At 35.6% G+C, this 288,358-nt stretch overlaps 1 non-coding gene across 1 annotated transcript; it reads right to left on the minus strand.

Moving 5' to 3' along the window:
- Positions 1–159,247: 159,247 nt before the first annotated feature.
- Positions 159,248–159,320, minus strand: TRNAT-AGU (transfer RNA threonine (anticodon AGU)). Its single transcript has one exon. It is a non-coding gene; the product is annotated as a tRNA-Thr (tRNA).
- Between the last annotated feature and the right edge of the window lie 129,038 nt (positions 159,321–288,358).

A 288,358-nucleotide genomic window follows, 5' to 3' on the forward strand; every position in this document is an offset into this window, starting at 1 on the left:
GAAACATGTTTACATTGCTAAGTATCTTAGAATTGTATTATCATATCTCACTGCATAAAAACTATAGATTTGGTTAAAATATTTAACTTTATTTCCAAGGATACCTTTTTTGTGCATTGCCTGTATGATTAAAATTAATATAAACTACTTATTATTTTAACTCTAAAACAAGAAAACCAACAAATAAAACATTGAGAAGTTTGAAAAGTTGAGTGGATGCTCAATGACTGCGATTTCTTTTCTCTCCTTGCACTTGTGAGAGTACTCAGCTTACAGCTTTTGTATCTTGACATCTTTGTAGCTTGACAACTAACTGAAGAAGTAGTCAGTCCTGTTACATGGTATATTTTCTCCCCAGGGAGCTAGCTAATTTTTCCATGTTTATTAGTGTACTTTAATTTTAAAATCCTGTTCTTAGTAAGGTAATTTTTAAATACAAATTTAATGAACATTTTTTTCCCAAATAACTTGACAACAGCGTGGTGACAGATCATGCAGTCAAAGATCTGGCTCCAAGTCTGTGTGGAACCTGGTGTCTGCTCCATTCTTGGTCCTCTTACAGGTATGCACACCCCCACTTCAAGGAGATATGTGAAAATGGGCAACTGAGCTTTAGCTCAGAAACTCTTGTAGGCTGTTTTTCTTATTCCATATTTGTGTCTTGCAAGAAAGAAAAAATGATAAGCTGGACTGCATTAAAATTAAAAACTTCTGCTATATGAAAGACAGAAGGGATTTAAAAGACAAGCCAAAAACTAGGAGAAAGTATTTGCAAAAGACACATCTGATAAAGGACTGTTAACTAAAGTATACAAAGAACTCTTAAAACTCAACAATGAGAAAACAACCTGATAAATAATTGGGCCAAAGACCTTAACAGACAGTTTGCCAAAAAAGATGTACAGATGGCAAATGAGCATATAAAAAGATGTTCCACATCATCTGTTATCATGGAAATGCAAATCACAACAACAAGGTACTACACACACCTATTAGAAAAGCCAAAATGCAGAACACGAATGACACCAAATGACTAGTGAGATTGTGAAGCAACAGAAACTCTCATTTGTTGCTGGTGGGAATGTAGACTGCTACAACCACTTGGGAAGACAGTTTGGTGATTTCCTGCAGAACTAAATACACTCTTACCTGTATTTACTCAAATGAGTTGAAAACATGTGCACACTAAAACCAACACACAGATGTTTACAATAGCTTTATTCATAATTGCTAAAACTTGGAAGCAACCATGGTCCCTTTCCATAGGTGATTAGTTAAATAAACTGTGGTACATCAAAAAAATGGAGTATTAGCTAGCACTAAAAAGAAATGAGCTAACAAGCCATAAAAAGAAATAGAGGAAACTTACAAACATACTACTTAATGAAAGAAACTAATGTAAAAAGACTATATACTGTGTAATTCCAGCTATACAATATTCCAGAAAAGACAAAAATATGGAGACCATAAAAAGATCAGTGGTAGCCAGGGGTTAAGGTTAGGGGGAAGGAAGGTACATAGGTGAAGCACAGAGGATTTTAGGACAGCAGAACTATACTGTATGATACTACAATGGTGGATACCTGTCATAATGCATTTGCCAAAATCCACTGAATATACAACACCAAGAATAAATCCTAAACTGTGGACTTTGGGTAATAACGATACATCAGTTGAAGTTCATCAGTTGTAACTATTTATTACTCTGGTGAGGCATGCTGGAATGGGAGAGACTTTGCATATACAGAGGCAAGGAGTATATAGAAATTCTCTGTATCTTCCTCTGTTTTACTGTGAACCTAAAACGGCTCTAAAAAGAGTCTGTTGGATTTCTTTTGGAAATTGACAAACTGATTCTAAAGTAAATATATAAATGAAAAGAAACTAGAATAACCAAAACTACTGAGATGGAGAACTAACATGACCTGATTTCAAATTTGTTTTAAACTACCTTAGCCAAGACAGTGTTATTGGCATAAAGTAGACAAATTGAATAATGGGACAGAATAGAGAGCACGTAAATAGCCCTAATCACATATGGATGACTAATTTTCAACAAAGGTGCAAAAGCAATCAACTGATAAAAAGTCTTTTCAACACATGAGCAGAATAATTGGATATTCCTATGTTTAAAAATGAACTTCAATTCAAACCTTGCACCATATAAAATAATTAACTGAGAATAGATCACAGATCTAAAAGCAATACTGAAAATTCCGTAACTTGTGGGGGAAAAAAATTGGAGAAAATATTTGTCATTTTGGCTTAGGAAAAGAATATGTAAAATATAACATCAAAAGCATGAAATGTAGAAGAGTAAACTGATAAAAGAGTAAACTAATCAATAATTTAAACCTCCTGTTTTCAATAGACACAAGACATTGGATAGACAAATTACATACTGTAAGAAAGTTTAGTAAATTATTTTCAGTTCCCAAGCACATGGCATCACCGTCATCATCATCATTACCATCATCTAAAATCTATTATTTATTTTATTACCATATGCCTGGTACTGTGCTAAATGTTTGACACGTGTTATTTCATTAAATCCTTTGACCTATCCAGTAAGGAAGATATAATTTTCCTTATTTCACACATGAGTAAAGAGATTTGAAGATTAGGTAAATTGCTTTTGGTCAGAGAGCTAAAACATCTGAATATGAATGTGTATCTAGTCTTCTCGTCCCCTACCACTTGACAGAATGAAGCCCTGCAGTTATTGACTGATGTAATAATTCTTGAATAAATGAATTGAACACAATGAGAAGTGAAGGTTGGCACTGGCCACTCAACAAGTCAGCAAAAACAGCTTAGTCAGTGACTGAACTGCACACTGACTATTCCAGAGTGTATTGTTTTACACATGTGTCAGTCTTAAGAATCTATCTCATTTCTTGTTTGCCCCTTCCGCTCTCACTCCGACTGCCAATACAATCTCTCTTCTTCCTTTCCCCACTTTTCCTTCTACAAAATGGTGCAGACTTGCCATTTAGGAAGGATTTTAATGCCATAAACATCACTTACTTATCAGTACATCAGTATATTACACTGCTTACCAAGTTCTCAATAGATTTTAAATATACATATGCAAAAATACTGAAAAATAGAAGTTACTAACTTTTATGGGTTTTGTCCTTCCACCCCTATTTGAAAATAAATATTCCTTCAAATGTGTACCTTTTTCCAAAAAAAAAAATAGAGGAATTTGTTAGAGTGGATCCATTTAGACTAAATTCTTCCCAGAGAGTTTATGAAGCTGCCATTAAGATAAATAGAATTACAATTTCTTAGTGACTACTATTATGGATGAAATTACTTAGAAAATACAACTATGCCCAGATGGGTTGTATTAATACTTCTCACTCTCCTCAACAGTTCCCGCCTCTTTGAATGTGTTAACATAATTTGAGTTTCACTTTACTAATAGAATCAAATCTGAAGACATAAGAAATAATGGCTTCTAATTGAGCCACAAGACCTTCCTGAATTAGCCCATCTTGTAAATATCATCCACTTCGGTTTCGCATTTAGGCTCTCAGCAGTGTTAAATCACATCTGTGGCAATGTAAATTGTATTACTTTTCTGTATTCTGTAAAATATTGGCTGACTTTCCCAAGTGAAACTTTCTTCTCTTTTTATTTAGCAGAATCCAAGTAATTAAAATGCATTTTCACCTCATTTTTATTTAATCTTTTTCAGGATGTTTTTATCTGACTGAAAAATAATGCTTTCAGTTTTCTTACAGATCAAAATATCCTAGTAGGATCGTTCGTATTTGTGGAAGAGGTTTTACATCGCCAGCCTTATATGTTCTCTCTGGACCCTAGACTAATTCACAAAGTAAAAGAGTGAATTATGTGTCCTCTTTTTGGAATGCATGGGGGAAACGGGGCTTGAATACCCATCTGATCTTCAGATACTCCTCTTCTTAAACTTAGGCATGCTAGACATCTGTGCCAGGAAAATAGTAACAGTGTTATTACTAAAAGCACTTCCGATAGGAGAAATATTGTACTTCCTGAAGGGACTGCATACTACTCAAACATCAAGTGGCTAATTTGTTTGTTACATACAAGAATCAACCTAATTAAAAAATAAAAAATAAATAAAATACAGCCTTAGTAGATATAAAGTCAAAACATACGAACAATTTGACATGAAGAATACATTTATATATAAACATAAGGAATCTTACTCAACCTCACCAGTAATCCAATTAAAACTAGATCAATCAGGTTAATTCCCCATCTGCTAAATTAACTGGCTTTGTTCAGAATTCTTAATACTGGTAAGAAAGTGGTGACACTATTTTGTTACTGTTGGTGCATATAGCCCTTCATTTACTTAAGAAATTTATTATTTACTATGTGCTCAACCTTGATACATCAGTGAACAAGAAGAATAAGGTTCCTGCTGTCATAGAAAGTGTGGTTTATTGGGGGAAAATGTTAAACAAATAATTAAATAAAAGTTAAAATTCCCTTCTATCTTAAAGTGTACCTTTTTAAAGTCTGTAATTTGGTAATATATTTCTGCAATTGGATTGTGTCTTACAATCACATATTGAATATGTATACAACTCTTAAGTCAAGTTTCCTCCCCTTTGCAGATATTAATCTTAACTAATTAATTAATTGAGGAATTACCATGGTTTTTCCAAAAATAATTAAAATAATAATCAAAATTATGTGGAGAAACACATACTCACAAACTTAGCATTCATCACTTATAGGGCTTCTCATGTCACAGATTTCTGAGCCCCTCCCATGGTGTCTGTGCTTACGTTTTTGTGGGTTGGGATGGGTTATGTCTCATCTTAGTAAGTCCCAGATCAGGCACTCTACTTTGACAATCAATAGAATAAGTAAAAGAGAAGAAACAATTCCAGACTTCATGAAATTTATAATCCAGTTAGGGTTGTATTACTTTTCTAATATTGCTGTAACAAATTACAGCAAATTTAGTGGTTTAAAACAACACAGATTTATTAGCTTAAGGTTCTTCTGGTCAGAAGTTGAAAATGGATTGACAGGGCTGTGTTCCTTCTGGAGACTTGAGGTGAGAATTTCTTATTTTTTCCAGTTTCTAGAGACTTCCTGCATTCTTTGTCTCATGACCCCCATCTTCAAGACACAGCATTTTCAAATCTCTCTCTCTTTCTCTGTCTCTCCTCCGCATTTGTCAAGACTTCTCCTGCTTTGATTCCAACCCTCCTGTCTTTTTGTAATAACCACCCTATGATTACATCAGACGTACTCCAGGGTAATCCTCCCATCTTTTTTATCTTTTGCTCTGTAAGATAACATATTCAGAGATTCTTGGGATTAAATGTGAATATGACACATTTCTGAACCGTAGAAAAGCATACTTGTAGGTATGGTGGTAAGTTGAAAGCATTGAACCAAAAGATGCATCTTGCTGTGTAGTTCTGGCTTTCAGTGAACCAACCAACAAACCAACTGCACAACCTTGACTGAGTTAATAGATCTCTTTGAACATTTATTTCATTATAAATGGAGTGATTGATCTAGTTATTTCTAAAATAACTAACAATTCTTAATGTTACTCTACAACTAGATCGCTCTGATGTTTTTATGACAGTCAAAGGTAGAAATAGGTTCTGATTTAAAAAATGCAAATAGTCCAAATTTTAGGATTTCTGTCTTTATATTTCAGTACATGTATCTATTCTTTTATAATATCATTTCTTTTTGTACAATTATGCTATGTTTGCCTGAAAAAATGGTACTTTTCTCGTAGCAGAAGCCCATGGGAGGAAATGCATTTTAGATGGCATCTAACATATAATCAAGCATACAGAGATTGCAAGGATCATAAAGAAAATATTAAATTAAATTGATAAGTTGCATTCTTTATACAGATCTTCAGAGTGTTGTGCCAGTAAAGAGAGACATGATTTTTCCAGTCTTCAAGCAGAGACACACACCATGAAGAGGGCTTCTTGGAGCGGTGCAGAGAACTGAATGGAAAGGTAAATTGGTAAGGGGTTGAATAAGGAAACTGTGAGATTTTGTAAATTTTTTCTTAGTGGATTTCTAATCAGAATTCAAATGGGAAGAGGATTCCATCAAAGAATTTAATTTAGTCTTGGTAATGCCATTCACGGAGACATGGTGACACTTTTCATGTAGTGCAGTTTGTTTTACTAAATTCGTAAGGGAATGAAATGTTCCAACAACATCCAAAACTGTGAGTTTAAACATGTGACTTTGTTAATGCAAAATACAAGGTTTTAGTCTTTCTACTCAAATCTGTGTAAATGTAATATTTGCTGTAGCAACACATTGGTGTTTTCAGTATATTTTAACATTTATTAAATACCACTAGAGGGCAGGGTTATTTCTCAGTTTTGCTTAAATTGATCCCTTTAATTATGAGATTAACAAAATAGCACCATACTTACATTTTTAAAAAAACTTTTATTGAAAGACAATTTCTATATAATGGCACTCGCAAATTAATTTCATTCTACACGTGTAAGTGGCTTTTATTTTAAATCTCAAATTCCATCCTACTCCAAAAATTATTTTACACATTAAAAAAAAAAGACTTTAATAGTTCAAAGACAGGTACTGCTTTAAGTTTGAACAATCTTTGGTTTATTCAGTATAGGTGAGGATGCTTTTTTTTCAGTCAAGAGGAACATCAAGGGAAATAATAGTTAAATGATAATATATTGTCAAAACATCATTGCAGATTCAATAAGTATTAAACATTTCTCTTCTTATTGGCCATTTTTAGACATTGAGAATGGACATAGTAAATAAAACATGTTATTTTAGATATTATTTTCTTCTGAAAACTGGCCTTTATTCCCTTTCCAGAAATGAATGAGAGTACCTCCTATGTTCTTATATACTCACCTCCGTCTCAGAATGTAAAACATTATGCTAGAATTGCTCTCACAAGACTTGTGAGCTCTTTGTGTTCAGATCCAAGATTTTGTTCATGCTCAGCAAGCATAATAGGATTTGCCAGAGAACAGATAGATACTCAATAGAAATTTGTGTCTATATTATAATAATGGTAGGAAAAAAATCAATGAAAAATTAATTATTTACTATGGTAATATCTGTACTGTGTGTTATTTTATTTTATTCAATTTCACATCAATAGAGTATTGATTTTAAAATGATGTATGGAGAAAAGTGAACCAACGGCAGCTTGGTTCTCAGTAAGTTCAGTTCAGCAAGCATTTCTTGGGGACCTAATATATTTCTTGTATTATGTCCGGTGCTGGGCATAAAAAGATGAAAAAAAAAAATAGTGCTTTAAGAACCAGTGCAAATAAAAGCTCATAAAACAGATAACTTTAATCTTCATAACTGAGATAAAGCATTTTGGTCAATTTATAACTGATTCTTAGGCCCGCTAAGGAAAAAGTGTCATGTTCTAATTTTGGATTATGCGACTACACAAGAAATTGGAGAGCAAATGTTTTGACAAACTACTCTGTAACATAACAAGTTCAAGTGACTTCATAAAATAATATCTTGTAATAAAAAGCATGATACAGTCTATGGGTGGATAACAAGAGTGCCCTCAGGCAGTGATCCTCTTTCAGAAGTGCTGCTTAGTTGACCTGCTGGCGTTAAGCTTTAAACGTTGTGTGAAAATAGCCACAGAGTCCATCAGATTAAGAATCTCTTCTTGATGGTACTGGAAAAAGATTCAAGAGATTTGTAGGATATCTGTATTATGTGTATTTATTCATTCAAGTGTTTGGTTATGCTGCGTATTTATATACGTGTAATATATATTCAGAAATACATATACACACACACACAGACACATTCCTACACACGCAGATAACAGCAACTGCAAACACTGTTTAGTTTTAATGTTACGAGATTATGCGATTAAAATACTCAAACCCTTCATTATAAACATCTCATGAAACTGTAAGGCAGACATGACTAAGATACATGTCATCATCATCAGGGTCTACTTCAGATGTTCCCCTTCTTTATTAACTTGTTTTCTGTCATTTGCTGAAATTTATATCTGTGATGTTCGGTTTACACATTCTTCTCTAGTATTTGAATATATTTTTGTATCAGAGCTATGTCTGCTTTTATTAATTATAAGTTTATATGTTAAGGTACAGAATCTTCAGATACTATTTTTTTCTTTCAGTTATTTCTGTCTAAGTTTGGTCTTGCACTGATCCAGAAAAATTCAAGAAAATTGATATGAACATGTATTTGAAGTGGTAGTCCATAAATATTGCTATAAACAGAAAACAAAGTGAAAATTACTTGGGTGAAGTAGATTGGGGGAGAAACAGAAGACTGGCTTAAGGTCGGAGAACCTTCTTATTAAAGGAACAGGTCAAGTATACTGGGAATAACAACAGAAAACGAGCTGTAATTGTAAACTGGCACAATAAAGAAAGAGATTTTAAGATGTCAGTGTTAATCAGCTGCCTGATTAAAGGAAGAAGGAAAACAGTTTTCTCTCTGTTGCCAGGACATTTCATGGAGTTAGAGGTACTTTCTGAGGGTGACTTAAGTCTCTCACTCTCAGTTTTAAGGACTGTAGTTTATCCTGACTTCCCATCTTACCATGTCCTTTACAAGTAGCAGGAGTTAAAACTGTCCCTTGATGTCCTCAGACATTTGTGAGCTATATATGTAATAAAATGAAATTAATTGTATTATGAACATATAACTATATATATAATTATTTATGTGTATGTATGTCTGTGCAGAAAACTTGGTGGGACACCACTCGATTTCTTTTTTTTTCCTGCATTTTCCTGTTGCACGTGGGAGCTATCTACTTTCCTAGATTAAGCAGCTCTTATTATTTGTGAACACCTCAGTGATTGCTCTTGTCCTTGAGCGCATTTGCTAGCACATGAGGATAAATATTTAGAGCAATACATAGGGATTTAGCCTTGTGATTCCCATTATTGTGAAGAAATGTAAATATTTACAGTATGTTTATCCCATGATGTTTGTCCTAGGACTCAGTATAATGAAATGAAACAACTATTTTAAAAAAAGTTATCTGCAGCCTTGAATAAATTTATGACTTAACATGATGTGGAAGACATTTTGGCTTCCTACTATCTTAGAATGCACTAAAACATAATCAGTCTAAATACAGCCTACACTCTCAGAAGATAGACAAAATTGAAGCAATGTGTAATCTGTAAATGGTTTAAAGAAATATGATATTTAAAAAAGCAATATGGAAAAAAAGAGAACTGTTAATTATATTTCCCACCTTGTTCCATAAATATAAAGAGCCAGCATGATAAATTTTGCAGACTTTTTAAAAAGCACAGTATGTTACACCTCTGCCGGTATAGAAATATAAGTAAATTAACCTTAAATGGTATGTTCTGAAGATGTATCATGTCAGCAGGAGATAGGAGTAAATTATTGTAGTATGGCCGGTTTTTAGGATAAGGAAATCATGCCATTTTTTGCTTTCTCTCTTTTTTAACACACAGTCATAATTTGAAGGGTTTAAAAGCTCTGGTTTTTAAATCTAGGAACACAGCAGCTCTTCAGAGACTAGCTCAGACCTTGACATTATTCTCCTTGCTGTGAACTTGGCTGCTCTTGAAAATACCTCTGCTTCTGCAATTTAGCTGTGTTTATAATCCATCCCCTTGGATTAAAAATACTCCCAAAGTAGCAAAGCTGCTTGAAAGAGTGTGTTCTGCAGGTGGATTCCTACCTTGCCTGGTCTGCTTCAAGGAGCAAGATGGGAGTCCTTTCCTACCAGTTGCATCCTCTGCTCACTAGTGGGGCCACCTATGCATCTGCTCATCATGTGACCATCACTGCTATTGCCTTCATCACACTGTATTTTCCTTATTAATATAGCTGCTTTCCTCACTAGACAGCAGACTCCTCAAGATAGGGAATGTGTCTTAAATCTATGTGTTCCCAATACCTAACACTATTTTTGATACAAAATTCTGCTCATTAATCTTTGATTATTTATATCATTTCCACTAAGGTTTATCTGTATTCAAAACCCTATCCTGAATTGTGTTAGAAGATATGGCTTAGTTAAGAACCTGCATTTTTATGAAAATTAACATTCCATTGAATAAATCTAACTCCCTCTTATTTGACACAGGGGACTGTCTAAATAAAATTCCAAATCATTCTATACTGTTGTAATTCAGGTTTTTCATAGTCAATTATCACATAAAACAGATTTGCACAATTGACTCTCACAGGATTTCAGATTTCAAAATATATTTAACCAAGCATTCTTTAGTTTGTCAGTGAAGTGATCTGTGGCGTAAAATGTGTGTGTGTGTGTGTGTGTGTGTGTGTGTGTGTGTGTGTGTGTGTGTGTGTGTGTTTATATTTGGCCTGGACAGAGTTATAATGTCTATAAATTAATGAATGAACAGCATTATTCCTTTCAAGTAACAGAGTTAGGACAAAAGATTGGAAATGTTCATTTACAAAAAGACTGTTTACTAAAGAGAAAAAAGTTAAGATATCTTACGTATATGCATGTACACATACTATTTTAGTCTTGGAGAAATGCATTAGTGGGCAGTAGTAGGGAATTGAAGTTGTCAAAGCCAGGAAAGAGACTGTGTGTGCAGGTTTGCATAAAACACAAACACACTTAGTGACCAGACGTTGTTTTTAAACACCATTCTTTACTAAATGTGACTAGGACTCCTTGGAGAAATTATTGATTCTAAAAGTAGGGCAGAGAAGTGCAAGATGAACCTGAACATCTTACTGTGTGAGAAGATAGAAAATTTCCTTAATTTTGAGAAATAAAACATAACGTATCAATGGATGATAGATATCACAAGGGCACAGCACCCAGTTTAAAGGAGATTATTACACAGACCAAATCTGGGACAATTTGGGCATGAAGATAAAATGATAATGTATTATCTCATAGCATAAAGTAAGAATCATGTGTCTATATTTATGTAAAAACTAAATGAATAAATGTTTGATGATAAAAAGGACATGTATATAGTATCAGAGTATCTTCCAACAAAACACTTACTAATTACAAAAGAAAGTGTTGAAACCTGACAGACACCACATTAATTGAGTATCAAAGTGAATACTTCCAGTAATGGAACAAGTTAAATTTGTGTGCTAGCTGATAGAAATGAAGGAGAAAAACACCTCACTCCTGTGGTATTCTTGCTAAAGATGCATAACCTGAATACAATCAAAAGGAAATCTCAGACAAACCTAAGTCTAAGAGAATTCTGTAAAATAACAGGCCTGTAATCCTCAAAAACATTAATATCATGAAATATACAAACAAAGAGTGAGGAACTGTTTCATATCGAAGGAGGTTAATAAATGAATATAACCCTTTCTGAACTGAATCCTTTATTAGAAAGGATTTTCTAAGAGGATGTTTGGCAAAACTTGAATTGGGTTTCAGGATCAGATGATTGTAATGTACTGTGCTAATTATCTGTTCCTGCATTTGAAATTACTCTTAACTTCGTGGCGTACAACAATAATGATTTTCCATGCTCACAGATTCTGTGCGTTAGGAACTTGGAAAGGGTTCGTGGAGATGATTTCCTTCTGCTCCATGATACCAGGAGTTTCAGCTGAAAAGACTTGCTGGCTGGTAGCAGGAATCATCTGAAGCCTTATTTATTCACGTGTCTGGCGGTTGATTCTGATCGTTGGCCCAGAACCCAGACTTTACTGTGGACTGTCCATGTCAACACTTAAACTTCCTCACAGCGTGGTGCCTCAGTCCCAATAGTGGTTGTGCCAGGAGAATCAGACAGATCTGTCACCACTTCTGAATTAGCTTCAGAAGTCACAGGGCCCATGCAGATTCAAGGACAGGGGCTAAAGACTCCTCCACTTCCTCCTCCCCCAGGCTGAAACCTTAACATTCCCTGAGGAGTGTGAAACTCACTTTATAAGAGCATGTGACATGGAAGAGATACTGAGTTTCAACCATCTTTAGAAAATAACCTTATACATAATGATAATTAACGGATTTTGATAGTTGTGTTGTGGTTTTATAGGATGGTCGCCTTATACGTAGAAAATTATAGGTAAATAATCTGGAGCAGTGGGGCATTATGTCAGCAAATTACCCATAAATGGTTCCGGAAAAGTATATAATTGAAGTGTTCTATTCTTTGGAAGTTTCTGTAAGTTCTTTCTGTAAGTTTTTAATAGTTTCAAAACAAAAAGTAAAGCAGACATCTAAAAATATAAATGGAGATTTTTCCAGGAGGATCCGATTGAGACTACTTTGTAAAATGGAAATGGAGAGAGCCAGCTAAGTCATACCTGTGGGAGGGGAGAGGGGAAGAAAGGGGGGGTGTGGATTCCTATTCATAGGGAAATATTAAGCTGTAATGGCAAGGATATGAATACAAGGCTTTGGTTAAATATGAACATTTGAATCAGATGTTCAGTGGTAGTCAGCCACAGACATACTCTGCTCCCTCCCTCCCCGTCTACCATGCTACATGGAAATGCATGGGAGAGTCTTTAGTCCTTACAATGAGTAGGGAAGCACAGTTAGAATTTAGTGAGTAGGAACTATAGCAGCAAACATCCTTCTCTGGGAAATGAACTGTGTATCGGAAATGCTATAGTGCTGCCTTCAGAAGATACTGGCTGGGTGAATAAGTGAATTAAGCAGGAGAGTTACATAAATATATTTTAAACAATTAGAATGATTTTTCATAGGACAATAGAAATATAATAGAACTTTTTAATGATGTACAATCAGGCATTAATAATGGAAGCATAATTATAATTGATAATTTGATTATTCAGTCTTCTCAGAAGTTTGAGTGGTATCTCAGGTAGCACTTTTATTGCCACGATAATATTGGACAGTAAATCATAGTTGTTAAAGGCACAGGTTTTACAAGCAGATTTTTGTCTCTATTATTTATTAGTTTTGTGATCTTGAGCAAATTATTTGTTTCTATTTTCCTATAAAATGGAGTTAATACCTTACAGTATTGTTGTAAGATGATGGATCTACAGTACTTAGCACAGTAAGTTCTTATATACCTAAGGCATGAAAGATATTATTGTAAGTGATGGAGGTACCATAGTGATGGTGGTAACAGCGTTGGCAAGAAGAGTAAATAGAAGACTTCCCACATCTCATCTACGAAAGAGAACTTAACCTGTTATTTTACAGAAATGCCATAGCAGTCCCAAATGGGGGAATTTGATTTTCAGTTCTTCCTCCTTCATTCAAGTAGAAAATAGCCTATCCTATCAGCAAAGGTTAAAACTGTTAAAACAATTATTCTTTACCTATTTTGCATGAAAAAAAACCTGATCTTTTAAAGATAGTATAAATATAGAAAAGATTGAAGGAAAGAGTTTTCAGGTTAGAAAGACAGAATTGGAGGACTCATACATCAAAACTGTTCTTGGCTATAATGCTTAAGTGTTCTCTTAAGGCCTTAAGTGAATGAGAAATTGCAATTGCTATCAGAATCTACTTTTTAGTCTCCAGAATATCACTGTTCCATGGAAATACAATGATAACCACATATGTAATATTAAATTTAATAGTAACCACATCTTAGAAAAAAGAAAAAACATTGATTTTAACAACATATTTTAATTCAACAAGATAAAAATATTATTTCAACATGTAATAAATAGTAAAAATTATTGAGATTATTTTTTCAATTGAGTCTTCATAATCTGAAGGGTATGTTATACTTAGAGCACATCTCAGTTGGACTAGACACATTTCAAAAGTACTCAATAGCCTCACTGGACTAGTGACTACTGTATTGGACAGAATAGCTCTGTGGAATATATGTATGCCTTGTGCCCAACATATGATCTTACTATCAAGTATGGACTCAGGTTTTGTCAGTAAAACCTTCTGTTGTACTAAAGTCACAGGTTGAATAATTCTATTCATATACAATTATGTATCTAATCTGAAATGTTTGAAGCCCAGCTACTTAATCCAGTAAATGCTCAGATGCCCAGGGAGTCACAGCCATATTTCTTAAACAAGTACCTTCTCTGAGACTTATTCACTGTGTGCATGGCAAGCATTTATTCCAAAAATTAATAAAAATTTTATACCCCAGCACAGATAATATGAAACAATCACTTCTCATAAAGGGAAGATCAGAATGGAAGAGATTTTGTTGAAGCGTCAGTTACTCCCTGACTGAGAGGACATTGACTCTCTGAGTGAGAGGAGATCTGAGATTTCTGAGATAATGGCAGAGGAAGCTTTAAACCCAGTAACGGATAAATGGCTTCTTGAAAGGTTTGATGCTTGTTGCTTATTGGATGACTGTGCCTCCTGGGTTTATGTGAATGTTACTAGGATACAGGATAAACATCAATTTATAATATATTAAAACATTTAACTAAGAAATCATCTCATTAGTAGTGAACGGAGGGCAGGAAGATCAACCACATATGTAAATACTAAGGTTTGGGTCCGAACAAAGGTGAGGGTTGGGTTGGAATGTATTTAATATGCACAGAGTTAAGTTCTCCATATGCATTTGCTTATTTAACCTTTACAGTGACTCTAATGGACAGTGTATCCATTAACCACCAGTATTTCCAGTGGGAAATAAGGAAGTTAAGGCAATTACCCAGGTCACATAGCTAGTAGGAAGTATATAGCTAGGATTCAAACTCAAATTAATCTGACCCTAGAGGTAATGAGCTTAATATCAAGACTACCTGTCAAAAAATGTGAAATTGTTTCTTCCATGAATCCACCTGTTTATTCAGTTATTTCTGATGTACACATTCTTTGAGATACATAATATTAAAGAAATTTTTTGTTCTAGTAGTTTAGTTTGACTACTTGTAAATTAAACTTAAACATTTTTTAAAGCTCAGAAGTCTTGGAATTATATACCTCCACTAAATTAGACAAAATATCCTTTTAACGGTGCCTGGTGGCCCTCATCTTCACTGGCCTCAGTAATCTCCCACGTCTTTTTTGGCGTAACCACTCTGAATTCTGTATGCTCTTCCTCTCTCTGTGACTAACACTTTATTTTTTTTCCCCAACTTTGAAATCAAATAAAATTTAGTGCTTCAGTTTCCCCCTGTGACTTCTAGCTGATTTCTTCTGTTCTGAACCAGTGGAGAATAACGACAGGCAGCAGAATTTCCCTGTCTCCCCAACTAGCCGCACTTACTCTGCTGGCTGCATCAGAGATTGCCCAGCTAGCATTTCACTATGCCCCTAGAAATTTAACAGCAAACAGAGCAATATCCAGTGTACTCCACCCATCCATTTATGCACACATACCTACTCACTCATCCAGGACTCATGGGGATAATGAAGTGTTTCTCTGCCGTCTCAGTGATAGACCCCCATTTATTTCAGAACAATGAAACTGACAATGCTGCCGAAAGATCATTCTGTTTTGAAGACTTTCCTGACTGGTGTCAATCTTGTTACTGGTTTTTTGTTTTTTTTTTTCCCTCTCTCCTTTTTTTAACTTATGACCATTCCCATGTTTTAAAATCTGTGGTCTCTCTAAATGCTATATTTGAAAAAAAAATAAAAGCGAGTGTTTACTAACTATATGACTCAAAAGGCAAGGCAATAGGAATCCACGGTTTTACTTAACAGCAGGTGCCCTGTAACATTCCTAATCAGCCTGTTTCTAGTTAGGTGTAACTGGGACCAAATAGCAGCCTTTTTTCCTTAATTGTTAAAGGACAGAAGACCTACTTTTCTTAAGGCATTTAGACCAAGCTGACACAAAAATTAACACATGAAAGAGATAATTTTATTTAGGTGTAAAAATAAGTGCTGAGTTTGAGCTCTGTAGCTGATGGAACAAGTTAAACTAATCAGTAGTCTATCTGAATGTTCTATTTTCATGAGAAATAAATCAGTATTCCACTGGATGAGTTATGTTAAGTATGGAATTCTGTGCTGGTCTTTAGAATGGCCCCTACATCCTTGTTATCCACTTAACAGTAGGAATAAAAACAATGAAACATGACTTCCAAACTGCTTCAGTTTCCATCTTGCATTGTTTCCATCTATAAAGTAGGCTCTGCTAGTCTTGGCATGTGGTGGTGACAGAGTTACCTAGAATTATCACCTTGGATGCCTGTATCCAAGCACCTAGAAGGAGAAGGAGAAAGAGTGCATGACAAACAGTTGCTGCCATGAAACATTTTAGTGAAAATAAGCAGTAAAAATCAGTTGGTTGGTTGCTTATAAATACAGTGGAGAACTTGTAGAAATAAAGTGATGAGCTCAGGGCTATAAATCCTCAACTCAGGTTCAAGGGATCAGAAAATCTCAGTGACTGCCCCATAAGAAAGCCTTACTTCTTACAGCTACATGGTTGAGATTTTTGAAAACTAAAGCAAAATCTGCTCCTGCAGTTATCTGACTTACAATGCAAATTCAATTCCCCTGCTCATATTATATTAGATGTAGGGCATTAATTGGGAAGGGTTTGGTTTCTGAAAATTGGAATGGGAACATATAGGCAGATTTCCATGTAGCTGAGGACCTTAATTCCTTAAATTCTACTGAGTCTCACTTCTTAGTAAGAGTAGCCCTCCCTTCTATCTCAGAAGTTAGTCTTCATTTGCCTAGAGATCTTGTAATGCATGCGTTTAAGGGACTGTTGATTCCTCTTCAGGAAGATCATAGCTTCTAGATATACAACTAGATTTAAGTCCCAGTTGGTCCTGGTCCCAGAGAATGAGTTACAAAGTATGAACAAGCAGTACTATAGGTCACACCAATATAATTGCATTATTTTCCCAGTTTATGACAAAACTTTTTGGCAAAAGAAATACACATATATATAGGGAAGAATATGTGAAAATGGTTCTTTTTTTTTTCCTTTTTTAAAAAATTTTTTTATTGATTTATAATCATTTTACAATGTTGTGTCAAATTCCAGTGTAGAGCACAATTTTTCAGTCATACATGAACATATATATATTCATTAAGACATTTTTTTCTCTGTGAGCTACCATAAGATCTTGTATATATTTCCCTGTGCTATACAGTATAATCTTGTTTATCTGTTCTACAATTTTGAAATCTCATGTATCCCTTCGCACCCTCCACCCCCTTGGCAACCACAAGTTTGTATTCTATGTCTGTGAGTCTATTTCTGTTTTGTATTTATGCTTTGTTTTTGTTTTTGTTTTTTGCTTTTTAGATTTCACATATGAGCAATCTCATATGGTATTTTTCTTTCTCTTTCTGTTTTACTTCACTTAGAATGACATTCTCCACGTGCATCCATGTTGCTGCAAATGGCGTTATGTTGTCAGTTTTTATGGCTGAGTAGTATTCCATTGTATAAATATACCACATCTTCTTTATCCAGTCATCCGTTGATGGACATTTAGGCTGTTTCCATGTCTTGGCTATTGTAAATAGTGCTGCTATGAACATTGGGGTGCAGGTGTCATCCTGAAGTAGGGTTCCTTCTGGATATATGCCCTGGAGCAGGATTCCTGGGTCATATGGTAAAAAATGCTCCATATCACTAATTATCAGAGAAATGCAAATCAAAACTACAATGAGGTATCACCTCACACCAGTCAGAGTGGCCATCATTCAAAAATCCACAAATGACAAATGCTGGAGAGGCTGTGGAGAAAGGGGAACCCTCCTACGCTGCTGGTGGGAATGCAGTTTGGTGCAGCCACTGTGAAAAACAGTATGGAGATTCCTCAAAAGACTAGGACATGGTTCTTAAGGGTGTTGGGTTCAGTTGGAAAGAATATAATATTTGGTTGGGCTGAGTTTATTGATGTGAGATTCTCAATTGAATCTGTTAGCTCAAGTCAAAAGGAGTGGCTCTGACAGTTTCATGTTGACTGATGTGTGAACCCAAATGTGCCCTACAATGGAGAAAATCAAATTTCCAGAACTTCTGGAGAATACTGTAGAGGAAGTTATCCAAAGGTTTTAAGGAGATTGGAATGCTAATTAGGATTTAGCTGCTAGGCCCTTAGTATATACCTCCAGGAGGGTCCAGAAGGTACTTGTCAATGAGGGGAGTTTTGAAGAGCTGTGTTATATAGATCTTTATTCTTGAAGAGCTTTTGTGGTTATTCTCTGAAATTTCTCTGAAATAAAAATGAGCAATGCCACTGTCAGGGCCCATGTATGCTATAGGGATGATGAGATCCCAAAATGCCTATAGCCAGGTGGAGGCTCTAAATTATCAAGACATATAGGTGCTGTTGATTTAATGGCGAAACAGAGTCAAAGCAGTAATCTAAAATAGTTTTATTGCACCATGTTTCTACAGATGGACATTCTATTAAAGATTTCACTGATCTGTGTGAGTTGAAAAGCTTTAGATCTAGTGAATAGAAATCTGACTTGAATTACTACCATAAGGCATTTTGGCTACTCAACCAGTTCCCTGATTAAGCCATTTCATGGGCCCAGAGTTCTTTGAATGAAATAGAGATTCAGTACCTTAGAGGAAAGACCATGCTACACAGCCAACATTTTATCTTCCTCCTAGCCTTCTCCTATGTTACCTGAAGCCGTTTCTCAGAGTCTTTACATGGAGGATAGAGATTACCATGATTTAGGGTGATTACAGAAGAAGTTTTGAACTGACACTAATACCTGAAGGTCTAAAATTTCACCATGGTCCACCAATCATAGTTGGGATTTATGAAAGTCAATTATCAAGAGAATTTTAGCTGAAGTCCATCTCAAATAGGTCTATAGCCCTGGTATGTTGCTTTCTACTTCTCAGCATACACTATGGCCTCTTGGGGAGTTCCATGTTATCAGTTAACTAAGGAAAAAAGTTACATTTTTATCTACAGATGATACTGGACAATATGTACTACACAAAAATAGTTGTCTGCAGCTTTGTAGCCCTACTGCAGGGTGGCCTTAAAAGACAGTGATGATGGCAAATTTCCCAGTGGACAGAATTTCAAGCAGTGTGCTTGGTTTTTCATTTTTCCTAGAAGAAGAGATGGCCAGAGTTAGAGATCTACAAATATTCTTGAACAGAGGCTAGTGGTTTGGTTGAATGGTTTGAAATTGTAAAGAAGATAATTGAAAATTGGTGATACGGATGACGGGGGAAATCTTTATGGAGATAGACCTCTATGAGTCATCAGAGTATGAGGCCACTCGTGAAGGCTCACCAAGTAGCAGTCTCTTAGCAGAACAGAGTTTTCATAATTAGGTGAACAAGAAGACTCATTCTGCACATGCTAGTCAGCCTCTCACTCCAGCCAACCCAGGTTTTTTTTTTTCTCTTTTTTCAGTGAATCCATGAATAAAGCGGTCATGGCATCAGGGATAGAGCTTAATTAAGGATTCAACACTGCCGTCTTCCACTTGCTAAAGCTAATCTGACTATAAATATTGCTAAGTGGTCAACTTGCTAAAAGAAGCCAACAGAATCCCACTGTGGCTCCATTCCTGAAAGAATTAGCCAAGCACAATGTGTCACGTCAGTTACACTGGACTATTTCTACCATGGAAGGAGCGACACTTCTATTCTTCTCTCTAGAACAGATACTTACTTGGGGTCTGGATTTGCTTTCTTTGCCTATGATGCTTTTGCCAAAATTCATGGACATACAGGATGGCTAACTGACTGTTACCAGGCAGCACTTTACAGCAAGTGAAGATCATGTTCATAGAATTTGCTTCTCCTACCGTTTTACCCATCATCTTGAAGCAGTTTGCCTGACAGACAGTGAGCTGGCCTGTTGAAGTCTAGGTTATGGTGTTACACTATGGTTATGTTGCCCTGGATGGAACATATGCTGTAAATCAGTGGTTAATTTATGGTGACTTTTTTTTTTCAACCATAGCCAAGATTTATAAGTCCAAAGAGTGTGTCCTTTCTTACCGTCATCTCCTGTGAGAATGTTTTCTTCCTGTCCCTACCATTTTGGACGCTGCTGGTCTTGAGGTCTTAGTGCCCAGGGGAAAATGATTCCACCAGGGGATAAGCCAATAGTTTCATTAAACTTAGAGTTGAAACTCTAATAGCTGCTTTGTGTCTTAACGCTAGTGAATCATCATCAGGCAAAGGTTAGGGCTGAGGTCATGTATCCTAACTGTCAAAGGGTGTTGAGTTACTGGTATACAATATGACTGAGGAAGGACATGTCTGGAATTCAGGATATCCCTAGGCTGCCTCTTAGAATCCACATGTTTTCTGATTAAAGTCAATACAAAACTACCACAGTCTAATCTTACAGAACTTCTGATGACCCAGAGTCTTCAAGAATAAAGGTTTGAGGCAATCAATCCACCATGCAAGAAATCATGACTAGCCAAGGGAATATGGAATGGCTTGTGGAAGAACTTTGGCCATGACCAGTTGCAGAAGCATGCACTGCCACAGTTACGAGTATTTCTTTCTAGTCGTGATGTACTATCCGAGCATGAATGAATCAGTTATTTCTTCTCTTCTGCCATTCCCCTGCCATCTAACATAAAATGTACTGATAGTAGTTTATCATGTAATCTCACTGTTAAGTTATAAGATGCCTAAGGGTACAACTCATCTAGAAGATCTCTCTTTTGGAAAGAAACTGCCTCTTTGGGGACCATGCTTAGTGTATTTTCAGTTGCACGAGGAGCACTTTCAGCATGTTAGGCAAAGCCACAGTCAGTTCTTCTCTTTATTTGGAAGTTAAAAGAATGCATGTTTACCAGGAAGTGGACTTGAGAGAATGAGTGCTGTACCAGTTTAGCTAAGCTAGTACCGCATTTCCCCAGACTGTCTTCACTGTGTGGTTCTGTGTTAGCATTGTCGTAAGAAGCATTCAGATGCTTTTAGGAAGGCAGAAAGAAGCAGCAGCTGTGTCCTGTTACACTCTGAAGACGTGTGTAGGGTGCCACAGTAGCTATGGCACGTTGTCACTGATACGATAGATCATCTCTTTGGTGTAAGGCAGATCCTGCCAGATCTCCTTCTTCAACTTCTCTGAGTCCGAGGCCAAGTGCATGTGTAGCTCTGTGTTGAAGGGGAGCAGAATATGTATGTATGTATGTATGTATCTTTTATTTATGTATTTATGTATATATGTGTTTATTTATTTGTCTCCCTCCCTTCCAGTTTTATTGAGACATAATTGATACACAGCACTGTGTAACTTTAAGGCGCACAGCACGATGATTTGACATACGTATATTGTGAAGTGATTATCAGAATAAGTTTAGTGAACATCCGTCATCTCATCTGGATACAAAGTTAAAGAAATGGAAAAAAAGCTTTTTTTTTGTGATGAGAACTCTTAGACTTACTCTCTTAACTTTCATATATAACATACATCGGTGTTAATTATATTTATTGTGTTGTACATTACATCCTTAGGGCTTATTTATCTTATAACTAGAAATCTTTACCTTTTAACTGCCTTCTTCCAATTCCCTTTCTCCTCACCCTTTGCCTCTGATAACCACAAATCTGATCTCTTTTTCTATTTGTTTGTTTGTTTTTGAAGTGTAATTGACCTACAACGCTGTGTTAGTTTCTTTTATACAGCATAGTGATTTGATGTTTCTCTATGTTTCAAAAGGATCACCATGATAAGTCTAGTTATGATGGGTCACCATACAAAGATATTAATAGTTATTGACTATATTCCCCACACTCTACATTTCATATGTATGACTCATTTATTTTACACTTGGAAGTTTGTATCTCTTAATCTCCCTTACCTGTTTCTTTCCTTTCTCCATCCTCCTCCCCTCTGGCAACCACCTGTTTGTTCTTTGTATCTATAACTATTTTATTTTTTTGTCATGTTCATTTGTTTTGTTTTTTAGATCCCACATATAATTGAAATCGTACAGCATTAGTCTTCGTCTGATTCATTTCACTTAGCGTAATACCTCTAGGTTCCGCCATGTCGTTGCAAATGGCAAGATTTCGTTCTTTTTCATAACTGAGTGGTATTCCATTGTACATGTACACCACATCTTCTTCATCCAGTCGTCTTTTGCTGGGCACCGTATTGTGGCTGTTGTAAATAATGCTGCAGTGAACATAGGGGTACTTGTATCTTTTCAAATTAGTGTTTTTGTTTTCTTTGGATAAATACCTAGGAGTAGAATTGCTAGATCATCTGGTAGTTCTGTTTCTAATTTTTTGAAGAATATTCATACTGTGTTCCATAGTGGCTGGACCAGTTCACATTCCCACCAACAGTACATGTTGGTTCCGTTTTCTCTACATCTTCACCAACACTTGTTTTGTGTTGTTTTTTTTTTTTTTTTTGAAATAATCATTCTGACAGGTGTGCCATGATAGCTCACTGTGGTTTTAATTTGCATTTCCCATACGATTAGTGATGTTAAACGTCTTTTCTTGTGCCTGTTGGCTATCTGTGTGTCTTTTTTAATAAAATGCTTATTCAGATCCTCTGCTTGTTTTTTTAATCAGGCTGTTTGTTTTTTTGATGTTGAGGCAGCATCTTTCTTAACAGGTCACCCATAGCATCAAAGTTGGAGGAAGTGCAAGGCAGGTGTGAGAGTTCTGTTTTATCCTTTTGGGTTCTGTTTTGCCCTTATTATTTTCCATATCCAGCTTGTATTTTTTTTTTATTACTTCCTCGCTAAGCTATAGTGACTCAGGTTGAACATTATGCATAGAGACATTAGCCCACAGATACCAATCCACCAACTCCCACAGTTACTTAAGATCTAACTCTTGTAATAAATCACTTACTCTGTATCATTCATCTTGGTTCTGTTTTTATTCATTCCCTGACTGATACACACATTAGGTAAATGCAGTGGATCCTGTGGCCCTTTGCTTTGGGAATTTATGTTGTGTAAAGTGCTCATTCAACATGCTGAAAGCTTCAGAGTACTCAGGGTAACCACAGAGCTACTTAAAAAAGCACTGTGGCCTCTTAAGAAATAACAAGAGAAAGAGCAAAACCAGGATTGGTTTGTCATAATCTATTTAGAAACCATTAATGAAACAAGAAAAGTCAGAGATAAAGGTAAAAGGTTAGACAGTGGAACTCACTAAATTTTCACCATGTCTGTCCTCTGAATGACAGTAAAGTTTCATCCTCATTCTCTATTTCTCCTTCAGCCACCTACTCTGCACCACTGTCATTCTTGAGAACAGAGAAAAACAAAGTTTAAATGATAATCCCCAAATAAACTGCCCTCTGAGACCCACACTTCCAAGCACCTGTGTCACGCTTCAAAGCAGCACTCATGTAACAGAGCCTGTGAATAGCTGGCAGGCCTTGTTTAGATCAACTTACTTAAAAAAAAAAAAAAAGAATCTCTCACAGTGTATACAAAGCACTGCACCTACGCTGTTGATACAGATCTCACTGATTTTGTTCCAACAGTGCCTCTGTGTGTTGAGAGACCCTGAAATTACCTTCCCTGTCCTAGCTGATGTTGACGTGTGAGGTGCCATTTCAGGAGTAAGCGTGACACTATGTGGCTTCCTCCCTGGGCTTTTTGTTTAATCCTCTCTTTCCTTTTCTCATCTCCCTACTTTTCTTCTTCCTTTGTTGGGTCTTTTACTGTAGGCTTCTAATCATGCTAAAGAGGATTTCATTCTTTTCTTTCTTTTTCGTTTCAAGTGACTGGAAATTTTGTTCCCTGATGCACAAAATCTGTATCATCATTTGAACTCAGTTTCTTCATGTGTGAGAAAATTGAAGCAAACAGAAGACAAAAGTAATTTGACAAAAGATTCATTAAAAAAAAAAATCTCTACATGCGTTTGTTTCTTCCAGAAATCTTCTATTTAAAGATCAGGAATCAGAATAGATCACGAAGTTTAAAGTAAGATACTTTTTGTTTTACATCATTTTAAAACTGACATTTTCTTCTCTTTGCAAACTTTTTTTAAATGTAACCTTTGTAATATATTCTAAATGTTTTGTCACTAAGTTTTAACATAATTTTATCTTTCTTTCTTCTTATTCTCAATCACAGTAATACTCTTTTTGCTGATATCTGGTCACCATCCACAGTGGACAACAACAGTCCTACTGCCAGCCCCCCCACCCCATCCAGCATTGACACCAGGAGATGCTCCTGCTGCTTCATCACACCAAACAGCATTCAAAGAGATGTAACCTATTTAAATTCTGACTCGACTCTACATCCTTGAGAATGGCAGATGCTTTGCGGTATTTTGTGTTCTAAGAAGCATCACTGCAGAAGTTGATCTATAGGAAAGACTGATACACGGCACAAGGTATAACGACGTTTATGGTTAAGAATCTAATATGCTGCCAGCAGAGTTTCTTCCATTCACACTTCCATTTCCTTATTATCTTGATGCCTGGATATACAGCGCAGGTGAAATGAGGGTAAGACCACAAATGAAATGCTTTTATAAGAAAAGGAAGAAACTTATTGATGAGCTGTTTCAATTACTTCTTTTGAATTCACACTGGAATTCTTTTTTTTTTTTTTTACAGTTTTTTTTTTATTGAATTATAGTTAGTTTACAATGTTGTGTCAATTTCCAGTGTAGAGCACAATTTTTCAGTTATACATGAACATACATATATTCATTGTCACATTCTTTTTCGCTGTGAGCTACCACAAGATCTTGTATATATTTCCCTGTGCTGTACAGTATAATCTTATTTATCTGTTATACATATGCCTGTCAGTATCTACAAATTTTGAACTCCCAGTCTGTCCCTTCCCACCCCACATCCCCCTGGCAACCACAAGTTTGTATTCTACGTCTGTGAGTCTGCTTCTGTTTTCTATTTGTTCTTTTTTGATATCATATGGTTTTTTTCCTTTCTCTTTTTGGCTTACTTCACTTAGAATGACATTCTCCAGGTGCATCCATGTTGCTGCAAATGGTGTTAAACTTTTTATGGCTGAATGGTACTCCATTGTATAAATATACCACATCTTCTTTATCCAGTCATCTGTTGATGGACATTTAGGCTGTTTCCATGTCTTAGCTATTGTAAATAGTGCTGCTGTGAACGTTGGGGTGCAGGTGTCTTTTTGAAGTAGGGTTCCTTCTGGATATATGCTCAGGAGCGGGATTCCTGGGTCATATGGTTAAGTCTATTCCATACCTCAGAAGTGCTGTACGCAATAGCAAGTGCCCCATAGCCTATGCACATGCTGTTTCCTTTGTCAGGAATGTACTTTCCCTTAAATTGTCTACCCTTTACTTCCTTTCTCAGACTTAGACTTCAAATTATAGCTAAAATGCATTTCCTCATAGAAACCTTACTTGACACACCATATTAAATAAAGCCTACCATTAAACGCTCTTACATCTCCTTACACATTTTCTTGAAAAAATAAACATTTATTGTTATTTGTCATTATTTGTGTGGTTTTTAAATAACTTACTCAGCATTTTCTAAGCTCCCTGGGGTCAGAAATGATGTATTTGGCTCAACATTACCTTCCTAGCATCAAGCATCATGCCTGGCAAATAGCTGGTTGATGCAGAGTAGGTACTAAAGGTGGTCTGTCTGACATCCGTTTCCTACCTTTCCTTACTATCAGAGACCCCCTTGGTGCAGGTGTGCACTGCATCCACATGTGACTCAAGGAATTACATCCCTCACTTCAGCTCCTAGGGTAATTCTTAGTTGATCTAAGTCAATCATTATCATCCAGCTTCCCTGGCAGGTGACTGGCTTGGGGTTGACATGTGACGCATTCTTTCCACTGACACTTGAGAATCTGTTTGAGGACTTCAAAGAAAAAAAAAACCTTGCTCTTAAAATCTGATACATGAAAAGAAATAGTACCTCTTTCGATTCCTTCTTGAGTTCATGAGGAGAGTTAGCAGAGATGGCGGGGAAGAAAGGAGGAGTGAATCCCGGTACTGGTTAGCATTGTTAAAGCCACCAGGTTAGTCTGGGTTGAAGATGTATCACGTTCAAAAGTTTATTTGACATTAAAAAATCTTGAAATCCATCAAGGAGAATTTTGTTGTTCTTTGTAGCTAAAGATTTCCTAGCCTATTTGTATATACTCAACAAATATTTCTTGAGTGAATGAATAGTGTGTATACTTAGTGCCTAGTAAACAACACACATAGTACATGGACCTGTTTCCAAGCCTGGGTGGTGGCACTTCTTCAGCCTGGAATACCTTTCTTTTCTCACTTCACCAACTTCCAGTGTTTCAAGACCCAGAACAGCTCCGTATGTCTGGGCTGTCCTTCCTCTCACGTTGTTAGGTCAGCAGCCCCTCTTGATACTCTAACACCAACCGTAGCCTACTGTGTTACATTCTTACTATACGTTTAGTTGTGCTTCTTCCCATATTCCGCCAAAATTCTCCATGAAGGAAGGGGCCAAAATGACTAAGACTGAGCCTGGCATTGAATAGATGCTGAATATTTAAGAGTTCTCCAGAGGGAAGAACTCTCTTTTTTTAACTTGAAAGTTGCTAATTGAGTAGATCTTAAATGTTCTGACCACACACACACACAAAGAAGATAACTATGTGAGTTGATGAATGTGGTGTTTAACCATATTGTGGTATTCTATAATTAGAGCATAAAATTTTATTGATTTGTATTATTTTAAAAGACAGTTTATACTCATGGAAGTGTTATTCAAATCATACCCCTATATTCCTTGGATGCATGCCTTCCAACCTTTTACAACATTTGAAAATCCTAGGATAAGAACAAAAATCCTTTGTTTTATATTAACACTGTCACGAACTGATCATAGAATCAGTTTTATGTGAGCCTTTTAACTTCTCTGATGAAATTCTCGTAATTTGTCAATTTAGAAGAATTAGATTATTACTGAAATGCTTCATATAATATCTGCAGAATAGAGAATCCTCAAGTTGATAAGGTAATGAGAACAAAGATAGTGAAAAATCAATAAAGCATTGCAGTTTTTTCTGAATTGCATATTTTATAGAAAAATCATAATTGATAAGTAACTTAAAATTTCATATTCAACTTAAATGAATGTTTTACCACCCATTCCCATTAAACTTTTTTTTTAAATTGAAATATAGTTGGTTTACAATGTTGTGGTAATTTCTAGTGATCTGAAACAATGAAATTCATAGAATCAGAGTGTCGAATTGTGATTGTTAGGGGCAGGTGAGAGAAGGTTTTCTATAATGGCCGCACCAAACTGCATTCCCACCAACGGTGTGGGACAGTTCCCTTTTCTCCACAGCCTCTCCAGCATTTAGCGCTCGTGTACTTTTGAATGATGGCCATTCTGACTGGTGTGAGGTGATACCTCATTGTAGTCTTGATTTGCATTTCCCTGGTAATTAGCAATATTGAACATTTTTTCATGTGCCTATGAGCCATTTGTAAGTCTTCACTGGAGGAAAGTTTGTTCAGGTCTCCTGCCCATTTTTGGATTGGGTTGTTTGGGGGTTTTTTGTTGTTGTTATTATTGAGTTCCATGAGCTGTTTATATATTCTGGAAGTTAAGTTCTTGTCATTCTCACTATTTGCAAATGTTTTCTCCCATTCCATAGGTTGTCTTTTCATTTTGTTTATAGTTTCCTTTGCTGTGCAAAAGCTTATATGCTTAATTAGGTCCCATTTGTTTATTTTTGCTTTTATTTCTATTGCCTTAATAGACTGCCCTAGGAGAACATTGCTGAGATTTATGTCAGAGAATGTTTTGCCTATGTTTTCTTCTCTGTTAAGCTACCTGTGTATTTGTTTGCATTTGAAAAGATCAACATCTTTTTCATGCCTAAGGTTTTGTTGTGCCTCATATTAATAGCAGGGTCAAGTTTGATACTTCGCTTTTTATCATACAGTAACAGGACTACAGGAAATTTAATGACCTCTTCTTATGCACAGCTTTTAGTTTGAATCAGTTGTTTGCCTTCTTAAAATGCTCACAATTCATTCTAATTATTGGGAACGTGAGCCCCTTTGTCAGTTATTCCCTACCATGCCCAATGGAAAACCAGGGAGATCTGAGAAATTCAGTCATTCACACTGCATTTTCACCTGGACAAAGTGGATCAAAAAGTATCTCCGAATTTACATATCGCTTCAGTAGTAAAGTTTAGCTTAAATGTTTTTCACCTACTCCATTGTTGTTTCTATCTGTCATGCACAGACATGTGTGATAAGCAATTACAGCAGATCCTTTATGAAATTGCATTATGTTGTGCTATGTTCTGTGTTAATGTAACCCAGCGCGTTTATCTTTACAACATCGGATCAATTAAAAGAATGTGGAATAGTTGGAAGATAATAAGAACAAGTAATTCAACAATTTGACATTTAACTGTTAGGATTGATTCTCAAGGTTATACTGAATACAAAGTGTTTTGTCCTTTTTGTCTTTGAAATTAGACATCTGAGAGAACAGTGGTGAATGCAGCACATAGTTCATGCTGTGAGCAACTTCCATTGTGAATCAAGAATTCATTCAAAACACATCTGTTTTAACAATAGAAATGGCAACATCTAACTCCATCACGGGTGAAGACAAATGGATTGTATTTTTTAGAGAGATACATATTTTTAGATTTCAGATAATTCCATCAGGTTGCAAAATGTAGCGGGAAAATGAGCCTTGCAGTTCTTCAAATAAAGAAAATTGCCACCAAAATCAGAATATCATACTAGACAAGCTATGTACACAGGAACTGAAGCTCAACTCTGTGATTATTAGTATGTTCAGTATTTAATAAACAGACACATTTGGTGAACTGTGCTCAGTTCTTGCTGCTCACTTATTCAGCAGCCCCAAAGAATCTGCTGATTTCCATGGCTTCTCTTCGTTGAAGTTTCTAGCCCGTGGGCAGACCTCTTGGACATGATCCAAGAAAACCTAAAGCCACCTCTCTCACTCATGTGGCCCATACCTGGGCTCTGGGCTCTGGGCTCTGGGAAATTTTTTTTTTTTTTTTTTTTTTTGTCCAAACTGGGAAATACAGCTGAGCCCAATTTTGTTATCTTTTATTTACTCCCAAATTTGGAAGAGTTAGCCATCCCACCTCTCCACTTTTAGATTATCTGCAGGTGTCAAACAGTATCCACAGTATTACCCTAACTTCAGGAAACACACATCAAGCTCTCCACATAGTTCTGTGGAAGCCAGTCTCACTAATCTTGAGATAAAAGTCAGTCATTCATTATCCTTTACACTTGGGAATTATTTGACTCGCAGTTCACCAATAGCTATCTCCAAAATATATCTTTCAAACTTCTCTTAATCACCAATGACATGATTCTTTAAGAACCTGGTTGTAAGGAAGAGATTAAGAATTGTGTAACCAGGTTTTTCTCTTTGAAATATTCATCTTAGTCTGACACTCCAGTGTAGAGTTTCATAATATTACGTATATGGTGTCTTGGTTCCTCAGTTAAAACTGCTAAATTGACATCTTGTATGTGGAAAGTGACAAAATTTGTGAAGTAATTAGGCACTTACCCTCCAAGGAAAAAGAATGATAAATCAAGTTATAATAAAAATGTGTTTTAATTTCATACCTATTGATTTAAACTCATCATTGTGAGCTAGGTAGATCATCTCAAAGACCACTCTTTGATTACTGCATTACCTTTTCCACTCAGATCTATACCAATTAAAAATCTGATGATTGTGTTGATTTTGCCTTTATTTAAGTAATTGGTAGAACTGTTGAAGGATAGAGATCCAATAACAAAGTTCAAATCTTGCCATGAGAGAATTTCCTACTGGTTGTAATAGAGTCATTTATAATTGAATTATTAAGCATTCTAAGTTATTAATATCACAGATGCTGAAGAGAAATATCATATGAAAACTCCAAAGGAATAAATTAGGTGAGGTTACCTATGTAGAACACAGGATCTGAGGCATGGTAAACATGCAGAAAATGTTAGCTAGTCCTACTATTACGAGAACAACATATTTGCACAGATTCTTTGGTTTACAATTACTAGAGTGAAGGTTAAATTTCTCATGTGTTCTTTATTTACCTAACCATCTACCCTCTGAACTCTCCATTCCACCAAATACCCAAACAGCATCTACTCTATACTCTAAGAATTCTTTAATTTTGAAATAATTGTAACGTGAACTTCTCAGGACACATTATCCTTAATATAGAATGAAGGGCTAGGATAATTGTAGGCCTGGCTTTCCAGATTGCACAGAGTTGCTGCTACTTTCTGACCAGTACTTCTTCTAAAATCCTATCAACCCTCACACATGTACTAATATCTGAAAATCGGTTCCTCTACCATCCCTTCTGCTGCCCTCGAATGTTGAGAATTTAGGGCTTTAACTTGCGTGGCAGCAAAGCGACTGTTCTTCCAGAGACAGGGATGGAGCAGATTGATTGCCTTCCCTAGACCATTTCCCTGACCCCAGGGCACCTTCTCAGGTTTCTTCCTTCCCTTCACCCTCCGTGGAAACTCTCCCTATGGAGCTCAGGACTGCAACGCAGGCCACTCACGTGGCTTTACCATAGGCCTCTGAGGGTTCCCTTGTATCTGTCCCTGACTTAACACTCAACCAGAAAGCGATTTAGTTCTGTCTCCCAATTCATCTTCTCGCAGCACCGAACACCGGAGTCTTCTTTTCTTTCGTACCCCTTACAAGACGTGCTCTGCTATTTTTCTCTTTTGTTTTTCCACCCTCTCGTAGAAGGTAGTTTGCTTTGACTCATTCTTCTTTTCTAAGAAGTCTAAAATATTTCTTTTACTATTTCTTCCAGTTGACTCACTCTTTCTTTTATTTGCTTTTAATAAAGCTTTAAGTTGGGGATTTAGCTCTCATGCATAGTTTATTTTAATAAAATTCACACTAGTTTCTCCCACTCGAATGTGGTAAGACTTTGTCTTGCTTACCACTTGTATTAGTCTGCTTAGGCTACTGTAATAAAATACCATCGAATGTGGCTTAAACAAGAGAAACTCATTTTCTTGTAGTTCTGGAGGCTGGAAAATGCAAGCTCAGGATGCCAGCTGATTCATTTCCTGGGGAGAGCTCTCGTCCTGGCTTGTAGATAGCCAGCTTCTCCCTGTGTCCTCACAAGACAAAGAGAGAGAGTCACCTCTCTGGTGACTCGTATAAGGACATTAGTCCTATTGGATCAAGGTACCACCCTTATGCTTTCTTTTGACATCAGTTACTTCCTTAGACCAATATAGTCAATCGGGAGTTAAGTTTTCAACATACACATTTTGGGAAGACACAGTGCAATTCTTGGTACCATGTTAGCCTGGGACTTAAAGTGTAGATACATAGTAGTCTCTTTATGAACATTTATTGAATGAAAATATATATGAGTGAATAGACTGTTTCTCTGCTTGTGTCTACAATATTATGCATCAGTTTTCTATCAAAAGATTATATTAATCGTCCTAAAGAGATATTCTGTATATATTTCTATTATGAAACATGAATTTTATTCTTCACTTCATACCAAACTCCAGATAGCTCATGTTCAACTAAATTGTAACATTTATTGAGTTTTTATGTTATAAGAAGTATGTGGCGTCCAGATCAAGTGGGAGAGTCTATGAAAGGTGAGAATAGTATACGTCATGATGGAAAAGAAACAATGACAAAAGGAAAATAAAAAATAAAAATATACTCTGGTCATGTCTAGGAGGTTACCATAAATAACTTTCAGCAAGAGAAGGATTCAGTGAAAGTGTCATAAAGAGATTTGATTTTTTTGTTTTGTTTTGTTTTGACAGAAGTTGCTGTAAAAGAAGGAAATTTAGATAGAGCTAAAAACCAGAGCCAGGACATAGAGATAGGAATGTCAAATGGTCCGGTTTCAGAGTGGGAGAAATCTGGGTATGCTCCAAATCCTTTTCAGTATTTCCTCAAACACACTGTACATATTCTTGCATGTACATTATAGATGACATTCTTCATTGAGTGGCTATAATCTTAGTCCTCTCTAAATTTTATTTCCTAACCCTTATGCCTCACACAAAAGGGACACTCAGTAAGTTCTTTCTGGTAATGATATACTATACAGTTTAAAAAAACATAGTAATGAAATGTCCTGAATTCTGAAATCAAATATTAAACGTAGAGTTTGTCTGGGGTAGAGGAATACATGATCAGAGACAGTAGGCTGGGGTCACCACTGGGCTACTGCTCTCAGAATCGTGGAGGCAACCAGGTGAATATTCCTCTGGCAGTCAGCCCCCAGCATTCCCAGACGTGACATCCCATAGACTGGCAATGAGCAGGGCCAGGCAATGTTTGAGTTATAACTGGTTAAGTATCACTGAAATGTTAGGGAAAAGATGAAGAGTGGTTGGAGCTGATGCTGCAGAGGGAGGCAGGACCAGATCATGGAAGGCTTTAGATGCTGCTCTAAGGAGCTAGGCTTGGATTGAAAGAAGGGGACTTGCTAGTTGAGATTTATGTTCGATAGGTCACTCCAGTGTGGTTGAGAAAGATGGACTGAAGGGGCAAGAGACAAGGTAGCAGGACCAGTTAGAAGGCCACGGCAAGGGCATGGGTCAGACGCAATGAGGGTCTCAGTTGGAACACGGAGAGGGAGAGGGAGAGGGACTGGCAAGTGAATCGTTATAATGCTGCTATGTCTTAGTAATGCTGGAAGTGTGAATCCCCATGCTGACCTGGAGTCTCAGAATCATTTGTAGGTTTTTAGAGAAGTAGAAACAATTCAGAATTTGGATGACTAAAATGTAGCAAAATAATTTCATCTGAAAATTACAATGGCACCTCAAGAAAAGGGGAGGAATAAACTGGAACTTAGTACTAAAAGGAAAAAAAAAAAAGCAACTTAATAAAAAGGGGAGGGAAAGGCTTGAATAGACCCTTCATGAAGCAAATATAGAAATGGCCGTTAACACTTTAAAAAAAAGTACTCAACATCATTTATCACCTGGAGAAAGCAAATTAAACGCATGATGACATACCACTATACACTGGACAAAATAGCTAAAATTTAAAAGACTGAAAATAAATGTCACTAAACACTAGCTTAGCAACAAGACTTCTCACACTGGTGTTGGGTGTACAAAGTAGCAAGGCCTCTCATGGCTTTAGTTGTAATTATAATCACCTTGGCTTAAGCAAAGTTTATTATTTTCAAATGACTCACCAGGGACCTGATTATAAATTGTGTGCATGCTCGTCATTCTTTATTCAGGAATGTGTTCCTCAAAGAAAGAAAAAAATGCTTATCATGCCTTCAATTAAATTCAATTGGCTTGCTGTTCATTAAACCTCCTCTGACAATGTAACTGTTTTTCCTTTGCAGTTGTGCTGCGGGGAGGTAAGAAATCTGAGAAAAAGATAGAAGGAAGAAAAATAAAATTAAAAGAAATTAACACTGCCCAAATGTACATAGTTGACACTATAGTAGAAGTTAGGTACGTCCATCAGAGAGAAGAAAAAATCCCCATGTCAGGAAATTGCCTATTGCCGACGACATGTTTGTTTCCAGCCTTCAGAATGTGCTCCACTTGCTGGATCTCTAAGGATCCTTTAATTCCTCAAGACATTGTCAACAGCTTACCAGACCTCCAATATTACTTCTGGTTTTGTATGCAAGTCAGATAAAAAGTAATTGACTTTGCAAAAGGAAATTTGGATAAGGATCAATTTTATTTACTAAAAATTTCTATAAGAAATATAAAATTCATTGCCGATTGCAAATCTTCAGGTCAACCTGTGGGTAAAATGTTATGTTGTTCTAATATATGCCAGTTGTTACTACCACACTAGTTCTTAGGTTGAAGTAAAAATGCCGCCAAACCACTAAGACCTTTCAGTCTCAAAACAGATGGGTATAAAGTTGTAGGGCTACGAGTGTGTGCGTGTGTGTGTGTGTGTGTGTTTGTGTATTTAAATAGTAAAAGTAATAGGAACTGGAACAGATGTGGGGATAGATATATAGGTGATATAGATGTGGATACATATATAAATATAGGTATAGATGTAGGAGAATGTGCAGATGTGAAAATAGAAGTGAGTGTAGGTATAGGTTTAAGTGTCAAGACTTAGCTATGCTAAGACTTAGCTTAGGTATTGTTATACACAAAAGGAATAAGAATCACAAAGAGTAAGGCAGTAGTTTTGTAGAATTCTGAAGTAAGCATTAAATATACCACCGGTCAGCCTAGATACCCAATGATAGAAAGCTTAATAAATCTCATCATTCTATTTTTATTTTTTTATTGATGTATAGTTGATTTACACAATTATATTACTTTCAGGTGTACAATATAGTGATTCAATATTTTTATGTATTACACTCCATTTAAGATTATAAAATAATGGCTATGTTTCATTGTGGTGTACAATATATCCTTGTGGCTTATAACGAAGAATTGTTCATTATGTAAGAGAGATTTCTTTTTTTTTTTTAAGCAAATTTCTAGAGGAGTTTTGTCATGTGACGCTTCAAATCAGGAACAGAATTGCATAATGATTAATGTCTTAAACAGCAGTTTTCCAGCGTTGGCCCTTAAAGGCCTGGCCCAGTTAGTGAGCCTCTTGATAGTTAAGTCGACAACCAGATGTCTGCAGGACAGAGAAGGTACTGTGATGTTAAATATAGCCCTGAAGGGCCAAGGGTAAGGCAGAGAGCTGATAAGCAGGGCTCTCTTGGTCTGGTCAGCTGAAATTCCAAGGACTCAGTAATCATCTATAAATCATGTATTTTAAAAGCTTAAGCATAAATTCTTTTATAAATTTCTATATGCTGTGAATTCATAGAGTGTGAAATTACAAATATAAAGCTGAAATTCAGAAATGCAAAGAAAAGAATGCTGTCATATTTTTCACAACTTTACTAATCTGCTTCTCAAGTTGTGAACCATTTCATCTGGGTCCTTCAGCACCTGGAGATCCTCCCCTGTCAGTTCTCCATGTAGCTCCTGATGCCAGGGACCTCACTGAAGGCTGCCTCTGATCTTGTCTTGATCTCTAGCTGTCTACTTTGAAGCCATTGGCCACAGAACTGCTTTGTGCCATCATCCCCCAACCTCCCTGATCCCAGGCACATATACATACACACCCAGTCAGAGATAACACTCAAAGATTAGTTACCATTTGACATCAAAAACTACATTTTGGGTTCCCCATGGAAAAGATGGAGAACTCTGAACCCCTATTATTCAACCGTAAACTAAAGGAAACTTAAAAGTAGAAACTCAGATTCCCCTCTCTCTGCCTCCTCATCACACTGCCATTTTTACTCCCTTGGGCGCTTTCATTTACACATTGCCATCGTGTTTCCCTGAAAAGTACTGTTCATTCACTTCCACAGAGATCCCTGTGGGACGTGGGACACCGAACCCTCCACTTTGGGTTTCCATCACCCAGCGTTACATTCCTTTCCCATTGGAAAGTTGTCTCTGGAAAAGTGCCTGTGTTATAGAACACTTGCCTGTCTTCTGTTTCCTTCAGTTTTTCAGCTAGTAGCTCTTCCTTTCACCCTTGCCACTGGGCAAGGAACTGTCCCGTGTCATAGGTTTGCTCAAGTGGCATTTGCCTTTTCTTCTTTCCTGGGGCCATAACATCAGTATGTTACAAACCTGCTTCAAAAGGAAGAGGAATAAAAAGTATAGTTACTTAGTCAATACATTCAAAGTATGATCTTAATACTTAATTCATTTTTCAACTTACGCCCCATCTGTAGTGCTGCCTCTGCCATGAAAATTTGGATACTTTAAAATTTTAGATGACACCGTAAAGCAATTAAAAATTTTTCTGGCTTTGGAGGGAAAACACACAAGTACATTTTCTAGACAACCGAATCATAGCCATGGAGTCCAATGATTTTAAATTATTTAACAATTTTAATATTTGTGAAATAAACATTATATCATCTTTTCCTCATAAACAGATCATTAAACGTAATATTTATGGAAATAGAAATATTTCCAGAAGATTGTCATTAAAGTAAGCATTTGCATAATGATACAGTATGGTGATCTCCCCAGAAATATTTGAAAGGGTGTGCAAGGCTTTTGCTCCTACAGTTAATGGCTGTGTATTCTTACACAGAATGCTTGGTGTGTTTGTTTTTAAGCCTCTTCTTGCAGTCTCCTTTTACTATTGTCAATGCCCCATCTGTTAAGTACCTTCTACTTGATAGAAAGCAGCAAAGTCATGATTCAGAAGCTTGGCTACTTGACTCAAAAATCTCATGTTGTTCTAACTGTAACATACTGCTTGTGAAAACTGTAAGTCTAAGGACCATAAAGACTCTAAAATTATCTTACTCTAGAATCAAGATACAACAACTTCAGCTCTAGGGCATCATAAAATGGGTTCCAGTCCTTCTTGAATGCACTTTAGTTGGATCATATTCCAGATAGAGCAGACTTCCAGATCAGTAAGATGACAGTCTTATGTATACTATTTATGAAGATGAAGAAAAGTTCATTAAATATTGAGAATTCTTAGGGGAAAAAGTGCTACCTCAGTTGTTATAATAGAGACCTTTCTGGAAAGTCATGAAGTCAGTTGTGCAACTCCTCTTCTTGATGGAGTCTCATTCAATTAAGTAGATTTTTCTGTAGATGAGAGAGTAAGAAATTGATAGGAAAGTGTCAGAAAGGTCTTGTAAACACTAACATGCTATAGTAGGATTTCATGTAGATCCATTATGCTTGTCACTAGCGGGCACTAACTCATTATGCTTGTCACTAACTTCTATTATTTTGGAGGAAAAAATTCAAGACTCCCTTCCTGACTAAGGTTAAGTGCCCCTTCCCTGTGCCCATTCCATTCCATTAGAGCACCTTTACAAATATTTATCACAATATTTAGCAAATCAAATCTTATTTAACTGTTTTTTCTCTTCTTATCTATGTGCTGTTGAAGACAAAATGATTTCTTTCATGTTTATCTAGTTTCTAGTAAACTGTGCAGATCCAGACTATTATTTACTGAATTATTTCAATTCAGTTTATTTAATGAATATTTAAACCTTCAAAGGATCTTGTGTGATTTTCTGTTTAAAGAGAATTTTGAACTAATAGCATGTTAAATATTTTCTTAATGTTAAATATGCATGTGTATATATATTCCCATTATTGCCAATGAATCTGAGGTAGACCAATAGCATAAATCAATAGCCTGGTGAATGCAGGTTCAATTCTTATTTCATACATTTGTGCTTACCTTCCCACACTAAGTTCACATGGCTGAAATAAGTTCTCTCTCATGTTCTAAGCAGAAATAATAAGGAGTAAATCCATGTATTTTTCAGTTTATTCTTTAAACATTTGCTGCAATACTTAGTAAGTGAAATTATGTTTAGATTTTTTTAATCTTACATGTCACAGCATAGGTCCAAAAAGGAATAGTCAAATTAACATCCTAAGCCCAATAACCAACGTACAGTCCTGCCCCGAAAATCCTTGTTTGGCTTTAGTTAACACTTTTAAATTATCCCCTTTCCTCTAACGGTGGAGGTGTCTGATTGTTATTCAAGCCTTCCAGTCACACTTCCAGTCTGAAATCTCTGTGCTTCCTTTCACAAATTGATGAACTAGGCAGATTTTTTAAATGTTTTCCCCCTACACGTGTCCTGAGCTACAGTCCAGATCCAAGCTAGAAAATAGAAGATGGCAGTGAGGTTTGGAAATATATTGCACCAGGTTCAAATCCTAGGCTAGGAAATTATTAGCCATGAACTTCTGTGTTTTAGTTTTCTCATCTGTAAAATGGGGGAGATGTTATTTACCTCACATAGCTCTATTGATATTAAGGAGAAAATATCATAAGTTTGAAACATCGACATAATATCTGGCTGTCATGGCTATCATAATATCTGGTGAGTGCTCAGAAAGTGCTGGTAAGTGGCACTGATGGTAGTATCAACACTCCTAGCCCTATTCCTGCACTCCCGGTCTTCCCCGTTTGGGATTATAAACTCTGCATCTTTAACATAACAGATTCTTCTCATTCTTTAGGATCTGTCTAACAGCCATCTCATTAAAAACGTAAAAAAAAGTTAAAACACTAAACTGAGTACATCTCTCACTCCTTTGAGTCCCTACAGAATGAGATTGTGTTGCTTTTATAGACTTCACTATATCTGCCTGATATTATAGTAATTCATATACGTGCTTTACAACATTTATCATTTATTTTTGTTTACTCTGAAGCATAGAGAACAGAGATGTATACATTTTAAGTCCTTGCAAGTGTTCCTTTATTGTTTATGAGCAAATGCTTTCTCTCGGCAATAAGTGTAATGAAGGGAGTTTGAACTGAATTCTCCTCAGCTCCTTCTCCACTTTGGATCTTTGATACAAGAAAATCAAAAGGGAAAACTTCCTACAAACGAAAGAAAGATATTTAGGTAATTTTTATATATAGTTTATATACCATTAGAACTCACCCTTTTGAAGTGTACAGTTCTTTGGTTTTATTATATTCACACAATTGTGTAACCATCATCACTATCTAATTTTAGAACATTTATTTGTGTCAAAAAAGAAATCTCATAACCATTAGTAGTCATTCTCCATTCCCTCCTCTCCCCAGCCCCTGGTAACCATGAAATCTATTTTCTGTCTCTATATATTTGCCTATTCTGCACATTTAATATAAATGGAATAATACAATATATAGACTTTTGTTCCATGCTTATTTCACTTGGTATAAGGTTTTCAAGGTTTATTCATGTTGTAGCGTGTATCACTTCTTTACTTGTTACAGCTGCATAATATGCCATTTTCTTGATACATCACATTTTGTTTATCCATTCACCAGTTGACATTTGAGTTCTTTCCACTTTTAGCTATTAAGAATAATGCTACTAAGAGCATTTATATACAAATTTTGTATGGCAAAAATCTGTTGAACACTTTTAGGAACTACCAAACAATTTTTCTAGAATGTCTGTGCCATTTTACAGTTCCATCAGTGGTGCGTAAGAGTTTAAATTTCTGAAAAACCTTTAACAGTATTTGTTATTTCTCTTTTTGTTTTTAGTTATCCTAGTGAGTGTAGAGTGGTATGTCATTTTGGTTTTGCTTTACATTTCCCTAATGACTAATGATGTTGATCAAATTTACAGATGCTTATTGGTCATTTGCATATTATCATTCAGGAAATGTCCATTCAAATAGTTTGTTCATTTTAAAATCAGACTATTTTTCCTTTTTTGCATTTATGTATTTTGAATACAAGTCTCTTATCAGAGAGATGATTTGCAAATATTTTCTCCCATTCTGTGGGTTATCTTTTTACTTTCTTGATGATGTCCCTTTCAAGCATAAAAGTCTTTTTTTTTAAATTATGCTTTTAATTGAAGTCCAATTCGCTTGTCTTTTCTTCTGTCAATTTTGCTTTTAGTGTCATATCTAGGAAATCACTGCCTAACCCAAAGTCACAAGATTTACTCTTATGTTTTGTTCAGTTTCATAGTTTTTGCTTTTAGATTTATGTCTGATCCAATGTGGGTTAATTTTTGTATATGGTGTATGAGGTAGATGTCCAAATTTAATTCTTTTGCAGTATATATTGAAGCCCACCATCATTTGATGAAAAAGAACTATTCTTTCTCAATTGAATTTTCCTGGCACCCTTGCCAAAAATCAATTCATCATAAAAGTGAGGGTTTATGTCTGGATTCTCAATTCTATTCGGGTCTCTTTGTCTATTCTTATGCCAGTACTATGTTGTCTTGATTACTGTTGCTTTCTAATAAATTTTAAAAATAAGAAGTGTGAGTCCTTAAGATTTGTTCTTCATTTTTGAAGACTTTTTGTTATTCCTGGTCCCACACTTTCCTATATGAGCTTTAAGGTCAAATTTGAATTTCTGGAAAAAAAATGAAACTGACTTAGACATTGATAGGTATTGTGTTGAATATGAGACTTTGTTATTATATATATATATATGTTTATAAATTTTATATATTTCTTAAGGATTATCCTTTTATCCTTATGAAATGGCCTTCCTTGTATCTAGTAACAATGTTTGTCTGGAAGTCTTTTTTTTTTTTTTTAATACGTATAGCCAGTCCAACTCTGTTTTGCATACTATTTGTGTGGTACTGGAATATATTTTCCCATTCTTTTACTTTCTACCTATTTGTATATTTGAATCTAAAGAATGCCTTTTGTAGACCTCATAGAGTTTGATCATTTTTTAATGAATTCTGCCAAACTCCATTTTAATCGAAGTGTTATTTAAGTTGAATATAAGTACTGATAGTGTAGGATTAAAGTCTGTCATTTTTTTTTTCCTATATGTCATATCTATCTTATTCCTTTCCTCTGGTACTGCTTTCTTTTACATTAAATACTTTCTGGTGTTCTGTTTTTAAATTCCTTCTTATTTCTCTTACTATCTATTTGAATTAATTTTTTTTTATTGGTTGCACTGGAGATTGCATTAACATTTGTGTGGACTGAAGGTTTGTATTCTCCCGAACCCAACAATGTCATATGTTGAATCCTCCTCCCCAACGTGATGGTATTTGGAGATTGGGATCTTTGGGAGGTAGTTAGATTTAGAGGAAGTCATGAGAGCTAATATATAGGTCACATAACAGTTCTCTAGTGATGCAACTTTTTGAGGAGCTTCAAACCCATTCTGCATCCTCCAGTTGCTGCTGGACTGCTGACTTTCAAAGCTGACTTGGTTGCATGATTGATGGTTTTCAAGTCTACCCTGAGCTGGGGAGAAAAGAATGGGGAAAAGGACACGTTAAAGTGCCACAGAATTTGCTATTCTTCCCAAGATTGTTATTTTCCTTGAGAAAGTACTCCTCAGGTTATAGCAATCCTTTGGTGAGTTACCAGACTTCAAAAAATGTTAATGTTGACCACTTTTGACAGTGCTCTCATTCCTTTTATGGAAGAGTGGATTTTTGTATGTCCTCACTATGCCATTTGAAAAAGTAAAATGGATTTTAACAGAAAAGCAGAAAAATATATCTGAAGGGTAAAATAGCCATTATAATTTTCAGAATAGAAAAATAAATTTATATGAGTAGATGGTAAATATGAATAGAAAAATAAGCCATAAGGTGGGTTTTTAAAGATTAATTAGTGGTTTTGAAGTGACAGAAAAAAATAATTTTAAAACCATGTTGGACAGGAAGGTATTGACAATTGAAGCATTCTAGTAATGTTGCATACTATTTTTCTTTTTTAACTATTTTTCTCAAAACTCTTAAAATACACATCTCCATGTATATATTTTAACTCTGTGACACAGTGTCTATATTGGGCCAAATATGTAAATGAAAGTAGAGTTATTTTTGTCATAGAAAAAGAACACTTGCCTGTCAGCTTTAAAACGACTGATCATGGAAGGCGAATTAGTACACCACAGAGGGCCATGGTGGTTTTGAGATAGTTATATTGAGTAATCAAGTGTATCATTTTTCAAGACTGTTAGTTAACTGACCTATGAGACTAATCTATTTTAAAAATTTTCTATTGAAATTTTTACCTAATGAATTTCTGAATGACTCAGAAGAGATGAATGAATACTTTTCTACAAGGACTGTTTGAAATTGTACTTGTAAAGAAAAGCTTTTTAGTAATGAAGTACTGTCTTTAGCCATCATATACACTAGTCATCTTGCGTGACCCTGATCGCTTGCCCTGCCACTATTCAATTAACCTGTCATCCAGAGTTCCAACAAAGGACACAGAGCATTACACATCATAAGTGGCTCTCCAGTGAGCTCACTCAGCTGTGGTAAATACATTATGTGTGCCTCGTACAGAGAGGGAACTCATAAAGATACAATTCTACTATCCCTTTGTGTTTGGTTAAATTTCTCTCAATAATCCAATTCACCACGCTCTCTCAACTCCCAACAGTCTCTCTCAGTCAAAATAAGTGGCCATACCAAAAGAATATTAGACTTTGGTATGCTGTGTTCCAGTCACATTTATTCTCACATTCCAGGGAAGCCTTTAAGTGGCTATTAACAAGCTATACCGATTATTTATCCACCCTCTTTGTAGAGAATGTTTGTCCTCAATTTTCTTTTCTTTTCTTTTTCCTTTTTTTGGGACTACTAGCAAGGATCTTACACATAACTTTCTAATTATAAAGCAAGTCAGTTTCCCTACTCTGCATGGATATGTTTGTTTGTCTTTCAATCCTCAGATAATGTCCTCAGCATTTTGTTTCTTTTTAATTTGAAATTTCTTCTTCTGCTTTACATAAGTGAAAGGAATGGGTACCAAGGTTAAGTGTGATTGGCATGTGAAAGCAGATTCTTTAACTTGCTGATTTAGGGGTATTCAAGATCATCCTCTCATTGGGGATTCTGCTTGGGTAATACATTTAAAAAGCTGTCTTTTTTTTTTTTAAGTTTGAAGAGCTACTTTCTGCTTCATTGTTTTGCTTATGTAAATATAATTAATTCATTAACTCTTGCTAGAAAGCAATGTGACTGATATTAAGTGATTTTTCTACATGAGATTTCAGAGGTTTGTTTTTTTTTTTTTTTTTTTTTTTTTACTTTCCAATTAAGAGCCAATTTACTGCTAATCATGGAGCCATCTGTGTGACACTCAGTGTCCTTCAATCTGAAAAATGAGGAGTTTGTATCTCATACTAGGAATAATGCAGCCCATCCTTCCCATGGGGAGAAAGCTTTGGACTCTCACAAATCTGGAATCTGAATCCTGGAATGACATTTACTATCTCTATGACCTTTACTGCATTGTTTTGCCTTTCTGAGCCTCAATTTCCTCATCTGAAATACAGGGTTGATGGCATTATTTATCTCATGGGTTCCTTGTGAGGATGAGTTAATGTTTGTAAAATTCCTAGAGCCTGGGAAAGTGTATAGTACGTAGTAGGTACATGGTAAAAAAATATTAATATGTATATTTCCACTTCTTAAGGCTCTTCTCTCTCTTGCTCTCCATCTCTTGCCCTTTCTCGGTCTTACTGTCTATTTCACTCACTCACACACTCACACACACATATGCAACGTAAAACAAATAAATAGAATATATTATATATATTGGAGCAAATAAATTTATCTTCTTTACCTGAAAATGAAGTTTCACTTATTCTATTATTAGCATTTATAGACGTGCTAATAACATTGTCAAATGAATGTATAAAACAAAATTCAGTGACTAGTTGCTTTCAGATGCTTTTTGAGAAGGCATTGAATGCTCAGTGATTTTGATTTTATTCCTTTATCCATTGCACTATTTTTTTTTCCCACTGTCAATTGGAAGTTCACTAGGAAGTATTAATCTATGGACTAAAATACCCCTAAATTATTTAACTCTTAAGTAAACCATGAGGAAAACCCACTGGACTAGGAAGGACAGGTAGTGAAATAAAAATGTTATCTCTTTTGTTGTTATGATTATTGTTTTAATATTATATATTTTCTGCTGACTATGCAACTTTATATTAGTTTTTATACTGTTATTCAAGAATTCATCTCTCTTTGACAATAGCTCAGAAAAAAATTTATACAAATCACTATTTTTGTACCTTTATTAGGCCGGCATCACAAAGGACACAGAGCTAAAACACAGTAGATTCTCAAGAAGTATTCATTGAAATACTTACAAATTAATGAGTTACTGAATTAATTAATGGAATAATACACCTGTGACATCAAGTTCCCAATAAAATGTCCAAAGCAGCTGTGCACCTAGAACAGAAATCTCATATACTCTTTATTCTCATTCTTTGATTTCCAAAGATCATTTAAGACTCTCTCTATTCTTAGTAAGACCTCTGTTAGTCATAAGTTGCTTCATATATTGAAGATACACTTCAGTTTAATTAAAAGTTTAAAAATAATACAGGATAGCACAGGATGATTTTGTTAATCTAGCAGAAAAATTATTAGAATTTTATTTTTTTAACCAACAAACTCATAGTTCAGTGCTTCTGAAACTTTAATATTCAAATAAATTACACGAAGATTCTTTAATGTGTAGATTCTGATTTAATAGGCCTTGGATGGGGCCTCAAATTCTTTATTTCTAACCAGCTTCCGGATAATACTAGTTCTTCTGATCTGGATCACACTTTGAGTAGCAAGCAGCAACTCATTCTCAGAAATTTTAGTTTAACTGGGGAGGAGGGTCAAGCAAGCCCAAGATTAAGCAGGGAGGAGGTAAAGTCTTGTTTAGATTAAGGTGTGCTGAGCAGGGTGCAGTAAAGAATATCATTGGAGTCAGGAGGACTAATGCTATAAGTGAAGTGGACTAAGGCAGGAACAACTGCAGCTTTAGAAAATTACAAACTGGGGATTGGACTCAGAAATGCCAGGAAGCGAAGAAATGTATTGTGACGGGCAGATAGGATATGAGTAGTTGAATATAGTTCCCTGGAGAACCAACCAAATGAAACAGTATTATTGTTTAATCTGGAGACCTCCAAGGCTAGATAGATTAATCTCCAAAATCAATGTGTGTGTGTTAAAATTTCAGTTTTAAAGAACCATGTTGAATTATGAACAGTTTTATCTCGCTAATATCAGAATCAGTCTTCAGATAATCCTAAATTCTTCATTGGCTGTGTTTATTTATTCATCCATTGAATATTTAATAAAAACCACCACTCAATCCTAAATGTTTTTGTATAATCTTGTAAACAAAGAATATTGCCTGCTGTTCAAATTCTGTAAGGGTCAAGTCATTAGCCACTGCAGTCGCTGACCTACAATTACACCCTAAAGGAATTCAGAATGAAGCATTCTGTATTTTGGTTATAAGGGTCCCTGGATGGTTAAAATGCATATCTAAGGAAGAATTTCGAGGACTCTAGATTCTCACATCTTCCCATGCATAGATAAGCACTAAAAATCTGAGATATCTGATCCTCCTAACTAGCAGCAACTTTTACCAAGATGTATGCTTCACTATATGTATTTCCCAACCAAAAAATTCACATGTATACTGGCTCCTGTCCCTTCACTGTAGTCCCTCAGAGTGATCTGAGAAGTCTCCCACACTATACCCCTCAGTAAGACACTGAATAAATTCAAAACATTGTGCATTTTTCCAGTCAACAATATGATACTTTTAGCTAGACTGTAAGCATCCATTAGTCAAGAATTAGAATTTTTGCTTATTTCTTTGATTCATTTACGTATAGTTTAGTACCTGGCACACAATTTAAAAATTCATTTGTTATAAAACATTCTACAATTCAAATCAATAGTGATTCAAGTATAACTCTCTCATCCTTTATTCAAAATTGATGATTTTGTATTTTTGATCTTTACGTGTGCTTCAGAACATACTATAGTATCGGGACAACTGTCCTTTTTCCCGCTCTTGGACTTATGCCGTAGGACATCCTAGAATTAAAAAAAAAATAATAATCATCTGCAATCATCAGAACCACTTTACCTATTGAAGGCCTTGGGAGTAATACATCTGGTTGTGAGGATGATGTATCTTGATAACTTTGGAATAAAGTTATTGTTACTATTATCATTTACCACTGAGAAAATTGTCTTAAAATACAAAACCATAACCATTCTCTTTAGATTGCTTTTCATCAGTGTATTGAAAATGTTTTTCTAATAACATCAAATACAACAATAACTTGGTCTGAATATAAAAATCTTTGGTTCAAAATTATTGGTTAATATGTATTTCTTTGCAAAATTTTACATTTGTATTTATCTTCACTTGTCAAGTTTGGCAATTCAAAAATCTATAAAAAGACTAAGGTAAAACAACTGTGACAAATGATAGATGCAAGAATTGGCTGAGACTGAAAACACACAATCTGTGTGCTAATCCCAGGGGAAGAACAGACACAGGTTTAAACAATTAATTTGTCATAGAAAATTTTTGGTGAAAGTACATGTCACCAAAGCATGCCGTTTGGGGAGTTCTCAGCACAATTTACCAACCATTCTCAGTAAGAGATTTTACTCCTTTTAAAAGGGGAAGATAAAAATAACACTTCCCAGGATAATTAGTGAAAATATATATATATATATATATATATATATATATATATATATATATATGTATATGTATATTTTAAACTAAATAAATAAACAGTATCTAGCTTGTGTACAAGAAGAAAGTAATACAATGATACCATAAAATTAGCATTAAGGTTTTAAATTCTTTCCTTTTTTTCTTTTCATTTGCTGATTCTTACTGAATATAGTAGGTGTGTTTATTACAGATGGAGTAAAATTAAGATACACTAAAAATAATATAAAATAGATATATCATGCCAGAATAATTATCTCCTAAGCCAAGTAAATATGTACTCCAAGGTAAAACTGAATCTCTGAATCAGAAAATTTATTTTCTTCTTCTAGGGAAAATATTCTTTCCAAATATTTTTAGGTTAATAGTCTTTAACACATAACTTTAAAAGATGGGTTTTAATTTTTATCCAACTAACCTTAAAATATTTAATGTGTACTAGGTACTCAAAACTTGGAAAAACTAAGTCGATATGTACATTTTAAAATCAGTAAATTGCAAGCAACTTTAGTTATCACTTGTATTTTCTGTGCCTGTTTCTTCCAACATTTTATTTTGTTATTTCTTTTCCCTTGGAGAATAAGAGAAAGTCAGGTGATGAATTGAGAATTAATGCTCATGGAATAAGTAGAGGCAGTAAAGGACCAAAAGATGCGGTTTCAAGAAAGTGAAGGTGTCAGCAATAAAGTCATAAGCCCTGGACTAGGATGTGGAGATCACTGCAAATACTGGTAGTAGAGTGGTAGGGACTGAAGTTCAACTGCACAGGTTGGGGAGAAAATGTGTGGTTTGCAAGCAGAAAAAGCAAATCTAAAAAAATTATATGTAGAATATCAGAAATATAATAGGTGCGCAAGAACAGTTTGCCAGAATTTGATAGCAAAGGGAATGGTATAAAGTGAGAGCTTGAGGAGGAAAAGAAGTTGCTTATTAGACTGTTTTAGGAGAGGAGAGACCAAGTTTTCCAGTGAGCTGCCAACAGAGAGGGAGAGACAAAAGATAGAAGGGAGAGAGTAATTAATAGTTTAAAACACCATTGAGAACAATTTGAACAAAGAGAAAGATAGATAAAGTTGGAGATAAAAGCTGGAGAGAATATGAAGTATTTGCACTGTATCATGTGTTCATTTATTTGTGTCACCTACTGTGGGAGATTGATTGCTCCAAATCTCCAACCCACCCTTTGCTCACAGGCTTTCAATATGATTTTACAGCTCTTTTCATCAAGAAGTAGAGTCTACTTTCCCATCCTTTGAATACTGTTCTTATGATTTATTTAGTTGATAGAATGAGGCTGTTGTCAAAATACATCTGTTCTAAGACCTGTTCTCAAAAGGCCTTGCACATTTCCTCTTTCTGTCTCTGTCCTTTGCCTTCATTACACCATGAGGACGTGCCCAGGATAGGCTTCTCTTGGGTGTCTGCTTATACTGTTATATCAGTGGAGGCTAGTCTGCTGGAGGATGAAAGATGACATGATATAGAGACAAGTTGTCCTACCTAAGGTCATTTCAGAGCAGCTATTCCCTAGATCACTTGCCAGGTAACTACAAACACATAGGAGATACTAGCTGAGATGAGCTAACTCTGTCCCATATTAGTAGTCACCCTGCTGATCTCTGCAGTAATGAACTAAAATTAATGTTTATGGTAGTGTGCCCCAAGGGGCTTTAAGGTTGGTTGTTATGCAGCATTGCTGTTGCTGTAGATAACTGATACATCTACTCAAGACCAATATACTGTTGAAACAGAAACAGTATATTGTTTACAATTATTGCTTCAGGATCTGCAATATGCCCTGAGATCTTAAATGGATCTTATAAATTATTTGTTTTATGAATGGATAGATGACGGGTGGATGAATGAATTGAAAAAAATGTAGAAATTTTCTTGTAGGTATTAAGTAAAGATAAAGTCTGATTTTACAGTGTCTTATATGTTGGGATTAGGAGTTAAGATATGACATATATGATCAAAGGGGAATATTTTTATGTTTTGGTTTTTTGATACAAGTATAATTTGACAAAAACATTGATGCTATTTTAAGATACTTATAGCAGCTTAAAAAGAGGTTTTCATGTTTTATTCAGCTTTGATTTCACAGTAAATTTGTGTGTCAGGTAACTATTTGAATGAATATTTTATAGATGTGAAGAAAAATAAGGAGATTAATCACCTAGCCAAGTATTCTAATATACAGTCTAATCTTCCCACTTTATCACAAACACTGTTTTAGTAGAAGTAACTTGGTAAAATGAGAGACACAGGAGGATTTTAATGTGAGACATTGATTAATATTTTTAAAAATATTATGCTAAATCAACATTCTCCCATAGGAATAGTGTACAAGAAAAGAGTGATTACATAGTAGATAATAACAAGTAAATTGTCTTGTTTACTAACATAAATGCATTTGATGCAAATGCCATTCTATTCCTGGCCTTGCATACTATAAATGACTAAGAACAAAGAAAACCCATGCAGTCAAATCAAATACTTTCAACATGAGGAATAGTTAATTAGTGAATGTTTGCTATTTAAAAAAAATACTAGAAATATTTTGGACTTTTTCTAAAATTTCGTAATGTTATTAAAATTGTACTGATTTGATATGTTTTGATGTTTCTTTGTTTTCTTTCTTAAAAATCAATACAGCAAGCAAAAAAGAAAAAGTAAATATATGTAAGTGGTATAATAAAAATAAGACTTGAAGGCGTGAACATGATTATGCCTACATAATGGTAAAATCTTTTAAAAACTGATTCACAGCAGTGGTTTAGTGTAGCTCGTTACATATATTTGATTCATGTAAAGACCTACAAAGAAACCGACAAGTCACTTTTGCTCATTGTGTCATCTTTATCTTCTATGCCTCTTATATTCCAAAGGAATCATGAAAGCTTACTCTTACCTTACCTACATTTTCATGAACTCAAACCACAAAACCCTCCAAAGACTCCTGGCAGAGAACAATCAGAAGACTCTCAGATGAGAGAGCAATGGTTGGTAAATGTTCAGGATGCATACCTCCAACTTAAACCTCTAAAGTTTTCTTCGGGGACCACATCACTCACATCCCAAGGGGTCTCATCTCTCAGCACCTGCCTATGGTGCAGTAGCTCAGGTGGTTCATGGAACTTTATGTATATGTATATAATCCATAATACGTATGGCACTTTACTACATTTGGGGTGAGAATATGGATAGGACACAAAAAGGAAAGGTTATAAATTAAAATGTATTTTATTTTAGTTGGACCTACTGTGTAGCACAGGGAACTGTATCCAATATCTTGTAATAACCTATCATGGAAAAGAATCTGAAAAGAATATATATATGTATATATATAAATGAATCACTTTGCTGTCCACCTGAAACTAGCACAACATTGTAAATCAACTATACTTCAATAAAAATATAAAAGTAAATTCTAGAAGGCTAGTATATATATTTATTATTACTATTATTTACATTGAATATCCTCAACCCTGAGATTACTGATCCAGCTTCATACGGTAATTACCCATAATAGGTGCTATTACATTTGCCCCACATTAAAGGCTAGGTTACAAAAAAATAAATCATACCTTTTGTCTAATTTTTAAAGAGCACATTTAAACATAAAATGATTGTTTTGCTATTTTTCTAAAATTAATATTCCTAAATAAGCATTTAAAGCAGTCCGACTCCCTGGGTGGAAATAATGGATGAGACAGTGCCCCAAGTTAGGCAAACAGTGAGGTTGAGGGCACAGTCCCCCAGACTATCAAGTCTGCCCAGGACCCTCATTGTAAGGAGTTAGGGCCCAAATATAAAATTAGAGGAAAAGATTTGCCCAAGATCACCCTCACTTCTGGTACCACCCACAAGTTGGAGAGTTTCCCAGAACCACCCTCAGGTTTGATAATCCACTAGTTAGACAGAACTAACTGAAAGCTATTAGGCTATGCTGATTATAGGAAAGGGACACAGAAAATCGGCAAAGGAAGAGATGCATAAGGCAGGGTCTGAAAAGGTACCAAATGTGAACCTTCCATTGTCCTCAGGATGCTTTAGTCCCTCAGAATTGATGTGTGACCATATGTGTGGAGTAGTGCCAAACTGAAAAGCTCATCAGAGCTTTGAGTCCAGAGGTTTTATTAAGGTTTTATTAGTTAGGTGTAATTGATTGATTAGTTGCATGTGGTTTCTTGCTCTTTTTATATGCCTGTATGCACCCTAAGAACATTGGGTATGGCTGGCCTCAACCTGAGTCATCTTGTTAGCACAAAATATCACATATGGTCATGGGGGCCCACATGAATAACAAGACACTTCTATCATTATGAAAATTATAAGGGTTTAGAGATTATCTTCCAGGAGCCAAGGACAAAGGTCAGGCCTCTCTTTGGATGAGGCCAAATTTCTCAGTACACAGGCAGTGAGATGAGAGTGCTTAAGGAAACGTCCATCTAAAAACATTTTTAAAAATAGAAGTGTTGCACAGCCTAACACCAGCACAAGCCTGCCGGTGATACTAGTTATTCTTCATTACATATACACACAAAGCAGTCACATTGCTAAGTTCTAAATATTATGACCTTGTATTAGAGTAATGCTTAACAATAAAATAATCATAACAATTATACATAGAGCAATAAGAAAGCTACTTAAGTTTATAAAAGTGACCCCTAATAAAATAGAGACATATCCCCTTCATATTATAAAAAGGAAAGAGGTGCAAATCATACAGAAAAAAATCGAAGTAAATGCATATATACTTGAAAACACTTACCTAGGAGGATGCTTAAATAAAGGTTTGTGAAAATTTTTTTTTCTGCATGCTGGACTTTTACTAGATTTTTGCTTTTTCATAATCTTTTCCCGTATTACAAAAATTTCTACACAAGCATGAATATCTTTGTAATCAAATTAAATTTATAGATTGTATGTATAGATGATATATCCTTAAAGGCCTCCTGCACATGTGACTTGGGGATTTATTTGCAAGAAACTGTAGCCATCATCCTTTTCTTTCCAAGAATTTTTTTGTTTCTGCACCGTATGGAAGGTTCAAATCTTCTCAGTTAAACTATTTAGGAACATTAGCCTCCATGGTTCGTCAAGGATGTCTTGTTTTCTTCCTTATTTACTATGTTGTCCCATAGTCATTTACAAATAGCTCAGAATGCCCAGTAATTGATTCATTCAAAGAACGAAACAGCAAGTAAGATATGCTCCCAATCCTCAAGAAGTCCAAAGGCTAGCTAGGCAGTTCGTTTTAGAGGATACTTCACAGAAGGTAGTGCTAAGCGAGTTCATGGCTCAGGTCCTCAGCTCTTGAGCCCTGAGTCTGAATGCACAGAGCCTGATTCCTAAGTGCAGTAGGTAACTTGAACCTTACTGCTTATGGGAGATCACTTGTAGATTTGACCTTGGCTTGATTAGGGTTCTGATGCCTGGGTGACTTCACTTCTGCAAACATCTGCATTAGAGGATTGGGGAAAGTGAGAGGAGGAGGAGTAATGTTTAATAGACTTGAAATAAATTTAGTTCGTGTTTGTGTGAAAACATCTTTATTACAACTTTATTTTTGAAGTTTACCTTTGCTGTGTATTTTAAGTCAGCCGTAGTATCTTCCCCACAAAAAGTTGCTCGGTTGTCCTCAGGCTTCCATTGTCTGTTGTAAAGTCAGCAGTCAGTCTTACACTTCCACCTTTCAGATAGTGTATCTTTTTATTGTTGTTGTTACTTTAAGATTTTATTGTCATCTTTGATATTTGGCAGTTTCACTGTGATATGCCATGATATGTTGTTGTTCAGATACGCCTCCTGGGATTCACTGACCTTACCTTGAATCTGTGGGTTGATAGGTTTCTTCCATTTCAAAAAATACTTAGCCTTATCTTTTTTCATATCGTTTATGCTCATTAGGTTTCCCTGCTTCATCTGGGCCCGTGATTATCGGTTAGCTTTTTAAATTTTGCCCCATATTTTTCTTATATTCTTTTCATATTTTCTTTCCATGTTTTAATTTCTGTATTTTCTATCAAAATATATTTCAGTTTACCAGTTCTATATTTTGCTATGTCTAATCTGTATTAAACTTACCCAAACTGTTCTTAAATTCATATTTTTTCAGTTTTAGATAAACTGCTTAATTTTGTGAATTTTAATTCTTTGTTACTTTCATCCATTTTTTTTTTTTCTGTATATTTTCCTATTTGTGAACATACCAACCTTTCAGAGTCCTTTTGTCCTGACTTAAATAGCTGGCTCACCTGTGGGTGTGCTTTCACTCTATCTTTTCTTTTATTTATTGTCCATATGGTCTCGTATTCTTACATGCTTGGAAAGTTTTATTAAATGACAGACTTTTTATTAAAAAACTATTTTGGCTTCAGGTAATATTCTCTTACCCAAGTGATAGATCTTTTCTGTCTCTAAGTCCTTCACATACACTCTGCTAGATTTATCTTTCTGAAATGTTATCTTTGTTAGATTGTTTCCCCATTTACAAAAATTGATTGCTTTCTCATGCCTGTAAAATTAAATTCAAATGCCCCAGGCTTTGAATCAATTAAGACATTTTCAGAATGAAAATTTAAAAATCTGATTTTTCTGTCTTAAAATATGAGGTATGTGTTATTTCACACACTCAAACATCATGTTATATTTTTGTCCCAGGGGTAGCTGATTTGAGGAACTCACCAGTATTATCAAAGATACGGATTTCCTCCATCTACCCAGAGTCATTCAAAATCTGTTGACTTTTCTCATGGCTTAGCCCTCACTGTCAAGCATGTGTCCATAATCCAGGAGCAGGTACTAACATGCCTAGTGGGAAAGGGTTGATTATTTCTTCTTACGATCTATCTTTTATGAGGAAGGAAATGTTTCCCAGCAGGCCCACAAAGGCAAAGTGCCCATGGAAGTCAAGAGGGGAGCCTGAATGAGATTACCATAATTAACTTAGATTCATGAGAACATAATCATAAATCACATGGGAGTGGGATAGATGCAACTCCTTAAAATGCACATTCTGCTAATATGGAAAAAAGTGGGTAATGGCTTCAGCAGAAGAACACAACATTGTTTTTCAAAGCCAGTTACATAAAATCATCCTCAGTGTAGTCCCAAGAAAGCATCAGCGATCACCTTATCAACATCTCCTCCTCCTCCCTCTTGTTTTCCTCCTTCTCCTCCTCCTCCTTTAGAGAGTAGGTTGCACCTGCTAGAGGAATTGGGGAGGGAGGGCAGGTCAGTGTATCTAAGGAGGTTTCGGTCTTTCTGAGAGAGGATGTGGAAGAGGGGACAGTATGTACATTTAGAAAGCATTTAATGCCATCTGTAATACAAATGATCTTATAATATGAGTTATGGAAAATAGAGCCTGACACTATGTCTATTCTGGTGAGCATATAGAATAGAAATTGTGTCTATTTAAAGGGAGTTAATAGGAAAATAGCTTTTGATATATTAAATTTTGCTATATAGATAAGTGGTTAAAATTCAAACATTTCTAATATTAAGGCATATTTGCAGTATGAATACATAGAACTGTAGATATTTCCTAGGAGAATTATTCTTATACTTTACTTCAAAATTGACCATATTACTGATTCTTCATTCATACAAAACTGTTTCACTTAAAAATTATAATATATAATGTCTTTAATGTGAATACATTGTATACAAATGGAAGTCCCAGATGCATATATATTAAACAATGTATAGATAATATACATTTAAGGAAAAAGTCACAAATAAGAAAAAAAAATACTGTAGAGAATATTTAACACGGATTGAACCTGAAAAACTTCTTTATAATCTGGGCACTCCTGATCACAAATTGGTTTTGGAGATTGTCACATAGAGTCTTCAGTTTCCTCTCCTGTAAAATGAGAAGTGTTTTAAGGTTTCATTCCATTTCTGATAGTCTAAAATCAATAAAAAAGGAAACCAGATATACAGATGAAGAATTAAGACTCAAAGTGTTCCCCCATTAAAAAATATTTTTGGCTGTTTTCCTTCTTCTAGTTTCATGATAAAATATTCAAATGTATTTAACTTAGTGTCAAATACTTTCTGTAGTCAGTCAGTTGCTTAATAAGGTTGCCTTTAACCTCTCTAAAGCTAATTTAGCTTTTTTTTTTTTCTTTTCAAAATATGTCCTATCTGATAACTTTTATCTCTCATTTTAATGCACATGCAGTCAGGAAGCCAAAGATCAGTGCCTTATTCCTGGCCATTTTTCAGCCCTTATCACCAGTGAGTATCTTTCTGTCTCTTCCTTATTGTGCAGTTACACAGTCTTTAGTGGTTTCAGTTCTCTCTCTCCTTCTCAGAGCGGTACTGACTGTGACATATCAGTGTGACAAGTTACACATTTCTAATGGCGCCATCCTCTTTTGGTGTTGACCAATAGCATGAGAAAGTCAACTCATTTAAGATCGATTCAATGAATCAAATACATTTCAAATTAGGATTTTATTTCAGCAATAAACAATGACAAGTCACCAAAACACATACAGTTTTATCAATATAAGATTTTTTAAAAAGAGTTTGGTTTTTTATTAGAAGAAATGATGGTGTATGATTTAAGGATCTCCTTTTCACTCACTGGGGATAAACTCGCCTGGCACAATTCTTGAATAATTCATGAGAGAAGAATAAAAGATTTATCAATAAAAACAGGGTCAGGTTCCCAGTGCAGAGCTTTAAAATGTAAGTATATGCTAGTACAGCATCAGAGGAGAGTTACATATTTGAGTGCATCCAGTGCGGGTTTTTGTTAATAACTTAATATAGAAAAATCCCATGCCACCACAAAGCCTAGAATATTTCAGAAACACTGATTTTTAAATATTACCCTTGGGGAAGATCCTCTCATGCCTCTGAAATTATTTTCCACTCTACCAGTTTTTAAGCATCACTCAAGTATCCTTAACATAATAAGAGGAGGGTTTTCGCCCAACACGGGCACCTGTGTAGCCTCATGCAGCATGGCATTTCAAAGGGGGCTGTCATTTAAACTTCTTGTCATCCCCATATGATGTTGTGTTTGATTCATGTGTATGTATGGCTATAATATATTTATGCTAAATAGTCTCATATTTGATGAAGTTATAGGTGAACACTAAGGCAAGACCTCGTGGGTGTGATTACACGGCAAGCATACACTTATCAGGAGTGGAGGAAAAACTGTCATCTCATGTCTCTGCCAACAGCAATCAGAATGACCCTGACAGGTTGCTGCCAGGCAGGCGGGAGCATTCCAGAGACAGCACAACCGCCAAAAGAGAGACGAATGCTTTTAGAATTGGTGATAAATTAAATCAGCTATCTCAAACTTCTCCTTAGTGTATTGATTATAATTAAACTAATTAATTTGAATTATAATAATGATACACGTGAATGTTGGGCTCACAGATGAGTGGGAAAGGGCACTGTGGATTCTTGGGGTGATGTTTAACAATAATAAGGATGAACTGAATTCGGAAACCTCACTTGTTAAGCATGTAGAGAAATGATTACAGATCTTTTTTTCTTTTTTTACACAAGTATTCTGACCATAACAATTTCTTACTTAAAGTCCTTTTTTTCCCTCCCCTATAAAACTCCTCTCCTAGGAAATCTCCCTTCTAGGAAGATATGATACAATGTTAATTAGTTGGTCACTTTTAACCACATTACCGTAAGTGTGCCATAAAGTGTCACAATACAGATTATTTTAAAATTACTATTAATTTTATTAATAATGGTCAACACACATGGATTTATAAGGCATATACCCAATGATAACACTTTCAAAAATTTATATTGGTTCTTTAAAAATCACCTGCTTTTTACCACCATAATTTTCCTCACATTTGACAGTCTGTTGTTTGTGAATGGTAATAATGAAAGGCAGCCCCTATGCCTGAAACTTCCAGAAGCCTCTAAAACAGTGTGCTATTTACTAGTCTTAGCCATAGTATTAGTGTCCTAACAACAGTGCAGGATTCTCTTGGATATTGTTCAGTTTACTAAATGTGAATCTATATTATTAGGAACAGGATATAAACATCAATTTTTTTATCTATGACTCAGATTTCAATGGATACCCAAATAGCCATATAATGTCAGTATATTTGACTAATTCTTTTAAAAATGGATATTTTCCTCCTTGGGATTTTTTTTTCATTAACTTACTACTTTTTTGGAATGCCACGTACAGAAGTATTAAATTTAAAAGAAATTCCATAATCCACCTTACAGATCACTATTGCTAAAGAAATAGTGGATTTGAGAGACAGTGAGTCCAGTCTTTATTGTAAATAGTATCTCATGGACTATACCTGCAGATGTTGAGAGCTGTACTCTTAGAATTTTAATATATTGCTAGTACACTGAATAGCGATTTTAAAAATTGCTTAACTTGTCATCAGAAGTGATTACTTAATTGAGTAGGGTCTGGTAACAGATATGAAAAATTCATAACTTAACTGAGCAATTAACTTTTTTTCTATTATACCCCAGTATATATATCAGCATTGAATTAAACTATGAAGTTGCATAGGCACCTATAAATTGCTGAGTTATTACTCTCTATTTTCTTAAAATAAATATGATAATAATAGCTAATTCTCACTGGACAAATATTATATGCTAAGGACTGTGCATGGGCTTCATTTATATATATTCCTTTTATGTCTTCTAATAACCATGTTTATAACATAGATATCATCCCTGATACACTTGGAGTGGTGTATCTTGCCCAGAATAACAGAGTAGCAGTAGCCAAGGCAGCACGTGGATTCAGGACAGAACAGACTTTGAAAACAGAGTACTTGTTTATAAACATAAAAACAAGTATTGTGATAGATTAAGGTTTATAGGGTGATATAGCCTGTTATACCATTAATTCCCAAATGTAATCAAGAACAAAGCTACAGTCCTTGAATTATGAAAGCTAGGATTCACAGATGGTTTGGGGTGAAATAGTCTTTATTAAATACATCAGCAATTGACCTAAGGGCTTCCTTATAATTAAACACCTGCTCACCTTACTACTGTTACAAGACCCTGTGAGCACAGAAAACTGCAACAACACTAGACTTCCTTGAAGTACTTTAAAAAATAAATTCTTGAAAGTGTTTAAGTAAACAAATTTGTAAAGGGCCTCATTCAATTCAGCATGCATATATTAAGTAATTTTAATGTATAATGCAAGAACTGGCCTATTGCAATAAAAAGATAAATAAAATCTGCCTCACATTTGCCTTAATGCAGGGGGAGAGACAGATAAGGAAATGTAAGACAATTTGATAAATGTTGAGATAGGTATGGCTGAGGTACCACGGAAGCAGAAAATATGGCCCAAAGTTAGATCTGCCTGTTTTAGTCAGGTTTAAACAGAGAAGGGTAACCACTAGGAGATGATAAAAAACCACAAGATGGTCTGGTAGGAAAAATGTATATGAAGTGTGGGAAGCAAGGAAAAATTGGAACCTGCAAGAGTAAGTTGAAATCTACTACAGTGGACAGAGATGTCAGTATGTCAGTATCAATAACCTCCAAACTCAGAACACCAGTGATAGAGGTGATCTGTATGAAAGGTTGATGCCCTCTCTGCCTGTGTTGAGCATGTACCTGACCAAGGTGTCAGTGAGCCTGAAGAAGGAGGACTAGCGAGGCTGGAAAACCTGCAGTCCTGACTGCTGACCTGCAGCAATGAAGCGAGACAGCAGATAAGCAACCATGTGTGTGATGTTTGTGGTAGGACCCTGGGCCTTTCAACAACTTTCTTCTGTGTGAAAAGGATGCCCAGTTTTTCTTTTCTGCTTTCATTTGCTCATTCAAAAAAAAAAAAAAAAAAAATCTCTTGTGTCTCACCAAAATTGGAAACATAAAAGAAAGGTGATTCCAATTTAGCTAAATTGATTGGATAAAAATCCACCCTACTGCCTGAATATTCAAGAGATGTTAGATATCAGAGATGGGAAACCTTGAATGACCGAAGAAGTCATTCACAAGTTGAAAAGAGCTTACTCGTTTTTGAACAATGTTTACTATTGTAGTAGAAATTTGTCAGATGCTCATATAGCTATTTAAAATACTCCTAATTTTTCTGATTTCTAACAATTTTATTTTGTGCAGTACAGTTTCATAGAATGTGAGATACTGTGAAGCTTCCTATCCTATAAATGTTTAGCTTGCAAATATCAAATGGGATATATGCTTTAATTTTCATGTGTATTTTTAACAGATGAATGAATACTTAAGATGGGGGTGATAAGATGTCAGACATATAATAGTGGGCATTCAATATTTTTTGATTAAAACACAAATACCATTCAAATGAATACTTACCTTTATGATGCAATTGAAAATAAACTTTTTAAAAACACACTTTTTTAAAGCTGTGTCAAAATGAATTTTACACTGAAAAATATAATAAAGAATCATTGCTTTTGTGGATATGTATTCTTTTTACATATGCAAATCAGAAAATTGCACATTCACAAACACTATTCTAGTTATAAAAATACAAATAAAAGTAAATGATTCACTACTAAAATGAGGTAAAAAGAAGTATAAATAATATGCTAAGAAATGAGAAAAAATGAAATCATATAAAATGCTCAATTAAAACCACAAAAGACAGAAAAAGAGTGGAAGACAAAAATAGGAACAAAGAATAAGGATAAAAGTAGAAAACAGGAGACAATATAGATATTAATCTAACTACATCAATAATCACTTTTTAAACAAATATTTAATATTTTTTAATTTTATTTTTAACTGAAATATAGTTAACAATATTAGTTTCAGGAATACAGCAAAGCAGTTCAGTTATACATATAAGTAAATATACATATTTTCTTTTCAGATTATTTTCCCATATATTTTATTATAGGAAATTGAATATAGATTCCTATGCTATATAGTACGTCCTTGTTGCTTATCTATTTTATATATAGTAGTGTGTATCTGTTAATCCCAAACTCCTATTTCTCTCTCCCCTGCCCTTTCCCCTTTGATAACCATGTCCATGAGTCTGTTTTTGGTTATAAATAGAATATGTATCATTTTTTTTAGATTCCACATATAACAGATGTCACATGATATTTGTCTTTCTCTGTTTGACTGACTTCACTTAAAATAATAATCTTTAGGTCCATCCTTGTTGCTGCAAATTGCATCATGTCGTTCTTTTTTATGGCCGAGTAATATTCCATTCTGTATATATACCACATCTTCTTTATCCGTTCATCTGTTGATGGACATTTAGGTTGTTTCCATTCTTGGCTATTATAAATAGTGCTACCATGAACACTGGGTAACTGTCTTTTCAAATTATAGTTTGAAAAATGCTCAATATCACTAATTGTCAGAGAAATGCAAATCAAAACTACAATGAGGTATCACCTCACACCAGTAAGGATGGCCATAATTCAGAAGGCCACAAACTATAGAGGGTGCGAGAAAAGGGAACCCTCCTACAGTGTTGGTGAAATGTAGTTTGGTGCAGCCGTTATGGAAAACAGTTTGGAGATTCTTCAAAAAACTAAAAATACTTACCATATGATCCAGCAATCCTACTCCTGGACATATACCCAGAGAGAATTTTAATTTGAAAAGATATATGCATTCCAATGTTCATAGCACTATTCACAATAGCCAAGACCTGGAAACAACCTAAATATCCATTGACAGATGACTAAATAAAGAAGCTGTGATATATTATACAGTGGAATACTACTCAGCTATAAAAAAGAATAAAATAATACCATTTGTAGCAACATGGATGGACCTGGAGATTGTCATTCTAAGTGAAGTAAGCCAGAAAGAGAAAAAAAAAATACCATATGGTATCACTCATATGTGGAATCTGAAAAAAAAGGACACAAATGAACTTATTTACAAAACAGAAACTGACTCACAGACATAGAAAACAAACTGATGATTACCAAGGGGAAGGGGATGGTGAAGGGATAAATTGGGAATTTGAGATTTGCAGATACTAACCACTGTATATAAAATAGATCAATAACAAGTTTAAACTGAATACACAGGGAACTATTTTCAATATCTTGTAGTAACCTATAATGAAAAAGAATATGAAAATGAATATATGTATGTATATATATGACTGAATTATTATGCTGTACACCAGAAATTGACACAACATTGTAAACTGACCATACTTCAGTAAAAAATAAGTCAAAAACGAAAAAGAATCAGCATTTTCCAAAAGTGTTTTGCAGAACTCTAGTGCCTTTGACATGTTAAGTATTCCTTCTTAGGACTTCGGTTGTCCAAAAAAGAAATGTGGGCAGCTATGTACTTGATTCCCTCTTGGATACTCAAAATTAATCTTAAATATTCTGAATTGTCTTGTGTTCAACTGAGTTTGCCCTGTTGAAGCCAGTGTTTCCCAAGTTTATTTGAGCAAAAACACATATTTATGAAAGTGTAGGTAATGCTTCAAGTCACAGATTATGGAGTCAGACTACCTGGCTTTGAATCCTAGATTGACTTCTCACCAGCACTGTGAACCCAGAGCAGATTGTTTAGCCTGTCTTAGATAAGTTTCTTCATTTATAAAATGAAATAATAGGAAATACTGACCTGGAGTTTTGTAAGCATTCAATAAGAATAGCGCTTCCTTTAAATTAAACTCTCGCAAAGCGTTAGTCATTACAAACAGGAAAACAGCCTTCTGTAGAAGACAGGTCGGGAAATGTCATCAAAGGATATTCAATGTATTTATTTCAACATTGAATTACATGAATTTAGTCCTGAGCCTTGGATACCATTTTCTCTTTTGAATGAAGAAAGTAAACCTTGGAAAGACCGAATGACTTGTCCAAGGTCATACAACTCATTCGTGGCACAATTAGGTTAAGGAATCAGGTCTCCTAATTGCTAATGGAATAGCTTTTTCTTTGCACTTGGCTGCCTTTCATATACTCAGATATTCACATATTGATTCTCTTTCAATCTAAGGGAAAAGACACTATGCGAAGAGAAAGGTGTTAGGAAATCAATTTCCTATTACATTAGTCATTAATGCCATCAAATATAATGCTTTTTCATCACCAGTAACTCCTTATCATTGAAACACTCAAGGTTACAGTCCACTATGACACGAATATTATTTTGTACCCAAAATACGAGGCCAACAAGTTTACATTCTGCCAATTTGTACTTCTCATAGCATAGTATTTCTTAATTCTTCTTTTAAATTTTGTTAGCGTACTATTATTTTTAATGGTCGGTTTTAATTTTAAACTTATTTCACAAGAGCTCAAGCATCTCCTATTTTCAATATCTACATTTTGTAATTTATTCAACTATTTGTCTGAATAATATGCTATATGATTCAGGAAGTCATTGCATTATTTCAGGTTAATATTAACCCATCCATAGCAATGATTTTCATGTAACATTTAAATTGGTCCATTATATGACTGATTCTTTAAAAATGCAAATTTTATTAATTCAGTATTGAGTATGACACATAGCTCAGAATGTTTGCAGAAGTCAGTATCTATTAAAATACCTCAAGGACATCTACATCATTAGAAAATGATGAATATGCCAATAGCAACGCAGGCAGATGACTTGAATGTGAAATTTATTCTTTAGAAACCCAATAAGCATACTTATATTATCCACTTTTTTAAATCAGAAAAGCAAATTAAAACAAAATCATGTTCAATGGGATAATTAATGCATGCAAAGAAGTAGCCACTTACATGAACTGCTTAAAAAATTCACTTGCATGAACTTGGCACAAATTTTCTGAAGGCCAGTTGTGCATTCTCCCAAAGGCTTTACAGAGGGTGAAAGGAAAGATGTAGCTCTAACAGTGCCTGTAACCAAGTTGTTTATAAAAATCCAAATTTAGAAGTTACTAAAATTTCCAACATTGAGAATGTTGATTAAATACATGATAATGCAAAGAACATACCAAAATATTACAAAAATGCAGGAGGACAAAAGATATTACAGAAATTTGCTGAATGATTCCACTCTAGGTATATAAAAATTTCTGTAATAGGTTACAAAGAGTATGATGTTAGTAATGCCAGTTTCTGGGTAGTGGGATTTTTAGTGCATTTTATTTTATTCTTTTTTTGCCCTTGAGTGTGTATTACTTTGACAATAAAAGTATGTCTGTTTAAAGTTATAACACTGCAATAATGTGTTATAATAATATGGAGAAATCAGAGGCATAAAAGTCATCACTGTTAATCTTTACTCCAAGTTATGATTAAAAGTTCAATTTTGAAAATATGATTCTACTATAAAACTATAGGAGAAAGACATAAGGATGTGAACAAAATTTGCTCCTGACAATTTTTAGAATATGTAACCATGAAATTAGGATTCAGAATAATTCTTATTTAAAGTAATATACCCATTACCAGTGTCACTATTCTCTTACACAATTAATAAATACTACGGTTATGCTTTTGTCTGTTTTCAAGGGATTGCTTTCAACAAACTAGTTGCTATTAGGAAATGTAATACTCTCTGGTTAAATTAGCACTTGACATTTTAAAATTCTTAAAAAAGACTACTTGGAATAAATTAAGTATAATCTTTGCTATTTCTTATTTCATTTTTTTGCATTTTATGTACAACATCGTCATTCATCATGTGTGTTCTGTAAAAGATACCTTCCCACTCATGTTCCTTCAAACATCAATCTGTATCTCCACAATAAATGTTCTGTCCACTGTAAGTCTGCATACACAAGTGAAATGAGGTTGTACTGGGTTTTGTTTGTCTACTAACTAAATTTTTCATGATGATTTTACTTAATGCAAGCCTTTGTATGAAGAGAAAATCGTCATCACTTTAGTTCTCATTCAGTAAGCAGGCTACTTTCGCAAGTGGTGCATTGTTCCATATTCCATAAGCTAAGCACCTTAACAACTCAGAAAAGATAATAGCATGGTCAGTAATCCATCGCCAGGCTCATCTCCCAGGTGAGCACCTAGGGAAACTAGACATGGCTGGTAAAATATTTTATTTTGTTTGTAAAGGGACTGATTACTTCGCCGTAATTTAGAATATGATAAAGTTTAGTCTAGGTGTTGTACTAGTGCTTTTCCACCTAAAATGTAGTGGATCTCGGCTACAAGTTGAGAAATGCCCTTTATACTCCAGCGCTTTCTTCATTTCCAAAAGGACTTATTCTAACTAATATTTCTTGTAAAATAACTTATTACCAAATAATACGAAAGGGGAATACTCTTTGCATATAAGCTATTCTGAATATTTTTCTAAAAATGAGATCTCTGTAACTATTTGGAAATGGAGGAAAAGGGCAGAGATAATCTTATTAGTGTTAGCAGGAATTTAACATAATGGATGCCAGATTGTTCTACCTACATGTAATCCATCTTCCTGGGAGTTGCTGCCCTTTGGAAAGGGCACTGAGAGTTGCCTAACTACACAGAGAAAAAAATGTCCTCCGTAGATACCCACGTGTTACAAATAATTGGGATTGACAGCGTATTTTGTATTCCTGTCATCATCCAGTCTACGCATCTTAATTTGTTAAGAGTCCTTTATTTACCCTTCAAATTTCCTATTTTTATTCATATTAGGGCACTATACTTGATCTTCATTCTTCACTGTATACACAGACATACATACACACAGTGTATCCATTAAAATACCATTTAGCTGTTTGAATCTGTTAAACTTTCTAAATGACTTTGTAAGAACTAGGTAATCTCCTAGTTAGTGTCTCTTATGCTTGAACACAGTTCAGAATAGAAAGCTTTCTAAATGCAAACATGATAACAGATTAAAGATGGAATAGGTACGTTATACAAAATCTTTAACCTTTGATTATTTTCAGTAGTGTATTTAGTTCCATTACATGACAGTCTTTCATAAAATACTGTTTTCCTTCAAAATAATATGTTTAGGTTTTATTATTTAAATTCATTTTCAATGACACAAGCAGCAACACATTTCTATTAACAATACTTACGAATATTTTTATCTCAAAATAAATTACTGACATATTTCAGACAGAAGTAAGAAAGGGAGCAGGCCTGGAACTGTAACCTTACCACCTCCACTTCTTAACCTTTGTATTCTCAATGGGGCCTCCATTCTGCAGAATGTGTGCTTGTGAAGTGTCCCCATTTGTTTTAGCTGTCTACAGTGCCCCTGTTAAAGTGTTGATCTAACCTCTTTTTTGTGCATTGATGAGCATTCCTCTTTATCAGATTTACTAGAAGTTTTCCAGTTTTCACACTATAGTGCTTTCATTTTAATTCTCAGCTTCTACTTCTAGCCTCAGTATGGTTTTTACCAGCAGCGAAAGGATAGTGAGTATGATCCAACTTTTTGTCAAATTGATTGACAGGTAATAACTGCCTTTTAGGCAAGATTTGAGGCCACATTTATAAATCTTTTGACTGTCACCCCCCAAAATCCTCTAAGAGAAGTGATGCTTCTTCCCACATGCACTGCAGAGCAACTTGCACAAGCCTTTACTAGACTGTAGCACACTGCTCTCCAGTTTGCATGACAGTCTAGTTCATTGGATAATCTCTGAGCCAGAGTCATAATGTCCACCTCTCAGTTCCCTGGTCCTAGCCCAGTGCCTAGCAGAGAAGCCACTCAGCAAGTGTTTTAGAATAATTAATTAATTTTGAAAAATTTGAAAAAAAATTTATGAAAGGTAAATGACTATATGCCGTATTTTCTGGACCTTTGACTTATGTTCAAAGTTTGGACAGTTTAATGAAGGAATTTAATCAGGAAAAATAAATCTTTGGTTTTTTTTCCTACTGCATACCATTGAATTGATCAATAAGAACTATGTTAATTTGACTTGAAGGTGAAATAAACTGAAAGGATCCTCTACATTTGTGATACTTTTGCTGAGAAGTATTCTTTTTTATTGTTAAAGATATTAGAAACCCCTAGCACAACCTTCTGAGAAGAGTGAGCAAAATGACCCAAACTGGCAAAATGAATGTTATTTCACCAATTATTACATTTTACATATTTAGAAACTAACAAGGTTCCAGACAGTATGACAGTTCAGAAAATACATCAGCCACCCTCCTAGATACATTGCCCCATTTCTCTCTCTCTCTCTCTTTTTTTTTAATAATCTGCTCAAAGGACAGTAAAAACAAATGAATAGAGGATTTCGTCTCTGATCTGCTCGTGTCTTACTAAATGGAAAAAATAAAGTGAGATGAAGCGTGATACTAATCTACTGTATTGTCTCTATATGGAATTCTGACTCTACTTGCAAATGTTTTTCAAAAACATGAGATTTTCCGTAAAAAAAGAGAAGCATCTCTAATTATGAAATAGCAGTATTTAATCTTTTATAGTCTAACAGAGGTACTGGTGAAGCAAAGCCACTGGCCTCCTCCTCCAACCCCCACCCCCATGCATGAAACAAAATGGAGATAGCAGTTATTTGAACACAGTTTCATTTACATGGTGTTACTTTGGATTTATATGCAAATAGGTTTATACAAAGTATTTTGGAATTTTACCTGTAATTAAGAATCTAGTATCTCTATGCCCCAAAGCTTTAGAATTGTGCCTCTTTGTCTATTTGTTAATTTTTTTAATGAAATATAGTTGGTTTACAATGTATTAATTTCTGGTGTGCAGCATAGTGATTCAGTTATACATAAATATGATATGCATTCTTTTTCATATTCTTTTTCATTGTAGGTTACTACAAGATATTGAATATAGTTCCCTGTGGTATACAGTATAAACTTGTTGTTTATCCATTTTATATATAGTAGTTAGTGTCTGCACATCCTGAACTCCCAATTTATCCCTTCACTACCCCCTCTTTCTCCACTGGTAACCGTAAATTTGTTTTCTATGTCATTGAGTCTGTTTCTGTTTTGTAAAGTTCATTTGTGTCCTTTTTTTAGATTCCACATATAAGTGATATCATATGGTATTTTTCTTTCTCTTTCTGGCTTACTTCACTTAGAATGACAATCTATAGATCCATCCATGTTACTTCAATTTGCATTATTTTATTTTTTATGGCTGAGTAGTACTTCATTATATATACATACCACATCTTCTTTATCCAGTCATCTGTCAATGGACATTTAGGTTGCTTCTGTGTCTTGGCCATTGTAAATAGCACTGCTATGAACACTGGGGTGCATGTGTCTTTTTGAATTAGAATTTCCTCCCAGTATACGCCCAGGAGTGGGATTACTGGATCAAATGATAAGTTTATTTTTAGTCTTTTGAGGACTCTCCAAACTGTTTTCCCTAATGGCTGCACCAAACCACATTCCCACCAACAGTGTAGGAGGATTCCCTTTTCTCCACACTCTCTCCAGCATTTATCATTTGTGGCCTTTTTAATTGATGGTCATTCTGACTGAGAATTCTCTGACTAAGGTGCTAACTCATTGTAGTTTTGATTTGCATTTCTCTAATAATTAGCAATGTTGAACATTTTTCATGTGCCTATTGGCCATTTGTATGTCTTCATTGGAGAAATGTTTGTTTAGGTCTTCTGCCCATTTTATGATTGAGTTGTTTGTTTTTTTATTATCAAGTTGCATGAGCTGTTTGTATATAGAATTGTGGCTCTTTAAATCAGAAGCAAGCAATAGCCTAGTTTACTTCCAATCATTATCATGAAAACTACAATGAAGAAAGAAGGAGAGCCATTTATTGGCCTCTAGGATGATTCACTGTAAAATTCTTAGATTTTGGTGAATTTTTTTAAGTTCATTCATATGTGCTTACATTCACAAGCAATTTTAAACTTGCTGAGTTAAATTCCATGCTACATTCTATTTTTTCTAATAACGTCATAACAAGAAAAGATATTATAGATATAACCACCAAAAACCTTTAATTTTATACAGTGATGTATAAGACTGTGTGTATGTGTGTGTGTTTCTTTATCAGGAGAGTAATTAGATTTTTATTTTATAAGGAAATGTATTTCTAAGCAGTTCAAAGTAATTTTAACATTCTAATATTCTATTTGGTACTTGTGATTATGGACTTGAGGGCTAGTAAATGTAGTTCCTTTTATACATCATTCACATAGGATTAAAATGGAGCAACTTTGAAGTAAATTTCCAATGGTGAACATGATTTTCGCACACACGTGTGATCTGTGGCTTAAATGAATAAAATATCAATAAATTCAACAGAGTAAAAATGATTTGGCTTTAAAACAAAGAACAAATTTCATAAGTGTTTTTTGTTTTGTTTTGTTTAGATCTCCAGAGCTCACAAAAAGGCAACGCAAAGGTTGTGACCTGGCATACTTCCTTTTTTTTTAACTGGGAAAAAAATTTTTTTTAAATGGCATTTTTTCCCCTCAGTCCTTCCCTTGATACTATGAATGCAACCTTTCAAAATGGCCTAGGGTGACAGTAAGCTTGTTATCAGTGCTCTCAGAAGGCATATTCTGGAAGTTATTTTTTTTGCCTTTTTTTGGAGTCTCTTGTTTTCAGCAGATTCTATGTGGCAAATATACCTACTCCTTTCATAAAGTTTTCAAAAATCGAATAACTTTTGCAATTTCCTAAAACAAAACAAATTTATATCTTTATGTGAGATGATGAATTTACTCTGATATCTATTTTTTAATTAATACTCAAATTAAAAGGTCTATTAATAAAAGCAAACATGTTACTTGACTCTTTTTTTTCCTGTTCACTTTATATTGTTTTCTTCTCTTGGTTTTTATATACTACAATGTAAACTTTTGGGGACGCTTTACTGATTTAATGATTTAATTTTGTTATTGTGCTTGACTTACTGAAAATAATGAGGTAAGTTTTCATGAAAGTTATACATTTAACAAATTTCAAATCTCAACTTCTGGCTCTTTTTGATCCCATTTCCTTTCCTTTTCAATTTTCTTTTATTATCATTGACAGTTTACCATAATCATTTCTTTTTTGAAGTATTCCCAATAACTTCCAATGTACAATTACAGTGGAGTGATGATAATTTGCCTCCTGTCAAATCAGGAAATACCAGCATCTTCAGTGATTACTGCAACTCGTTTTTAGCGATTCCGTTTGTCACCAAACTCTTGCTTTCCCAACATTCTTTTTTTCTGTTATTAAAGTAGGATTTACCGATCCTGAATGTAACTTTCCAAAAGCCTTGATAAACTTACCCTTTGAACATCCTACTTCTATTGAACCCCACAAGTAACTCAAAGCATGGATATCACAGTTGTATCTCCTCAAAAAATAAACACTTCTTGCTGTCTGGCTTTATTATCCTCATTTCTATACTTATCTCTCTCTTTGCATTATTATTTTTAATAGCGTCAATGTAAGTTGTTCACATTATGTTAAGTGTATACATGATTGTATTTTACCTGCACAATAAATCTCTGGGCAGACTGTTATTTGAGTTTACAGATACAGAAACTCTGAAATATTGTTTATTTTTCTGGTAATTGAACAAGACAGAACACAAACTAAAACAAAAACAAAATCCCATGATCTTCCTCAAGTGCCACACCTGTCACCTGAGTAAGAGAATGTGTGTCTACACTGGGTAGAATATATATATTCTACTCACCTTGGAAGGTACTCATAAAAGTGGTAATTATAGATGAGGACCTCATAAATACTGAAAATTATAGCTGACACTGACTTCATTATGTGATTAGTAAACTGATTAATTGATAGAGAAATAATGGAAAGCTCTCAAAGAATGCATCATGTATTATTTTATAAACGATTCTTGGCGTTGCCCCTGAATATGCATTTCATTAATCCCAGCACTGAAAGGCCCCCTGTGTATCTGAGAGCCTGGCTAATACTTTTGACTTTCTGTTTCTCTTCCTTTACCTCCTTATGTCATTTCTCTCTTAATTTATCTCCTCAACCTAAGATAATAATTTATAGAAATGTATAATGGAAAGTAAACCCAAATAGCACTATTAATGATACTCATTATAGGTAATGTATGAAATTTTAATATTATTGACATTAGTTGAATAATTAACTTTCTGTTAACCTCAGGAAAAAATGTACATGTTTGCCTCAAGATAGAGATATTTTTATTCATTGCAGCCATTGTACCAACATAATATTCTCTTATTTTTTCAGTATTTTCTACATTCAATGAAGAGAACAGATTCTTTTTTCTATTCTCTGAATAATTACATAGAATGAGTTCTAATTTGAATCAACAGTAGAGTGAACTCTAATTTGAATCAACAGTCTTAGGAATTCAGAAAGCATTAAAAAGTTATTATCAGTAATACTTATTTTCTCAATTTAGTTTTAGTTTACACAATTACTTTCAATTTCATTTGTGCAGTCCTAGAGATTAATAAGAAAATGGTCCAGTTTTCTGTTTAGGGAGCTATATTATGATTATTAGCCTTTGCTTTTTACACAGTTATCTCAACTTCACTCTCCCTTATTGTCATGGTACCACGCAGTGTGAAGTGGGTAAAAAATCCCTTTCAGGTCTTCTCCGAAATAAACAATTCCCTGAGATTCACTCCTTCAACTTGTCCACATTCATATCTTTTATAACAGAAATTAATTTAATAAGGTTGACTAAGTGATCACTAGTGTTGATGACAGAAGCCACCCAATTAGTGTCGTGTTTTTGTTTTTGTTTTTTTGAAATACAGTCAATTTACAATGTTGTGTTAATTTCTGGTGTACAGCATAATAGTTCAGTCATACATATACATACATATATTCATTTTCATGTTCTTTTTTATAGATTATTACAAGATACTGAGTATAGTTCCTTGTGATATACAGCATAAACTTGTTGATTTATTTTATACATAGTAGTTAGTAACAGTGTCAATCCTTATAAGCAAGAATTTTGGAAATAAGATGAGCATATATTATAATGTGATATTATATGTGATATATTATCTGATATGTTTAAATATAGACAATATATATAGTTCTTACAGATCAATAATATACATGATACTTTAAATATACAATCACATGAACAGACATTTTTTAAAAAAGTAATATCAGTGGTAAATATATTTTTTAATTCAGTCATCTAAAAATCAATAAAACAGTTATAATAAATTTCTTTTTTTTTTTTGGCTACACACTTGCACAATCATCTTCACACACACACTCTTAGAAAAGGTGTTGAGAAACACAAGTTAAAAGTTATATGACAGTGCATATACAAAGTTTTAGAAATATTCATACTCTTAGATCTAATAACTCTTCTAAGAATTCATCTAGTCGAAATAATCTTAACATAAATTCCCTCAAATAATTGTAAACAAGAATATTCAGCATGCATTATTTATGATTGCATAAATGATAAATAAGCTTAACATCCAAAATAGCAAATACATTAAGCAAAACATTATCTATCCATATATAGAGTTTTAGAAATCATACTTTCAAAACTATTTAAGAAATAGGATATACACTGTATATCACAGGGAAATATACACAAAATGTTATGATAACTCACAGAGAAATGCGACAGTGAGTGTGTATAGTCCATGAATGACTGAAAAATTGTGCTGAACACTGGAATTTGACACAACATTGTAAAATGATTATAAATCAATAAAAGTTAAAAAAAAAGAAATAGGATATAGTATATAGTGATAATATAATTATAAATTTAAAAATAAGAAATAAAGCTCTATGTAATATAAAATACAAATTTTATTTTAAAAATACATTTATACATGAGACACAATTTTAGGGTTTGATGGTGCTGGGTAATAGCCATAACTTACTCTATTCACTAAATTATATTTCTCTATTTTTTTCAACTTCCATCAGTAAAAGTGTATTACATTTATAATTAGAAACATATTTACCCCAAAATTTAAAACATATACACCTCTTATATTGAATATATAAAATAGTGACATGTAAAGAATAAATGAGTTCAATACAATAGCAAGAATTTTTGGTAAGCTGCATTTAAATCCATTTTTAAAAGTTAACCTCAGTATAAATGAATGTATGTAAAGTAAAAAGAAAAAACAGACAAAGAACAAGAACAGACAATCCATCAAAGAACTATAAATAATAAACATGAGAATATTGTTTATAATTTTAAGCAATTAAAACTATATAAATGTAACCATTATACAATTTTCAATTCCAAATTTGACAAATATTAAATAAAATGCTTGTGCATACTACACAATATTGAAGAGGTAAAAAGAGATGTGTTAATACACTACAGGTAGAAGACTAAAATTGTACAACATTTCTGAAGAAAGTAATCTGGAAATTTGCTTTTCTCTTACCCCCAGGAAGTAAGATCCTCCTTTCCCTCAAGTGTGATTTTATTTTTTTCAGTACAGATTTAAAAGAGTCTTTCCCCCAAAGTGTGTTCTCCCTCCAGTCTAAAGCCAGATTGCCTTTTTTCTATGTCTCTTCTGTATCAGAGGTCCCACTAATGCAAGAGATGCCCACATCTATCTAAAAAGAACCATAAGCTTACTCTATGATACCTGCAAGACAGCTTGTAGAAATATTAAAGCATAAGTCTAACATTTTAACAACAGCTAAAAAAACAAAAACAAACAAAAATACTGGAGGCAGAGACAGTTTGGGAATATGTGGACAAAGAGAGTCAGGGTGCCTGTAGGAAGAAATGGCTTATGGGAAATATACAATATTTTAATGGAGTTTCATTTGTTTTCTGGAATTATGAACAGTGATTTTTTTTCTCTCATGATATTTGCATTTTCTGAATTATTTTTAATTAGAAAATATTCCAAAAGCTTCAATTATCTACTCTTACGTTTCTGCTCTAAAGTTCATATATTTAAAAATAGACTTACCAAGACTTCGGCATGAATAAATTTAAAAATATATTGACCAATAAAAATGGTTAATACATTAATAACTAATTTTAAAAAGCAAAAATAATATTACCATTTGTATCTGTCAGGTTGGAATATTAAGAATCTTTCCATTACCCAATGCATGTGGGAAAAGCACATTTATGCTATGGCTGTGAGGATTAATGGATGAAACAGTTTTGGAGGGTAGCATGGTGGAAGTAGTGAACACCTGAACATATATATTCTTTTGCCTAGAAATGTATGCTTTTTCTAATCAAAAGCAAATGTGTAAATATAAATATATATGAATAATCTGTATGTTTTTTTCCTAATAGCAAAATATATATGTTGCATAATAACAATGCATTGTTTGGAGGGTTGTAAAAATAAAGTGGGCTGTAAGTAAAGATGTAGAAAATCTTCTAAGTTATTTTGTTAATTAAAAACATCTGATTTCAGAATTACATGTAAAATATTTTACATTTTTGTATAATAGCCAGATTGAGCAGGAAGATATCAATTATTTCATTATTTAAAAATGCAATTATACGTACTTTGTGTCTGCAAAGAAAATTTAGGAAAGAATACACTATAAATCTTTGACAGTGGTCATATCTGGGTTGTGTTGATAAGGTTCATGAATTTTTACTTTCTGCTCTATGCCATGATGTATACTACCTTTATAATAGTATTATTACAGTTAATAATGATAAGAAAACAATGTGCCTTTTGCTGCCAGTAAATTCACTGCCATTAAAATTGGAGCTGATTTGATTTTCCTTAATTAATATGCTGAATGTGATATTATTGTTTCAGACTGAAAAATTACAAATGCCATCTTTTTTTTTACCAAGGGAATAAACATTTTCACTCTCAGAATAATAACCTGTTTTGTTCAGTCATACTTTATTGCTGTTAGGTCGGATTTTACTGTATCCTCCTGTGATGTCTGGATTGTTACATGGAATAATAAACATTTTATTGCATTTACTTATTTTAGCAATTGAAAACTCACTAATAATTTACATTTTTACTCTATTTTTTTTTCAAAATCATGATTTTTATCCATCAGAAGTAATCCTTAATGAGATTTTTTTTTAAAACCTAAAATCTAAAAACTAACATACCCATCCTGGAGGCAATCAGGATGTTCAGAAGAGATATATATTTCAGCTGTCAAAAACAATGAGAGGTGGCAGGATTGAGAGAGAGTTAATTCTATAGAAAATGTCCTAAAAAAATGAAAGAAAAACAAAAAGTCATGATATCAGTTTCAGTAATAACCAAAGACCAGATATGTAAATCCTTAAATTTCAGTTGAGGGTCATGAAGTAATTATTATAGCTGTAATAAAATTTGTTGTATCAGTTAAAACAGTTAACTCATATGATAGAGGATATACTAAGTACTCGGTAAATTTAAAATTGAAACCACTCCTGTTATTTTCCACCACTATTCATTTCAAAATAGAAAATGTGTATCTTAAAATGGTGACTCATTGTATGTAAATGTATTTTCAATGACTTCGAATTCCAAAGAATCATTTTAAGCATTCTTAAAAGTAAGCAAACAGATAAAAATATATTCCTATACACTAGAACATACTACACACACACACACATACCAAATTGGTTAAATTCTCCAATTCTTTACTTAACTCTCAAAATAAAAGACCAGTGATTGTTTCCCCAAATTGGTATTTTCTTGTTCAATATCTTTGATTTTTATCAGCAAGCCTTTGCCAAGCTCATTTTACACATGAGACTTTACATTGTAAATGAAAGATACAACAGGATAAACAGATTCCGTTGTTAAATTCAAACTTTCCAATTCATCTAATCTTTTTCTTATTATCATCATTTTTATCGTTCTTTTCACTATGCCCTCTAATTGTGAAATGCAATTTGCTCTCTACAAATTGAAACCCACCTAGCCAGGTTTACAAATTAGCTCTCTTTTTACGTTAGACATGATCATTTGAATGTTCTCGTTAGGAAATCTTAACTATTAAGAATTAATGGTAAAACTAGTAACTACTGTTTATTATTTTTGAGGCAATTATTAAGACAACAGAGGCACATCTTACTGACATGAGGCTCTCATCTAACAAGGGCCCTAATGGTCTTGATTGCATCACAGACTGAAAAAGCCTGAGATTGTGTGTGTGTATGTGTATGTCCATGGAGTCATTAACATTCATTGGCAGGATCAGTGGGGAAACCCCTTCCACAAAAAGGTTAGTCATTGGTTAAACAATCACAAATCACCCCTTATTAGATTTTTTTTTCTCTACTGAAAGCTACAGTGAATCTACAGTGATTGCTAAGCTTCACCCAAAAAGAAAACTGTTTTACGTTATTCATCTATATCAGGTATTGATTTCAGAATAATATTCACTTCAACATTATGTTGCTTAGATGACTTTTAAATTATTGATCAGATCATAAGGTATGGTATTTTTTAAGCTGTTAAAAGACAAGAGAAAACGAGTTAGTAGATTATTTTGTTGTCCAATTAACAGGGCAAGGGAGGCTCTGAGATGAGAAATAGTTGCAACCTAAGAGTTACTTTTTATTCCTTAATTCCATTTTACTAACTGAAAATATTGATTAGAAAATAATAAAGTTAGATCTCAGTGCCTCATCTATCTTCTTGTGTTAAGAGGGCAGCACTAGCAGAGACGTTCTTATTAAAATAGGTGTCATTTTTATTCCTGATGCACTTCTTTCTACTCTGCAAGTTTCCTGAGGGGCGTGAAAATAAACATACTTAGATTTCACAAGAACTGTATTACTTCAAGGAGACGTGCTGCAATTTGATTTCTCCTACGATATTTTTTCTCCAGAATAAATCAGATTTTTTATTAGTGTGTCATTTATTCAAATATTGTGTTTTTTAACCAGTAATTGTTCAGGACACAAATACCATAATTAGGATAAAGAACATGTAAATGAAACAACCACCAATGTTGGCTAAAAGTAACAATTCCACTGTACTGGAATCTATATCCCACATGTGGCAGAAATACAAGTAGAAATTTGATTAAATAGCAATGTAGGACATGTACCACAATAGTAGTGAGGTGCAGCTTTGTGAATTAAAAAGTATACAAAATGTGTGTCCTTAATATCTAAGGGTATCAATACAGAAGTGTGGATATTGTTTTACTGGTAATTAATAATTTTATTGATTTACACTCCAGTGAAATTTGCATAAAATGATCCATTTTAGTTTTTTTGTTCAAAAATAGTTTGTGATCTATTAAAAATACATGAAGAGAATGTGTATCCTCTGTTTTTCAGGTATAGCATCAATCTGTCTGTATATCAATGTATTCACACACAGACGTAAAATCAGTTTTTTAAAATTTTCTATTTAGGTCATATTATCTCACTAAAATTGTAAGTCTGTATCTAACAAATCATTTTATTTGATATTTTTTGTATAAATGTTCTACCACTTTATTCATTTTAAACTGCTTTATCAGTCTCTGAGACAGATGTGTGAGAATCTCCCACTGTGATTATGATTTTGCCAATTTCTCCATTTAATACTGGCATTATTTTAAAATATTTCTGGTAGTAATTTTAATAAAATTTTAGTATATTGTTCTTTTTGCTATTATAAACATTTCTCTTTTTCATATGTTTATGCAAATATAATATTTAAAAAGGAGGGTTAACTTATATTAACTTACATTTTATTGTGATAAACAGACAGCAAAAATTAAAGCTGATTATTTTATGATAATTGGGTAGTGACATCTAAGGAAAAATAAAGCTATGTAAAGAGATACTGTGTGATGGCAAGCCTCTTTGAGGCGATGACTTTGGAATAGAATCCTGAACGTACTTGATAGATCAGATCACGTCTGTTACTGGGCAGACAGCATTTCAGGAAGTAACTGCAAAGTTCTGGGGAAGGTAGGCTGAAAGGAGAGTTCCAGTAATGGAAAGGCTACCTGGCTAGAGTGAGCAATGGGAAGTGTGGAATAAAACGGTGTTAAAGAGGCAAGTCTTGCAGAGAATTAAATTTGAGTTTTAATCCATTTGGTACTGAAAAGCTACTGAAGTCTGCTAAATCTGCTGAAGCAAATTTCTATTAGTATTCACTAGGTGTGTTTCCTTCCATTTCTTACTTTGATATATTCTAGGTAATTTTGTTTTATGTGTATCTTTTAAAGCACGCCTTGCTGCTTGTCTGTTTGTTTTACTTGAGTTATACTTGACATACAACATTGGATAAGATTAAGGTGTACAACATATTGATTTGATATGTTCATATTGCAGTATGATTGCCAGAGTAGCATTAGCTAATGCCTGTATTTCTTCATATAATTGTTATTTCTTCTTGTCTTGGGAACAATTAAAATCTAGTCTTTAAGCAAGTGTAATGTTGATAATACAGTTTTGTTGTCAATAATTACTGTACTGTATATTATATCTCCAGTACTTATTTATATACTGGTTGCAAGTATCTACCGTTAAACAACATCTCTCCCATTCTCCCATGCCCCAACCCTTGGTAACCACCATTTTACTCTCTGCTTTTACAATTTCAGGTTTTTGGTTTTTTTTTTTAGATATCACATTTAAGAAATATTATACAGCATTTGTCTTCCTCTCTCTGACTTATCTCACTCAGCAAAATATCCTCAGGCTCCATCTGTGTTGTTGTAAATGCAGAATTTCCTTTTTTTCTTGTGGCTGAATAGTATTCCATTGTATAACTATACCATACTCCTATGTTTATTACAGCATTATTCATAATAACCAAGATATGGAAACAACCTAAGTATTCATCAATAAATATTGTTTTTTAACATTTTTTGATTTATAATCATTTTACAATGTTGTGTCACATTCCAGTGTTCAGCACAATTTTTCAGGCATACATGGACATATACACACTCATTGTCACATTTTTTTCTCTGTGAGCTACCATAACGTTTTGTGTATATTTCCCTGTGCTATACAGTATAATCTTGTTTATCTATTCTACAATTTTGAAATCCCAGTCTATCCCTTCCCACCCTCTGCCCCCCTGGCAACCACAAGTCTGTATTCTCTGTCTATGAGTCTATTTCTGTCCTGTATTTACGCTTTGTTTTTGTTTGTTTGTTTGTTTGTTTTTTAGATTTCCACATATGAGCGATCTCATATGGTATTTTTCTTTCTCTTTCTGGCTTACTTCGCTTAGAATGACATTCTCCAGGAGCATCCATGTTGCTGCAAATGGCGTTATGTTGTTGGTTTTTATGGCTGAGTTGTATTCCATTGTATAAATATACCACATCGTCTTTATCCAGTCACCTGTTGATGGACATTTAGGCTGTTTCCATGTTTTGGCTATTGTAAATAGTGCTGCTATGAACATTGGGGGGCAGGTGTCATCCTGAAGTAGGGTTCCTTCTGGATACAAGCCCAGGAGTGGGATTCCTGGGTCATATGGTAAGTCTAGTCCTAGTCTTTTGAGGAATCTCCACACTGTTTTCCATAGTGGCTGCACCAAACTGCATTCCCACCAGCAGTGTAGGAGGGTTCCCCTTTCTCCACAGCCTCTCCAGCATTTGTCATTTGTGGATTTTTGAATGATGACCATTCTGACTGGTGTGAGGTAATACCTCATTGTAGTTTTGATTTGCATTTCTCTGATAATTAGTGATATTGAGCATTTTTTCATGTGCCTTTTGATCAATTGTATGTCTTCCTTGGAGAATTGCTTGTTTAGGTCTTCTGCCCATAAATATTGTTTTTATCTAGCCTTTTATCTTTCTTTTAATAAGACAGAATAACATGGTCATCAAAAAGTGTTCTCTGGATTCAGTTTCGTGACCTTGGACCAATTTACTTAAATTATCTAGGTTATGGCTTCCTTTTTTGTGAAATGAGAATAATTACAGTACTTATGGGTTTGCTTGCAGAAGTAAAATATTTAATATATGTGAAGCCTTTAGAACAGTGGCTAGTTTGTGTAAAGTGCTTGGTAAGTGTTAGCTGTTACTATTAACTGAATTTATTCCATTCACATTTATTGTAATTAGTGATTTTTGTACTCACACACTTGCATACATATATACATGTATATATACATAAATAGTTATTTTTGACATTATATTCTGAGTCATTTTTTTCTTTGCTTATTTTTCTTCCAGTTTTAGGTTGTATTAACAGATTTATTTTAACTGCTTTGTTTCTCTATACAGTTCAGAAGCCATAAATGTATTTTTGTTCTGTTAGTGGTTATCCAATTAAGAATTTCTTAAAACTCTGCTTTTAGAGATAAGAAAGTAATGCCCCCTTTTTTCACTAGAAGAATGTTGAAAATAAACAAGTGAAATATCAATGTCACAGCACTCTAACTTCTGACACTACTAATATCTAGTAGTACTTAGTATATTCAGTGATTGTCTCATTAAACAAATTAAAGCAATATAGATTTTTGCCTTTATAAATATGTGAGGAGTAATCTATTGCTTCTGATGTAGTAACTTTTTGTGGCATGGACTATTCAAAACTTTTCAGGAAAAAGGTTTGGGGAGAAATCATAACAGTCTTTCAGTAACTGGCTTGGCAGATTGTAGTGCATATCTTAGTTGTTTGAATGATGTTTTGAGAATAAGTCAACTCCTTTTGCTTCTTCTGTGAAAAACAAATTAAAATTGTGGACCATTTCTATCCAAACCATGGTCCAAAAGAGGCATTCTTATAATATCCACTGAGGGAAGAGACTTGGGCCGAAAGAGTGTTCTACTTTGGAGACCAAAAGTGAAACTGATTATTTCTTTTGTTCTGCATAGGATTACCCAATTAGACTTCTTTTAAAACCTGCCTTAGTTAATTAGTCTATGGGGTAAAGGAGTTTGAACTAACTGTTTCCCCCAGTGCTTGGATCTTCTAAGTAACTCTATTCCAATGGAATACAGTAACAAATCACCATTATTAATTTTAGTCAGAAATCTCCATGTATTAAGGAGGATTGTTTGTAAGTCAAAGAAACCCACTGAAATTAGCTTAAGCAAAAGGTAATCAAGCTTATTATGTGAAAGCAGAGAGAGTACATGAAACCAAAGGAGGGACAGTCTTTCCATCTCTCACTTCAGCTCCTCTCTCAGCATCTCCTTTATTCTTTAACTCCGTGCACTTGCTTTTTTGCTTCTAAATGTACATAATGATAGTCCACCCTTTTAATATCTTCTCTCTTTAAAAGTCAAGCACATACTTTAAATTTCTTAGTCACAGTTCTAAATTCCCAGAGAAATGACTATAGGTCAGAAAATTTCCTCAGATCAGATAACTGTCTAAAACATTATCATTTGATGTGTATTGAAAGTGAGTCTTTGGGGAAGAATTGAGATTGGAGGACATTTGACAAAGAGGTACTTATCTCAGAAACCAAAAATGTGGTGAATAGATCACTAGCGTGGAAGAATAATCCTTATTTCTATATGTGCACAGTCTCTGGCTGTCCTAGTTATGGACTTACTTTTGAAATCTGCTATTTATTAGGCCCTAAATATTAGTTATTATTAAGATATGTTTATATGTTTCAGCTGCATTCCTATGACTAACCTAGAGAAGATAAATATTTTTACATGGGGAAAACAATTAAATATGGAGACCTATGTATACTTCTTAAAAAGCCATTGTCTCTAAATATATATCAATTTATCTTCAATTGCATATAAACTCTTTGTATGTTCAATCTTTATAAAATAATATACTACCCTATTTTTTGTGCTAACTTTTTCCTTAGAACATTTATAGAGGTTATGGGAAAGAATCAAGACAATTAGATTGTAAGTGAAAATATTTTGATCTATCATGGCTCTTCTCTTAACTAGAGAGAGACTCAAAAATAAATTGCTAATGGCCTTTTAAGAAAATAAAAGTTAATTCTTCTCTTCCCATTAGTTCTTTCTTGCTTACTAACCTAAAATATCTTAGTTGCCCTTTCTAGCTCATATGGCTTTTTGAAAACACAACAGCTACAATTCAGCAGCTGGGCTTCGCCTAAAATCTGTGCTGGTGGGCGAATCATAGATAAGAGTGGCAGACTATTAAACATTAAAACATTAAAGTTTTCCAGGAAATCTGTTTGAAAATATTTGAATAAAAATGAATTCAACTTTCATTTTAACGTTTGTCATTTCTACAACTGAAAATTTAGAAGGTGAGGAAGAGAGAGTACCCAAGAAGTTGTAAATTGTCATACGTGTTTAAAGCAGTTAAAAGTGAAATCAGGGTAGAATGCAGAAGAATAGATTCTGTATTCTTTTCTTGGCTTAAAGTCTATCATTAAGGCCAATATGTTGAATTATGCATTATTGGCATTTCCTAGTCTAGAGCTAGGAAATAAAGTATCTGTATATAATATACGTTACAGTCAGTTAATTCCACATTTTGATCACTACACAATATAAAAATCAAGAAAAAGATCAGAGATCGTCTAATAATCCCCATGTATGAAAGATGAGAAAACTGAGACCCCCAAGAAGAAAGATGATTTTTCTAAGGCCACATTAGTAGTAGTGGCAAAATGTGGTCCAGCACACAAGCCTCCTGGTTTCCAGTATGCTTTCACTGTTTCACACGCCCTCACCAGGTAATCTTCCTGTCACTGTCCTAGGGGTGAATTGCAAGCTTCTCATTTTACTCATCTCACAGTATAAGATCCACTGTTTCGACCACGATCGAGTGAGATAGCAGCATTATTAATATTTACTAAACTCTAGTCATAGCGCTCTGCGTATTGCTGGTTTGGAGCAATTTGGTTGAAAACAAGTTGCTTAGCACGAAAATCTGGTTGAAATAACATTTGGCACATCCCAAGGAATAGCTTACTCTTAGATATTTAGTTTCATTTAAAATTCCCCCTCAATATTGAACATCTAACTTCTAAATTTTTATCCATTGCAATCAAGGTACGGTAGAAATAATTTGCTGCACACTTAGATTTGTTTAAATTAGATGAAAATGTGGAAACATCCATAAATACTTGCAATGCCACATCGTATTTATTATCAAATTATGATTTAGGCCTAAGCTTGCTGTAAATTAAAATCCTTTCGACAAAATTGCATGTAGCTCTATCATTCAAATCATTTCACTAGCTAGTGTGAATGTTGTACTGTATTATTATGTGAGCATCAAAACACTTTTTCTACTCATGAAGTAAATTTATATCTATAAATAATTTTAATCCCTCATTAATAAATTGGGCATGCATTCAGTGAGTTTGTTTTTGAGAAAAGAAAATATTTCCATCACAATAATTATTTCCAGCAGTTTCTATGGTTGAGATTGAAAAGTGGGGCACTCAATACCTTTTAAAATAAATGGCAGAAGGCATATTTTGTAACTAAAAGCAGACAAATATTTTCTCCCAAATGAAAAAGGAGTGTGTTCTAAAGAAGAAGTTCCATTTTTCAGAAACCACAGTGGCATTCTCATTTTTTCACCTGAAATCTCTCTCCAATTGTTTTCATTGAAATTCCATAGTTCTTGGAAAGCAAAGAAATGACTTTAAATTATCACTTATTTTACTTTTTATATGAACCCTTTCCATTTTATTGGAAAATGAGTTTAACCTTCAGACATTTCAGTAATTTATCTATATTTTTATAACCAGCTGCTTCTAGACATGCTTAAGATTTATCCCAAGTGCTGTGGTCAGTCAGCAAGGCGGTACGTATTTACGGAGTGTCAGGTGCATGGATAAATCTAGTTTAGTCACAGGTTTCAAACAGAACTTAGATTTTAGATACTATGTTTTAAAATATTTATTATGACTTTATATCCCCTTGCCCTTAGTTTCTTTAGGAAAATAACAGTGTTATTGGAAATGCATATAGCTATATATTTAGTGAGATTGGTGATAATTATGATGTGAGTAAAAACATCTTTCTTGAAACGCCATTATCTTGGCTGTTTAATATTAACAGCATTCCTGGTGGATTTTACAATTAAGTTGTTATTTGATGAACATCCATAAGAGACTCAGATGAATAGGAATTACCACTAATTATAAACTAGCTGCTCATGAATGCATATTAACAGTTTTCGATCTTTTTTCAAATTACTATTAACTTTCCAATAAAAAACTATAGAAGTTTTAATTCAGTAAAATTGTGTGTATAAATATGTAAAAACATCTCCTTTTAAGCTTTATTTGTTGGAAAGCCAGGTTTTTGTTTTGAAAAAAAGAAACCTCATTAAGGCCATGGCCCTATTCATACAGTAAGGGCAGAAGGAGGACTCGGAAACCACACTCACGGACTCCTCCAGCCTCGTTAGTGAGTAAGAGATATATTTGTCATAAACCCAGTTGGGCTACATCAGCAACACTACATTAAGCAGCATATACAATTTGCACGTTTATGGACTGATGTACTTAACATTTATGAAGACTCATTTTTCTATTGCCTGAAAAGAAACAATACTAATAGTGTGTACAATTAAGAGCGCCCAAGAATAATGGAAAAACTGGTGACCTGTAACCACATTTAGTACTATGTGCTGCCTTGAAAGCATAATGAATTCCTCCCTGTTGTCTTCATAGAATGTCAATGCAGATAAATAATCTATAAAACTGCTAGAATAAGACAGGAGATGATGAAGGGATGGTGACCAAGGTAGTCACTAAAGATGCAGCCTTACTTGCCTGTACATCCCCCATCCCCCAACTTACTGAAGAATCCTCTTGAAAAGACAATTCAATTCTAACAGCATTTATTAATAATCTTCTCGGATAGGTGCTACACAAATAAGTAGGAGTCCTTTATCTCCAGGAATAATAAAGCACACTGAGAAAAAGAAACAATAACTCTATAGAAAATACAAAGTGAAGAAGCAGAATGAGTGGTGGAAATGATACTTAAAGAATTCAAAGAAAATGCAATCAGAGGAAGAAGGAAAAATTGGGAAATTGTTAGAATAGAGTAGGAGCTTGGATTGATGGTAATGGATGGACATAAAAGTGATGTCAGAGAGAGAGAGAGCATGTGCAGATGGAAAAAGACTAAATGTGATGATGAAGTTCAGGTTGTCCTGTTCTTAGTTTAGATGTGTGGCCACTTTTCAGGGGGAAAAAAATGCCCAATTATACATCATCACCCAACCAGGAAAGACTCCAACCACAATAGAAAGTGTAGGAACTCTGGGGTTGGGGTGTATACCTGGGCCAACCTTCATGCCATGGGGAATAATACAAACACAGGTGTTTTCTATTATAACTTAAGGAGAAGAATTCTCCAGGGTCTACAAACATTTCTCACATAACTTTGTAGCTCAAATACCTCTTTATCCCCTGCAGAGAATACAATTCTAAAATAATATCAGAATTATAAAGATTATTATAGGCCACACACTTCAGCGCCCAATTATTAGGACAAGTACAAGGGCCACAACTGGGCATTGTTTTGAATAGGGATTATTTGATGTCACACCCGTACTTTCTCCCGTGTGATGACAATTTCCTGTCTTAACTGCTCTACTACCTCCCTTGTTTCAACTTCAACTGCTCTCTGCTCTCATCATCTTTCTATGCTTTTCCTCTTGTTATAAGTACCCTCCCTCCTGTTTTCACGTTCTTTCTTATCTAACCATGGATTGAGGGTGTAACTTGTCAGTTACTCTCTGGTGAGATTTCTCAAAGTCTTCCATCCTCTGTCCTTTTGTGTCTGCAATCCAGGATCAATCTAAACATTTCACTTCACTATACCTACACAGTTGACAAGTATGACTGCAAAAAACCACAAAACTGTACATGTTGTTTGTTGCAACTACAAATATATGTGGTATTAAATTTCAAATAGATCCTCAGTATCCTTATTTTAATTTGTCTTGGCTCAGCTCCATTTCCTGTTACCTAAGTTTGCTATACAAAAACTTAACTTGCTTCTAAGTATCTCACTGTCCCTTTAGATCAATTATTTTCAAGAACTGACATTATCTCCTACAGCATATAGAGCAGTGAAATCATCATGTAGGAGAATCTTCAACTTAATGACTTGGACCCCATGATTATCCATTAAGTACCTATTTTTACTTCTTTCCACCCATCTCAGACATGTTATTGCTCTGAGTGATTTTTCCTGAATTTGTTTCTTCTTAGCCGTTTGTTGATTTTGACCCACCAATTATTTTCTATATTTTCGGCGTATTTTTCTCTAGGAGCATCTTTGTTTCAGCACATGTATGTATTCATTTCTTTTCAATTTCTTTTAGCTACTGTATTCTCCATACAAAAAAAATTTAAAGTATTTCCTGAAATGCACATGTCAACTTTTGAGGAATCATAGTTTCCGTATGATTTAGCATTCAAAGTGGACCATGGCTGAGACTGAAAGAAGGATGGTATTAACAAGTAGATCTAGAACTATGCAGGGCAGAGTGAGCTGTATGACCATCAAAATAATGCACTATCTAATTCTACCTTTGTACTACAAATAATTGGACTATAAGTGGATGTTTGGTCTTCCTTAGGGGGCAAAGGTAGTTGGTAGGATACCTTGGGTTGAATCATTGCAACTAATATTAAAATCCACAATGTTGCCACTTTTTTGAAGGATACATGCCATTAAATTGAAGGATACATGCAGGGTGACTCACATATCAACTGGCCCCTAAAAATTCAGTGTTTGGTAAGAATGCTGTTCAATTCATAATAAATAAAAGCTCCATTCATTTTTGAAGAGTTTTAAAATATTTTGTTTTATGAAATTTGAGGAAATAATCTGGAATATCCTGTTTATATACTGGAGCTTAAAACAATGATTAGAACTGAAGAGTTAACAGCATATTGTGCTCCTTTCTCTTTCTGAATGGGTAGAAAGCAAGGAGAATATAATGCAATTCATTCATTAATTTACATTCCATTTCTGCTTGTTCTCAAGTTTATCTTTGAATTATTTTAAAAGTGTCTAAGAAATATTATTTTACCCTTTAGTTTGGGCTCCTGGACCCAATATAAACATGTGTGTGTGGAATTTCCACACATATAACAAGCAGCACTATGACACCATTCAACTCAATTGTGACACTGTGTACCAGGAAGTAACATGAGATTGCACAGGTTAAGCGCACAGTCCTGCAAGATGGCCCACCTCCCCAGCGGCTTCACATGGCAGTTGCAAGCCCAAGCTGTTACCTGTGCTTCTGACTAACCAGCTGTAAATCTGAGGTCCCCACAACCATCTCCTCAGGTTCTATTAATTGGCTAGAATGGCTCACAGAACTCAGAGAAACATTTCACTCACTAGATCACAGGTTTATTATATGAGGATGTAACTCAGGAACATCCAGATGGAAGAGATGGATAGATCATGGCATGGGGAAGAGTGTGGAGCTTCCATGCTCTGAGTTCACCTCTCATACTAAATCTCCACTTGTTCACCAGCACAGAAGCTCTCAGATTCCTGATCCTTTTGGGTTTTTATGGAGGCTTTGTGGCACAATGATTGCTTAAATCATTGGCCATTGGCAATTGACCCAACCTCAACACCCCCACCACCCTGCCCCGTCCCTGCGCCCGCAGGTCAGAAGGGCAGGACTGAAATTTCCAAACCTCTAATCACGCAGTTGACTCGACTGGGAAGAACAACCAGCCTCCAGACTTAGGTGCTTTCCAGAAATCATCTCATTAACATAACAAAAGACACATTTTGTTCTCATCACTTAGGAAATTCCAAGGGTTCTAGGAGCTCTGTACCACACACCAGGAAGAAGGCCCAATATATACTTATTATTATAAGTCACAAGATCACATCCTTTATGCACATTTTATTTTGTTCTATTTATATAGGAAACCTAGTTTCTCAGAAAAACAAACTGCGTCTTGTAGATTTTTTTAAAGAACTATGTACCTCACAACACTTATTCACAAAATGATTACATTCAAAAAGTGGCAGAAAAAGATTACCTATTTAAAAATTTTAGTTTATTTTTATGTGTCCAATTAATTAGGGTGGTATTTAATGCAAGAATTTTTTTGACATCACACATTACTTTAAAACAAAAATACATTTTTTCACATTAACATATGTATGTCTTATAGTTAGTACTGTCAATGGAAATAATCAATAAACTAATCTATAATAGGAATAGAAAAGAGGTTTTGGGGGAGTCAAACTGAAGACTATAGCCTGGAAACACAGATTCCAGAAGTACTTGAATTGTATTCCCGTAGACTGCACACATACACACACACACAAAAGCAGAGCAGGTGGGGAAGCTTGTAAAGGCAAAACCCATGAAATTACATAAATTGTCAAGAATTAGGTTTGGAGCTGGCAAGAAGTAAGGGTACTTGTTAAATCAAGGATTGGCTGGAGTCTGAAATGCTTGCATAGTTATAAGTATCTGCTGAGACCAGATTTTTTAAAGAATGAATGGCTGGTGGTGTCCTTGAGTCTATTACAGTTTAGAAAATTCAAGTTCTCAGTAATACAGGAACAGGTGCGCATCTTAAACTGCATCCACAATGGCCATCCAGCTCCATTTTGAATGCCTGAACTACAGTTCCCCCATTATGATTTTTAAATGCATTATTTTATTTAATGGTTAAAGCAGGTGTACAATGCATGTTTAATAGGCTACATACAGGCTGTTTGGGTGAGCTTAAAGTTTAAGTTAAATCATGTATAAGCCAGAGTGACTTACCCATACCTCAATATGTGAAAATTTCTTCCATCTATACCAAGACAGATCCAAATATTACAACTTTTCAGGTCAGTTTTGATTAAAGCATTTAAATTAATATATGTATATATACTTATATAAGTATACATGTGTTCATATTAAAATAATAACAAGATGAGAACATAATATATGTATATGTATTAACATAAGAATATATATATATATATATATATATAGGGTTACATACATTTCTACGTAAATATATATAATTTAAATTTCTCCTAAAACTAAGGGTTAAAATTGATTTCAAGTAAACACAAGTCTAAAGTAAAAAATCAGAAGAATACTAGATTTTAGAGTATTTTCCCCCTTAGCACAGCCAGGAATTTAGTGCTATCATTAAACATTGAGTACTGTATTATCATTAAATTAATAAGTGCTGCTGATGATGGTGTTGATTATATGTTGATGATGTAGGCTGTTCTGGGCACAAAGGGTAACATCTGGCTGTATGACTGGGCTTTGAAAGTTAATTGTTTTGTATGGGGAGTCAGTTAGATCTGCCATAAATGGATTTTCAGTGCACATTACACTAGATAATTCAAATCTAAAAACAGAGCATTATATCTGGAAGGTACAGTAGCATACCACAGGGGGTGGTCTGTGAAAGCAGCTTTTGCTAGAGAGATAGACCATGTTATAATATGAGGGTTCAAACAGATGGGTGGAGCATTAGAACAGGGAGGTACAGTTGCTAACGAAGGCAGCTTACAGAAGTCTTTGCCTGAATCCTAACAGCAGTACTTGCTCCGCTTTGCTGTTGGGCTTCACACTCCTGTTGCAATAGTGAAGAGATGTAATTGTGTGCCATAATATATTACAGCTTGTGTTCCTCAGAAAGTATATAAATAAGTATGATGAGTTGGACTGTGCACCCCCTCCAAGTACATGCTGAAATCCTAACCCCTCAGTACCTCAAAATGTGACCCTGTTTGGAAACAGGGTCCTGATAGAAGTAATCAAGCTAAAATGAGGGCATTACGCTAGGCCATTCTGCAGTATAACAAAAAGGGGTCATTTGAACATGTGAAGCTGGAGACAGAGATTGGAATTATGCAGCCTCAAACCACAGAATGTCTGGGGCTATTAAAAGCTGGAAGAGGCTAGAAAATGAAAATATCTTTTCTCTACAGGTTTCAGAGGAAGCATGTCCCTACCAATATCTTAATTTAAGATTTCCAGCCTACAGAACTATAAGATAATACATTTTCGTTGCTCTAAGACATCCAGTTATGTTACAGCAGCCCTTAATACAATAGATATTGATGAGAAAATAGTTTTATGGTCAAAAACAGAGTAACATACTTTCAAACACAGCTAAACAGAACTGAAGGATATCTCAGTGACTTCACTGTATCAACCCTTATTTTAACATTTCTAGAGTGAAACCATTGCCTAAAATATTTCTAAAACTATTTGTTAATGGTGCAAAACGTTTCCCACATTGATCATATCACATAACTACTGCTCTGTGGAATATAATTTGTGGAATGCAGACATAGAGTGTCTAAATTTAAAATACTTAGAAACTCAAAGAACATCCTTGCCTTGCTCTAGGCAAGGTTGAACCAAAGAACCTTTTAATTCTGCTTCGTTCCTTAGTTTTAATATATGTTTTCATTAGAAGTTCTGTGAGTGCCAGTTGTGCACTTGAGGGTAAATCTTAGCTTTTGAAGGTGGAGTTTACAAAACCAGATACTCAGATTGGCAGGAACATCTGTAAGAACGTAAGAGTAACTTAGTTTCAAAATTCCACTTGCCAGGTATACATAAAGCAATACCAAATGCAGCAATTCAAATATTTGGTTGGGTCATATTTCTACTAAACATGTTCTCCTTGAATTTTGCATGGAAATAGCAAAAAAAAAGCCAAAATTGTGTATTTTTAAACACCAATAATTAGAAAAAAATCCTCTAAGACAGTTATGTAACTATGGCTACATAATATGCTGAAATGTAATGGATGTTGTTAGACATTCAAATTTAAGCAGACACCCTGTGTTATTTTGTCCTTTTCATTATTTGCTGTGTCAGAGAATGTTACTTCTTTATCAAACCCATCTCCTCTTCTAACTGGACATATAGCTCATGTGGCCATCAGATAGAATGCTAGCTCACGAATATGAATGGAAGTGTTGTAAACCGAGTTAAGGTTTAGCCCTTTAAAATGTACGCAGAATGTACCCAGAATGAGCACAATTCCCAGGATAACCTTGGAAACTGCAGGTGAAAATGGTTGATTCACACTGTGGAAGGAGTCAGAATCCTTGAATCATCATTTAGAGAAGAACTGCTGACCTAGAACACATGTTCCAAACTATTATTTAAGCCTAGTTTAGCTACTGACAGCTCAGGTATGTGTCTATTACAGCAGCTGGTATTAACTAAATTAGAACCCCTGTCATTTTTGTGTGTGACAGAGATCTATTGAAAATTTTGATGTTTGTTTCTAAATTCACATTTTTTTCAATTCATCCAGTGAAATTTATTGAGCACTTACAATATGCCAGATAAATCCTTGCAGAGAAAGGAATTTTTTTTTAAATGAAAAACAGACAAAGTATTCACTGGAGGTTAGCAAAGCTGTTGTGGAGAGAGAACAGGTAAATATATAGATAAACTATATAGTAAATCAGTACTATATAAAACTTAGTATAATAATAAAACAGGGCACCATGGTAGCGACAGGATTGGGAAAGAATATTACTCTTTTAAATAGACTGGTCATGGAATTCTTATTAAAAACATGGGAGAGGGAGGAAACTGGATATCAGGCGAAAAAGTTTTTGTAAAACATTAAATGCCAGGGGGAAAATTCCTAAGGAGAGGACGTAACTGATATTTTCAGGATAAGCAAAGCTAGACATAGACATAAAACAGGGTGACAGTGAGGGTAATTAAGAAGTGAGAGGAAAGCAGTGAGGACGTGACATCCAGGACCCTATAGGCCATTGCAAGTGGACAGTGGCTTCTACTCTAAGGGAAATGGGAAACCATTAGAGTGTTTTAAGAAAGAATCTTCCTGTGTATCTAATATTTTACATTATTACTCTGGCACCTTTGTAGAGATGAGGCCAAAAGGGAAGAGTGTGAGAAAGGAGGCAAGTTGTATGAGTCTGATGAAATATTCAAGCGGGAGATGATAGTGACTTCAGTCATGGTCTTGACAGTAATTTAATAGTCAAAACACATGAGCTTGAGGTGTGACCAGTGGGTTAAGTGCAAAATAAGGAGATTACTATGTAATAGCATACCTGGCATATTTGACACCCAGAGTGGACAATTTCATTTTAAGACTTTAATTTTTTAGAGAAGTTTTGACTTACAACAAAAATGAGAGAGACTTTTCATATCCCCCCATACATGCATAGCCTCCTCATAATGGTACACTTGTTACATCCATGAACCTACACTGACACATCACCCACAGTCCATAGTTTACTTGAGAGTTGATTTTTTACATTCTGTAGGTTTGGAAAAATGTATAATCATATATCGTTCATCATTGTGGTATCATACAGAGTATTTTCACTGACCTAAAAATCTGTGCTGTGCCCAGTCATCTCTTCCCAATTCCCCCATCCCTGGCAACCACTAACCTTTTCATTGACTCCATAGTTTTGCCTTTTCCAAAATGTTATGTAGTTGGAATCAACATATGTAACTGTCTCAGATTGGTTTCTTTCACTTAATAGTATTTATTTAAGGTTCCCCCATGTCTGTTTGTGGCTTGATAACTGATTTAATTTTTAGCACTGAATAACATCCCATTGTCTGGATATGCACAATGTATTTATCCATTCATCTACTGAAGGATATCTTGGTTGCTTCCAAAGTTTGGAGATTATGGATAAAGCTACTATAAACATCTGTGTGCAGGTTTTTCTGTAGACACAAGTTTGCACATCTTTTGGGTAAATACCAAGGAGTATGATTGCTGAATCATATGGTAAGGGTATGTTTAGTTTTGTAACAAACTGCCAAACTGTCTTCCCAGGTAACATTTTGCATTCCCAGCAGCAATGAATGAAAGTTCCTTTGCCCTACATCCATCCCAGTATTTTATGTTGTCAATATTCTGGGTTCTGGCCATTCCAATAGGTGTGGAATGGTACTTCTTTATTGTTTTAATTTGCATTTCCATGGTGACATGTGATGTGGACCATCTCTTCACATGCTTAATTGCCACCTGTACATCTTTTTTGATGAGGTGTTTGTTAAAGGTCTTTGGCCCATTTTTAAATGGAGTTGTTTGTTCTATTATTGTGAGTTTTGAGTTCTTTGTATATTTTCAGTAACAATCTTTGATCAGTGGTGTCTTTTGCAAATATTTTCTCTCAGTCTGTGGCTCATCTTCAACTTCTCTTGACATGGTCTTTGACAGAAGTTTTTAATTTTAATGAAGCCCAGCTTATTAATTATTTCTTTCAAGGATTGTGCCTTTGGTGTTATATCTAAAAAGCTATCACCATATGCATGGTCATGTAGATTTTTCTCATATGTTGTCCTCTAAAGTTTCATAGTTTTGCATTTTACATTTATGTCTATAATCCGTTTTGAGTTAATTTTTGTGAAGATTGTTAGGTCTGTTTCTAGAGTCATGTTTTTGCAGGTGGATGTACCACTGTTCCAGCATTATTTGTTGAAGAGATAGTCTTTGCTCCATTACATTGTCTTTGGTCCTTTGCCAAAGATCAATTGACTATATTTATGGGAGTCTGTTTCTGGGTTCTTTACACTGTTCCACTGATCTATTTGTCTGTTTTCTCAGCAATACCACAGTGTCTTAATTATTGTAGCTTCACAGAAATTCTTTGAGACAGGTAGTATCAGTCCACCAACTTTGTTCTTTCCTCAGTGTCATGTTGGCTGTTCTGGGTCTTTTGTCTCTCCATATAAACTTTAGAATAGGTTTGCCCATTTGGAATTTTGATTAGGATTGCATTAAATCAGTAGTCAAGTTAGGAAGAGCTGACAGCTTGACAATACTGGATCTTCCTATTCATGAACATGGAAAGCTCTTTATGTAGTTATTTTTTTGCTTTGTTTTAACAGGGGGAGGTAATTAGCTTTATTTATGTATTTTTTAAACAGAGGTACTGGGGATTGAATCCAGGACCTCATGCATGCTAGGCACATACTCTACCACTGAGCTGTACCCTCCCCCTTATTTATTTAGTTCTCACTTGATTTTGTACATCAGAATTTTGTAGTTTTCCTCATATAGATCTTGCACATATTTTGTTAGATTTATATCTAAGTAGTTCACTTTGGAGGATACTAACATAAATAATATTGTGTTTTTAATTTCAAATCCACTTGTTCATTGTTGGTATATAGGGAAGCAATTGCCTTTGTATACTAACCTTTTATTCTGTAACCTTGGCATAATCACTTATTAGTTCCAGGAGTCCTAGGGGAACCCCTACAATATTTTGAAATCTATCTCCAAGAGTTTGATCAGGTTCCCATAGTAAATACCAAAGGAAAATCTCCTTAGGCTTCCAGTAGGGGGAAGAAAAGGAACCATTCTGAAATAAGCCAGAGCACATGGTTCTTAACAAGGTCTGCCCTCACGAGGAACTAGTTAATCAGAGCCTAACCTACTGGGATATTAGTAAAGCCTAACTGACCTGGGCTAGAAAATATCTAAAACCAAGAATCTAAGTTTCTACTTTAGGAAATTAGAAAAAGAGGAACAAATTAAACCCAAAGTAAGCAGAAGAAAAGAAATAATTAGAGCAAAAATTAATGAAATTTGAAACAAGAGATCAGTAGAGAGAATCAACAAGAGCTGATTCTCTGGAAAAGGTTAATAAAATCAATAAGACTTTAAACAGGCTAACTAAGAAAAATAGAGAACACAAATTACTAATATGAGAAGTGAAAGTGTAATGATGAAAACATCATTATAGATCCCATGGAAATTAAAAGGACAATCAATACTGTGAACAACTCCATGCCCGCAAATTTGATAACCTAAATGAAACAAACCAGTTCCTTGAAAGACACATGCTACTCACTCACTCAACTCACTCAAGAAGAAATAGATAATCTGAATAGGACTTTATCTATTTTTTAAAAAATAATTAATAATTAATAACCTTCCAAAAGAGAAAGCGCCAGTCCCAAATAAGTTCATTGCTGATTCTAACCAAATATTTGAAGAAGACGTTATATCAGTTCTTTACAATTTCAGGGGAGAAAAGCAGAAGGAATACTTTCTAACTCATTCTGTAAAGCTGCTAGCATTACAGTAAAACCAAAACCAGACAAAGATACTACAAGAAAACTACGGACTAATATTCCTCATGAACATAAATGTAAAAATCCTCAACAAAATATTAATAAATTGAATCTAAAAAAGTATGGAAAGAATTATGCACCATGACCAAGTGGGACTTATCTCAAGTGTATAAGGTTGGCTCAACATTTAAAAAATCCATTACATCAGGAGACTAAAAGGGAAAAAATTCTCATGATACTATATAAGTATATAAAAACCTCTTGACAAAATCTAATACCCACTTATGATAAAAACCTGGGAAACTAGGAATGGAGAACTTTTTTAACTTGGTAAAGACCACCTACAAGAAACCTATGGTCAACATCAGATGTAATAATGAGAAACCTGAAGCTTTCCTACTAAGATCAGGTACAAGGCAAAGACATCCCGTCTCACCACTTTTTTTCAACATCGTACTGAAAGTCCTTGCTAATGCAATAAGGCAAGAAAATCACATAAATGGTATATGCAAATCAGGAAGGAAGACATAAAACTGTCTTTGTATGAAGATGACATGACATGTCCTCCAGGGAGAGGACAACCACATACAAGCCAAGAAGAGAGGCCCTGAACAGATCTTTCCCTCACAGCCCTCTGAAGGAACCAACCCTGCTGACATCTTGATTTTGGACTTCTAGAGTTACTAAATTTCTGTTGTGTAAGTAGTCAGTTTCAGTAAGAAGTAAAACATAAAAATAACTTTATACTGCAATTAATGAAATGGATAAGTAATTTTTAACAACATTCTTTGAAAAAAGGGAAGACACCTTGGTCTGTCACAATAATTTGAAATAATATTACAGTTTTCTAAATTCATTCTCTATTTTTAAAGCAAACAAATAACAATTAAAAGATGACTAAAGTCCAGTTAATTCCAATTTTAAAGAGAGTCAAATTCAATAGACTGTTTCCCGTATGAGTCACATATAGTAAGCCAAAGCATTACACATTGAAGTTCCCTAACTATTTCATTGTTTTAAATTCTATACACAAATTAAAAATCCCAGTGTCATACAGAAAAACAGAATTGAAGTAACCGATGACCTGTTTCTTCACCTTTTCTGTCACTGGTACATCACTCTTATTTGAATCCATTGTTTAAATGCAGGATCCACCAGGGTTAGAGGTACAGACCTGGAAAGAGCTCAAACAATTCTGACTCTTCACAAGCTTACTCTGAGAAGGAAGGCTTGTAACTTAGTCTGTTCACACAAAGGAACAAAGGAAGAGAAGGTGCTAACTTGAAGATTAAATGTAAATTATTAAAATTCTACAGTAACTGTATTATAGCAATTCTTAAACATCAGCATAACAGAATACCTTCTCGTCAGGAAAGAGTACTGCTGGTGAATCATAACAGTAAAAACAGAACATTTTAGAAAGTTGTGTTATTATTTTTAACTTCTCTACAGCCTGTGCATAACCTTTCTCACTGCACCTGGGCAAACACATCCTTCTTGGAAACCCAAATTGTGGTGTTTTCAAAAGTCAAATGAAGAGATTATTTTAACAAGGAGTTAACAACCAAGTAAGTAAAATTTTGCCAGTGATTAGTTACAATGAACACTGAGCTGAGCACTGAGAATTAGCCTCTGTAATTACCAGAATGGAGGTCACTGGTGACTTGACTAGAGCAGTTTAGTGGTGTGGGGAAAATACTGACCAAAGAAGGTTGAAGAGAGTGTAAAAAAAAGGTATTTGTGAGCATAGACAACTTCTGAAGACTTCTTGCTCTAAAGAGGAAAAGAGAAATTAATTAACAGCAGGAGACAATTTAGAGTGGGAAAAAATACTTACAGAGATGGAAGGGATAGCATATTTCTATGCTCAAGGGAAGTCATTCAGCAGGGAGAGGTAGAAAGAGAGGAAGATAGAGAGGAGATAGAGATAGAGGAGATAGAGAAATAGAGTGAGAAAAAGAGTAAAATTATTGATCAAATAGATCAAATCATGGATTTATAGGCCAGTTGGATAGGACTGAGTTAGCAGATTTTGATTTAACTCATGGGCTTTTTTTCCAAAAAGATAGTTGGATAAAAGATACAAGGGATTTCAGGTCGTGATGAAAAGATGGAACTGAGGACATGAGGCAGTGAATAAACAGTGAAAAAGTGGTAAAATCCATAATAAATAAGTGGTATATAACATTACCCTTATTTAAATATTTTATATAATTGAAGATTTAAATAGTGGAGGTAAATCTCTCTAAAATTTAGAGGGCACATTATTTATATGGAAATAAAAATATGTAGGTTTTCTTTAGTGAAATTTTAGTGTAGGAAACAACCATTAAAATTATGAAATGAGACCCACTTTAAGGAGAAAAAGTTATAAAAATTATTCTCTTCTTTAGGAAACATTAAATACCCAACCCCCATTCATGCATTTATTTAAATAATTAACAAGAGCCTACTGCATTTCAGCAGGTAGGCTATGCCTTGGATACAAAAAGACCATTAAGGTAACTCTAGAATTTAAAGCAGGATTCCGGGAGAAGTTGAACGGGCAGAGATGGATGAGAATGTTGCAGGCAGAGGAGCAGCGTGGGTGAACTCATGCAGGTGTGAAAAGCACAGGATGGATGCAGAGACAGCGTCAGTGTGAGTGGAGGAAAGGACACTACCTGGTGAACAACAGGACAAGCAGCCAGCTGGAGAGCGATAAGCCTCCATCGCTAATTGCACAAATAATAGAAAGCCAGTTTGCATTTTGAGGTTATTGACGATATTTATACATTTCTTACCTCTTGTAAAATGGCCAATGAACACCTGGAAGATAGGAAAACTTCCTTCTGAAGTAAGAGTAATCATCTCCATTTAATAAACAAAAAGAAAAAACAAAACTAACAAATACTGTATCTTACATATTTTTTTTGTGAAATAACGACAGAAAGGAATAGATTACCACTTTCCCTAAATGAGGAGGCCACCTACTTAATTCTTACAGATTGTAAGGCTTGTGAATTTGTTGCCAGGTCATCCTAAAATAATCTCCAGATTCCTGGATTCCACTGATAAAAGGTCAGGGTCTGTCAGCATGTTCTCCATCGAGCTGAGGGAGGCAGAACTGAAACATCCCTAATATGCTGGAAATAAAGGCAGTGTCCTGATTTTACCTGCTGGCAGCCGCAGTCCTTCGATAGATTGGTGTTTGTCTTCTCTTGGGAAATCACCAGAATGCAACTGCCTTCATTAATGCTCCTTTCCTGCTCCTCTCTCCTACTGCCATGGCCTAGTGACAGGCCTCCTGAAAGATGGTAATGTAACACGACTGTTACAGAATTAAAGTCCAGGCTGCTTCGGTGAAGCAAGGTATTCAGTTAGATGTCCTGCCTGCTACAGTAAAATAACTTGGAAACAAAACACTGACGGGATAGGAAACAATCTCAAAATTGACAGGCCAAGAAGCCAACGTGTTAAACTTTGCTAACATAATATTCTTTCATAAAAAATAGAATATGGAAATATAATATAACCCAAGAGATGATGAATCTAATAATTTTTCTTAATAAAGGATCAGAATGTTTATTTTTTATTTTAAAAAATGATATTATTTTTCAAAGTATGATAATTATTTATTAAATGTACTAGGTATAATGGAACAGAAAAATAGCACAAAAACAACCCTGGCTTTTAAGAACTTGCTCTTATTAAGAAGTTGTAAGTTCAGTGAATGATAATCTGACATGCTTGGATTTCTCCTGAAGACTAATTTTTGTTAGACTTAGGCTTCTACCATAAATAATGCCCAATAGCTATTCAAAGAGGGGAAAAAAAAAAGAGGAAAAATCAAGGCACTTTAAAACAAATTCTATTTTACTTTGTTTTGTTTTGTTTTAAATTTTTATGGAAGTCCTGAAAGACAGTTTGTGATCATTTGTCCACATCACGTATCAGAAACCAGAATCCTGAGGATAACTATTAAAAGGCCCCTCAGTCTGAAAATATTTCGTAAGTAAAGGAGGACTGTGTGAAAGTCAAGACAATGAGTTGGGTCAGCTGATACCTTCGAATGCTTTTCAGATCTCATACATTTATTCTGTGGACTCAGCGCTTGCAGAGACATGTTAAATTTTCTGTGTATATACTTTTTTTTTTTAAGGCCTTTTGTCAGTACTTGGAGAATTAACTAAGGCTTCTCTCAAAAAAAAAAAAAATTGGAAGTGTGACTCTAAGAACATCCTGTAAAAGTTTAACTTTAAAAATAATACATTAACATACAAGCAAAGTAACCTTAAGGAACTAACTCCCCGGTTTATAAGAATTGACTATCCTTGTTGAATTTATGTAACTAATGAAAAAAAGGCTGGAGGGTAAGGGTGAGTTGATCAAGCTTGGATCCATAGAAGAAGTAAAGTAAACGAAGTTAATGTCAAAAGTTCCCAACCAAGCCCTGGTGGGGAAGAGCGCTAACACTGACAGAGAGGACGAAGACTTAGAGGCTCAGTGCTAACGGTATGGTTCTCTGTGTTGTGAATACATATAAAGAGATGTGGGCATTGTGAGTTTTTCTCAACTTGATTAGACCACACCAAAGTGAAATTATTCATAAGGTTAATTGCCTTACTTAATTTACCTTGTCCTGATAATATTCTCCTCTCTCCCAAATTTTCTGTTTATTAGTTGGATTTCCACATTGACTAAAATCAGTATTTTCACCCATGTGACAAATTAATTTAAGACTAAACATAAATGCATACAATTTAAGGTTTAATACATCAGTCTTCTGGGGACACTTAATGTAAGTCTGTTTCAGAAAGACAGTAATTATCGAGTTTCCTAAGCTGAAAGGCAGGCCATGGGCTAAGTTAAGTAATCTAAGGTAACAGATATCCAAGATGTGGTAAAACATAGGCTGAGTTAATGATCCGCATTGTAAGACCTCTTGGTAACAGTACGCCAGATACTCCAGCAACCACTCTGCTGGGTGCAGATCCGGTTATTTAATTTTCATTTAAATGGTTGGCCTTCAGAGCTCATTCAGAATAATAAAATACTGTGATTGTATGGATAGATGACAAAAGTAAATTGTCAATTCAGTTATGGAAATTTTGCTTAAATATTAGGAATAAAAGAAAATGATATAAACATTTTACAAAAAGTAAAAGATTTTCAGTTAAGTTGCCAAACAATTGCTCACATAATAAAAGATCTTTCTAGTGATATCAATGATCAGTTGATTGAAAATTTTTAAGTTTTCTTATTTTAGACTTAGATTAATTGTGCAATATGAGACATTGATCAATTAATATTTGTGGCATTTTTTTCAAATTCAAATTTACATCTGTCAAAGAAAAATTACCGCAAGACAGATTTATTGGAATTTTAAAAGAAACTAATATTTACCAAACTTCATTGCATTGTATGCCCCATATTGAAAATATTTGTACTAAATTTTCTGAAGTGAAAAATGTGAAAATTGTCAGGAATATAGCTGTTGAAAAGTTTTTGTATATACATGCAAGTACTATGAAAAATCACCAGTTTATGGAACCACTGACAAAAATGCTAGACAGTCTGTTTACTGATATCCTGTCTGTTGACAATGTTCATGGGTTAAGTTGTGAAGAGTCTTACAAAGATTTAGTATGCCATTTATTCAAATTTAAGATTTTTCATAAAATAAAATAAATCCTTGCCAATTATTCCATAATGGCAAACAAAAAAATGGCAGTGTGATTTGTGTTTTTTCACTGCTATCACACAGCAAATAACAAGAAAATTTGAAGCACCAATGGAAAAGGAAGGTTATGGTAATCTAGCTAGACAACTTGAATATGTAATAGAAGAGACACCGTTGAAATGGAAACTGTACATAATACATTCAATAATCACAATTTTGTGTAATTTTTTCTAGCATGAATAAATATGCAAAATACTTTTCTTATAATCCACAGAGTCATATACTTTACCTGTAACAGCAAGAAGAAAAATTCTAAGAGAGGTTCTTTCAGTATTGATAAAGTTAGAATAGCTTTCAGTTTAGGCAGTACCATTTTCAGTTTGATGAAAATAACATTAAACTAACAAAAGTAATAGAGAAGTTGTGCAACTTGGTCATATGTAGTTTTTAAATGGATATGCTTTTACTTTAAAGCCAAATCAATTCTACTAAAAAAGAACCAATTTTGTATATAGAATGCAGATATTAAAGAAAACTCTATTTTTTTGGTACTTGATTTGTTTTTAAGAAAACACTGAAGTAAAACATTTGGAAAAACTTGGGTGTATGAACCTACTTTTTTAAACTATTAATTTGATGAAACTTGCATACATATCATGTATTTCCAACAAAAATTCAGTCTTAATTGAGGTATGTTGTAATTATAAACTACACACTGAATTGTAAAAAAATTGAAAAGAAAAATATGTAGAGAATATCTCAATAATATTTTCCCTTCATTTTTATTGATCTGTAATTGACATACAGTACTGTATAAGTTTAAGGTGGGCAGCATTATAATTTGCCTTACATACATCACAAACTGATGACCACAATAAGTATAGTGAACATTCATCATCTCATATAGATACAAAATAATAAAAAGAAAAAATATTTTCCCTCCTGATGAGAACTCTTAGTATTTACTCTCTTAACAACTTTCCATATCTAACATGCCAGGAGTATGAATTATATTTATAAGGTTGTACATTACATCTCTAGTGTTGACTTACAACTGAGAGTTTTTAATCTGTTGACTACCATTCCCCCGTCCCCACCCTCCCAAAATAAAAATTTGTGTATTATTAAAGTGGTAGTATTTTAGATATTGTGTATTAAATAAAAATATATGAATGAAATTAATTTTACCTGTTTTTTATTTTTTAAATGTGGCTATTAGAAAAATGTAAATTATATATGTGATTTACATTACAGTTCTATTGTGAAGCACTCATAGTGCTTTCACTGTTAGAACCAGTTGTGTATATTTTATTAAGATATATTTTTATTAAGATATAAGCATTTTAACTCATGAAGGGAAGGAATCAGCAGAAATGGAGCTCATGAAGAAACAGAAGTAAAAGAAGAAAATTTATGGGACAATGTGCCTGACAAATTTAGGTATTTTGATATACAGCCATTCAACTCAGAAGAGAAAAATGGAGAGGAAGGTATAAATAGGCAGTTAAAAACTAGACAATATTTGAATTTATGACTCTTGCAATTAATTTTAAAAGAGTAAGAGAGTTGAGAGTCTAAGATCAAGAATAAAGAAACTCCAACACCTAAAGATTTGGTAAAAGAAGATAAATCCTCAAAGGAGAGTGGGAAGAATCAACTAGTACAGTGGGAAAATAATCAGGATACAGTGGTGTCAAAGAAGTCAATGGATCGTTGTAATGGGGATTACATACAGCTGAAATAATAATTATTGCATTGGAATAGATATTAGAAGACCAAAAGAAAACCTGAGACTGAAGCTCAGACACACAAAACAAAGGAAAATACAGAAGAAAAGTACAGACACGGAAGGGATACCTTGAAAAATCCTAACATACGTATAATTAGAATCCTACAAGGAAGGAACGAATAGTGGCTCAATGGCAATATATGAGTCAATAATGATTGACAGCTTTGTAAAACCCTGGGAAGACATTAAACCTATGAACCTGGACCAATACAAAAGAAACCAAACAGGCATATCATTGTAAAATTGCCAAAGTCAAAGTCAAGATGAAAAGTGTAAAACTTGCCAGAGAAAAATAATAGACTACTCAAAAGGATCAGAATTACAGTGATATCTGGCTTCTAATAAGAAACAAATAAGGCAAAAGACAATGGAATTATATCTTTTGCTGAAACAAGTTGAAAATTTTCAATCTCGAACTCAGTAAAAAGTTCTGCAGAATCAGAGATCAAATAAGATTATTTGAAGATTTAAAGCTGAATGTTCTTTAGGAACAATAATACTTTCAAAAGGAAGAAAGGATATTCAGAAAACAAAAAAGAGTAAGTATAGAACTAAATCTAAACTAGTTCTAAGCAGAAATAAACATGTGAAAATCAAATGCATATAGAGAATTAAAATGTAAGTCTTAAAACAGGTAAATTGAGAGCTACATAAATGGAGTTAAACTGTTCTTAGTTCTTCCTATTACTGAAGAGAGGAAAGTATTAATTTACGTTACATTTCATAAGTAAGGCTGTAGATTGTTATTATTAAAATAACTGCAAAGAGAATATTAAAAGAATGTATTATTAACAATTTAAATAGGAGAATGAGAAGAAGTAGTTAAGTATAATCAATCCAGAATAATGAGGGAAGTGAGAGAAAAAAGAATAGAATGAAGACAAAAAGCAAACACTTAGAAGGTAGATTGAAACCAAAATATCTGTGATTAAATTGAATATAAATAGAGGAAGTGCAAATATATCTACCTCAATTTTTTAAAAAAAATCAATTATATGACATTTAGAAACACTTAAAATGTAATACAGAAAGATCAGAAGAAAAAACAAAATGTGAAAAAGATAGCACCACTACATAGCTGATCAAAATAAAGCTACTGTAGTTATATTAAGAGAAGCAGATTGTAAAGCAAAAACTATTCTAACTATTCTAATAAAGAACACTTCATAGTGATAAAAGATCAAGTCATCAGATTTAACATTTACAAATTTGTATGCAACCAGTAACAGTCTCAAAATAGATTAAACAAAACAGATCAGAAATAAAAGGGAAAACAGACAAATCTACATTCATACTGTGAGATTTGGCACACTTAATGAATAATGACACAAAATAATTACACAAAAATCACTAAAGATTTAGAAGTTTAGAGAAGCTTGATTAACAAAAAAGGTCTAATTGAGAAATATAGGAAACTGCTTCCCAGAAGTCAGAATGCACATTCTTTACAAGTATCCTTGGAACATTTAAAAAAAAATGCATATCTTTATTAATCAAGCCTCAGAAAATTTCAAAGGATTATGATTATACAAAGTATGCTCTCTAACCATGGTGGAAATAAGTTCGAAGCAGTAACAAAAAGATAATTATAAAATTCCCTATGTAATTTGCAATTAAGAAATACATAGATTAAAGAAGAAATCACAGTGGGTGTCAGGCAATATTTTGAACTGCATAACAATGGAAATAATACATAAAATGTGTTTTGTTCATAAAACACAAATTTATAGGAAAATATGTAAACTTACATGCAAATATTAGAACAGAAGAGATTTTTAAAATAATAAATATCCATTTCACTCAATTGGAAAAATGACATCAGGAAATTAAATCTACTGGATCCGCATTGTGTTCATTCAGAAGTCAGAGATTTTTATGTACCTAACCTGGGCAGTACCTACTTAATGCAAGCCAGTGTTTCCAAAGATCCAAAAGATATCAATGTTTGAGATTTAGAGACAAGAAATCAGAATTACTTAGAATTCTCAAGAACTCACTTAAGTCCTTGAGGTGGAGCTGATAGATAATCTGTTTACTATAGAAAATATCTTACAATTTTTTTCTAAATACTGTCCCTTGATATATCGCAAATTTTCCCTGATACGTAAACAGCAGTAGGCATTGGCTCAAAGGATTATCAGAGTTTTGTCATTGGTATATTATCAATATGTTCAAGATGCCTATGAAATGCTTTAGTCAATAATACTTTCCATTGTGGTGATTTAAAACGTATCTGTTAATAAGCTGATGGATTTCCTTTATCCTTCTTTAAAATATTCCCAACATTCTACATACTTTTTATTAATTATTAGGTACATCTGGAAATTGTTTAACAAAGAATTACTAATTCTTCTAAGGTTCTTACAAAGAACTGTGACCCATAGTGAATAATTCAAATGCTGGAAAATACCAGTGAATATTATTGGGTATTCAAAAAGCAATTAAGATCTCCTAGCAAGGTTTATAGCACAGCACAGAATCACACGCCAAAAATTGTGAACTTAATGACTTATTTTGCTTTCAAAACTTTTCTATTTCTTGGAATACCATTCACGGGACTTAGATAAAGTATACATGCCTATTAATCTTACCTATTAATCTTACCTATTAATATTAATTTTATTTACAAGACTGACTCATAATCACCAGAAAACACAATCACAAACACACACAGATTGCATAGCAGCAGCTACAAGAAAGACTGACTGATTAGACCCTGAAAGCTTCTTTGGATAAGCTCCTGCTCCTGTTCTCAAAAATGACAACCTTGACCTTTGACTCTGCATATCAGCATTTCCTGCTTTTGCTTTCAGCCCAAAAATTTTTTTTGGAATTTTCCCAATTCTGTGACTCATTTTTCTCATGATTTGGAATTTGGAAAGGCATATACATTAGTGAGAAATGCTCGTCTCTCAACTGACATGATTTTAGGTAGCGTTAGGCAGAAAGCTTTATAGTCTAGTGACTATAGCATTGGTCTCTGAGCCTGATTTAAGAAATTGTGGAGTTTGATGGGTTCACAGTCTTGACGTAATGTCAATCAGGTGTCAGACATTGAGGGAAGTCAACCTTAAGAAAAAGTAGAAGAAACAGGGGTTTCACCCAAGACACAAATCAGAGCTGGTCTCATTTACCCATTGCCATCCTTCCTAAATGACAGACCCTGTGTCTTACTACTACAGCCCAAAGGATCAGGGATCACAAATTTCAAGGGACTAATGCAAAGAATGATGCCATGCCCTCAGATCTACTAAATCCGCACTTTGCTCCTATCCATATCTCTATGGCCTAATACATGTTCTTGCCTATTTTTGTGGGCCATTTTTCCATTTCTTGACATAGCTTTGGACACATGAACTTCATAAATTATCTTGGATCTATGAGCTTTATAAATTATCTCTTGGACATTGACCCCAGAAGCCAGTTAATAAGAGTATTTTTCAATTGAGTTTACCTGTGACCATTTTATAGCGTAAACTAAATGGCATTCTATTTGCTTGTCTTTTGATATACTTGATATCTGTCCAAGATCACTAACAGGGAAGCAAAACTGACACCTGTCTCCATTATAAGTAGATATGCAGATAACATCCCACCAAGGACGGGAAAAAAGAAATACAGGCACTGCGAATTAAAAAGAACAGACAAAAAAGAAAAAAAAGAACCTTATTCACCTTGTCTAGTTCTCATCCTCAAAAAAAAAGAACCTTATTCACCTTGTCTAATTCTCATCCTCAAATTAAACAAAACTTTTGTTTTTTTCCTGTAAATTATAGATTTCCTAAAAAGAAAATTTCATCCTTGACTTTAGAATGGCGATATCTGAGAATATATAACATTTGCAGATAAAATAATTCTATTAGAAACATAGTTTTTGTTTTCAGAACAGCAGTTAACAACATTGCAAAACCTTTTGGAGTTTTTGGTTTTGTCTACAAATGCCTTTTGCATTTTCTTTTTGGTTATTCAATACTTGGCAATTTTTCCACATAAACTATTCTTTTCAAAACACTTGTATTTCTGACTTTTTTTTTGTACTAGAAAAGGTGACAAAACATCCAAAATACAAAAAAAATAGAAACAGGAAATTTCTTCCTTCCATAAATAATAGGCTTTATACGGATACCCATTATCATTCCAGATACAGTGAAGTCTGTGGAGTTGGACTGGCTGGGTTTAAGTCCTAACTCTGCTACTTTCTAGTCCTATGTCCTGCAGCATCTTACTTGAATCAGCTCATTGTCTTCATCCGTATCATGAAATTAATAATAGCACCTTGTTTGTGAGATTTTTGAAAGTGATAAAGAAACTAATATATGTAAAACGCTTAGCTTAGAGCCTGGTATATTAGGCAGCCAATAAATCTTAGCTAGCATAATGATTAATCACAAATTCAAATTTTCATGGGAGATAAAATTACTTCTGTCATACATACTTTTTAAAGTTTCCTCTCTCTGGAATATTATGAGAAAACTGAAATATACCAGCGAGAAAATTCATGTAGAAAATAAATTAAGGATTAAAAAATAATATTTCTTGAAGAAAAATTTACTACCTGGAAGACCAATAGCTACTTAAATGACATAGTCATTGGATTAACAGCTTAGCAATCAATTTATCCCATAATACAACTCTACCAGAACCAGTTTTTAAATGAATATATGTGACATAAAAATGATCATGAAATGTCTTTCTAAAATTACACCACAAATGTTATATCACAGTTAAATATGAATACATTTTTAAATAGAATATATTTTAGACAGGAAAATGGTCTAACTTTCTGATAAGTCTTATTGTACAAGATACAGATAGAAAAATAAATTGAATATTTTAATATAACCAACAAAAGATACTAATTTAATTCCAATTTTACTGAAGATAATTAAATGTCAGAAAAAAGAAATATTTTAAAGTGCAAAGCTATGCACTCAGAACTTTAAAAATGAAATAAAGCTCTCCCTCAAAAAAAAAAAGTAGTAAGTAAATCATATGATAGAAAATAAATAAATAAAATGCATTGTGGTAGAATTAAAAAAGATAACCCCCAAACGGATAGTTGATTTTTGCTTTGTAACACTTTCTATTTTTAAGTATTGAAATCATAATATATAAAATTATTAAACATTTTAAAGTAGGGAGCCAAAAATGAGAATTCTATTCTTTACAATATTGCTGTCAAGGATTTAGATTTCGTAAAATGAAATATTGTCATTCTAACTCAAGTTTGTGTTTTCTAATTCTCAGTAAAGAAAATTATGCTAATGTTGAAATTTATCAGGCATTTTGAGTTATTTTGAGTTGGAATCATATGAACGCCAGTGGTTGGTCATTATTGTTTCAGCCATGTGTCTGGAATCTATCATGCATTCCTCATAAAAAAAAAAAGTTGTGGATTATGAAAATATTAGTAATATGATGCACTGCCTTGTTCAGAGACGGAATTCCTCTGCAGCTTGGTTGATAGCAGGAAACTATAACTTCTGTTTAAATTCTTGTCAAATCATTTCACTACCATTACAGCTGAAGTTTTGCCAGGACACATCCTTCCTTTATTTTCCTTTTTTAATTTTCCCTTTTCTTTAAGTGATGTGAAGGGGATTGGGGATTGTTTAGAAGCTACCAACTAACCATATGAGGAAGAAAAGAATTAGAAACAATTTTTCCCGAAAGATAATGTCTGGGCTATCTACATGAATATTACCTAAATTGTTTTTAATAATTCAGACCCTGGGGCTTCACTCCATAATATAGATTTCCCCCACCATCTGAAAATAGAGCGTTCCTATGACACCTATGATAAGCAGAAATGTGGTAAAGTGAAGAAGCAGTTACCTTAAGGCATATCAAGATAAAGCACAGATGCTCAGAGACAGTTCAAAGCCATGGTGGCTTAATGATGAGAGTCTGAGTGTAGGTCCCAGGGAAGGACTTGGCGGTGCCACTCTTACTGCCTGGGGTTCGTGCTAGCTGCAAAATAGTTATTGGATGCTATTTTCACTTTTCAACTTTTTTCATAAAAGGGAAAAATTCTTTTCAGATTTCTTTGAATTAGCAAAAAGTACTAAAATAGGTCTTTTGTAAAAGTGAAGTGGCGCAAGCAAACTTTCAAAAGCGGGAAATACCTTGTAATTGAATCAAAATGGGAAGGAGAGGTGAGTATCCCCAGGAATATTCATTTTTAAGAGATAATTTCACAGGCCTATAGAAGCATGATCAAGCAAAAAGAGTGGTTGTCCATTATCCATATCCCTCAGGCCATGCAGGTGCCACTACAGGGGACACTCCCAGCTGCTAGATGTCTTGAGAAAGCACCTGAGCTACAAGCACCCTGGGAGTGCCTGGGGACCTGAACTTCATAATCTCCTTCAGTCTCACGTGCTGTGATAGAACTTTCCTCTCTAGACACAGTTATAGTACGAGATTTCCTTTAGTCATTCATGGATGTGCTCAAACATGTTAACTGAGCAGCTACTATCGAAAGAAACTGGTGGAGATTCTAAGGAAGAATAAAATACAAATGGGTTCTAAAAACTTGCAGCCCAGTAGGGAAGAAAAGAAAAACCACAGGTAACAATGTAAGTTAAAATGGGATAGAGTCCAAAAAAAAAAAAAAAAAAAAGGCAAAACCAACATACAATAAGACAGAAAAGAAAAAAAATCAAATTCATTGCTATTAAGAGATATTACGAACATATTTTATGATGAACATGATATTAAATTTACACCTTGAGTTAGGCAAGATTATGAGGGGGCAATAATAGAAGTTTTAAGAACAGGAAAAGAATTAAATCTCCCTCAGTGTGAACTCATAAAGTATCCAATCTTCAGGTCATTTCTTTTCTTTCATTGAATTATACCCTTAACTACATTTTTTTGGACATCCCTTATATTTTTCCACTGTAATGTTAGTATCCCCAAAATGCCTGGGGTGAGTTGTTGGTTTAGCTATTGCAGGAATTTTCTCGCTTAAGTAAAACTATCACATATCAGACTCAGAATAAGAAAAATCTTTATAGATCTTAGGTTTAAAACTTTAAAGTATTAACAAATTCTTTATCTAAGGATGAAAAATCTTTTAAAGAGCTGTGGGTAAAGCACAACTGAGACTCAGTATGCTTCAGGGAGCAGAACTCTGTCAGTGACTGATCATTATTGTTTCACCCGTGTATCTGTTTAAGTCCATCACACTGTTCTTTATAAATAGCAACTGTAACTTCGGTTTTATATGTGAGTCCTAAATACATGTATTTTTTTAAAGTTCTATATCAACTCGCAAGTATTTGTAAAACATCTGTATGCTCCTAAAACTATATTACTAAAAACATCAATTAACTTGTGTTGTTGAATCCATTTGGATAAACAATTTACATTCTCCAATCTATTTACGTGAACTATAGTCTAAGAATAACATGCAAATCTGGATAGAACTGAAGCACAATAATTAATTATATTGATGTTAGTGTGGAGAGATGATTTGAATATTAGAAAAAAGGAAGAAATAAGTAAAAACAATACAGAGTCCCAGATACACAAAGAGAACAAATTTGTAACCTGGAAATTGCATTCAATATGTAACAAAGAAGTAAATTGGTCAAGCTTTTAGTTTATAATAAGAGTTTATTATCTCACGTGAAATAGTTCCAGAGGGAGCCAGTCCAGGACTGGTTTGGTGGTTCTGAAAACACCTGAAGTGTTTGAAGTGTTGTTTTTGTTTTTGTTGTTTTACCATTTGGTCCCCGTTGTAGGAAGGACACGTGGGTGCCATTTCCAGATGAGAAAGTCCCTTTTAAAGAATCTTCCAGAAATTTCAGTTCCATCTCATTGTCCAACCTTTATGAAAGGATGACTTGGGGAATTTTTCTTCATTTGTTTGTTTTTTGTTAAGCTTATCACATTTCTCCATCCAAATAAAATCAAGAAATGAGGTAGGAAGAATGTATACTAGATTCACAAGAAGTAAACACTTTTACAAGAAGGTAAAAGGGTTTAAAAATCTATTTAATCTACAAGATAGTTATTCTACTCTGTTGTTTAACTACTGGAAAGGATGGCAGAGACTGGTCTTTCTGATAAAGAAGAAAAAGCATAACTACTCAGAAGTTCATCAGGGCCAAGTCAGGACCAGTTCTAGCTGTGATATGTCTAAAATTGTGTTTTCTGGTTATGATTTAAATTCAATTTAAAGTAACTTTGCTCTTGATTTTACCAACATATTTTATTTTTGTTACTTTACTTGTTCCCAGTGTAAGTGGATTGTATGCAAAAAGTAATACTTCACTTAAAATGTCCACAGTATGTATCTGTCTTATTTCTACCCAGGAATTGACTATATAAGGTTATATATTTCACTAAAAGTAACAAGAAATAAGATTACACTGAAGAAAGGAAAACCCATAGGACTGCTTTGAGTCAAAATATTTCATGATGAAAAGAAGATTTCTAGCTTCCATACGCAGGTTAGAATAAATAATTACAATGAATTAATGCAAAAGTTAACTAATACAGAGACCAGTATAAAGCAGGGTAGTAAAGAAGGCAGTTAATTTTTCTACAGTCACAGTACAATAGCATTTTTCTGTGGCCATGATCACAGACTCTGTCCACATAGAAACATCATATACTACCCAATCTACAAATGACTAGCCTCAAATCACATATAAACTCATAAGGTATTAGAATGGCCCGTTTCCTAACAATACTTGCTTCTATAAATGTCCTGTGAGATAGCACATTTAGGCAATGACTATGTAGGTCGGATTTTTTCCTAACACAGACAGATCATTCATTCCATGTAGTATAACTGAAAATGAATTGAACCCTGAGATGGTAGTACCAGCATAAAGTTAGCCCCAGAATTCTCTGTTGTGGTTTTAAAAAGAACATGGGCTATATAATATAATAAATATAGTTTAATATTACATCTTAACTACTTAGTAGAAATATTGTGTCTGCCAGTCAGCCATGTTTTTAGGGAACTAGTTGTCCTCCATATTAGCTCATAAGATTTGAGTGGTACTTAGCATGACTTCCAGTTTAGAGACTGGGCAGGAGACTCAAATCAGAATGTGCCACTACACAGGTCACAGAGTTAGATCAGGGGATGGGCATGTGACCGAAGTGAGCCAATCCACGTTCTTCTGGGGGGACTGCTATGGCTTCTAAAGAGAGAGAGTTTTTTCCTTCTAACATAGTCATGATAAAAAATAATGTTACTAATTATACATAAGAGTCTTTAAAGTTTCTAGCTTGACAAATAATAGACACATCATAAAAGTTTGAAAATTTTATCTTATATTTTTAAAAGAGCATAGATTTTTATAATAAAAGATCAAAGTAAAATAGAGTAGTAGAAAGAATACTGGATCTGGAATTAGAAATCCTGCTTTACCCAATTGCTATATATGGGAATTCACACAAATTACTTAACATCTGTGGATCTGTTTTATCATCTGAGGAATAAGATTGAAACTTTTTTTTTAAACCTCTCTGTTTAATGTGTGTGATCAGAACTGGCTGCGTAATTTGTGGTGCCCTGTACGAAATGAAAATGTGGAGTCCATTGTCCAAAAATAATTAGAAATGTAAACAGTGATTCATTAAACCAATGTAATCCCCTTCTGGGTGTGGAGCCCTGTGCAGCTAAATGAGTCATATACCTGTGAAGCAGGCGCTGTGTGTGATGGATTAAATAAGGTCATGGTTCTTACCGTTTCTTTCCATAAAGTGTTGTGTCAGTTCTTCCCTGCCTTGACACTGGGCTGGCCCTGTGACTGGCACTGACCTATAGAATGTGGGAGCGTGATGCTGGGGCATTGTACTTTCACTGTTCTTGAAGCCATGGGAGAAGTCTGACAACTTTGAGGCCACCATACTTTGAGGAAATCAAAGCTAGCCATATAGATACAGAGAGAGACAGACAGACAGACACAGAGAGACAGACAGTGAAAGACTGGCCATGTGATGGCAAAAATGTGAATGAGGTCTTCTTGGATCTTCCAGCCCAGGCAAGTCACCAGTTGAATGCAGCCAATTGGATGATCCCAGCCAAGCATCACCTAAATTCCTAACTCACAAAATAAAAGGAAGTAAAATAATTGTTGTTTTAAGCCATTAAGTCATGGAGAAGTTTGTTACAGGGCAATAAATAATAAAATAGATAGTATTTGATTATTATTACAAATATAATTTATCATTAATGTTAACAGAGTAAGGTAGTATTACTTTGTTCTTTCTGGGTTGAAACCAATTTGGATTTGTTAGAATTACTTGTGGTGTACACTGACCCTCAAAAATTGAAAGAGTTTTGCATGATAACATTATTTTGTATAGTTGTAGCTACTTAGTACAGTTACATGACGTGGTAGGCAAATAATGGCTCTCAAAAACGCTACATCCTAATTCCTAGAATCTGTAAGTATGCTATGTGGTATGATGTGTCCTAGGGATGTCATAAAGCAAATTACCGAAAAGTTGGTACTTAAAACAACAGAAATGTACTGTCTCACAGTTCTGAAGGCCAGAGTTTAAAAATCAAGGTGTTGGTAGGGCCATACTCCTTCTGAAGGTTTTAGAGGACATCCTTCCTTGCCTCTTTCCATTGCTGGTGGCTCCATGTGCTCCTTGGCTTGGGCCTACATAGCTCCCGTCTCTGCCTCTGTCTCCACGTGGGCTTGTCCTCTGTGTCTTCTCCCTTTTCCTTCACTGTAAGGATACTTGTCATGGATTTAGGGCCTATTCTAGTTCAGAATGATCTCCTCTCAAGATCCTTAACTACATCAGCAAAGACCCTTTTTCCAAATAAAGTTACATCCATGGGTTTCAACTGGACATAGTCTGGGGGCCGCCCCTCACCCCCCTACATATGGCACAAAAAGAATTAAGGTTGCAGATAGAGTTAGATTATTAATTACCTGACCTTAAAATTAGAATATCCTAGATTATCTGGGTGGCCCCATGTAATCACAAGGGTCCTTAAAAATAGAGGGCAAAGAGGCAAAAGAGTAAGTCAGAGAGGAGCAACGTGTAAACTGGACCTGACAGTTCTGGCTCTGAAGGTGGAGGAAGGAGTTTACAAGGCAAGAAATGCAGACAACCTGTAGACACCAGAAAATACCATGGAGCTTTTTCCCTAAGTCCTCCAAAGAGAAGGTAGCCCTTCTCACACCTTAGTTTAGATGCGTCAGACTTTCCGTCTACAGAACTGCAAGATAATAATTGTGTTTGTGTTAAGTTACTAAGTTTGTAGTGATTTATTATAGCAGCACTAGTAAACTAATTCACACAATTACCTGATTTTTTTCAGAAGTTAAGAAGGTAAAAATAACTATGCAATAATATATCATTCTCACAGTCTTTCCTTTAAAAGGATTTTTACTGTACACACATCAATTTATTTATATCACCAATACTTCCATAAGTATTTACCAAACTTATACTACTTCACTACTGTGATAATGGTGTGTAACAAACAACCTCTAAATCTCAGTGGCTTGTGAAAACAGTCATTTAACTCCTCTCTAGTATTTGTAGATTGGCTGGGGTGTCTCTGCTTCAGGTTGTGCATTGAATTCACAGCTCAAGTCATGTTTTTTTGTTTGTTTTGTTTTGTTTTGTTTTGAGGGCAGAATGCAATAGATTTGAATAGAAACACATGACACCTCTTAAGTTTTCGGACCTATTTCATTGATCGAGGCAAGCCACGTGGCTAAACCTAACATCAATAAGATAGGGAAGTATTGTCTATGCACAGAAACCATGGCAATGGGAAAAGGGATGTAGCAATTTCTGTGAAAGCTATAGGTATATAAAAATCTGTCAAAAATTTATAATATATACTATAAATATAAAGCATAGTGAATAAAAGTGCAGACATTCATTATGCACTGTATACACTGAATAGAACTGGGTGTCAATACTAACATAGAACAGTCAGCACACAGTTCTAAACTGCACAGTTGAAGATTACAAAATATCTCATAACACCAAATTCAATGTATATTTTTCTGGTTCATTTATTCTGAGGCATTTTTTTTTTTACCATTGACTATTCGCTTCTTGTAACATTTTTCTCTTATCACTTCAGTAACAATGGATGGTCTCTTACCATTTTGTTTTCTTTTTCTCATTCACTAAATCTTTGTCCTCTAACTATGCAATAATTTAGTATTTTTAAAATTCTGTTGCTACTAAGGTCTTTCTTAAAGTGAATACAAAGTAACAAACTCCTTGTCTTTCCCACCTTAGCTCTTTTGTTACTTCCTTCAAGAAGTCTTTCTAACGTCCCCTCCCAAATTTAATTATTTGTCCCTCCTGTAAACTGTCATTGTGCCACGTAATGAGCCTATCTTGACACTTTTAGCCTGTGTTGTTACTGCTTATTTGCATCACTAGATCAGAAGCTACTGGAGAGTAAAGACTTCTGGAAGTACCCATAGTAAATGCTCAATAAATTTTTGTTAAACAAAGTAGCAAATTTATGCAAGAGCATAATTATAAAATAATTTTGTGAAGTAAGAAAAATTGTTGTAGACCCTTGTTTATAAGCAATAAGTCAGTTCTGGTTCAAAATATTTACCGGATATGAACATGAATCATATGTAAGTTGACCATATGAAACAAGGAAGAAGAGCATATTAAAGATTAGAATTGATACAACTTTTTCCAAATGTTTATGGAGTTCCTCCTTTGTGCAAGGCATCTAGGTGCTTGGGACATTTAGCAAGATGGTTCTTAATGTCCCCTTCTATCCAAACAATATCGTAGAATCTTTTTCAAAAGATGTAAGTCATAGCATGGCTCTATTTTAAGCAAGTGTTTAAAAAGGCACGTGCATCATTAGATTAACCTTTACTATATTTGTTTCTATTATTTAGAGACATTTAAAGAATATAGTTTAAAATTAGCCTGAAATTCCTTCAAAAAACAACATGTGCTATTTTAGCACATGGTTGTTGTTGATCTGTTAAGAATATGTAGAGACTTTTAAATCTTGTTTCTCACTATTGGAACTCAGATGGCAAATAACTAAGAACTTCAAGGCTGTTAAGAGGCTCTTAGCATTGCCAGTTTGCCATTTGGCACAGCCATTAATGTCAGTTGCCAAACTACTACCATACTCTGTTAAGCATAGTATGTTTCTCCTACCAATCTGTGTTTGTAATACTTCCATGTTGTAACTAGATCAGAAGAGTTATTCAGTATTACTACCCATAGGGCCCAAATGGTGGCAAAATTGTGACAGTTGTTAGGTCATTGTCTGTGATCCACAATGGATAAATCACAGTTCTCTAAATCTGAAGAATCTGATAAAGAGAAAACAGGAGAATGTACTTATCAGAATAGAAATATCAAGATACATATCATGTCTGTATATAACTATGCAGTTATATCCATAAGGAATATAGACCTTGAAAAAAACAGAAGTTTGTTAACTCTATTGAGAAAGTGATTGTGAAGAAATTAAGTAATTATAGAGCAAAAAGCTAAGCTGAGGAAACACTGCTGCTCGAAATCCCCAGAAAATTCACCGTTTAAGTAGAGACAGTGAGCAATAAAACATCTACCTGAGAAGATACGATGATTAATTCCAAGAGCAAGGATCCTGACAAGCAAGTAGTTTACAAGGAAGAAAAATTGCATTGTATCCAAGAAACCAAAGACTTAAGTTTGAAACTACAGTTTGGTTTCTATTTCTGATATCCAAAGCATTACTCTCAGGATCATACAATGATATTCAGAAGTGAAAATATGGATTTAGCTCATGAAGAGGTAACAATAATCTTCAAAGAAATAAAGCAATTGAGTTAATACAAGTTCAATTGGTAGCTATTTTTTCTTCCAGATGTAAATGTATATAAATATATACAATATCTAAATAATAATATGAATATGAATAAATATATAAATTTTTTTAGTTCCTACATACTTACCCTCTTGGAGCATGTAATCTGATTAAGAAAACAGAATATACACAAAGAAGGTTAGGTCATAACATAAGACAACCTTTAATGAGGTAACAGGTTAAAACATTGTGAATATAGACACTGTTTCTTATGGAATCTCTGAATACCTTGCAGTACACGTTGGGGGATTATTATGGTCATCTATATCATTGATGTCATTGTGTCAGTAAAGAAATGCACTGTTTTAAGCACTTCAGAGATATTTACTCATTTTATTTTTATAAAAACCTATGAGATAGATGCTATAATTATCCACATTTTACTGATTAGGAAACAGAGGCACAGATTACTTGAGTAACCCAGCAAGTTACATAGCCAATAAATCATAAAATCAATATTAAAACCAGGCAAAACTGTTTGGGAAATTGAAGCTCTTAACCATTGTATCACACAGCTTCAATGAATGTGTTGAGTTGAATTCAATTCAATTCAATGTACAAATTAAGTATAAAAAAAAGAAAAGGAGATGAGATTAGCCTCACTTTTGATTAGAATAATGCAAGAGTTAGCACTCCAGTGCAATGTCAACTTTGAAGCAACAGAAAAAAAAAGAAAGGATGTCTTGTTATCACTGGAACTCATTCATTTTAGAAGTCATAAATTCCAATACCTCACTTTAACCCCATTCTAATCCTTATAACATTGTAATTCCTTTATTACACTTTTTTCTGTCATTCAAACTTATTGATTACCCTAACTCTCCCTATTTCTCAGTCTTTCAATCCGTGACACGTGTACAGAAAATGAGTAAATATATGAATGAATGAGCAGCATAATAAATAGTAGAGCAGACATGATCTCTGTTCAAAACTCTGAACTAATCCATTATTTCACTCAAAGTAAAAGCTGAAGTCCTTAAAATTTTTTTCAAGGCTCAACGTGAGAGTCTGCTTTGTGTCTCAGATGTCATCTTAATATCTCTGACCTCCTTAGTACAATATTGCCTGGCGCCAACCACACTGACTTCCTCCTTTTTTTCACAAACACTATATGCAAACTCCTGCCTCAAGTTTTGCTCAACCTTCTCCTCTGCCTGAAACATTATCTTCTTCCATCAAGCCTCTCCTTGTGTCTCAGCCTCTCAATGAGGCTGGCTCCCACCATACAGTTAATATGCTGTAATCCATCCCACTCATTTGCCCAGAATACCCAATCAACCTTACTTTACTATGCTTTGCGTTTTTCTTCTTTCTAGCATGTATTAACTTCCAACATAGTGTATTAAATACTTACTTTATTGTGCTTATTGTCTGTGTTATAATGTAAGCTCCACACAGTTGGGAATCTTCTATCCACTAATATACCCACTCAATAGATATGTATTTTGAATGAATACAAGAGATATATGCTGGAAATGGATTTCTTTGCAGGGCAACACAGCGATCTTCAAGGGCAGTGGTGGCACTAAAGGTTGGTTTGGAGGACATTACTTCTGAGTTCTATTAAATTCTTTAACCCAACCTAAAATATATAAAGATGGTTTGCTATACAAATGCAGCTTTGAAGTCAGTAATCTTACCTTTCCAAACACATGTCCAACCCTAAGTGTCTTCTATTTTGAAATTTAGGAGAAGTCATTACTGCCAGGTTATAATGGAATATGGTTGCAATTTTTGGATTCCCAATCCAAATTTCACAGTCATTCAGTCTCTCATCCAATGGTACAGCCATTTACCCATCAATCAATATTGTTTGCACATGTTGTAGGAGTCAGGTATGTTCCTATGCATTGGGTAAATCAAGATGGAAGGATATGATTCTTTGCTGAATCAGTTTAGGCACTGCATAAATGTTTGATGAATGCTGAATGAATGGGTATAAGGGGAAAACAAAATGCTTAAGTCGAAGTGAATAGAAAAATCACGCTTAGACTCATTTCTTCATGTGCAAAATGAGAGTACAGGATAAATAATTTTAATATCTTCCTTTTGTAAGTTTATGACTTGACCCAATGGAGAAGAGCAAACTACTAAATAGTATTAAGCATGGAGATGTCAGAAAGTAATATTTGTTGAAGATTATTTTTGACAAGGATTTGCAAAATGAATCAGAAAGAGAGAGGTATAACCAAAGACAAGACAAGCAGAGAAAAACAGAAACAGATACATATATATAGAAATTGAAAGCTGGAAGAAGTGGAGTTTAAAAAGTCATTAAGATCCAGCTTGTGATATTGAATCATAAAGAGAAAAATACAGATGTAAGAGTGTTTTAAAAGAGAGATCAACAACATGGTGTCTGAGTATTAGTAAGGGAGAATTCTAAGACATATCTGCAAACATCTTTATTGTCTGCAGTTCTGCTACGGAACAGAATTTAAACAATTTTATATCATTGTTTATGGCTGTGTTTACTTGCCCTGACTGCCATATTAGATTACATTTTTAAGTTCAGGAATAAGATCTTAAAACAAAAATGAAGCAAAAGATGTACAGACCACAGAGCATGTGGTGGAGAAAGTAAAGTGGAGGAAAGAGTCTTAATTTATACATACAGGTTTATATTGTGTCTTACAGTGTCATTATATTTTAAACTTTCTGTTAAGTCCAACTTTGGGGTAAGAGTGTAAAGTGTTACATGTGTATGTCTGAAAGCAGCACTGGAACATACTCATTGAGTAACTGTTTATTTTCTGAATCTGTCCCAAATTGTTCTCTTGTTATTTGGCATGGATTTAGAGAGAAAAAAAAGAGGTAGGGATGATCAAGGGAATAGGACCTTGATAAATGAAAATGTTTCCAATGCATAAACTGTGACTTCACCAGAAACGTTATGAACCAGGTGAATTGAATATAAGATAATTTGAAATATAACCATTCTGTAAGCTGGGAAAGGACTCAAGTGACTTGCAGACTTTTCCTAAAGAAAATAACACTGTTACATGACTGCTAATTTTCAGTCCCCAACAAACAAAGTAAAGATAGTTTCTAAACCCTCTGTCTTTCAATTTTGGATGATGACCTAGTTAATTAATTATAAGCAGGATGATTTTCTAACATATATGGTGAGCCTCAAAATTCCAGCACAGAACAGTTTAGTTTACATGGACAATGATCAAAGGATTAAAATATTCTGAATGGAATGTATAGATACAAAAAAAGAAAGAAAAAAGATGAGTTTGTAGTGCATATGTTGAGTTGTCATAATGTCCTTTGATTGTGCCTTCCTGTATGTCAGAGCTTAGTAAACTACATTCCTCAGATGCCCTAGCAGTTGTGTACTCTATGTAAACTAGATTCCTCCAAATTGGTGCACTCACAAGAGATTTGGAAGGCAGAAGTGAGGAATATAAGACTTTGACATTTGTTGATGATGTACACAAACACTGAAATATTTACTTTTCTTCAACTGTGACCCAGTCATTAGCTTTGTGAAAGATTGAGAAAGACATGGCAGAAGTGGGATAACTTCCACCTGAAGACAGTAGAAAGCTCTCTGAGTCAACATTTCCACAAGAAGCTCCCTGCAGCCCCACTTCCTGAAGTGGTAGAAGTATTAGTTCTCCTTCTTGGCCTTGTGGACCTGTGGAGTAATTTCTGGAAAATCAGCCTAGAATGCCTTTTGCTGTCCTCCAATTGATTTTTTAAGAAACTAATTTCTGTGTTTAAACCTCTTAATTAAGATGGATACAATGGCTTCAGTTTCTTGCAACTGAATTTCACCAGATCTATCAATGAATTGATGGTCTACTGTGTTCCAACATTTTCTATCTTGTTTTTCAGTTTTCTAGATTTGCCTTACTTCTGCAACTTTGGTAGGCTTTTCTAGAGTAGAGTAGAGACAAAAGAACTGGAAAATCGATGTCTAGTCAAGAATTGGCTTCATGGAAGCGGTGATATCTTTGAATTGCCATGTGCTCACATAAATCAAATAATACTTTACAGAAATACAGATGATATTTAAACATACTAGTCATCATTTCATTTATTTAGGCACCTTCATTAGGAGTCATCCATTAACTGACTGGGTGAAGTTCTTTATTTAAAACTAAAACAAACAAAACTTATTTCACAATCTATCAGCTGATGGATTTTGAGACTTGTTCAGATGAGAAAGAGCAGGTGCACTTCTGGAAAATTTCCTGTCTGAAAAATTAATAGCTTAAACCGCAGTACCAGGCTAAAAAACAATATAGCTTGCAAAAAACAAAACGAAACAAAATAAAATAAAACACGTATCTTTAGGAAGAGCTAGAACTGCCTAATTATTCAATGTATAGTTCAGTAAATCAACATTGACTATGATGACAGGAAAAATCTCAAAAATAGTGAATTAACAATACAATTCTATATTTACAACTAGAACTGTGTTTTGATACATTTGACATTTTAAGGAACACTCCATCAGAATAAAGACCAAAAATAATATTATAGTATTCACATTCTCATTAAAGGCACTCCTTGAAAACCATTTAACTATTTTCATAGGACCCTGTCTTGCCATTACAGCTGCTCCATAGACATATAAACTGGCACCGATTAATCAAACTCTATTTCATCTTTAACTCTTCCAACATACCTTGTATGAAAGTAACTTGACCCATTAGTTACTTGACCCATTTTCCAACAATAAAACGAATTGTCTTTTCTATACATTTTCTTAAGCGTAAGGAATAAAAAAATTCATTAAAGATTGAAGTACAAATTAGATGTACCTAAAATTTTAAAAGTGAAATCAAGCAGAATGAAGACCAAAGAGAGATGACATTACTTTTCTCAATGTGGTCATTGTTGGAAAGAAAGAGATAATTTAGTCTTGAAAATACGTCAGAGGATATCCAAGGATGCGCTATATAGGCTACAACCATTCTCTAAGGAGAGTCAGTTATGATGCAGTGAAGTTCAAAACTCAGAAATGGATTCTGATGCTGAACTTCTATGTTTTCTATAGCTATGAATAACCTACTTAGAGTGGTAAGTAAATAAAATTGTGCCATACGGAAAAAGCAGCATAGCATACATCATTAGGGAAACTGTACATAGGTGTGCTCTCTCTCTGAATGTATCATAAAGGTATGGTGAGTTCGTTATACCACATCAGTGAGCATGTGTTGGACATGAAGTGAGAAACTGAACAACTGCAAGCAACAAGCAAGCTTCTTACAAGATTTCCTAAAGCAGATTAAGGATTTCTGAAGCCCATGTGTATGTGTGTGTGTGTGTCTATATGTCTGTGTATGTATTTTCTCAAGAATTCCATTATTCATTTAGTTTCAGTGTCTAAAGTTTATAAGAGAATGTATGAAATTATAAGCCAATATGGTGGTAATGTATTAATTCAAACGATTTAAGAACTCTTTTTCATGCATTCTCAAATGTGTCTGTGAATACAGACATACATTTTACATAATCCATTCTAGCACCTTCATTAATTTGGCAATTGCCCTGAAACAGAGACCAAGTCTTTTTCACCTTCATTATCTCCCCTCGAATTGAGTTCATAGTTAGATGCACTAACAAATTATTGATTACTTGATTAAAAATTACTCATTCAAGGTATATAAAAGAAAAGCAGTTTTTAGTAAGTTTAATCTATACTTTTTTTGTCTTTCATTCTCAAGTGGTTTCTAAGATAATGGAAGTAACCATTCCTTCTGATTGCAATTTAGAAGTCATTCTTCAGGAAAGAGAAAAAAAAGAACAAACACTGATGTTCAGTCACTACCCTCTACCCACTACTGTTCCCAGTCCCCAGGCCCAACAATGTCAGATCCCCTTGTCTACCCCTACCAAGGAGGAGTTATAGACAACAGCCATTCTCTAAGGAGAGTCAGTTACGCTGCAGTGAAGTTCCAAGCTTAGGAATGGATTCCACTAGTGAGCTTCTACATTTTCTGTAGCTAGAAATAACCTATTTAAAGTTTTAAGTAAATAAGATTGTGTCACAGAAAGAAGCATAGCATACATACATCATTAGGGAAACTGTACATAGATATGCTTTCTCTCTGGATTGATATTCAACCAACCCAGCTTACCATTTACATTTCACTCTGTGGTTATTTCATTAATGTCTCTTTTACCAGAATATTATCACCCAAAGTAGAATTTCTTTTGGTTCCCAATGAAATAGATTTTGGCAAATAGTATAATTTCCCATAAACATTGCAGACATATGAGGGAGTGGAGAGAAAAACCTAGAAGGGGGAAAAGGCTTTCAAACTATATTATTTGTTTAATAATGAGGAGTTCATTGATTGACTCCATCACCTAGAGCCCATTCCTCCTCTCCCCATCTCACCACCACCCCTACTGTCACCAAGGAATGCATTTATAAGATGGGTGGCCAAGAATGGGGGTGTAGTTTTGGGAAGGGCTTCACTGTTTATCCGTGTGTCAAAAGGTCAGGCCCATAATATAAAGTAAATGGTGCTGAAGACATGGTTGTGGTCCAGGGGATGCATAATATTGATCCTATCCAGAGGTCTCCAGACAGCTGGTTTAGTTCTTAGTCTGCATTGTTCTATGGTAGCATTGCCCAAATTGTGCCATAGAGAGTACCAGTTCCTCAAGCTTTTAACAAGTACTCCTTGCACAAGGTGTTTGTGGTTATGCTTGTTTGGGCAACTCTCATAATTCTTTGCATGAAGGCCTCTCAAAGCCTTCAAAATACTAATAATATCATTATGATTCTCCAGGAAGGGAAATCAGTTGCAGCATTTGCCAAACCTACTTGAGCACTGAAATTTTTTTTATTTTATTTTCTGTTATTTTTGAAGCAGCTGATCATATCCCTAGGAACTAATATTTCACTGAAGCTAGACTATTGGCTGGAGCCCCAAGGTTTATATTAACACAGTCAAAAATTACAGCCTTCAAGTTATGCTAATAAAGGAGAAGGCAGGAAACTGAGGCAGTAGTCATAGTTTCTGAATACATATTCTACTTACTGTTTTCATCATTTTATTACAAGGGACACAAGGATTGATATGCTGCACACTTTATGGACCTCTTCCGCCCCCTCAGGGGCAATGTTTGGCACGAAGGATAGACAAAATGGATCCGAGCAACCTGGCAAAAAATGTGAGAGTAGCAGTTCTCATTCCTTCTACAGAAAGAACTAAATTAGAAGTAAATCTGAATTTGAATCCTCAGAATATACCAAAGTTTAGAAGAGGAAGTTTAAAAATCAGTCTACTAAAGTTAAAGCTTCAGTATATATTGAGCTCCTGAACCATATGTTTTATGTGGTTCTTTGACTGTGGGTTCTCCTTTGCCCTGCTTTACTTTGTCCCTGCAAGGAAGGCAGCATATTCTGATCAGCAGCTCCAGAGACTGTCATTAACCACTGGGTTTGATTTTGTCTTTCGGCCTCTAGGCAGATAAGAAGCCCAATGTTGTAAGCTTTTATTTTGTTAGTTTTTAGCACTTCACTGATTTATTTTCTCTAAAATAACTGTGCATATTTAAATTTAAAAATCTTAATGAGGCCTGGGGGTTTCACTTCTGTAATCTCAGATTTATTTGTATAGGCTAGTTAGAGATAAACTGGCTGTTTCTTTAAGTTTTAATAACTGAAATGAAAATAGGGCGAGTATATCAGGTAACAGACAGGAAGAAAACATTTCTATTGATGTACATGTGCTTACAATCTGTATAAAAAGGCCAGAATCATATCTGTTGTCTGTCTTATATACCTAGCGGTCATCTCTATATATGAAAATAAATGGCAGTTTATGAATGATTTTGCTATTATACCTTAATTGAAGTGAAATTATATCACTCAAATATTAAGCAAGCATTTCATTATCATTAGAAATGCATTTTTAATATTTTGATTAAAGATCCAATGGCAACTCTTTTTAACTGAAAAAAAGAATATGGTAGTTCAGGCATTATTTTAAATCATAATAATGACTTTAAATATAATTTAATATCCAAATAGAAACAGTAAAGTTAGTCCCAGTGATGTCATTATTTTCTTTCCATAACTGCTAAAATAATTTGTTCACACTTATTTTGAATAACCCCTCAAAGGCGTGAATCTCTGAAACTGGCGTAAGCACTCCTAACGAGTTCCGTTTTCTCAGCTGTGTGAACGCACATTCAGGGCAGGCTTCTTTCTGGAAAGGGCGGTGACTCCCATAACTCTTTAAACCTTGTTTTTGTTTTGTTTTGTTTCGTTTTTCCTCCCCCAAGAATAATCTGATTTTGCTTTAATTTGAGAAGAAAACTTCATGGATATTTTTGGAAGATGGGGTAAGTATTTTCCAATCTTATAGAATACATTTATGCTCCAAGATTTACCAACCTTGACACATTCACTAAAAATAAGGTTATGATTTTAAGACACTGTGATTGCTGGAAAAAAATAATTTCACCACCATATGTTTCACCTTGAATATGCTGAGCCCACTCTATAAGGCAGAAATGATCCTGCCTTTCAGTCTTCATCTCGTTTGTCCTCTTTTTATTGTTGGAAGGTTGCAGGGTAATCACTTTAAAATGTAATCTAAAACATAAACTTGAGCAACTTTTACTCTAATACTACTTGGTATGTGGTTTCAATAAGTAATTTTTTTTTTTTAATTTTATTTGCTTTATAACCCACTTACTGCTCTAGAAGAAACATCTGAAACAGTTTCCTAAAGTTTACATTCAATTCTAAATTACTGATAATCCCCCCAAATGAATCAAATACACCAGAAAAAAATTTTAAATTATCCTTTTAGCTTAGCTATCAGTGAACTAGGAAAAAGAAATGCAGATTACCCTACCCACTTTGTAGTAAGAATAATCATAGCATAATCTTTTCAGAAAGAAATGATAAAATGACACAAATGACATAAGTAGGCAAATTAAATTAAGAATTTACAATAAAGGTGAACACATGTATCCTCAATAGCTGCTTTGCACACTGAAAGCAGTTTGCATTCAACATTGAAAGAAGTTTGAATTCAGCACAAAAAAAATTTGAGATAGTACTAGTTTCAGCAACCAGAAGCTCTAGAAGGATCTATTTATAAGAATTCCTCAGCATAAACCCTAAAAAAATAACCTCTATGATAGAATCCCAATGTTGTTCCAACTTCCAGTTTATCAGATTTTAAACTTAGCTACTAAAAATATACTATATTGACAAAATACTAGTTTTGAGAAAAAAAAGCAAATGATAACAAAAAAGAATGAGACGTAGATAGTTGAACAGCAAAGATGGAGACATATCAATAAATAAAGTTGACTGTGCCTGTTTGACTGTAAACAAATAGAATGTTAGCGCAGGCTAACAGATCTCTAACTGTGGGTTTACTGCAGCTATCCCTACAGCCTTTATCCCAGGTTTTTAAACAGTCATATTTAGATAAAAAGGGATCTTTTTTGTTAGCATATAAATACCTAAGAGCTGTGATGTAACTTTCAATCTAAAACTATATAGAAAAGATAAATATTGCAAGCAATTCTATTCATGTGTTTGCCCAGATTAGGTTTATCAGGCTTTATTCTCCTGCACACACTCTAAAAAAAATGTTTCTTCAATTATTATAAAAAAAAAAAGAAAACAGAGAAGAGGGTATAGCTCAGTGGTAAAGTGCATGCCTCGCATGCATGAAATCCTGGGTACAATCCCTAGTACCTCCACTGAAAAAAACAACTAAATAAACCTAATTACACCCCCCCCCCCAAAAAAAAAACAAAAAAAATTTATAAAAAAACAACAACAGAGTTCAGTGTCATTTTAACACGGGTATTTAAAATGAAAGCCTGGCAAAGCTTTAAATAGAAGGGGAACACACCAATTAACTAGTCAGCGTTACCTTCCTTCAGAACTCTGAATAGTTTTAATTATTCAGTAATTCAGATTCATAGAGCAACTCAAACTAAGCAATTAGGTAAAGAAAAAAAGCAATTGTCTTCTTATACAGCCTGGATCTCAATGGAAAAGGAAAAGAACAAAGAAACATGCCTTTATTTTCTTAGTAATCACCAACCAACATGCAAAAATAATGAATTTTTAAAAAGGAAATTTCACTTGAAAAATTTATGTTTTGCCTAAGACTTTTTGAATGGTGCAGGATTCAGTGAGTCCTTTAGTAACCCAAAGGTTACTTTCTTATTACACCCTTTAACATTATATCCTTTAATACAATGGGGAGAATACTATATTGCTCTTACTGCATCCTTTAATATAATGATTCCATTTTGGATGACTTGGGTAAGTCAGTTATACCATTTGTGTTAGGCATGCAGAGAATATAAACCAACTCAAATTTCCAATAAAATAGTATTTGTAGAATTTGTTTGATTTGATAAATTCCTTTTATATCTTCCCCAATATTAGAAGAGAAGTGCCCAGTGAGGTGTTGCTTAGAGCATGTTGCTGCCGCTTACCCAGCAATGGCTGCAACATGGGGCTTTTTTAAAGTTCTTGAATAAAGGCCGAAGCAGCATCACGCCGGTCTCATGCAGACAAAAGAGGGCAGGGGTGGGCCCGTGTGATAGTTGGGAAAGCTCTTGCTCCTGCTCAGAAGTGGCACCTGTGTCTTCTACTCACATTTCCTTCGCCAAATCAAGGCCGTCGCAAAGCTTGGTGAAAATAGTCAGAGGAAGACAACCCTTTACCTCGAGGGGACAGCAAGTAATTCGACAAAACTATATGATCTTGGTCACAAGTCATCCAATCCCTTAATCCCAAACGGATGTTGTTCTTCCTATCTCAGCTAAAATACACTGACTGTTCCCCAAAGTTCAATCCAATCATGACAGAGACTGAAAGTCCAAGATCTCATGGTAATAGATAGTCTGGTCCATTGCAATTTCAAAAACTTACCTGGGCAAATGTTTCAGGGAACCAAAGGTGGGAAATATTCCTTTACCAGTATTAAAGAATTCTGTCTTGGGATAGCTGATAATTCCTGGGGATAGCTCCTCAAGTTTATTGCTCTGCGCGGTCCTTCATTTATTTTTAGAATGGTCCTTACTTTTCCATTATCATTATTTGCTGAATATGAAAGAAGTATTAGAGAATATGCCAACCGTGAGCACTAAGCAATTTCCTAGACTGCTTCCTGCTCAGAGGAAGTTAGGAACCCAGAATATATTTTAAGTCCCAAGCAATCACACTCTTTTTGATCCAGGTGGATAGCGTTTCTGAAATACAACTCTTTCAAAATCTTGTTTTAATCTCTTTGCTTCCAGGCAGCAGTATGTGCAAAACCACGTCCATAATTATCTTCCAGTCACGCTTCTCTCTCTAGACATCTTCCTTACACATGAGTTTATCAGACACACTTAGGAGAGCTCTTCCTTTGTTGTTCTTTTTCCCTTGAGCCATTTTGTTGACCTTCAGGGGTCTACTAGGCCGTACCTTAAAACATTTGGAGATGTTATCACAGGCAAAGAACTGCCTCAGAGCTTTTTTAACTGCTTTTTTGCATTTAAAGCAATTCTCAGCTTTATCCTTTACTAGTTACTTATGAGAAATAGTTGCCTCTTTCACCCGGTAAATCCCGGAACTTCTGGATTCTCTCTATTCCACAGTTGTAAACCAGCTAACTCTTTTCCTGGGTCGTCTCTTTCTTCATTGTATCTTATCAAGTGCAATCAGTGGTCCCCAGCACACATTAACACCGTTCTGTTTCGCAGAAATGTACCTGAAGCCATGAATTTATTCAGTATACTGCCTTTCTTTCAAGTAGTTTCAGGAATTGTTTTATCAAATGCTTCCCAAATGCATGACATAAGTCACCATTCTTCCAGCGTCTGATAATGATTTCCTTGTTCCTTACTGCTGTGCTCGAAGGTCAATCTCGCAAGTTTTAGTATTTTTATTAGAATAGCAACCAACTTCTGTAAGCAATTTTTGCATCAGCTTTCAATAGGTTATGCTATGGAAGCAAACACCCTGCAAAAGTGAATGAGTTACAACAACTGAGGGTTATTTCTTGCTTTCATTCCATGCTGGCTGTAGGTCAGCTGTGACTTTGCTCCAGATGTCTCCTTTCTGGGATCTAGGCCAGAGATGCTGATCCTACCTGAGACATAAGATTCACATACAGAGGGGGAAAAAAGCAATGGCAGAATTACCTGATAAATCTTAAATTTTATGCTCCCGAGAGGCATATGGCACCTTCATTCTCATATCATGAGCTGAAGCAAGTCTCATGTCCCAGCCTGATGTTAATGATGTTAGAGCAATATAATATTCTTCCAGAGTGTGGTACAATCTATCACAGATTAGAAATAAGATGTTCATATTTCATCCTTGGAGAGCAGAATGCAGAACTGGTTGAAGGCCAGCGTATAATAGTAACCTCAGAATATTAACCTCTCCTACGGACCAGTACAATCATCGGAGATCAATCAATGATTATTTAACATCTCTGTTGCTACATTGTCTTTCTTCTTTATTCTATCTACTTGCTTATAATAAGATTTTTTTAAACTATTCTATTAAAGTCCAGCATAAAGTGCTAACACAGAGCTGTCATTTCCATTGAGGCCCAGTACTATTATCTGAAACCAGTTCTAGAACTGATTATTTAATTTCAAATCAGGAAAGAAAGAGCTATGTACCAAATATTTCAGCTCAGAAACGTACCTACTACTTTGATTTTAGAATAAGGATACCTTTCCACCCACCCATACCCACTTGGTTACCTCTGGTCTCACTTCCAACTATTAGAGGGACCAGCAAATTTACCCTGTAGGCCACATCCAGCCCACCGGCTGTTTTTATGCATAAGCTTTATTGGGACACAGCCTTGCCCATTGATTTATATATTGTCCATCTTTGCTTTCACGCTACAATGATGGGGTTGAGTCACTATAATAGGTAGTGTGGCCCATTGCAGAACTTTTTTTTTTTTTAACTATCTAACCCTTGAAGGAAAAAATGTGCCAACCTGTGCTCCATAGCATTAAATGTGAATTTAATAGTAAAATTTAATATACAATGATGTGATACTGAAAGACTAAGGTATGTTATGTCCTGAAAATTACATAGTACATTGAGGAGAGATCAATACAGTGCATCAGGATAGGTTCAACTTATTACATAATCTGTCTAATTGCTTGTGCTGAAATTCAGCAATAAAATGTATAAAACCTGAACAAAATGCTTGATTTGATATTTCTATTTACATAAGACCATAGGCAAAGTCAAATAGTACTTTTTAAAAAATCTAATAGCAGAAAATCTTAATAAGTACTATAAGAAAAAAATGCAGTAAAACAAATATATTCAAAATTAGCTATCCTGAAAGAAACAAGGTATTACTGAAACAAGGTATTACTGAAACAAGGTATTAATAGTTGCCAGTTTCCTTCACCAAAAATCGTCTATCCCTTTCTCTCCAATTATTAATTATTAATATTGTTCATTATTAATAAGAGATATTCTAACCATCTGAGTTTGGGTTCACTTCACATTTAAATTATTCCAGATAGCACATTTGTAGTTATTGAAACTATTTCAATAAAATGGTTTATTCTAAAGAAATAAAGCAAAGTGATATTTTTTGGAAGGAGGGGCGTATAGAATTTCTTACCACTCGTATTATATAATACAGACAGATACCTCTTACAAAGGACTGGCTGCTAAACACTGTTTACTACAAAATTTATTTATAACAAAAGCTCTTTATGGCAAAACCATTAAGATGTGTTCTACTGAACAATTCTCATAGCACATTAGGCAAGGGCCTTTCTTCCCAGCACCCCACATTGTAGAGAACACTTCAATTCTATTGTTCCCATTAAAGCCCAGTCAGATATTTCAGGAATATAAAGGGATGATCTTACATCACAAATTCCAATTAATAACATAATTAATACATTATAGAATCAATGCTATAGAATAGTATATGACTGAGAAACATAGTGTCAACCCGTGCTCAGTACTGTGGGGAGGTAATGTGAGGTAGAAGGGCAGAGTCACTGATACTGATACTATATTTCTGTGGTTATAGCTCTACTTACACACTTTAATGAAAGCACAGAGAAGACGGGAAATGACATTGGTTGGGTTACACACGTAAAGAGCTTGGCAGATGCCGCTTCGTCTGTTAAAAATGATTAAAGACAGTTTAGGTGATACACACAAACTTCATCTAACTCTTCATGAAGCAGACAGTGTCCTCTTAGAGAACTGCAAAATGGGGAAGAAGGCAAGAAGCTTTTATAAGAGAAAGAACAAGAGAGAGACAAATAGAAAATATTCGATTGGCTGGAACCACACAGGCAACCTTGTTTAGGGTGAGAAGGCCCAGAGTTGGCTTGACTTCTAGGGACTGGTATCCTAGATATATGGTAGTCCCTCCTTCTCTGAAGTTTCCCTTTTAGTTATCTGTGGTCAACCGTAGTCCAAAAGTATTAAATGGAAAATGCCAGGAATAAACAATTGATAAGTTTTTTTTATGGCATGTTCTGAATAGTGTGCTGGAATCTCAGGCCATCCTGCTCCGAACCTCCCTGGGTATGAAGCATTGCCTTGTCCACAGTATTGATGCTGTATATGCCACCTGCCCGTTAGTCACCTAGTAGCTAACTTGGTTATCAGATTAATTGTCTCAGTCTCGCAGTGCTTGTATTCAAGTCACCCTTATTTTACTTAATAATGGTCCCAAAGTGCAAGAGTGGTGAGGTTGGCAATTCAGTTATTCTCTTACTGTGCCTAATGTGTAAATTAAGCTTTATCATAGCCATGTATGTATAGTATATATAGGGTTTGGTACTATCTGCAGTTTCAAGCATCCACTGGGGGTCCTGGAACATATCCCCCGTGGGTAACGGGGGATTACTGTACTGCATTTCCGGTCAAGTGCAGCATTTATAGGGACTCTAAAGCATCTAAGTTTTGGTTTGCTGATGTGACACTTTGGGCGGAAGGGGCTCCATCTTGGGCTTAGGAAGTTATTTCAACATGTCCTAACAACAAGTAAAAGGCTGAACAGACTGAAAAATCAACGACTTTTTAGGACCCATGAGAGGGCAAGACACAGGGCAAATAACTGTCCCCACGATGGGAGAGAGAAACACATGAATACAGGAAGTCGTGGCTTCCCAGAGCAGAAACCATGACAGGACCAGAGCTGGGGGAGAGAGCCCTGAGCTGTAATTGATGAATTGTTAGTGAAGGAAACCAGATGTCACCCCAAAGAATGCCTCTGACAGAAAAATTATTTTGAGCTGAAGGCAATTAAGAAACAGCAAACACAAAGAGTTCTCTCTGTTCTCCCTGAAGAAAGAATATAAACTCTCTTCTTCCTGGAGACAGCCTTACCAACCCAGAGGAATCTACCCTTCACATTCTAGAACTGCTAGTTCCTTATTGCATTTGTCCCCTCCCATATATTTATTTCCCCACGGTTTGCCACCCTTTGGAAACCTAAAACTACTTTCCTTTGTCCTCCTATTTCTTTACAAATTTATCATTCTTTGTTGAAGATGCTAGATAAGCTGGAATTCTGAGCCGTCATTTTGAGTTACTTTTCGTTTGTTTCCCCCCAGTGATGTGGGCTGCATGCAGTAATAAGCTGCTTATTTTTTTCTTATTAATCTTTTAGTTGAAGAGTCCTAGCTGAAAACCTAAGAGTCAAGGTAGTCTCGTCTGCCCTACGCTGGAAGGTCAGTGCTGTCAAAAACCAAACTCTGCACACTGAGTAAAACAAAGCAGAAAGAGGAGTTAATTGCAAAGGTTCCAATCTGCAAGCCAGGAAACTCAAAGCTAAGGGAGCAATAAATTCAGATTTGCTCACAGACTAAGGGGTTGCTTATATCTGGGGTAAATATGGAAGTAACTTGCTTTTTCAGCTGACTGGTTGCCTAGTGGTCCTTTTTCCTTATTTGGATCAAGGTAGCTGACTCATGGGAACAAGGACTCAGCTGTGGCGTGAGCAGGCTTGGGGTTTGAGGATTGGCTGGCATCCTCTGCTGATTTCTGAGAAGAGGTGTAAATTCCTACTGCTTACGTTAGGGAAGGTTAGGCTTTGTTTTCTTTAATGCGCCTGCCTTGGCCAGTTCTGTTCTGTCCCCAGCGTAAGTGACTCCATTTTAATTTGGGTTCTACAGTGTGAATATCTCTGAGAGTTAAAAACTCCAGGGGAACCTGGTCTTGGGATGTTGGGGGTGGGGTGCACAATTTTGTGAGATTTACCTCCAAGAGCTGGACCCCACAGATTCTCATAATAAGTATCCAAGAAAAATTCCCTCTGGATTCTGGCAGGGGGGCGTGGCATGGGGGGGAGGGACCATTTTGAAATAGTCCAGGTCACTCAGTTCTTATAATGAGGCCTGCCCTCAGGGGAAATCAGTCAACCAGAGCATAACCTGCTAGGGTATTAGCAGAGCCTAACTAACCTGGGAGAAGGCCAATACCCAACCCCAGCTCACTGTAGCCATCCTGTCCCACCTAAAGAGGGAGAAACAAATTGAGAAACGCTTGTGAACTTCACAGTCCAGAGGCACAGCCTCACACGGAGAAGACTGGAAGCCTGAAGAGATGTACACCGAATTTTAACTATGGTTTCCTCTGGGGAGAAACGTGTAAAGAATGGAGATGGGCTTCTTAAAAGCTGGTATATTTTCCTGCGTGTTTATGAAGTTTTCAAAAGTCATATGGTAACTACAGTGCAGAGTACGGTGCAGGCTTATTTGTAGAACTGAAAACCAGGGGAAGCAGTTTTCTAGCAATGTGAAGGAAGGCTGCAGTCCAGTTATTATGCTCCTGAATGATGCCCTGAAAACTGTTGAGAGACAAACTCCTGGATAAAAGAGATTCAATGGGAGCTGACATTCTGAGGAAACTTTTGCTCCTTAGCTATTCTGAAAAAGCTGTTCTTTGTGAAGGAAGTACTTGACCATCATTTAAAGGCATACACTTCCAAATATCTTAAAAGCTACATGAGAGGCTGTGAAAATAATAAAATTTGGTTTGTAGTAACTATTGTGACATTGGGAGGTAATTCCGTATTAGTAGACCACAAGGATCAGGCCTTTCTGAAACTCCATTTTTTCACATGTGAGTGTGTTACTGCATTAGACGTGTGGACCCCCACTTGGACCCCAACTTGGGCCCCTCTGGCTCTGTTCAGGGAGTTCTTTTCCCACTCAGATTCGCACAACAAGCGCTGAAAACGATGATGGGACTGAAACAGCACAAGCTCTCTTAAGTGACCAGAGACTGGAGAAGTCCAAACTTAGTTGGTAAATCAACTTCTCCCGGGGGCGGGGTGGGAGGGGGAGATCAAGGTAAGATTTTTAAAGGTAGCATTAATGAAGGGGCGGTATATGTATTGGTTTCCTGGGAAAAGGTGGGGTTCTCCTTGGAACTGGGGTGTCTCCTCTTTTCTTCCCCGTGTGGTTCCAGGTTTCCTGTCTTGGTCGCTGTCAGTGTCACGTAGCGTGCGGATGTATCACAATGAGTGTGTAGCAAGGCTCAGGTTCACTAGGGGTCACGATGGTGACTTAAGCAAGTTACAGCTGGATTCTGTTTTTCTCTTTTGTTTCCTCCTTTTGATGTTTGGTTCTGCAACTGAAGCAAACACACCGTTAGTTTCCACTCAAGGGAGGGACCAGGGTATGGTTCTGGTACAACCACCTCAGTGACAAGTAGAGAGAAAGATTTGGGGAAACCAGGCTAGACTCTGAATTGAATATCAGTCAAGAACTTGACCTTCCATGAGGGAACATGTTTTAGTTTGTTGGTGATTAGAAAAAGACCAGGTTGTGTTATCTGTAAGTAGCCTAAATCAGGTGTTAGAGAGAAACCTGGCATCTTTGCTATGGTCAGAGTAGGTTTTAGTTTTCAAATAAGACACTTAACTGATGATTTTACTTACTGTAAAATATTCAAAATTACACACTCTTGGCTATTGAATAATATGATTACCAGGAATTGTCTAAAAGCATCTCAATTGGATTGAGCTATAAAATGATCAGAAATGTACTTTATCAGTGTTTTATAATTTATAAGTTTTTATAATTTAGACCTGATAACTATTAGCTATAGGTTGATTTTATAGTGAATGAGATTTCTGAATGCAAAGAATGTATTATTGATAATTTACCTACTAAATACATAACAACTCCATTTTATATTATTCCTTTTTTTTTCTTTTCAAAAATTGCATTAAGCTCATCTCAAACTATTTTACTGATCTCTGGAAACAATTTTGATGGCTTCAAAAATACCTGGAAATATGGTCAATAGATCCAAACTTAGTACATATTTAGTACAAATTTAGGGAGAACTGACTATGTGTCAGATATTGTATTAAGAAAGGCAGAATAGGCAAAGGTAATTGTTATACAAAGAACTCTTATACAAAGTTACAGTACCTATGTCTTTTGGATTCCTTATACCCAAATCCAGTGTTGGTGGGGGATTCCCCTAGAACACCATGCAATTCTTGGACACCAGCAGAATTTGGGAGAATTTAACTCAATTCTGACCCTATTTACCAGGAGATAGCCTGAGATTCCACAGGTTAAGGGTTCAGTCCCAAAAGATGCCAGTCACAAGCCCAAGTTGTTATCTGTATTTCTTACTGGCTGGCTATAAGCAGAGGTTCCCAAGACTCACTCCTTGGGTTGGTTTAATATGCTAAAGCAGCTTACAGAACTCACAGAAACATTTCACTTACTAGATTACCAGTTTATTTTTATAATAGGATAAAATTCAGGATCAGCCAGATGGAAGAGATGCACAGGGCAAAGTGTGTGGGAAGTGGTGTGTGGTGTCCATGGTCTGTGAACACCACTCTCCCTACCCCACCACCCAAACTCCACATATTCATCAACCAGGAAGCTCCACAACACTGTCCTTTTGGGTTTTTATAGAGCCTTAATTACCTAGGTATGATTGGTTAAATCATTGACCATTGACAGTTCATTCACCCTCTAGCCCCTCCCCTCACCCTGAGTTGGAGAGGTGGGACTTAAAGTTCCAAGACTCCAATCACAGGGTTGATTCCCCTGACAACCATCCCCCCATCCTTAGGTGACCTGGGGGAATTCCAAGAGTCATCTCATTAACATAAAATATGATTTTTCCCCTCTCTTACCATTTAGGAGATACCAAGGGTTTTAGAAACTTTGTGCTAGAACCAGGAAGAAGATCAAATATTTCTTATTACAAATCACTATGTCACATTAAGGGTATACATTATTTATATTGTCAGATAGAACATTGAAAAATAGACTTTAAAGATAAATATGAAACTATATAAAAATAAAAACAATTCTGCTTTATGTGCTTTACTTCAGCATGGATAACATCATTGAACATTCCCTTTTGTTCAGTATTTTTAAAACATTTTCTTTACAAAATCTCATGAAAGTAGAAATAAGCAGCATTTGAATTTGAAATTTGGACCCCAAAATGTAAGAAATCGAACAAATGATAAATGTTACCCTCTAAAGCAGCATCTGTTCAATAAGAATGTAATAAGGCCAAAGTACTTTTCTCCCTTTTATTGCTATCATAGTACCTGAACTTTTCCTACATAAATTGTATTATGGCTAAATAAATGACAAGCTGGTTCAATTCACATTTTCTCCTCTTGACTGTAAGCTGTTTGAGGTCTGGGCTATGTTCCCCAAGCATTTTATTTAGCAGATTCTTAAAAAGTAGTTGTGAGATAAGTAAGTAAGTTAATGGCTCTGGGAGGATATATAACAATGAAAATAAGAAATGTATTACTTTGAGATAGGTAAGAATATTAATAATAATAAGACAGTATCAAAAAAGAAAAAAAAAAGGACAAAATAGGGAATGGGAGATGTTTGTTTCTGAATGTAATTACCTAAAATACTATGCTCAGAAGACCATAGTCTTAGTTTGGTCGGTGGCCCTGTTCATTCAACAGGTGTTTATTGAACACCTACTATGTGCCAGATGTTCAAAGGTGAATGAGCAAGCATCATGGATTTTATGTTTACAGAAGTTATAGGTATCCCTGTTTTCTTCTGCTTTTTTATTATAAAAGTCACAAGGCAAGGACACGTGAAAAATAGGCACAGTGAAGGCTCTAGGAAGGATGGGCCAGCTGAGCTGCATCTTTGTATACAAAGTACACTTACCTCTGCAGAAGGTGCTGAGGCTTTTGTGTCGTTATTATTCATAGAGCACCCTCAGAGGATTGCAACCAGACAAGGCAGCCAAGGATAATACAGATCTAAATATAAAGCACTTCTGTTATAAAAATTTCCTTTCAGGAGGTGCTAAATATGAAAATGGGTATGCTTAAATTCTAGACTCCTATTATATAATGTGCCGTACTGCCCTTAATTTCTCTTCCTAGTCTTTCCTAAAACCACTTCAGTCGGCCATCTGGAAGGGCCTTGACTTCGGCATTTGTTGCAAAGCTGTGACTTTGAAGACTCCAAACGGGTTTCTGCTTTCTGGTAGGGAAAGGAGAGGAGGCTCCGAGGGTCCTAGCTGCTATGTTTTAAAGAGGAAAGAAAGTCAGATGTGAAGGAGGGAGACGGACTAGAAAATGGCTGGTTTTTTTGATGAAAATGAAATGTTTAGGTAATAACTGACACAATCAAAGCTGTTTTTTGAAGAAATTTATTTCCTATTCAAAGAAATTTTAAGCTTTCTGTACTTCATTTCGAAGATTGAAAAAGTTCTTTATTCTAGAAAAATTATTTATATTTCTAGTTTGCATGCAATTAATTTCAGGAGCGAGTCATGCACTTTACTTACTTTTCTCTAATACCACTTAGGGAAAAATATTTAAGTTGCTTCCAGACATTCCTCAGATTACTAATTTGGCAAAAGGATTTATGTGAATATTTGCATTTATTTTCATTAACAAAAACACAGAAAAAAAATTGAAATGAAAAATCCTGCTTGCTCTATAAATACAGTGATAATTATTTTCTCATGGAAAAACATTGTATTTTTTTACTTTTTAATTTTTTTAGTTTTTTGCTGGCACTAAGGAGTTAAGCTGTAAGAACAATTAACAGTTCAGGATAAAGGTGCTACAACTTGAAGGTGGAAACGTGTAAACTTTGCTGTCTCCTGATTTCCTATTATTACCAAGTTTCTTTCTCTCTCACTTTTTTATCACCTCTAGCATTTCACTTCAGGGCATGCAGAAAGATAAAAGAGGTAGATGTTAACATACATTTGCACTACACTTTTGATAATCAAAATAGTTATATACACCCTGTCTATTTATGTTGCCCAGCAGAGGACATATGAATAAAAGCAAGTAGGATGAAAACTTAAATAATACCCCATTTAAAGTATAAAGAGAGTCCTATAAAAAGCATCCTGTTATAATATTTCAGTGACCATAGTCATGAATATACTCAGGCACTAATAAAGAATTTCTGGTACGTAAAACTGGAATAGAAATCAATCAAGGAGATCTAGGTGCTGTGCCATAAGAGATTCCCACGATAATGTAATAAATACCTGTACACTGAAGGTATATCATTCCATATTTTTAAGTGATATAGAATTATTTTAATTTTAATTTCTTCCATTAGGTGGGGTGAACTTCAGTTCTCTGCCTAATAGCATGCAGTTCAGTTTATAATCTATGGTAGCCGCAACTTGAATCCTTCCTACAGGGCGAGGCCAGGCGATGCTTGCTATCACAAATGATAGGACACTGTAGAATACTGAACCTTAAGGAGGAAGAGGAGACAGTTAAAGAAATTGAAAGATTTGAAGTTGCAGAGCAAAGCTAGGTTGCCTGCTCTTTTTCTTAATAATGTTGGAAACATTTTTTTTTTTTTTTGGTCATCAGGATGGATATAATTGGATTAAGGAAACTTGTGCATTTAATAAACACTATTGAGCCTTAGCATAAAGGCACACACAGTGAGTGACTGAAGTCATAGAAAAGCCACCCATCCAGAATGGTGGTTGGCATGACCAGCAAGTGAATGTTACGGGGGATTTCTGTGGAGCTGGTGGGTGGGGTGATTCCAAAAGCAGTTAGCCAGGCACAGCGAGAGAGAAGCGGTTTGCAATGATAGTGAGAAAGGTTGCAAAAACCTGGGAATGCCGTAAGGAAACTCTTATAGATGAGAAGTATTGCCCAGTATTAATGAGAATACAGGTGAGGTTAGATGGCATTAACTTGTAGTAAGGTCAGTAGGCACGGTTTCCTGTTTGTTTCCAATCTTGTTTAGTAGCAAAGATAGGAGTTATAAATTGTGAATTACCAAGTTATGAATTCCCTTAGAATTTCATCTTGTCAGTGGAGGAATTGTCTTGAAGACCCAGATGAAATTCCATCTTCTAGAAGCCTTCCTAGATTTTCAGCCCCTCTGCTCTCAGAAACAGTCTTGCTTTCCTGATGCCATATGTCCAACCAGTGATGGCTCATTCGGGGTTCTCCAGATGGTGAGAAAGTGCCCAGAAAACCACCACCATGTCTGCAGTACCCCATAAGGCAGTGACCAGGATCTTAAAAAGAATACGAATGATTGTGAGAACATTGTTTAATGGTTGGCCCCAGGGACCCGGCTGTGGACTGAAAAAGGTATTCATTGGAAATGTAGTTAACAAAGAAATTTAGCATTATAGCAAAGTGTTTGACATACTAAGGGCACTGAGGATAATGTCAGGGAGTGTATTGAGAAACATATTATAAATCAGACTCACACATCCATTGAGGCAGTGGGAGAATATCCTTTTTAAGTTGGTTGATAGAGGTAGAAAGTGAGCAGTGTTACAAGGCAGCTCTGTGTTGAAAAGAGGAAGAGTGATATAACCGTGATTTGGAAGTAAGTCATGCAAACGAAACAGCATGTCTGTCTTTTCTTTAAAAGCCATTGAGAAGTGGGAAGTACAAAAGCATCAGCCTAAGGGATTTGCAAGACGTTGGATGTGAGCAGTGTGATAGGACTGAGAAAGACGGGAATGCCGTTTGAGAGGAGAGGGCGGTCTAGGGTTTGTGCTCAGCAGGGCTGGCTTCATGGATTTGGGACCAGTGCAGTCAGTACAGGGCCTCCTGCTCAGAAGGGTCCCAAACTTGGCAATTAATACTCTTTGGCCACTATTTTAAAATTCTTCGCAGTTTAATTTTTGAATTTGTGTTTTGTGAGTGAAGTCCAATGGAACAATAGAATGTGTGCCAACAGCTTGGAACCTCTCAACTTAAATGCACTTTCACTTCCTACCACCTCCCTGCCTTTCCAGGAAAGTTTCAATGCCTCCCACTCCGTTAACCCCTAGCATCAGGGCCCCTCCTGGCCTCTTCCTCTCCACTAACCCCCTCCCCCCACCGCAGTGACAGCTGCCACCTCCTGACCCCTTGTGTCCCAGGCGCTACCTGACCTTCCCTTCCCTGTACCCATCCAGCCATTGCTGCTGCCTTCCACCTTGGCTGGGGACTGGGCATGGGTTTGAGGAGGGCCAGGTCTGGGTGCACAGGCCCAAGGGCATCTCAGAGCTGGATCAGGCTGTGCCCATCCCTACCTGGGGCTTACAACAGCACAGAGTGTTTGGTGGGTAACTTGGTGAGACCAAGTCTCTAGCCCACCCCAGATCTAGGTACCCAGGGGGTCTTGGTGCAGAGGTTGTAATTCCTTGACAATTGCTGGTCTATTGTGGGTTAGAGCAGCCAGCCCATGGGAAAGGGAGATTGACTTCTCTGCCCCTATCAGGGTATAGCATATCAGTGGCTGGTGACTGTGAGCTAAACATACAGAGTCACGTGGTGAGGCTCTCTGGCAACTGAGGGTCTGCATTCTGCAACACTAAATTGCAGATAAAAAACACCTTGACAGATCGAGAAAGAGTTGGCAGCAAATAAAGAAACAGGTGTTACATTTTAGTACCCATAAGGGCACTTTTTTTCCTACATTTTGAACAAAAGGGCTCTGCATTTTCATTTTGTACTGAACCCAAGAATTTATGTAGTCAGCTTTGGTGCTCAGGGTAATTTGAATATTAGAAGAAGCTACAGAGCAATACTTACGGGAGGATATACTGGTATTGAGAGGACATAGTTTATTTTGGGAAGTGATTCCAAGAAATGCAAAATGAGGAGTTGGGAAGACAAAGAAGCTGTAACATATCCTCCCATCCTTTAGAAAATAAAGGCTTGATGTTGAATAGGGTGGAGCTTTGGAACACTGTGGCTGGTCTTCTTGGGGAAGTTTGGCAGACAGAGTAGAAAGTGCTTCAGTGTTGCTCTGACTTCCATCTAAAGGGGCCAGGAACCTGGAGGTATTTGAGCCCCAACTCCTGTTTGTCATGGATGACTTCCCGTAGCGTCAACCCTTCAGCATTTCCACGCTAGTCTGTATATAAACTGAGAAAACGTCTTCAAACCTTGAGTCCCAGAGGTTAACAGGAGACACTAAGGGACTTTCCGGATGCGAACGCTAAGAGGATCTGGCTCGGGCACCAAAAGGACTTACTGTACAGAATGTTTCTTTAAACCGATTCATTCCAAGTGAGTTGACTCTAAGGATGATGCCTCGGAACTGGACCACACTGAATTAGGAGTACACAACATGGGTTCTTCCTCCCGGTGTTTATTTAGATGTGAAGCTAATAATAACCGACTCCAGAGGCCTCAGAACGACTTGCCATTTAAAGTAGCAAGGATTCACAAAAGCACAGACGTGTGTGGTGTGTTCTATATAAAGCAACTGATTTCTTAGTTTCTTCAACATACTTCTCTGTGTGAACAAGTCTCTCTCAGCTCAGAATGTTCTAAATACAGTTTTATTTGTGCATTCAACTAAGTGCACTAGTTTTGCACAAAGTTTTCATTTCTAGTTTAACCAAAATCCAAACACCTAGAAACATAAACTATCGTGTCCTGCTTTCCATAAATATATTTATTATTCTTTTTAATTATCAATAATTCTTGGTATTTGGAAAACATAAAGGTATCTCACCTGATGTTTATTAGATATTAAAATTTAGTCTTTAGGAAGTACTAAAGCAAGGGTCTGCTAGGGGAATACCATACCTGGAAGCCTCGGGGGTGGTGACCTCACCTGTGGGGGAGAGCAGGGGTTCCGGATACTACCTTGGCTGAATCTTATGTCTGCCACTTATTAACTGTGTAATCTTGGGAATTTACTTAGCCTCTCTGTGCCTCAGTTTCTTTATCTGTCCTCAAAATCCTTTTTCAGATTTAAGTAATATTTATAAAGTATGTAAGAAATGCCTGGTATATGAAATAAGTGAGCCCACTGAAGTTGACTTACTATGTGATCTTGGAGTAAGCCCTCAGAAATGTTTTCAGTTATTACCAGTTACTTGAACCTGGGTGCAAAAACTAACTTCAAAATAGTCAAAGAGGCCAGAAATGTATAAAATCTCACCATGAAAATGGCAAAGGGAGCTTCACAGAAAAACTGCCAGGATAATCCCTCTAGCCTGCTGGTAACATTAAGAGCAGATCCTGTCAGTTAGAAGGATTTATCCTGTAAGATTCAACACTCATTTCATCCCTTATCTATACTGCAGGCAAAATGTCCCAATATTAATTAAACATATAATCTCTGACTTACACAAACTTGTACAGAGAAAAAAAGTCCCCAAGTCACTTTTATATGGACAGTGAAACTTTGATACCAAAAGTATACAGAGATACAAGAAGAAAGGAAAACAACTGGCCAATATCACCTGTAAATATGGATGCAGAAATTATAAGCAAAATGTTATAAAACCAAATGCAGAAATGAGTGTATACAAACATATATGTATGTAAGTGTGTCTATAAATGGAGAGAAACACATATATATGTCTTTATGTGTGTTTATAATTATAATCAAGCTACATCACACATTTACCAATTACAACAAAGAAAATAGTCTGACCATCCTGGTAAGTGGAATAGACGTCAACAAAATTCAACAACAGCTTTGTTTTATAAAATCCTGCTAGCAAACTAATAATAGCAATAGATGGGAATCTCTTTGGGTAGAACTGATCAACGATATCTCAGGAAATTCATTCTCAAAAAAGATATGAGAAACATTTCCTTTAAAAATAAAAACTAAGACAGGATGACTGGCTACACCATTTCTATTCAACATTATCCTGCAGGTTCTAAATGGCACCCTAAGGGGGGAAAAAAAGAAGATATGCAAAATTTGGAAAAAAGAAAGAAACTGTCATGAATTGCATATTGAATGATTGCCCATATAGACAGTCCCTTAGAACCACAAATTACTAGAACCTGTACAAGGGATTAGCAAGTTTTCTTGATACAAAATCAATAATCAGTAATAAAATTTGTTCTCCAAATCAGCATCGAAGCATTAGAAATTGTAACTATAAATAGATATCATATAAATTAGCAGCAACATTTTAAAAATTTCTTACAATACATTTAACATACATGCATATGTAAAAGCAAAAGACTAGCATGTCTTTAGGAATTCTCAAGAATGAGATACATTCTTATTCTCCCAAATATCAGGATTTACCCTGAATCTATGATAATTAACACAGTGTGGTCTTGACAAATGGGCCAGTGAAAGAGAAGCAATAACCACAAATCAGATCCATGCATATGGAAAATTCAAGTATGTGACAGAGACAGCATTACAATTCAGAGAGGAAAGTGTACTGTCAATATTCAGTCAGTAGTGCTCGGACAATTATTTGAATGGGAAAAAAATAAAAATAAGTTCCTATGTTTCCATATACACTTAGTTGCACTACAGTTGAATTAAAGACCCAAAGGTGCAAACTAAAATTTAAAAATCTTTAAGAATATATAAAATAATGTATTCATGACTGCTTTATTAATAAAGGATTTTTAAACTATACACTAAAATAATATATTATTTAAAGGAAAAGAATGTTATATGTGAATGCATTAAAATTTAATATTTTTGCAATTAAAAAATCAAAAAGAATATGAAAATGAATATATGTATATTCATGTATGACTGAAAATTTGTGCTGTACACCAGAAACTGACACAACATTGTAAACTGACTATAACTCGATAAATTTTTTTTTTAAAAAGTGAAAAAGCTATGCCAAAAACTGAAAGAAAATAGATGGAACTGATATGAGAAACACACAATATGTAGAATATATTTTTAAACTGCTATAAGACAAAAAGAAAAAGATAATACATCCAATAGCAAAATATGCTAAGGCCACTTAAAGAGGAGAAACATTAATAATTTGTATGTAGTATAGTTGATACTTTTTCATACCTATTAGAACATTAAAACATTAACAAATTTTAACATAAAGATTTATTAGTGTATGGAAATGCAGGTACTCATATGCTTTTGGGTTAGCATAAAAGTCCTCAATATCTTTGAAAAGCAATTTTTGAATTTGAGACATGAATTCTATGGATCAGCAATTTGTTACCAGCTGCACATCTCAGAGAAACCCTTGTATTTGTGTGTAAGAACATACATACAAAAATGTTTATTGTTTCATAGATTACAATTGCAGAATCTTAGAAACAATCTAAATTCTGCATATGTAAAATGGATAAAGGGGAGTGGAATAATCTAAAGTGGATAAAGTGAATGACCTGTAGTAATAAGTATCACTAATACATATCAAAACAATATATTGAGCCCCCAAATAGAATAACATGTTCAGTATGTCACCTATACTCACCTTTAAAAATGAAAAATAATCATGTAGAACTTATGCACATGCAGGTATTCAGTAAATTAATAAAAATATGCACAGGAATGAATGCCAAATCAGAACAGGAGAGACAGGAACTTGCAAGGGGTAAACATAGTGCCTAGCTCTATGATCTTTAATTTTTAAAAAGAAAGTAAATATCACAAAATGCTAAGACTGATGAAGCCAGAAGATGATTTTATGGTCAAGTTTTTACATTTTCTTTATATATTTTTTGGATGCTGAAAATATTTTATAATAAAGGATTACTAATAGCCAGAGAGAGACAGAGGCCAGGGATGAAGGGGAAAAGATTGAGTGCAAAGGAGTAAGAAGGAACATTCTAGGTCGATGGAAATATTCTATGTTTTGATGGTGGTGGTGGTCACATGATGCCATATATTGTTAAATTTAATAAAATTATACACGTAACACTGATGACTTTTATTATATGTAAATTATACCTCCATACAGCAAATTTTAAAAAATCTTTCCAGGCTTCCTCACCCTAAAACAATGTCAGGGTTGAGATGCCTTACGGTGTAAGTGTCCCCAAAGATGTCTCTCTCTGCATTTCTTACCCAGTTTCTCACCCAAATTTTCCTTCTCTTTATTTTTCTTTCTCCCGTACCCCACCCTTTTGGTTTTTTCTATTTCGGCTGGTCACTCTCAGCGGCTGCCTGTCCTGCTTACTATCTGTCTGTCTTTCGGTGTCTCTATTGCCAGCATCACATCCATTTCCCTGATAACAGGGAATTCTGCTTAAACCAAATCATAGCGAAATTAAATAATTTCACAGGACCTCCACCCCCTTTTCTTCCCGGTGCTCACACACATACTCTGCTGCAGCCCCCAAGATGGAAAAGGGGCAAGGGAGAAGGAGAAACAGCTGGTAGCTAGCTTCTTTAAGAGAAAGAGATGCGGTGGGAAAGGAGCGGAAAATACGCTGTGCTGTGAAATCAGATCAACTACAAAACCTAACTTGACTGTGACATTTCACTGCGGCTGTATGGTGAGCAAAATACAGAGAAGTCATGTTCTTATTGTAATCACAGCATAGGCAAAAGCAGAATCAGAAGCTCTTCACTGAAACATCCCATCATTGACTAGTAGCAAGTTGCTGCTGCCTGAATTCTAAGTGAAGAATTTTATGCATTCATACCTTGCCACAATGTCATTCCAGCTTCTTGGTTTTATTAGCCCTACCTCAAGCCTTTACACTGAGATCATCTTGTCATTCAGTCTTTGCACGACTGCTTCATCTCTCAAGCCACGGTTTGAAGTCAATATAACAAACAGCCCCTGGCACATTCTGGGTACCCTGATAGAAGCAGAGGGCTCAAGGGGATCGAGACACATTTGTTGTCCTCAAGGATCTCATGGTCTAGAGGAGAGATACACTTTATCTTCTCATCTTGACTTTGAGATATTTAGACTAGCATCACAGTGTTTGCAATCTCTGTATTGACCTCAATAATCTCTCTTAAGAAATGCTCCCGAGTAAATTCAGCTTGACATTCTCAGGAGACACTCCAGTTATAAAGAATAAAATGTTTAAGGAAAATGGCCATGACATGAACTAATTTTATTTCTTTTAGATTTCTGATGTAGCATGCTATAGGCAGAGATTAGTAAATTTGATGGGGAATTAAGAACAGGAGTTAGATACGACCAGCACAAAAAACAAAATTATCTCTAGATCACCTTTTTCTTCCAAAGCATATCATCACCACTTATTTTCTTATTACTTCCTCCACTTTATGTAATTCCTTTTATAGTACCCTAAACATGTTAGCTAGAAAATACAGATGAAGAATGTATGAACAATCTTCTGGATTTTGGCATGACTTTTCCTCTCTATAGCTGAAAATAAATGTACAAATATTTTCATATCCCTTAAAACTATTAATAAGTTGGTCATTGATTACCTTTTAGAGAATATTTTTGCATATGAACTATAATTTTGTAGATGGCTTTTAATAAAAAGTAGAATGCTAAAAATAAAAAAGCACTTAAGTTTATCTTTTTATTTAAGCACTTATGCTGACCAGAAAAAGAAAGAGAAAAAATAAATTACTATGAATGTCGTAGCAGTATTACATTTTTAATTTTTCCAACTTCAAAACCATTATTTTAGCTACTTATATTCACTTTTGTTAACTTAAAATTCCTTTAAAATCATTCTCATGCATATAAGCATACCATAATTTTTCTTAATTAGCAGCAATTATAACTGAAAAGGCACAGGAATTTGTGGAAAGGAAAAGAATGGTTAATTCTAGGTAATTTTCATTTTTAGCCCTAGCAAAGCCTAACATTAATTGGAGAGTTTGGTCAATGCAATATAAACTCAGTCTCAAGAGAAACCCACAAACATTGTTCTGTCTGGATAAAGGGCTAGCCACTGAGTGTTGCGTAACTTTATCTGTTACAGTTTTTTATTAAAATCACAAATTTTCAGGATCCCTTAACTTATTTAGGTTTAGTTTTATATTAGTCGACCTTGATTGCTAAATAAGGGATTATCAGAGCCAAACTGCTATGAGTTTCTAAAGAAAAAAAGGCTTTGTGATATGACTTAAAAAACAATAGCATTATTGGAACTTGGTCTTCCCATTTTATAGAAGCTAATTGAAATGACCCATTATATCTCACTGTAATAGAAACATTCATTTGTTCCCAAGATTGGGCATGAAGAGACTGTGGTATGCATTAGAATATGTGCATTTAAAAATGATGCTTGGAATATAGACAAGAGTTTGTAAAGATAACAAAAACTAAAGCAAATGCTTCTATAAAATTATTTTACTCATATTAGACAATTCCTGTCTCTTAGCTGTATTTGATTTAGTAGTTAAGCTTTATAGTTCAAAATTCTAAATAAGTCTATCGTTGGCTTTTATGGCACATAAATATAGAGCATGGTATTGGAAATTACATAACAGTTGTTTGTTCAGCTTGGTGCATGGCCACCATTCTTAGTATTAATAAAATAAAACATTTATTACAGACCAGTTCCTAAGAGACCCGAGACTTATATTGTGGAGCCCCAAAGTCTGATTAAATGCAAGAAAGCACATAGCGTTAAGGTGGACTCTCAGATGGCTACAAATCCAGCTCATCTTCTTTAACAGCTTAGCTCTTCACTCCTGTAATATGTCCCCTATTTGATCACAGCATTGAAACAGAAGCGTATCTGAAAACTCAACTACAAATCAATTCAATTTACTCTATGTCTTTAGCTACTACACTGTGGGATAAAGCTCCTATTTATATAAAACACATACACGTAAGTCAGCAGTGTGCTTTTACTTTGACTTCAAATCAAATTATATGGATATTTAACTGAATAATAATTCTATTCTAGTAAAATTTAAATTCAAGATACGTTTGATGAAAATAAATTGCTCTTATTGACATCTATTATTTGCAATTCTGAGTCACATTAATGTAATTCATCATCTGAAATTTTACCCCTGTACATCTTTAATATGCATAAAACTGTTCAGCCGAAAAATGTATTTTTATAACTATATATTTGATACACACTTTTAAAGAAAGAGGCAATACTCTTACCTTTGAGTCTAGCATGATTAGTTGAGAGGAATATGATGCTCATTTATTTTAGTTTAATATTCAAACATATTGTCATACCAGTTCATTCTCAGGAGAAAATGCTCTGGATATGGGCCTGCAGTTGTCAATGCTGAGATGCTTCAAGAAGAGAAAGAGCCAGGATTAGTAGATTTTTGGCAAGATGCATCAGCCAGAGAGCTAGGAATACCTGCTCAAGCCGCCTGACAGTACTGGGGAAGTATTGTACTTGCACAAGGGTGTTTTTCCATTGAATGTACACCACCAGTCTCTTCCTTTGAGGTATGGAATTTAAGTTCTAGAAAGTGGGAACAAATACCTGATGGCAGAGTGGACTAGTGAAGAAAGTACATTGCAGAGAGGGCAATGGTTTGCTCCGCCAAATGCTAGGATGCAACCAAGGTATAATTATATAAAAAATTACTTTGTCCAAAGGATGTGGCACTGAAAAATACCTCAGGCTCCAAATTACCTGGTCTCTTAATAAATATACATGATAGTAACTTTGTCATTTTTGTATTTTAATTTAAGTGTGAAATAAGTGGAAAGAGCACATACTCAAATTATCTATGTTTGGTCTACTCATTCTACCTCTCTGAGGTTCATTTTCTTCAAGGCTGAGGTATAAATAATACCTACCTTGTAGAAGCAGTGCAAGGATCAGTAACAATGTCTATAAAATTTCCTGCAGTGTACTCACTTGGAGAGGTTATATAAACAGTAAAGAGTTTGTTTCTGCAAAAATCCTTATACAGCAATTAAAATTCAGGTGAGTTTGAACACCTTACCATTGTTCATTACCTTGACATAATAATGCTTATTCTATGATTGCATTTCCCCTAGTGTGACAGCAGCAACGTGGAAATATCAGTTCTGGCATAATCTCTCCAATACTGAATGCTAAAATTCTTTTCACTCATTCATTTAATGAGTATTTCCATTGCCTACTATGTGCCAGGTTCTATGCTAAGCAAAAGAGTTACAAAGATGAGTAATTACATTCTTGTCACTGTAGAGTTTACTGTCTACTCAATGGAGCCAGGAATATAACTAGACCACAAAGTGTGTGAGGTTTGATCATAAAGAATCGGTAGCCACACCCAATAGTAAAACAAAATACTGCAAGCACACCCTGGGATCAGACAAATCTGATTAAAAATCTCTCTACCCTTATTTTGTTTGTGTGTCTATGGAGAGAGCAGGAGAAGAGGAAAGGGATGAAACACTGAGGAGCAAATACATTGGGAAGGGGAATCAAAATATCATTGCCCCTGTCATTCTCCATGTACATGAAATACTGGCCAAGTAAAGTGTAGAGATACATAGAAAACATTGAACAATATGGGAAAATATTATCACTGCATAAAATGTGGAAGCACAAATAATTAAGAAAAATATATCACTAATATTAAACTACTTGACAAAATAAAATAGAAGCAATAATCGAATGACTAATAATGAAAGCATATAATATCTGTAACTGATTCACTAAATTGGAAGTTGAGTTTACCGCATCTGACTCTTCATGTCTATGATGGTCTCACCATGTTTTTACATATATTTAAAAGCCTAAAAGCTAATTTTTGGGGGTTGCTATATTTATGAAAGTGGAAATTTTAAGCCCTGTATTCTTTTTGGTTTCATTTTGCTTTTAACAGTTTTATTATAGTATGGTTGACATATAATAAACTCATAATTTTAAAATATACAAATTTGATATGACTGAATATGTATGTACATCCTTGAAACTGTTTTCACAATCAAGAGAGGGAATATATCCATTACCCCTAAAATTTTCCTCATGTTCCTTAGTAATTCCTCTCTCAAGTCCCTCCTCCCCTCCCCAGGCAACCACTTACCTGTTTTCTCTTACTATAGCTTAGTTTGTATTTTCTAGACTGAAATAAATACAGTTGTAAAAAGGTACTCTTTGTGTCTTCTTTAACTCAGCATAAGTATTCTGAGATTTATTCATTTTTTAATAGTGTTTTATTTTATTGCTTGGTAATATTCCATTAATGGATATGCCATATTTATTTATATATTCATCTGTTGATGGGCATTTGGATTGTTTTGAGTATTGGCTACTGTAAATAAATATGCTCTGAATAAGCACTCTTATATAAGTCTCTGCATGGACATATGCTTTCATTCCTTTTGATTAAATGGCTAGCAGGAGAATAGCTGAGTCATTTGGTGATTTTATGATTAACTCTTTGAGAAACTGCCAAACTGTCATCCAGAATTGCATTTTGCATTCCCAGTAGCAGTGTCTGAGAGCTCCAGTTTCTCCACATACTTGCCAACACTTGGCTTGGTAAATTTCTGAATTTCTCTCTATTATTATTGGTGTGTAATGATACCTCATTATGTTTTATTTTGTACTTCTCAATAGTTATAAAGGACTCTCAGATCTCTTCATGTAATTATTTGTCATCTCTGTGTCTTCTTAGATGAAATGTCGGTTCAGATTTCCTGTCCATCTCTTTACTGGGTTGTTTGTTTTCATATTAGAAGTGTTTTAAGAGTTCCTTGTATGATCTGGATATAAATTCCGTATCAGATATGTGATTTTAAATTGTTTTCTTCCAGTCTGTGGCTTATTTTTTTATTCTCTATAGGTCAAAGAAGAAATCAATAGGAAATTGGGAAATATTTTGTACTGAATGATAATAACAATATAAACTATTACTCAGAGAGAAATTTACAGCGCTAATTGTCTTAGAAAGGAAGCAAGGTCACAAATCAATGGCCTCAGCTTCCACCTTTAAAAAAATAAAATAAATTCATTCTAAAGTAAGCAACACAAAGCTACTTGTGTTGCATCGTGTATCAACACAAATGATAAATGTCAGGTGGAACAAAACTCAAATGAACAGAAAAGAGAAAAAAAATAATGAAAATACATAGAAACAGAAGCTGTTTATCAGAGTAATGAAACTGATAAAAATTTAGCCTGATAAAAAAAAAAGACAAAAATTATCCGAATTAGGAATAACAATTTGTGTCATCATAATAGGGCCTACAGATATTTAAAAGGATAGTAAGGGAATACTATGAACAATTGTAGGACAACATATTCATTAACTCAGTTAAAGTGGACAAATTGTCTGACAGACACTGACTACAAAACTTACTCAGGAAGAAATAGATCGACTGTGTAGCTCAGTGTCCATTAAATAACTGAGTTGAAAATCTTCCTGTAGAAAAAATTTAAGGCTCTTGTGGTTTACCAATTAAGTTTACCGAAGAGTTAAAAGAAAATAAATTAATTTAAAACAAATATTCCAGGTAATTCAAGAGCCAGTATAGTCCCTACTCATTTCGTGGGACCATCATCACTCTGATATCAAACTATATAAAGTACTACAAGTAAAACAGAACTACAAATAATAACCATCATAAACAATAGATGCAAAACTTCTAAGGGAAACTCTTAACTAATTCAATCTAACAATATAGAAATAAGATAAAACATTATGACCAGGTGGGACTGATCCAAGATCCACTCCTATTTAAACTAAAAAAAGAAATTTAAAAAACTCCTGGCAAGCTAAGAATAAAAGAGAACTTCTTCTATCTGATAACGGACACCTATGTTAAACTAATATCCTGCTTAATGTTGCAAGAATGAAATAACTTTTCCTCTAAAATTAGGAATGAGATAAGTATATCTGTTCTCAGCATCCCTATTCAACATTGTACTGAACTTTCTAACCAGTGAAATAAGGCATAAAATAAGTGACGTGCAAATTTAAAAAGAAACTAAAATTTTATTTGTATAAGGCTTATTACCTATATTCAAGGAAAGCTACTAGAAAGTGAGTTTAGCAAAGCTGCAAGATAGAACATCTTTATTGTAGCAATGAGCAGCCAGAAATTTAATTTAAAAGTAATATTTTCAATAGAATACCAATATGATTACTTTGGGATAAATCTAACAAAACACATGAAAGTCTTACACATTTAAAACTATAAAACATTGCAGACATAATTTAAAGAAGACCCAAGGAAATAGTGAGATTTTACTGTGTTCCTGGTTCAGAGCAATCAGGATTATGATATAAATTTTCCCAAATTTATCAATAGATTCAACACAATCCTAGTAAAAATCACAGCAGAATTTTTTGTACGAATCTACACTTTTGTTTTAAAATTCATATGGAAGTGCTAAGGATCCTGAATAGCTGAAATAACTTTGAAAAAAACGGAGGGTTAGAATAAAACAACAAGAATAAAGAAGATGTGGTTTTGGCTTAAATGTAGTCAAATAGATCAAATAACAGAATAGAGATTCTAGAAATAGATCCATATTAAAGGCGTACCTCAGAGATATTGTGGGTTTGGTTTCAGACCACTCCAATAAAGCGAAGATTGCATTAAAGGGAGTCATACAAAGTTTTTTGGTTTCCCAGTGCATATAAAAGTTATGTTTCCACTGTACTGTAGTCTGTTAAGTATGCAACAGTATTATTTTTAAAAAGCAATATGTATAACTTAATTTTAAAATACTTTATCACTAAAAAAATGTTAACCATCATTCAAGCCTTTAGTGAGTCATAATCTTTGCTGGTGGAAGGTCTTGCCTCAATATTTATGACTGCTGACTGATCAGGGTGGAAATTGCTGAAGTTTGTGGTGATTGTAGCAATTTCTTAAAATAGAACAACAATGAAATCTGCCACATGGATTGACTCTTCCTTTCATGAATGATTACTTGGTAGTATGGAGTGCTGTTTGATAGCATTGTACCCATGACAAAACTTATTTCAAAACTGGAGGCGATCCTCTCAACCCTGCTGCTGCTTTATCAACTATGTTTGTGTAATATTTTAAATCCTTTGGTGTCATTTCAACAATCTTCATAGCATCTTCACCAGGAGTAGTTTCCTTCTGAAGAAACCACTTTCTTTGCTCCTCCATAAAAAGCAACTCCTCATCCATTCAAGTTTTATTACGAGATTGCAGCAATTCAGTCATATCTTCAAGCTCCACTTCTAAGACCGGTTCTCTTGCTAATATGCATTGTATCTGCAGGGATTTCCTACACTGAAATCATGGAGGGATTGACCCAAAGTCATCCTTGAGGGTTGGAATCAACTTCTTCCAAACTCATGTTTAGGTTAATATTTTGACTCTTCCCGTGAATCACGAACATTTTCATTAGCATCTAGAATGATGAGTCCTTTCCAGAAGGTCTTCAATTTACTTTGCCCAGTCCATCAGAGGAATCACTCTCCAAGGCAGCTATAGCCTTACAAAATGTAATTCTCAAATTATAAGACTTTAAACTCAAAATTACTCCTTGATCCATGGGCTGCAGAGTGGATGTTGTAATAGTAGGCATTATAAAATTAAGCTCATTGTGTGTATATCTCCATCAGAGTTCTTGGGTGACCAAGTGCATTGTCAATGAGCAGTAATATTTTGAAAGGAATCTTTTTTTTTTTTTTTTTTTGAACAGTAGGTCTCAACGATGGGCTTAAAATATCCAGTAAACCACATTGTAAACAGATGTGTTATCATCCAGGCTTTGTGGTTCCACTTATAGAGCACAGGCAGAGTCAATTTAGCAGCATTCTTAACAGCCCTAGGATTTTCAGAATGGTAACTGAACATTGGTTTCAACTTAGTCATCAGCTGCCTTAGGCCCTCACAAGAGAGTCAGCCTATCTTTTGAAGCTTTGAAAGCAGGCGCTGACTTCTCCTCTCTAGCTATGAAAGTCCAAATGGCGTCTTCTTGTTTTGTTTACATTGAAAATCTGTTGTTTAGTGTCACTACCTTCTTTTATTATCTTAGCTAGATCTTCTGAATAACTTGTTGCAGATTCTACATCAGCAATTGCTGCCTCACCTTGTACTTTTATGCTATGGAAATGGCTTCTTTCCTTAAATCTCACGAACCAACCTCTGCTAATTACAGACTTTTCTTCTGCAGCTTCCTCACATCTCTCAGCCTTCATAGAGTTGAAAAAAGTTAGGGCCTTGCTCTGGATTAGTCTTTGGCTTATGGGAATGTTGTAGCTGGTTTGATGTTCTATTCTGACCACTAAGACTTTCCCCATATCAGCAAAAAGGCTGCTTCATTCTTATTATTTGTGTGTTCATTGGAGTAGCATTGTTAGTTTCCTTCAAGAACATTTCCTTTACATTCACAATTTGATTAAGCCTTTGGCAGAAGAGGGCTAGCTTTCAGCCTGTCCTGGCTTTCAACATGCCTTCCTCATTAAGCTTAATAATTTCTAGCTTTTGATTTAACGTGAGAGACATGCTACTCTTCCTTTCCCTTGAACACTTAGAGGCCATGGTAGGGTTATTAATTGGCCTAATTTTAATATTGTTGTGTCTCAGGGAATAGGAAGGCCAGAGGAGAGGGTGAGAGACAGGGGAAGAGTTGGTCAGTGAAGCAGTTATAACACACACAGTATTTGTTGATTTACTTTGCTATCTTATATGGTAGTAGTTTGTGCCACTCCAAAATGATTAAAAGAGTAACATTGAAGATCACTGATCATATATCACCATAACAAATATAATAATGATGAAAAAGTCTGAAATATTGCAAGAATTACCAAAATGTGACATAGAAACATGAAGTGCGAAAATGCTGTTGGAAAAATGGTGCCAATAGACTTGCTCAATATAGCACTGCCACAAATCTTCAGTTTGTTAAAAAAAAAAAGAAGAAGAAGAAGAAGAAGAAAAAGAAGTATCTGCCAAGTACAATAAAACAAGGTATGTCTGCATATATGAACAACTTATTTCTGAAAATGCTGTAAAGGCAATTCAGTAGGAAAAGGTAACTGGAGTGGGAGCAACTGGAAATCTGTCCAAAAAAAAGACTTCAATTTGTACTTTACAGTTAATCCTAAATGGATCATAGATGTAAATGTCAAACCTAATACTACAAAAGTTCTAAAATAAAATAGAAGAGTACTTTTTTTTCACCTTGGCTTATATTAAGACACAACACCAAGAGATTATTTCACTGTAGAAAAATATTGATGAAATGGACTCAGTAAAAATGCAAAACTATGCTTTTAGGAAATAAATAAAAAGGCAAACCAGAGACTGAGAGAAAATACTTACTAGGCATATTTTTTGTATCCAGAATGTATAAACAAACTACCAAAACTCAGTAAGAAAACAATTTTAAATTTTAAAATGGACAGAGAATTTGAAAAAAACACTTCAACAAAGAAGATTTAAGGTTGCAAAAAGCACCTGAACAGATGCACAGCATCATTAATTGTTACGAAAATGCAAATGAAAATCTCAATGATATACAACCTCACACACCTACAGGGATGGATAAAATGAAAAACATTGATTGTACCAAATGTTGGCAGTGCTCTGGAGCAACCGAAACTCTCAGACCCTGGTGGCGAGAATGTAAAATGATACAGCTTTGGAAAAGAGTTCGACAGTTTCTTAAAAGTTAAACCTCCACATGCTATAAGATTTGGCTGTTCCACTCTTGGCCATACACCTTGGAGGAAAGAAAGCATATGTTCATACCAACAATTGTATGCAAATATTTATGGTAGCATTACTTGTAATAGCGAAAATGTGTAAAACAATACAAACCAATGGGTAAATGGATAAACACGTTGTGGGACAGTGCATCCTCATTATTTTCGAGACCATGTTTGCAAATTTGGCATTTGTGCATGCTGCTCCTGGCTGAAATTTATAACTCCACATCAATATTTGTGGCACTTTCATGGGCTCTGGAGGACACGTGCAAGCAAGGAGCATGAAAAGTCTGACTTGCTCAACATGCCTGTTTTCCCAGCTGAGGACAAATGAGGCCCTATTTCAGCTCTCATACTGTAAATGAATCTTTTGCTGTATATTTAGTGCCATGTTTTGTTTGTTTGTTGTTGTTGTTTTTGCATTTCTGTGCTTATTGCTGGTGATATCACTGTGCTTCAAATAGGCATGTCAGACAAGCTACTTTTTAGGCATGAGTTATAGTGCTATTAGCTATAAATTCAATGTTAATGAATCAAAATATATGTTAAAAGATGCCCTTAAACAGAATACACATAAACATGATTATGTGTTGATTGGTTGATGAAAATGTGACCAGAGGCTGGTAGAAACCTAACCCTGCATTTTTGCCTAGGGACAGTGACTCAGTATTTGCTAATTAAGTCTGTGCTGGGACTTTGTGGAACATAACTACCATGAATGATGAGAATTCACTGTATATCCATACAATCGAATACTACTTGCAATAAACCAGAATGAACTAACAATATAAACCACAAGATAAATCTCATCATAATTACACTGAGTGAAACAGGTCGAGGGTGGAAAAAAGGGTACATATTGTGTGATTCTAGTTATACAAAACTCTAGAAAATGCAAACTCATCTATAATGACAAAGTTAAGTGGTTGCCTGGAGAAGGAGGAGAGGGAGGGACAAGAGAGAAGAATTACAGGGAGGGTGTTGAACATGTTACTGTCTTGATTTTGGTGACGGTCTCATGGATGTATACATACATAAAACCATCAGAATGTACACTTTAAACACATGACATTTTGTGTATATCAGTTACAGCATACTTCAATAAAGCTGTTTAAAAATAATTGATTTTAGACAGTGGTATAGTATAGATAAGAATCTGAATTATATTACTATATAAAGCTTGTAAGATACAAAGTTGGAGATGTTTGTGTAATATTTGAATTTAATAGTTGAAAAATACAATCTCCAGCTTGTGCTGAAGTGAAGTTCCTTAGTGCTTAATTTTTATCAGTTTTTAAAATTTTGCTGCCCTTTTTTTTGGATCCTGTCATATTATCTCTGCTTCTTTGTTTCTTAAATGTCCCCAGTGAAGCATAGCATGTTCTTAAGTTTAAAATAATACTCTTTATAATAATTATCATGGTGTTCACATCAATTTGTTAAATTTTCATGAAAAACATTGTAATGTAAGCCAGCATCTGTTAACTGCATATGGAGTTAAAATTCCATTGTTAGACAAATTTAACAAAATCTTCTTATAGGCTTTTTCCTTTATATCTGTGATTCTAATAAATACTTATAATGACTTTAGTTTCCTTAAAAACAGCACAATGATTATACTTCACTTCAAAAGTATATTTTATTTCTCATACTTTATTGGCTTGATAGCTAAATATCACCTGATGTTTCAGTGTTTACCAAAAATTATTAGACTTTTTATCAGTGACATAAACTATTTTTCATTATAATTATTTAATAGGAATATGTTTAGAAATTAGCATGTCATTTTATTATTATTATAGCCTTATCTTTATTATTACATGGTTTAAGTTTATTTGATTATATATTTTTATATGGAGGCAAATAGAGTCAAATTAGAGAATAGGATTATAATATATTCAGTTTACAAAAACGAAATTATAACTACCTCTTAAATGATTTTTATGTTGTTATAAATAGAACTTGTTTTTTTTTTCTTGGTGAATAAATAAATGTGAAAAATGAAAGGAGTGCTCAAAATATGCAATGCTAGCTTCTGGAACAATAGATCAAATTTGCCATTAACATCAATGTGGTTGACACTATCAACAATTAAGTTGAAATTATTTTATTACTGAATGTGTCAGAAACTGATGATTCAGACTTGCTTTTTGCACTCATATGAATTTTAATTTCATTTACTGAAGAAGTCTTTCTAATTTGAATGCTTATTACCCTTCTTTCTGATACTCTACTTTTTTGTGCTTTTGGTTCCCTAAATACAGTTCTATAATTTTATATAGTTATATAGATTCTCTTGGAAAGGGTTGTGAAATTTGTCTAAGAATAACAGAAACATAAGACTTTGTTGAGGAATTTGTGAATAACGAAAAGATTAATTCAAAATTGTATACATCAAAATACGATAATTCAATTTGATAATACATTCATGCTAGCAAAGCAGATATGCAATTTCTTGATTTAATCATCACATGGAAATTAGTGAGCGTATTGACTAACTTGAGTATAAGAATAATGGTTTTTCTGATATTTCTACTGGGTTATTTAACTCTTAGCTTAAGACATCAACCTCATTTTCATCTAAACTTAAATTTTTAATATACCAAAGTACAATATTACTTTGATATACACTAAAGATCAAGCATGGCAATACTTTTTCAATTTGACAATACGGGAAAAATTTTTTCAAATATTATCAAAGTGTTTTTTGGTAAAAATTGGTAATATTCTTGCGATGATATTGTTTATTGGCTAACCAGAGATAGACCAACTACTCTTTCTCACCCCTTCCAATTTCTAGACTGCAAAGTTTACATACTCATTTTTCCTACCTGTGTTGCAACGAGGTATGTTCCTGTGACACAGAGGTATGGCCCTGTGACACAGATCTCATCAATGAAATGCAAGCAGAATGTACTGAACATTTTTAAGAAGGACTTTGCATTTCCTAAAATAGAAAGAAATACAGCTGGTGCCATTCATGTCTGCCCTCTTGTTTTAAACCCACACATGAAGCCTAGAGTTGTTGCAATATTCATGCCACCATGACAGAAAGGAAAAGAGAAACAGAGGTTCTGAGACCAATATTCTTGAACTCTGGGTTTTTTTTTTTTTTCAGATTTTAAAAAGTTGAGATATAATTGACATATGACATTATTTTAGTTTCAGACGTACAGCATAATCATTTGACATTTTTATATATTGTGAAATGATCACTACAGTAAGTCTAGTTAACATCTGTCGCCATGCATAGATACAAATTTTAGCTCTTAAACTAATGTCACAAGCTACCTACTTCCTTATTTTGTTTCATATGTAAGAAATATTGACTCCTGTTTGCTTAAGGCAGTGTTAAGTTAGGATTGATTCTTATTGATAACAATATTGCTGTGGACAGCTAAATGTATTAACTTGTGCAGTACTTTTTAAATTCATTTTGTTTGTTTATTTCAGATTGGCTATTTCAATGAACATATTTTCTTTTGTTTGCATTATTGTTATGCTTAGATGTAGGCTATTCATGAAAAGTAGAAAAAGCTGTGATTTCCTAATAAAATTTATAACATGAAAGCAGCAATCAGGTTAATTCAGGTCAGGAGAACGTATTACCAGGTTAATTCAACATGCGATCAGAAATTTCTAAACTAATTAGATAAACTTGCATTTTTCTTAGCTAACATAGATTTAGCTGCATCTCATGCATACAGAGAGAACACTTGGACATGCTAAAAGAAGGATCCTTAAAACAGAGCGATGAGTTTTCATAGATGTGCAATTAAAATTACGTATATGTTAATACATATTCTGTTCCCTACTTACTTTTCTTTTTACTTCATAATGATAATAATAAGCCTAAATCTGCCTGTTAAAACTTCATTTCACAGAAAGTTTATGAAACTAAGTTTCTTAAAGAAATGAAAAAAAAATACACATCATAATAATCATAATAATGATAGCTGAAATTTATTGAGTGCTTATTATGTTCTGGATATCGGAGCATGTGATTTATACCTAAGTCAATTACAAATTTATGAATTCAGTACTAATATTATTCCAGTTTTACAGAGGAGAAAACTGAGGCACAAAGAGATTCAAGTAACTTGCTCAAGGTCGCAGTAGTAAATCCTAGAATTCAGTTTTAACTGAGGCAATCCAGCTGCAGAGCCTGTTTGCTTATCTTCTCATTTCAAAGCATCTCATTTCGTCTTTATTTAGAGACCGGATATTTGTGGGTAGAGGAATTACTCCAATTCATAGTCCTCACTCAGTCTTGAAGGAGGGGTTTTCTGGGATATTTTGAAAACAGAAAGATAGTTTGTTGTTAAAAAGAACTTTAATTTTCAGGTGAACTAGTGGAATCAGTAAATGACCTTCTCTGTTATTGTACAGAAAAGTCTGGGGTAGTTGCAAACAATAAACAGATTGGTTTGTTGGAGTTTATCTCTCAAACTAAAATGTGTGGTCAGTTTCTTTGTGACTTCCTAAGGACACAGTTAACTGGAAACTAATCCTTTTCTCCCTCTTTTCTTCCTCCCTCCTTCCTTCCTTTCTCCCTTCTTCCTTCTTACTCTCTTTCTTCCTTCCTTCCGCTAAACAAGATTCTCAAAATTTGAAAATAAATTTTATAAATATTATACAATTTTATTATTTTTTAGAGAAGAGGAAAAGAGAATCAACTTGTCCTAAAAATGTCAGATCTGCTAATATTTTACATATATTGAAAGGAACAAGTACTCTTTGTATTCTGATCCCATAGGAAAATTGAAGGGAAAAAAAAAGCCTTATTACTTACATTTTATTTGAAATGCTCAACTTGGATTGCTTCCTGGAAGAAGAAAAATTAATGAAATCTTTTGGAGTGAGAAAAATAGGTAGTCTCAAAAGTCAAATAGTAAAATTGAGAACCCATAAATAATCTCACTATTGGGTATTAATAATAAATATTTAGCTTTTGAATATAGGCTAGATTTAAGAAAAGAGGGTGTAATAAAATTGTTGGTGGCCTAATATCTTGCAAGTATTTTGTCACTTACAGGACTGCATTCTTTAAGAATATCTAACACAAAAAAATCTCTCAAGTGAATTTATTGACTAAAACCAGTTCCACAGAACCAATTAGTATCTTACATAGGCTGCCCTGCAAGGCTTATGAGGCCATCCATCACCTGTCCATTTAACTATTTAGCATTTGTTCAAGCAATTTGTCACCATGTCAGAATGCTAGCATTTCAGAATGGGAGTTTTTGGTTGAAAGAAATCTAACTCAGATACTCCAGATATTTCTCCTTTAATAAGACTTACAGAAGATTTATGTTTCTATTATATTTAACCTTAAACATCTTGTCTAGAGGGTGAGGTTAATTCTTTGTACTGCAAATATTTCAAATTTAAATCAGTTGTTTTATGTGAATTTTAAAATATCATGCAAAATGTAATTATTTTATATTTTAACAATAATTCAAAGTGCTAACATTGTCAAGTACCTTACTTCACGGGTTCAGTGATTACATTTTATTACTTTTCCAATTCAGTCATTTGCTTTTTTATTCATTTCTCATACCTTTGTTAATTTCACACCACTGAATGAGTTATTTACCACTGAGTGAAAGAGAAAATATCTGCATTCTCATAACATCATGCATCTGAGGTAAATTTGGAATTCTAGAAATATTTAATGGTGGAAGGATTACTGCAACATTTCAATTAAATTACATATAATTTAGAATCAAGTCTGTACCCATTTCAAGCACAGGGTATTAATTATAAAGCAGCTTGGCTGTTGATTACAGATCATAGTCAACTGCTTAATGTTTCTCTCATAAAATGCCAAACGAATACTACAATAGTATAATTTGAAACATGCTGGCCATTTAATGTAGAGCAAAATGACCAGAATCACAGAGTAGAGGGCTATAGCAAAAATATAATTTATAAAATGGGTCTATGTAATGGAATAATTGTAGAAAAATTAAAGTTCTACATATTGTTTCAAAAAAAGCCATTTTACTACCTTAGGCATGCCAATCAAATGAAAATTATTCAGGTGTCTAACCTTTAGATTTGATTCAAAAATAGGATACCTCTTATACTGGTGAAAATAGATATGCAGATGGCCTCGTTCCCAACTACCCTGTGAGTTCACCTGATTAAGATTTCCAATGTGAAAGAGGCAGGCCTGATGCTGGGGACTTAAATGCCATCTCCTCATCTGAATGCTGTTAAGCAGTTCCCATGGCATTTCTCACAGACTTTCAATGTGTGCTTGTCACTAAACTCAATCCCAGAGATGAAATAGAAAATGTAAAGTCCTGAAGGAGGAGAGTTGAGTAAAAAGCTTTCCTGAAGTCCTCAGAGTGCTGTGCTTCTGTCTGTCACCAAGGCTTCAATCAGCAGTGTCATCCCTCTCACCCTGTACAGCTGAGAGCTTGGCATGGATGGGTGTGAGGTTGGAGTAGGGAATGCACAGTAAAAATGGATATCTGTAGGTGTGCACACATGTATCCATATGAGTGTTCACAACTAATATCCACGTTTAAGACATTGCAAATTCCATCATCCATATCTATTCCTGGAAGTGTATATTGTTACCTAGAAAATATATTTAACTAGTAAAGCAGCCTTTATTTTTTAATTTGTTTTAATGGTGGTACTGGGGATTGAACCCAGGACCTCATGCATACTAGGCATGCACTCTACCACTGAGCTATACCCACCTCCAGTAAAGTGGCCTTTAAAGGGCAGGGAAAAAGATAAAAAAAATTTCAAAAATAATTGGTTCAATATTATATTGTATCATATTATGTTATTATATTATAAATTATATTACATATACTATATTATTTATATTATATTATATATTATATTCACACACATACACATATATAACATATACGTAACACATAACATATACATTTATTACCTTTCCACAGTGTTCCTGCAAATTCTTACTTTCAAAATAAGGCTAGGAAAGAAATAATATTACAGAGATATTTTTCCAATGGTATCTAAAATAATAATAACATCAAGATATTTTCTTAAGGATTTGTCAAATACAAAATAAGATACCTGGAAAAATTATGTAGCTCAGGATTTATTATAGAAGACTATCAGAGGTTATAACTTATCAGAGGCTATAAAGTAAACTTCCAGAGTTGGGCAGAAATATAACTCTCAGGTAAAAAACAATGCTTAAGAAATTCTTGAGAAATTACCTCCCTGTGAGTAAAAGGGATAGAGAGAAGAGATGGAAACAAAAGAGTGAGAAATGACTGAGCTAATAATGAACTGAAATAAAATAAATTGAAATGTTTTGGGCACAACTATGGAAACTCCAGGATGGGGAGGACATATTGTGCTGATGACTAAAAAACGTAAGGACTTCTTTTTTTTCAGATTTTGTTTTTGCTATTGTTTTTGTCCCAGAAAAAATTAATTCCCGGTGTGTAATACAGGATAATACAGTACAGGATACTCTGGTTCGATCATGAGTTCCCCAAGTGAGAAGAAGTATTAGGATTTAACAGAGGGAGATGATCATATACAAATGTTTTTACTTCTTAATCTGCTTTTGCAAAGGGATTGGAAAATGTATTGTTTCCTTACACGTTTCCAAGTTCACAAACATAGCAGCTACACAGAGGTTACCTCTGGTGGAGAGGGCTCCTTTTGTTCATTAAATAAAATAATAATAATTGCTATTAACTACACTCCAGACACGCTTCTTTATAAATCAAAGCTCATTCAATCCTTTCACCATCTCTAAGAGCAAAGGGGTTTATAAATTAGGACACCAAAGTATCACAGTGGTGGATACTTTCAGCCCATAAAGGGTTCTAATTGCCATTCTCTTAAGCATTAAACTCCTCTTAATTGCCTACACTATTTATAAACGTAAAAAAAAAGAATCTACCGTTTATTGAGTTCATTTATTTTTACATGGTAGTAACTTTACATATATATATGATCTCATTTAAACTTCTAAAAATCCTATAAGGTGATGATTATTGTCCTAATAACTTACCAGAGGTTATAGCACTAGTAAGTGACAAAGAAAATATTCAAACCCAAGCATGTCTGGCCTCAAAGTGCATATTTGATTGCCCTTTCAACCAGTGAACAGGATACTATTGCCTGTACAAGCCTCTGTTTCAGTTTTAATTTCAACCTCACTTTCTCTAGTACCTTAAAGCTGTGTGTAGGACCATAAATTAAGATGATGGATACCCAAATTTTCCTTATGGTGATAGGAGTTCTTCAGCTATACAGGCACACATCTTTCTCAAATGCAAATATGATTTATACTATGCATCTTAAAGTATTCTTTTGGAAATTATGTTAAAACTTGGAAAAGAGTAGGTATAGCGTAAATGTAGATTTTCTTTCTTCTCATGAAAAACAACTTGAAGTGGCCATCTTAAATCTTCTTTAAAAATTTTTAAGGAAGAAGAAAGAATTTTTTTTCACGAACTGTATGCCATGCAAGACTTAATAATGACTATATAGGCATAAATATAAAGTTATTACTCTAGATATGTCAGTGGTATTATTTTAAGGAAACCTGAATGAGCGCACTCCTTGAGGGCTTGAGTTCTTGCCGATTGAGCATGATTTGTTGGGGAACAATAATAGTGTCTGGCACAGAGTATGTACTTGAACTGAATATGTGCTGGAAAGGAGGGCTCAGCATGGGTGTGGATGAAACACATAGGAACATTAGAACAACATCTTTTACTAAGTATACCAATCAAAAGAATTCTGGAAACTCCACTTATCCATGGGACATTTTTTAACGTTTGCTGCATGGGGCAGAGTGAGAGTGGTGCAGAGATGTGAGAAGGAAAACATTCAAATCTAGTGTTCTAATCTCTTAAGTAGTTATCATTACACTGTAGTCTAGAACTCTGGTGTTTGTTCACACTACCATACTGTAGTAGACCATCACCACTAATTCCATGGTAGGAGCTATAGAGAATAATTTGCACGGAAGACTCTCAAAATTCTATTTGGAAAGGAATCAGGAAAGCAAGTACTGGATATGATCTAAACAGATACAGAGAAAATTGTGTGTGTGTGTGTGTGTGTGTGACATATATATGTGAGCTTTAAATATCAGTGTTTTCCCCTCCCCCTATAATCCAACATTTGACTTAAGCCAGAGCTAACATTGTCAAATGAGCAAACATTCATGGATAAATGCCTCACATCTGGCAAAGTGAAGTTAGCTGACATTTAGTTTGTACAAAGGAGCAGGGATTAAATCAGACAGAATCTCATAGGATCTAATATTGGTATATTTTTCTGTTTTTCCATTATTTTTAAAGAAAAGTAGGACAATTCATTATCAACTAGGAGGTTAAAAGGGGAAACCATATATTATTTATCTACTTAACTTAGTTTTCTTATTATGTCAATGGAAACATACTTTAAAAAATGGAAAGCACAGACATAAATCGTAGATAATTTGGAAAATTTAGGAACATGTAAACAAGAAGGAAAAATTGCTCATAACTCCCTAATTCAGGGAGGAACACTCTTAAAATTTTGATCTTTTTCTCCAGAGTATTTTCTTTTATATGTGTGGGTAGAGAGGTGATAGATGTTTTGAAAGAAAGAAAAATAGACCTAGATAGGGATAGACTGATTGATGGATACGTGCATATAAACATTATTTTTTACAAAACTAAAATCAAACTATATAAACTCTTTGTGACATGCATTTGATTGCAAATATATTCTGAATATTTTCCAATATTATTTCATAGTTTTTAAACATTTTAAATTATTGCATAGTATTCCATTATAATTTTCTTATAATAATAAGATGCCATAAAAGAATATTAAAAAACTTACAAGCAAACTTTTGAAAGATTTCTTTGAGTATATCTTGAAGCATGAAATTTTACTCTAGAAGTGCGTGTTGTGTTAGAGAAATGTGTCAGTTATCTAGACAGGATATGTTGGAGAGCTAAACCAGTGTTATGAATGCAAAGATGGCGAAAACTGAAAGGTTAAGAAGAAGAGTGATGTAGATGGTGATGTTTCATTGCGATTGGGAAGATGGTCACAAAGTGAGGGTGGGGAGTCAGCATGTAATGATCACTTCAGTTAGAGCAAAATTAAAATCAGAGAAAAAAAGAGACAATATTGATAAAAAGATGGTGAAATCAAGAAGAATGTAATATATTGGATAAAGAAGTTGAAGATAGAAGGAAGTCAAATGAGAAGACGAGAGTAAAGGGCCTAGAAAATGATGATTCATATGATGTCAAGGACATATAAGAATAAGTTAAAAAACAATACTAGGAGAGATCAGAGGTTATATATAGCCAAGGAGTGAATTTTGGGTGCACATAATAGAATGTACATGGTATACAAGGAAGTTATAAAGCATGATAATACAATGAACCCTAATAATTCCAAAATCCAACCAAAGAATTAGAACATCACCAGAATTATTGAATAAACTCATGTTTTTGTTTCTTATCCCATCCTCATACCCGCTGAATATTTTCTGAATTTTTTACTTTATTATTTTCTTGCTTTTAAAAATACGTATTCATACCAAGTGTTTCTTCTTTTTCTACTTGGCATCCATTTTAATCCTTCAACCACACAGCTTTATGCTTTTGACTAGTGTAAGGTAATATCCACTATAGTTGGAGACACTTTATCTCTGCAAAAAGTAGTCTTTTCAATTCCAGGTCCAAGCAGTATGCATTCTTCTTTGTCAGTTATGTGTGTGGCTTCTAGTGATTTTCTGGGGATCTATGAAAGTAAAGTTAAGCCTCACTAGAAATCCTCATTCTAAATGGGGAGGGAAGAGGAATATTTAACTAAACATACGCACAAACAGATAGATAAAATTTTTGTTTGATGTATATACATGACAGAAATGTGCACTGATAATGCAGCCTACATTTTGCAAATAATCAAAAGGCTGTCTTTGATATATCACTTCTTTTCTTTTGCACCTACACCATTTTCCATTGCCCACAGCTAACTTCTCAGCAGGTTAGGATTCTCTACTTGATGGAGTGATTTAAATCATTTTCAAAAGAGTCTGAGTCCTTTTGATTTTATATTTATTGGATTACCGTATTTTTCTGTTGGCATCTACCATTTATCATAGAAATACCAAGGAGGGCCCAGTAAAGCATTTAGTTTTCCCTGCCTCCACTGAGTACCAGAAGACTTATTTCCACCTGGTATTTGGAATCAGTCACCCTGTTCTGTCTGTGGGTTCAAAGGCAAAAGAAGCCTGTTGGCAGTCTCAACTAAAAATTATCAGACCAATGCTATATCCTATTTTGAAAGTTTTTCTCCATTAAGACCTAAGAATCCAAGACAAAAAGAGGCCAAGGTTGTGGGAATAGAAAACAAAAGTTTTGCAAGCTAATAGTTAGTTACATGATACAGTAAAAGAGATCACTTGCACTCCACTCGTCAGGACTCAGACCTGTGTATTCTGCTCCAGAAGAAATAACACTGTAATTGTCATTGTTTCAGAGCGTGTGCCGTATTGTATAGGACAGTACCCCAGCTTCCCTGGATATTTTTCTTTCAGTAGGTGCCATAACTAAATCTTCAATAAACGATTCCACAATTATATCAGGCTAGCTGATGGTAAATTGATAGGATGAGTGAAGTCCATGATCCGTGATCATTGGGGTGTTTTTGGTTTTTGCTCTTATTTCTTTGTTTTTAGAAATGTATTCTTTGGCTTGAGCAATGTAATTTATGGTATCAGGACAGTAAATGGCTTTCTAAAATCATGAATAGGGATACTGCAAAAGCATTACAGGAAGAGAAACCAAACCCATATCCCCGCTCCCCTCCATGATTTTTCGCCAGGAGCGTGACTAATGTCTTTATGAAAGGACTTGGGGGCTCAGCAACGGCCTTTGATTTTAGCAGCTTTGGTGCTTTGGTATGAGTGGTGAGAACATCTTGAGGGCTGGGGAGCTCTGTAACTGAGCCTACGCATAGCTTGCATTTTTCACCATGACCACTTTGCAGACAGATAAAGAATGAAGGTGATTGACATCCAGAAAATGGCTCATTTTGTCTACCTGGTTAAGGAAAAACTCATTTTCAGTATACTTTTTGGTGAGTACTAGTAGGGGAAAATTATACTCATAGAAAATGCTCATTCAGAGAAGTCAATCCACATGACTTTTTAAAAATACTTTCTTATCACCAAACCTTGTTTATCTAAAGCTCCTGATCAGTCAGCAAATTGACACTGCCCGTGAATCCATGAAGATCTGTTCCTCTGGGTATCACTTCTTCCAAGCAAAGCAATCAGATATACTAGGTAAACTGCCTGAAGTATTGCTCACTGTGATGAATTCTGTTTACCACTGTCTTTCATTCAGGACCACCCCTGAATAGAGTTGTAATATAATTTTAGACTGCTGCTTTCTGGTGCCAGCATATCCATCTGTAAATCAGATCTGAGATATTTTTCTTCCTCCATTGATTGATCATAAAGAATTTCCCAAGAAGGCACAGAAATTAGTATGGGGTAGGTATTACTGAAGCTTGAATTACTTACCAATAAAATTTATTTATGCATTCAGAACCTATTCAAGTACTATCTCATATATATTACTTCCACTTAATAAGGGATTGCTTCTTTGTGCACCCCATATGGCATGGCAAGTCACATAGTGCTTAGTTTACACAGTCCGCATAAGTTGCATCATCACTTGTGATTCAGTAGCTAAATATTCAGATTCTGTGAAGATCCAATAAAAGAGCTCTTATTTAAAAAGAAAATTATCTTTCAAGTTCCCATCGCAAAACTGAGAGTCCCACTCTTTTCCAACTAATTCCTAACATCTACGTGAAAGAATTAGTGAGGTTGTTGGAGCTCATATCATTGGCAACATCTTCTGTTGTCAACACAGCCACTGAAATAACTTGTTGAGAAAATTGGTTCTGTCTTGCATCTTCTCATTGCCTTTGTGAATAAGCTGACTTGTAAGTCCTCGCAAGAGACACAGTTCAGGTTAGGATGAGCAATGGCATATTAGAACCCACTCCAACATTTACATTTTCTTCAGTATTTTAATTCTTCTCTTCATATTATGTCAGGAATGTTCTGGCATGTCAACCTAATTGAATATAAACCACTGTTAGGTCCAGGTATCAATCAGCCAACCAAGATCACTCCCAGCATCTTGAGGCTAGTGCATTAAATCCAAAAATATCAAATAAATGCTCTCGTATGAGTAAATTTGATCTGGTCCAATGTTATAATTTACCCTCCTGAGACTAAAGCCCTAAGAAGAATTCATTTCCACATATATTCTCAGGTACCTGACAATAAAAACTAACAATGTCAAAGCAAATCTTTAGGAGAACAAACACTTTCTCAGAAACCAGCTGTCTCTGGTCAGATGATTACAGAGTCTTTCAGGCTAGTCTCCAAAGACAGTGATAAAGGAGGATTATTTTTGCTGATGAGGAAGATTGAAAGGAAATTGGGGGGGGGGGGCAGATTCTCAGCTTCATCCAGTTCTTTCTAAATGTCTATGTTCCAAGTATTGGGGCCCTGCTCCACCTCAAGTAATATCCTAATCATAACATTTTACAACTTATGTAGTAATTTTGCAACATGTTTTGGGCCTTGGCAGCAGCCACTGCAGCTCTGGGGGATGGAGAGATAATGGGAAGGGTTAGTACTATCATGTGTTACAGGGTCTTAGTTGGGACTGCCATGCAGAACTGAGACCAAAGAAAGGGACTGAGGTATGGAATAGAGATAACCTCTATTTAGTTACCACAGGAAGAACATAGAGAATAAATATTTTGGTTTAGAGAAATCTTCTTCATACTCTCAAATCATCCACCAGTCCTTCTAGGTGGTTAAACATCGCAAGAAGCCAGAAGACATATAACATATAATGTGTTACAGAAAAACTGGGAAACTGTGGACAATTACCTTAAAAGTTCAGTTGTCCAGCATAATACCACAACAAATTTAGCCAATCTCCTATGATGGACATTTGGGCTATTCCCAAGATATATTTTAATGAAAAATAAGCAATATAGCTATTTTTGGGGGGCACATGTGAAAAGCTTTCCCCAGTGCATACACTTGAGTTGGATTGCCATAGTTTCATATAATGTGAAGTGCTTGAACCATTTTACCCTTTTCCTAACATTCTGAGAACTTTTGTAACTTTACATCCTTGCCAAAATTTGGCAAATTTGAAGGATGTAAAATCATAACATATTGTGATCTAAGCACGGATACTTTTTTTTTCAAAGTTAGAGCAGCGAGTGTTCATATGACAGAAGAAAAATACTGGTAAAAACCCCTCTAGATGAGGAAGCTGAAAGATTTGAGAGGCTAGGATATATGCTGAGTCATCATTATAGAGTATTAAGCCACCCAGACAATAGCAAGACTTGAGATGAAGAAGACGGTAGAAACAGGTGCCAATGTCTGAAATAGGAGGTAATTGTTTCTGACGTCATCATAATATTAGTTTGGGGGCATTATAGGCAGGTTCAAGAGCAGTGGACTAGAGGAGGCACTTGAGAAATAAGAAAGATTCTTAAAGATGATCTTTAAATGACAGTGGGATATTCTCTCTATTAGAAGACAAGCAGCCTTCACTAGAATGAACACCAGCAGATGATGTGTTTTCAGGGGAGATCAGGGTTCAATAGAGGCATATATTGAGAAAATAAATGGTAACAAGTTAGAGAGAATAGAGGACATTTGTATTGTGTTTTGAAATAATATTTTTAATACTTTGTTTTAATTATGTTTATAGATGATTTGAAGCCATCCCCAAACAAATGTCTTATACTCTAACTTGCCTTTTTAAAGCTTTAAATCAATCATCCTTAAGGCTTACATTTTATATATATATGTGTGTACACATTTAAGTTGGATACAAGCATGATAGGACCTAACGCTCTTTCATTCCTTGTATTCGCTTGGGAAGTAGTCAAAGAATGAAATTCTTGGGTTACGAATACTTTCCTCAAAACGATGTGGATGAATTATTGTTTTAGGTTCTTTCTTCATTTAATATTACAGGTGGGAATATTAAAAGAAGCCCTAGTTTTCTTCCTTTGTGATAAACTGATATGCTACAGGGTTTTTTCCCCTTTTTATATTTAACTTTCTGCTTAGATTTTTGTAGAATTATTTCAGCTTTTTTGAAATTTAAAGTCACCATAATTTATGTAGACACTGGTATACTTCCATCTTCCCTGGAACCCTGTTGAACCCTTTCAATCTGCAGACATGTGACATGCTTTGACTTTTGTCTGTTGTATATTTTACTCTAGCTTTCTGTGTTCTGAGCTCTCTCTAGGGAGCAGCAGTTACCTCCAGGTTTAATTCTGTCCTTGGTGGTCCATGCATACCCTCTCTGCTTGTTATTTTCATCCTTTTGCCCCATTCGCTCTAGTCTGGGGCATATCTTTTCTAAACATCACTGTCTACAGTATCTGCTCTGTTATTTCCTTTTCCTAAAGTATGAGATTTTTCTCCCTGATGCTACATTTAATTGAATCTGAATATTTCCTATCTCATCCATCCCTGTTTTATTTCAGTCTGACTCTCAGCGACAACTTTTGTCATATGTCTTTTGTCTTATCATTCCACGTTTCATCTCTTGTTACAGAAAATCCAAGTTATATTGAATTACATTGAAAACGCACATCTATTCTAACATTTATTCTTTTCTTCTCGCAGCAATATTTTTTTTCAAAGCTTCCTTTTTTTCTTATTCTTGAATTGTATTACCATAATTGTTTTCTTTTTTTTCTTTTTTTTTTTGCCATTGTGGAGTATTTTCATAAGCTAAAAATGAAATCTTTCTCCTTCTCTTTTTAATAATATTAATACTAGAAAGATCTATCCAGGGATATCATTTGCACCAAATGGAAAAGTTCACCTACTTCTCATCTTCTGGTATATTGATGTTAGAATTTGTATCACAGGTATAGTGATACAGAGCTCTGTTTCAAACGTTTAACCATTGTAAGTTCAGGAATATTTGACGCTTACCATTCTGAAAACCAACAGTGGAGTAATGTACACTGATTTTTACCTGGCTATAATTGAGGAAATTTTCCAGGCTTATAGCTCTAAAAATAAGACTAAATTTGAGTTAAACAAAACATGAGCTATGATATAAATTTTAATATTCTACCTTCTTTTTAAATGTACAATTTTCAGCATTTTTATGATTGTAAAATTATATATATATATACACACACATACACACACTCCCACTTCTGATGACAGAATCAAGAAATCAAAACTATGAAACCAGTCACTGATAAAGAGGACATTTGAGATTACAGTGAAGATGCATTTGGAAGATATTGAATACTAGAACAATTCTTTATCTTCTTCAGCGTGAACATCAGGGCAGGGAATCATCAGAGGCCGGAAAACTGGTGCATAAAGAGTTATGTCTTGTATCATGTAACAAAAAACATCAAGATGGAGAATTTCCAGAGCTGTGCAGATGCTTGACCATGCATCAAGCATGCAGCTGCTCTGTGGTCTTCACTGCGCTGGTCGTGTCTCCCCTTTTGGACATGAGGTTGCTGCCACAGTTCTGAGCAGCACACGTAAGAGCAGTTGTGGCTTACCATGAGGAAGGGGCCCTTTGGTGAATATCTCTTTATTATATAGGAAATCATTTCCCAAAAGTTGCCCAGCAAGATCCCACCGGTCAGGATTTGGTCCCATTACATGCCTTAACAACCAGGAAGACAAAGAAGGGGCGTGTTCAGTGTGTTTAACCTCTGAGATAAAAGCCAGTCTCTACTGGAAGGAAGAGTGACGCACATCCAGTTTGTCGGCTTATATCACACAGAACCAGACGTGGACATACCTCTCCCCGGGACCCAGAGGAAAGGTTCAAACATATCACCTCACTCTGAACCTCCAGCACTACCACCAATGAAGTCAAAGTTCTTTTTTAGAAAGTTCCTAAACAGAAAGTATGTTTGGATCTGATTGATTCCAAAGAGTTTATAAAGGTGGCATGTAGGTTTTTCCTTCTGATGTGGCAAGCAGGCTAATACTATCCTTGAGTCATGTTTTGGACATTATTTAAATTAATGTATCAAAAAATCAAGGAATTTTGAACCCACCCCAAAAAATTATTTTAGAGACTTTTTAAAGATAAGTTTCTATGTCCAGACTTATTCAAGGAGAAAGCAGAAATCTCTTAATTTCATGTGCCTTTGCTGCTGTTAAACTAAATAGAATTTCTACTTCTTGCTTATGTCATTAAGTCATCTGTCAGAGCCAAAGACTGCTTTTTCTCATCTTACTACATAAACCTCACCTAGGTCCACGCAAAACAAAAATGTTAAGCTGGAGCAGTGGTTGATACAAAATTGTATTATCAGTTTAAAGGTCAAGCTACCCGAGGTCAGTGGGGTGAAAGCCTAGAGTAACTTAACAGAGCAACCTCATATCTGTGTATTTCCTTCCCTGTGAATGGTGAACCTCAGCAAAGGTGCTCAATATTATGTCCACCCTTCTGTTTGGGCAGACCCTGCACTAGGAAGCCTTGTGGCACATCCTTCCTGTTACTGCCTCCAGCCATGCCTGTTACCAGCACTACCCCTGGATGCCTTTCTGTTTATTTTAGCCACTGACCAAATAAGGATATTTAGTCATCACCATTGTTTTCAAACGCTTCATTGTATTAGAAGAAAAAATGAAGCGAAATCATGGGCTCCCTTGGTTTCATATCTCAATTCAAGGCTTCCCTTTCTTTTATATCCTAGCACAAATCAGAAATCTTTAATGGTCTTCTGCTTAGGTGTTCTCTAGTAATTTCCCTGGAATGGTACTGTTTCTTAGGAAAAGAAGCAGGTGTAAGGTATCCTTGGTGACTTCCTCAAGCCGATTCAGTATGCGCTATATCTAGTACTAATTCCTTATTATTCCTTATATGTGGTAATGCTCCTTAATTTTCAGCAGAGTTGCAGAATTTTTTTTCTTTCGAAATTGAATATTCTATTAGTAATTTCAGTAAGAGCTGGGGGGATACTTGGACAAAACTGTTCCTTTCTTCATCATAACTTCACGTCTTTACTTCATACTGCTAGAATTTGGGGGAAACAATTGGAAAACCATCTTCACCCCTAAGAGATAAAAAGGAGATATTTTCATTCAATAAATGTTTCTCTGAATCTCATGAAACCAACATAAACCAACTGAGTCTTCCATCTGTGGGTCTGTTGTTATTGTTGCTCAATTGTAGATACATAAAATTTTACTGATGGTAAGTCAATCTCAGACTATTCCTTAGGATAAGAATGATTTCTCAACAGACAATACAAAGTCCGCATTCTAGAATCAAGAGCTTCATGGCAGGTTTTGTGCCTTTTCTTCTTCTAAGTGAGGGCTTACGACCAAAAAAAAGGCAATGAATAAAGTTCAGTTAAAATATCCACCAGTCTTTTCCTCTTCATCTCAAGAACACACATGCTCTTCTTTTCTCCAGTCTATTTCCAGAGAACAACATATAAACCCTTCCTCTTACCACATGGCATATAGAAGTCCTGAGCAGAGCAGAACACATAATTCTCAGATAGATGAGAGAAGCTGAAAAGTAAAATAAATTGATGAAGGCTTATGTTAATAAATACATACATAAAGTAAAATAGATAGCTCAAAGAACTCTTTAATAAGAAGAATTGTGTCTGTGAAATCTGATTTTATTTTCACAGCATATCTTTGGAAACAAATCTACTGGGAAATCTTTTAAAAAAGACTTGAAATGAAAGTAATCATGAGAAATTCTGAATATAAAACCTAACAGTATTCTCCAAATTATAATAAAAGTCCTCAGGCTCTAGCACATGAAAACTTATGAAAATGAAAGCAACCATTCTGGAAATATTTTTGCAAGTATTCAATGAACCTTAAATTATACATATTTTACAAGTCAGGAGGTCTATGGCCCAGTATTTACGTGTCCTAGCAAAATTTAATCCCAGTAAATAGACACGTATGGAGATGCTCATGACTCTGTATGTAAGTGTGTATGTGTTTGTCTGTGTATACTGTAATAGCAAAGAGAAGAAAACAATCTAAATGTTCAGCAATAGGTTAATGAATACATAAAATGTGGTACAGAGAAACAATGGTATATCTTACAGCAGTTAAAATAAATTACATCTACAGATATCAATGTGGATCTGAAGATGGGTCAGAGGCCAATATTAAGAGAAAGAAATAAAACACAATTATAGTGCTGTTAATGTAATTTTATAGAAATGAAATCATGAAGAACATTATTTTTAATAAATAGATTTATAAATGTTTTAAGATATATGTTAGACACCTGTAAGTTACAGGTGAAAATGAAAGTAGATACAATGAGTTAAAGAATGATAGGTAAACAAGAAAATGAAGAAATATGTAGGGATTCTATTTGAAAAAAAGCAATATTCTAATTCTGAAAGTTATGATCTATTTAATTTTGTCAACCTAAAGTCAAATGTAAAAACAAGAGTTGAATAAAGATAATCAGCTCAACACTGAAAATATTAATGTAGATTGAGTTATTTTTATCATTTCTGATTGAAGAATAAGCTCAAAACTAGTATTAGAACCTGAGTATAAAATGCAGAATTTGTTTTAAATTACAGTTAAATTATGGAGTAAATTATTTGTAGATTTACACACACACACACACACACACACACACACACACACACGCACCCACTTTATAGGTGTATTTTTTTAAAATCCACAGAAAGGCACTTTGACCAATGACTACCATGTCCTTACATACAATGAATGTATTCCATTCTTGATTCTACATGGCATCTTAAAGCATCTGCCACTCTGAAAATTCTCTTCTTATTGATATGCTTTCTTATTTCAGTTTACATGTTTGCTCATTGTCTTGATTTTATTACTTCCCTAATTGTTCCCTATCATCCTGGATACCCTTCTCTTTCTCATTCCCTCATTCTCCTTTCACTCCATAGCATTTATCTTGGGGCCTCCAGTCAAAATCTCATGTACACTAAGATATCTCAGCAGACGCTCAAACATCATTTTCATATCTGCACACTGGATCTTTACTTTGTGAAACCTGGACCTCCTCCAGCACTCCCTAGCTCACTCAGCAGCTCTATCACCCAAACGTTTCCTTCCTCACCTCCCTCCCATGAATCCCACATGTCAAGTTCACTGGTCACAGATAATTCATGTCATGATTTTTTTTCAGATTTACCCAATTTTTTCATGTCTATCGTCACTCACAATCACATCTTACCTGGAACGCTTCGATAGCTTTCTGACAGGCTTTGCTACTTCCACTCTGATCACTATAGATTTGTTCTCTTCACAGTAGCCAGAATGACTGTTCCAGTACTAAAAATTGCTTCTTCCCATTCATCTGCTTAAAACCCTTTGGTAGCTCCCTATTAGTCATAGCACAAGAGCACAGTACAAAGAACAGCTTTCCAACGGTACAAGCCCTGCACCATCTCTGCTTTTTGCCTTCCTCTTCGATTTCTTCTGACGTCCTGTGCAAGCCAGCTGTTCCAGACTTGGGCCAGCCCGTCTTAGCCATGCAAAAACATGGATCCATTGCTCTTAAAGTTCCTCGTTTGGTAAAAGAAGCTAGGTCTTTTAAAATTAGCTCACGCCTAGCCTGTTCAGTGGAGCCAAATCTCGCGTGATTTGTCCGTTTTGTCATGAAACAAAATCCCCTGTAAATGGGAGAAGAATCCCGTTGTCCCTCTTGTTAATGAAAGCGTATTTTACTGTCTGTATCTCTTCCCTTCTCCTGCAAGCAGTAGCCCTGCCTTGCTCAGGACATCTCTCAATGTAAACTTCAGATTTCTAAATGTTGACACATAGCTCAAATGTTTTTAAAATACTCTAAAAAATAGACAGTATATGTGGCAGGATTTGAGCCACAGACCATGAGATGGCAGCCTCTATCTTGCAGAGGCTGCTGGTTCCATCAGATTACATTTGTTGTTACATGTTCCCTAAGGGTTTTTCAGTCTCCAGATTTCTCAAATTTGCACATGTATGATTATAAATATTAATGTCACATTGGAAGAATTTATGAACTTGATTTTCTACTTTTATTTTTCAGTAATTTCCATCATGACTAAGTTAACAGCTGATCAAAAATTAAGAACTAATGCACAGATAAGAAGACACAGATGGTGGATAAATGAAATAATTTATGTACAATTTCAACTTTAACAATTTAAAAACAGGTGTTTCCTGAGAAGAATAAAGCACAACATAGACCCTAGGTGGGAGGCAGAAAACCTGGAATGCAATAATGATAAAATTAACTTTACCTTAAAGCTTCCCCCATATTAAATGCGAGTTATTAGCGTGAGAGAAATAGCTCAGAGGGAATATTGCAGAATAAAGCAGGGCAAGTACTCTCACCTGTACAAATTTGATTAAATTCTCATTTAAGTTCTATATAATTCGTTATGGCAATTGAAATTGTTTCAGAAAGAATTTCAAAAAGCAACACTGAAATGTGCAGGCCTAAAGAGACCAGTAATTGTCAAAAACAAGTGAATGGTATCTCTATTCTTCACTTCAAAAGAAATGTGATAAAATACAGCTTCATATAAAGTAAAAATATCTCCAACTAGAAATGTGACATACATGCATAATCACAACAAAAATTTTATTTGGAGACTTAGACTCTTCAGAATTATACTGTGTTAATAAGTAAACTTTTAAACACAGAATCTGAATTCCATACAGACTAGGTATCTTGCCTAATAGGAGCTAATGCATTCTTTTCAGGGCAAATTCCTCAAGTTAAGAGGCAAGTTACTTCCCTTCCATCCTAGAGTAAGTGTTCACTTTTTTCTAGTAAGAGGTTTTTTCTTGGATCACATCACCTAGTGTCTCCTCTCGGATCTTCCTGAAAATTATCTGTTTGGTTCCTAATTATTGAATCTCTTATAGACTGGATTTTTTTCTCCCTTCAATCCATAAGACCTCTTCATTTAATTAAAAAAAAAATCTTAATCCACATTTTATCTCACCTAACTTTTAACCCTCACCTGCCTACTCAATTTTAGAATCAACTTATCTTCCATTTTCCCTTTAGAATCAGATTCCTAAAAAGAAGGCTTAATGTTTTAATACAATTATAATGAAAGATAATCATGTATTTTGTAACAATATACAAGTTTTATTGGTATAAGAACCAGTTAAATGGTGAAGTTTTATATTCAAAACTAAAAGTTGAAACCATCATCTCCTTCCTACTCCTTCACATTTTCACATTTCTTCATCTAAGATTATTTTGCTGATTAAGAGCTAACCTGTGAAGTGCTGTGCTGAGCATTTTATATGGATTACTTAACTTTAATGACACCATACTTGTTTGGAAATATTAAACTGTGTTAGGTTAGAATCAAACTTTCAGCCAAAACTAGCGACAATACAGGTTGCCAACTATGAATTCAGCATCCAAAGTTCACATCCTGCCGAACAAGCAGACCAGAAAAGCAGCAATTAAAAGAAAGGATTGCCAGGTTTGTTTTTTGTTGTTGTTGTTTGTTTGTTTTTTGTATTTTGTTTTTTTTTCCCCAAATCCTTCTTCTACCTCATTACATTCAGAATAAATACAAAAATTTTAGTACTATAGCTATCAGAAGCTATATATATATATATATACATTTTTTTTTGGTGGTGCCTAGCTCCTTCAGGGTTCTGAGATAAACACACATAAGACACACACACATACACACACACAGAAAATCCCAGATGTGAAAAAAGACCATGAGGAGGCAGAGCCATTTTCTCATTTTTTACCCGACAAACTTTATTGTTGATTAAACCCCAGTTTAAACATCATCCTGTCTGGCAAACTTGACCTGACTCCCGTAAGTATTCTGTCTCTTTCCGTGTTCCGGTAGCATATTCTCTTATAATACTTTCAATCTGGATTTTCTTATTACCCTGTCTTGGCAAAGAATGTTAACTCACTGACGTTGTTATTCATCTGCATTATCTTCCAGGCTTAGTATCGTGTCTAACACACAATAGATGCCCCAATGCAGAAGAGGAGAGAAGAGGGGAAGAAACAGGGATGGAGGAGGAGGAGGAGGAGAGGGCAGGCAACCAAGTTGTGAAAAAGAGCTGTACACTTATACAGGAAGTAGTTGAGAGTATGTACATGAAATAAATAAGAAAGACTGGGAAAGACGTGGAACAGAAAGAAAAGCTAAACTTTGTCTTTGAGCTCATTGAAGACGAGTGTGACTTCTTGGAATTTCAAAAGGCTAATAATAGGATGCATATTTCTGAAGCTCTGTGATATGTAATGAAATAGTAAATAAATAATAATTAGGACCTATTAATATGCACAGTAATAGCTTGTAGTGGTAACTAATGAAAGAGCCTGCAAATTATATACCAGAGTTTAAAGCAAAATAGCAGGAAATCAACGGCTTGTATCATGAATATATTTTAAATATTTAATTTGCTAGTTAATTATGCTTCCTTTTCCAACATTAATTAAGATGTGTGGTTTCTTAATTTTGTGTACACTGATCATGTGTTACCATGAGAGAGTAATCTTTATTATTATCTTTATTACAATCACATCTAATATCCTTTACTTGAATATGCTCACTATAAAAGTGAAGCCTTATCTTTCATCTTTTGCAAATCTTTCTCACCTGCTTCAACTAATTAATGTATCTCTGAATGAAACTTTATCAGATATGTCACTATGTAGATATTCTTCAATCTTATGATCTCAAACTCTTATAAAGTCATCTGCCATTGATTTGTGTCTGTTCTTTTCAATGTTATATTCATGATCAGTGCAGCTGCAAAATTAATTTTCTCCTCCCTAAGCTCCTGTTACTTCTGTTACTTAAAGAACAGTTTCCTGCTCACAAGAGGATTGGGCTGAAACTGTTATTTTTTGCATTTTTGAGTTTCTGTTGAATGGCTCCCTTATATCTAGTTAGCAATCTGTGTCTGCACTTTTAGAGGAGAGCTGCAACCTTTCAGTGAATCCGTCTGGGCCTTGTTCCATTTTTAAATCTAGGGCATTTTCTGTTTGACTGCCTGTTGATGAAATGTTCTACAATTTGAAGTTCAAGCGTATAAGTTACTTAATTACTTTAAGATCCAAGATAAAGCATATATTTCCAGCATGGATTGTGTGTTCATCCCTACACACTGACCCGAGCCCATCTTGCGTTTCTGTAGATAGAGATTTTCTATAGTAATGAGAGATAGGGAGGGCCTAGGCATACAAAAGGTGCACAAAATACAGAATTAATGAAATGATGCTGGTATCACGGTAACTTCTACAGTTTCAATATAATTTATAGTAAATTCTGGAATACTTTTATTGTTTCTTTTGCTGCAGTAACAACCACAAACCCAGATGCTTACCCGATACAACTTTGTTATCTTACAGTTCTGTAGGTGAGAAGTCCAACACTGGTCTGACTTGGCAGAAGTCAAAAAGCTTTCAGGTTGCACGGCTGTATTCTCTTCTGGAGGCTGTAGGGAATCATCTGTTTTCTTTCCTTTTCCAGCTTCTGCAGATCGTGCACATTCTTTGGCTCATGCCCCCTTCCTTTTCTTCAAATCCAGCAACAGTGGGTGGAGTTTTAATCATGCTGCCTTCTCTCTGGTTCTCTGTGGGTGGGAAAGGTTCTCTGTTTTTAAGAATCCAAGTTATTAGATTGGGTCAACTCGGATAATCCCAGCTAGTCCTCCCATATCATTGTCTTTAACCTTAATCAAACCTGCCAAGTCCCATTTGCCATGTAAAGCAGTATATTCCCAGGTGCCATGGATTAGGGAGCGGCCACCTGGGGCCCAGTGGGGCCATATCTCATTAGAGAGTAGAACACTGTTCTGCCTACTGTACTTTTAAATACACATACTATAAACATCTCTTATGCATCTACTGCATACACTGGCAATGTGAGCTGGAGTAATTCAGAAGCTCAGAAATACCTTTTAAAAAGTATTATGAGAGCATATGTTAAATGAAAAAAAAAAAAGAAAGATGCAAGCATAAATAATAAATGATGAAATTCTTACTTCATCTCAAAACTCCCATGCCACTCCTTCTGCTATAATAATCACTATATCCATGCTTTATACATTGACATATATGTTCATACACCTGTAAGTAGGGTCATGCTTTTATTTGGCAATTGCCTTCTTTATTTAATAAATATAGTATTGTTTTTACATGTCACTGCATATACATTCATCTCATTCCACAGTCTAGCTATATGCAGTATATTAGATAACTAAGGAATTAAAGGGATTCAAATCATTCACATTTTTAACTTTAAAAATGGTATTTCAGTGAACATTTTTGGAGTTAAAACTTTGTGTACATCATGTACATTAGTTAAGATTCTGGTTTCACGTGACAAAAATGCAGTTCAAACAGCTCAGCAGCAAAATAATTGGTCGGCTAATGTAATGGGGAAGCCATAAGGTTCATGCAGTTCAAGAACTGTTAGATTTACAGGTTAAACAATGTCATTGGGCATCTGTCCATCCGTCTCTCTGCTTTTCTCTATTTGGGGTTAGTCTGAGACTCCTTCAGTGTGATAGGAAAACTATACCCAGCTCTCCAAGCCAACATCCAAGAAAAAGAGTAACTTTCCTCAACTGTTTTGGAAAGACCCTGTAATGAGTGTTGGTCCAGTCTGAGTCATGTCTGTCCAAGGGACATACAAGGGGAAAGATGGGAAGCGATCACTGTGGGTAAGCATGTGGAATATTCTCTTCTTCAGAACTGAGTCACTGGAGATTGAAAGCAAGCTAGAGGGCCGCACCCCACTGAAGCAACGCAGATGGAAGAGGCTGCTGGGGTGTAAAGCAAGAGTCGGTTCCCTGGGAAGGGAACCGCGAGCTGGACACCTGTGGAGTCCCTGAGTTAAGTGCCTTAAATTTGATAGCTGTTATGGGATCAATTCTTTCCCCCCAAATTCTTATGTTGACGTCTCAACCCCTGGTACCTCAGAATGTGACTGTATTTGGAGATAGGGCCCTTGAAGGGATAATTAAGGTAAAATGAGGTCCTGCGGGTGGGGGGCTTTAATCTAATGTGAGTGGTTCGTTATAGGAAGAAGAGATTGGGACACAGGCAACACCAGACTGAGGGACAACACTGTTAGGACACAGTGACAAGTTGACTATCTGCATGCCAAGGAGGGAGGCCTGAGAAGAAACTAAACCTGCTAACATTTTGATCACTGAATCCTAGTCCCCAGAAATATGAGAAAATTAATTTCTTCTGTTTAGCCACCAGTCTGTGGTGCTTTGTTAGGGTGGTTCATGCAAATGAACAGAGTAGTTACTGACAAAATTACATAGAGAGAAATTAGAACATTTAATACTCCTGCCAGATGTATCAGTGACTAAAGTATTCTCATTATTGACTGTTATCAATGTTTTCTATTTTTTGACTAGTCAAAAATGGGATTTCATTATACATGTAGTTGTTATTTCCTAATGGTTAGAAAAATTAAGTATTTTGCCTCAGTTTTGGTCATTTTTGTATTTAATTTTCTATGAATTCACTGTTTATATCCTTTCTCCGTACTTGTACGATTATGTATCGTTTAACATCTTTGGTTTGATTTTGTGTCACAAATACATTCTTCTAGTTTGCTGCATGTCTTTTAAATGTATTTGCTAGCATCTGTGCCTGAGTGTTAGTTTGAGTCATCTAAGAAGCAGACAAAACAAAGTGCAATTAAATGTGCAAGACATCTATTGGGAAACACCATAAGGAAAAATGGGGAACGAGCCCAAGGAGGCTGGAAGAGCCAGTTGGATCATGATGTAGGTCTAACCACTGCGGAAGAAAAGGAACAGGAAAGAATCAACAAATAGCAAAAGTCTTAGACCGTGGTGCAGTTTTAAGAGAAAGTTGTCAAAGCACCCACGAGCCAAAGTCACTGTCAGAGGGGCCACGTCTTTCGGGAACGGGTCTGACATAGCACCTCTGCCACAAGCTGCCACTTGCTGGGAGCAGCTCGTGAAGGCACGGTATTTCAGAAACCCAGACGCTGGAGCCCTTCACCAGGTAACTGTGTTCCCTGCAGCCCGTGGTCTGACAGGTGGACTTCCACGGCTGCTACAGCCTGTGTTCTCTAAGACGCATTCTTCGTGCTTCCCTGCTCTGTTCACTAACGCAGAGAACGTCATTTCCCAGACTAGCCCGCAAACTTTCTTGGAGTTTCTGCCAATAGCAGGTTCTCACAGAAGACCGGGAAGTGGGAAGGAGAGAGAGACCATAGTGTTTCTCCCTCCTCTGCTCTGTTCTGGAGGGCGTCTCCAGCACTGGCGCCTCCTCCTCCAGGGCTCCACCTTCTTTAGTCCCAGATCTCGTCAGCTCTTGCTTTCACTGTGGTTCTAGCTCCCTTTAGAGACATCAGCTCCTGGAATCTCATAATGTGACCTCTTCTGTTTGTCTTTTGAGTTCTGCTGTTTTAATGTCTGAGTTGTCCTACCATCTCTTCTTTGGGTCCTCAGGCCTTCTGTCACCTATAAACTAATTCTGTGTATTAAGATACATTTGTCTGAAAGCCTAGAATGGTACTTATTTTTCTCACTTTAAGCGATACAGAATCTTTCCTAGGTAGAAAACTTTTAAAGAAATTTATCTATGGTTTAATATGTGTCAGACAATCATTATTACCAACCATTGACAGGTCTTGTTAAAGACATTAAAGATTAAATATAAAACAAAACAGGGAAAGGTCATGTTGTGGAGTTACTGTCCAGTGAATGAAGACAGATAATGAGTAATACATGTACACATTCGTAAACTACATAGTAGCTTAGAAATCAACGAGAGTAATGGAAAAATAGAGTAAGACAATGGTATTTTTAAGTGTGGTGGTACTTGAATGTAGTGGATTTTCAGGATAGGCTCCAATGAGAGGTGACATTTGTGCAAAGACTTGAAGGGGGTGAAGAAGTAGTCCATGTGGCCCCAAATGTTAAGCTGTAGTTCTGATAAACAACTAGCAGAGAGTGCTCATTTAAAAGTTAACTCTAAGTTCTTGGGAGTAAGATTGAATGACTGAGTTGGTGTCTGGCAAAGATCTCTGCCTAACCATCTATGCCTTGTGGGATTGACTAACACACTGTGAGCCTTATTGTCAGAGAGCTCAAGGTGGAGGGGATACACAGTACTCAGATCATAGGGAGACTGAGAAGGATTGACTAGTGGGAAGAAAAGAAAACCAAGGAAATGTGCTGACCTAAAAGTTAAGCAAAAAAAGAAAAAGGAAAATTTCAAGAGAAAGACATAATCAGTTGAGTAAAAATGTTGCTTAGGATTGACAATTAGATCTAGTAATATAGTGACATAAATAGTAAATGTAATATTGGTATAATCACTATTTCTATTACACCAATAAACGCTTGACTGCCTGAAAATACATACAGCTTCCTTCTTGCATTCAAACGTCGTCATTTTCTTCTGTTTCTAGAACTTTTCTTTTCTTCCCTAGTATAAACTAATACCACTTTTGCTGAGAACTACTCACTGTTCATCTACCATCATCATTTAAAATGAGTATTTAAACTTTAGTGTGCATCACACACACAGAGCCTACAGCATAAACTTACTTAGATAGGATGTAGGTTATAAAGGGTATCTGTTTTACAATCATCTTTTCAGATTTTTTTTCTTGGCTTAGTAAATTTTTAGAAATTTGATAAACTGTCCCCCAACCTCCAGATATTTGTTGTGCCTTGTATACAAAATATAAGAGAAGGGAGAACAGCTAAGTTGTAATACCTACTTTCATTTCAAGAACTGGAAAGAATACAGTTGATAGAACAGCAACACATAGTGACCATTGGTTGGGACATTTACCTTCTACAAGGAGATGCAAGGAGATCAGTGAGTGATAGAGCCAGCTGATTCTCAGGGACCTCCCTGTGTTGACACAGTTGTTTGTTTGGGGGATGATTTTGTTGGTCTTGCAAATCTGTTTGCTCTGGGTTCTGACAGCTGATAAAAATGTCCCTTACCTAATCTTTCGAAAGTGAGTGAAGAGCAGCAATACCCCAAAAGGTTTGTGGCAGATAGCTTCCAGCTTGGATTGACATCCTTTGTCCCCATGAACTGGCTTAATAATAGCCTGCATAACCAAGATTCTCTAGTCTCTTGGTTTGCATCAAGCAAAGTCCATGCTCAATCATATTTGTGTTTTTTTCCCAATTTTGTTGAGAGATGATTGGCATATTATATTAGTCAAAGGTGTAAAACAGAATGATTTGATATTTGTGTATGTTGTAAGATAATTACTGCTATAAGTTTAGTTAACATTAATCACTTCACATAATTTTTTTTTCTTATGATGAAAACTTTGAAGACCCACTCTCTTAGCAACTTTCAATATTTGGGGGTTTCTTTTAGTAGGATAAAAACTATATAGTACTTGGAAACTTCTTTTAGTGATTTTAAAACCTGTAGTTTAGAAATCTATATGGAAAGCAATTAGCTATACCAGAGTTGACATTTCAAAATAGCCTTGTACAAGGCAGAGGGGTGGAATGTGCTTCAATAATAGAATGTGGATTACTCTCTGCATTCTACATGGAGAGTTCAACATAGTTACAGAAAGTATTTGGAGCCTATTGTTTCATAGTCCCAACACTTTTCATAACCAGCCCCATGCATATTTCTAGAATTTCACTCATTTTCAGTCAGAAATCACCCTGTGTCACAAGCACAAGGAGAAGGGGAGGATTTAGCCACTTCAGTTCAGCAAAGTGCATGGTTAATTTCTTGATGATGTCCGATACAGCATAACAATTACGAGTATAGCCGTTGTTGCATGAATCAAATCAGAACTGGAATCAAATCCATCTCTAACACCTTGGGCAAATTTCCTAACACTCTAGACTTCAGTTTATTCAGGTATATAAAAGGAATGTTAAAAGAATCTACCGTCTTTGAATTTTTGTGAAAATTAAATAAGACAATGCATACAAATTACTTAGCTCCCAGGAATCATGCACATAAACTATCTGTATTATTATAATTATTATCAATCTAATTAATTTGGATCTCAGTAATTTCAGAGCATCAGTCTGTTTTTCTGTTTTTCTACTTCCAGCCAGAGGAGCTTTAGAGTTTAATTGGACTCTTTCTACTATGTAGAAATCTAATCCAAACAGTTTGATTATATTTGGCTTCTAAGTCCCCTAAAATGTTATTTTATGAATGCGCATCATCTGGATGCCGAAGACAGTGGAAAATCCCTTGGGTAACGTGTATATGGAGTCAGTTTCAGGTGCCAGGATAGAGGAATCCTCATTCTCTCTACTCTTCATCCAGGCAGGGTTCTGGGGTGTGTTACTTGCAATCTCAGGCTTTGGATCAAATATTAAGTTAGTGATGACATTTTTGGAAAGGAAATTCAATCTAGCTTCAATGAAGAAGATGAACTTATTATGATGTACAGAGCCTAACCCTGGGAAGCAGTTTTGTTAGAATACGCTTAGTTCAAGATACAAAAATTAAATAAGAAACAGGAAAAATGGAAGTTAGTTCTAATCCCTTCCACTACCCCTTTGGATTCATATGCTTTCTAGCTTCTGCCTCCCTGAGTCTGGTTCATTTTCTACTCCCTTTCCATCTAATATTATTTACTACTTCATATGCTTGCCCTACTTAGGATAAAGGCTAAGCTGCTATTTTAAAAAAGAGGCCCAAGTAAAGAAGCTTAGAAAGTTTTTTTTCTTCTCCTCTCACATATCAAAGTCCCAAGGTGAGCAGCTCAGGTCAGCAGCCATTCAAAGACCTAGATTCTTTCAAAACTCTGATTTCTATATATCCTCTGACATTGTCTTCTGAAGTTCAGGCTGGATTGTGGGTATTTTTATGTTCCAATACTTAGGGATGCATGGAGCCAGGGAACAATATAATGTCTTAAGACCAAGACAAATATTCCAATGGTGATAATTTAATATATGGACACATCTGGTATAAGGGAGGTTGGAAAACATGGTCTCTACTTAGACAGCCATGTGAGGACCAGTATTTCCATCCCAGTTCTTGAGACTCTTAAAGCTAGTTTCAGCATCCAAATGTATTTGTCCTAATTTCAAGAAACAGGGAAAACTGACTAATGTCTTTGAATCCCATTTCTAAGTCTTCAGGAGAGAAGATCTGAATGGAGCACTCTGGTTCCAAAAAGTTATGAACAGATATAAATAGCATAAAACAAACATGGTAATAGATAGTCACGTCTAGTCAGAGAGGCATTCAGTGGAAGGAGTTATAGGTTGAACAGATAATCCAATGGTCACTTACTGCCTATGCATTCGAATTTTAATTTTAGGAAGCTAACAAAATGCTGACATCAAAACAGGATAATACATTCACAAACAGAAAACTACAGACCAAATGAAAATAATTGATGAAAATATGTTTATCTGTAATACTACCAGTCTGAATTCCAAAAGACACTTAAACAGTAAAACACCATGTTCAAGAATAGTTCACTTTACAAACTTAAAGGTATTTTATAGAAGGACTCTTCTGCTATAATCTGTTCTATCGATATGGCAAGGTAGAGAAACTAGTGTTATTATTTTAGTTGATGAAAAGGCATATGAATTAATTCAACAGATTTTTTAATTTAAAAAGTAGTACTAGAAATAGATGGACTTACCATTAAAAACATGCTATATCTCAAAACGTTTCAGTCATTAATTAGATCTAGTGCTAGACTGTCATTTTGTAACTCATAAAATCCATAGAATGCTAACCCCGCACGATGCATGAGTTGGCCATGGGATCACAGACCTTGATTCAGTCTGTCAGGACACGAATGTCAGAGTCTTTGGGCTCCTCCTAAATTGTGTGTGTTTGTGTGTTTGTGTGTGTGTCTGTGAGACAGACAGACAGACAGACATAGAGAAGAAAAGGAAGAGAGGGAGAGAGAAGGAGACAAAGGATACGTTTCTGGATGCACATGGAAACTTATAGAATTTTATTTAGCAAGAAAAATGGAAATTTTCTTGTACAGAGCTACTAAGTATCTCTGATGTTTCTACTAATTTACTGTTCAAAAAATAAAAATAAGAAAATCTAAATATTTTGTAAAGTTTTGCATACTTCAGATGTTTTTTTTGAATACAAAATGCAGAAGGAACTATTTGAATGATTCTCAAATGAAAATTATCTTCCTTTTTGATCTTTCATAATATCAACTAATTCCTTAATTGAATGGGAAGTTCTAGTACCTAGAAATACTGTCTAGATGTATGACTGTTTGCAGTGAGACAGACGTCCAAACATAAAAGTATAGCATTCAGCTATTCACACATTTTATTTGTTCTTATGTAAAAAGAAGTTATTGATTCTTATGTCTACTAATAAATCAGTTTTATAGTTATGCAGTCAAGGTTCAGTGAGAGTTTCTAATTCAGACTTGCAGATACATTAGACATAAAATACGTTTCAATCTAAACAAGTGGCACTAGTCTCCGAACTTTCATTGGTATCTCCTCTCTTTCAATAACAAAGTTTCCCCTTCTGTACAACATAGCCTATGTTTCTGAACCCCATAGTACTGCATTAAGAGAATAAATCTGAATCAAATTTATCTGCTTTACTACAAAAAATTTTTTTTAATTTCCTATACATATCTTTCAGTCTTTACTTTGTTAAGCATTAATTTAGTACCGGTATTCTAATCATTTATTTGTGTATTTCTAAAATGCTTAGCTAAGGGGAGCCCTGCCAAGGAACATCATGATCAGTTGCTCCTAGGCCTTGTAAATAACCGCTTATGCAAGCCCAGAGACAGATCATCTTTATACAGTCCCGATGCTACTGTGTGTATGGAAAGCTTAGTCATCATTATGTAACCACTGAACAATGTAGCTGGATGATGCTGATGGCATAATGAGTTGTATTTAAGATCCAGGTATTAAATCCAGTATCCTGGTTTGAAAAAGACAAGTTTTGCAAATAAGCAATGGAGTTTCAGGATGCCATAGTTGGAGTACAAGAGGATGTTTGCTAAACCCCTAACCTCTGCTTCCCACAGCCTGGCAAGATCTTTCTCTAGGAGGCAGAATTTCATCACCACCAACGCCAACACATTTCCATTTAGGAAACTGGAAAAACAGAAGACTCCCTACACACTGATCACCCCTCCACCCTCAGCTTGATGTCCTGATAATTAGAAAAGGATCCATTTAACATATTTTAGTTAACTAATTTCTTTTGAAATTTATGTGAGGTTTTTGCCAAACATCAAACCCAGTCCATAGCAGCACAACTTGAGTAGCATACTCTGAGGCGAATAGTAGAAACTCAATTAAGGGTTATTAATCAAGTTAAGGGATAAATAATTACCACATCCTTGAAAAGATCTTTGTGACCTCACTACTGGATCCAATAGCTTTATAACCATCTGTCTCTCTGTCTCCAAAATCTCCTACCATAATTCAATACACTATTTCCAGGTTCTTCTTTCTTAAATGCCACCACCTAATTTAGAACCCTCATGACTTTTGAGGAAAAAGAAATATTGGTTAAATTTTAGATTCGTTAATGTTCAGAATATGTTATCAGAGGTTTTCTGAACTAGGTGTAAGAATTACTCAGTAAAAGTTAAAGTAAGGGGTGGTTGCTGGTTATGTGACTGCTGTAAGCATTATAAGTCAGTGATTCATCTTGATTATATCTAAGGTAATGAGAAAGCAGCCTAAGGACAGAACTGTTCAGAGTCAAAAAAATATTATAAATCATAAAATTTTTATGTCTCTTCCTCTCTTACTGATTACAAAGGAGTGAATGTTAGTTAATTTCTACGGAAAGACAAATTCATTGAGTTTGGGAAAACAGCTTTAGATCTTTTGGTCTGGGAACCAAGTGTTTCACATTAAGTTTGTCAATGTTTCACTATTGAATTGACAACTGAATACAAGAAGCTGGAGCTCAGGGAAGAGAAAATCTATGTATTTATATTTTGGTGTGATTAACAAATAACCAGAACTCAATACCCATAGGACTAAGGTGGTTTCCCTAGAAAGACAGTGCAAATAGGGAGGAGAAAAGGACTGAGGACAGGATCTGGGGGATGCTTCATTTAGAGATTAGGAAAAAGATGTATGGATGACAATGTCAGCGATGACAACAAAAGGCTGAGAAGGAAGAGAGGATAATTAAGAGAGAGTGTCATCGTAGAATCCAAGTGAAAGAAATGTATCAAGAAGGAGGAATTGATCAAAAGTGTCAAATTCTTCACAGAGAGATTATTGCTTGCAGATCACTGAATTTAAGATGCTACAAGATACTGGTGATCTTAACCTCAGTAGTTTCAATGAATTGTTGGGATAAGAAGTTAATTAAAGTGAAATTGAGATATGAAGAAATAGACTTAATGAGCTCAGACAAATCTTTCAAAAACTTATGTAATAAATACATAGAAAAAAATGAAATAGGGAAGGGAAACACTGAAGAGGAATATGAGGGTAATATGTTTTTGTTGTTATTTGCAGTTCTGATTAGTTGTTTTAAAATGGCAACTCTTCAGCTTGTAAGGATGTTGATAAGAACAATTCAGTAGAAAGGGATATTGATGATGCAGGGAAAGGGGACGTTTCAGGAAGAATTCCTTTAGTGACAAAGGTTTATGGTATCCAGTGCATACTTGACAGAGGATGTTGTCTGAGATGGGGACAGCAACATTCACTGAAGGAGGCAAATATTCATATGCAGGCAGGTTTCTAAGAAGATGAGAGAGTTTCTTTTTACTCTACTTCTCAAAATGAAGTAAAAAGCAAGAATGGTCAGCTGAAAGTAAGGAGAAGGCAAGTTGTAAAGTTGTACGGAAAAAAGACACTGAATTACTATTTAGGGTAAGTATTCTTGGGATATATAGTAGTGTTGTTGGATAACGTCAGTACCCATTTGAAATGTGTGGTCCTAAACTTAAAGTGTGATCAGTCAACATGTTGTCCACTCAACATGTTCAACTGCTCCTACAAAGACATGTAATGATTGAATACTTGGGATTTAACAGAGTATGATGATAGAGGGATATAGAATTTAATGGCTCTTATAAGATACTTGTTACAATGATGGGTCATGGGATCTAAGCCGAGTCAGGGAAAAACAGAACATGAGGTATTAGGGAAAAGGATGAAGACTTAAACGTTGTAGGTTAGAGATGGAATTCTCGGTAAGGATGAAGAAATACTGGAATGGAATGTTGAGCTGGAAGGATAACAGAAGGTGGTGAGATAATCAGAGGGTATAAATCAAGATTTTAAATGAGGTGCCATTATTAGTCATAGCAAAGTCAGAGTTAATGGCTGAAGAATGGTGGATGAAGATGTTCCAGAAACCAAGGAGATGAAGGGTCCAAGAGCTTTATCTATTAGTTGCCTCATCCTCCTGGGTTTTGACATTAGGCGGTATTTACAGCAGTGCAGGAATGAAAATATGGGCTGACAGATGACTTAAACGGTTGGCTTCTAGTAGTTTCATAAAAAAAAGAGAGATAAGGACATGACAGACTTAGAACATATTGAAACTCTACTGAATTGATGGGGTACAATTAGTGTAATGTTAATGGACTAGAGGAGAAAAATAGTAGATGTTGAAATGACATTTGATAAAATTCAAAATATATAATATATATAATATGCTTCTGTATATTATATAATAATTATATATTTTCACTTGTACATAATATTTATGTATACTATCACTATTATATTATTATTATTTAACTTTGTCTTGAACATACTGAGGCAATAAAAAAAGAAATAGAAATTAGTTATAAGCATTGGAAAGTAGAAGGCAAAACTGTATACATTCATATTTTATCATTTACTAATACTAATTTGGAGGAAAAATTAAGTGAATTCCATGGTCTCTTCTAGGGTTAGCGTTCTCCAATGTCTCAATATTTCTTCTCTAGAATCTCCAAGAGGGACAGTGTAAGGGTCCCCCCAAAACTGCGTGCTTTTTGCTTCTCCCTCTTTGCATCACAAAGGTACTTTCCATTGACTAGAAGAATCAGATAAAAACACTGATGATTATGAGGATAGTTTTATGAACTTACATTAACCCTCTTCACAAATCATTTCTTTTGCTTTCTTACATTTGATACAGTATTCCCAGCACACATCAGTATTTTTTTCTAAATGGTAGGAGGGCACTCATTTGATAGGAATAGTTTAAACAAAATTGTAGTAGAAGCTTAAGCTTGTCTTTCAAGTTTTCTTCTCTAACAATTAAATATGCATTTATTTAAGGAATGTGGTGTGAAAGAGTGGTGGATAGGAAATGAGGATAATGAGGGAATTAAGTGATTGAAGTGATTTTGATGTTTTGAGTTTCACTCCACCTAGAAAATATACTTTCTCAGTTGTTTTTTATTCTTATTTTTGTCATAATTCTTCACTCTCTCTTTTTTCTCCATTTCCAACTATTTTTTTCTGACATTGAAAAAAAAATTTTCAGTCAAAATAACAGAACCACTGATATACTCAACAAATTCTGATAAATATAACCACCTCACACTAAGAAGTTTCCAGATATTCTTGAATCTGTGGAAAACCTGAAAGGACTAATACAGCACAATTTCATTTCTTGATCTACGCCTCAAGGACAGAATGGATATTACTCAGCGAGCCCAAGCAGACACGAATGGATGCCCTCACAAACAAAATCCCTCAGGCTGGCTGCATCATCTCCAGCTTTATTTTGTAAATTCTCCTTTTACTGTTCTAGCACATCAAATGATATATCACCTTTCTGGAATGTCAGAGAGGATCGTGATTACAGCCAGGAACATGGTAATCAGTAGAATTGATAGTTTGTGTCTATATCCCCATTTTTTTCCTCTCTCCTTTGGCTTTTCCCTCCCTTTTCCTTTATATTTCAAGTTTGCCCATCACTGAATTTATTGAGGCCTGGACTTCTGTCCTTCTTCCATTTTACTCAGAAGCAAACACTGTGTGGATAGGAAAATCAGGAAAGCCAAACATATCCATATTTTTTTTAAATTTATAATATGAGGAGTTACCTTGTGTACCATACTTTTTTAAAAAAAGACTATATTATTAAGTTTTGTTATGAAGCACCATATGTGATACATAAATGAGACAGTTTATCCTTATTTTCGTGGAGTTTGCAGTCTATTAACAGTAACAAGACTTTACTCAAAGAAAAATTAAAGGAAACATGATCAGTATTTTAAAAAAATAAAAAGCACTATAGATTTTATAGGAGAGATATAGCTCAACTATGTGGAGACAGAATAAAAATAAGGAGAAAAAAGATACGGCAAATAACATTTGGGTAAAAGTTTGAGGAAATGAATTCAAAGTATATCAAGTGGTAATAAGACACAAAAGTGGGAAATAAATACACCTGGAATGCAGCTAGCAGCCCAGTGTCACTGAAGAGTGTGGGAGTGGTCACTAGGGCTGGGAAGGCACCAGGTATAAAAAGTCTGAAGTTTTAGGAGGGAAACTGGTATGGAATTTATTCGTTGTCATTGGATGCCAGATGGGCTACATGATTTGCAGGGCTCAGTGCAAAACAAAAATGCACAGCCCCTTGTTAAAATAGTATTAAAAATTTCAAGACAGCTACAGCAAATCATAAAACCAAGTGTGGGATCCTTCCAAGCATGGGGCCCTATGGGACTGCACCAGTCACACGCCCATGAACTGCCCCTGTTGGGTTAGTCACTGTTTCTGAGTGTTGCGGTCAATGACAGGAAGTTTTGCTAAGGAAAATAGATCTAGAGGAAGCATCTGAGATAACTGGAGGGTAAGAGAATAGGAAAGGGGGAGCAATCAAAAGACATTAGCGTCATAGAGGAGAGTTTATCAAAGCCTAATTGTTGGGAATAAAGTAATAAAAGTTATTGTTGTATGTTATGAAGTTAAAAAAAAAAAAACTATTCATAGTAGTTGACAAGTAACAACTAGCTAAAAAGACAAAGAATAGAATTGAACCAAAGATGAGTCTGCATTTTCATCCTGGATGACTAGGAGAGAAGGCAAAAATAACAAAGAAAAATCAGAAAAAAAGGATCTGATTTTAGGAGAACATTGGAATGATGCTGATCTTAACTGAGCGATGCCGAAGTACAACTGGATAGAAAAATATATGAGGCAGCTAGGGGAATGAGATCAGATGTTAGGAGAAAACCTCACTAGCGAAAGGGGTGAGGAGTTTAAAGCTATATAACTTAAGAAGACAATGGTTGTCCTCTTTTAGGATAAATTGTTCAAATAATTACTCCTTACAATCAATGGAGTAAATTATTCCCACATGATGTACTGATTTTCTCATCCTAGACTTGCATACATTGTCATCTATGTGAAGGTCAGAACTGAAGGTGGGAAGACGAATGGGATAACTAATGAAAAGATACTTGAGTAAGAAAATAATTTAGCCTCTATCCTTGAGGATACCAACTCTTAAGAGTCAGGAGGAGAAGAAGCAAACAATGAAGACTAGTTTAAAAGAACAAACAGAAAAGTACAGAGGCACAGGTGATAGGTGGAAAGACTTTCAAAATACAGATAGATGGAGACAAAGCACATCTAAAGCTGTAGAGAGGTCAGGCGAGCACCGTCTCACTAGAAGCTCATGAACTGGGTGAGGGGGTTGCTGGTACTGTGTGTGAGAGCCAGCAGCTCCAGGGACAGTGTGCAAACACCAGATGGTTGGGAAGGATATCACAGGAATGTGTGACGTGTCAGGAAGTTCGACCTATATTGTGCAGCATGGAGGTGACTCCTATGGGGGGACAGAGCAAAATGGGCAACAGAGAATGACAAGAAAGTTAAAGATTCTATGAACAATGTTACAAATACAGTCCAGCTTGAAAGGGGAGGCAAGGGAAGGTGGACTGGGATAAAATGGAAGAAAAGAGGTGAGTTGAAGAATCAAAGGTTTAAAGATATCAGTGATACCAAGGACCAGTTGTTGTAAAAGAGGAAAAAGGAAGAGAGAGAGGGGAGAGAGAACCGAAGACACTGTGGTAAAATGAGATTTCTGGATTTCATGACCGTAAGGACAAGACAGAATGAAGTGTTTTTGATAACCTGTTGTACTCTGACTCTTTTTGCTCTGAATCTATTTAAATGAATTATATTTAGCCAAGTATTTTCTGCAATCTGAGAGCTAATGATGCAGCCCTTCACTGCCACTGTCTCATTTAAATTTTAATCCCATAAAAAACAGGAAGCCTTGGGTTACTGGGAAGCCAGAAGAACTAAAACAAATCTCTACCTTTTGACTGTTATGCTTGCATTATAATAAATCAGAGTTCAGAATTTACTGTGTATTCAGACTAGTACAGACAAGGAGCCAGAATTATCTTGGCCCTTTCTCCAAGCTTCTATAATATATACACATCCTTAATTCTGACCAAGACAGTTAGATATTTTGTATTCTTCCACCTGCACTATTGGGGAAATGGTTTTTGGTAACTGTACTTCAGTATGACCAAGGTCACATAAGGCTGCTGAAAATATAAAGTGTACCTGCTGATACTCTAAAGGCATTTAAGAAATATCTCTCTAACTTTGTTGTTTTAGATGTCAAGGATAGCATATGTGAAAAATTGTGAAAGAGACTAAGTTTTCCCTTGGTTATTTCTATAATTCTTGTCTTCCTTCCCCTGCTTTGCCCATTACTCTTAACAGTACTCTCACTGAATGTGATTAACACTTCTTAAAGACTACAATAAGTAATATTACTTCCCTGCATCTACCTCTAGGCATTGAATTCTGCTAGGAAGGTCTCTGCCCTAATGACGTTGGCATCAGTGATTCATAATATGGTACCTGAGATATAATAGACCCTCAACATACACGTCTTAAGCTAATGTTAATTGTGTACACATGACCTTAATTTTGTGAAATGAGATACACTCTGCAGTTTCTCCTACATCTAGAACAATATTCCCCACCATAGGGACCCAAATACAATCTGTAAAGTTGTTCCAGGCACAGATGGTGACCCTCATAGTTTCAAAAATATGAGAAACCTTTTGGTAAAAGTCTATGACATCCTGAAGCACTATGAAATCAGGCAAAGTAGGATAATGAGAATGAATGAAGAAGTAAAGTTAGGGACCTCCTCTCCATCTAGGGTTCATCTCAGTAATATTTTTCCTCTTGTGAGAACATTTTAAACATTGAATCACAAAGTATATAACTTTTTGAGAATTTCTTTCTCACTAAGCATAATGCCCTTGAGCTGTGTCCAGGTTTTTGCATGCATCAGTAGTTTAGTACTTTTATAGCTGCATAGTACTCCACTGCATGATACTCCATTGAACCAGAGTTGTTTTAACCATTTACCTATTCAAGGACATTTGAGTTGTTTCCAGTTTTAGGTTACTATTAAGTTGCTATGAACAGCAGTGTATAGGTTTTTGTGTGAACATAAGTTTTTATTTCTCTAGGATAAAATGTCATTGGGTAAGATTGCTGAATTATTTTGAAAATGCATATTTAATTTTAAAAGAAACTACTAAATTATTTTCCAGAGTGTCCTTACCATTTTGCATTCTTACTAGCAATGTATGAGAGATCCAGTTTCTCCCCAGCCTCACCAGCATTGGGTATTATCACTGTTGAGTTTTGTTTTCATTTTTGCCATTTTTATATACTAATAAGTCATTGTGGCTTTAATTTGCATTTTCCTAGTAACTAATGATGTTGACCGTCTCTTTATGAACTTGCCATCCATATCCCTTCCATGGTGAAATTTCTGTTTATGTCTTTTGCCCACTTTACAGTTAGATTTACTTTTTCACTACTGTGTTTTGAGAGTTTTTTCTGTGGTCTATATATGAGAACTTTGTTGGATGCAAGTATTTCATCCTAGTATATAGCTTGTGTTTTCACCCCCTTGATAGCGTCTTTTACAGAACGCTTTTTAATTTTGATGAAACTCAATCTATCTTTAAAAAAAAAAAAATCACAATTTTGGTGTCATGTCTCAGAACTCTTCACCTAGCCCCAGTCCCAAAGATTTTTGTGTTATGTTTTACCCATCCCAATAAATGTTTTCCTTACATGCCACAACACTACTGCAACAAATAAATGGTGTACTCAGATTTAGTTATAAATAGAAATGTATGAAAAATTTCTTGAAAGATGAAATCATTTAACATGAAAACAACATTGTCCCATTGTCATTCTGTTTCAGAATGAAGGAGTTGGGAGAAAGATTATCAAAAACATATGCAAACAGAAAGAACATCCCTAAGTGAAACATAAACAAAAATTTGAGTAAAATGTTTTATACCTGCTTTTATATAACAGTTTAATTAACAAAATTAGTTCATTGTTCCCACCCATTTCCAAGACACATATGCACATTGATAATACCATAATAATCCATTCATTAAATTGGCCCATTAAAAGTGTCACATTTTTAAAAGTGAGGGTAGACAATAGTATCATAAGAAAAAAAGTAGGTGAAGCAAAATTACTGCCATTAAGCACAAAAGTTAATTCTGGACTTCCTGGAGTGGCAAGCATAAATGAAAGCATAATTAGTTACAAACTTCTCATCATTTGTTAGTAAAGGATATACTAACTGGCTAGGAGAAATTGTTCATTTTCTGTAAAAAAAATATATCAAAAGGACTAATTACAGAGATTTTTCCATCACTGCCATCAAATGAGAAAGGAGCTTTGTTCCAAATGTGGCTTTACCAATAAGCAGAAAAGAAGTATGTCTATATTGACTTTTTGTAAAATGTATCCTCAAAGAGCTAAAGACTATTTTTTTGTTATATGAATTTCTGGTGTTACAATTTCACATGCCAAATGAAATGGGGCCCAAAGGAAGGAACATTCTTTTGCTAATTCCTCTTAAATATTCCAACTACCTCAATCTGAGCTAAGGGATTTCTGGGAAAAGCTGGAGATCAGATTATTAAAGATCAAGGTTGCAAGAAAGGGACAGAAGAAGCTGACATTTACTGAGCACCTGCTGCCGTGATGTGATGATTTGTGCTCACAAGAAAATGGTGGCGAGAAAGAAAAACTGCTCTAGTTAATTCTTCAATGTTCCTCAAGAGATTCAAGAAAGTTTGGAATTTCTTTTAGTGTACTGTTTCCTGTGTGGGTGTGTTTCTCTGAGTGTAACACCATGTTCAGGTTAGGTTTATACTCTGATTATTTTTTAGAGCCATTTAAAAAATTGTTGACCAGTAGTGGAGTTGGACCTGCTATTTTCGTAAGCCAGAATTTTGTTTTTGATAATTACTACCCAGACTTTACACAGATAAACAGGATGTCTGGGAGAGACATGAGAAATGAGAGTAGGGTTGAGGAGAGAAGCTTCAGGATTAGAATATGGAGAATGTGAGATAGATGCAACAGAAATATAGGAGAAAGGAGAGCAGTTCCTACAGATGCAAAAGCAGACTGAGAGGAACAGAGTTCCAACACCAGGGAAGATAGAGTAGGCACACTCTACTGTGTCTATCTGAGTGAAGATAGAAAGTTGACAGAATGACAGGATGTAAGAAGCAGTGACTTGAGGACTCAGAAAGTAAATAATAATATAAGCATATTATGTTAGAAGACAAGCATTTGAAGTACCATCATTTTTTTTTCTCCCTCCAGTATCCCTAGACCTGATCTCAACGAAGCTTGAAAACTGGAAGTGGGCACAGGGACAGACAGAACTCCAGGAGAAAGCCTTAATTCTAGCTTGAGGAACAGAAAAGAGAAGACCAAATACTCATAGAAAATTCAAAAATCTCTCTTTTATATCTTTGTATTTTTCCTCCTATTTTGTCACTCCCAGTGCCCAATCCATCCTGCAGTGGTGGCAGCAGTGGCTACAATAGGACCCCTGGGAGAATCTTCCTTTCTGTGCATAAATGTGACAACTTAGATGAAACAAACTGAGTATTAGAGTAACTGCACTCATGTTTTAAAGCCTCCGGAAAAGTCTCTAGGCCCAGATGGTTTCACTGGAAAATCCCATTACACGTTTAAGAAAGAAAGAACACCAATTCTATATAATCTCTTCTAGAAAACAGAAAAGGAGGAAATAATGCTTCCTAACCCATTTGTTTAGGCCAGTAGTCCACACTTACAGAGACAGGGTGGGGGGAGGGGGGAGAGAGACCAGACCAATATTCCTCATGAACAAAGATACACAAACTCTCAGCAAAATATTAGCCAATAGAGTAGAGGAGTGGACTTCCTTCTGGGAATAAAAGGCTGGTTCAATATTTGAAAACCAATCCAAGTAGCCAACATATAATATAGACAAATCCTTCATGACATGATTAGGCAAATAGTTCTTAAATATGACACCAAAATTGTAATACATAAAAGAACAAAATTGATAAATTATTTTCCCTGGGGGAAAAATGAGCTGTTTAAATAAACCTCTCCTTCACTATGTTGGAGAAATGTCTTATATAGGAGCATGTACAAAATATATGTACAATAAATAAATAATGAGCATTAAATTTTTATTGAAGTATAGTTGCTATACGATATTATATGTCACAGGTGTACAATATAGCAATTTACAAATTTTAAAGGTTATATTCCATTTATAGTTATTATAAATACTGGCTATATTCCATGTTGTCCAATATATTCTGGTAGCTTATTTTATACCTAATAGTTTGCACCTCTTAGTCTGTTACCCTCTAGTGCTCCTTTCCCCTTCCTTCTCCCCACTGGTAACCACTACTTTGTTCTCTATATTTGTGTCTGCTTCTTTTCTGTTATATCTACTAGTTTGTTGTATTTTTTAGATTCCACATATAAGTGATATCAAACAGTATTTGTCTTTCTCTGTCTGACTTATTTCACGTGATATAATGCCCTCCAAGTCAGTCCATGTTGCTACAAATGGCAAAATTTCATTCTTTGTTATAGCCAAGTAGTATTCTATCATGTATATATACCACATCTTCTTTATCCATTCATCTGTAGATCGATACTTAGGTTGCTTCCGTATCTTGGCAATTGTAAATAACGCTACTGTGAACATTGGGGTGTATGTATGTTTTCAAATTAGTCTTTATGTTTTTTTCAGATATATACCCAGGAGTGTAATTGTTGGGTCATACGGTAGTTCTGGTTTTAGTTTTTTGAGAAATTTCCATACGGTTTTCCACAGTGGCTACAACAATTTACACTTCCACCAACAGAGTAGAAGAATTCACTTTTCTCCAGATCCTCACCAACATTTGTTATTTGTGTTCTTTTAGATGATAGCCATGCTGACAGGTGTGAGATGATGTGTCATTTTGGTTTTCATTTGCATTTCCCTGAAGATTAGCAGTGCTGAGCATCCTTTCATGTGCCTGTTGACCATCTGCATTTCCTCTTTCGAAAAATGTCTATTCAGTTCTTCTGCCCATTATTTAATTGGGTTGTTTGATTTTTTTGATATTCAGTTTGTGAGCTGTTTATATATGTTAGATATTAACCCCTTATCCATCATATCATTTGCAAATATTTTCTCCCATTCAATAGGTTATCTTTTTGTTTTGTTGATGGTTTCCTTTGCTATGCAAAAGCTTTTAAGTTTAAGTAGGTTCCATTTGTTTATTTTTGCTTTTATTTTCTTTACTTTAGGAGACAGATCCAAAAAATTATTGCTGTGATTTATGTCAAAGATTGTTCTGCCTATGTTTTCTTCTAGGGGTTTTATAGAATCTGGTCTTACATTTAGGTCTTTAATCCATTTTAAGTTTATTTTTGTATATGGTGTTAGAGAATGTTCTAATTTCATTTCTTTACATGTAGCATACGTGAAATAGTACAAATGAATAGATAGTATGAAATATGTTTATTTTCTAAATTAAATGTGCCAAAAATCATATATACATATATAAAAATAGAGATAGAAATAGTTAAAGAGAGAATTTATGATATATATGATGTATGATTCATATTTATAGATGATTCATAGTCATTATTCTGAATCATCTTTGGAAGAGAGAAATAATCTTGTGAAAAAGCAAAGCATTTTTTCTATTGTAAGAAATATATTCAAAGATTTAAGAAAATTTAAATATGTATCTGTGTATGTTCAGTAATTTACTAATATTTTGGAGTATACAGAATAGTTAAGAGAGTCTAAAGACATACTCTACTCTTTTGGTATTTTCTCAGGAATTCATAGTTTCATTATCTTGTCAGTTCTTTTAAAGTTCATAGGTTAATATCAGCCTGGCATCAACCCTGCTTTTAAGTTAACAAATTAATTTAATTGTAGTTATAACTTATTCCTTGCAATTTGATATCTTTGTGTAGAACAGAAATTTAAAATGAGAACTGCAAGAGGTCATATCTGAAAGTCTTCCTTCACTAGTGGAATAAAAATTAGTATATTTCAAAGGTTGCAAAAGGATCAAAGAAAGCTAATTTTACTTAATTTCCAGAATTAAAAAGATATAATTGGTCCTACTTTGGGAATTGGAGCATTGGTAATTATTTAATACAACTGGTGGTAAATCTATAGTAAGAGAAGTGGATAGTTACCCTAGCCATGCATGCCTTTTAAAATGTAATCACATTATCTTGTGCCTGAAATCTGGTGTTTCAGAGTATTTTATTCTGTAAGCCAGAGGCTTCAAAGAGTCCTTGGTTATAATGAATCATTTACTTGAAAGTCACTGTCTATGAATTTTTCCTCAGTTTATTCTGGAATCCCCATTTGTCCTCTGTCACAGGAATTTTCTCTGTCAAATGGCCATCAGTATCATTGCAACCATTAAACTTTTTCTTGGTGTTTCCTGCAATTAGTAACCATAGAATATAACATGCTGTTCAAAATCACTCTTTTTGGATAAGAAAAAAATTTGTTATTAAAAAATGAACTCAGGACAGAACCATCATAATCTCTCTTTTACCTCAATTTATTTCATCGGTGAGAAACACATGCAGATACAAAAATAAGTGAAATATTTCAAAGAGGAAATTAGAAGGAGGGATTTCTGTTTAGTCATATATTGGACTCGAGATCCCTAAACTCACTGCTTATAAAACATGCAAAAGTTTGAAAACATTATTTTCAAGTAATGGAAGAGAGTAGGGTCATCACTGGAAACTAGCAATGAAGCAAGAACACCCGTCCCGGAAAGTACTGAGTGGGAGAGTCAATCCCCTGCTGGCCTTCAGCTGTGGTGCTTTGAGTTTCCATGGAAAGAAACTGCAGAGAGGGGAAGAGATACGTGTATGGGCTGAGCCTGGGCTTAAGCTAGCTGGTGAGACGGAAGAGAAATGGCTCCACACAAATCTGGAACCAGGAAAAGCTCCATTCTGAGGAAAGTTATGAACTAAGAGAAACAGATTTTCTGGTGGGCTCTGGATAGTGGATTAAAAAAAAAAAAACAAACTCCTCCCTCCTCCTCCCTAGAATTTCAAAGGTGTTAGACACCCTCACCCTCCTGTGTTTAGAGCCAGAATGTTTACATCCCTAAATCATCTAGTTAAGATGGTACTTCTGAGAGTACCAGGAAAAATTAGACACAAGTCTTCTGGGAAAAATACATCCCAATACACATGTGGAATGTAGATGATGTCTCCTAGACAGAGGGTGTAGAGATCTTCCATCTGGTATCAGTGTCTTTGAACTTTTCTTCCAACAGTTCTTGCACATGTGAGCACACCATAGTAAAATCATAAACACAAAACTGTAAGAGGGAATTCAATACTAAAATGTACACAGTATCTAAATCCTTGGCTATTTGCAGTGAATTTATTTTCCATGCCTTTTATAAATTACATCATAAGGTACTGATGAACAGTGTTAATTTTATGGCAGTTCCACTATAGTTAATACTGGTTTTACAGTTACAGAGAATGAGTCACTTAAAGGGAGGTGGTGGATAAATGCAGCAATATTCAAATGAAACTAACTTATTTCCAAAATTAAAGAATAGTAATAAAAACATTGCCAGAAAGTCTAGCCTGGATTGTTACATAGATTGTTTGGAAATGCTGGAAGAGAAAGGAGCCACAGATAGCAAACCCAGTAGCAAAAAAAAAAAAAAAAAAAAAAAAGAAGGGGAAGGAGAAGAAGAAGAAGAAGAAATCATTTCAAATTATGTTTTCCAAAAGCACTTGTAGAATTTTCAAAGACATATATCCCATGGAATTAGTAATATATAGTCCTAAATATATAGACTTAAAATATTTTCCCAGTGTTTAATGTCCTTTTTGACTTGGTAGAGATTTAGTTGTACATTTTGACATGTTTTTGTACTGCTATAGTGTTGGTGGAAGATTGTAACTAAAGAAAGTTCAACATACAACTCTTTAATAAGGACTGAAGTCTCTCGCTGTGTGTCAAAAAATTCTCTCTTCAGTTTACTTAATCATCATTCAACATCTTTTTTTTTTTTTTTTTTTAGCATTAATCTGCAATATTCACTGTCCTAGGGACTGAGCCTATAGGAATGAAACAAAGTACAAAGTCACCAGCCTGTTACATCTGTGTGTTGGGGAGACAGACATAAAGGTGTAAACACATAACTATATAATGTATGAGATGCAGTAAGTGCTTTGAAGGGAAGGAAGACATGGTAAAGAGAACAGAGAATTACAGGATGTCATTTTATATAAGATGGTATGGTAAGACTTTTCTGATGAAGTTGACATTTGTTCAGAGACCTGAAGAAAGTGAAAGAAAGCTAAGCGCTTTGCAAAAGAAAGTTATATAAGAGGAAACAGTACACATGAAAGAACCTAGGGCAGAAACAGGTTCAGCATAGTTGGTAATTACCAAGTAGGTCACGACTGGAGCAGAAAGAGCAGAGGAGAGAGCAGCAGGAGATGGCATTAGAGCACTCGCAAGGAGTGACATCGTGGACAATCTTGTAGACCATTATAGATACCCTTATTCTGAACGAGATGAATGGAGAGTTCTGAGAGGAACATTTATATGATCTGACTTACCTTTTAACATTATAACCATCGCTGCCTTGAGGAGAATAAGCAGTGGCGAGGATGGGGCCAGAGTGGAATCAGGGAGACTTTCTTCAGGTTGGTTGGTGGTGAGGTAATACGGCTGTGTTCCAGGAATCCTGTGCTCAGCCTGAAGTTGCCATCCTCCACCTGGATGGGAACCTTAGTTCCTACAGAGGAAGTCAAAGGTATTGTTCTGTATATCCCCCGAGGAGGACCCAGGATCCTGCTTTAATCTCTGACTATTTCTTACTTTAAACATAGTATGCTTGGGGGATCTTGGAATGATACAGTGAAGATGAAACAATCGGTGATACAAAAGTGAAGGTGTTGCCGGTTGATGTAACCAGTGTCCAGGTTCTTGTCCCACCTCAGAAAGAATTCAGAGACAAGACACAGAGGTTAAGGAAGTAAAGTGAGGCTTTATTAAGGGATGGACAGTACACTCTCAAGGGGAGAGCGGGCAGGCTCAGGTGAGCAGCTGCCCTGAGTTTCTTTGGCAAGTTGGTTACACAGAGTGTAAAAATAAGTGGGCGGAATATTCAATTGGGAGGGAGGGGTTTGGAGTCATATTCCCTGATTTTCATCCCAACTCTACCTTCCCGAAAGGAAGAGGGATTTTTGTCCTTATTCTGGATCGGAAGTGTCATGGTGTTGGTGCATGATGGGTACTTCCAATCTGCAAGGCTAATTTTATTGAAATGCGGGTATAATGAGCAAAAGGTTACATTCAGACACTGGAGATTCCTGCCTTTTCCCACCTTTCTTTGTCGACCTCCAGACTGCTCATCACCCCTAAAGGTGTGACCGCTGATCAGCCCAGAGGTTCCTGCTTTTCTCTCTGCCCAGGGACCCATGGTGCTTACATGGTGTATGATTTCCTGCGTTTGGCCTGTGTCCCTCCTTTCTGCCCAACTCCTGCCATTTGGCCTGCGTCCCCCTTTCTCTGCACATATCTAGCTATCTGCTTGCTCTAACAAAAGGATACAATTGTAGGAGTGCTCTCCTTGAGTAGATGCAGAGTGCACTGTAGGGGAGGAAATTTTTTTCTTTCTTTCTAGTTTTTTGGCTGGGCTAATAATTAAATTAACATAAAATAGGTTAATGGGAGAAAAACCAACTTACTCAGTACTTACAAGTATTCGTTTAGACCAGGGACCTAGAGACCCGAAAGATCTTCTAGAGGGTCAGGTACAGGGAGCTGAGGATAAAAGGGTTATATAAGAAGGACAATTTACATTCGACGCGGACTTCAAATTTTTGTTCTAAGTCCAATTTTTGTTCTTTTATTAAAGGAGTCCTTAAGACTAGTTGTTATATTCTTTTGTATTTACTATTTAATTGGTCTTTCCGTAGGTACTGGTAAGACAATTATTTAAGGTGAGAGCTCTCTCTCTTTTTTTTTCTTTTGTCTTTTAAATATAGCCAGTTCAAAGGATCTGGCCATTGACAGCAGGATCTTATATTAATCTCAATTGTGACTCAAACCTGTGGCTTAACCAAGGACCCAAGAGGCATCTTGCAAGAAAGTACAAAAGACGAAGCCCTCACAAGATCCAAAAAGCTCACTCCCAGAGTTAGTTTAAGAAAGCACAGGAACTGTGTGGGGTCTGTTTTTAAACAGCTGTTCCAAAACACACGGAATCACATGTTCCCCTCCCACCCACCATTTGACCTTTTGAACAGAATACGGTGACTTACCAAGCTAAAATTTTACCCCCCTCCCTTAATTCCCTAAGTTCAGAAGCTCAGACCCACAGCCAATTTGGTGGTACCATATGCATATGCATCCTCTGGGTGGTGGAGACAAGAGAGAGCATATTCTCCCCGCTCCTGAAGTAGACAAAATGAAACAGTGACCATTTCTGGGATGAACAGGATCAATACAAGAGTACTCAAAGCACATTTTCACCAGGGTTTCTATACTAAGGAACCAATTTGACAAATATTTTCCCCTGCTAATCCAAATTTTAAAAAAAGAAAAGGATTCTCACCACTCTCGCTTCCATTAGACCACGCAGGCAGAGATCCAGGATACTAACGTGGTGGGACGTCTTCCCTTCTGCTGGCTTTTTGTCAGATGTCCCAGAATTTCGCAGGTGCAGCAGCCTCGGAGCAAGTAGCTTCCACCCAGTGAAGTATCCTGCCTACCATGCCAAGTGCAGGGGAAGAAAATGTTTCCTTCTCCCCTTTGTAGGTTGTTTGGCTGGCCTAAGAGTTAAAGTGATACAAGACAGAATAACAGAAGAAAAGCAAACAAAATTTCAATGATATGTGTACACAAGAGAGACCCAGGAAAATGAGTGACTCCCCACAATGGTGGAAATCATCCCCGTCAGCACTGTCTCCAGCTGGAGGCCAGAAATGCTGGGGTGGGAATGAGGTCTGGGGGGTGACCAGAAAAAGCACAGTAAACATGTGTAAGGCTGTTACGCAAATTGAAGTCCTTGCTTTATGCACTGATAAGAGTTTCTAGAAATTTGGTCATCCATCCCCCTCTTTCTGGTACAGAGAGAGAAACACCCTTACAAAGGGAGATTTCCCTTATGTAAATGTCTCTTACAAAGGGTAACATTTACTCAATTTTCAGAGCTTCTCCTGTGTCTGCAGTTTTTAAAAAATAACCAGATTAAAATATTCTTTAGGTCAATGAGGCATATGTTGGTGTGGCAAATTCTGCTCCCCTAAACATCAAATGTAAGTGAAACCGAGCATGACCCAGTGGGGCCTCTTGGGCACAAAAGCCTTTCTCTGTCCCCTGTTTCTTATTTGTAGGAAAAAGGCTTCAGCCTCCTAGACCTTCCCTGAGTTCCCAACAGTCACTAATTAGGGAAGGGAGGGAATGCAGAAACAAAAGTGGAGCAGTCAAGAGACAGCAGTGCAGCGGTAAAGCAGGGTCCTGGTTCCTCCTCACGGGATATACAGAACAATGTGTCTTTGAGTTCTTCCGCAGGGACTAAAGCCCCCACCCAGGTAGATGCTAATTCACCCTAAGCACGAGATCCCTGTTATCTCACCGCCAGCCAATCAGAAGAAAGTCACACACCCTGGGGCCTTCACCCCAAATTTTGCCTGTAAAAACTCTCCCCCTGAAAGTCATTGGGGAGATCGGGGTTTCTGAGCACAAGCCCCCTCTGTTCTCCTTCCATGACTGTTGCATTAACTTTGCTCCAAACTCTGATGATAAGGTTTACTTGGCCTCACTGTGCATCAGGCACAAGAACCTGCATTCGGCAACAGAAGGACTGGCTCTTTTTCTGGGATCATGGAGGGCAAATTATATGAGCATAGATATGGATTTGAGCTACATAGCACACACCTGGCATCACTGCTCCTCCACACATTCATCCATTGTACCTGGCAGCTATCTGCTGAGCAGTTTTAAATTTGGCATCCTCCTATAGGCCAATGAAGAGACCATCACTTAACAAATGTCGAGGGGAATTAAAAAATTCACTGCAGATTCTAAATTTCCTGGAAAGTAATTAAGAATCAAAAATCTATAGTTAATACAAAAACATTTAAAACTCATTGTAAATTGGAAGTATTTAATTTTTTCATATTTTGAATTGATAAATTTGTTCTGAGAAGCACCTAGATTTTCCTACTCTTCTTTTTCCTTGTCACATTTAGGAGAAAACATTCTAATATCTGATGTGAAGGGGAGTTGACCCTGTCAGACCAAAATATGCCTCTTTGGCATAATGATTATTTTAGACTGATTATTTTTAAGAAACAGTAGACACAGGAGAAGCTCTGGAAATCAAATAGAAGCTACCCTTTTGTTAAAGACATTTATTTATGTTTATGAAGAAAACCTGCATTTGTAAGGGTGATTAAATCTCTGGAAACTCTTACCAATGCGTAAAGCAGAGACCACCTTAACCACCCATAACTGACTCCCCATCCCCAACATCCCTTGTTTTTAGCTGCAGATGGCATTTAAGATGTTTTCACAATTCCAAGGAGTGACTCAGTCTTCCTGAGTGTCTCTCATATACACAGGAGGTGTACACGTTATTAAATTAGTCTTTCTCCTGTTAAGTAATTGGCCCTTTTATTATGAGTGGGGGGCTCAGTCAAAAACCTGAAAGAGTGGAGGGAAAATTGTTTTTCTTTTCCCACAAATGAAATTCAAATTGTTTTTGGATAGAAAATACACATTCTAATACTTGTATTACCCCATAGGCTTGCAAAATGTGTTCTAATTTTGGTAAGAGTGCAAATGCGAAACAGAAACCAAGAAGAATACAGAGAGAGAGAGAGACAAGCAGGAAAATTAAAAGCCACACACTGAGGACACGTTTTTCTCCTTATTGTCCACCCCCACCCCACCCCACCCTTTTTTTGGTCCCTGTGTTTTTGTTTTGTTTTGTTTTGTTTCCAGCCCTTCCTCTTGTGATTTTTATGTTGATGCTTCTAAGACAGCCCCAGGGTCAGTCCCAGCCCATCATGTGCATTTTAATGACTGGGGCTCCAAACACCTGGCATTTATTTTTAGTTGTAATTGGCAGATTATATAACCTACCAACAATGTAATTGGTAACATTACACAGCTCAGGATGTTTTTGCTGCTAATGTTAAAATGTAACTAAAATATAAATATAGTAACAAGTGTGGTAGGTAGCAATGAGGTCTATTGTTTTTCTGTTAAAAAAGAAATCAAATTGGAAAAGCAAGATAAACACAATTTAATCATTTAGACTAAAATTGTCTCTTCCCACTGGACATTGATTAGTTATCGTATTAGTCCAATGATTATGATGTTTTGTTTTTTAATTTTAATCACACAGTAATGTCTGTCTTGAATTAATTGTTGACATGATCAGACAAAAAGCTTTCCACCATTTAAAAAAAATTACACTCTTTATATTGAAGGCCTTTTTATACCTTGACTCTGCAACATAACTCTGTTGCATTAAGGGCAGGATAGAGACGTGTGCCATTTTTTCTCACATAAAAATACTCACATTCAGAAGTTGTTGCTTTCTATCCTCCACTTATATGATAAGCTGAGGTTTATCTTTTGGTAAAAGAAATTTTACCTTCTATTTAACAAAGGGTTTTTTATACCATTTTTGAAGCATTAACTCTATACTCTGGAACAGCTGCCTGCAGATACCAAAGATAAGGAAGTAAGTAAAATCAGTAGCAAGAGAATTGTGCTTTATAGATTGAGTTCAACGTCAGGTTGGCACTATCACCTCTTTGGGTCATCACCTCTTTCATGGTGATGGGCATATCTCATCTGACATTTTCCAGCCTGTCTTTCGATTGGCTAAATTCCTCTGTTAGCCCTCCCAAAGGCACAACCTTGGACCCCGTGCTTTGTCCAACAGCTGCGCTTCTCAGAAGTAGCTAAGCATTTTCATGAGGAAAGGACAGAGAGGTTACGAAAAAATGTCAATCATCTCTAGTTGTATTGTATTCCCTACTGCCCTGAGGATAAAGAGAATGCCATTTAAGTGACTTCAGCATAAATGCTATTATTATCCATTTATGTCTAAATGGAATTGTCTTGTCGTTCCTAGTCTAATTAATATAATTTGAGGAATCACAGGTATATTTCTAATAATTCAAAATACATATTAAATTAGTAGATTAATATAATTAAATACATGTATGACAATGAAATAAACCTTTTAGAAATTGATTACATAGAGTTCTTAAAATACTTTTACACACATACTTATACTTTAATTATGATAAATGATAATAGTTTACTTTAGGAATAGGACTTTGTATTTCCCATAAGGGAAGGTTAATGACTAAAGTTCTTTAGGAACAGTCTTTTCCCAGTGACATAAAAGAATCTTTCAAATGCTAACATATATTAGAAATTAATCTATGAAGGGGTTTATAGCCCCATACATAAATTGTCTGGAAATTTATGCCTAGAATTAAAAAATATATATATACACAAAATTAGTAAGGAATAGCTACATATTTCTCTGAATTGTTTCACATAGTTTTTTTCTTGATAATATAAAGTAAGCCTTGAAGAAAAATGTATGTCTACTTTTATTAATAGGTTTTTATGTTTCCAAAGTATTAAAATATTTAAAGTAAGGAATAATAGAAAGTTATTTGACATATAAAATTATAAAAATCCATTAAAATGGAATTATGTCACACCCAAACAAAATACTTTTGTGAGTATCTGTATTTACCTATGTTTTCCTGCCTGAAAAAATTCAGTATCCACATAAACTATTTGCAATCATAAAAAGCATTAAGAAAATTAAGATAATTAAGTCAACAAAGAGCACTGTAGCACAGATAATTTATCTCTGATTTAAAAAGCTTCTAAAAAGTTCACAGGAGTTTGCATTTCTTTTCACAAGCATTTCAAAAAAAAAATCTGGTGGAAAAATGTTTACTATAAACACACCAGTCACTCTGATAAAATAAATGATTTTTCCTTTAGCGGGAAGAGAGGAGAAAAGCCTGTTCACTTTGGTAAGGAGCTGATCTAAAATGCATCAGCTGTCACCTGTGCAGCCCCGTTTGACAGTTCAATAGCTCCTCATCGTCTGAGAATGGCATCCCTGAGTTCTGAGTAAACTGTGCCTGTATGCCAACTGTCACCGAAAGCCTGACACATCGTTAGCACTGACCTCCGTGATGACAATCACAACATGAAACCAAACAGCACAGCTAATTTTCATTAGAGTTCAAAATTAATCTCCAGATCTTTCCATCCAGCACTGTGCGAAAGCAAGTCCCAGAAAGCATTTTGATGAACTGTGTGATAAACCGACAAAATCCTAACACTTAGGAATCCACATAAAAGTCTGCATTCTAACAGTTCAGTATGATGATTTTCATAACTCAGGCAAAATACAGCCTTTGCGACCAACAGTTGGAATTAAATTCATTTGTGGTAACTGACAGCGAGGATTACAATTTGCCCAATTTCAGCAGCGCTGCTGCTTTAATTCCCTTCTAGCTCAGATGCTTCAGAAAAACACCAACTGCCACAAGAGGCGCACAGGTGTGGCCGGGCTGGCCAAGCTCTTTGATGTTTCTTTGCCCAGCTGCTCCCTGGCCTTACTTGGGCATGAAGTGCACAAGGAGGTGCACAGCACATGACCTACACTGTGAGAAAGCCAGCAAGCGGAGGGACCAGCAAGTGTCACATCGAAAAAACGGTGCAGTGATGCAAATGAACCAACTTTCTGGCATTTTCTCTTCAAATTTCAAGAATTTACAAGGCTGGGTCATTCGGGGGAAATGTTAGGTAGTTAGGTAAGTCAGGGCACCAGGCAGATGGGTAGAGAGGGAGGATGGTCCGGAAGATGCTGTTACGCCCGCCTCCAGCATTAAGGGACTTGACTTTAAATGAGTGCCAGCAAGAAACTGGTTAGAACCTGACAGTCACAACTGTGTGGTAGCAAAGAAAACTTAACCAGACATGACAATGCTCATCGTAATATAATTAACACTGCAGTTTAGGCCCTCCATGGGTTTTTCTGTGTATACACCGTGGGTAAAGACATGCACAAAGGAGACAAACGTGACTAGGCATTCCAGGCAAGAGCCGTCAATCATGAAAAGCCCACCTCCAAGTGCGGATACAAGAGAAAGGGCAAAACGGAGGCCACCGCTCCTCCTCCCTTGGATCAGCCCGCCTCCCATTCTTGGAGGTGCACTTTTTTTTTTTTAAATAAATCTTTGAAAATCTTTCACTACACAGCACACCATCTCCCGGCTGTAAACTTACCTTTCAAGTGTGACAAGAACTGGGGTCTTTACCTTTTGGGGTAACAGAAAGATCCCACCCCCTAGCCCCAGGACTGTCATAACCACATATTACCCATTTTCTTACCCTATGAGAATCAAGTAAATGAACTGTGGTCCTGACAAAGTCTATTTGCTAAAGCCATCAACACGTTCAACATCAGCTTGTCATGTCATATATTTGGCACATGTGAGTCTCTGAATATTTGTTCAACTCAGTCTGGGGGAAAATACATTGAAAGATGAAATGATTGATTTCAAGTATTTAAACCACCTCTTTCTCTATTTTAATACACGAGTTGATTGCTTGCAGAACTAGCCAAATTTTCCTGGCAAAATGTATTGGGCACCTTTGGAGTATCATTCCATCTTTGAGGTAGCCCTAGTCCTGTTGCTCAGATTACAGCTTCAGTGCATCAGACAGTGGCCAGGCTAGGAGCTCTGGGCAGGCCACACAGGTGATCTCCAGGGCATGCTGGAAACCAGCCTCACGCACTGAGGCATAGCTGCAGGATACTGAGGGCTGAGAGCAGTCAGCTCACTTGGGAATTTAGCAGTCAGATATGGATTGGCTCACTTTGTGAAAAGGCTCTGGACAGCTGGCGAAGGAAAGTGGCAGAGCTACAAACGGTGACAGGCTCTGGAGACAGTGGCTGCATTTGCAACAGTGATGTGCATACAGTGACTCATTATTTTTCCGCTTTTAGCTCTCCTCACATAAATAGCAACGGCACCAGCGATAATAACTAAGCTGAGATGTGAAACATCAATGATATATTTTTAATTTTCTCAACATTGGGACATTTGTCAGAACATAATGGAAGCCACTTGGCATAGTAGAAAAAGAGCACAGAGCTTTGAAGTCAGATGGACCACGGTTTAAATCCTGTTTTGTCTGTTTCTGGTGTAGTGGCCTTGAAATGGCTACTTAAACTCTTTATTCTCAGTTCCTCCTCTGTACGAGGGTGATGATAGCGCCCCAATTACTTGACTGAAGTATGGATGAGAAATGGTGTATATGAACAGAGAAACAGCTACTGAGTGCTAATTATAGATTTGGCTTGGGAAATCAAGATTTCCTGAGAGTATTATATTCTGCAAGATGCATACACCAAAACTCAGACAGACTGCTAACAGGCTGATAAGACTGTCTTGACTTTTTTTTTTAAAGGATGTGCTGGGGATTGAACCCAGGACCTTGTGCATGCTAAGTACACCCTCTACCACTGTTTTGACTTTAATTTTATGGTTTGAATGCTTGGGTTTCCCCAAAGCACAGTTATGTAAGACAAAGATAATTCGAACTCATTAGTGTTCTCATAAAGCTGAGGATGATTGCTTAATGGCAGATGCTGACCACAAGGAGGAGCTCAAGATTCCTTCATTCCTTATTCCTTCCCTTAGGATGGGCTAAATCAAAGGACAAGGTAGGGCCCAGGTGTTGAGAGTGTGTCTGTCTCTACCTTAGGACTCTCACCCCCTCCCACTGCAGCCACTCTTAAAACTCATCACACTAGAGCTCCAATCTCGAGTAATTAGGTGATTGGGTAAAATGAAGGCCTGTTCCAATAGAAAGCCCATCTCTGGGAAGGCCTAAGATGTGTGGATTCATCTAGTTCTACCCTAAACGTTGAGGGAAAATTACACTTTTTAATTTTTTTCTTTTGCTCTTCTTTAGTCTCATCTTTTGTTCTCGCTGGAGTGGTAATTTCTCAAGGACGGTGATCTGGAAATAGGTTTAGGGAGAAAGAAACTAAGTAGATTTCTCAGCATATTTAGGTGCTAGAGTTTGCCTGTTTGATTTCATTGAGAGAGGTGTCTGCTGCCTCACAGTGACCCGGCTAATAGACCAGGAGATTGCAGTAAGAGCTGAATGCAGAATTTAGGCTAACATGGGGAAGCCTGTGTTACTGTAAGCTAGCTTGTAACTTGGTGCTACAGGAGATGGATTGTTGCATATTTGAGCTTTCAGGATTTTAGGTTCCAGGCAAAAAATCATTTTTCTATACATCATCTTCTTCCTGTAGGCAGTAGAAGTGTTTCCGAGTCCAGGCTCATAGTGCTTGCCACATGACAGGCCAATTAAGAGAGAGAGTGGAGAGATAGGTGTTGGGGCAAGGAATAGTGACGTTATTCCGAAAGGCAGCAGATCAAGAAAAGGTGGTCTAGTGTCCTAAAGAATCATCTTACCTGAGTTAGAATTCAGACTTCTTGTATACTAAAAGGGGAGGAGATGTGGCTGATCGTTGCAAACTTCTTGATGCAGGAATCCTTTGTCCTTGCAGCTGTCCATACAGGTCTGGCCACAGTGTTCCAATAAACCTGCAACAGGACAAATACTGTGCTCTATTGTTTTGTCTCTGTGTGGGTGGAAAAGTGTTACACCTTTAAAGGTCAGAGTCGAGAATGGGCTGTGCAGTATATTTCAGGCTGTAGGCAATATCCTTTTACAAAGGTGCAAAATGAGCATGACTAAGCACAGGAAACAGAGCACAGAGGTTGGAGCCAAAGGAGTGGATCCAATATGGAGTCAGGTTTGTTCTTCTCTGTTACAGGAGTGTGTGCTCAGAACCTGGGTTCAAATCTTGGATCTTCCATTTGCTACTTGGATGAGATCTGGGTAAGTGATTTATTCACTCAGTGCTTCTCTCCTGATCTGTAATACTGAGATTATAAAAATGCAGGTTGTTAGTTCACTTATTCATCAAATATTGGTTGAGCCCCTGCTACTTGACAGACATTATTCTAGGTTTTTGAATATAATGCTAAACAACGAACACCCAGTCTCCACAAACTATGTTCTAGTAAAGGACACTGATAATAAACAACAGATATTTATCAAAGTGCTATCGAGATAAAACAGTAAAAGGTGAAGGTTTGTCAAGGAAGTCAACTCTGAAGTAGCAAGCCATGAAAATACAGGAAAATTTGTTTCAGGCAGAGGGAAAATAAAGCACAAAGGCCTTGAGATGGTGTGTGTTGGACACATGTGAGGGTGTACAGAAATTGCAGTGTTGTTGAAATTACCTGAGCAAGGAGGGAAGGGATAAGAGATGTGATCAAGAAAAGTCAGGAGACAAATGATATGGTGTCCTTTGGGGCCATTAGAAGAAACTTAAGCTTTTATTCTGTGTGTGGTGAGAAGGTGTGTCCCCTTGAGCAGAAAATGACATGACTTCCATCTTGACTACATGTGGACAGTGGAGCATCAGAAAGTCAAGAGCAAATGCAGATACTGAGTGGAAGATAGAAGAGCGGTCCATCCAATGATTATGGCTTAGACTGGGGCAGAAATGTCAATGTAAGGGGAACAAAAAGATTAGAAAGACATCTGGGTGGTAGAATTTACAGAATTGTCTCATGGATGGATTACACATAGGGTATGAAGGAAGTTCATGTGAAAGTGAAATTTTTGCCTTGGAACCAATGGCAATGCTGGGAGAGAGGGAAAAGTCATACACACAGTTCTGTTTTGAGATGCTTGCTTAACCTCAAGGTGGAGACTTTAAGAATATTCTAATAATTGTTAGTCTTGAAACTACATTTTGCATGTTGTAAGAACTCAAATTATCACTTCTATTATTTCTACTGCAATTTCTGCCTTATCATCTGACATAATAATGACAGAGGAGGTGAATATGTGCACAGAAGAGCAAGGAGGAAAGGGGGACTATGGGGCTCCAGCAGTGGGAGCTGAAATTATTCTGGACAAAATTCCCTTCGAAGTAGCAGCGTCTGGCATTTGTAAGATTAGCATTTATAAAAAGTGCTGGATGTATGGAAACTGAGGATTCAGAAGTTCCCCTGTCAATTCTTTATAGGTTTCACTGGAGATAAAATTAGGTTAAATAAAAGGTATCTTTATTTTCAAGTAACCACTCAAGGCCAAAAAAATGCACCTTGCTAAGATTTTCTGCTTTATAGACCATCAACTGTTTTTTCTCCCTGTATAATCAAAACTATTTCTATCTTTAGACCTAGTAGAATATATTTTCTAACTCAGCTAGAATCCTTCTAATATTGTCTGTGGTGCTTACAGATGTGAATAACTTTGTGTCAAAGACTACTGCAGAGAGTTTCAATTAGCCTTTTAAATTATCTTTAGTGAGAGAGGCTAGAGTGCTTTCAACGTAAGTGAAGACATAGGTACTGAAGTCTATTTTGAATTTATATTAGGAGGCACTTCCAACACAGAGAAAGACCTGGAAAACAAAATTGTAGATACTTATGTCCCTAACCACCCAGCTTTATCAAATACTAGCATTTTTCAGAATTGCTTCAGAATTGTTTCAGGAATAAAGCATCGTAGATGCAGTTGAAGCCCCTTCTGGTCCCCTCCCAGATCTCATTCTTCTGGCCTATTGCAGAGAGAAGAATTGCCATGATTTGGTGTTTATTTTTCCCATGCAGCTTTTTAACTTGTATCACGTAGCCATGTACTCAAACACAATCTCTAGTATATTTTTGCAAGTGTACAGCTTTGTCTAAAGAGTAACAGTCCACAGTTTAATCATTTTCACTTAACTTTGTATTTGTGGATGTTATCCATGTTGATACATGCCCTTTTGGGCCATTTCTTTTCATTTTTGGAAATATGCTATAATGTATTCATGTAGTTCAGTAATTCATTTTCCATTTTTATAGACTTTAAGTCCTTCCAATTTTTCAACATTAAAAATGAGGTTACAAAGAACTTTTTCCTGCATGGTCCTTTTGTGCACAAATTCAATATTTCCTCTCAGGCAGAGAATATTCCCCGTGTGACGCAAATGGATTTCCAGGTACACCAATATGGCTGTACCCTGGGGCCTCTGAGCAGCCAGCAGCAAAGGGGAAGGAGCCTGGACCTGTTGCCTGCCTGGAACAGCCCAATTTATTTACTGTAATGGGTTTGCAAATATTATTACTTTCTTGACAGGGAAATATTTGAGAAACCCCAGTTAGTTTAGGTAGCTCAAAGCAGACTTTCTGGTAGCGGGCTGTGCAGAGACGCGTCCGCACAGCAACCACGACTGTTATCCTCTGAAAGGCCTGTTTACAAGGTTAGCCCTTACGTGGCATCTGGCAACATGGATGTCAGGACGTTTCCACCATTCCCAGAACTGCTATAAGTGGCTCTCTGTGCCTCAAATGTTTGTACCAACAATGTGATTCACATCATATACCTGCTTTCCTTCTGGGACTCTAAAATCTGGGTGCATGCCCGGCAAAGGGTAGCTGCGTGACTAAGCCCCACCCACCCTGTGAAAACCCTGAGCGCTGGGTCACTAACAAGCTTTCTTGAGAAACAACATTTCCCGTGTTTTATCATAACATGTTGCTGGAGAAACTCAGCACATCCTTTGTAACCCCGGTAATGTAACTGGGACAGGACTCTGAAGCCATAGCCTTGACTATGATTCTGTGCCGTGCCTCATGAGTCCTAGGGAACCATCAAATTGGGGATGTCATCTTGGGCAGTACTGGCACATTTTTCTTACTGTGCAAGCATTATTAGGAGCAGTTCTGGTTTTTGACTTGTAAACCAGGTCCATTCTGTTCTTACAACCCACCAAGCTCTAATTCTTTACCTGGATCCCAGAGCCTTTCATTCAGATCCTCTGAAATGAGGACGCTTCCTCCTGGTGGGTGACACTGTGAGTGAGGAAGCAGCCTGGTCTGAGTGGGAAACTCTGAATTCGGAGGCCATCACTCTGACATGCATTGTTTTTCTGAGCATCCTCAATAATTCACTTGTCTGTTCACTTGTTTCATCTCAGATCATATTTTTCCACTTCAGAAATTTCCTTGTAGTTGGACTTCAAGCTATGGTCGACTTCTGTAACACCCCTCCTCGCCGCTACTGTTGGTTACTATGTAGTAATTTACTTGTAATTCTTCTATTCTCAGCCAGCACCTCAAAATAACTGTCTTTAAATAGGTACATAAAATTAATATTTTGTCCTATTAGTTTAAGAATGTCAACAACTTTAACCAATTTTTTTTTCTTCACATTGTTCATAGCAACTACTAAAGGTAGAGATGGATAGATGGATGGATGGATGGATGGATGGATGGATGGATAGATAGGTAGGTAGGTAGGTAGGTAGGGCATATGCTACAGAATATCTCAAGCCAGTATTCATATCTAGGAAGAGCACATAAATAGATCACTGACTAGAGTTACATATCCTCATCTGTTAAAAAAATTAATTACTGATTATTTAATTAAGAGGCTTTACTTTGAATAAGGATATTAATAAATCCATCTGGTAGGATTTTCACGGTGGTTTTTTTCTTTCCAGGAAAATGTTTTCCCAATACATGTTTCCCAATAATAACCTTGATATATTAAAAAAAATCTCTAATCAAAGCAGTTTCTCTTAATTTAAAAAAAAACTTTTCAGGAATAAATCAGTAAATAGGAGAATATTTTTTCAAGTTATTCATTAGAGTTCTGGGTAAAAAAATTTAGTCAGCCTTCAAAGTTTGCTCTCTACAGAACACCCTGAACTACTTTATTCAAGGTAAAGCACCGGCATTTCTGAGGGTAAATTTGGCACTTTTGGTAGTTTCTTTAGTTGTTTCACAGTACATGCATGCATTTAGCAAGTGGCATTCCAGGTAAGTCTTATTTCCCCAAGTAGGTTGTAAATTCCTGGAAGATAAGAAGACACCATATAAGGAACTAGGATGAAGTGTCATAATGATGCCTGGCATAGTGATAGGTGCACAGTAGCTACACACACACACACGCCACACATACATACACCATTGCTAAATACACAAATAAGAGAATTACTGTTAAAGAGTAGGAAATATATGTTTGTTTGCTTGTGACAGTATACAGGTGAGTTACCAAAGGGAAGATACCTTACAATGACTCTCTTAATTCTAAATTTTTGGATAAAATTCCTCTCAAATACCCCATCTTGGATCACTAGAGCCTAGGATCGTGAGCACCCTGCTATGGCTTCCAGATGTGTAAAAACAATGATGCCTCACTCTTAGAAGTGAATTTTCCAAGTGTTCTGATCCAATTTCACTTTCAGGCCTTGCTGGCTGTGGTCCATCCCTCTTCTGTTTACTGCTGGGCATCTACTTAGATGCCCTGCAGTAATTGTTAATACAACTGCTATTGAAAGAATGGTGTTGCCCCGGGATAGAGCGCATGTTGCCTGCATTAGAAATCACTTAAAAGTCAAGTGTTTGGATGTCAAAACCAGTACAAACCTTTGGGACCTGACACTTAGATATCAATTCATTGCCATTATGGAAAAAAAAAAAAGCTTCAAGCAGAGTCACAGGGAATACTGGACAGTCCCCCTCCCCCCCCACACACAAAAGTACATAGAAAAGCTTAATTAAATAGGTAGGACTTTTTATTCTGTACTCTATTGGATAAAGGAGAAAAGGGAATGAAAATGATGTGTATTTCTGAAAATATGATGAGATCTAGAATAAAAACAGATTTGTGTTAGTAATGTCAAGGGCAAATTCAGCTCTTATAAATTTGGCTACAACAATCAATTTACCGAGTGTCAATGAACCCTATAATATCACACAGGAAAGAACACCTAGTTTGTGATTTCAAAATTTTTTGAACATGAAAATCTCTAAAAAAAAAAAAAAAACCCAAAATTGTACTTTCAGTTTCCATTGATTTAGAAAACAAAGATTTGAAAAGCTATGTCTGTAATGACATTAAATTTATATACACATTTCCAAGATATTTTCTCTATTCACTGTGCACTCAACACCTGGGACACATATGGATTCTCCAGCCACTTTAAATCACACACTTACCCTCCTCTTTCTCATGCCTGCAAGTTTCTTGATCAATAAATTGGGACTTGTGATGTAGACCAAGAAAAATCTGAAGTCTAGGAAATAAGTGTTTCACAAATAGAGATGTTCTTATTGGCAAAGCCAGGACTCAACATCAGTTCTGATTTTCAAGACTTTGCTCCCTGAAGACTGGTGCCAGGCGTCCTGCTACGGATCGTGGTGTTGTATGGACAGAAAGGCATCAGTATTTCAAAACAAAGAGAATGCTCTTACTGAAATTAGGGTCAGCTTCACGTTTCACTTGCAGATCTGGGTAATGAGGTTCTTCCTAGAACCTAGGAACCTAGCAATGGGCACACAAAGAGGAGGAGTAGAGCCGAGGAAAACACCTCTGCTTCTCTCCTGTCAATTACCCTTTGTTCAGCCTATCTCCTCGGGCTCATTTGCTTCCACTCAGTATTACTCCTGAGAACAGCAGCCCCGAAGGAAGGATCTTCTTTCTAAAGGTCTTTCTGCAATGCTGTTAAACTATTGTGTCTTCGCAGCCAGCAGTAAGTTTTTGAAGTGTGGTCTGCAATTTTGTACCGAGAGTTGTTATTTCTGATCTCAGCAAAAAAAGCAGGTGATACACTAGATACACTATTCTATTCAGGTTTCTGACTAAGGGCAGAGGGAGAGAGAGAAAGACTGATTTATGGACAAAGATTGTAAGTAACAATTGGTGTGGCTCAGCTAAATGAGAGCTATAAACCATAGCTCTCCACTACTATTTAACGGCTGAGCAGCCTAACAGCAGAGTGTAATTTTAGTCAAGTTGAAATAAGTATGAGGGGCAAATTTTATGAAAACAGAACATCATAATCCAACTAGAGAGAAAAAAATGTACTCTTCCTATAAATAGTAGAGTAACAAGCAAATAATACGGTGAGAAGGGAGAAAGTGAAATGGAGAAATATTTCTTTTGTGGGAGGGCTGTTGTTTGCGGGAAGGGATTTTTGGGGAGAGTAGGGTGGGCAACATAAGAGATTCATTGGGTTAATAATAGCTCAGAAAGGTTAATTTATGGAGAGCATGTAGCTAACCTTCCTCCTTCATTCTTTAAACATTAGACTAGGAGACATCCCAGGCTCTCCTCTGCCTCATGGAGGAATATTTTATTCTAAATCCAACAACAAAGTTATTTAATTTCCAAACCTTTTTGTGAGTATTTTTTGTGGGGTATGCGCCATGAAAGTATGGAAACCCTCTGATTGTGAAAGAAGAAATTCTACATAATATGACTATTAATAGAGTTTTGAATATACTGATTCTCTAAAGCCTTCGATTTCATTGTAATAAAACAGAGAATTTCATTTAAAGTTAAGTACACTTTGGCAAAAAGGTAAGCTATTCATTAGTACTGGATTTACAGCACTAAAACGCAACAGAAAATAAGAAGACAAAGAAGGAAAAGAAAGAATATATAAACCTTTCTTTTATTAGCCCCAAGGATCTTTACCAGCTAGTATAAAACTATATACCAGTTGCTCACTACAGTCCTTCCCTCTGACTCCCCTTCACCCGAGAACTAATTTGCTTATGAGGTCAGGCAACAATTTGCGGAAATGTCACTTACTAGACTAAGAGTCTTTCTGCGATGCTGTTACACTGTCCTGTCCTTTGCAGCCAGGGGTAAGTTTTTGAAGTGAGGTCTGCAATTTTGTACTGAGAGTTGCTATTGTGAACTCTGTGACAAAAACCATCAGACTAGAAAGCAAGTGACACACTATTTTATTCAGTTTTCTGACTAAAGGCAGAGAGATTGATTTATAGGCACAGACTGAAACAAAGCACAATGGGTGTGGCTTAGCTAAACAAGAACTCTGAATGATAGCTCTCCACTAATATTTAACAGCTGAACAGCCCAGGGCAGAGTATAATTTTAGTCAGGTTGAAATAGAGATGAGGGGAAAAAAAGGATTGGAAAAAAATCAGCATAATCTAACTAGGAGGAAATGTCACTATGAATTAGTTTGCAAGGAAGAAAAAGGGACTGCTTTACTTACACATATTTTTAAAAAGATAACAGTTTAAGGAAGATACTCTCACACTTTGCAATGGAACTTCAATGTCAAATAATAGTACCTAGAAAGATGCTAATGGAGAATGGTGTGACCCAGTATTTAAGTGACTTCTGGGATGACAAGGTGCTTCCGGGACTGCTGGGTATTAATGGCTTTGGGCTTATTAAACTTTAACATAAATAGAATTTTAATGTATTTAGTTTGGAAAATACGGGAGGCTTGTTATCTTACCTGTCGGTAGAGGCAGTCATTCACAATTGGCAAAATTAGGAACCAAAATTGGAGTTTTTGAAAAATGCTGGAGGTGAAAAACCTATAGCACAATGTCATTGATATAAAATAACTGGTCCCTGTGCACTGGTGTATAATGTTTACTGCCTGAGCTACCCCGCTCCATTTCCACATCTCTTAACAGTTGTTTTTCATGACCCTTAGTTCCCACCAATACCAGTTTTTCCTTGGGCTTGTAAGACTCTGAATCTCTTGCATAAAAATTACCTAAAGTTTCTCGCAATTACTGTTTTTCTGATATTTTCCTTTTGTTAAAATCCAATCTTTAGTATTTGCTTTGCTGAGGAAAAAGATGGTAAATTTCTTCAATCTTTATATGAATGATATATTTATATTTTGCCCATACATTTTATTTACTATAAAAATCAAAGTTGAGATTTATCGAGCAATCAAGAGTTTAATTTATTGTCCTTTATGATGTATTGTTACTAAAGAGAATTCTAATTTTTTTTTTGCCTAAGAATGATTTCTTTGTAGATAATCTGCTTTCTCTCTGACAGCTTTTAATATTTTTCCTTTATTCTTGCTGTTTTACAGTCTCAGTGTATCTCCAGCCTCTTTCTATGTGAGCGCAATTTTGATCTAATGGTTCCGAATCTCAGCAGCTCTATCTTCAGTAATGTTTCTCTCTCTTTGACCGTCTTCTGTTGGAACTTCATATAAGATACGTGATCCAGGCTCGCATCGAGCCTCCAGGTCCCATCACAATTTGCTTTTGGTTCTTTTAGACTGCTTAAATTTGTAGTATTTTCAAATTCATGGTGTCTTTCCTCAAATGAATTCTGTCTTAGAGTTTATAGAGCTTTGTTTTTGTTGAAATCTAACTTTTGATTTTTACACAGAACATGTATTTTTTTTAATTAACAAAGGTCTAAGTTTTCATTAGACTTAATTCAGCCTTAGCGTTATACGTTCTATAGGTATGAATAAATGTAGAATGGCATGAATCCTTCATTATAGGATCATGCAGAGTATTTTCACTGCTCTAACACTCCTCTATGCCCCACCTATTTATCCCTCCTTCCTCCTTAAACTCTGTCAACCCTGATCTTTTTATACTCTCCATAGTCTTGTCTTTTCCAGAATGTCATATAGTTGGAATCATACAGGATACGGCTTTTTCAGATTGGTTTCTTTCACTTAGTATCACGCATTTTAAAGTTTCCTCCATGACTTTTCATGGCACAACAGCTCAGTTCTTTGTATCAGTGAATGATATTTCGTTGTGTGGATGCCCCACTGTTGAATTGTTCATTTATTCATCTTTTAAAGGACTTGTTGGCTGCTTTCAAGTTTTAGAAATCATGAATAAAACTATAAATACCTCCGTGAAGGATTTTGTGTTTTCTACTCATTTACATAAATACCAAGGAACTTAACTGCTAGATTTTATGGAAGAATATGTTCCATTATATAAGAAACAGCTAACTGTTTTCCAAAAGTGGCTGTACTGTATTACATTCTCACTAGCAATGAATGAGAGTTCCTGTTGCTCCACATACTTGCCAGCATTTGGTGCCGTCAGTGTTTTGCATTTTAATCATTTAAATAGATGTGTATCGATATTTCCTTGTTGTTTTAATTTGCATTTGCCTGATGACGTATGATGATGAGCGTCTTTCCATATGCTTAGTTGCCATATGTATATCTTCTTCAGTGAGGTGTCTGTTGATTTTTGATGAAGTGGCTGTGGCCCATGCTTCAGTTAGATTGTTTATTTTCTTATTGTAGGGTTTTAAGTGTTCTTTTTATATTTTGGATAATAAGCCTTTGTCAGATATGTGTTTTGTGAAGATTTTCTCCCAGTCTGTGGCTTATCTTTTATCTTCTTTATAGTGTCTTTTGCAGAGCAGAATTTTTAATTTTAATGAAGTTCAACTTAATGATACTCTTTTTGCTGGGTCAAAAAAGTCATCATCAAACCTAGTTATTTTCTAGGAGTTGCATAGCTTTGCATTTTACGGTTAGATCTATGATCCATTTTGAGTTTTTTTTTGAAAGGTGTAAATTCTGTGTCTAGATTCACTTTTTTGCAGGTAGATGTCCACTTGTTCCAGCACCATTTGTTCAAAAGACTATCCATTCTCCATTGAATAGCCTTTGCTCTATTGTCAAAGATGAGTTGACTGTATTTGTATGTCTATTTCTGTGCTCTGTATTCTGTTCCATCGATCTACTTGTCTATTCTTTTGCCAACAGCACACTGTTTGGATTAGTGTAGCTTAATGATATGTCTATAAGTTGGGTAGTGTCAAGTCTTCTGACATCAGTATCATGTTGGTTTTTCTGGGTTAGGTCTTTTGCCTTCACATATAAACTTTAGAACAAGTCTGTCTATATCCTTGGAATAACTTGCTGGCATTTGGATTAAGATTGCTGAGTTTATAGATCAAGTTGGGAAGAACTAAGATCTTCACAATTTTGAGTCTTCTTATCTATGGACATGGAATAACTCTCCACTTATTTAGATCTTCTTTGGTTTCTTTTATTAGAGTTTTATAATTTTTCTCATATAGATCTTGTATATATTCTGTTAGACAAGCCTAAGTGTTTTCTTTTGACGTTAATATAAACAGTATTTTAATTTTGAATTCCAATTATTTACTGCTGGAATATAAGAAAGCAATTGACATTTGTGTATTAACCTTGAAAACTGAAACCTTGTGATAACAGAAGAAGAGGCAGGTGATATTCAGAGGGTAGGAGGGACTCAACACTTCACTGCTGGCTTTGGAGATGATGGAAGGGAAGCAAGAACCAAGGAATGTGGGCAGCCTCTAGGAACTAGGAATGGCCCTTAGCTGACAGCCAGCAAGGATAAAGGACTTCAGTCTTACCATCACAAGGAAATGAGTTCTGCCAACAATGTAAGTGAGCAAGGAAGTGATTTTTCCCCTAAAGCCTTCACAAAGGAATGCAGTCCTGCCAATACCTTGATTTTCGCTTGATGAGGCCTTATGACAGACTCACCTGCAGAAATGTGAGATAAAATTGTGTCGTTTAGGTCACTGAGTTTGTGATGACATGTTATGGCAGCATTAGAAAACTAATGTCATCCGTGAGTCAGTGCTTTCATAGTTACAAACAAGGGAAGATACTCTCAACTGACTTTATGTAAATCTAGCTTCATAGAAGGATGTACACCAAATCACAGATTTGATAGGGAGGCTTTCAAGCCAATTTTAAGGCAGACATCCAAGATCAAAGCCCAGAATCAGACCAAAGCTCTAGCTCAGTAATAAATCTGCTGCTGGTGTGAATCACAAATAAATCGGTATTGTCTCTGCCTACTGACACGGCCTTTGCGCCAGGAACTTTGTTTTACAGCCACTGGTGAAGTGCTGCCACTGGCACTGTCATTGCAACCGCCAAATATCTGAAACTTCTGTCATCACACATAGTGGCAAAAAGGGAGGCTCCATACAGGACGGTGGTAGAACCCACTTACTTCTTACATCTCTTGGCAAACCTTACGTCATATACTTGTATTCTGGTTGCTCGATCTGCCTAGAATTTGGGTTTCTACTCTTATCCTGGGAAAGTAAGGTATAGCAAATCACCAAATCTATGTATGATTTCAAATATACCTTATATAACATTGATAGAAGTAGAATGTACTAAACTAGTGGATTTAGGATACTATGTCTCAGAAAGATATGTGAAAATATGAATGTGAATGAGTTATGTGAATGTGCAGATTAAAAAACAGGTTACAATAGGATGGGAGCCCAGTTTAGTCGGGTAGACAATGATCTCTGGTGCTTTGGTTATAGAATTCTATCTCCTACTAACGATGTTATAATAAAAACAAATTAGTTAGTGATCATGGGCCATTCAAGGTAAAATCTCACAAATTTTATTTTGAGGCAGACATTAAGGAGCATGTCAGAGGCATTTCAAATAGAGGATAAAGAGAGAAATCATGCAGAAGATAACATGGATGGAGTACAGTCAATTCCAATTATTTGCTACAGTTAGTGCTGTAAATTTGTCACATATACTGAACCACAGCTTCAAGGGGAAATCCAGGGTTAGATTCCTGCAAGCCTCTGATCACAACATTTCATCAACGGATTAAAACATACTTGTATTATGTATGTGGGTTTTTTTGAAGATGCCTTATTTAACATGTAGTGTTGATTCGTTAACACTGACTCATGGACACCAGAACTATCACTTGTATCTGAAAGATGCTTCCCTAACACGTTTTCTTCACAAGGCACTTTACAGCCTTCTTGTACTTAGGAACTCTAGGCAGCACTTCAGCACTGTGCTTCGGGATCATTTTAAACAGCAAAAGCACCAACAAGAAGCACAAGAATGCAAAAGGTGCGGCACTGAAATGACTGAGAAGGCCACTTGTGTATAGTGTGAGACCCGGAGCAGAAGGCAGTGTTGCCTCGCTTGACCTTTGCTAGGAATGTAGAAAGTCAGGTAGCTCAAATATTTGCCATTCTGCTTGTCTAGAAATGACTGTGAAAGCACCATAAGTATTGATTTTGGGGTTAAAAATAAATTTGGGGAGTAATCAAATTTGCTAATATGCAACCTATGGATGGAACATACTGAGCCCACGTGCCTGGCATTTCTCCCACTGGCATTGTCTCTACTGTGTAGCTGAGCCTGGTTCCCATAGTTCCCATAATCTCTGTTGTTCTACCTTTCCTCCTTGTTAACACCAGGTCTGAAAGAAGCCCTCGATGTAGCCTGGCAGGGAGCTCAACATTATATATATATAACAAAAAAGTGGAAATAACCTAAGTTTCCAACAAGAGGGGCTTGGGGCAATAATTTATATAATATTCTTAATATTGATATCATTGAATATTATACAGGCATTTATTAAGTTTTATTGATGTGGAAATACTTTTATGTATTTCAAATGATAATCCAATCCAGCATAAAAATAGTGACCCATTTTAATAGCTTAATAAATCATAATTTTCATGAAATATATTTTTCTGTTAATAGGACTAGAAGATTTTCACCAACATTTCTGTCATTGTCATTTCTAAGTGGTAAATTGTTGAGGCATTTTGCTTTTAATTTTGATTATCTTGATTTTCTGTTCTTATACAATGACTACATTTTATTTATGCCTTTAAAAATACATATAAATCAGAAAAATTCTAAGGGACTAAGATTACTTCAGTGAATTATCAGCCATTACTCAGCACAGTCCATATCCACCAGTATTTGCTTTCTTCTTATTCCCAATTTTGGTTTATTCTCTTGTCACTTTTGGTGCTCATTCCTAGTCCTAATCAATTTGAATTGCTGTCAGTCAAAAATATTAAGGAGCTGAACAGAATTCACACTGGAGTTTGTACGGTCATTGATTAAAAACTAAAATCTGAAGGCTTTTATTATAGATCAACTACAAAACCAAGAACGTTATGCTAATGATCCTATTTGAGCTTTTAAATAATCCTGTGAAATGGGTAAATATTATTCTCATTTTTTATAGATGCAACATGCTGAAATATGGTTTACTTAATTTGTCCAAGACTACGCAGCTAGTGACGGGTAGAAGTAAGATTCGTAGTCAGGGAGTCTAGCTTCACAGCCAATGCACAGACCACTACGCTATTGGATTGCCTCCAATGAGACTTTCTATTCTCTGCTTTACTGTCATAGTTGGAAACACCCTATAAATCTAAGGAACATATTTTTGAAACAGACATTTTTTCCATCCTTGGAAGAACTATTTGCAGAGGGGGATTAAGGTTCGGGGCGAGTGGGTGAGCTGGACAGGAAGGGAAGGAAGGGAGTGGAATTCCCTTGGAAATCTTGAAACAATCCAGCCGTTCTCGTTCAAGTCTGCTTTCCACCACCCAAGTCAGAGAAGAGCATCAGTGGGCACTTTAGATTTTTTGCTCATAAACTCATTTGATTAATGATGTTAGCTGAGGAGCATCAATTACCAAAAGCACATTTTGCTGCAGGAAATCCCAAGACCCAGTCACAAAGGGATATTTATGGGAGAACACAAGAGATTTATGCTGTTTATGTAAAGCACTGTATGTCCTGGATGATAGTTTGTTTATCTTGTAATTCAGAGCAGGGATTCCAAAAATATACCTGCTGGGGAAAGGCATCCTAAGAGAAAGAGGCCCACAACGTGATAAATGCCAGCCTGCTTCAAGAACAAACTACTATCAGATAAACTGATCTCTTTAAAAATTTATGAAAGCAGAATATCTACTCACAACCACCTATCATTGGCAGAAGAAAAAAGGAAGATCTACAGTAGTGTGCGTGCCCACTAACTTTATCTTCTAGGTTTCACATTGGAGCATGTAATTTGCAAATTGCATGTTTAATCTTCCAGTGAATTCTAAGTGAATCAAGAGCGAGGAAGAGTGCCGTCCACTAGCTCTCCTTCAGTGAGGCTTTATTCTGTGATGCTGAGAACACATTCAATTGTGTGTGGAAAAAACTCAGTAGCTACCAAAACCAAAACCAAACCAAACAAAAAGTGTAGCCCATGATATATGAGTAGTACAAATTATTGTTGCTGTCATTTATTTAATGCCTACCACGTGTCAGGCACAATAGGATTCATTCTCAAACATCTCTACTAGGTAGCTGGTTTTATTGTACATTGACATTTTAGTAAACAGGATCTGGGTGACTGAGTGAGGTGCTTAATAAAACTCCATTAAATTTAAAATATATATGTATATAATTTATTATATACTACAATGCAAGGCTCCCCAACCACTACACCAGGCTTTGAGCAAACATGGCTGAAATTCAGCCACACCAAAAGCCCTGCAACAAATCTCCTGTATCCAAACCTAAGTATTTGGAAATTTAGTTTGCCTTATACTTCATCTGCCATTTGCTAAAAGGAGCAGAAATTAATAATGATGTAGAGGAGGAGGCAACATTAGAAATGTTAGTGACTAGGACAAGGCTCAAGAGAAAATTTTAAAAAGAAGGTACAACTTTTAAACCAGCAGAAGTAATCCAAGCCAGCGAGAAGCAGGAAAGAAGAAATAAAGGTGGAAAAAATAAAATGCCTTAAATGTAAGACATAAATAAGATGGAAGAAATTATTCCTAATACAACCAGAGATTTAAAATATATTTAAGTAGCATAAATTTAAAAATTAGAGACTCTCAGATGGGAATCAAAAAGTAAAAATCTAGGCATATGTGATCCAACAGTGGAGACAAAGAGACTGAAAATTAAAATATGGGAGAATACACACCAGGCAAATATGAATAAAAAGAAAAAGCTAAGGTATCAATTTTATTTTAAAATGATTTAGAAGAGAAGGCAAATTTTTTTTAATTTTTAAGTAAAATTCATTTTGTGTCTGAACAAGAAAGGAGAAGTCTCTCTAGGTTTTTCAAAGAAGGAAAATTAATTATGGGAAATTTTCTTTAGAAAATACTGAAAGGGTTAGAAGAGGAAAAGTGAAGAAGTAAGGTTACTCCAAAATAAGTCACATCATGAAAGTTTTAACAATCCTTAGACCAGAGGGACACAGAATGAGCGTGGTGTTGCCTAGAGTGCACCTCTGCTGTTGATGTTGGAAACAACCATCCTCCAGACCGAGAGCCTCCACGTCTGCTTTTGAGGCAGGAACTCACGAGCTTGTATTTGTCGACACTCCCAGCTCCTGAGGGTGCTTCAGGAGCTGCTGCTGCTGCTCCTGGAGGAAAGCCCACAAATGTCCTCCTCTGAGACCACTGACAGTCTCCTGGCCATCAGCACTGCTAGCTGATCCTTGCAGAGAAACCCAGAAGTCTGCATTCGCCTGCCACACTTCATAGTGACAAAAGCACTGTCAGAAGAAGAAAGAAGAGGGGAAAATACATTTTCTACCTTTGCTTTCAACCATCTTTCCTGCGCCTTCCACTGGCAGAACATAATGGGAATCTTCTTAGTAAGAGTTTGGTAAATATAGTTTGCATGTTTCTAGACCCTGCCATAGAGATATCATGGTTGGTTAGAGCAGATAAGTGGCCACCATAGCCCATCTCTTTGGGTAATAAGCACCCATTCTCATCAACAATGCAATATATAATACAAAATAACAATAACGTTTTGCACAATATGATGCAGCTCTACGTTATAAAAACTAACAAGCTTTTCCCTCCCTCCCCAATATGCCATTATTCACTATATCCATCACTAGATAATTTTCATATCTCATCCAGTTCAATGATATTCAACAGGATATAATCTAGCAACTAAATTGTAATATTAATCCAACAACACAATACCTTATAAAAATAGGTTAGAAAGGAGAAAAAGTGAAATAATTGGTTAATATAAAAAATAAAGGTAGCCCAAGAAGGTGAATATGTATAATGTTAAAGTTTTCCTTTCAGTAACAAGCCATGGATATATGTGTAGGGTTATTAGTCATAATGTTATTTCTAATAATAACGTATTATAAAATCAAGTGTCCAAAAACAAGGGATTGGTTAAATGGCATAATCATATAATCATGTCCTATGCAGCCCTAAAAAGGAATTAAGAATCATCTCTATGAAATATCTTTGAGGTACAGAGTTGATTTTTAAAAGCAAAGTGCAAATAGTATAAATAGCATTATTACTTTGTGTAAGAAATGAAGCAAATTAAAAATATATTTATTTATTCACACAAAAACACGGTTTTCAAATGGTTTTGCATTTGAAAAAAATAAAAGGAGAAATATAAAGCAGAATTTTTACCTATGGAAACAGAGACCCTTGTATAATAAAACCATCAAAATACTTTCTTTTTGATTCATAAAAATTCATTATCTTTCCAAAAGATGAAATAATTTATAAATTTTAAAATTAAAAATAAACAATAAATGAACCTAACTACATATAATTGGTAAAAAAATTAAGAGAAAAAATTTATTGTAAATGACTTTAAAACACAGGGTTTTGGCTGTACAAACTTAGTGGAATATATCTTAAGGGCAAAAAGAAATAATAAAAATTGCAATCTTTCTTTATTTTTATAATAATATCAATAGTATCATTTTGGAAATTTTTTTATATTATAATTCATGGCAAATCAGTAATTACTCCTTTTACAGATTAAGATTTTCAGTATAAAAGGTAAAATACAATAATGTAAATCTTCAAAATACATAAATACATAGCAATGTTAATAGAAATAAAATGAATTTTTAAAAAATTTTAAATACATACCATGTAATTCTGTCCACTAACTTTGATCTAAAATTCATACCAATCCAGGAGCAGTGAGTACCACTAGAATCTAGATTTTGGTCTTAAATATCATTTCTTTATAAAAGGAACGAGTTTTTCAGAGAAATGACTGATTGCAGATCTGAATCAAGAAAGGTACAAAGTAAATCTGGGATATCTTTTTGTACCAGAAAGCAAAGAAGTTTCAAAAAAATGTTAAGATCACATCAAAAAGATCAGGCACCAACCTTCATGGGCCTGCACTGGTGAAAACTGTGGCAGTGTGCACATCTAAAATAACCATGATGTCAGTCGTTAGTCATTTCAAATACAGTAAGTCAGTAAAATCCATGAGTACAGATGACACTCAAAGAAGAGAAATGTAAAAAAAAAAATTCACCACTCTTAGTTTTGATTGCATTATTTTTATCATTTTATGCTGCATATGTACTATTTTTGCATAATAAAGGTTATTTAACTTTAATAAGTCAATATTTACAATATGATAGAAATTACATTTTACATACATGATAAAACATAGAAGTTAACTTACTATTTTGCAACAGCATACATGTATATCCAACAATGTTTTGGGAATTAAGTAAAAATTTTGAAAACGACTAATCTAGATGACAATGACAGATAAGGTACTCCTGTAAGTCAACAAGGAAGAGTCAGGAATCCAGTGGAAGAATTTATGTAAACAGAATATAGAAGAGGAAAGCCAAGAGGCTAAGACCTTAGAAGGGGTGCTCACGTTCACTATTCAACAGTAAACAGGAATGCAAATTAAACAGTAGGGAAAAGCCAATTTATACCTCTCCAGTTGACATAATTTAGTTGATACAGCCATATGTTGGTAATGATGTAGGCGGATAGATTCTACTGCCGAAAATACAATGTAGTACATCTTGAAAGCAGTCTAGGAGTGCTACTGACTCTCATGGAGTCTTGTCTCTTTCGTTGCAAGTATTTTGATTCTGAACTGACTCTTCTTTAAACTTCTCTGAGTATCCTGCAGTGTGTAAGTTGATTGTGTCCTCCTACAGAAAATTATACATATACATATACATATATATATATATATATGGTAGGTGCTTCAGTAATTTCCAAGGTAGGACCCTATATATATATATATATATATATATATAATTTGCTTGTTTGTTCGTTTATTTGCCTTGTAATTTTCTGTGTTAAGTATGTAGTGTAAATTTAAACCCCCAAACTGCCGAATGGGGTAAAGATGTTTAAGGGAAACAATGTATCTGCAATCCTATGCCAGGACCAAAAGACATACAAAGGTTCTTGTCAACATACTTTGCTGTTGGCCAAACCCACCTTTCCAACCCATTTTTTCACTGACTTTTAAAAACCTATTATTTACATTTTAGATAGGAAGGAATTTGGCAGGAAAATATAATCAGAAAGTAACAAATGAAAATAGCAAATGAGAGAGGAGCTAATTGATGTACTAAAGACCCAACGGAGCCATAAAGAACTGGGATCGAGAGCCAGGATGCAGAAGCAAGTGTTGCTGTTCTGAAGGTGCACACGCCTCACTCTGAATGAAGCACAGAAAAGGGAATAATGAAGACAGAACCAGTGTTCTGGACTGACAACACATTGTCAAAGTTCTTGGAGTCTGGCTGCTTCTCAACCTTAAAAGAAGGAAAACAATCTTCCACCAGAGGGAAATATTATGGCTTTGGGCAGTAGATACCCATCTTGACTGTGCATTGGAATCACCTGAAGAGTTTTAAAAACCACTGATGCCTGCTTCCCCTCCTCAGTTTTACAAATCTGAAGCCCCTTATTCTGAACGCGGGTGAACTGTAAAACTGTTACCTCCCGGATTGTTCCCTCCCCTTTCCACTCCCTGGCCCGCTGTCCCTAGCTATCTAACTGGTTAACAGATCTGGTTGTTTTACTTAGCTCATGTCTGTTCCACAACAAAGTCTTCATGTGAACCAAAATCTCGAGCCATGCACTAGACACTTCAAAATAAAGTTAATGTATGAGACCAAATTGAACTTAATGCTAACACTCTTGATCTGAGGAACAGTTTAACTCACATTTGCCAGCTTTGATTTCCTAATGAAGAACTATTTTTCCTTCTAGTTTGAAGGCAAAAATAAGAATAAGATTTTACTTACTAAGCTATTGACCTGATAGCATTTTTGTGTTTTCTTTTTCCATCAAAAACAAAAGCAAACTCTTTGACGTACTATAAAATATCTGTGCTAGAAGCTGCTGTATCTTTAATCATTGCTCTTGTGGAAGAGTTAATTTATGGTTATGAGCTGCATCACACAACTGAATCCTGCTTGTTTCCTCAGTAGCAGCATTTTTCAAATTTAAATCTTTGTCAAGGGGAAAATATCATAAATTCTTCAGTGACTTAAATTATTTTATTATAAAATTAAAAATATGAACATAATGATGGGTATAATTACCTTATAATAATCACTTTTGTAATTTTAAAACCAAAATATTTTGACAAATTAAATACAATCAAGCCAAATGAAATCTCAAATTAATAACATTGAATAAAAAATAACATCATGTGTGATACTTTACTGATTATAAATGCCATTTTCAACGGAAATATTAATGCTTTCAAGAGAACCTCTCCCCTTGGCATTTATTAACTTTTTAAGCTTCATTTCTTCCACCAAATCTAATGTCTGGAACCACCACAAAATCCTTTGTATATTGCATCATTTACACATAAAATCAGCTGTGTTCTTTTCTCATTAGCCTAAAATAAACCAAGCAACAATAGAGCTTGGAACCAATACAATAGTAAACATAGATGAGATGTGTCTTGAAAGCATATTATAGTTTTCAGTTGTAAAGGAGCTATTCAGATATTAAAAGATATAATAATATGAATTTCTGTTAGGTTTAATTGAAAAAAAATATTTTCATGTAGAACTCATAGATTTTTGAGATACGTTCCCTGATCCTGTTTTAGAAATAATGGTATAATTAGCCACAAAGGAGTACTAAATTAAGTTACTGCTCTACAAATCATGAAGTTCAAATATACAGTATTTTATGTGCACAGGTTACCTATGTAAACTTTAAACAGTTGGCTATTTCTGTATCTCAGTTTCTTTTAATACAAAGTAAAGATATTATTATCAATCCTGGCTTCCTGCTGTGAAGGGTCAACAGCTGTGTCATAAACACAGCATTGTATCCTAGCATACCTTTTTATTATAAGAATAGATTTGAGTTTTGATCTCATGAAGATCTTCCCCATTGTTAACTTCAGAAAAGTTGAAAAATATATTTTTAAATGTAATAGGTGTCAGAAATTCACACAATTTTTAGACAAAAAAAAAAAAAAGTGTAGAGCAGCATCCCAGAATGAAAAGATAATTACACAGTAGCTAAATGAAACATTCAATGCAGTAGCCAAAAATGAATTTAATAAAAGACCGTTATTAATTGTTTTATTCTTCATTTGTCTGACAATTTACTGTTAAAATCTCTAACTATAAGGGGTGGTTATGTTAGTAACTTATTTCTACCCTAGTTTTACTTTATACACATGTTACAGATCTCATCACTTAGCAGGAAGACCATTCACCTGTTTTAATCAAAAATAGCTTATGCATCCAAAGTTAAATATTCATTCTAAACACAATTTAAAAGACATAAAATGTTTAAAACCTAAAAAAAACCTTGTAACTGCTTTATCCTAGGCATGGGTGGGTTTCCAGCATTGTTCGACAGAGGCTACTGCCCAGATAGTGTGTCTGTCTATCTAAGAATGCAGTAATCTATGCAATATCATATAAGTATGTCTTTTTTTTTTAATTTGAATATTCACTCTTCATCTCTGTTTCTTTCACATTATCATTTTTTGTCACACTTCTTTGTTTCAGGTATCTTGATTTTTAAAGATTTCTTGTCTTCCTTATCAACACTCAGATGTTACTTGATATATTTGCATTTAGTCCCAAAATAATCCACTTGGATTCTACTACTTTCTTATCCTTATTTTTTGGCACATTTTCAGGACAAGATATTAATTTTTTTCCCTTTCATTTTATGCACCACTAGATAAGCTCCTCAGAAACCCATTTCCATGAATTGTTGCCAGTTGTCTACCCTTGGTCAGGCAGGGGATCACTGTTATATACAAAATAACTTAAAAGTACAAATAAAGGATACTTCCTATGTTCCTCCTCTAAGAAGAGGAATTCTCAGAGATTTGTGAGAGTGCCAGTAGTTGGCTGAGCAAAGAAATTTAAGAGTACAGCTGTGGCATTACATAATTCTGGGTTTGAACTCATAGTGCCACTTACTAGTTGTACTTCGTTGGAAAACACATTGAATTTTTTCTAAGCTTCACTTCCTAATATGTAATGCAGGACTATAATAGTGCTAACTCCCTGAGTTAATGCAAAAATTAAACGAGATAGCATATGAAAACACTGAGCAGAATGACAAACATATTACAGTAAGTACTCAAAGATATTTAACCTTCATTTTTATGGTTTCCTATCCTGAGGTGTCAAAAAAATATTCTTATAAAGATTCACATGCATACACACTCCTTTCTCTTTCTCTCTCATTATCCAACCAAACAGATATCATAAACGTTTCTATACCCAAAAAGAGGGGCTTAAAAAGACCAAAGAGAAAAACTGTATTGCCAAAAAAGGTGCAAGGTTTGGAACAGAAAATAGATAATGCATTTTCAGCTCTGATATGTAGAGATCTTAGAAACTGTCACTCTGTCCTAAGTAAAAACTGGATGAATTGAAAAATCAATGACTTTCTTGAATCCGTCCGAGAATTGAGGATGAAGAACACAGTGATAACCCCAAATCTGAATAGACAGAGTGATTAAACCCTGGGATTTGTTGCTAAGGGACCTTAGAAGCAACAAATAGCAATGAGCATACACAGTGTCCAGATCTTGGTTTCTAATACCTTTTTCCAATAAAAGAACTCAGGGCTTCTTGGAGAAATGTCTAAGACTGGAACAAGAAAAACACAAGATGATCCTGGATAGAGTGTCAAAAATTAAAGTGTTCAAAAAGAGAAACAAACTAGTAAAGTATGTCAAAGGGACACAGGAGCTGTATGATAGGGTTCCAGTGGCCAACGCTGAGATAATTTAAGGAGCAAAATAAGTAATATAGTATGGGATTATAACTCCAAATATAAAATAGATATCCTGAATTCCATGCTGATGAAAAGAAATGATTTTTTTAATTAATAAATGGGGGGAATAAATAGATTTCTCATTTAAAATAATTTCAAACAATTTATGTTGGTATTGTCCCTCAAGGAGGTGGAACAAAACTCTTTACCCCTATGCAGAGCTCATACTTCCTAAGAATGCAGTGTGGAAAGTTGGGGAGAATTTCGCAGTGGAAACACTATGTCAGCCCGCTGACGATGGTTAGCCTCAGCTGTAATAACTGATGTTGTATCCTTCATATAATGCGAACATGATGGCAATTTACCTCTCTGGCATCCCCCCCAAAACCCACAACTCATGTCTAATTGTGAGAAAATATTAGACAATACCAGTTAAAGGACATTCTACAAATATCCGACCAGTACTCCTTAAAACTCTCAAGGTCATCAGAAACAAGAAAAGTCAGGAAAAGTGAGGGGATAACTGAGAGGAGCCTAAGAAGACACGATGATGAAATGTAATATATGGTACCCTGGATGAGATTCTGAAGCAGAAAGAAGAGTGCTAGGTAAAGACTAAGGAAATCTGAACAAAATGTGAACTTTAGTTCGTAATGTATCAGTATCAATTTGTTAGCTGTGTGATATGCATCATGCCAATGTAAGGGCTTAATCACAAGCAAACCGTGTGCAAGGTGTACGGGAACTCTAAGAACTATTTCAGAATCTAAGAACTTTTACTGAATCTAAATATATTCTAAAATAAAGGGTCATATTTTAATACAAACCGACAAAGAAATGATACCACACCTGGGGAAAAAAAAAAGCTATCTGGTTTACGTTTGTCCCAAAAGTACAGGGACACAAATAATGCACAGCCTTTGATCCCAAATTCTCTTTCTAAAATTAACTTATAATTAGTCATCAGAATTATAAAGGCATCATTTCATGATTTCTCCATTGAGATCTTTACTGGAATAAAGCCTGGGGAACAAATAAACACTCCTTTATTCAATAATAAATACTGAGAGTTTCTGGGACTTTTCTCTCTACAGAATAGAAGTATCATTACCACTCCAAACTGGTAATAGTCTCCCATTTTTTTTCTTTTCTCTTTTCCCAAGGATTAATTCACAGTGCAATTAGTGTTATATTCTCTTTTTTAGGCACACCTGAGCAGCCCATGCTACCACAGTATATCAAGTATGTAGTTTTGTGCTCAATAAATTTTTTTGAGTATAGCTTCTAATAAATGGAAAGTAGAATGAATTTTATTAACCATCAGATATGTATTTTTTCTAAGAAATCTGGAGAAGGAAGCCAATTTGGAAGTCACATATAAATCTTATAAATGCAGTGGTAGAGAACCAGTGAGTGATGCCATCAAACCCAGTATTTCTCATAATATGATGATCTGTAAGTAGATTGGTGTTCAGAGTGCCTGGAATGATATCCTGAATATTATTGTCACTGTTCTTAATTTCGTTTTCAGGGTATCCACATCTAAAGTCATTTGAGAACAGTATGAATTTTTAAATGTATTTTGCATTTAATATTGTGAAGAGATTACTTTAATGCACAATTGTTTTTAGAATTTCAGTATTAACCAGACTCTACCCATATTTGTAAAATACAAAACCAAATTTAGTATAATCAAATATCCTGATTAATTACCTGAGATTGATTTTTCTAAAAGCCCTTGATTAACTTGTTTAATAGTTATTAAAGTATAACTATTAATGAAGAATAGAACAATGACACTGAAGACTGATGTGTCCTGATACTGTAAGTGGATACTACGTACGTGAAAAACAGCTTGAATATCACATTTCTTTCAACAGTCATAGAAAGTAAGATTTTTTTTAAGTATGATTAAAATGCAGAAAATGTTTGAAGATGAATACTTATCCATGGGGATTATTTAAAGGATACCCAGATGTTATTATGCTAAGATACACCAGTTATTTTTTAACAATTGTAAATATTTTGATAAAATTTATGCTACATATATTTCTATTGAAATGTAGTTGACATACAATATTATGTTAGTTTCAGACATACTACATAATGATCGGTCACTTGCTTACATTATCAGATGATCTCCACAATAATTCTAATAACCATCTGTCTTCATGCAAAGTTATTACAATATTATTGACCACATTCCTTATGCTGTATATTACATCCTCGTGACTTACTTATTATATAACTGGAGGTTTGTACCTCTTAATCCTTTTCACCTGTTTCACCCACCCTCCACCCCATCCCTTCTGGCAGCCATCCATTTGGAATATATTTGAGCATCAGAATTATCTGCAATTATTATACTTGTTGCTGAGCTGGGCATGTGTTAGGCACTATGCATGTATTGTGCCATCATGTATGGCTGTTAAAATATTACAAGGCATACTAAAAGGCAAAACAAAACATAGCAAAATCTACACCAACAAACATTTATTTATTTTCAGAATCTGTGCCTGAAGAATTTTTTGTTAATGTAGGATAATTATTAGCATTCCAGTGAAGAGTGAAACATTGATTAAGTAAGAGATCGAGGGAAGAGAATTGCTGGAGTGATGGTCAGAGGTGATATATGCATAAATTAATTAACACTGGCTGCTCTAATATCCACATGCAGAACCCCCCATGGCTTAACACAATAGTATTTCACTTATTGTTCATTCAGTAGTCTTATGAGGGTGTTCAGTAGGTTGTTTTCTATGCAAAATTTTCAACGGATGGAGGCTCCTTTGATACTGTCCCTCAGTCCCTAACAGCCTGAGATTTCTTTTTCATTTTCCTGCTATCCAGTGATTAGAAAAAGACAGCATGGAGAAGCCATTCTTGCTTTGAAGTTACTTGCCCAGAATGACACATAAAACTGCCCATTCAATCACATTCGATTAGTGGTAACTAATAATATGGCTTAGCATTGGTGCAAAGGAGCTAGGAAATGCAATCTCAGGATAAGCAGGTTCATATTATCAAAATTCTTTAGTAGGGACAAGAAAAGCATGTACCTGTGGTGATCTGTTAGACCTCTGTGCCACAAGAAGGAATCTAGTGTTGAAGCAGAAGGATTGCTTTAGATGGAACAAAGTCATCTTCTCAGAATAAAGACGGAGAAGGTGGCATTTTGAATTTAAGAAATGTAGGGTGAATGGACTAGAACAATAGTATCTGATTGTCTGGTAGCATTAATGTTCCATTTGAGTTCTTAGACATGAATTTATAATGAAAACAATTAAAAAGATTATATGTTTTTTCCAGCCACAGTCAGCTACACAGATGTAGGTCAGGGAACTGACGGTGGGTTGAAATTAACTAGACTTAAACAAGTGTGATAAAGTGTAAGAGGTGCAAAGGAGTAAAGGGCATATATACAAAGCATGTTTAATGACTGAACATGAGGTTTAAACAGAAGAGAGAAGGTGGTAGGAGGATGAGGGACAGTGAAAAGCTGATAGGATCAATGAGTTGTAGGGAGGAGATTTGTAGTCAGAGTCCTACAAACAAAACAAAACGGAACAAAACAAAACAGGGGGCAGTGGTCAGAGAGTGAGCTGTGTACAAGGGATGTTGCAGAGCCGGGTATAGTTACTGGTAACAGTTACATCTAGGGAGTGAGTGACTGAGGGGTAGTGGTAGACAAGATTATGAAGGACAGATTATTTTAGGGAATTCAAGGCCAGGGGGGTGAAGTGTTATCTAGAAGTTCATTGAAATCACCAAGAATTAGGATAGACGTGACTGGAGTAACAGTGAGCTAGGAAGTGATTCATGGAGAAATGATGAGGAATGATCCAAGGTTTGGGAGATAACAGCTATAATTGAAGGATAGAGGGTTACAAAATCAGATGGCATAAAATACAAAGCTTGAGGATTTTAGAGGCATTGAAGTAAAATGCTCTGAAATATGAAATAAGAGCTCAAAGATGTTTACCTCACTATCATTCCTAGTGGTACAAGGTTTAAGATGGAAAACAAACAAACAAAAATTTAGTAGGCTAAAGAGGAACACATACCTGGCAAAAACCATCACAGTTTGGGAATTGGGGTCCAAAAGGTAAGGACTCATATGGGCAAATTATATTTTTGCAAGGTAAAGTTAAAGTTGTTTTAAATGAACTGAACTGTTTCAAAATACACAAAAGCAAAGGCACTGGAATTTATGTAATATGTGATAGACCATATACTGAACTGAAAAAGTCTCAAATGATCATAAGGAAGTCACTAACCAGTGCTCCTCCCCATTTTCACCAGTAAAATAAAACTTCAGACAAAACAGAACTTAACCATCTTTGGGTGAGGGGTGGGGAACTTCAACTAGAGACTGCAAGTCAATCATCAACTGATTGTGTCCAAATTGGCATTGTGACACAGCAGTTTTCTTTGCAATGTTTGGTATAGTTCATGCTGACTATGCATAACAAAGAATCGTTCCTGAAAGAGGGACATATAAACTTTATTCTTTAAAATAAAAAATTTATCTTGTTTTGGTTTTGTTGACAGTGGACTCAAAAACATTTTGACTAACTTCTCCATATGTTAGATGACAAATCAGAGATACATCATCAAATAATTCCTAGCTCACAAGTAATTTCTCCCCACTCACTCTTGACTAAGAGTACTATTATTTTATACATATACACATACACACACATACACACATACACATACACCTACATATATTCTTGGAAGGAAGGAAAACTGTAATACTTTATTTTGTTTTTTTAAATGGAAAATTAAATCAAATTATAAGATATATGCCAAAAAATACCAAATCATAATTGAGCAGTTCAAATAGTGAACACATCCTTATAACCACCATCCAGGCAAAAACCCTAGAAGATTTTATATAGGAGAGATAATATAGAAGCTTTCTTTGAGCTCCATCCCAGCCATTGATATTCTCCCCTAAAGACAGATACTGTTTTGTCTTCTTTCTCCAACATTTGGTTTTTGAACTTTATATGAATAGAGTTATACAGTAAAAATAGTCAGAATCCTGAGTTGACTTCCCAGAGTTATTCTCCCTGGTGTATATGATCTGTACGCCCCTCTCCCTTTGGGTGTAGGAAGGACTTGTGACTAAGTGAGATTCCACTCCTTGATTAGATTATGAATTAGTTGACTTTGAGTTATCCAAATGGGAGATTATCTTGGGTGAGCCTGACCAAATCAAGTGAGTCCTTAAATGTGGTTGGGCCCTTCCTCAGAGAGAGTTTCAAAGCCATAGATGATCTCCTACTGACCTGAAGAAATAACTTACCATGTTGTGAGACGGTCATATGGCTAGGACCTGAGAGCTCACCCTGGCCAGCAGCCAGCAAAAACATAGACCTTTGTGTGACAACTGCAAGGAATTGAACTCTGCCAATAGCCTAGATGAGTTTGAAAGAGGATCCCCAACTTCAGATATCATTGCAGTACCAGTGAACACTCTGATTTCAGCCTAAGGGGACCATGAACATAGGACCCAGCTATTCATTCTTGAATTCCTGACCCATAGAAAATGTGAGATAATAAATGTATATTGCGTTCATCTGCTAAATTTGTGCTCATTTGTTATGCAGCAGTAGAAAACTAACACATACAATATATACCTATTTGTGTTCTGGCTTCTTTCATTTATTATATGTATTACTCTTGATTTTGTATGAAGCAATAGTGTATTCATTTAGAATGCTCTTTAATAAGCTTATTGAAAGACTATAAATATATTACAGATTCTGAATTATATTGTTTCAACTTTTTGGTTGTTACTGATAGTGATATGAGGAACATTCTTGTATATGTTTTTTGGTGCACATACTCTACTGAGTAGGAGTGGAATTGCAGCTGTAGGGTAGGCATATGTTCAGCCCTAGTAGATACTGACAGTTTTCCAAAACAGTTGTATCAACTTAGAATGCCAAAAGCAGATTGAAAGCTTCAGTTACTCCATATGCTCACCAATAATTGTTATTGATCCTGTAATTTTGTTTGTTTGTTTGCCTTTTTAAAGTTTAGCCATCCTGGTGGTTTTGTAGAAGGATGTGATGGCAATTGCTGCTACCAACATTGTGAACCATCTTCTCTTTAGCCTTCTGTGTGGGTCTGTGTGTTGATATCCCAAGTTTCATTCAAATTATGTCTGTCTTTCTGCCAGCTAACTAGAGGAAGCAGGGATTTGACTTCTGTGATAAAGAATGGGAAGATTATCCTTTTTAAGATCAGTAGGCAGTTATAATTACAATAAAAAAGATGATTGTATAATTGGTTAGATTCTTTCTTTTTACCCCTAACCACTTCTCCGGAAGAACTCCCGAGCTCTGTGCTTCACCTTTTCATTCCAGCTCCTACACAGATCATAAGCACAGCTGTTCTGCACAGACATTACCAAAAATTTTAGCTCATCCTAATCTCAACTTGTCGGAGTGCCACTGGTAAATGAAATAAAATTTTTCTTACTATATCCTTTGAACAGTTTCTCCTTTTGAGACAGTTGATTCTGATTTGAAAAAATCTGCAAACCAACAAACTCTTGAAGAATGCAATATTCTAATTCTCATTTAATTGATAATAGAAGCACTACAGCGTGTTCATAAAATCATGCTATTCTTTATGAGAAAGACATATCCATTTTTAAACATATTTTTCTTGGATTGTTCTTATTTTCTTCATGATAGGAAGGGCATATCTAACATAAATCATGAGATAAAATTATAGAAATCACATAATTGCCCTAATGTGCCCACTGTGGAACTCATCAATCTACATGTATGCCTTGTTTTAAGCAGATTCAATGATTCATACATTTTACTATTTACACAATGATTTACACTTGGATTCCTTACATAGTAAGCTGTCCAGGGTTTTTAAAATTATTCTATTTATACAATACTAGTTAACACATTTTTCAGGTATATTTATAGAGTATAAAGAGACATATACTTGTTATGTCATGTACATTTAGAAACAGATCAGAGAATGGTATTTCCATGAAGCATTTCAACCGCACAAAAGCACACAGAAATAGCATAATCAATACCAACACATTCATCATTCAGCTTTTACAAATCTTAACATTTTATCATATTTGATTCAGAAATGTTTATCCAATAAATAAATATTACAGATCTTCACATTCTCCTCCCCACCCCAGAAGAGAACTTCGAGCCTGAATTGGTTGAACCTCATCCCTGTGCATTTTTGAAAATCCCAGATGCAACTTCAAAGAAATCTCTATCATTACAATGGCCTCAGTTAATTTAAAAGGTTAATGGGGACTATAAAGATGGAAGCAAAATCACCTCCAAAAACCCCTGAGAGCTGATAAGTTACCTGAGTGGAAGTACGTCAGGGGGATAATCCAGAGAAAGAACATCAGGGTCTTGGCCCAGCTTCCCCTGTTTGACAAGGCACAACACAAATGGCCAGGCTGCATGTGGAGTGGTCCTCCAGAGGTTAACACCTCTGCGGCTTTGCTACAGCATTTGAAGAGTTAATTTGTGAGTGTCTTCAGATTGTACCTTCCTTTTCTATTTAACACAGGTCCTAAGACACACTGTGTCTTACACCAGATCGCATTATTAGAGTTTAATTGCTTCTATTTAAGCCCTGTTAGTTAGGTTATCCCTAAAATTTAACTTCTGTGGGTCTTATTTGTCTCATGAGTGAGTTGAACCCAATAACTTCCTTAGTCACAATATCCTGAAAACCATATACAGAAGGTGCATCACTTTTATCACTGTATTTCCAGTGCTCAATAGCACCATGTGGCAAGTATTCATCAACTGTGTTTGTTGGATGAATACATGTTATTTTTCCCCAAAATTACACTGCAAGAAAATTAAATTTAATAGAAAATTTAAGATGCTAGTTTACTTGTACTACTGATAGATAACTGCTTTGAAAGTCAGTGATAGTCTCTGAAGCCCTAAACAGATCATTGAAGTTACGACTAAATCTTTACATATGCACATAGGCTTATGTGTCTTCAAAACTCTCCACTTAAACTCAACAAAATCAAGTGAATCAGAATTTATTTCCTAGTACATCAATTTTGATAAGCTATGTGATAAAGACACTTTAATGATATTTCCAGCAAAAATCATACTAAGTATCTTTATATACTCAAGAAAAATTTCAGAGAATTTTATAATGAAGGGAAATATTTCACAATGAAAATAAATGTTCCTAAATTTACTGTTTTATGAGGTATTATGATGCCATAGCATTTATTAGTATTAAAATTAAAATTTTTATTTCCTTCCTAATCTGTGATTAGACCCTAACACAAACTTTTCCTTACTGGCACCATCAGATGATAAACCTTTGCCTTCCTTTCTTCCTGCCAAAACTCCAAAATGCTCTTTGACTCTATGCACACTCCATGCTCTCACTCCCAGCATATCCTTCTAGTAAGGCAGTGGTCCTCAAACTTCAGAGTATAATTAACTGACGGTGATTAAAACACGGATTCCTAGACCAGACCGCAGGAGTTTCCGATTCAGTAGATCTGGTGTGTCGTCCGATGTAATAGAGTCTGACTCCATTTTTGGACAGCTTCCATGTCCCACCACTCCTTTTATCCATTTGTCCCCCATCTGCACAAGCTGATTAGAAAACTTGAGTGCTCCCTCCTTTGGCACTGGTGGAAACTTCAGTCAAATAACACCTAGTGCAGCCTCACCCCTTAACCACTGTACGACCAATCTCCTTTCCCTGTTTCTCAAGCCATTTTTCTCAACCAGTTCGAGAGCCTACCCTCAAAAGACTCAGAAAGACTCATTATGTGAGTTACAAGCCTTTCCAGTCCTTGATGTTGTGTGTGTCATCATCAGTCCTGACAATCCGAAGTTTGGGGGGGAGGTCCCATCCATATCTGTAAGGTGATCATGACACCTTAACATTTAAATTTCTAGAAACTTCCCAAGGGAAAGTATCCAGGGACTACCTTTTAGAACCATTGCGCTAAGGAGTCACATCCACCCCAGTCCCAGGTGCCCCGTTCTGCAAAGTGCATCTAAATTGTCTGTATTCCATCTCATCCGGTAATTATTTCCTTAGTCTGTGTCCCCTAACCGAAGGGCAACCCCCGATGGGTAGATGCCATATGTCAATTTTTTAATTTACTTTAGCTCATAGAGCAATTTTTAAACTTACTTTGGCTCATAGCTCAATGTCACAGATTCATAGAATTATTCACCTGTTTCTTCATTCCATGTATTCACTGAAGCTGATGGCAAATACAGAGATTTTAAAATCAGGTTCTCAACTCCAGTGTATAAATAGTCAATAAATTTAAATGAAAAAAAAAAAAGATTGGATAGAGGAAAGCACTTCAGAAAATAGGAGTGGATTTATGTTAAAAATTATAATCTAACCATTGTATTAGCTATATTATGCCAGCTCATTTAATTTTTTACTAAATCTCTGCAACTGAAGTTTATCATTTTTAGCCCATTTTACAGATGGGCACTTGGAAAATCAAGGGTTTAAGTGGAAAATCTGGTAATTAAACCCAAATCTGTGTGACACTCATTCCCCTTCTTTACTTTGCACACTGTAGTCAGAGTATATACAGCAGAGCAACAGACCCTATAGAGGCAAGTAAACAGTTTTTATAAAACAGAAGATTTGTTCCAGAGAGTAGTAAGAAATATTTTCTTCCTTTAAAAAATTATTATAAATGTGCATAATGTGGCAATTACAATACAGAGAGGTCCCATGTACCCTTATCCCAGTTCCTCTCAACAGTAACATCTGATAGAACTATGGTACAATAACAGATGCAAGAAATTTACAGCACTGCAATCCATGACACATGTCCCAGATTGTCCCAGGTTTGCATGTACTCATTTGTGAGTGTTTGTGTGTGTATATAGTTCTAAGCAATTTTATCACATATGTGTAGATTCATGTAAGCACCACCACAGTACAGCTGTCCCATAACCACACAGAACTCTCTTGTGTTACCTTCTACAGTTATACCCACACCCAGAATGGCTGTAGCTTTTCACATTCTCACAACAATATATGAGAGATCCAAACTTTCTGCATCCTCTCCAGTATTAGATACTGTTATTATTATATTTTATTAGCTATTTTATTACATGTACCATGATACTTCATTGTTTTAATTTTCAATTGCCTAATCACAAATAATGTTGAATTTATTTCCTTGTGCCTATTTGTCATCTGTTTATTCTCTTTGGTGAAATGCCTGTTCATTTCTTTGGCCCATTTTCTGTTTGGATTTTTTTTTTCATATTGTTGAGTTTTTTTTTTAATTGAAGAATAGTCAGTTTTGATAATTCTTCATATATTCAAGATATGAGTCATTTGTCATGTGTAATGTTTGCAAATATTTTCTCTCACTCTGAAGATTTTCTCCTTGGCTTCTTACTAGGGTCTTTTTTCTATTATGATAAAGTCCAAATGGTTAATTATTTTTTCCATGGATCATGCTTTCTGTCTCACATATAAGAATGTCTCATCATGTTCTAGGCATCAGTGATTTGCTCCTATGTTTACTTCTAAAAGTTTCATAGTTTTACAATTTGTATTTAAATCCATGATCCATTTCAGATTATTTTTTCTACGTTTGAGGTTTATGCTGCTGTTAATACTTTTAGCTTATGAATGACTAATTCGTCCAGTACTGTTTCCTAAAAAGAATATCCTTTCTCCATTTAATTCCTTTTGCATTTTTATCAAAAGTCAGTTGTCCTGTAGATTGTCATACTAAGCGAAGTAAGCCAGAAAGAGAGTGAAAAATACCATATGGTATCACTTATACGTGGAATCTAAAAAAAAATGACACAAATTAACTTATTTACAAAACAGAAGCAGACTCACAGGCATAGAAAACAAACTTGTGGTTACCGATGAAGGGGAAGAGGGGTGTGGAGGGATAAATTGGGAGTTCAGGATTCACAGATACTAACTACTATATATAAAATAGATGAACAGCAAGGTCCTACTGCAGAGCACAGGGAACTATATTCAGTACCTTATAATAGCCTACAATGAAAAAGAATATGAAAAGGAATATATATATGTATGTATGTATAACTGAATCACTATGCGGTACATCAGAAATTAACACATTATAAACCAAATATACTTCAGTTTTTAAAAAGTCAGCTGTCCATCCTTGTGTGGGGCTATTTCTGGGTTCTCTATTATATTCGTTTGGTTTATCTATCATGCTACTAACATCACAGTCTTGATTATTTAGATATATAGCAAATCTGAAAGTTAGGTGGAATGATTTTGCCTACCCTTTTTTCTCTCTCAAAACTGTTGTAGCTGTTCGTTTTATTTTATTATTATTTTTTAATCTTGTCTCCCCAGCTGGGCTGTAGCTCCCTGAGAACAAGGGCCATAACTGTTTTGTTCATCTCTGTCTCCCTAAACTTTTGCCTGGTGGCTGGCCAAAATATCAAAAAATATTTATTGAATAAAACAAATCACATCAACACTGTTTATAGAGTTTTGGAAACTACTTGATCTCTGGTCTAACTACAGTGGTAGCTGTTCATTTTAGTGTAAGATTATTTATATCTACAAGAAATCTTGATGAGAATTTAATAGGAATTGCATTAAAATTGATGGTATATTTAACACGTTTCATGTATTAAGTCTTGCAATCCATAAACCCAATATGTCTTTTCTTCAGATCTTCTTTTATTTCTTTTATCATCATTTTGCAGTTTTCAGCATACAGATCCTGTACATGTTTTGTTAAACTAGTATCTAAGTATTCTATTTTGGAAGTGCAGTTATAAAAGATATTGTGCTTTTTATATAGACACACAATTGATTTTTGTAAGGTGATCTTGTATAATATAACCTTGATGAAGTCACTTACTACTACTGTAAGTTTTTTTGTAGATCCTTGGGATGTTCTACGTAAATAATCATTCCATCTATAAATACAGACAATTTAATTTCTTTCTTTCTGATATGTGTGCTTTTGATTTCCCTTTCTTGCCATATTGCACTGGCTAGGACTTCCACTAATATGCTAAACAGAAGTGGTAACAGTAAGCATCCATGCCTTTTTCTTGATCTTAAGGAAAAACATTCATTCTTTCACCATTAAGTGTGGTGTTAGCTGTGAGTTTTTGCTAAAGTACTTTATTAAGTTGAGGAAGCCCCCTCTATCTATACCATGCTAAAGGAAATAAGGTTTTGATATAAAATTGTAACTAGACTGCATAGAGGATTAGCTGTTAAGTTACAGAATTTGAACATAAACAGAAAATTAAGAGTTGTCAAATGCTGCTAAGCAAGTAACAGTGATAAGGCATATTGCAGTGTGAAAAAACTAGCTGTAACAAGGTCAACCTGGACAACTGTTACAATATTCCAAGTATGAGCCTGAAAGTTTCTGAATGAGATTAATGAAGCAAAAGAGAAGATGTGAGAAAGACTGAAAGAAAAACTACACCATGAGCGGCAAGTAAGCGTCTGTGTCAAGTGTGACCAAGGTTTCAAGCCTGGATGGCCTAATGCCATTAATAGTGCAGTGAAGTTACAAAGACTAGAGGAAACGATGATCAAACTGTATCGTGAGTCCAAGTAAAAGGGGAATTTAGATGGAAAATTTGAGCTATAAATGCAGGCTTATAATTATTTGTGAATTAGGAGCTCTTTTTTTAAGTGGATAGCTTTAGCATAAAGTTTACTAATAGTAGTTTTTATGATCTGTATCCATACATATAATGAAATAATTTGCTTATAATTATGCTTAAGTAATCAAGGAACATATTAGATTGAACAGCATGGTTGAACTATATGAAACTGCCTATATCTAATTTTTGGTGTAAAAATTATGACAGTTTTTTGATGGTTCAGTCTAATTTCGCATATTTAAAATACTTTATCTAAAAGCTTTGGATCAAATACGTATATATACATACATCACACAGATACATATATATTTATTTTAGTAAAGCAATCATATGTATATGTAGAATATTAAACCACTCAGCAGAGTTTGGAGCAGCACCCCATGATTGAGCACATCAAATTTTTTTAACAAAAAACTTTATATACACACCAGGTATAATAAATACAGTCAATAAGTAATCTCATTTCAATTCAGAATAGATTTTTCTATCAAATGAGTTATTTAAAAAGTTTGCTTTTCAGGTCTTTTTAGATTTTGCAACTGCGGAAAAGGATCTGTGGACCTGCATAGGCTATCTCCCTGTGCTATATTTTATTTTTAAAGATGCAGATTTTGCCATGCATTTAAAATTTACATAATTTATTTATATTTGACTTTTATCATGAGCTAAGTATTTAATGAAGATCATAAAACCACATTGCTTTGTTTTTTCTGCGATGAAGTAACCAGATATTGTTGCTTGGTTAAACAATTCAGAATCAGAAATCACGACCTACCATATTCTCAGGGAGAGAACTATTGTAGCAATGAGCAGTGCAGCCGTACAAACTTGTAATTCAGAGGCACTGAGGCAAAAACTGTCAAAACATTACTAAAACTGACGAGGATATATGGTTCATTAGTCTAGGAACTGATGCATTATGAACCAGTTGGTGATCAGCTTAATAATTTGAGTAAAGTTGCACCTTTGTGGGAAAAAAAAAACTATGCTAACTGTTGTAATTAAATTTCAAATCATGCCTAGAAGAAAGGTACACGTAATTATGGGTATTTTTCACAAGAACTTACCTAATGCCTATCAGAGCAAAATGATCGATAATCAAATTGAAAATACCATTGTTTTAATTGAAAATATCTTACTATTTTCTCAGTATTGACTTTTAAGGCTTCACAGTATCAATAAGCCAATTCTTTGTTCATCAGCATAGACTTAACAAATAAATGATTCAACATCCAGAATAATTAAATGAGACAGAAAAAATGTTTCACCTGTAGTTGGAAATACATTGCATCTCCCAGAGTTATTTTTCCTGACTTCTGAAATTCATTCATGCATGCAAACTATTTTTATTATTTACACTTGACATTATCATTCTAACAAGAGGATTGTTCTAAAGTTCTTTACCTAGTAAAGATTCTACATAAGGCGTCACTTAGAGCTCTTTACCTCATTTCGTTTTTAACATGATGATTCTATGGCTGTGTGGGAAGGGGTGTACAGGTATGAATGATACGTTGTAAATTACTGGTACAGAAAATGTTACCTGGAGGTGGAGTACTAGGAAAACATAAACCTAAAATGTGTTGGACTGTCTCAGAGGTTGTACAGTCGGTGGTGAAAATGTATATTGCAGCAGGGAAAGTGGATAGGGCTCTTGCTGTTGACTATTCACTTTACTACCAAGGCTACTACTTACTCTAGGGGGATCTTATTCGCAGAAGTTACAATGATAATATCCAATCGTTGTTTTAGTGAAATTCTACAATTCTTGAAGTCAGACAAGAATTATATAATTTATCAACAAAGCCTGAAGGGGAAACAACCCAGTTAAGAGAAACTTTCTTAGCTTGCAGCTTTTTTTTTTTTTTCACTTTGTCACAAATGGGTCATCATTAAGCTGCAGAAGAAAGAGCTGTGTGTGAAGACCCACAAAGACAATCTTTTCCAAGCTCAAGAAGTATGACAGAATGATAAGATCATGTTTATTTGTGGAAGAGATTTGGAAGAAGGAACAAACAAACAAACAGAAACCAATTAAGATTTTAGGGGATTTTATTGTCAAAGGAACATAAGCCCTGCCTGCAGAAGCTCTCTGCTTGCTTTGCCTCTAAAGCAGCCTGAGTCTCTAAAACTGCACCAGCAGAAGGCGGACTTGGAAAGCTAAGGTTCTGCTGAGCCGTTTCCAAGGAACAACGAGACAGAGGGAAGCAAAATATGTTGATGGTCCTACAGAGCAGGATGCAGTCACTTTGACCAGGACCCTACTTATAGATTGTTCCATGGGAGGAAAAATAAACTCTTACCTGTGCCAGTATTTTTAGTGGGTAGTCTTTCTCGGACAGTGGCATATGACACCATAAAAGGGCACAATGTAACTTCCAGATTATATGATTATATTAAATAATCTGTTTAAGATGGCATGTACATTAGGAAGTGGACAGATAGAGGAAAGAAAAGGAAAGAATAGTAATTGACTAAAACAGAAAACGAAAAGAAAAGAAGGATGTCTGCTCCTTACTAAATGGAGTGGATTATGGCAAACTAATGCTTTCACAGGCAAACTATCTGTGCCTTTTATTAATAAATAAATACACAATAAATGAATAAATAAGTAAATAAGGCATTTGAGAACTGCAGATGCAAGCACAACATGAAGACAGCATCACACAGTTGGGAGAACCATTCTACCTGGAGTGTTTGTTGCTCCTGGGTGCCAGGCAAGAGCTGAGAATCTGAGTCACAGATGAAAGAGATCAACATCTAATTTGAAAACACCAGCAGAGTTTTTGGCAATTCTTTTAGTACAAGGTCTCAAAAATTAAGAGACTTGAGCAGCCAGAATCTCTGAAAATGGGGGGACATAAAACTAAAACTGGTATTTGGCATTTAGAAAATTCAAAAGCTATTCAGAACAAGAGGCTAAAAAGTCAGAGAAATCTTTGGAAAGTAGAGCAGAGTCTTCTCTCTGCCTAGGATGTAAAAAGCTGGAAAGAACCACTCATTCTAAAACCACCAGATAATTATGGCTCTTCTTGAATCTTTCAGAGGAATGAGGTCACGAACCAAATAGTCTGTAATCTAAAGAAAGTCAGGAGCTTCTGAGAAGCCATGGGGCTTGAGCACTAAATCCTCTGTGACAGAACGTGGGAGGAAGACCAGCCAGACGCATAAATGAGTGAGAATTCAGGTTAAAGTTGTAACTAATTGCTGACATCTGAGTGCTGGCCAGCATGCGACTATAAAGCCCCAGGAGTCACAGACACAAGGGGAGATGGGACCACTTGTGGGCTCGTCTCCACTGACCTCTGTCAGGCTCTCACAGGGAAGATCTGGGGTAAGACAGTGGTGCAGCCCTGGTGAACCTTCCAGCTCTCCAGGACTACAGCTGCAGAAAGGGTACCAGCTCTCACTCAGCCTGTTCTCTCCCACATAACCAATGATTCAGCTCTGAGACAAAGGCAGCAGAAACTATTGCCCTCAGGGAACAGGTGAATGCCCGTTGTGGCTGGGGAGTGGATAAAAGAATCAAACTCTCTGCCCCTGAAGGAAGAACAGGAACAGTCCTTAGCCCAGACAGTTAGAGGGTCTGGGGGCAGTTCAGGGGGCAGATCACAGAGAAAGGCCCACACCCAAGGCCCTGGTACCTGGGCCCAGCCTAAGACTAAGGCTGCTTTGGGAAACAGAAGACACCTGCTACTCCAACACCAGACTGCTGAGCACTGAGTGAAAAGCAATGGCAAGCACTGCTCTGGGAGGACAGCAGTGTGTGTGTCCCTCTCTGAGGCATAAGTGTAGAGAAATGGACTAAATATGAGGTTCAAGCAGGAATATTGTGAAAAACCTTCCCCTTAAACACATGATAACGGTGGAAGAATTTGCACTGGGTGGTCGATTGACAATAAAACAGCAGCATCAAAATCCAAATCTCGCTTAACTCCCAACTACATTGACTCAGCCCCCTTCTCCCACTGATGGCTTGGCATAAGAAGCGTAACAGTTATCAAGCAAAAATATTATTTATCTCAGCTTACTATCCTACACATAATGTTTTGCACTGAGTCAAAAATTTAGAGACACACTTAAAAAAAAAAAAAAAGCCAAAGAAAAAACACCCACTGTCAAGAGAGAGAAAGCAATCCAAAGGACTAGACTCAAGAAATGACACAGATGTTGGATCAGAAAAACTGTTCAAAATAGCTGTAAGTAATATGTGAAAGACTCTAGAACAAAAGATGGTCAAAATATACGAGCAGATGGGGAATTCCAGCAGATACATTTCAGCAAGGTACATTTAGAAAAAAGACAAACAAACATAAACATCCACACATGTCATATTTAAATTGTTGAGAAGCAGTACTAAAGAAAAATCTCAGCATGTATCAAAAAAAAAAAAAAGAGAGAGAATTATAGCAAATTTCTTATCAGAAATTCTGTAATCTAGAAGACAACAGGAGGCATTTTAAAAGGCTAACAGATAAAACTGTCATCCCAGAATTCTATGCTTGGTGAAAAGAGGTTTCAAAATGAAAGAAAATTAAGCCTTTTTAGATAAAAACTAGGAAATTCATTGGCAACAGACTTGGACTAGAAGAAATGTTAAAAGAAATTATTGGGCCTACTGTCATGATACTAGAGAGAAACTCGAATCTATGCAAATATATGAATAGCTCTGGATATATTTTAAATGTCTATAAATATAATAAGATTTTTTCCCTCATTTTCAATTACTCTGAAAGTAACTAAAGTCCAAAGAATTTACTTTGGCATGTACTGTCACTTTGGTATATTTAAAAATAAACTGAATGACAAGAGAGATCCATTCCTGATAAACACTCTCAACCAACAAGGAATAGAAAGGGTACCAAAAAATAACCCACTGCTACTTTTGTACCTACGGTGACAGTCTGAATATTTCCGCCTAACATCAGGTACAAAGAAAGATATCTGCTTCCAACCATTCTATACAACAACCTGTAGAGTAGCTTTGCCAGTAATAACAAGGTAATTAAAAGAAACAAGAATCATACAGATTTAAAAGAAAGAAATGAAATTGTCTCTATTGACTCATGATATGATCAATGTAGAAAATCCTCAATAATCTACAAAATGCTTCCAGAACTAATCAGTGAGTTAAGCAAGGTTCTAGTATACAAGTTCGATATACCAGCAATTAATAGTAGGGAATTGAAATAAAAATCAGTACTATTTAATAGCATGAAAAATATGACCTAGATAGATGCAAATTTTATAAAATGTGTGCAGGATCAGTATGGTGAAATCTCGAACACTGTTGAAAGCCACAGAAGACCTATATTAATAAAGAGATACACTGTGTTCATGGATTGTAAGACTCAAATTAAGACAGAAACTTTGTGTCAGTTAGATCTATAGATTGGACACAATGTATCAAAATATTAGCAGGATATTTTCTAGAAACCAGTAAGCGGAACTAAAATGTATTTGGAAAGGCAAAGGAAATATAATAACTAAAACATTTTTTTAAAAAAGAACAAAGTTAGAAGATTCATGCTACCTGATTTCAAGATAAAATAAAGCTACATATAATCAAGAGAGCCTGGGAGGAGGGACAGTCCAAGATGGTGGCTTTGGAAGATCCTGAATTCCCCTCCTTCCATGGATACACCAACTCTACAGCTACATGTGGGAAAAGTCCCTCTGAAAAGGACCTGAAAACTAGCTGGACAGCTCCTTCACAACAAAAGACAGAAGGACCCCACTGAGACCTGTAAGAGAGGCAGAGATGTGGTCCCACCAGAAGCCGCTTCCCCGGCACACTGACCCACAATTAGGAGGGCTCTCACAAACCCAGAGCTTCTCCCCGGGGAGTGCGGGGAGTGCGCCCCACACCGTGCAACCCAGTCCTTAGGACCTGCACCAGAGGGATAAGCTCCCCAGATGTCTGTCTTTGAAAACCAATGGGGCTCACATTCGTGAGACCCAAAGGGCTGTGGGAAACCGAGATACTTCTCTTAAAGGGCTCGTGCCCAGACTCACTTGCCCCAGCGACCAGGGCAAAAGCAGCAGTTTGAAAAGAGCCTAGATTCATTTGCTAACCTTAAAGCATCTGCTGGTGGGTAGAGGCCTACTGAGCTGCTCTCGGGGACACAGGGGCGGGCAGCTGCCGTTTTTCATTCTCCCTCTGTCTCGTGAGGACTGGTGGGTGTGAACAGTCCCCGCACCCTCCACTTCCCCACCAGAGCTGGCGGGTGTACCTGCCCTGTGCACTCCTGCTCCCTCCCTAAGGCTGGCTGGCACGCATAGTCCAAACTGGGGTGCTCCTTTGTCACCTGGCTGTAGCAGCCAGGGGGCTCGCATTCCCGGGTCCCACTGGTCAGTAACAATCAGAGGCACAGTTTTTAGCAGGCTGCCACCATCAGGGCACAGCACAGACAGCAGATTGAAATATACTCCCTGTCTTTCTGTGGAAAATCCTATTTACATATCCTGGAGCCCCAGCCAGAGAGTCAAAGCTCAGGTTTGCCACGCATCTGGAGGCCACAGAAGTGCTTTCGGGGAAATCGGGACAAATAACGCCATCTTCGCGCTCCCCCTCAGCCTCGCTACAGCTTACTAGGCCCTCCCAGAAAGAAGCTTATGCACGTCTCTGGATCCCCAATTTTTGCAACTGTTGCTCAGGGAACACTTCCAGGTCATCTGGTTTGGAAGCCAGTAGGGTTTACAATTGCAGACCCAGAGGATTGTTTGTATTTGCATATTTTAAAAGATGCCACCTGAGGATCTGGCTTCCAGTCAGCCTGCAACTACGTGCTGACTGAGTTCCCTCCCTCTGGAACATTGGCAGGTCTTGGCACACCCTCAGCAAAGGGACCTATCAAGGATAAGTCACGCTGCTTAGACAATCACACAGATTCCAGAGACCACCAAGAGCCAGGGCAGAGCGGAATGATGAGGTTTATCCCTTCACAAGGCCGCTCCTTCAAGACTGGGAGAGGAAGCTGCTGTCTCACCTAATACATAGAAACAAACAGAAAGTCAAGCAAAACGAGCAAACGGATGAATATGTTCCAGACGAAAGAACATGATAAAACTTCAGGAAAAAAAAAAAAACCTTAATGAAATGATGGTAAGTAATTTACATGATAGAGTTCAAAGTAATAGTCATAAATATGCTCACCAAACTTGCCAGAAGAATGGATGAACAGAGTGAGAAGTTCAATAAAGAGGTAGAAAAATATTTACAAGTACCAAAGAGAAATCACAGCGATGAAGAGCACAATTAATTAAATTAAAACATATACTAGAAGAGTTCAACAGCAGACAACATGAAACAAAGACAGAATCAATGATCTAGAAGGCATGACAGTGAAAGAGAAGTTACAACTGACACCACAGAAATACAAAGGCTCATAAGAGATTACAATAAATAATTATAATTTAACAAATTGTACCACCTAGAAGAAATGGATGAGTTCCTAGAAACATATAATCTTCCAAGATTGAATTATAAAGAAATAGAAAATCTGAATAGACCAATTACTAGTAAGAAGAGTGAATCGGTAATTGAAAACCTCCCAAGAAATAAAAGCCCAGGGCCAGATGGCTTCATTGGTGAATTCTACCAAACATTCAGAGGGTATTTAATATTGATCTTCCTCAAACTCTTCCAATAAATTGAAGAGGGAACACTTCTAAACTAATTTTACAAAGTCAGCATTACCCTGATACCAAAACCAGACAAGAACTAAACACAAACAGAAAATTATAGGTCAATATCCTTGATGAACATAGATGCAAAAATCCTCAGCAAAAAATATTAGCAAACTGAATTCAGTAACGCCTTAAAAGGATCATACAACATGATCAAGTGGGAATCATTCCAGGGATGCAAGAATGATTCAACTTCTGTAAATCAGTGTGATATACCACATTCACAGAACAAAGAATAAAAATCACTCGATTGTTTCAATAGATGCAGAAAAAGCAGTTGAGAAAATTCAACATACATTTATGATAAAAAAAACTCTCAACTAAGTATGTACAGAGCAACAGAATCTATCAACAAAACAAAAGGCCACTTACTGAGTGGGAGAAGATATTTGCAAATGATATATCTGACAAGGGGTTAATGTCAAAAATATGCAGAGAATTTATACAACTCAACATAAAAAAACAAACAACTCAATTGAAAAATGGGTAGAGACCTGAATAGACACTTTTCCAAAGATACACAAATAGCCGAAGGCACATGAAAAGATGCTCAACGTCACTAATCACCAGGGAAATGCAAACCAAAACCTTAATGAAATACCACCTTACACCTGTTAGAATAGCTATGCTCAAAAAGACAAGAAATAACAAATGTTGGTGAGGACTTGGAGAACGGGAACACTTGTGCACTGTTGGTGGGAATGTAAATTGGTGTAGCTGCTGTGGAAAACAGTATGGAGGTTCCTCAAAAAATTAAAAATAGAACTACCACATGATCCAGCAATTCCACCTCTGGATATTTGTCCAAAGAATATGGAAACACAAATTCAAAAAGATATATGCACTCCTGTGTTCATTGCAGCTGTATTTAAACTGCCAAGACATGGAAACAACATATCTATTGATGGATGAATGGATAAAGAAGATGTTGTTTGTATGTACAGTGGAATGTTTCTCAACTATGAAAAATAATGAAATTTTGCCATTGTGATAATGTGGTTCTACCTGGAGGGAATTATGCTAAGTAAAATAAGTAATACGGAGAAAAACAAACACTGTGTGATTTCACTTATATATGGGATCTAAAAAAGCAGAATGAATGAAATAAAATAAAACAAAACTCATAGATGCCAGAAAGGAGGGGAGTTACAGGCTGGGTGAAATCAGTGAAGGGGATCAAGAGGTAAAAATTTTCAGTTATATAATAAATAAGTCACGGGGTTGTGGTGTACAGCTAGGTGACTGTAGTCAATAATATTGTAAGACATACTTGAGAGTAAATATTAAAAGTTCTCACCACAATAAAAAAGTTTTTGTTAAGTTCGTATGGTGACAGATGTTAACTATACTTATTGTGGTGATCATTTGGCAGTGTATACAAATATTGAATCATTGTGTTGTACACCTGAAACTAATAACTAATAAAATACTATGACCATTATACCTCAATAAAAAAGACCAAGAGCCTGGTGTTGGCATAGGAACCAACAGCTAGATCAATAGAAAGCCCAGAAATAGATCCAAGCACACATAGTCAAATGATTTTTTTAAAGGCAACAGAACATTCCAGTATGATTTTGGAATAAATAGATACTCATATTTGGGGGCTAGAAACTTGATCCTTACCTCTCACCATATACAAAAATCAATTTTAGACAAATCATAGATTAAAACGCAAGAGCAACAATTATAATGCTTCTAGAAGAAAAGCTATGAGACTACTTTCATGGCTCTGGGTAGGCTAAATTTTCTTAGGACACGGACTAATTTAGTAAGTTAGACTTCATCACCTAAAAATCTGTGTTCATTAAAAAAAGCAAATAACAAATTTAGCTATTTCATTTCTAAAGACAATGTTATTCTACTTATAAAATAAAACTTTCAAATGAACAATAAAAAGATAAGTTTTATTGATTTTGATTTTTTAATTACCTAGTTCAGCTAAACTGAGAATTTTTCACTGTGGTCCTTAAACCAGCTAGATAAGCTACAAGACCCAGTGGCCCGGGTCCAGGACAGCAGTACTAGGGAAACAGTCTGAGACGGTTTAGCCTGGAAACCTGCACGTTAGCTACCAAACCAAGTGATTCCTATTACATATTAATTTGAAATTGGTTTAGATCAAATCCATATTCTGCAAGCCAGTTGAATTTACTTGACCTGATTATCTTTGCAAAACTGTGAGATTCACCGTAAGATGTGGTTGTCACTTCCATCCCCCCAATTTCATACCATCATATTCTCTTTCCTTCCATCCATGGCATATGATCCCCTAGCTCTGTAACTCTCTAGCCCTGTAACCATGTCCTCGTCAAGTAATCTCTTATTCCCTCATTCCCTCTGTGTAAGTGCTCACTGGGTTGCACCACAAATAAAATTATACATATTAAAGTTACTATTGACACTAAACAATAATCCCAAATATGTTCATTGTCATCTATTCTGTAAGGATAACAACAACAACAAAACAAATTATTGCTCTCCCTGGGTAGCTCCTCAGAAGGCCTGAAGTAGGGCCCTGGCAACAGCAATCCCTTCTCATGCTCAGCTCACACTTCTGCCTGCATCACCGTACATACCCGGTGTTCAGTCTGTCTAATGATTGAAATGCTGACTATGGGAATAATAGTAACTCACCTAAATATAACCATTGACAAAATACGTTCAAATATTTTGCTCATTTTTCTCCCTCAAGAAAACACAGGGCTGAACAAATCATTATTTATAGATGAAGAAGCTGAGTCACAGAGAAATTAAACATTGGAGAGGATAGTAACTCTTTCCTGCCACCTGCTATTCGAGCGGCGTCACTGGACTACTAGGCGGAAGAAGCTGGGCTTGAATTTTGAAGCTCTGTCCCTTCCCAATACTGTACACTGCCTCTTGGGCTTTCGTGACAAATTTTCTCCTTCAGAGCATCCCTGGATGCTTCGTTTATTTGAGCTCATTTATGAAAATGTCCTAGAGAGAGTAGGACATACAAATATTTTTATCAGCTAGTATTTTCATGAAGTATCTTCACGGAAATGAGAAGTCATGATGTGAAGACAAATGAGTATTATAACATTATTCTTGTACTTTATTAATAAATACTCCAGTATTTCAGTAGTAAGGTCTTTTGCTTGATCTCCAACCTATCTAGTCATGGTCTTAATTAGTGCTGAATATGACCAGTGTCTTCGTTTAAAAACAAAAACAAAAACGCTAACACTAAAACAAAATTACCAAGAAAGAATGTACGGAGATTGCAGTGTGATATTAACAAAGGAAACTCATTGCAAGAAAATGGTCTCTTCTGGAATTCAACTGTACAGAGCAAACATAACTTCTGTAACTACTGTCTTGCATGCAGGTAATTCAAGGGTATAGAGATCGAACCAGACCTGCTCTTCCCCGGTGGTACAACTTATAAAACATTTCTTAGCCTTAACCTTGTAGCTATGGAATTTGATTTTAAAGACCATCATGCTGTATAGTATGGAAGTTTGTTTTTCAAGATTATTTTAACCCTGGAATCTTTTTTGGTTGTTCTTGTATAAGGGACAGAAGCTTCAAATCTTGGATAAAGTGAACTGAGCGCCTTACATAAAAGGACAGGTGTTTCCACTTCCCTGTTAATGACTCTCTAAGTGTGTAAGATGATGATCCTTATCAGTCATTACTAAATTTACTTCACAGAAATTAAGAATTAAATTACAGTTTCAAGGCTCATTAGGTCTTGTTAAATTTGTTGAATTGCCCACATGTGTATGTCTTGTCCTCCATAGGGTATCTGTAGAGCAGGTGTTTCAATTCAGTGGAAGTTTGTTGCATTCTCTTCTGCCCAAAGATTATTACACAATTGTGTTTGAAATTCCAGGTTGGGTTCTTATATTTGAAGATCAGACTTCAAATAGTCATAGTTGACTATCAAGTTTAGCAGAAAGAGAAATAATATGGAAATGGTCTCTTATGGGAGCTGTTAAAAAGGAGTGTTGAATATGAAAATCAAGGGCAGAGTAGGGACCATATTCCAAAGTTAATGTCTTTTCACTTGTCTCAATATTCTGATGCCAAATAATTCCAAATGCAAGTGCGAGTGGAAAGATTTTTTACATTTTTATCCTCGTCTATGGGGATGTGTCTTCTAATGCACTCAAAGTGCTACTTGTTTCTTTGTTTGAATGCAGGGGGTATTAAACCAGATAAAAATTACTGCTGTTGTATAAAGTCCTCTCTGCCCTCATTGTCTGTATACTCTCTCTGTGGCAAGAGGAAAATGTCCCAGACAATGTCACCTTCAATTTAATGTTCTTTAAACACTCAAACCAAATCAAACAAACTGTATATTTTTGGATACAAAAAAAAAAACAAAAAAACTAGATCCCAGTCAGGATCAGATCAAATAACTGTCTGGGCTTTAAAATATGTTTATATTTGTAAATCAGCCACTTCAAATATGATTAGAGAATCATATAGTTTTGGGGAGATCAATTAACATGCCTGATCAGTTATTTCATAATGTCATGAGATGCTGCAGTTTGGGCTAAATTTACATTGGAATTTCAGAAACAGGATGAAATCTCAAATTAAGTGCCTCACAGAGGTGTCCTGAGGCAATGCAGTGCCATAAAAAGAGAGAAGAAACTGAGAGTAGATCTCAGTGTCTTTAATCTCAGTTTTCTCTCCGTCAGATAATAGTGCCTGCTTTAAGAATGAGAAGAAACAGCTTGTTTGACTTGATGATGATGATGATAAAATCTGACCAGTGGTAACTATAAAATTACTCAAGGACTGTTTGTTATTCCTGTGGACAGAGTGTCAGTAATTTTTCTTAGATCCGTGAAACTAAAAGTAGGAAAGTTTGTGAAATAAATGAAGGTTTTTAATGGTAAAAAGCAGAGCCTGTAACAGTTTTCTCAAGAAGCTTGTGTTCCACATCCCACCTTTAATAGCTGGGGGGTTAGTACTGCAGTATCTCCTGTCAGCCAGCCACATACCCATGCTCTCAAGGCAAATCAATATTCAGATCCTTGAAGCGTTTCCAGAGAAGGACTGTTTACAGTTGTATCACCAAAACAAAGACAGCTGAGTTTCCTGAAGTATGTATACCTCTCCACCCAGAGAGTGACTTGAAATAGGCCTTGGTAAATTCTTGATACCTTTCAATATGACCCTAAAAGGCTAAGTAGAATAGGATAATTTTTTCTAATAATGTATGAGATCATGAAGGATAGTAATTCTGAATTCAGATTCTGAATTCAAACAGATGATTCAATTACAGATGTACCACATTTCTCAATATTTGGGTTCTAAAATTTTCAAAAAAACAGGTGCAAGGGAAGAGATCTTTTAATTTTGTGTGACCTTGGGGAGTCTCCTGCTCCAGTGTATAGCAGAATGATGACATCGTGGTAAATAGGTCAGGGATTTGTTATGAGGGGAAAGTGGGATTGTGTTTATTGCCTGCTAAGCGTAGGACAAGGTACAGATTAAGCACTCAAAAAATAGAAACTGCTGCCACTTTTATGGTTACTGACATTACTATTGTTAAGAGTTCCTCAAATCATCATTGTTTCTTAGCAGTATAGCCCATGTGCTATTTATTCTTTGGACTTTGTGTTATAATAATAAATGTTATATAAATGGAATTCCAAACCATTAAGGCCTCAAATACAATTACAGTTACAACATATAAAAATGTTAACCAATAGATTTCTTTACTATTTTAATAGGCAAAATGATAAGTTTAAAAATTAACATCTAACTAAGCATTTTGAAGTACTACCTAGAATGCTTCTGGGTTTCAGGACAATCTAAACATTCCAGAAAATTCATTCAAGAGTCTCTGCTAATTTTTAGTTTCATATCAGAAGCAAACTCTTTTTAACGGCAATAATTCACAGCATTATTTTGCAAATGACAAAAAAGAACTTCTTACTTCAGGCTTTGGTTAAAATGCACTGATTCAGAAGAGAGTTCGGAGTTTCCCAAAGATCAACAGATTTTAAAATGCCAACCTAGCTTTTTTTCTTTTCCCCCTTTTAATCCAGTGTATGCGTTTTCTCTGCAGTATTATTGTATCATCTCTTATTTTCTTTACTAAGGCAGCTAAAGAAGACAAAATACAAACCTTATAAGATTAATAATTAAATATTGCCTTAAGAGGCAATAATTTTGCTGATGAAACTTTTTTTTTCCTTAAGGTTTGTTGAAATTCAAAACCCACAATGAATTGGGATTTTAGTACCTAATAACCAAGGTTTAAAAAATGCATTGAAATTCAGCTTATAACTCTTCTTTAAAAATTACCAAGGGAGATATAATTTGTAAAATGTCATAATATGACATTTATACATACAAATACATTTTTAATTCTAAATTCTTATACAGCTTTGCTTTTGACCAGTGTTTCCTAAATCTATATATAAATATATACAAAATAATAATAAAGATTATAACAAATAAATCATACTAGTAAGGCACTCAATAATTTAACATGAGTACATATTGACATATGCATTGTACTCAATTTAATTATAGAAAATTTAAATAGAAATAAAATTTATAAATACCACAATTAATGGAAGAAGATAAAATTACATGAAAGGTATTTTAATATCCTCCATTTGTTCTTCATAGAAAGTAAATGATCTATTTCTCCCATTAGTTTTACACTTTGAAATATTTTCCATACCTAAATTACCTCCCTTTTTCCAAAAACAAAAGTAAAAGAAAAAGATGTATATATTTCTATCAAAGAATCAGAAAATCATGAATTAAATCATGTTTAAAAGGGTGTTTTTTCTGATAATTAACTTTGAATTATAAAGCACCCGTGTCTCCCTATGTTTAAATAAATGTATCAAATTAAATCACCCACCTACCTGCCTGCTGTATGACTTTAAAAAAATTACAGTTACACTCCCCCACCTTATTATTCTCCACAGACAATAGAAACTCATGCTTCAGATAAGCAATATGCAGGTGTAAACACCACAGCATATTTTTCTTCTAAATCTCTCAATTTATTTTTAAAATCCTAAATATGCCAATGTTTTCATCATAATTTTTAGGATTTTTTTTCAGATAAACTTTAACACAAACCTGCAAGCATGTAATTATATTTGTGTAAGTTTCAATTTTTCTCTGATCTCTTTCATTTTCATTTTTCTTGATCAATTTAAAATCCATTTTTAAATTATTTCTACTGTTTTGTGATGATGTCACAATTTTTCTTTACTTTTTCCACATTAATTGCCCTGCAACATTCGTCCCTGGGAAGCGTCCTTTGAAGACCACTCCAAAGTGAATGTGAATCTCCAGGGGGGGCTGTTTTTTCACTTAGGTGTAGCTGACAGCACCTGATGGGATAAACATGCTAAGGTTGCCTGTACGTGGTTCCAAGGCATTGATTTGAAATACAAGTATCTTTGTACTTTCGATTCTAACCATCTTAGAGAAATCTCCCTAAAATTCTAGTCAAGAAAATAGCAATCTCTGAGTCCTTTTTTTCTTCCCCCCAGGATTTGAAGATGTAAACTGGAGAGGCCTTATATGGAATTTGATTTGCCCCAATAAACACAAATTTCTTGATACTAAGGGAATGGACTAATTAACTCTCACGGCCTTTCTCTTACTGAGAGTGGCATGTGAGAATGTGATGAGCCACCACTACTCTTTCCATGGTCAAAAGCACAGAAACTACCAAACCAAAATCCCAGTGGCAGAGCGGTGGGGGTCCACGGCAACCACCGGCGAGGGGAAAACGCCTCTGCAATAATTTGTTCTTGGTCTTGAGGAGTGTATGACAATGAAAAGATCTGGAATGATTGTTAATGTATATTTTTGACATTATATTTATATTAGTATCATTGGAGAGTCCCACTTCTAAAAAAAAAAGTTTAGGAACTGTCTCTACCCCCCTTCATTCTCTACTCAACTAGACTCATGTTTTTTGGTTTCTGCGAACCCTCTCCTGTAGTTGTTTCCTATTCTGTTCAGGTGCTGTGTTTAGCTAGCCGACAGAACCTGCGAACACACTGAATTTCCTAGCCGTGACTCGGTAGCTGTCACGGTAATCAGCACGGGAACACCTAAGTGCTATGGATGGCTTCCTATTGATTGCTATAAAAACACACAAATAAAATGTGAACTCTGAAAATCTATTTACAGCCATAGATGTAATCCTTAAGTACAGTTTGCTGATTCTCAGCTGGCTCTGCTTGAGCAACTCCTTTTGTTCAAGGGTATCCATCACGCAGCAACATTATATTAAAGCCTAGGATTACAGGGTATTTGGGAAACACCTACCCTTTAATAAAAACAAAATAACACTTTCTTGACAGCAACTAATAAACCCACTTGACCAGGCTTCACTTTATATCCTTGTTATGTTTTACTGCATAGTCAATGTACGACAAGCCACCATTTGGGGGACACAGTGGCAAATGGAAAAACCCCGGGAGTCATATGTCTTAAATTGAATTCCTCTTCTGACACTTCCAGGCCACGTGTCCTTAATCTATCTCCACAGCTTTGGGTCTCAGTTTTTCTTATCTGCAACATGGAAATACTAGCTCTTTCCACTCCTGGAATTATAATGTTCAGAGAATTTCAGAATTCCATGGCAGCTTAAAGGCTGTTCACTCTAATGCCTTTATTTTCATTTTGGAAACTGAAGGAAAGCATCTGGGCTGAAGTGTAGTCTTGTATCTCGCTTGAAGATTGTTTCCAAGAGAGAAATAACAGGGATGGTATTCCCAAATTTGATACCTGGTAAAGCGGGGCACCCATCAGGCAGAATCAGTGATGGACTACTGTGAACACTTGCCTGCTGTGATTACGGCTCTACCAGTGTGTACCGATTGGGCAGTGTGTTACTTTGCCAGGCTGCTGTAACAAAGTGCCACAAACTGAGTGGCTTAAACAACAGAAGTTTATTGTTTCAATGTTCTAGAGGCTGGAAGTCCAAGGTGTAGCAGCACTTTCTGGGGGCTGAGAGGAAGAATCTGCTCCACATCCCTCCTGGAGCTCATTTGCTAGGATCTTTGGCATTTCTTGGTTTGTGGAAGAATCCAAATAAGGACACATTCTGAGGTACCGGGGGTTTGAACTTCAACATACAAATCTGGGGAGGCACATTTCTCAACCCGTAATAAGTGGAATACAAATGTAGTATACAAAGATGCTACAGCATGAATAACCAATATTCCATTGGTAAACAGAAATGCTCCCTGAAATACTTCATAATTTCTTTCTCATACTGCCATTGATTTTCCAATAATTCTTTTTCTCTAGAAAAGTGTGTAGAAACATGTCACCTAGAAATAAACTGATATGTATTTTTCAAACTTTTTGTGATAATGATAAAATTGATATCTTTATGACCGAAACTTAGAAAATCTATCAAACCCTGTGGGAAAAAAACAAAAAAACAAAAAACATGATTTTAGGAGCATCTAACATGTCACATTCTGGCACGTTAGCATTTATTCTTTAATGTCAGCAGTCAATAAAATGAACATATTTAAACCAGGATAGCATTCATCAGCAAGAGTTTGGCGGGGATTTGCAAAGCTAACCATTTCTCAAGGCTTAACAACAACAATGACAATTCAGAAAGAAACAAGTAAAGATAATGTAATAAAATATCAGGCTGACAAGAAACCACAGCTCCATGCACACATACCTGCACATTTACCTGTGCATCTTAAGAGGTGAGGCTTGTGTCCTGCATTTCCACTATGAAAGGGAACACTCTGGTTCACTCTCATAAAAACAGCACTGGCCAGCCCCGTTCAGACATCCAGAAGAGACATTAAATTCAAACTCGAGGTCTTAATGCCAGTGTTGAGGTTTCCACAGTGCAAAGCTGAGATGTATTTTATTTCTTTGAGCTTTATGAGGGTAATATGTTATAAATGTGTAGCCAAGTAATAGATGAGACGGATACTTTAAGGCTGCCGTTGTGGGCACTTGGTTGCGAGCCAACAGTGCTGGGGGCATAGTTTTCTTGAGGGGCTATATTTCATCACAATATCCTTCCACTCCAGCTTATGAGAATAAATACAGTGGAGCTCATTTAAAATATCTCCTAAACACTGTCTTTGGAGAGAAAGAGAGTTCTGGTTTACCAGTTGTATCATTGGCTTTTTTTTTTTTTCTTTTTTCTTTTTTAGCACTTTCTTCATTGAATAAGGAATGATGACCAGGGAACATTAGCACTTTGGAAATAATATGAACTCCTTCAGGCCATTGTGTTACTTTAAAGTCATTGCAGACTTCTTTTTACCTCCACTATATGTCATATTTTATCAACATATATAATATCTCACAAATCATTTACATTTTCAAATAATCATTTTGTAAAACATTCTTCTCTCTTTGGCATCTTTCATTTGCAATGTATCTCAATAATTACTTTAGGAAGTCTTCTGTTCTGACTTCATGAAACAAAACTCTTCACTCTGATTCCGTTGAAACTTGCAGAACAAGGATTTGGGAACATACGAAAGCACTAAAGTAATGATCTGAACTGTGTTTATGAATTCAGCTCAGGGAAATCTCAGGTCTATTAGGATTTGCTGTACTGTAGCATTTGCTGGAAAGCAGGCTACTAGACACAGTAATGCTGTACCATAATACAGCACAAGCTATGGTAAAGGCCATATTAGTATATTATAACACTCTTGAAAAGGATAAGAGAGAGGGAGAGTGGACTATGCATCACTTAGAGGAAGAATAATAGTACCATTATTATAATGTGCATCTGACATTCATGGTGTGTCATGTACCATGCAGAGTACTTTCTACAGAGGACCATAGTAATGTTCACAGCTGTCTTACTCGGTAGATGATATTCTTATCCTCATTTTGTGGAAGAGAAAACTGAAGTTCAAACAAGGAAGCAAAGCACCTTTTGATCGTCTCCTACATAGATTCAGTGTATACTGAAAACAAATCTAGGTAAGGAGACTCAGAAATCATTTTCTAAGAAAGTACTTTATTTGATATTAAACTGGAAGTACTGAAGTGCAATGGAAATAAAATGGATTAGAAAAGAAATACATGCTTGTTTTTTGCACCTGCCTTAACATGAATAATTGGAAAGAGGAAAGTAGAACGTTCTTGCCAATTTAAGGTTTCAGCTAAAAGAAGTGTTTGCTGTGGAAAAAAAGCCACTGATGGCTTTCTTTATGTCAAAAGTCTTATGATGAAAGACATAATAGAAACATTTTCTAAAGGAAATTTTTAAGAAGTCATTGAAGAATGATTCCTTTTAGGCTTATAATATTTAATAAAAGAAAAAAATTAAAGCATAAAATAAATGAATACTATTTCTTTCATAACAAGGCAAACTATTATACTTTTTAAAATTTCCACATGGAGAGGCTTCTAACAATTCAACCTTAAAGGTCATCACTGAATCTCACTGTAAGCAAGTGAAAAGGCTGCCGTCATCTTTTGTAAAGGGCTGCACTTAAGGCATTACCTGAGTGCATCTATTTGTAACATTTTTTTTCTCTTTAATGACAAAATTAATGGACAAAGTAATAAAATCCCCAGCCTCCATGGTCCCTGGCCAACATCACATTGGGGATTTTTAACTCATTAGTTCCCAAAGACCACCTTTTACAAAAGCTCTCATGTGCACCTGCCTCCATGGTCCACAAGGGTTTTTTTTTTTTTTCTTTTCTTTCCTCTTCTTTTTTTTTCTTTTCTTTTTCTTTTTATTGAAATGTAGTTGATTTACAGTGATAGTTTCAGGTGTATAGCAAAATGATTCAGTTATACATTTACATATATATTTTTTTCTTTTCAGATTCTTTGCCATTATATGTTATTATAAAATATTGAATATAGTTCCCTGTCCTATACAGTAGGTCCTTGTTTATCTGTTTTATTTACAGTAGTGTGTGTCTGTTAATCCCCAACATGAACCTACAGTCCTAAGGAGGCTGCCCAGTGTCCTGAACATAAGCCTGCTTTCATTCTAATCCTTCAGCTTCTTCCATCAACAGAGGCCCCAGGAACAGACTAGAAGTAAAGAAGACTATTTTTCCTTCCTCTCCCTGTCATATTTTCCCAACACCGCAATGACTTGCTTTTTATCCAGCTTTTCTTTTCCATTTTTTTAGATTCTTTACCACTGTTATGTAGGCTGTTATCTTTGTAGCATTTCCACGCCATTAAGTGGTGTTGGTCCCTGGCTCTTTGCAACATTATTTGTTGCATACATAATAAATATTATTTTTAACTGATTGCTTTGTCTAAGTAACTTCCTTTCTTCCTTTTTTCCTTCTTTGTTTTTTTCGTTGCCAAAACATGTCACTGTTTTCTTGTTAATCATTATTCGTTAGCTTTGTCTATCAGGTTTCTTCTAAGATTCTCAGCAAGGTTGAAATGTAAATAACGAGAAACATGAAAATGGAAAATATATCTTAGAAATTATTGTTTTAAAAGATAGAGGAAGTACCACAAGTCCCATTGCATGTATGCAGGTTCTAAAAAATAGATAATTTTACCCAATGTGAAGTATTTAAATTGCTAAGTTCTGAAGAATTTTAATTCCATGAAATCTTCATTAAATATGGGGAGAGAAAAGTAAAACTTAAATTTTATTAGGAGAAAGATTATAAATGCTTCATCCAGGAAATGCCATATAGAGCAGTGGTTAGAAAATGAGGCTCTGGAGTTACAGATATTTGGATTTGATTTCTATTTCCATCTTGTATTAACTGTACGAGTCTGGCCAATACTTTGTAAGACTCAGTTCACTTGCCTGTAAAATGAACTTAAATAATGGTACCTGTCTCATTGGGTTGTTGGGACGATTAGATCAGAAAAAAAATTAGCACAGAGAAATGTCTAGAGAAAAATAACTTATAATTATTAGCCACAACTAAAGTATTAATTAAGAAGCTATGGAATTTTTAGATTATTGCAATCCTAAATTCATAGGCTAGGTAATCCTTCAACTGAAGAAGAAGGAAGAGAAGGAGGGGGAGAGGGAGGGGGAGGAAGGCACATTGCTCACATGTTGTGCGCGTCTTGCTGGAGGGCTGTGCTATTTCACATCATCACAGCTTCGGGATCCAGGCTATCAGAGCAAGCTTTGTCTATAGTGTTTGCATATGTGGCATAAAGCGGCGGGGGGGGGGGGGGGACACAAAAAACACCTGCTGGCTCTTCAAACTTTTACCAGAATGGAATCTTACTTTGTTAACATTTAAGTCTTAAACTCGCCTGGAAGTAGGTAAAAAAACGGGTCCAAGAGCTCGAGAAACTTTGCATTGAAAGAGATCAAAATCCTCAGGGCTGTAAACTGGGTGGCAGAATATTCAGCCAGCTCAGCAACAAACTCTCATCTACGTTGAATTTTATTAATTGTTTTGAAGAAAAGTAGCTACACATTGAAAAAGCTGTAAGACCTGGACCTAAATTCTGACTTTCTAGGCCACTCAACTGCTTATACACATTAGTAGACAGATGCATAATTTTACCGCTGAAATTCAGATTTCTAAAACACATTTATTTTGATGAGGGATTTATCTGTGCACCCAAGCAATATTCCTGAAGCAAAAATCAACTGTATGCAAGAATACGTTTGCTTGGCATTTTTACCATGAATCCAAAAAAGTATTCGATACAGAGGAAGAGGCCGGCACAGTGCCCCCTTACCAATACGTGTATTTCCCCCAAAATAATATCCAAGAACATACTGTCAATAGTACGTCTACTGGACAGTCCATGAATCTGAACCAGCCTGAGCATTTTCCAACTTTAAATGTTAGTTTCCAATGAGAGATGCCACCTCCCTTCCCCAAGTCTCCATTAAAAGCCATGGGTAAGTCCACATCTCAAATCTCTGCGAGCTCAGTTAAGAAGAGAGAAAAAAAAATACACAAAAACAAAAGCAAAACAAGCGTGACCTCTTTCAGTCTATTGTGATTGTTCTCCTTGACTGACTAAATTTTCTGAAGTCTCGCCCTGCCTCCCTCCAGTCTCTGATTTGTCTCGCTGATTCATTCTTCACCTCCCCACTACGTGACCTCCGGTCCCAAACTCACACAGTTCTCAAGCCACTTGAAATGTGTGAAACGATTATGCAATTGATCATCTCGGTTTACTTAAAAGCCTTTCCATTTTTTCTTAATCATCTTTTAAAATCTCAGTGAAAACAGGATATAAACTGAAAAATATGTGTAGACAGGTGGCTATTGGATTGAATATTTATAAATGTATCAGTTAGAATGAGCAATTTCAGTGGCTATCCAACTCTTTATAATACATCAGTGCTGTGTTATACTGGCAACACTCAACTTGTCTTGAAACATTCTCTTCCTTTAGCTTTCAAGACACCACTTTTCCTTGATTTGCCTTCCAACTCTTTAAACACTTCTCAGCCAATTTTTTATTTTTGAGACCTGGGGCTACTCTTATTCTAGGCATTCCTTAACTGATGGTGTCAATCAAAATATTATTTTTTCTCCCTTTCTTTTTATTCTACTTAGATTCCTCTGAGTGAGCTCATCCTTTCTCCCACCCAGCATTGGTCTTTATCATGTTTCTTCCTGCAGTGAATGGTACTACTAACCACTTTCGTGCCTACATCAGAAATAAAGTTTCACTCTTGATTCTTCTTCTACTTTATTTTATCACATTCCACCCAGTACTCTTTCTCCCCCTTCTAAATGAATCTCAAAGCAATCCTTTCTCTTGCCTTCATCCTCAGGGCTACTCTCAATTTGCATTATTTCTTACCCAGGTCTATATAATTTATCAAGAGATTTATGAGGAAAAAAAATAAAACAGCCTCAGGAGTGTGATCACATGTATGAGAACCTGACTGGTATTCTCTCTGATGCCAGATTCAGTGAGACCTCTAACATTTCTTCTGGGCCACTATATATGCAAGCATGTATCATGTAGGCAGACAGCTTACGCCCAGGCTAATACCAAACTTGAGTGAATATGAATAAATAAACAATAACCACCAACCAATTTGTTAATTGTATCTTTTTAATAGCCCCATAGACATTGCAAGTGGATGGTGTCACATTTGAATGGGGAAATGGAAACTATCATATATTGATACCTACTAAATGCCTGATTATCCTAGGTACTTTATATATATTATTACACTACACTATGGAGTTTTGACGGCAAGGATTGTGTCCTGTTCGGTTCTAAAGCCCCAGCACTATTTTTCTGATATAGTATGTATTCAACAAAACTTACTTATCAATTAAATAAAGGTTTACTGCAACTCAATGAGGTGAATTCTGCTATTATGGTGATTTAACCATGGTGATGAGCAATTCAATATTTGGAACATTAATCTGGACTAAGTTTCATTCATTTATTCAATTTTTAAAGTTCTTGTGACCTCTGAGGATATATGACTTATATGAATAAGACAAATTAAAGTTTTTGTTCTCACAAAATTTTAAATCCCGTGAAGGAGACAGAGAAAACAAGTAAAAGAGCGTTGGGTGGATAATTGCAGCATCCGGTTTTAATCATTATTCTTGTAAGATGACCCCAAAATTCACATAATAGTCAGCAATCATCCATTCAACAAATGTTCATTAGTAGCTATAGGAATAACTAAGCTGTTTTTTCAGATAGTTGTAATCTCTATGAAGAAAATAAAACAGGATCACGTGACGGAGCGAAGGAAGAGAAGCAGGGACAGGGAAGGACAATCTGAGGTGATAACATCTGTATGGATAGTGACAAGGACTAATCCATGTGAGAATCTGGGGGACAGGGGTTCCTGGGAGACAAAAAACAAGTGCAAATGCCCAGGAAGCAGAAACCAAGCCAGTGTGGCAGCTCCGGTGGGCACAAGTAGATATAGAATCTGATTCCAAAGGCCCTGTTGTTTCAGGTCAACTCAGTAGCCACACAAAAATTTAGCCTGGATTTTTATCTTCTTAGAAAAGGGCCTTATATGTTTATGTGTGTTTTGCATATTGCAGTTGCAAATGTCAAAATAGTGAAGCCAAGTTACACAGCAGATAATCAAAAGGTAAATTATGTTCAATTTCAAACTAATAAAAATTTGGAAATTAAAATAATGTATGTGTATATAAGCATGTGTGTATGTGTGTGTATATAAGCGTGTGTGTGTATTTGTATGTATGTGTACATAAGCATGTGTGTATGTATTTGTATGTATGTGTATATAAGCATGTGTGTATGTATGTATTTGTATGTATGTGTATGTGTATCTTCATCATAGAAATATGTAAAAAGTTAATATTTGTGTCTTCAGGTAAAGTCTTAAAAATGTCTCAAAGCCTATATTTATATTGTGTTATAAGAATCATCTGAATTTGGAAATGTTATGTTATTTTATATCCTCCACTGGTTCTTTGATAAAATTGGGGGTTTGCCTAGCAAATTTTAAATGTAAGTCTAAAGAAATTTCTTCGTAGAAAATTTTCTTCTCAGAAAATCTATTCTATTTACTCCAAGCAGAAAGAAAAATGAAAAAGTAAAAGAAAATGGATGTTTATCCTTATGACATGAGATACTAACTTCCTAAAAGTTATGAAGCAACTTTCCTTCAAAGTATCCAGTATCTGAGACTCACTTCAAAAAGAGAAAATTCAAGTTGCTGTCTAAATAGCACCAGTTGTGGGTCTCCCTCTGACCGCAAACTGAAAACAACAATGTAACAGACTAGTTGTTCCACTTAGGAAACCCTGTTGCTACCGGAGTAGTACAAACACGAGGGGGAAAAGTTTTAAAAGTCCCACGATAATAGGGATTTTGAGGCTTTTCTTAATAGACAACAGACAACATCCTCCCCCTCCCCAAATAATGGCATAAAATTAGTAAGAGAGGCATCATTGTCTTCTTTTCCAGATTACATCTGGAGGACCTGTGGCTCACACCCACTAAGTCACAGGGAAAGTCTGAGGCTGAGCCAGCGCTCCCAGGTACTCTGTGTTTGCTAACTTTCTGTTTCCTCTATTCAACCACATCCTCATTTTTTTCCATCTGAGCAGTTACCACGTGTCATTCAGAATCCACTAATTAACTGACCTGTTATTTATGAGTAAATCCGATGGGTTTATGTACCTGCCTCACTAGCGGTGCTGGAACATGCAGAGTGAGAGCGACCCTCCCCACCCTCCGTGCCGGTGAAAGGGGAGCTCAGTAGCCTCCAGCCTCACCGCGGAAGAGAAGGGAGAAAAGAAGCCTTCATTCTGGCTCTGCATACACTGTGTATATTTAATTCAAGCGTTTTTATTCTCTCCCCACATTCAGGGGACCCATGGCCCCTTTCTTACATTGGCAACTGGGAATTCACGTCTTATTTTCACTAACATATAAAGAGATGGCTTTTTAAAAATTGTGAAACTTTTGAGCAGAGCCGTCCAATTATCTAATCTATCTACCCAATTTCAAAGGACTAGATTATAGAAGATCTTAAAACTGTTGATGACATGAGTTACAGCATATCTCCTGCCTGTTAGGGAGACTGAGATAAAAATGCTATATGTTCAGGGCATCAGTAAAACAGGCAAGTATTTAGCTGGAAATAAAAGCTAATTCCCTTTACCCTTGGTAGTAGAAAGAATGGGCGTTCCGTTCAGCTGATTTGGCTTTATGCACTCTTCTGTTCAAGTTGAAAAATATAAATGTACAATAATAAAGTAATGATAACAGTCATGTTCCATTTTCCTTTCCTATCTTAATAGCCCCAGGTAGGTAATTTTACTGTGTATATAAATCATTAGTCTTCAGCAGCCACTCAGTTCTCTAGTTATTCTCTGGCTCCGAAGCAGTTTTATTTTGCTAAGAGCCATTCCCGACCGTCTCTGGAGTGATGACAGGGGTGAGGGAGAATTTAAATTAGCTTCAAGGTACATTTACTTCTATTACACAGGAATAATACCCCCATGACATTCGGGCCATTCTCTAGTCAAATACTAATTTACAACTGTCCTATATCAGTATAAGCAGCATGTACTGCTGAATCTTTTTTTTTGACTAGGTCTGATTTCAGGGACAGAAATTGAGCATCTCTGATGACTCCAAGCTTCTTAGTAAAAAACAAAAACAACAAACAAAAATTTTCCCCATAATTAAAACAATAACCAAGAATAGGTTTCAGAAAGGAACCTGGATAAAAGTCCATGTTATAAAAAGATTTCCCCAAATGGAGCTAAATAAAATGCCAAATGAACTTTAATGATTTAGCTGACTTACTAAGCCACATCAGTCAGAAAAGTTGTAAAAAAGAAAATTAATTCTAATCAATAGATTTGGGCAAGTCATTCAAAGATTCAGGGCCTTGATTCATGTTAGGAATTCTTGGCTTACTGAGGTTTAATGTTAGTGTTTCCAAAACTTTTCATGTTTTTTACAAATGTTTATTATAAGTACTTAGGACATATTTAAGTCTAGAATAGATTTTTTTTGAAGAAATAATTGAATAAATAAATGGAGTACATGAAGGAACGATGTATTTGCCTATTTTTTGCTATATAAAGTAACTATTGTAATGTGAAGGTAAGTTGGGAGACGGGAAACTCTACGGTTTTCTATTTCCTCCAAGATCTAAAAACATGTGTAATACTACAGTGCAAGCAAGAGCTAATAAGTAATACAACTTCTGTGCCTGGCACCTAGTAAGCACTTGATAAATATTTATTGAATTGATGCTATAACACCTAGTGGGCAAAACCTGAGACTAAAGATGACTAAAAGCATAGTGAGATAAAGCAGAGGCGTAAGCATGCTCAACGTAGCTCAGAATTGTCTCCTTTGAACTAGTCCCCAGTTCATGTCCGTTAGAAAAAGAACAGGCCCTCCTGGGGTGGCCCTCAGTCCTGGGCGGCCTCAGACGGTCTCTCGGCGCCCCAGCCCCACCAGTAGAAAGTATTTGGGACGGTCCTCGGCGTGCCTGGTTTGGACACTGTGTTTGTCTGATTTTAGGGTCCACCCGTTACTCTTCCAGGTTTTATCTTGGACGGCCTTACAGTGACTGGGGTCACCTTTGAACCTCTCACATTTTGACTGGGCTCATGAAATCCTGCCTGTGTCTGCGGAGCTTGCTAACTAATGGCTGGAAAGAGGTGGGAAGATGAGGTGTCCCGAGCAGCGAAGGGACGTGGCACTCTGACAGAGCGTCCTGTTGCCCTGACCACTGAATGGGGACAAAAGGCTAGAATGTCCAGATGAAAACCACATCAGCACTAGCATGTGACTGGCTTCAAGGACCTTCCTAGGAATTCAGGGTAAGCCTGAGCCAAGCCTTTCATAGACTTTCTGAGCCCTGTATGAAGAAATGGTGGCCATGTGCTTGCGGGGTCCATTCAGGTCCCCCACCGCTGACGATCTTGTCTGGTCCAGCCGCCTTGCTCCCCTCTTCCTCAAGCGCTCCTGGCCTGCACCTGAGCATTGGTCACACCTGAGAACAGCTGATGCTTACCCGACATTTCCTTCTGCCGGCACGCCTCTCCCTCATTGGACTCCTGTAAGGAGGCATTCGGTGGTCGTAATTTGCATGCTTGAAATCTACTGTGTCTTCAAACGTTCCTTTCACAACATATTGGCTCCTTAGCTGATGCCTATGATTTGGATGAGGAGAAGGGGATCTGGTAATTAACAACATGTCTTTCCACTAGAAATTATAGGTAGTCTCACCAAATGTGTGTCTAATTTCCTCTTAAAAATGAGACTCCAGTTTGTGGGTATCAGTCGAATGACATGGTAGCTGCCAGAGCAGGATGGAACATAACTTCTTACACAGCAGTGGCTCCTCCCATCCCCAGCCAGCTTTTCCCCTGCTACCAAGATCTTCCTACTATACAAGTTTGCTTCTCCAAGTCAGTAGAAAAACGAGAAATAAGTAAGAAATAGTTTTTGTGGCTAATTTATATCTCTTACCCTTCACCAAGTGTATAGACCATATGTATATAATAGTTAATAAAATATCAAATTACATAATTTTAATTATTGATATTTCACTACATGCCAGGGCCCATGCTAAGTGTTTTGCCTTCTGTTTCCCATTTGGTACCCAAAATATACTATGAGGAAAATATTAAGTAGGTTTTGCCAAAGAAAAATGAAAGCTTATGAGAGAAATTGGTGTGTTTAAAATTATCCCAATTAATTAATGCAGGACCAAAGGTTCAGATCTATTTTCATTAGTTTTAAAGGCCATAATCTTAAAAAAATTAAAACATTACCTTTTGATTTTAATTCTTAAGTATATACATTTGCCTGGGAAGAAGGCAAAACTTGGTCTACAAAATAAAATTACTAGTTTGACCAAGGTCTTTTTCTTAAGACAAAAACAATTATTTTCTTTGTAAAATGTATTGATTATGTAGTACTCCTAGCCATTATTAGGGATAAAGTAAAAACTTTCCAGCTGTCCATTTTGTGATGTCTAGGAGGTGAAGAGAGAATGAAAAGTTTCACAAAGATGCTAGATATGCTCTGGTGTCATTTTGTTGTCACTCCCGCAAGCCAGACCCTCAGGAGGAGCTCAGCTTTGAACCTAGACTGTCACCACTTCAAGGAGAAAAGAGCCTTGCACTCAAGGCCAGTGACAGAACCTGCCCTTCCCCTACTTCCATCATGCTTCCTTGTTCTTAGTGCCCTCCGGATTCCTCACTGAACTTCTCGATTAACAAGGTAACAATGATCAAAGGAAGAGCTGTTCTTCTATCCAGGCCAACCAGGCAAATGAAACTCTGGGCCAGCCTGCTCCGGCTGATGCCATCACACCCGAGAAAGACTCTGGGTGGAGCTGTCAGCCCCTAGAGGAAGGACAGACTTTATTCATCATCTTGCTAACTTTGAATTTACAGAGGAGGAAACTGAGAACCCGAGAACCCGTGCTAATGGTCTGTGAAATCCGCTGCAGATTTATATCACAGCCCTAGGTTTTTGGACTCCCAGGCAAGTAAATATTTGTTCTTCCATACCGCCTCCCAAAAACAGACAGCCAAACATAGGCTACCTGGGAGGAGTTTTTCATGAACACAAACACACACACACACACACACACACACACACCCCTACTAAAACATAAGCTGCAGAAGGCAAGCATAGCACTTGTTTACTGTTATATTCCCTACGACAGTCTCGGGCTTCAAAATCTAGCTATTAGTTAAACTCCAGAAGAGGGACCTCAACCTGTAGGATGTGAGGTTTGGGGTCTGCGTGTTTGCAGACATGTCAACCTTCCTCTGCGATCTCACCTCCAGTGGAGGATGTACCATTCATGTACCCTTTGTGATCTGGGCTGGGATCAAAGACCTGCAGCTGCAACTTGAAGACCTGGGCAACCAGGGGCTCCCAGCCCTGACCTGCAGCCTCAGCGTTCTACCTGGTTTAATTGCCTTGAGCATCTGACCAGTTTCCTCTGAGCAGATTTCAGGGCTCGGAGTGCCTTGCAGGAGATCAGCTCTCTCTGTGACACCAGCCTGCGGAGAATGCCTCAGTCAAGTAAACCCTTACTTCTCCCCAACCCACACTTATTATCATTAACTACATGACAAACATCAGGCGGTATTAGGAAGACTGACAGGGTTATCTGATTCTGAAAACAAGCGGCCTCACACATAGCTTTTCAGATCCAGCCACGTTCATGCCTGGCATTTCAATTACATTGTGAGAGTGAAATTGCCACAATTACGGCTCTTGGTGTTTTAAAACCTTCCTAGGAGTAAAGTGCACACCTAAGTGTCTTTTTAAATTTGGGATTCCTATGAATCCAAATGTCTTTCTATTTCTGCCACTAACACTATTTAATTCAGCTTCCGACCATAACGTAGAACTGTTTAAAGGTGTAATGTAGTGAAGCCATGATTCTCAACCTTGGCTGCATATTAGAATCGTCTGGGAGGTTTTAAAATCCAGGTGTCCAAAACACATCCTTGCCTAACCAAAGCAGTATTTCTTGACTTGGGATTCAGTAATTAATATTTTTTAAACTTCTCAGGTGATTCCAATGTAAAGCCAGGGCTGAAAAGCTCTGTTCTTTGCATATATTGTGTGACCGGAAAAAGGAGAACATGATTTTTATTATATTAATTATACACACAGGCTGACATGTGTGCGTACTGCCAACAAAATAAGAGAATTTAAAATTTATTTAAATTGTCATTGAACATTACAAATGTTTCTATCACAGAGAAGCAAATCGCAATTTTTTTGCAAGCATTAGTCAATATACTAAGCTCACAATTTTCAGTGCTGAATTAGAGTTATTTGCATCGTCCTAATGGAAATCCAGTACCCAGACATTGGGAATCACTTCTATTTAAAGACTGCAACAAGGAAATTACCTCAAAATTTCACATAAATCAATTCTTGAATATTTTCTTCTGTTACATGATACCTGATAAGCTGATTTAGATAAAAATAGATGCTAACCAATGGATTTGCTTTCTGCTGTTTAAAAAGACATATGTCAGCAACCACAAAGGCAGTATCATCAAATTATGGGAATTAATCAATGATCTCAGGTCACTGTGATGGAGACTCAAGCTGGAGGTCATACTAATGGCCATATATCCTCTTTGGAGCTAATTTGGGTTCTCTCTGGTGGAGTTATTTCTTTGGGTTGCACCACAAGGACTTGATTATTCATCAATTATTGAATCAAATACTCACGAAATGTATACTTTGTGTTGGGTCTTTTGTATGTGACGTTTGGATTTTAAGTAAATAAACAAAAAAGGGCTTTTCTATTTTACAAAAAAAAAAGTTTAGAATCTACCAGAGGAACTTGTAGCTATTTTCATAAATGTAGTTCTGCTTTTCCTAAGATGCTAAGCATTAGTGTGTGGAAGGCACTAAGACGATTAGAAGTGACGTGCTCTCTCTTCTGTTGTCTTAGAGATACTCAGTCACTAGTGAAGATAAAAGATGAGTCATAAACTCTACCAGTGAGATAATTTTGCATCTGAATTATATCCGTGTATGTGAATAAGCCCCTAAAGAAAGCTGATAATTGCACAGCATATAATTAAGGTAGAAGGAATTATAAAACTTCATCATATTTTAAGGGTGTGAAAAGTGCAAGAAGCTTGTTGGCTATAATTTTTTTCCAAAAAAAGACAATCTAACATGGAGGAATGGCTTAGAATTGATTGAATTTAAAACAACTTGGTTTTTAACTCTCTTCAAAGGGCAATGCATTTAATTAAATCATCAACACCTTCTTGGCCTGCATGTCTACAAAAAGCAGGAAAGATTCTCACAAGTGAATAAAACTCTCTGAAGTGTAATACCAGTGTCACAAGCAGAGAGTTTAAAAATTAGGGTAATCAGGGTCAAGAAAGGTTTATTAAGTTAAATTACAATTTTTAGTTATGATATCTAACTTACTCTTACTTTGGATGTCTTTAATCATAGATATGTATAAAAATATTTTAACAATTACTTAAATAACACGTATATGAAATTTGATAGTGTGCATGTGTTGTCCAGATAAGGAAAACTTCGAAACAGAACATTTAGATAATTTGCTATGCATCACATAGCTAGAAAATAGTGGGTCCAAAAGGAAGGAGTTGATCAGAGCTCACCAATAACAATTATCTGGGACAGACAATAAATGACACAAGTCACGTTAAACAGCAGCGTTAGAAGGGCGATGTAGTTTTCTTTCTTTCTTTTAAATAAGTTTCTTTTAATGGTCCATTTTCTAAAGTGAGTGAAGATTCTCAAGGGATCTCATGACTCTTGTGATAACGATCAGCACTTTTAGACGGTTAATATGGATAAACTAGAAGCTGTAGGTTTCATGGCAACAGAGAGCACTATCCTATGACCACAGTGAAAGGTGGGCATTTACTACCTGAGGTTTAAAACACATGCAAGGATTCCTGTTAGAACAGTATGAAGACTGAACACTCTAGAGCCTAAGAGTGAGCCTTACAGACAAAAATAAAAAAATATTTGTCTTAATGAGGTTTTCCTCGCTTTCAGTCCATGCTACCAGCCTCTGTACTCAGCCTCCTGCACTTCGCTTCACACATGAAGGTGAGGGCCTCCAGGTCAATTTAATGGTGGTGGAAGAACTGCCACATCCATACGGGCAAAACCCAGGTTTAAACAAGAAAGCAGAGCATGCGGTAACCACGTTTAACCTTTTTCATGCACCAAATGAAAGGCAGGAAGGGACTGAGAGAAATAACAAGTTCAATGCCACTGGTGTGTGTGTCTGTGTTTGTAACTCACAGTTAGTGACCAGCTCTGGACCAACTGTACGGACATAAGGGGTGGGGCACAGGGAGGAAATCAGAAAACACTACTTGATTTTGTTTCTGTTTTTGTTTTTCCCTGAAGGGTTACTTCTGCTCCCGACATTTTGTGTGTCCTCAAAACCTTAGGTACGGCTCAGTTAAAATAGTAGTTCCTTTTATCAGTCAGAGAGGGAGACTGGGAATGCTGGGGATAGGAAGAATGTGTGCGGTCTCGTAGAGCGGTGCTTCCCAAGGGTGAAGATGCCTGCACGTGCCCTGGCAGCTTGTAAAACTGCAGGCTCTGGGCTGGTAGCTCTGAGCTGGGGCCTCAGATGATGCCTTTCTAACAAGCTCCTGGCGATACCAATTCTGCTAGTGTTTGGACACTTTGATTAGTCCAATCTTAGAGCATGAAGATGACCTGAAACCCAAGGCAGGCGACCAAAATATGTGCTGAGAAGAAACACTGCAATTACAGTTTGAGAAAGAAGGGAGTTGGTTATAGGATTGGCATCCCCCAAAAAGAGGATTGTACCATTCGTTTAGTATCAGGTGTTTTATTTCCCCCTAGATTTTAAAAGTAACATTATTTTAAAAATGATAACTCTTCCTGTAGATTGATTTCTACAGGTTTAAACAGCACGAATACCAATTGGGCATAAATGCATTTTCTCTCTTTCTTATTCAATTCAACCAATTATCAGCATGTGAATTATCTGTTTTCTCATAATTATGGGTTTTCCAAAACCAATTGCTTATCCCATACAGGCTTTCCAAAAACAGTGCATTCTTGAGCCTCAACCCTGCTATTCTGCCAGTGTGTGCACACAGCAAATAAGGACACACCTACAGCATGAGCCCAATAAATACATAATTAGGAAGGAAAGTTTTCTGAGGGAGAGAGAAATAACTGTATTTGAAAGACAAAATTCTAAATACACACCTATGACAGTATTTTACGAAAGCTCCATTGTTAAGTCCGTAGTGGAAACTTAGGAGCTGTCAAAACAGTTTTGGTAGGTGAATAACTGAACTGAGACTCCAGGCATGTCTGTTTTGGGGGTCCCTCTGACGGCCACTGCACAGCCGCCCTGGGCAAGCTGTGGGACATCTCTGGATCCTACTTTATCTGTAAAATGAAGGATCTGAGATACATGATCTCTAAGTTGCCCTCTAGTTCTAAACTTTACAGATAAAAACTAAGTGAATATCCTTTAAAAGGCTTCTCTTTGGAGGTGGCCTGTCTTTCTCTAAGGAAATAAGATCTGTTACTCTCTGTCCCGTAGGGCAGTCTGGGCCCACTCTCTCATCAGTAGCAGAATGTTTATTTTAAAAAAATGCTTACAATAAGTTTGAAGCCTGATTTAGTTTGTATTTTCATGATAAAAAATGTTCCTCATCAGTCCTTTTAAATTGAAAGTAAATTGATATGAGAAAAGTGATTACTGCCGGGCAGAGAGAAGGGTGGCCCAGCTTCCGGGCGTCACTGTCACCAGTGTTCCTTTCCAGGGCCCAAGCAAACGAGAGATGCCTGGTGGGCACAACAACCAGAAATGAGATATTAGGCTCCATTAAGTGAATCCCTTGCTGCCTCATTTACCCGAATAATAAAATGGAAAATTAGTTCAAACTCCTTTAAGAAAAATGCTGCTACCACAAGAACCTCTACATCCTCCCTAAACCTTACCAAGTTATCTGCCAGGAGAACCTTCTATTCTTATATAAAATTAAGACGCACTGAGCATACGTGAGGCGCAGTTCCCTAATGCTGAACTTACATAGAAACAGAAATCGCATGCCCTGTCCTGCAGGAATTCATTTACAGCTGTGCCAGAGACAAACACATACAGGGAAAAGGGCATTTACTGAGTGTCTGCAACATGCCAGCCTCTGCTGGATCAGGTGTATAGAGCAGATTATTTTAGCTTCACTACCTCCATGGGGTAGATACGTGTACCCTTTTGCCCGTTGTGGAACGTGAGCCCCGGAGGATGCAGGGGCAATAGTCAGTACAGCTGGCGATTTGCACTCAGGTTTTTGTGACCTTCAGAGCTTTCCCTCCCCTAGTACAGCACCACTCAGCCAAATAGATTGATTGTAATACTCCAAGATCCAGAGTGCGATGAAGCCAAGAAAGAGATGAAACTCAATCTGCCCTGAGAAAGCAGAGAAGACTTGACGTTGTAGAAATCTGTGAGCTGTGCCTCAAGGAATGCAGATTTTGCCTGGAGGAAAAAGGCATTACAGGCAACATGAACAGCATAATTTATTCAGCTTCCAGATGACGACAAAGGCTTGTACTCTTTAACAGGGACATCTGACAAAAATGCGTTGAACTTTACGAAAATGTTTCTTCCCTTTTGACGATAATGTTATTGTCTTAGCTTGGGCTGCTCTAACAAAATATTATAAACTCAGTGGCTTATAAACATCAGAAATTGATTTCTCTCAGTTCTGGAGGCTGGAATTCCAAGATCACAGTGCTAGCACGGTAGAGTTCTGGTGAGAGCCCTCTTGCAGGTTGCAGACTACCATGTTCTTGTACCTCACACAGCGGACAGCAGAGTAAAGGATACAAGCTCTTGTGACTTACAAGAACACTAATCCCATTCATGAGGGTTCAGGTCTCATGGTCCTGTCTAATCCTAATTACCTCCTAATACCATTGCATGCTGGGTTAGAGGTTCAACATATGAACTTGGAGGGAAGACATAAATATTCAGTCCATCACATCCTTTAAAGAGTAAGTGGAAAATACAGATTTAGAAGGCAACAGTATTTAGAAAGATAGACCACGGTACCAACTTCATAAATTACATCTATTGATTCAATAATTACTTAATTTGTTCAAATAATGAGTTTAATGAAATTTTGCATTTGTATAAGGGTCTATCATTTCACAATACTTCTTGATTTTTGTCAGAACCAGCTAGAAGATCATCTTAGGTATCATAACTCCTCCAACTTCAAGGTTTTTACCAACTTAGTAACAAGTAATTGGAGAATAACATATAATAAAACAAAAAGCAGAATATTGAAATTAGAAGTTGGTAAGAGTCCAGTTTTGGTTAACTTTCTATTATCCTAGTAAAACTATCCAAGGTTTTCTGTGCAGCACTTTTGAAATCACAAAATAAATCTTTGCCTGAAAAAGATGGAATTTTCTCAAGAGATGAAGGAGAGGATGGGGTGGGTTGGTGACAATGGATTTTGAAATACAAATATTCTCTTTCCCTTTGTATCAGTCTAGCTCTGTAAATAATAACTTGCTATCATGTATATGCTTGAGAATCTCAACTTCATAACATTTTTTGCTGAACTTGGGAAGAAAGTTTTCATTCACCTTGTAATCATCTCATCTTATAAACCTCATAGTTGCTCATATAACACATTTCCATTTAATAGCACAGGGCTTGTTTTATAATATAATAAAGTTATATATTAAAAATAAAGCATATATTGTTCATCTGAATTTTATGACATATGTGTGGTTAAAATCTTTTCTTTTATTAGGAAATATTATGTGCTTATCATTCTTCATCGTATTTCCATCATTTTCACCAGGCTTAAACTGCCCCATTTTCATGGAGTTGCTAACTCAATGCCAAAACAGGGAAAATATAGGAAATAACACAGAAAATATATCACATAAAAAGTCAATCATACACCACATGAATTCTCTATGAAGCTGAATGAGCTTTGAAAGAGTCACTCTATTGTGGGGTTGGGGAGCAGTGGGACAAGGAGAATATAAAGAGAATGGACTTTAGAGCCAAACTTGCCAGATTCAAATACCATTTACCATCTATAAAGCCAAGTTGGAGTTTTAAACCTTCTGGGGAGAAAATGATAAGGTTAAATTTTAGCTTTAGTGAAGTCTCTTCTGAGTCTACATCCTTTTCTAGCACAAGTTTTATCATACTACTGTGCTTCCTTAGAACTGAATTTATATTTCTATTTTAATACTCTCCCATTTATCTTTTATATTTGTTGTGTGTCAAACTGATAAACCAGACTATGAGATCTTTAAGGGCAAGGAGCATTTATCTTTTTATCATAAGTACAGAATAGTAAAAAAATCAAAAGAGTTCATTGAGTCAATAAAAATTGGTGATTTTAAATCACCATCATCACCATCATTTCAGCAGAGGTCCTTGCATTTAAAAGAAAGTGACTTTCAAAATTATCAAATAAACACCAGGAAATTCACCTATATACAGGATCTCAATATCACTAATTTTCTATGAACCTTCAATTCACAGAAAACATAACTATAAATAACCTTCTTATATGAAACAAGATGATTTTTCTCTTCTTTCTGAAACAACTTGGACTTTATCAGCAGAGTTGTGCCAATTTTTACATAGCAGACTTTAAAATTTAGATGATTATGCACACTTCAGGAAATTCAGAGCTTCACTTTAAGTACACAAATGCATGACTTCCTTGACTTTAATTTATGTGTGCATTATTATTTTATCTGAAAGCACCTTTCTTGAGCCCCAGCAATATGGTCAGCACTGCTTGAGGCACTGGGGAGGACTGAAAAAGGGGATAGGATGCAATTCTTGCCTATTTTGAAGCTCTTAGCCTGGCAAGAGAAACAAAGATGTAAATAAACAGTTGCAACACAACCCAGTAAATGTTATAATAGATCTAGGTACATTACGTTCTGAAGGCAGGAATGCTGGAATAACTGTAAAATTTCTCCTTTTTTAGAACTGAAAAATAATTGTGAATTATGCTAATAATGAAATCTAGGTCCCTGTTATTATAGCTGCTTTCCCATTGAAATGCCTTTACTTTAATGGCTTCATGAAATACAGACTGTGACTATTGCAGATAAGCTCTGAAAAGCAAACACCGATTTTGAAAAGGAGATGCATCGCAGGGACCCCAGCTATGCCATGCATGCAAACTGATTTTAGCAAATGTTGAAACTTTATCTGACACCACAATGATCTAAACAGAATTCTAATAAAATTACCTGTAATTAAAGAGCAAAATTTCTCATGGAAAGCTTTCATTTTGGACATCTGGAAGCAATGGAGTTTTCATTTCTGCTTGTCAAGAGTTATGATCTTTGGATAAATAATGTGTGGCATTTAAAGAAGATCCTCTTTCTAAAGCAGCCAATGGAGATTTGGGGGACAAAAAACAATTAGGCTGGCACAGACTAAGTCATGCTAGACAGCTTCTAGTTCACCACAGACAGACCCTAAATCTCTGCCTAGGATAGCACATTTTTTAAAAACTGGAAAATATTTTTTTTTACTAGAAACCAATAGTCTCCACCACTTTCTCAACAGTGTGATCTATATGTTGAGATGGAAAATTAAAACTTCCCTAAGGAAGTCATCTCTGAGCCTCAGTTTCCTCATGCGTCAAATGGGACAATAAGATTAAATGCAACCTCCTCTGGGAAGTCATTTCTGAGGCACTTCTTCTGTTTCCTGCCCATTCATGCCACACTTAGATGCTTTCGGAGTATTTTGTTTATAGCTTGATTTCCCTTGCTCTGTCCAGTAGAACAATGGAGAATTTATATCGGCACCCTAGGGCAATTCTCAACCTCCTTCCTCAGTCCCCCTCATCCAACTTAAAGATGTGTATGGGGATTATTTCCTGAAATATTAACCACTATGCTTCTTATAATTTCGTGTTCTCTCCATGTTCTCCCATCCCCTTGTTTAATGAGGCGCATTTATTGCTTCAGGAAACTGAAGAAATGAATTATCAGTTTCATAAACTTAGGTATTTAATTTTTCTCAATTTAGGTCCAGGAGGTATCGAGACATAGATGTAAGATATTGATACAGTAAATAGATGTCTTCTGTTCTGGGAGCAGAGGGCATAAGGGATGAAAATAGCTCTGAATGAGACATACCTCTAGGATGTATCTGAGTGCAGGGTTGACCTGTGCACCTGTTCTCCCAGGCAAACTCTGGGAAAGCAGTAGGAACTTTCATGAGAGCGGAAGAAATGGTTGAGTGGGTATGAAAGCAGTGCTTTTGAGGTGTGGGTCTGCCTAGACCTCAGGAGAGAAGAAATTTGGACTGCATCACATAGTGACACAGCAGTAACTAACTTTCTTCTCTTAGTCTCATCCACCTCTCAGGCACAACTCAACGTCTCCCTCTTTCAGGGAAGGTGCCAGCTCACCAGGCTGGAAGTAGACTGTTGCTCTTTGAAATACTCACAGCCCTTTACCACACTTCACTCTGAACATTTGTTACCTTTCCTTTCTAAGTAGACTGTAAACTCCTTAAGGGCTGACTTAGTTTTTATTTTTGTATATTCAGAGCCCAACACAGTGCAGGCACACAGTGAGTACTCAATCAGTATTTGCTGAAACAGTGATTGAATTAATCTATGTATATATTTAATCATAACTTAGAAAATAACCCTGATGGGAAATATGAAAATGAAGTAAAGTTCCTAAAACCAAGTGAAAAGGAAAAGCATTTTTTGAATGGTGATAATGTAAAAATCAAAGAAGTAGAACTCAACTTCATAGCCAAATTCCTGTGGTCTGTGAATATAACCAGGACAGAAGTCATCTTTCCTTGCTCTTATACTTAAAGGACACCAAAAAATCAATATTATTAGCCTAAGTAAAATTTCACCATGACATTGCCTCCCCAATGGCCATGAGAGAATACTAATGGCCTTGCTGGATAACCTGAAACGTCAATATAAATTCATTCTGCTTTTTCTGCTTGCCAGCTTCCATCTGCAACCGATTCATAACTTTTTTTCTCAAACTTGTGCCCAAACAGTTCACTTTCCCGGTAAGCGCTCAGCTACCCCTTCCCAGGCGTTGACATCTCTGTGATCTCCCTGACAGCCCTCAGGGAATGCCCGGCTCCTCACCAACTTCTTTCTACACAAATGGGAAGGAAAACTCCTTTCTTCCCAAGGAAGCTAAACATCTCTTTTTCTCTCTTTGAAGCATAAAAGAAAAGGCTTATTCCCATCAGACTAAGTAAATAAGCAATAAAGCTTGAATCAAAGGTGCAAGAAGAGGAGTTTTCAATCCTGCCTGCAGAATGTTTATATATGTTGGCTAATTCCTTAGAGAAATGATCTATTGAGTAAAATAGTTACCGTCTGCAAAAGTAGTGGTTAAAAATAAACTCATGATATCCCTTGTGCAGATGAGGGAAAGAGACTCAAGAATCACTGTGAGAAAATACCCAAAGGTTTTTACACATTATAGATACTTTACTGGGAAAAAATCGAATCAGGGTAAGGCCATATAGGGGTATTTTTAAGTACAGCTTTAAAAGAATCACCTGTTAATTCTGTGTAAGTATAATTTCTGGAAATGCTCTTCTTATTAAAAGACAGATCAAAATACTACAATCCTCAAATCAATGACTCTCTGTTGAGGCCAGATTCAGAAGAAGATTCTAGGCAAATGTTCCTCTAATTGAGAAGCCTGATAGATATCTTCAGTCAGAAGCCAAATTTGATGATGTACACATTAAAGACCATGCAAAACAATTGCAAAATTATTCCTCTGGTCTTTCTGAAGAGGGAGACCGTGAAGAGTGAGAAGTAGTAGGTTATTTTATAGACTGGTGCAAAATTTAATTGATGCTCAAAAATATATAGAAAATATTTAATGAGTGAAAACAAACCACAGACTGCAAAATTAATTAATTAGAAAAAAAAATAAAAGGAAGGTAAAGAACTGCTGAGGCAAAATCCAAAGAAGTCTCACTAGCTCTAATTGTGTAGTAGACATTTTTCTTCTCTGTGATTGCATTTTTTTCAAAGTTTTAGTTGCTCTCAGCAAATCCTAAGCCATTAAAATGTCGCTCTTAGGAGGAAAAGGGACTAACCAAAGCGGAATAATGAGTGAAACTTTTTATCTTACATTTTCTCTAACTTGAGTGTCTAATAATATTGTACATTTGATGTACAACCAAATCGTCAACGTCTACTTTTTCTTTAAATTTAACTAAATGTAAAGTAGAACTTAACTGCTTTTAATTATGAAGGATACCTCTTTTTGATCTTTGTGCCTCTCTTTCACTTTGCCAAGTTTATTCTATGCTTTTCATATCTCCATTACTGTCAGGAAGGGAGAATTTCAATAAATCTTATGGAAAAAAGGTTAAAATGTGATTTGGGATTCTATTTGTAATTTTCTTATCCATACCATATTTATGTGTTACAATAGAATATGAATCATAGTGAGTGGTAAATATATTAGCATAAGCAACAGGTTTTCTTGTTTGAGAACACAGGTTTTGTAAGTAGACTGACCAAATTAAAAATCCCAGGCCTGAAATGGAATAGCCCAGTGAATTTGAGTGAATTATTTAATCTCTCTGTGGTTCTGCTTTCTAATCCAGAAGATGGGCTTGAGAATATTGCCTGTCTCCTAAAGGTGTTGGGAGGGATAAATAAGTTAAAACAAGTACTGTGCTCAGAAAAACGTCTGGCATATAATAAATGAAGTATAAGTATCTCGTGTTATCTTTATCAGTTGCCAATATAAAGCAATGTCAGGCTCCTCTCCTGAGTCATCACCTTGGGAAGGCTGGTCACCAACCAAGAGTGCCAGTTTGGGGCTACATAGAAATGATAAACCAACTTTACCATGTTTGTTACATCAGTTAGGATTACTTACCTAATTTAATTGTTATGCATGGTTTTATACCTTTTTCCACATGCTTCTGCATCCATAGACAATACTAATTCACTCCTTGGTTGAAAGTTATAAAAAGGATATTACATTTAAAAAATAGATCCATTCACATTTAAACATAGAGATCTAGTTAATTCATGTGTAACTATTGTAAATAACTACCTTTTATGAATAAATGTTTATCTGTTCTGCTACTGATGAACTTTTAGATTGTTTCTAGGTTTTGTTAAAAAAAAAAGTGCTCCAGCAAACATCCTTATACATTTTCTGCAGATGTGATAAAGTTTTCCTATGATGGATGCTTAGAAGTGGATTTGCTACATCATTTGGGATCTACATCTTCAACTTTAATAGATAGTTCCAAATTGTGCTTCAAAGTGCACTTATCAACATACTGAGTTATTAAATTTAAGTTAATCTTCCAGTGCTATTTATTACATTTTCTTAATTTTAGTAAAATTGAGTATATTTTTATATGTCTGCTGGCCCTTTAGGTTTCTTCTGTTTATTATCTGGTCAAATCCTTGTCCATCATTTTATTATAATGACTAGTCTTCTATTATTATTTTTCAGAAGCCCGTTAAATAGTCTCAATATTAAGCCCTTGTGTATTTTAGATGTTGTAAACATATTCTCAGCTATGATTTATCTTTTTTACTTAATTTGTGCTTATTTAATTCATTACAGCACTATTAGATTATTGCAAGCTAATTTATCATTTTTTTCTTTATTGTTTCTGCCTTTTGTGCCTTTTTAAAGAAAAATTTTCATACCCAATATCAGTAGGGGAAAAATTGTCCTGGGCTTTCTTCTAAATGTTTTACAAACCAGAAATAAATATGCTAATTTCTTTATACGTAAAAATGGAGAATGTTCTACCATTTCATGAAAGTGTTCTGAAGGCATTAAGAATTACTGCTCCAGCCAGCCTTTAGAGTGGTTCCCCTCCCAGCATGCTGGTTACCAGTGTGTCGGTTTGGGAGAGGGTTCTGTGGGGGATCCATGGGGGTTCTACAGCCTGTAGCCACCCCAAGTGGCCCCTCCCCCAATAAACTATCTATAGAACACCCCCAAAAATAAAAAAAGAATTACTATCCAGGGCTTAAATCAAAGCCTGGCTCCTATATGGTAGATTTTCAACAGATGTTAGTTACCATGTCATTCTGTTGTTTGTAGATCCCGATTAAAAGTTAATTACAAGATTCAGAGAACTTAAAGGGAAAAAGAATCTGAGAGTAACTCTGTGGGAAATAAATTAGAAAAAAATTAATATGACTCCAAGTTTGATTTTTTTCCCTTCTGCCTCCACCAAATATCTGAGTCTCCAGATAGTTGACATGATTCAGCCTCCTTGGGTCAAAGGGGAAAACAAAAATATTCCATTACAAGATGCTCACTAAACAAGGTAAAACTGGAATGCTTTCTGACTGAAGATATTCAAAAATAAATTTATCATTGGAATCTAGGAAACTTGCTGCAAAAGGTATCTAATTTAAGAGAGTTTTATCTGCATTATAAGCTCAAACAGCGAGTGAAAGGGAAGTAAGCATCTGGGAAATCTGGTGATTAAAGACTTGAATCAAACAGTATTTAAAGGACGAGTCTTAATATCTGGAAACAGGTACTAGATGTAAACTTCCAGCTAACAAATATGAAGCTATATAATTTCACCTTTCATTTTGAAATAACAGTGGAAGTTTATACCAGCATATATATAAGGAGAGAGTAAATATTTCTGTCACAAAGTAGTCTGAGTTTTATCTGTCCTAGTGAAACTCATCATTGATATTCACTCTACACCACAATCATTTGAGCAGGCAGTCACATGACTGCAACTTGTGTTTCAAATATATTAGTTATAAATCTCCCAGTGAAGCTTTTAAAAAGAAATAGGCAACATCCCTTGTCAGGTTGAAATAAATCTATTTTTGAAATGTTTATTCTCTTCTTGAAGGATGGCTTTTTTCTGCCATTTCCTCATTTTTAAAAAAAAGTTGAGTTAGCTAAGATTCAATTTCTGGTGATTCTGATATCACAGAAAGCATTTATTGTACATAATTCATCAAATATGAGGATAAAATATACAATTGAAGATGTTGAAAAGCAAAAACAAAGTTTAAAAACAGCGTAGAGAAATTAGGTGCGGGGACAAACCTCATTTCTAAAGTAAATCCCTTTATATATTTTTTAATTCATACATGAAGTGATGAGATGTGACATTTACCACTACCTTCCCAGTTTGTCTGTCTAAATTAAGCGGACATAGCCCTACCCAGTCGGAGTCAATCCTGACTTACACTGAGAAAATATTCAGAACATCAGCCACTAACGTAGGTAGGAATTATAACTAATTACACTGCTTTTCAGTCTAGTTTCCAGGGAGTCTGGCTCATCACCCGCCGTG

Source organism: Camelus dromedarius, chromosome 9 (assembly GCF_036321535.1).
Source record: "Camelus dromedarius isolate mCamDro1 chromosome 9, mCamDro1.pat, whole genome shotgun sequence".
Classification (NCBI taxonomy): Eukaryota; Metazoa; Chordata; class Mammalia; order Artiodactyla; family Camelidae; genus Camelus; species Camelus dromedarius.